The sequence below is a fragment of the Stegodyphus dumicola genome, chromosome 4 (assembly GCF_044657685.1).
Source record: "Stegodyphus dumicola isolate Sdum_Otavi_A_Nest chromosome 4, ASM4465768v1".
NCBI lineage: Eukaryota > Metazoa > Arthropoda > Arachnida > Araneae > Eresidae > Stegodyphus > Stegodyphus dumicola.
The window spans coordinates 206972183-207217667 of NC_140771.1; the positions used below are offsets into that span (position 1 = coordinate 206972183).

The window sequence follows — 245485 nt, forward strand, 5'->3', positions numbered from 1 at the left end:
GCAAGGCTATCTGCCTAAAAGGAAGGATGCCTTTGTGAAGAACATTCTAAGGAAAAATCAGCTGGCATACACGGTACACATGAGAAAATACACGAAAACGCCCATGCAACCAGCCCGTTTAGCGGGATTCGAACCCCGGAGTGAACTACCAGTGTTCAGCGACTTACCGCTCGGCCGTTTGTGGGCCTTTATGAAATGGAAGGCGATAACTTTATTTAAAATGATTGTCAGAAATATTAAGATATTTCGAAAATTTGGGTGCTTTTTAATATACTTGCGGAATGCCTAAAGAAAAAGAGCAAGAATAAAGTAGAATGCCTGAAGAAAAAGAGAAGAAAAAATAAATTTTTTTTGGGTAAAATTTAATATCTGTATTTTTTTTTTTTTTTTTTTTTTAAATTTAAAACTTTTTAATCTTATGATATTTGATTCTTACGATTTCAAAAATAAAATATCTGACTAAAATATGAATAACATTTAAGAAGCAAATGTAGGATAAAATTGTGTAAAGCAATGGGCACAATGATAAAACTGTTTAAAGCAGTGTATGCAAGTCATCCTAAGTTAAAATGTCGCAATCCTAAGTTAAATGTCTCTCTTATTTATGTATATATCTTTTCTGAACGGAACATTGAAAGGCGTGTTAACTGTGTTTTACTGTATTTTCTCTTTTAATATATGCAGTTTTCAAGCGCATCGTAGTCTGGGTTACAAAGTATTCCTCAGAAGGAAACGCAATTCAAATAAATAAAATCAAATTCTGGAAAATTTATATTAATAAATATATTAAAAATGCTCAATTCGAAGGAATAAATAGAAAATTTTAAAACAATTATCTGAAGAGACTATGCAACACAAACAATTAAAATAAAATTATTATAAGAATTTAAAAATTACCTAAAATAATAACTATGACAAAAATATATATAAAGAAAACTATTTGAAAAAAAAAAAAAAAAAACGCTGCACCTTTATTTACGCAGTTGTTCGAATAGGTAAATAGAAAATTTTAAAACAGTTATTCGAAAAAAACCATGCAACTTAAACAATTAAAATGAAATTCGAAAAAAAAATTACTTAAAATAATAAGTTATAATTAAAAATATAATATAAAGAATATTATTTGGAAAAAAGGAACGATGGTGACTTTTTTTTCCTCTCACGGGAAAGGAAACTAGGTTGCCATATATTAAGAAGTTCGCTAAGTGAACTATTCTTGGCGCAAACTGACAAAAAAGTGCCAACATAAATTTGTGAATTTCTCCGTAAATTTCGCTCCAAAATTTCATATTTAGGCGTAATTTGAGTAGTAGAATCCAAATATGTAAAAAAATTGGTATGTTATTTCAGAAAAAGTCCGATTTTATGTCAAAATACCTATGTTAGAATAGTGCTATATATAAATCTAATATATATCAACTTACATTAAGTAGCGCTTGCGAGACATGAAGAACGCAATTTGAATCTTGTCAATCGGCCCAGTAGATCGGGAGATATAGGACTGTCCCATTTTTTTTTTTTTTTTTTTTTTTTTGAGCAGTGTACCATCTGTAAAATTGCCAGTATGTTTTCTGACATCAACTTCCATGCTCTCTAAGTAGTTGTTGATCATATTGCATATACCGAGTTCAGTAGAATCTGTACAAGATAAAGTATCTATCACTCTTTCGTATATGTTTTCTTTATAACAACTGAATATTGGTCCATTTTATTTATCTCAGTAGTAGCATCAATTTGAAGTGAGTAAAAATTCGCTTTTCAAATTTCACTTAACATTAACCGTCTCATGACATTTTTTTTGCTAGTTATGATGTAATCTACCATCATTTTGGTTAACAATATTTCGCTACTCCCTCTACGATGACAATCAGCATGTTTCGTTATAACACTTATATGCCTCTGAAGAACAGATTCGTATTTTGAAAATAATAAGGAACGTTTCCATGATCAACATTAACATGTGTTAAGCTTCGCGCATTTTCATTTCTATGACTTCGGAAAGCAATTCCCCTTTTTCTGATAAAATGAACAACACCAATAATTACTTCTAACACTCCCTTTCGTTATATTGTACGTTTTCGACGAATCATCGACGCTTCTGAGAACAAAGTACTATATATATCTTTACCTTTTACATTCATACTATGTGTTTCTGTACATTTATTACGAATTTTGCTCGCTTCATGTTCATTCACGCGTTAGAACTGTCGGAATAAAATAAACAAATAAAGCAGAATAATCCGTTTGTCTCTTTACAGACACTCAACAATTTCTACTACTTCCGTCACAACGATAGAACTCTAGATGAGGAAGAAAACTATGTATGTCTTTTCTTTTTACATTCATAATATGTGCTTCTGCACATTTACTATGAATTTTACTCGCTTTATGTTCATTAAGTTGTATTACGTGGCGCTAATCTCTCATTCCTCCATTAACAAAAGTACTTTCGTAAAAAATGTCGGAATAAAGTAAACAAATAAAGCATAATAATCCGTTTGTCTCTTTATAGAAACTCAACCATTTTCTATTACTTCAGTTAGGACCTTAGAATACTAGATGAGGAATACAAGGCCGAGGATGAGGAAATGTTTTGAAGTCGAAGGTTGGCAGGGATGTTTGCTAATAAAATCCTGTCGATCTTGAGCTGCTGTCGGTCGTGCAGGTAATATTTTCAACATTGGCTGTATCAATTGTTAGCAGCACCGAATTGCCCCCTCAATTTTTCAGCTTCAAATGTTTTTGAAGTGGTGGCCTCCTCTTCTTGTATTTGCGCAGTAACTGTCGTGGGAGAAGGTGCTGGTTTTGAAAATACAGGATACATATCCGTGATTTTTTAGCAATGTTTTGCAGAAGCCTTCATTAGTTTTTGTCTCTTTTCTCGAAGTTTCGGTGCAATTCCTTTGATTTTTCGTTTATTCATTCTACGTACCTAAAAAGTAATGTAAAAAAATTCAACTGCAATATTTTTTGTCAACTTATATTATTCAATGACACAGTAGCATTCGCTAGAGAGTCCTTTTTTAATTACAGTTACAATGTAATATTTTCAATTTCACATTTAAATGAGAACGTGACTGTATATTTTCATAAATCTACTTTACAACTGTTGACTTACAACTGTTGAAGGCTGTACTCTATCCCTACACTACAGCTACCGTATCTCATGTGAGTTTGAGTGCGATATGCGGTCCGTGCATTATGTCTCCCTTACGCGCAGGGCTGTCACGCTGAGTCACTGTGTCGATTCGATCGTTCTAGTTTCTTGATCGGACCGAAATCGCTCTGGCCCACCAGGCATCTGACCGGTCGCCCGCCGGCTTTGACTGAGCTCTTACGAGGAAAAAAAAATAAAAAGGAGATATTTTTCATTAAATACATAGCTATTTTGCTTTTACTAAGACATCGTGCTTTATAGCATGTATTACCTTGTTTTTTTTAGATTTAAAATATTGTATAATAAGTCGCCAAAATGGAAAGCAATGTCACTTTATAATATGCCATGGAAAGAAAATGTTTTATTTTAATGTTATTTCTTAAATATAATTTCAATACATTATCATTACTTTAATGAAATTTATCAATGTCATAATGTTTTACAAAATTCGCCGAAAAATTCACAAATCGAACTAAAGATTTTTTATAGAAATTGATTTTAAAATCGCCCAAATAGTGAGAAGTCGCAAAATTTAGAACCGTTTAATAAAAGAATTCACATCCCGAAAAGCGGAAAGTTGTTTAAGAGCTCTTCATTAGAAAAAATGAAATAATTTCGAAATGCTTATGTTTCACTTCTTGCCTAGAAACTCGAGTATCGCACCATTTATGTTAGAAATAGAAACAAATTATAATCCATGACACATTCAAAAGATAACCATATTTGTCAGTGAATCACCAAAAATATTCATCAGTTGTAAAAACAGACAGAAATTTCAGATGATTAAAATGAAGAACATTCTGCCGATTTTGGCCAAAATTAACGACCAAAAATCGATTCTGAAAACCTAAGGACCGTACGAACCCTGTGTAACTACCACAAAGGGTAATTAGACATTTTGGAAAATATCTTGTAAAATGAAACATATTAACAAGATTCTAGCTTTGAACATTAATGGGAGAGTTATAATATGATACGAAAAATAACAAATAAAACTGATATAAAGAATAACATGTAAAAGACTATTTTGCCTCAAAACACTTTGTTCCTCACTTTACAATTTGATCTTTTTTAACCGACAATTTTAGCCTTGATTTTTTTAATTTTGGTCATTTATAATTTGATAATTTACTGATTCGTAATAGCATCCCAAATTTTGTTCAGGTCTTTTTTTATCATTATTTTCCTCGTTTAAATCTAAGCAGTATTAGTGCGCTTTGGATTACTATTTTTCTATAATTTTTCGGAATTACTCCTATATCAATAACTAAATTAAAAAAAAAAAAAAAAAAAATCTTTTATACCAATTACGAAGTTTACGAATCATTTCACCTAAATGGTATAGCTACATAAAATAGCGCTTGTGACAAGACTTTAAAACTGTGCCCCTTTAAAATTATATTAATATCTTTTTGATTTGTTTTCATGAACAGGAATGCACCAAAAGGCGCCCCCTGCCAGCGACGCCAATGGTAGACGACCCTAGATAACCACAGACCCTACGGAGTATCAATTCTTGTTAGTTCTCTATAACTTTACACAAGTTTTCTAATTGTAAATTGCAAAATCGTAATTGCAGTTTTATTATCAGTTGCAACATCAATATCTTCGTCTTTGAAAACTAAGCGAAGTAAAAGAGAAAATATGTTACACCAAAAAACGTTTCATCTGCTGAAGTAGAAAATCTGCAACCTAAGCATGTAAAATTATTTCATTTTTAATTAGAAATTTATATAATATTATAATATGCAATCATATATTCAACACAAGTAACTTTTAACATGCAAATAAAATTTCTTTTTACCTTGCTGCAAAACCTTTTATTATTTTGATTATTATTTGTTAGCGGCAGCCCTGGCTAACAAATCTGCACTATTATTATTTTTTTATTCTTCAGTTTACTATAATCTAAAGGAGAACCAGAAGAAAATGCAAATGTTCACTTTACAAACTCTGATAAAATGTCTTTAAAACAAATCGCTATCCTTGAATGCGAAACGTGAATTACAGGAAATATTTGCAGCAAAACTGTGTTTAAGAAACATTGAATGATGACAAAATGGAGCACATGAAAAATGAAAAGTTTCGTCAAGGTCGGTAAAAAAAAATCATAATCATTCATCACAAGTGATAAATATTTTCCTTAACAAGCTTTTTTTTTTTTAATTCATATATTTTAAGAGACTTCGCTTTCAACTTTGTACTTATTTTTGGCTATACTTTTCCAAGAACTGTCATTTAAGTTGTTCATTATTAAAGAAGTTACCTTATATTTTAACGGTGGAAGGTGATGATATTTAAGTATTTTATAACTTTCAACAAAGCCTTCTTAGTTTTTCTTTTAAGAATGTAAGCTATGGGTTCTATTAATTCATGGTTCCAGATAAACATTTCTCTAATGATGTACGCATAAGAGTTACACATTTTTTTCTTTATGCAGTCATGAAAATTGCTTCAATTTTGCTTTCCTTTTAGAACTCTTTTCAAGACAGTAATAAAATCAACAAAGAGTTCATTAACATTTATTGGTAAAGAAGCTGCTCCTTTTTCAGCTGCTAAATTTTAGAGGTACACTCCAGAATATGAAAATACGAGTTTTCTTTTTCTCGAGATCACTGCACTTATAAAACCTACCAATACTGGTGTTTATCTGCACTAAAAGTCACACAATTATCCAAAAGAACTCCTTTCCTTAGAGTTAGACTAAAAATATAGTATCCCCTTTGAAAATGGGAACAAAAAGTAAACTACACTCAACAGGTCCCACTCTATTGTTGAGCCTAAGTGATCAGTATAGTTATATTCTAAGCAATCAGGATAACTGGCACCCTGTATAAATAAATATTTTTATCAATTCAAAGCAAAGTATACTTTTATTTCGATTCCACTCTCTGAAAATCAAAACTTTAAGTGGCTGCCTATGTCATCTATGCTTAAGAGCTGACAGTCAATACCTGAAACCATCGGATTAAAAAAGTAGCAATAGACAGTTTCGAATTGGTATTATTTCTCCCATCTGTAGAAAAGGTATCAAATGAAATCAACAACTGGAGACTTATTTTTACTTACCCATGTTCTCGAACAAGTGCAGTCATTTTTGTTCTTGCCCATGAGCATTTATTAGCTATTTTGCTACTGAGAAATACTTCTAAATATAAGTAACATTCAGTGACAGATTGTGGTCAAGCAAAGTGGCAGCAAATAGGCATTCTGCATCGATTCTTCCACCAAGCAAAATAAAAAAACTGCAGTGAAAACCGTACACATCACACACGCATTACAATTTCTTGATGAAATAATACAAAGAAAGTCATGTACACGTTTTTTAAAAGTACATGAGTTTTTTGTCCCCCTTCCTGAGACATAAGACAAAAATCGCAAATCCATAAATAACTTCAGCACCAGAAACTCACCACCATTTAGCAAAGTCAGAAATGCAGAACTGCTTCTGTCCTACTTTGTGCGCAACTAGTTTGATGCCCATTGGAGAATGACATTTGATCATAATGTTTTTTGACACATCTATTCCACATGCATATCAATAAGGATTAGTGAATTTTTTTTTTAAATAATGGATAATTAAACTTCAGAATTTGCATTTTTGGTGATAATAACTAAATATTTAGCCAAACTAAATAAAACTGTGAGAAATTTTAGGAATAAAATAATGTCCAGAGAAATATGTGCTAACTGGGTTGGTGCGAATTGTGGTACTGATTTAGTATATGGGGCAAAATCAGCAGTATTCTGGCTTTCTGTAGCCATATATTTCTGGATGCAATCTGAAGCAAATGATGCAGCAATGACAATATGGTATTTCATCTGATGGATTCAACAACTTACATATGGATAATGCTCAACAGAATTTTTCATTTTTCTTTTCCTGCTTTAAGAATGCTGTATCTAGGATGGTAACAATTAACTCTCAGCCTTTTTATATAGCACAATAACAATCCTCAATTCCAAAATTTATTTTCACCTATACAAACACTCATATTTAATATTTATTATGAGTAACTCAAAATCTCCATTTCATTTTGCTAGAATTTATTCTTAATTTAGGTTTTGAATATACTTTATATTCTAGATATCCACTTTCTATAAGACTGCAGTATTAAAAACTTCTAGAGCATGGGTTCTCATCTGGGGAAAAATTCACAGCTTCAGGAGGGAATACAGTCAGCCTTTTATTTAGCTGTTAAGTATTTCAATTTAATCAAAATCGTAAAAACAACCTTTTATTCAGCGTAGGTATAATGAAACACTCGGGCAGCTAAAGGTCCCTCCTCATCAGGAGAAAGAAATACCTAGAAAGAAGAAAATAAAGGAGAACGAGTCTCAGAAACACATGGTCCTTATCATCACTGCACATGGTTATAACTGGATTTTTAATCAGAGTTTGCACTGGCCGCCTACTTTTACTGAGCCAGGCTATCTGATCAAGCATAAAGGACAAGAAAAATCAGCGAAGTTAAAATAGGGAGCGAGGGGGGCAAATGCACCTTCAGACTCAAAATTTGAACTTCAAATAATGGAAAGCAACAACTGAACAGATTTTTATACCCTCTAGTAGTACCAAACGCGAGGAGGTAACGCCATCTATCGGCAAAAATAACTGAATGAAGATAGTAGAATTCTAAAGGCATTAGGAAGGACTGGATAGGACTTCAAATCATTAACTAAACCTGCTAAATCTTTGTGAATGTGAAAAGCCTCCAGAAAATCTAATTCACCTATGGAAGAAGCCTTTTGGATAATTTTTGCAGACCCAAAGTCAAAAAACTTATTTTAACTTCGCTGACTTTTCTTGTCCTTTATGCTTAATCAGATAGCCTGGCTCAGTAAAAGTAGGCGGCCAGTGCAAACTCTGATTAAAAATCCAGTTATAACCACGTGCCGTGCTGATAAGGACCACGTGTTTCTGAGAATCCTTCTCCTTTATTTTCTTCTTTCTAGGTATTTCTTTCTCCTGATGAGGAGGAACCTTTAGCTGCCCTCGAAATCGATTGAGTGTTTCATTATACGTACGCTAAATACAAGATTGTTTTTACGATTTTGATTGTCACATTAGCGTGTTTCTCTTCTAGTCTATTTCAATTTAGTTTATGAATATAAAAAAGTTTAAGTTTTGTTATTTAGTAATATTTCCTGTAACTTTTATTGTTTACTTTTAAAAACACATAAAAAACAATATAAATGTATACATATTTTTTTAGTTTTGGAAAGCAACAGTAAAAGGGATGCATAAGGCAAGACAGGTTGAAAACCACTGCTCCAGTGCAACTGACTGTAGGCAGACAATTCTGAATAAGGGAAATTATTAAATAAGATAAACCTTCAGACAAGAAAAATCTTGATTTTCATATCACAAGAATATACAAAATTTAAATTTTGGAGGGATATATTGCATTTTCACAGCCAAATTCTATACTTTGATTCCCCCTGTTCCTCCAGTGCACTTTCCAGAACATTGAAAAAATTCCAGAAATAACTTTTCTTATCCAAGCATTTTATTAAACAATTAATTATTGATTAATTTTGATATTCTAAAGTAACAAGGTTTTCCCCTCTTTCCATTTACTTACAGTTTCTCAATCTTTAAACACAGTTAAAAATATAAAAAAACAGGTAATTTGAAACAATATATATATATATATATTAAAAGGAATATGAACACTTCTACATGACATAACTTACTAAATTTTACACTAAAAAACTTACACTGTGTATATAAATGTAATTTTTATTTCAATTCCTCACTTTTCATACAATCTTATTCATGCATTCATTATTTACAGTTCATTCTATCTCACATGCATAAGAACATTTCAAATGAATAACACATTTTCTCAGTTTTCAAGGTATTCTCGAAGTTGTTGCATAGTTTCAACATCAACAGTGGACATGAGGTCTTGGAATTTTGTAGCTCCTACAGACTGCTGAAGTGCCATAACTTGATTGTAAAGATAGTCTCTTAACACAACTGTATATACTGGATCTATCCTAGAAAGCTGAAATAAAACAAATTTAATGTTGCATCCCTAAATGTTTGTTTGAGTATGTTTACATCTCTTTCAATAACACATCAGAGCCATTCCTTTTTACACTACTGTTTTTCAGTTCAAGACAAACACTTCTTAATTTTTTGCACCACTTTTCTCCCCATATACGCAGTGAATTTATTTAAAAGGGGGGGGAATCAGAGCACGGCATAAACTTGGCACTAAAATCCTAAAATGAGAAGGAAAAAGGAAGTGTATTGCCTCTAACTCAAACACATTACAGTTTATGCATGCAAAAAAGCTAGGTCCAAGATTTTGCCAACAAGGTGAAAATTGCAGGTGAAAAACAAGGTGAAAATTGCAGTCCACAACAATACTAAACTGCTGAAATTTTTATGGGAGGAATCATAATCTGCAGTCACTCTAGTAAAATGTCTAGAGAAATGGAAAGCCATCTGAGGGTGATGCTATGCACCTACCAGTGTTGTCACATAAAGACGTTTTGGTGACATAATAAACACCTTTGATGCATTATATCAGTACATTTTTATAGCTTTTTGGTGGAGATGACAATAATCAAAAAGTAACCTCCTCTTTCTATAAAAGAATGAAACCTTAATTTACAAACATAAAGTGAAATTTTATATTTATTACTTAAATGACACCTGAGTTAAAGTGCTTATTTCAGAAAAAAAGTGAACACTGCTCCCACACTCTTACATACTATTTGTTACTCATATTATAGATAATTAACTGACTAACAATTTTAAATGTTTTCTAAAATTCTTACTGACATATGCACATATGAGGTAAATGTATTAATATCAACATTACATTAATATTTAAGCTGCTTATAATTTGAGAAAATTTTAAAGCTGCAACACATGCTACACATTTTTAACTAATTAAATATAATTCATACCATTATTAATTTTTGAGAAAATTAATTAAGAATAATCTGAAATTAAAATTATAAAAAGAATCCAATTATCTGTATGAGATTGAAAAGATACAAATTAAATTAATAAATAATATAGAGATGTTCAATATACCTCTCGTTTCCTCTTATCGTGCTCGGTTTCGATATCTTCATCAGCTGTATCAAATTCATCAGGCCTCATTACTAATAGGCTACATTAAATAGAGCAAGTCAGTAAGAATGTTTACTATAAGAATTAAAATACAATTCATAAGGCTATTTATAAACATTTAATTTCTTTTTCTTCAGTGAGGTAAGCTGATAATTTGGATTGTAATTCACATAATTCAGAAAATAGCTCAGTTTCAGCTTTCAAAAAGTCGCATTCAGTTATTATGACACTTATTATTTTCTCCCAGACAAATTGAGATATAATACAATACTGTAGAATACATTAAATATTTTGGTGATGTTTAAAAAAGATATGATAATTTTGTTTCATATGTTATTTTTGATGCAATAGAGATAGCCACTTACTCAACAAACATTTACCTCTTCTAATTGAAAAATTCCATATGGAAGAGGAGAATTATTAACATAGTTCGTACTACAGGTAAAGGCAAGTGTCTACATATGGAATTATTTTGTGAAATATTTCCCAAATTAAGTAATTTGTAATATATAAACTTGATAAACAATAGGCTTATAAACATTATCTAAACAATAGGCTTATAAACATTATCACACAAATATCACGTACATTTTAAACAAGAATTTCATTCATTCCTGAATACATATTAAGTTGTGCATAATGAATAGTAAGCAATATAGCAGACTGGATTAGATAATTTGACTACAGAATAGATATCTATTGGAATCTATATCTAATGGGAAGGTTATCATCGCTGTTTTTTTTTTTTCCCCCTAATGGAAATTTGTTAGGATATTACACATCCAGATTAGTGAAAAGTTAATTCAACAGCAATATTACCAGGAAGTTAGATTACTGAATAATATTAATTAACCAATGGAAAGTAGATTGTTAAATAATACAACCACACTAGTAGGAAATACTCTATCTGGCCAGAAGTGTTTGGACAACCCCCCCCCCCAGAGAAGAGAATCTGACAGATATGTAATTTAATGCATATCCGAAAGCTATAAAACTGTTGGTAGTGGTTTCTCAGGTCTTATTTCATCAGACAACGAGCAAATCGAAGGAGCTTAGCGCTTAGAGACTTTGATCATGGCAGTATAGTAGGATGCCACCTTTGAGGGAGATCAGTTTGTGAAATTTTGTTCATTCTACAGAAGTCTAAATTCACTGTGAAGGATGCAATTGTTAAATGGATACATGAAAGCAGTGAAACTGCAGAAAAACGAAGTGGCGGGCCAAATAAATTAATGAATGCAGCTGTAGAACTTTGGAAAGGGCAGTGAAACAAAATCGCAAGTCCTCGTTGGTTGAAATCACTCAGGAGTTCATCATATGTTAGTGGTACCAGCAGGACTATTTGCCAAAAGTTGGGGGGGGGGAACTGAGATTGGTCTATATGGTCATGCAGCCACTCACAAGATGAACATCCCTACCCAGAATATGAAGTGTGGATTGCAATGATGCAAAGCTCACCATCATTGGACTGTGGTCATGTGGAAAAATTTTCCTTGCAGTGACGAATTTCACTTTACAATCTGGCAATCTGATGGATGCATTTAGGTTTGGCAGACGACCAGCGAGTGCCCCTTAAGTGACTGCATTGTGCCAACTGTAAAGTTTGGTGCGGGCAGGCAGCATCATGGTGTGGGGTGTTTTTCATCGTTTGGCCTGGCTCCCTTAGTTCCATTATTTGGAAATATGGGTAGAAGATGTATATGGACATTCTGGACAAAGCTGCCCTCCCAACTTCACGGCAATATTTCAGGGAAGGCCCATTTCTCTTCCAGCAGGATAACTGCTCCATTCACCTATTGAAACTAGCACAGCCATGGTTTGACGAAATGGGTGTTCAAAAACCTGACTGGCTTTCTCACAGTCCCGATATAAATCCCAAAGAACACAATGAGGACAAATTAGAATGCAGATTGCGTAACCAGCCAAACCGACTGTCATCACTCACTTCAGATGTGATGGACACCTGGAAGTCAAATCCTATGGGCACCTATCGAAAACTAGAGGAAAGTCTCCCCACATGTGGGCAGGATGTCATCAATGCAAAAAGAGAGACTGATACCATATTAATATATGCCTTAGGATTCTCCAAGTCCATACCACTTGGTGCCAGATACTTTTGGGCAGATAGTGTAGATTATTAAACAATACAAAGAGACTACCACTTTGTATTAACTGCTAATTTTGTATATACTGATTATTATTCTTACAGCACTGTATATTGCATAGAGGCAAGGGCTTCAAATTTTTCTACTTACATCTGCAGTTTCCCAAATGGATCACTTCACTTACATTCAGCATCTGATATCCCCTTATTAGGGTCACCTGAGGTGCAAGTAACAGCAGGAAGAACATTCAAGCTGAAACTTGCATTGGATTTTCAGGTTTGGAGTAGTGCTTCTTCAGTTACATTTCAATCACGGAAGAAATTTTATTTTAGTTGTAATTAAAGAACTCTGTAAACATGTCAGCTCTGATAGAACCTAAAACACACCTTTACATCCACAGTCAGATGGCATGGTAGAGAGGTTTAATTGAACCATCCTTAATAATCTCTCCCTCCTTTTGGTTTTCAGAAACCATAAGGACTGGGACAGAAGCTACCTCTGTTTTTATAGGACTTTTGTATTGTGTCTTCAAAACAACCTCCTATTCCCTATCCCAGATGCTCTTCAGCTGTGATCTTCATCTGCCTTGCAATGTGTTTGTTGTTTGGTCATTGGTCATCCTCTGGATGTGTCTTCATCACCTGAGAAGTATATTCAGGTTTTCCAGGCATGGTTTGAAGTGAGGCACAGTTTTACATGATAGCAAGTCAACTTGGAGACAGAGAAGATGAAGACCCGATATGACACGAAAGCTACAGGATATCAATTCGACAAAGGAGATGAGGTGTGGTTGTGGGATTCGAGGAAAGGACTTTCTCCTAAACTACCATCACCCTGAGACAGTCCTAAACAGGTTAAGCAATATCACAGTTCAGATCCATAACTCATCAAATTCTAAGTTTAAAGTTGTTCACTATGACAAGCTAGCCCCTTACCATGGTCATAGTAATAAATATCTTTCCCATTATAATGTGCAACTTTGAAAAAGATACTACACTTCCACGTTTTTATGGCTGACTGCAGATTAAAGATGAGCATGAAATAAATATATAAAAATAAACATTCATTTAAAAATAAGTAGCAATACTGTTAATATGCAAATTGCTTTTTGAAAATTTGATAGTTACTTCTCATCTGTAATAAATACAGAAAGAATATAAAGAGGAAAAGTCCACTCACTTTGATAATTCAGCAGTAATTCCTTGATATTTAATAAAAATGAAAGACAAATACAATGGAGAGAGATTGTTGTTAGCAAAACTTGCCTGCACTATTCTTCCCATAATTAGCTCCAGGAGATAAAAAAATAAGAATTGCCTACATACCATGATAAATTCAAAAGATATCATTTTCAAACATATACAGCAAAAAGCATTAGCAGGCTGCAAATGATATATTAAATTATCTAATCCATAGAATGCCACATAACTTTTCCATCAGTAACTTTATGATGATGTTTCAACATTTGGGGATCAGCTTTCATATATATAAGCCAAAGAAAATTACCATAAATTTGTTTTGCTTGCTGTTACTATTTTTTCTAGACAACAGCTAATTAGACTAGAATTCCATTTTAAAGTATACTTTGCTATATTTAAAAAATTAGAGCAGTACATGCATTTAAGACAAACATTCAAGAATAAAATTTAGCCCATTTTTTGAAATTCTGCATTTAGAAAAAGTATCAGAAAATATCTGGAAGCAATCAGAAACTAAAACTGCTTAAAGTTTCAATTTCAGTCCCTACAGTGTATCTACTATAACAAGAATACTAAGACCATTGTCCTATGTGTGTATAAATTTGTAAATTCATGCCTTTATTTATTGATTTAGTATTTTATTAGTTGTATGCAATTTACTGAAATTATTTTAGTATTGCATTTAGTATCCAATTATTGATTTTCCTTAGTTTTAAGTATAACTTCCAGTTTAGGATGTGCAGTCCTTGAGAAGGGGGCAATGTTACAAACATTTTGGTGAAATCAGAAACTAAAAACTGATAAAGTTTTAATTTCAGTTTTAAAAACATTGATTTAGATTTACTATATTAATTGACAGCTTTATGGCATAAAATAAAATTTTCAACTTAGAAGAAAAACGAGTGAGAAACAATATGATATACTGAATAAATATAAAATATTTTATTACTTACTGAATTCAACTTAACTTTTTTCCCGAATTCCAGATGCCCGAGTTTCATTTCTTATATATTTCTTTTAAATGTTAGTTGGATATTTATCTATTTTAAACACATGATTTAGTACAGTAGGTGTCACTTAATGCGATTGCGGTTAATGCTACCATTCAAATACTGTTATTGATTTGTTGAAGTCCAGGCGTATGTATACTAAAGGACTAGAAAATACACAGCTCATTGTGATCAACGAGTTGATTATGTTAACCAAATACAATAAACTTTATAAACTGAAGTAAAATTATCACATAATGTTAAAATAACATACAGATATTGCCCAATGACAGAGCTGTGTCACCAAGAACTTAATTTTCATTTAAGGCAACTTTGTACAACTTTGTTCGTTTGTATTATAGATTTGAGAAAGATCAACTGGACTGAATTGTTTAACAGAGCAAAACTATAGATCACCTTGTTTTTTGGCACCTAAATATCGCTGCTTATTTTGAGTTTTACTCTTTCATGAATATCTTGTTTGTTACACCAATTATTTTATTTGGTTTAGTCATTTTTAACATGGAGTCACACAAAAGGCATAATGATCTAAATCTGAAAAATAAAGTCAACTTGTTAAATTTTTATGGTTAAACTTCTAAAAATGAGTAAACAGAATACTGCTCTTAAGTTCAGTATTCAACCCTTCTTATGCAATATTTTGAAGAATTAATAAGACGTTTTCTGCAAAACAGAGCAAAATCGAAATGAAAGAATAAAATGGATGCATATCAAGGTGGATCACAGTGTTGAGAAAGAAAATGGTTTATAAATGTTCAACTAAAGAAATGACACTCAGTTATTTACTGATGTGGCAGAAAGCTGAAAAATTAACCAAAAATACTGAGAAAAATTATTTTATAGATGGCTGGTCCAGCTGAAAAAAGAAAGCAGAAAACATGCTTTACAAATGCATTTATGGTGAAACAGAAGATGGTGATATATCTACTGCAGAATTAATGGTAGTAAAACGAACAGCCTAAATTGTCTATTACTGAACTTAAAACATAATGTCGATGAAACAGGTCTGTACTATTGCATATTAAAGAGTAAAATATTGAAAGATCTTGTGACCATTTTATGCTGCATAAGTATGTGTTCACAAAAAAAGAAAATTATTAGTAATCGGGAAAAGAAAAATATCCCTGATATTTCAAAGGAATGAAAACTACTAGTGGACTATAAATATAATTCAAATACATAGAATACATTACAATTTTTAATGAATGGCTTCTGAAATTGGATAACAAAAACTGAAGAATGGTATCCTTTTTCTTACTGACAAATCCACAACTCATAATATAAATATCACTCTTAATACAATCAAGGGAATAACACAGTGATTTAAGAACATTATCTCCATAAATGAGTCCTTTACAGCACAGACCATATGGACAGAAATACAAGAAAACTAGCTTTCTTGATGTTCTGCATTTTCTGAACAGGTCTTCACAACTCAGAAAAAACAAGTTATAAGCAAACCAATCTTTTAATAAGTGATGAAATAGAGAAAGTTGAAAAACATGAACTTCATGGAATTTAGCTCAAGTGTACATACATTTAAATAAATAAATAAATAAAAGTTGCTAAACAAGTCCAAGCACATCATGCAATAAATTTTCTGAACATCATCAAATTGGTGAATTTCCTACAAATGTTCAGATGACAGATGTCCTAGAAGTATTAGCTGTATAATATTGATCAAATAATTTGTACAAATATTACAAACAATTCATATGTTAATTATATTTATATTAAATTAGTTAAATTAAATTGATATTTTGAAGGATATTTTTCTCATTGCTTAATGTTATCAAAATAATCATGGTCAAATGTTATCACATTAAGTAGTGCTTACTGTATCACTGCTTTCATACTTTAGAATAAGTACATAATTTAATGACATTATTTTTACATAAAATTTAAAAAATATCAAATTTTTGCAGCAAATTTTGGTTTGGGCTCAATGTTTAGAATGCAATCAGCAGTGGTTTTGCAGCAATTTTTTTATCAAATATTTTGTTATATGAAAGACTTCAGCTTTCAATATTATTCTTGGCTTAGCTAAGATTTAAACTTAGCAACTGCAAAATCAGAATTAACATTTCATAAGTGGATTTCATAACAAATATTATATTTAGGCTTACCATACATTCTGGTTTACCCCAGAGAGTTCTGGTTTTTTAGTGTTGTCCAGGGTTGCAAAAATGTCCAGGATTTAAGAAGTTAATGACTGGTGAGATGTTAAAAAAAATTTTAGACCTATATGTTTGATATCGTGTTTTTAAAATTCTCTTACCGCCATGCATTTCTCAGCCGACCTTGGGGCAAGCACTGTCGATTTTGATGGAGGCATGGCTAACATCCTGCCACCTTTTACTTAGTTATTTGGCAACATAACAGGGGCAAGGTGTTTATGTTGTTTTCATGTATGAAATAACTCACTTAAATGGCTTTGATAATTTTATCTCTATTCCTTTTTTTGTCTCATCATAACAATGGACAAAAGAAAATGTGTATTTAATGTTAACCTTTAACAGGAATACACATTTTTTTTAAATTATGTAATGACAGTAGCAATGAACGTGTTTATTGCACACTATGTACTGGAGAATTTTCTGTTGGACATAAAGGAAAGGGTGATATTGAAGACCATGTGAAAACAGCTAAACATACGAGGAGTGCTATTAATGCTACTACTTCAGCAAACATAATAGATTTTTTTAAAGCCAAAGATAGTTATAACAATCACAATGATCTTGAGTGTGCTGCTAAAGAAGCTTCATTTTCATACCATACTGCTAGACATGTACTCAGTTTCAAAACATCAGACTGCACATCTAAACTGGTTAAAAAGTTATATGACCCAAAATTTTCCTCTGCTAGAACAAAAACAGACGCAATTATTGTCAAAGTTATTTCACCATATGTATTTGATAATGTATTGCGTTCTTTGGAAAATGTTAATTATGTAACAGTAACGATGGATAGCTCAAACAGAAGTGAAGTAAAACTTGTTCCGATTGTTGTAAGATATTTCAACCTGCAGGAGGGAATTCAAGTTAAGCTATTAAATTTCAATGAAGTGTCAGATGAAACTGCTAAAATTTTGACTCAGTATCTTTTGCAGTGCTTGAAAAAATATAAACTTGAAGAAAAGTTGGTTTGTTATACTGCTGATAACACTAACAGTAATGTTGGTGGTGTGAAGAGAAAGGGGAATGAAAAATGTGCTCAGAAAAGTTCAAAAAGATTAAGATAAACTTATTTTAGGAATTGGTTGTTTAGCCCACATTGTACATAATTTAGTATAAATAGCATATGATTCTCTAACCTTGAACATAGAAGTTATTGTTATAAAAAATTACAAATATTTTCACATATATACAGAGTAAGAGTAACGAAACTTAAAAGAGTTCTGTGAATTTGTGGAAACAGATTACAAAAAGGTATTATCTCATAGCACAAGGTTTCTTAGTTTGTTACCTGCAATAGATATAATTCTTTCCATTTTTGATGGCCTAAAATCATACTTTCTATCTTGTGACAAATGCCCAAAATTATTATTATTTGATTTTTTTTTTAAATCTAGAAAGTGAACTGTATTTGAAATTTTTATATGGTACTCTACAGTTATTTAATGATATAGTTCTGAAACTGGAAGCTAATTCTATCACAGCAACAGAAGCATTTCAGACATATTCTGAATTACATTGGTTATCATAAATTAAGGAAAAATCACAAAAATAGCGATAACTCCCTCAAAAATAAGGCAAACCGTGTAAAATTTGAATATGTTGCCAAGTAAGAGTAGCTGAGTAAAACTGCGATATGCAAATTAGTGGTGCTGCTTTCGGAATACGTCATCTGCGAGGACCATAAAAGTCCACGTTTGAGAGCAAGCCCACATATTTCACTGTGACCGAGACATCAGAAATCTGAGATAGCCAATTCGTAACAATGACCTCCAGGCATCATTTGCCTGCAGAACTGCGATGAAGAGCCATTGGGAGACTAGAAGTAGGACAAAGTCAAACAGAAGTGGCCATATGGCTAAATGTTAGTCCTTCTGTGGTTCATAGACTTGAGGCAATTTCAAATTACAGATTCGGCATCTAGGAGGTTCAGCCGAGGACAGCCAACAGCTACAACGAGCGCTGATGACCGATATTTGATATTATGCACACTCAGGAATAGAACCGCTACTCCGACTCTTCTGAGATCCTCCCTTGCTGCAGCCACCGGAAGGTTCGTGTCAATGTCAACTGTGTGTGGAAGGCTTCATGAAGGTGGTCTGTATGCGAGGCGACCAGCCATTTGTGTGCCACTCATGTCACGGCATAGGAGGGACCATTTTCAGTGGGTCCGACAACACGTCCACTGGACGCCTGATCAATGGAGGGCAGTTCTCTTTATGGATGAGTCCAGGTTTAGTCTAGAAAGCGGTAGTAGGCGTTATTTGATATGGAGAGAACTTAGAACCCATTATAATCCGTCAAACATTCGTGAAAGAGATGCATACAGAAGGGGCAGTGTCTGTGTTTGGGGTAGCATCTCATAGGGTGGACGTACAGACCTCCATGTCTTTCCAAGGGGAACCGTGAATGCTCAGATTTACAGAGATGACATCCTTGATGTTTATGTGCACCCATACGCTGGGGCAATAGGTGATGCTTTCCTGTTACAGGAGGACAACGCAAGACTACACAAGGCTCGCATCGTAGATGATTATCTTCAACAGGAAACAATTATGCGCATGGAGAGGCCAGCTCAATCCCTGGACTTAAATCCTATCGAGCACGTTTGGGATGCTTTAGGAAGACGTCTAGCTGCTCTCTCAAACCCTTGTTGTGCTTGAAACTGCTTTACAAGAGCAATGGCTCTTGCTTCGTATGGCACTGATAGACCGCATAATTGAAAGCATCACACATCGCTGTATGTGCTGTATTGCTTCTAGAGGCGATCATATTCTATATTGAAGGTACTTTTCCTATAGCAAACTGACACCTTCGATTTGTTTATTTTATACATGTGCTAATTTCTATACTACCACATTTGTGAAAGAGATGCAAAGAGATTTGTTTGGTAATTTCTTTTTATGTTATTTCATACCTTACTATATGTTGTATATTGTGGGTAAGTTTCATTATATTCTACATGTAACTTTTTCAGTAATCGTGATTTTTGTGATTTTTCCTTAATTTATGATAACCAGTGTAATTTGTCAACTTCAGAAAAGAAAAAATCACAAATTTATACCATCTTGTGGCAAAGAATTGCTACGCACTCTAAAAGAAAATAATGATGTTCAGGAACAAAAATTCTTCTCAAGCGTAGACAATTTTTATAATTCTAGTATTCGATACTTTGAAATGTGGAGAACCAGTTTTGATAAAGTTAGTAAGTTTCAATGGATAAATTTATGAACTGAAATTACCTGGTCTGATTTAAAAGAGAGTGCACAGGTTGTTAATGAAATTATAAAAGATTCTATAAATATTGATGACTTATTTGATGAATGTACATTGTTGAACCATATAATTCAAAACCAAAGAGTAGGTTGTAGATCAGACTCTGAAAAAGCATCAGATACTTCTGAAGAGAAGTGGAAAATAATTTTTAAAGCATTTCCAAAGACATATTTCAAGTTGCAATATTTTTTAAATGGCGAGTATGCAAAGTCTTTGCCTAGGACGTCTTCTTCAAATGAGAGAGTTTTTTTCAATTATGAGGAATATTTGGCTTGTAGAAAGGGGTAGGTTTTCAGTATCTACTGTTAAACATCTGCTAAATGTTAAAATTAATTCAGAACTTTCTTGTTGTGGATTTTATGATGTAATTAAAACAAACAAACCATTCTGAAAAAAGACATGTCTAGTAAAAATTACTATTGAATAAAAAAGTTTAATATTTCAGTAAACTGCTAAGCCTTTTAAATAATTTCAAAAATATATTCTGGGTTATATGTCCTGAGTTAATGGTTCCAACCCAGGACATATTTTTTTGGACCTTAAAAAATATGGTAAGCCTAATTATATTATTATTATTATTATTATTCATCACATTTAGATAAATCCAGATATCTGAAACATTTTCAATTTATAACTGAATTGGGGGGGGGAAGTTATTTCAACAATGATGAAAGTATTTCTGATTGAGACAATAAAAAAAATCACTTACTCTGCTGAAGTATCACTGTCACATTTAGTTATATCATTCAAAACTTCAATAACAGCTAAAAGTATCCCGCATATTCGATCAAGGACAACGCTAAAAAAAAAAAAGTAGTTTTATACATTTCTTTAAATTTTAAAAGGTGAAAAAATTTCAAAAATTAAAGAAGAAAAGACATAAGATCAAGAAAGGCAATTAATCACGTGCTAAACCATTTTAACTATTTAATTATTAATAACTATTTAATTCATAAAATATAGCCTTGTTCATATTTTTTTAAAAAAAGTAGTACTTATCAATTTTACCAGCAAATAAAGCAACAAGAGGAAAATGCCACCAAATTTAGACATCATAATACATGCACACACAAACAACAACAACAACAAAAACTGAAAGGATTCAAATCTTATTTTTTTATCAATTTTTTTTATGTTGTCGCTGAGCTCGCAGTCTACTAGTAAGCTCTTGTGCTGATTCCTGCTAATCCATTCCTTTTTGACTTTTTAGCTTTATTGTTAAGCATCAGTTTCTTCGCTCATAAGCAGCACAGAAACTTATGCTAAGAATTTCTGATGCAGTGTTAAGTGCTGGCATACATTTTTATGTACACTTTTTTCCAGTCTTTTCTCAGTTCATCAAATCAAAATTCAGTTTTCTTTTTAAAATGGCTTGTTTAAAAGCGGGGAAAAAACGGTAAAAAAATAAAAACCATTTCCCCCCTCTTTATTGTTAACATTTCATGACTTAAATTTGCTAACTAAATATCATATTCATCATGTATCTTTAGAAATCCTCATGTATATCATCATGCATCTTTAGAAATACATGATGACAGCATTCAGTGGCAATACCCTTTTATTTGTGTTGCCATACATGTTTTTATATGCACTAGATAATTTTTTTAAAAAAGTAATGCATGGTGATCGCATTTAGTGGCAACATTCTTTCACTTGAAAAGTGATATGGACAAAAATGTGAAGATCGAGACTAACAGGGCTCTAAAAAAGAATATTCTTATTGCAATATATATATATAATAATAATAAAATTAACAAGCAAGGTAGTTAGTACAATACCGTAAGACCAATTTGGTCTAAATAATTTTTTTGCGCAATATGCTGCAAAATTAAAGATATGAGAAATTGTAGAAAGCTCGCCAAAAAGTTACCAGGAGCTGTGGCTCCAAGAAAAGTTCAACACATTTTTTAAAAAACAATGTCATTGAAGGGTGAAAAAATATGCTACACGTTAAATTAAACACAGTAAAATACTAATCTTTGGAAACTATTAACGGCAAAAAATACAGTAAATACCTATCGATGTGACAAGTGTAAAGTCAAAACATAGAAAAACCAATCGATGGAACAAGTTAAAACATAAAACAAACATAAGCATATAAAAATATAAAGTGGAAAATGGTAAATTAGCTCAACCTGGCTTTTCAAGGGAAATTTCTAGCTGAACGTCGAATTAAGCTAACTCCATTACGCGTTTCACCGAGACAGACAATTGAAACTTTTGCATTACAAATTTTAATTAAATAGATGAATTGTCTTAGAAAATTTATTAGTCTCAATTCTCTGTTCCAATTTCCCAACAGTCCGCACAAAATGACACATGAAGGTGTTAAAAGATGTAAAAACAATTCCGATGTACAAGAATTAAGATAAAAATAAAATAAATAGCAGTCTGCTATTAATCAAAAATATATATATATACAAAATAAAAAAATAAAAATCTGAAAGGTTTCAGATTTTAAATTACGCCCAAACGGGCTTTTTTTAACATTTTGTCTGTTACCTTTATTTATTAAATATCATGTTCTTATTCAGTTAGAGAACAAAATCGCAAAATAGTTTTAAATTGAGCACATCTTTTGAATTTCTGATACAAAGTCTCACACGCTGGAGATAAAAATGTGTTTTTCTGTACAACGTTGCCACTGCTCGCTTTGAAATCCTTGAGTTTGTTAATCAAAAATTCGTTAAAGATTTACAAAATATGAAATTGATAACAAAACAAATTCGATAATAAATCCAAATGGGAGGTTTTTAACGTTTTGTGTGCTACCTTTATTTATTAAATATCATGATCTACGTACTCAAACCATAAAATTCAGTTCAACAGCAATATCGCAGAATAATGTTAAAATGAGCATATAGAATTTCTAATACAGAGTTTCACGAGCTGAAGATAAAAATGTTTTTTTCCGTACAGTGTTGCCACTGTTTGCTTTGAAATCGTTGAGTTTCTTAATAAAAACTCATAAATGCTTTACAAAATATGAAATTAATAATAAAACAAATTCCAAATTTGGGCTTCCGCACGCCCATATTCACAGTAAGATTATGCCATTCAAAATTTGATGGCTCTATGTACTGCTGTTTTATCATAATGCAAGAAATATACATACATTTATGCATATTTTTCACTATTTAATTTCTTCAAATATAATACAGGACTCTAACTTTTGGTGACAACAGTTTGAAAAGTGAAACGGACATTTATAGTGAACCAATGCAAAATCGCAAAATGAAAACAATATTCCTTCAGAAACAAAGCCCCTTTGTACTAAAAATTCCTCCACTAGAAAAATTCATTAATTTTTGTGGTAGCTATAAATCGACAACAGCTTGGCTATCAGAAACTAGATTTTTAAAGAAGCAAACCAATTGCTGATGCAAAGCCTTTCTTTTTTAATTTTTCACACTGTATCATTAGTGGCATATAACTTCCACTTGCTTTGCAAATTTAGGTGCAGATCAAACTACCATTATCTTGGAAGAATGTAGCAGCTTCATTTCCACTTGATAAAGTTATAATAATCTTATTCAGAATAAAAATAATAATAATAAAAAGAGAAAGAGAAATTTTTTACAAATTTAAAAAAAAAAAAAAAAAAAAAAAAAAAAAAAGATTTTACAATTCTTACTGCTTGGGCTTCATTATGGTTTTGCTATATTGTTCAGCAATCATCACCACCAAACTTGATAATTAATTACTAGTTACTAGTGAAATTCCCAAGCAGCAAAAATGGTCTTCTATTTTAAATCAAGATCTATATTCATTTTAAATATTTTTCACGAAATTTAAAATATATTAAATCAAATAAAAATACACAAGTTCTCCCTTATATTTACTATCCCCTTTTCTTAATACGTTTTGAAAGCAAAAAATTACTCACTCAGAATTAGAAGTTAAAAGGCATGTCAAGGCTAAGCCCAAAAGCTTCCTTCGCTGTATTGGGTTCATTAAAGGCATTTTCTCGAGCCACAAATCAAGAAGTTCACCTAGGACACTTCCAACCTTTGAAATAAATTGAGATAATTAGATATTTTTTATCTAATATAGGGAGAGAAAATTGCTTTTATTTAATATGTAGTAAAAATATACAGTTATGTAAAACAAAATGTCTTTAACTTAACAGTTTATTTTCTTTAAAGTGACATATAGAGAAAAAAACATTAACTCCCCAAAAATCAACAACAAAAGAATAAAAAGCAAATGTTTAAAAAATAGGTTAAAAAATCCTATTTATTTAAACTAAAGCAAAAGAAACCATTTCAAAATAATATTCTTTCATATAACCTAACCAGCTTTTCTTTTTTTATATATTTTTTTAAACAAAAAATGGAAATGGTTCGTTTATATAAAATACATTTAAGAATTTCGCTTTTAAGCTTTGTAATTTTAGATGAATCACGTAAAGGAGGTAACATCTGTAATTTAGAAGAGGAAAGTCATTTAATTTTTTTATTTAAATTTATTAAACCATAAATGAATTAAATTACTAGACCATGAGATGAAAATAAACTGACGATTAATCAACCTTAAATTTAAACGTATCAGCACGAAAGGGGGGACAACTAATAAAAAACACAAAAATAAAGAAGTTCACAAAAATCTCAAAAATAAAAAAATAAATCTTTTGGTTTCAAATATCCTGTCTTAAAACATTGTCATCATTTGTGAGCTAGCAGTAGTAATCAACGGAAAAATTTCTTCGAAATCATGCTAAAAATTCCTTTGATTACAATTTATGAGGATCACATGCTGTATATCTTTCTACATTCTTTTCTACAACTCGAACAAAGAAAACAAAATAAAGAACCTTAAAGTATATTCAAATTTTAATTTTTATAATTGCTTTGCTTCTTTCTTTTGAATACATGCTTGCTTTTCAATCAATTCATTTGTCCTATCAAGTAGCAAACACAGTCCTGGTGAGATAAGGCTATTAGACAGGCTACAAAAAAATGCTGACGTAATGTAGATAGATCTGGAAGTACGGAATTGGGTAGTCATGTGTTTATGAAAAATGGCATGGAGATACTGCCCAGACGCAAATTCCATTCACTAGGTTACCTGCCTACATATATATAAACAAAGGCTACTGAGTATGTCTCATCACTGAGAATTCAACAGTTTGACATCATCTCATAATGATCAAGGCAGTTTGCTACTGCAAATGGTGCTCATGATACTAACTGTCAATTGGAGGTGAAAATAAGTCTTTCTGAAATGCAATGTGCTGTTCCAACAATTAAATTTTTTCTGTAACAATTAATATGGACCCATACATACTACCAGGTAATATCATACAGCCATAGATGATGGAAAGCAATGAGTGGTACTTTTCACAAGAGCTCAAACATGACATTCTCCTGCCAGTCCAATAAGTATTTATTACTGGAGTCAGCCTTCTATAAATCACTAACATCAACACCATTTAATTGCCACATCCCTATGAGTAATCTTTTGGCCATTAAATTGAATCAGAGGACTACTTTTGACCTAACAATAAATCTTCTGTTGTCTGCACATACTGCTCTAATCAATTAAATCAAAGGACTACTTTTGACCCAAAAATAAATCTTCTGTCATTTGAATATACTGCTTTAATCAATTAAATCAGAGGACTACTTTTGACCCAACAATAAGTGTTCTGTCGTCTGCACATACTGCCCTAATAAATTAAATCAGAGGACTACTTTTGACCCAACAATAAATCTTCTGTTGTCTGAACATACTGCTCTAATTTTATACCAAGCAAACCCAACAACCCTTAGGAATTCACATTCTTTAATACACTGCCAGAACAGTTTTTACATTTGAGCTTTGAACTTTATACCCTCTTCACATGCTTACCTTGCGCCGTGGTAGTTATCATTCAATATTTGTATGTGGAATTGCATTTCAATCAAATGATAGCACCAAGATATAATTGGGGGTGGAAGAAGAAAAAAGAAATTGAGTATATTTTACCAGAAGTCTTTACATGCTAAAAATTTCTGGACACCCCAAGACATATTTAGAAATTTTTCTTATGGTTATTTTCTGAAATACGAATATATTAAATAATATTTGTTTGAGCTGCAATATATCATTATAAAGCCACATATTAAATTTTGAATACTGGAAAAATACAGATGTACCCTGATTCAGCATCCATTAGTTCACTTATCTGCATTTCGATATTGCAGACAAAAAAAAAAAAAAAAAAAAAAAAAAAAAAAACTGTTGTAAGTTTTAAAATTAAGCCAAGTGACAACAGTTCATAACATAGCTGAAATACAGCAGTTCAGACATTCTCAGTGCTATTTCCAATGCATTGACACATTCATTTCTGGTCAATATAACTAAATACAGTAATGATAATGGTTGTTAATGAACCTCACAAGCATGCTGAGTTGTCTTCAAATTCTGAGCTCACATCCCACCTTAATGATCATAAATGTACTGATGAGTAACTTACTAAAAGATTTATGACCGGACAGCGAGTTTTTCGCTTGTTTCTGAACCCATACTACTATTTAAATTTGCTTCAACTCTTGCTTTTTGTATTCACCTTCTTCTCAATATTATCATACTATCATAGCTCTTCTGCTTTTTAAATTCTGTTAAATCTCAATAAGGATTCTATACCCTAAGAGTAGTACTACAAGTGCTCAAACACTGCTAATGAGCTAAAAGTGTTAGTGCAACCCATGAATATATTTTAGTTATGTATTTATTGTAAATATTGTGCCAAAAGTTGGCATAAGTATATGATTTACTGAAACAATAACTAAAACAGTAAACTTCATCTGTAGATGAGATTTGAATCCTCAAGTTTGTTACACAGCTTGAAGAAATTCAAAGTAAATAAAACGAAACTATTTAATATAATGAGGCAAAACATTTATATTGAGAAGCTGCATAAAAACACTTTTGATTTAATAAATGAAGTCAAAATTTTCATGGCATAAAACTAACTAAATAAAACCATCAACAAGCTAATGGATTAACACGGATAATCAATTTAGAATTTCTTGTTTACTTAAACTGACACTTAAATATTCTCAAGAGAGCTGCAAGGAAAGATTCAACTTTTCACTGGCACGCATGCTTGTATTAAACTTTCTAAACTGCAGTTATGGGAACCATGGCTTAAATAAAAGTATTTCATACATTTCCTAGATCTTAAATCTTGCCATATTATTTCAAATGAAAAATGTCAAAAATATGCAAGCAAATTAGCATTATTACAACACTAATTTGAAGAAAGATATAGTGACTTTAATGATTTGCATACAATTTAAAATTATTTTCATTATTATTAAAACAACCATGAATAACATACCATAAAATCTACAAATGGAGCTAATTAATTACCAGTGTCATATAAATCTTATTCAAGGATTGGAGGATTTATTCATACTTGTCAAAAGATACAGGTGGTTATCAAAATAATGGAAACACTTTAGATTTATTAAGAATTCTTTATTAATATGGCACAGGACTGCCTTTGGCATGTAATACAGCTTGGATTCGCCTGGGAATCGAATAATAGAAGTGCTGAATAGTGTGTAGAGAAATACTGTACCATTCTTCACGGAGATATTGAGAAAGTTCTGGGAGAGATGCTGGTGGAGGATATGGATTCCGGATCGAATGCTCTAAAACAGACCATAACGGCTCCATTATATTGAGGTCGGGAGAATGTGCGGGCCAAGGTAAATGTTTCACTTCATCCTATATTCATCAAACCATGATCAGATATATCTCCCTGCATGAATAGGAGCATTCTCATCCTGAAAAATTCCATCTCCTACAGGAAATAAAGTTTGCATTATAGGATAGACCTGGTCAGATAAAACTTCTTTATACTTCTCCCCAGTGATCCTTCCTTGCAAGGTTATGATTGGGCCAGCAGAAAACCATGACACGGCTTCCTATACCATGATGGATCCACCTCCATCATGGTATAGGATATCACCTCCATCATATATAATCCATAAACGTTTAACAGTTGGAAGGAAACTATCATGATTATACACTTGTGCAAGTGTCCTTCAAATGTGCACCTGTCCTGTGTAGGGAAAAGCATGAAAGATGATTCATCTGACCATATAACTGTCTTCCACTTATCAATCAACCAGGTTTTGCGGTTATGGCACCATGTTAAACAATGTTGGCATTAAACATGCATGACAAGTGGTTTGGGAATTGCTGCTCTGCCATAAATATTCTGTTTATGAAGGTGCTCCTAACTGTAATTATTAAGATTGGAGAATCCAGATGCTGATTGAGCTCTGCAGTCACTTTAGCTGCAACTGTTTTCTTTTTAGACATTAGAATCCACTTCAATACCCATTCGTCTCTTTCCCTCAGCTTCCCCTTCTGTCCACCAGTTGCTTTGCCAAGTTTGTCTTGCCATGCTGAATGTATGCTGTCATGACTTTAGACACCATACCTCTAGAAATGCCTAATAGCTCAGATATTTCAGTCACAGTTGCTCCAGCTAGTCGAGCTCTTACAATATGGCCTCTTTGAAACTCTGTGAGGTCTGGCATTTTTCACTTCTGACAGAAATCCAGGACGTATAAAACTTCAATATACGAAATGTTTTTCATGAACGATATCATGTCATGTGTCATTAACTCATATATATATATATTGGTAGCTAGGATTATATTTTATTGCTTACAAAACACATTCTTAAATGTCACAGAACATACTTTTATTCACAGGTGTTTCCATTATTTAGATAACCACCTACAAATATCCTCAGTTATGAATTTTTGCAATAAGAATAATCACTTTGCTTGGGAATACATTCATACATGAACAAGTGAAGTTAATAAATTTGTAAACAGAGCTCAACAGACTGATGAGCATCTACAATCAATGATGACACTTTCTAGTAATTTTTCTGCAAAGCTACAAACTTTACCAGAATCAAGTAACAAATTCTAGTAAGCAAATGCAGCAGTTTTGAATGTCTCAGAGAAAAATTTAATAAATAAAAGAATAAAGGTCATTATTTAGTCTAATGTTAGGTTTGAAATGCTTAATGTAATGAGAGAAATTTCTTTCAGGTAAAAAAATTTAGATTTCAGATATAAAATAGTTTTTTTTTTTTTTTTCTTCTTTGCGTTATTATTATCGCTGTTTGTTATGTTTTGATAAATATCTGTAAAGTTTAGGCACATAAAAAAGGTGCAAAGAATCTCATAATTTTAGCCAGAAAGAGAAGGAAATAATTAAAACTTTAATAAAAATTTTAAAGAACACCACTGTAAAAAATACAGTTAAATATATACAAAATAAATTTTTAATTAAACTGGGTTTGAGGCAAATTAAATTTTAAACTATAATTTCCAAACATATTAGAAATTTACACACAACATATTAACATCAGGTTATAAAGAAATCATATCCATAACATAGAAGCACAAATACCCCCTCAACCCCTTTTTTTTGGCAAGGCAAAAAATTGGTTTATTTTATTAGCAATAATCTTTTGCTTGGTTTTTAGTTCTAATTGACTATATGCTTAATAGTCAAATTAAATTTTTTTTTGTTTTATTTTTGGCTTGTTTTATAGATTTGATTGGCCATGTTCTTAATTGAATTTTCTTACTTGCACTTTTCTGGCTTGTGATTCTTGTAAATATAGGAGATGAAACATAATAACTTAAATTGATTAATTATTGTTATTTGAACAGAAACAGTTTGTTTTCCTTGAAAAGTCAATTGGTCTTCATTCAATGACAATAATTGATTTTTTTTTGCCTTTTACAATTTAATTTGATTTTTATGTTTTTTCACATGTGCTTTCCTTTGTTTATGAATTTAAAATTAAAAAAGAAAAAATATTTTGCTTACATTTAAGATTACAATTTCTTTTTCAATAAGGTAATTTTTCTTATTAATATATATAAATTCACTATAATTTTGCTAACAAAGTTTAGCCTGTCAGCTGCTTTCCAGATTGTGCATTCAGTCCACATGCAATATGAATTTGAGATTACTGTTCTAATATACAATATATTTTAGATTACTTGGTTTAGAAATACATTTAATGCACTGTATTATTCATAAAACTTTATTAATAATTTATTAATTATTTCAGTTAAAGTTCGTGATTGATTTAGTTTATTATTATTTATCAATGATTAATTTAATTTAATAATGATAGCAATTTTTTAATGCTTTTCATAATTTATTTATTAAACTTAACCATAACTATACATAATATACAAATATACTGTTTCACTATTATCCACATCTTCAGACATATTACTTACAGACATGGGGAGACTACAGCAATTGTTTCTATTACTAAATGCAAATTGTGGTTTTATACTATTAACAGAGAGACACTCACATTTTTTTGGGATTCATTAGCTTTTTCTTGTAATATGTGTCCAAAACAATTTTGATTATGCAATATGACACGTGACAATACTGAAAAATACACAGTCAAGGAGATGGGAAGTTCCTGAAAGAGATATAATCTGACATATAATATTCATTTAAAAACATGAATATAAAGCATAGACTCTTACACTAATTAAAAAAGTGATTAATATTCAAATTAAAACTGAAAAGTAATATAAGTTTATACTCTCAGGAACTATTTTTGGGAAAAATAATATAAAGCTTCCCAGTTTCAACATCATTAAATTTCAACTTCAGTTTAAGATAATAAACATATCCTCTGTAATAAATTACAGTATTTAGTTTATGCAATCTAAACAATTCAATAAAATGAAAAATGTCAAAAAGTTACATATTACATATGAGCTCCAAGATTTTCCAGTTTAAGTTTCAGCTAGTATAAATTAAGTTTTAAGTTTAGAAATTTTAAACATTCTGTATATTCAGTGGTATTAAAATTATACCACATTATAAAAATTATAGCAATCATTATATTAACAAGTGTTTTCCTTGAATCACTAATATCCATTTACTTCTCATTTCCAAAAATTTTGATACTGGAAGAAAGAATGGATACTTTTGAACCAGCCACACAATAAGAATATAAGGGGGGAAAAATCAATAACATCACTCATTATGAAACATGCAAGTAACAAAAACCATAAGTAATGCATATTAGAAAATTACAAAATACAGCAATAAATAGTGATTACCATTTGAAACAAGAAAAAATACAAGAAGCATTCCTGTCAATTTTACTAACACTTTTGCATAAATGGCGCAAATTACCAAATGTGCAAAAAGCATCAAATCTGGTAGCCTATTTAAACTGTATTCATGAACAGCTCTACAATGATAATACATATGGTAGTCCAAAATCCAGTCTTAAAATATCCAGAATGATATAATAGCCATCTAATATCCTAATATCCAGAATGATTCAATATCACTGGACTACCAGCTAGAAAAATAGATTAAACAAAATAAAATAACACACACACACACACACAAAAAAAAAAAAAAAAAAAAAAAAAAAAAAAAACTTCCCTTACAAAGCCTAGGAATAGAGAGTAAAATACTCATAAAAAAGGAAAGTTAGTGCCATAAATGCAACGTCACTTTCAAACACTTGCTGGCTAGGTAATGGCACTGTCACAAATGACAACACACTAACTGACATACTGATGCTGGCCAAAATCATACTTTCGATAATTTTTCTATCCGACTTAAACAATAAGTGAAGCCCCAATGTTGCCATGTCTACACATCTTACTAAATTTAAACTGATGATTTAAAATATGGAAAGTTCTAAAATCTGGAATCGAAGTCCCAACAATTCCAGATCATGGACTTCATACTTTATTATGTTTAATGTGTGCAATGGCAAATTTGTTTGTGAAGCTTGATTTGCACAACTTTCCAAATTTTTTTAAAGCAAAAAAAAAAAAGAAAAAAAAAGATGACAGTGTACCTAGATATAACAACAGTTTTGTTATCCCCATATGCAAAATGATGTGTTTTGGTTTAAAAATAATCAGAGAATTGCACAAATTCGGCATTAATATTACATAAATTACATATATTATACTCATTATATAAAAAACAGCTATTTTCATGAAGCTTTATATATGGGTACGGTTGCCACCATGTAGTTAAATTCTGTACCAGTATATATGTTTAGCCCTAAGCTGTACCCTGTGAACAGAAAAGTACCATTCAATCTTTACTATTTCAACAGAACATTATAAAGGTCAAGAGGCATTTAGATGAGAGAAGCACTCAAAATTGTGCTCTTGGCTGGAGCCAAACCAAGGATCTTTGGTATACCAGATTAATATGCTAATCTCTGATCACAAAAGCAGATAGGAAGAATTTTTTTTTTTATAATACTTTTCATCTAAAGGGTTCTAGGGCAATGCATAGTCCCAACTTACAAATGTCCAGCTGGTGATGAATTACTGTCCATCATTTTTTGTTCAGACACTGGATGAAAAGACTAGGAGAAATACAGGAGTAAGGAATACTTGAAAATAAACATCCTGCTGGAGTCAAACACATGATCTTTGATGAGCTATTATTTTGATGTGCCACAAGAGCACACCATAGGTATGCCTTTAAATTCCTTATATGCCTCATTATTTAGCATGAAAATACCTACATGCATACATAATTCCCTCCTGAGCTCAATGTTTCTTCTCAATGGAAAATCTTAAATAGCTTTCTGTTAGTATTACAGGAAGCAAAGAATTAATATTACTTGAAACATAATTTAAAATTTGGTAACTGAACCCATTTAAAAAATTCTTCATGAAACTGGGGGGGGGGGAAATCCTTCAAGAGGTAAGCTTTTTGATTGTGAGAATGACATCAAAGAAAATGGATTTTTAAAGGAAAAATTTCATAAGCACTTAAAGAATTAGTAAACTATTAACAATTAAAATTATAGCACATATATCACACTAGCTTGGAACAAATTATATCTCTCAAAACAGCTTTAAATATAGGTTTTAAATAATATCTCAATAATGTATTGCATCATGTCCAAAGCTAATTGAAGCAAAAACATCAGTCTTTATTCCTTATCTCAGATATTCTCTCACATTCCTTTAAATAATAACTAAGAGATTAAGTACCACCAGAGAGAAAAATTTAGAATCTATCAGTAAACATAACTAAATGAATTAAAAGGAATTATCTCTGTAAATGTCTTCAATCTTGTAATATTACTTTAAAAACAAAACAGAGATACGTAGTATATATATATTATTATTAAACACAATCTAATATTTAACACAAAATAAGTTTGAGGGTAAAACTACTTCATAAAAACTTCAAAAGCTAACATTAAATTATGAAAGAACCATTTAAAATGGTCATATACACTTTAAAAAGTAACATGGTTGCTATAAAAAAATTCTTTTATTTTTTCAAAAACATTCATTTATGAAAGCATTATTAAAATCCCAAACTACAGAAATTTTGCAGTTTAAAATAAGGGATAAAAGCACATATAATTTATGACACTGATTTAAAAAAGATAACAGAGTAATTATCTATTAAAAGATGCAAACATTTATAAGATTACAAAACATTTGTGTCTTTTTTTAAATGAAAAATTTTTTTGGATATATGTACCTATATTCTTCTCTTTTCTAAATTCATTTGCTTTAACAAACAAATCAATGTTCCTACTAGTATCTGCATCACCTGTTAAATTGTCTTCTAATTTGTTAATATATCTTTGAAAAAGAATTTTCCTTTGCTCTATGTAATCATTTCCTTTCTCAATAATTTTTCTCTTCATCTTTGAACTTTCAAATTTATATTTCAAATTTTTTATTGTTTTAAGAAACTGCATTTCTTCAGAACATACAGAAGTTGGTTGTAGAGATTTTGAGAAGGGTTATCAATAATACTTAACTGATTTATGATCATGACATTCACATGTTCTGTAGAATTGAGGGGAAGCTATTCAACATCATAAAAGGCATATTATTTATAATTTTATTTAAGAAACAAAAGATTAAAAGGAAAAATGTTTGACTTCAAAATCATAATAGATTTACAGCTAGAACTAAACAAATACTTTTATTTTTCTAGGAAGCCTAAGAAACAATAGCAAATTTAGTACTGTGCCAACTAACACTGATTAGCTATAAGGACCTTCTACAGTTTACGATTTGCAGCCAAATATTTGTAACTTAGCCTATTACATGTAAATGAAAATGAATCATGTAAATAAAGGATTTAAATTTGATTTGTATATTAAAAAAATAAAATCTGAAAGCTTTCGGATTTTCCAATATACCCAAAGGGGTGTTTTTTTAGCATTTTGTGTGCTACCTTTATTTATTAAATATCATGTTCTTCACACTTAAACCATAAAACTCAATTCAATAGTAATATCACAAAATAATTTTAAAATGAGCATATCTTTAGAATTCCCGATACACATTCTCGTGTGCTGCAGATAAAAATGTGTTTTTTTCCCATACAGTGTTGCCATTGCTCACTTTGAAGTCATTGAGTTTGTTAAACAAAAATTCGTTAAAGTGTTATAAAATATGAAATCGAAAATAAGCACATTTTAAGAGAAAAAATAAGCACCTGTCTAATTACATTATACACAACTGCATAACCTTAAAAGAAAAATTAGACTTACAATTTAAAATATGAGCAATGCAATATTTATTAAGAGAATGAGCATTACCTCAACCATGGAAAACAATTAATTTTTTTTTTTTAAATTTAAATGACAGTTCAATTAACAGAATTAGTTTACAATGAGAGAAAAAAAACTATGCAGAACTAAACTATATTACAAGATTTAATGATGAAATTTCAGTTCAAAATATAGAAAATAAATAATAATAAGCCATACTAATTGTATTCGCTTGGCACCTAATAATAAATACAATTTATTTTTCCACTCATATTAATATTTAAATAATTTAACTTAAATCAAAATTCTGAACATTTTCTAAATTTTCATTGCATAACAGTTTTCCCTTAACATATATTCCAAGCAAAGTAATTTAAGTAAAAAAGAGGAACATTTCTGAAATCAGGAAACGGGAAATTCCTTCATGCAGTCATTCTTTAACAGTAAAAGCTTAACTAACCCGCGTACTCGGAAACTGCCGAATATTCCGTATAGTCGAACTAACTGGAAAAAGAGGAGGAGGGGAGGGGGGGGATTGTAGCCGTTCTTTAGATTTCTCGGCTAAATAAAAGATTTTGACATTTCGATATGTGCATCATATAAAAATAGACCAACGGAACTGAGAAACATTCTGCTTAGAAAGAACAGTAAAACTCTTTTAAGTGTTCATAAATAAATCTCAGACTGAACATCAAAATTAATTATCTCTGCAAAATACCGCAAACGTTATTGCGCAATACGTACGGCGTAATTCTTCCATACGTGATATAACGCAATCGGAATCTGAATTAACAGCTGCCGGTATTCCGAGAATAAAGAACTAAATAAAGGAAAAGAAAGAGACTTACTAATCTGGGGTTGGACAGCGCTGCTTCAATATTAGAGATTTTGCAGAGAAAGGGGAGAACCTCCCAACCTCCATACTGTATAACATATTGGGGAGAAAAAAAAAAAAAAAAAAAAAAAAAAAAAAAAAAAAAAAAAAATTAAATTATTTTGACTATTCGATTACTTTCCTTTTATTTAAGCCATTCCGAATATTATTCCTTAGAAAGCTAATCTGTGTAAAAATAAACCCATTTTTGGAAGTTTATCTACACTTCAGCAGCTACTGCAACTATATTATTATAAATATTCATACATATGCTCATAATATAAGCATAACGATCATAATAAACACGAATATGAACTGACCACGTGGAATGAGAATGCAAATTATTAAAATCTTGATAGAAATTCAAACGTGTGTAGTATTAGGGTGGGAGGAAAAGAATACCGAATGTAAAAGAATTTTCTACCATTTTCGCAATTCTTTGACCAATAGAACGACGTGCACCTGTGTCTACTCTCGCGTGCACCATAGGTTACGTTAATGCAGAGAAAGGGGGAAAAGCTATTTCCGGGAGTATGATTCACCATCTGACGTTCCATATAAGGAAGAAAAGTTGTTTTAGTTTCGGCTTTGGTACGGGGGAAAATGCGCGTTCATTAAAAAAAGCACTAAAAGCAAAAAATAAGCACTAAAAACAAAAAATAAGGGCTTTAAAGAAAAAGTAAGCACCTATAAGGGCCTTTATATTTTATTTTCAAATATAAGGACTTATAAGCACTTGTAAGGACCGCTACGAACCCTGTGTAGTAGATGACACAGACAGCAGTTTTAGCAGCATTGAATGATTTTAACCTAGGGAGCAGCAGTGGACAACAGTGAGAGCAGATGAGTCAAGATACAAAGAAATAGAAATGAAGACATCATGTAGTCTAATGTCATAGCTGCCAACCTTGAAATCTTTAATTCCGGGAAATTTTTGCGAGAAAACCAGCAGAAATCAAGAGGTTTATACTGCTCGGCATTTCAAATGAATTCCAAGTTGACTTTAACTCACTTTATGATGCATGGTTCAAGTTACTGAGCTATATGTCATTCAATTCAAATGTAAAATACAGCATTTAATTAGACATTCTAAATTTTTTGTTCCTTGGCTAATTTCCCCTTGTAATTTTCTTACACTTTTACACTAAGAAAATCCCAAGTAAGGAAGGAAAACTTTTATTTGTTGAAGTCTTTTTAAATACGATGCAAATAAAATTAATAATTAAAGTACATAGTATTTGTATGAATAAAATTTAGTAATGTACCATTTATTGAAGTAAAAATAATTAAATAAAAATATTAACTAATTAAACACTCCTTGAATCTTATAAAAATCTACAGCTGTCAACATTAGATTAAGACAACTCAGATCAAATAAAGAATTGAAATCAAATAAGAAAACAACAAAGACATTCAGCTCAAATATTCAAAATTCAGATCATGAACAAAAAATTTAATAAAATCAATAAAATGTAATAAGAAAAAATAGAATTCAGATGAAATAAAATTTAACAAGAAAAATTATTCTGAAAATCATTAGAGGTAGGCTAATGGAATTTGCCAAATTTAAGTTTCAATAATTCAATAAATTACATTTATTCCTGGGAATCATTTCACTTAATAAGGGCTAAAAATCAAAAATTGGGAAATTAGGTGATCTACCGGGAAACTGAAAGATAAGGTGCAGAACTCGCAGAATATAGGTTTCTTTTAAATAAATAATACTGTGATGGTTACTGGTAGTTTATTTATCCATAAATACTTTTCATTTGTAAAGTCTTCACTGCAAACTCATTAGTAACATAATTTTTTCCCTCTTGGTTTTTACACAATAAAATTATAAAGTAAAGGAAAGAAAAGTATGCGAGTAAATATGATATATATCACTGGGCTGTATAATAGGGAAAACAATTAACAATGGCCTTTTATTTCTCCCAAATTACTATATATCATTACTTAAAACTCTATTTAAACAATTTCATAGAAACAACTTGCAACTAGTGCATTCATTTAGAAACACTCTAACCTTCTATTCTAACTTCCTTCACACAGCATAATGCTCAAAGCTACTTGCAGCTTATAAGCTTAAAAATGGCAGCATGTGACTGCCCTCTCTTATGGAGGTTCTACTCTAGTGTATACTGATCCATAGAATTCAGTTTTTCAAAATGTAAAGGAAAAATAGATAAATAGCAGTCAATTCATGTGCTTCTTCCAAAAATAAAGCCGGCCCATAGAAAATTCATCAAATTGTATAAAACCAAGGCAAAGATCTTATAACTGTGTTGCGACATCAAGCTTATCTATTATCGGACTAAATCATGTTATTTGGTGACAGTGTCTTAAACATGCTTTATGATGATTTCACAAGTAACTCATCTGCTTAATTTTGAAGAGAAAAAATATAGAATATAGATATGCCAGATAATCACACTTCCTACTGAATAAAAATACAAAAATCATAAGGAATTTTGTTCACACCACACTAATCATTTCATACAGACATTTTTTTCAAAACATATTTATAAACTTTGAAGGATTATAAAATGTGAATTTTCACTACTCAAAAATAAAGTTTATTTGCAATAGTTTGCACAATACAAATATGTAAACAGTTGCATGAGTCAATTTATGTACAGAATGAAAGCACAGAATGCATTATTTTTAGAAAATACATCAATAAACCACATCTTATAATTACCCATAAGTGATTTAGACAAAAACTAATAAAAAGTATGTCTTATGAACAACTGCATAAAAATGTAAATATATCATACACATTTAACAATGCAACTTACACTTTCTTGTAAAGCTAATGATAACACAAATGGTAACAGAGGTTGAAATAAAACTGGACCATCTTCAGGAAACACAATAAATGCTGTTTCAACAACCTGCAACATATCATGCAAATTACTTTTTCATTAAAAAAGAACTTCCTTTAATATCTACTAAAAGTAGACAGCACTTTTAAATTTTAAACCTTTAAACAGTTCAAATTTGGATAAAAGAAAGAGGAAACAACTGCAAGCATAATATTGAATAGCATACCTTTAAAACCATATTTATCCCTTCAGACTTCATGTCTGTGACAGCGGAAAGGAATGTCTGTACCAAAGTCCGACCAAACCTCTGCAATATACATTTAATTTATGCATTTATACATGTACATATACATAATGAAGCAAACTTAGATGCAAATGATGTAGAAATATTGATTAAGTAGATACTCTTTTATATTTTCTTTTGTAATGCTGTAGAAACATTCATAATGTAGAATGTCAATCCATAATGAAGAGCAATTTGTCAGCCAAGGCAGATTAAATATTCATTTTTATTTCAGTAAATATGCTGCAGCTGCAAACAACTTGGCAATCTAATTTGTGCCTATTTCAAAAACATTTACATTTTATATAGCTTTGTGGTAAGAAGAGAAGAAGCAAGCAGCAGCCTTATCCAAGCCGAGATGCAAAAAGCAAGTGCCTTTTGCATGATCTGAATAGGAAATCTTAATTCAATCCTATTCAATCTAATATGATAAAATCTTAATTCAGAATTAGTTAGCTTTGATTTTCAATGCATTTGAATATACAATTAATAATGCTGCAAAATTATTATTAGCTGCTTGAATTCCATTTACATCACTAGCATTATGTAAGAGCCATATGAACAGGAATTAGTCTCAAAATGATGCAGTGCACAAAAATGTGACTATTTTAAAACAGAGAGGGGAAATAAACAAATTGAAATTAGACATTAAAGGGCTATTGTTAATTTAAATTCTAATTTATATTTACATATTTGTTTACCTTTCTTGCATATAGTACATACATATATGTTTAAGTAGTTTTAATACTGAAGACATTGAGTAATAGGGATATTTTTATACTAAAAAAATTTTAATACAATATGCAAACAGTTTTTAAACCGGATAGACAACTGAAAAAGTACAATTCATAATTAGCAAAATATGCTTACATAAGGGCATGTAAATCCAAACTTTGATGTATAATGTTGTGCATTAGTGTAAACTTACAAATATTTGAAAACAAAATTAGTTGAGAGCATATATAGTAAAATGTGAATTCTGATTCAGCAGTTTCACCTAATTAGATTTTTCCATTCAGTCTTTACATAACTGAATATGAGATTTAGGTAATTTCTGATTATTTGTACTCCTCTCGAAAAAATTGTCAACTTGTTTTCACAAAGCTAATATGCAAAAGGCAACAGCCAATTTAGAAATGTCTACGCACTACGAAGTCTGCAAAATAACAATGAATCAATAACATTAGAAAAGTAAGAAACATCCATAAAAAAACACATTATCGTTCTCTTCATGTGCAAAGCAATCTGTTTTTGCTTGAAAATATTAAAGAAGTGCACTAATTCGCCAATGTACACAAATTTCAATACATAAAATTTGATTATTTAAGAAACACAACTTCGCAGAATGCAAATTTTTGTGTTCTTTACTGCTGAACACAATGACATGTTTCTGCAGAAATGCAGCACTTCCCCCCCCCATCAGCAGGTAAACTCCACAATTCCATTGCGACTCCTTCCACTACAGCACTTATAAAATTATCATACCTGCATGTCTTTAACAAAATGTTTAAAAAAGTTATTCAAATTTTTCAGTGCAGATTTTTTTAATTGAATATTTAACAAAAGATTTTTTCAAATGTTTCTCACTGAAACAATGAAAGCTAAAGAAATTACATCACTGCAAGCATGAAAATCACGTAGTTTCAATTATTCTAAAACAAAACATTCATTTAACACTTATATGTTGTTTACATTTTGAATGGAAAAATGTAGTTCATAAAATAAAAGATCCATTTCATAAACAAATTTAAAGATAGTCTGTTTTATTAATTTATTGCTTCTAGAAAAGTATGTTCTGGTTAGATGAATTGATTACTTCATTTATACAGAACCAGCTAGTTAATAAATAAAAATAACCAATGGATTGGGGGGGGGAATTCTGCCCCACATTTTTTCCTTCTTCCAAATTTATTTTGGAATTGTTACTTTACTTCAAGAAACAAACCAGTGCAAATTATTTCAATCTTTTTTCCTTAAAACTACAATAAAACATGCTATGCTTTACTAATCACTATATTATAATAATGCAGTTAAATCAAAATGAATAGGATAAGTTTCAGATTCAATAAATATCACACATTTAATTTTCAGTAGTGACACTGTAGTCAGTAAGTAGCATTGTGTCAGAAAATGTATTTTTTACATATCAAAAATTTTTATTTCCATTCCATATTCACCATAAAGTTCTCACAGTATTATTTGAAACTATACTGTTTTTATTAGCCAAATGAATATGAATAGAAGCATGCACAGATTTAAGATAAATGTAAAATCAGCTCACCTTCAAAAAATTTTCTGGGCACAAAATTATGTAGGCTTCTGTAATCTGAAGGCAAACCCGAAGATTTTCAGTATTACAATCTGGATAAAAAATTAAGTTTCAGAACTACCATGGAAAACTGAAGTACAAAGGTACAAAAAAAAATTTACGTGTTTTTCTGTAGACCATGATATTTGTGGTTATCACTACCGCAGAGGTTTGGAGGAACTGATTAGTTTTATTGAGTTAGATAATTAACATGTAAAAGTTATAGATATGGTAAATAAAAATAAAAAAAAAAAAAAAAAAAAAAAAAAAATGAGCTCAAACTTGATCTTTCCCATGAGGAAGGAACATCCTTCCATGCCTGCACGGGAAAGATCAAGTTTGAGCTCAATTTTTTTAATTTACTATATCTATAACTTTTACGTGTTAATTATCTAACTCAATAAGGCTAATCAGTTCCTCCAAACCTCTGCGGTAGTGATAACTACTAATTGTAGAAATAACATATTAAAAAATCATTAGGATTACACAAAACCAATGTCTCATGAGTGTGCTGTGAAGTCTTGCTAATTAATCCCTCACCGATACAAATTCGCACTGTTCAGTAACAGTTTTTATTTGCTGAAAATAGTCAATGGGAAAATACATGTATACCATTACTAATAAACCATACCATTACTAATAAATCATACTTCTTATAAGTTTTGGTTCTAAAGGACTCTTAATAAAGTCAATGTACATCAAAATTTTATACATTTACACTCATGCACACAGGATCGGATTTAGAATTTGATGAAATCCTAAGCTATTTGAAATATGGGGCCCTTTATGAGGAATATGAGTAAATTTTTTTTATATGAGATATGGTATAAATTTTGGGGATGGCCCCAAGAAAGTGGGGGGCTGTAAGCTATAGTTTGTGCAGCTTATACGTAAGTTGGCACTGTACAGACACATTTATTCATTAAATGCATTTGAAAAATGCTTTTAAGAAACTATTAAATTTTACATTTAATTATAAAATTCTGTTCTAAAAAGAATAATTTGGTTTTGTTTACCTAATAAAGGCATCATATTGGTGGCTAAGTTTAACAATTCTGGACTGCATGTGGATGTGTTGTCCAGCACAGCCCACCACAAATCCAAACCATCCTCTAATAAATAAACATGAGGAGGCTGAGAAACATCTGTGCTGAATGCTATCATAGGAAGGAGGAATGGATGCAAGGATTCACTCAAAGTGCCAAGACCCTGAAGGAAAAAATACAGATATAGGTATTAAGAAGTTTTTTTTTTTTTTTTCATGAAAGCAGCAATAATGATATTTATTCAATTCCAAATTTTCAAAATCTATGAACATTGAACGATAAGAATAAACATACCTGCATCAAATGGACAAAACATGAAATAACTGCACATCGCAACATATTATGATCACCACAATTTTCCCATAACTGTGGTAAATATTGCGTAAGAGATTCTGCATAGGGGCGTACTTCAGATCCCATTCGTTCAACAATGAAAGACAACACATGTAAAACTGACATCTAAAAAATAAAAAAGAAGAATTAAGCATTCAAGATAAATATACAGGGGAAAAAACCACATATTTACAAATTTACCAGGATTTAAGACCAATATGTCAAGCTATAAAAAAATTATCATACGACTGAATAAGTAATAGAGTCTATAAATACTGTCATTATGATATACTGAAACTCATATTAAAACAGAAACTAATGAAAATTTTAACCATATTTACTTATTAATAAATGCATTTAACCCATGAAGTGGCAGTTGTCATAAGCAACTAAAATGTGAATGATTATATTTACAGTATTAAATGGTAATTCCAACCTCAGAATGAATTTTAATAATATATAACTAAACATATAGTTTTTTGCTGTTGGTCACGGCAGAGAAAATATAAATGGGGGTATTTTATTAATTGGGAATTTCATTTGGAGCCAAATATAATTGGCTCCAACTGAATAATGTTGCTACAACCAATAACTCCTTCCTACTGTAACCAATAATATACGATTGCAGAAAGAAGGCAGATAAAAACAGTATCTGCCTTCCTGCTGCAACTATTTCCTGCCTTCTTTTGAAAATATGCTCAGTCTGTTTGTGATAGTGATTGCAGTAACATTCTTTTAACCACATGCTTAATTTTGAGGCATTTTATATTTGTTATTTTGTTAATAGGTCTCAGAGATTTGTCCAATAATGAAATTGAAAGCTATCCTGCTATCTCAGAAGGTATGGTTTGAAGAAAGCTGAATCACATTCACATGTCATACCAGTCACTGTCCTTATAGGTATTCTCGAGTATTCGCATAGATTACCATGGTTATATCAGTCAGGTTTCGCAAAGAAGTAATAGATATGAAGAAAAAAAAAAGTGATAAAAACTGGAACAACTATCTTCAGTCTGCATTATGAAATAAAGAAAGAAAGAAAGGTCCTGAGGCCAAATCACAATTCAAGCTGCTTAGACATTAAGCCATAATTCTCAGTTGGTTAATACATTAGAATCAAAATTTCTAACTTTTCCCAAGAAGTAAGGTGGTTAATTTATTTGCTATCTAGTTAGCTTACCTTTTAATTACTTCATATGTATGTCCTATTTACAATTTTTACAGCCCACTTATTCTTATTTTTACTAACTTTTTATTTTCTCTAACTTAGAATTTATAATATTAAAGAATAATACAATAAACAAAATATCACATGCATGAAATTAAACTAATACAGGAACTAAAGTATTAAATTCTAGTGAAGAAGTAAACGAAATCAAAAAATTTGCAACTGCTATTGTAATATCATTATTGCATTTTTGAGTTTTAGTGCTCCATGAATAATGACTCAAATGTACACAAAAACTATAGACGCCAGAATTTTCACAGCAAATATTTAGATTTTTATATAACAATATTTTTAATACAATGATATAAAAATATACCTTTAAATCACATTCCTTTACTTCTTTCAAAAGCATAAAAACAGCAGAAATACTTTTTTCTAAAAACTGTAAAAAAATTATATTAATTGAAAGGACTTTCTGATACAAAACATTGCGAGTTTTAATGAATATAATGTTACCACTCTTAGAAATATCAATTTTTAAATTTATGGGAGAAGAAAAAACGTGGAAACTAATAGAATTTCAAATCTTGTTCAACTAACTTAAAACATGCCATTAAAAAAGTAATCTGCATTTTTAATTTTAAAACAATATATTGGCAATTCAAATGAGTTTTTAAACAATTGAAAACGTTACTAGTTTAATATAGAAATTCAGCTGTATTACATAAAACAAGACAATATGTAATTTAGTACTTAAGAAAAAAGAGAGATAAAAATAAAATATATATTTACTGGAAGAAACTGCTCTGTGCTGAATTCAAAATCATCTACAGGTAATGCTAGTTAAAGAGCATACTTTCTCTAATTACACTGATATAGTTTAATAAATAACGAGTGAACTTGTAACACACTGTTGCAAATACAGAATTTATAATTATAAATGCACGATTTTAATAACTTCACCTTTCAAAAGAAAATTTTGCCCAATTATAGTTTCTCTTTATTTGGTACAATGATGCAGTAGCCTTAATTATCCAAATAGTTAACTATCCACATAACTAATTATTAGAACTCAATGTAATTTGTAAACCAAAGACTTTTTAAAATTATCATTCTTTAAACATGATTAAATTACTCATGTAACTCAGTTCAGATAATTGAGGTTCAGTAGTATACTTGCATATATTATTTACAATATTCAAATGAACAACAAACTATTTCACTGTTGTTCATTAACAATATGAAGCAATTTATCTATTTATTAATTAACAGCAATTACTGAAAATTAAAATGATTACTAATTTATTAGTAAACTTTAATTACAATCAAAATATACATAATTTAACACAAAAGAAAAATCACAGCTATTAATTATAAAATGTTCGAATGGAAAAGTGCCACAGTAATAAAACAGAAATATCATGAATGATAATATACATTTGCAAAAATTATGTATCCATATAATTTTAATGTAAATAGTCAAAATGTGAGAACACTCAATAATAACCTTGTTGTGCTTCCATTTCATTCGAAGCATAACAATGCGTACTTCTTGATCCCTAAAGATCACATTCATATTGCTTAATTTCTAAAGATTGATCAGTATGATGAAGGAAAATGAAATTCCTTAGTCATACTGATTAATTTCATACTGCTTGATCCCTAAAGATCCTTCAACTTCTGATTTCTCAAAAGTTAAAACAGCTGTTAAATCTTCTAATATAAGTCAGTATTAAAAAAAGGAAAAAAAAAAAAAAAAAAAAAAAAAAAAAAATTCATACCAATTATTGCCAACTGTGTTAGGTTTCATGCTCTCCCCAAAATCGATGAAAATGGAATTTCTTTCCGACCTATAGTTTTTAACTTATGAACAACATCATCCTTTGGCCAACAAATATTTAGTTTCTGTATCTTCTCTCTTACTTTCTAACTATATTTATGCTGTAAAAAATTCTTTTGAAATCGTTGATAAACTTATAGATATTTCTTTCCTGTACTCCATTATGTTTTTCTTTGATATTAACACCAGTGTTTACTTATGTTCCAGTCGAAGCAGTACTAAAATGTCTAAAAACTAAACTTTCAGAATTCCATTTCACACATTTAGAAATTGAAGACTTAATTTCTCTTACTAACATTTCTTTCACTCAAACCAATTTTATTTTCAAAAATGAATATTATTGCCACATGGAAGGATTAACTATAGGTAATCCTATCAGTTCTGTAAGATGACACTTTCACACTTTTTGCTGATATTAAAGAAGATCCATTCCAGACTTTATTTGATATAAATATGACTGATCCAACCATCTAGTTCACTTTTGAAACAAAATCTCTTTCTTGATATTCTCCTCTTCTCTTTCTTGATATTCTCATAATCTGCAATGAATCTGATTTCAGCACTAATGTTTACTATAAATACTTTTCTGTTTGTCTGCCTCCTCATGCTAAGTCATGTCACCTAGCTGAGGAGGGAAAAGAAGGCTTTTCTTTTCATTATGTATTTCGTACTTTCAAAGTTTGTTTCTCAGAAGGTGAAGCATTAATAATGCACATTGTTCAACCATTAGCTCAATAATGAATCAGTTATTTAAAATCAGTTGCCATTGACTGAGGATTGTTTCCCATGGTAAAGCCATAGGAAACAACATTGATAAAGCCTTTAAAAAATATTAAATATTCTTCTTGCCAACAAAGACATTCTGCTGTTTAAAATAACATTAATAACCTTGACATGCTTACATTTCATTCTTCTATCAGTTACAAAATCGCATGGGTCCTCCACAAAGTTAAATTTTCAAGTCATTTCTTACCTATCAATAAAATCCATGGCTTGATTCTTAAGATTCCATTTCTGACTTTTATTCTTGGGGAATTTATAGCACATTTTGTCACCGTGATTTGAAATATATTGGCCAAACTGAAAGAATATTAAAGTTCTACATCAAGGAACATGAATCTCATGTCCAAAAAGGTGAAATTAACAAGTCTTTGATAGCTAATCATAGTTAGAAATCTAATCATAATTTTGATTTTGGATCTGCAAAAACTATTCAAAGAGCTTTTTCTATTAGTGAACTGGATTTTCTTGAAGTTTTTCATATTCACAAAGATTTATCTTGTTTCAAATCTTAATGTTTACCTTAATTCAATTCCAGTTCTTCCTAACACTTTTAAAATTCTATTAACTTGATTTTTCTTTGCTACAATTTCTGCCAAAAGACAATGCTACCTTCTTGTTCGTTTTACTTCTTTTGAGTATAAACACAACTATGGCTTTCATTTTGCAGTAGATTTCTTTGTTCCTTATGAAGGGAACCTGTACCTGTCTGCCCTCAAAATTGACGAAGCCTTGACTTAATCTATGCTAAATCCAAGATTGTTGCTTCACCTAATTTTATGTAAGAACATTGTTCTGTATCAGCATAATTCACTGCATTGAGCAAAAGTGCAAAATAAGTATAAATGTATCTTAATTATGCTTAACCCTTTGACGCGCGGTGGTTGTGCCTTGAAATCTCCATTTTCCGAATTTCTTTTCTCTCCTCTTTTTTCTGAAATTTTTGAGTGAAAATGAATTGATTACTGATCTTTTACATCTAAATAACACAAAATGACTGTAGAATCATATATGTTTTAGGTATTAATACTTCAGATCGGATGCCTTTTAAAATTCGTTTTCGGTGAGACAAAATAACTTCCTTTTATTAATATAAACAACTTTAAATTTCAAAAGTTAGTCATCGCACATCATGATTTCCATCATAAACAATAAAAAATTGCAGTAATTAAACTGCATACATAAAAAAACCCTCTATATGTACGGCATTTGCTATGTGGTTTCAGGGCGCAACCACTGCACCACTAGAGTTGTCACAATGCTTACAATCCGTGGCCCCGGGGAGCGTAAATAATGCCCTGAACAAGTGGTCAGCTTGTCGCAGAAACCCCAGTGTTTAGTCCCCAAGTAAACTTGGTACTCATTTTATCATCCCAAAGGATGGAAATCAAGAGATGAAAGGCTGAGTGGACCTTGCCCATCCAGGGGATTGATCCCTGGACCTGTGGTCCTGCTGCGCAATGTGCTAGCCACTGCGCCACCGGGCCTCCTTATCATGAAAATGTCAATAAAAATATCACATGCAAAAGTGTTGGCACAATGCAAGGAATAATATGTATTCTTTTATATAATACTCCAAATGTGTCAAATAAATATTACAATGATATTTTAACTTATATATCAGAAGGATATCAACTTTAAGAGCATTTGCAGCAGCAAGCCGAACAACAAGGTTCTCCTCATTGTTCAGCAATTCTAAGATCACTTCATAGAGTAAAGGCCTCATTTCAGGTGACATTTTTATGCTGACCCACTGTCCAATAAGCCAAATAACCCGTCGTCTAATTACATAATAACTAAAAAAACAAACAAACAAACAAACAAAAAACATAAAAAAGGATAATTTTATAATACTGGAGCATAACATAGAAATTTTACAAAAGAATTCAGCAAATTATAAAATTTTTTTCAGTCATTCACAGCAATGTACAGTAGTTAATATTACATTTTAAGAAATTCTATTTATCCTCTTATATACAAGTGTTTAGATGGAACATATCAAAGAAGGAAAAAAAAGCTTTTTTTTTTTTCTAAATTATTCATAGAAAATTAATTTCATTTTAAAGTAAGCAAAACATGTTTCAATTCAAACTTCTGTTTCATGCTTCAATTTTAAATATTATTTTGAAGATTACAAAACTGTAAGTTGGTTTGATGTACTGAATCTATATCAAAAAGGAGTTATTCTGTAAAATTTTCAACCTAAGCTGTCTCGAAATATTGCAGCTGTTTCACAGTAATGAACAAATATATAAATCATGATTTTATCATGAAAGCAGCACTGAGTAATGCTTCTTCATGATTCACAGCTTATTACAAAAAATCTTGCATCCAAAAATTTACCAGAATTGTTTGAAAAGCAATTAATTTAACATTTATTTGACACTTTTCTGTTTATAGGGTGCCAATTGCCAAATGCGCATCAAAGCGCTAAATGTAGTAGCCTTCTTATGCAGCATCATAAACAGCCATCCAATGATGCTGCAAATAAGCAGAATGAATGAATGTCAATATAGGAATTTTCAATTTTCTAGATTTTAAGTTGCTTAAGTAGATGAACAAGCAGCTACCTAATATGAAAACTTGCAAATTAACCACAAATGTAAGATAATTGATCCTGATACAAGATGACAAGCTGATGAAATAATGATGAAATAAACACCAGCATGGCACTGGCCACCAACCATCTGTATTTTTACCTCATCGAATTCAAGTGATGTTGATTACATGAAAAGATATACTTGTTTTCAGCTATGTACATAAAATCGGCAGTGTTATGCCTCTTATGTAATCTGAAATTAATCAGGTAAAATCTATTTTATATTTTTGCATTTGTCTATAGTTTTAGTATTTACTTTAGATTTAATACAAAGATCATTCTTATCATGAAATTTTGCATCAATTTAACAGAAAATGTGGAATATTCTATGGAAAATTTATTTCTAAGGACTTAAATTAGCAATGCATAAAATAAAGCACAGATTTAAAGTAATTTAACTAAGACAATCAGTTCTTTAAAACATTTATTAAGCCTTTGTTTTTGAAAATAATAATTAAGTACTTTTCAAAACATATAAACCATACATTTGATAATTTATTATGATGGTTTTTAATGTAGTAGTTTTCACTTTTACTTACAGACATGAATTAACAACTTTTTAAAGTTGAAGAGAAAATCATTACTAATTATACTCTTTTGATAGTTACACTTTTTAGTAACTTATATTTTTCATTTTATATCTTTTAAATTTGCCAATGGTCAAAGTCTCAACACAACCACTTCATATAATTCATAGTATGTATAGTAGATAATTTTGCAAACTTCTGCACTGACATATAATCCCAATGAGATGGGAAAGTATAAGTAAGACTAAGTATATATGCAAAGTAGCAAGCCTTAAACATGAAAAACATTAATTTTTAAAATTTACATTAAAATCAATAGCAGCAGAAATAAAATTACATAAAAAGTTGAAAAGTTGCTGGCTGTGGAAATATTATACATATGTAAAAAAATCAAGAAAAATTCTTTGTGAAAAAAATTGCATCCAAGATTAGATTCTAAATTTTTCTTTCTGGAAAAATGGGCAGATGGTAGTTCTCTGATTGTAGCAAAAAAATTAAAGTTTGCAAGTTGCCTATTCTGTAACCACTTTTTCAAAAAATACTGTTTAATAATACTGTTATTTACTGTTTACAAAAATACTGAATTTAGTATTTGTGTAAATAAATTTAGTGGAATTTTATGTAAAGTGTAGTATCTCTTGTATAATGCAACATGAACAGCCTCAAGAATGTTCAGCTTCGCTGAGAAAGTGGTTCGAAAAAATCTTTGCTCTTCAAGTGTGTAAACGTCTTAAATCGAAAAACCTGCCTGAAAAAGCTGTGCTATTGATCGACAATGCACCTTCTCACCTAGCAACAAGCGTGCTAAAGTCTTCTGATGGACAAATTTTTGCAAAGTTTCTCCCCCCCAAACGTTACTGCGATAATCCAACCCATGGACCAAGGAGTCATTGCAACAATGAAGAGAACATACCAAACCAAGCTGCTAATGACCAAAATTGAAGAAGGTTATGATTTGAAAGAGTTTTGGAAACACTACACAATCTTGGACAGCATCTACGATATTGCATCTGCATGGGACTCGGTGAAACCGTCAACCCTCATAAAATCATGGAGAAAACTCATGCCTAATATTGAAGCCAACAACAACCTAACCCCTTCGAGGTGTGAAGAAGAGAATGAAGATGTAGACACACCCACGGTAGCTCTTGCCAATATCGTGAAAACAGTTCCGGCTGGTGAGAACACCAATGCTGAAAACATTAACGAGTGGTTGGAGTGTGATGTCAACGAACCTGGCTTCGAAAGGTTGCAGATGACGAAATTGTGAAGAAAGCAAGGGGAGAGACTGAAAATGAAGGACAGCAAAGATAAGGCGAAGAAGAGCCCACTGTGCAGATGCAGAAGACTCACGAAGCGGCTTTGCAACAAGTCGACGGACTGCTGAGCTATTTGGAAGAACAAGACGACGCGGAGTTGGCCGAGAAACTTATGCTACGAAAAATGAAATCTTGGATCAAGAGAAAATGCAAAACAAGAAGCAAACACAAATGACTGATTTCTTCAAAAAGGTGTAGTTTTACAATTAATGCTTTTATAATTACATAATACATTACAGTATTAAAATATTACATATGTATTAATTTTTCTGTATATCCTTTGACGCCTCTCGTAAGTACAAAGCACTTTTTTAATTAACAAAATGCATTTTAGGTTAGTTTTGTGTGATATACTAAAATATTAAGTGTTAGTTAAACATTTCCTGCTGTTTATTTTACGTTTTATTGTACATAAAATGATTTTTCATAGTTTCATAGTTCACTGTTTTCTCTTTTGCTATACCTGTTTTTAGCTTTTTTCGGATTATCCGCGATTTTTGTTATCCGCGGCGGCCGCGCCACCCAATTCCGTGGATAATCGGGAGTGTACTGTAAATAGCTATCTTGCCAAATTGCCATCATAGCTGGTAATGAATTTGATGATGTTGCCATGTCGCCAAATTTGAGAGGAAATCGCCAAATTTAGCGACCATTTGGTGATATTTTGGTTCCATACTTATGTAACTGGTCCAATCCTTCTAATGGTAATCCCCTATGTGGCTGTAACTGTATATGCCTTCCAGCAATTTAAAAAAATCGAAGGTATTTGAAATTTCTCGCCCGATGGGGGAAAATTACATAAGACAGGAGAGAGCATCAATTTAGTTCTGAATTTAGCTCAGAGTAATGAGAGATCACTGTGTCAGCTTATGCACTGGGGCTTTTCATACTGTTTCATGTTTAATGTTCTTAGTAGTTTGAAGTGGTAACTACTGATTGTGCTCTGTCATACTGAGGTTGGTTTGGTTTATTGAGATTATTGCAAATCACACTAGGGCTAAACGCCCGAGGGAAGAGATGCATTTGTGGAAGACTTTCTAAGGGAAACTGGCTCATAGACACATTGGGAAAGCCACAAAAATGCCCTTGCAGCCAGCTCGTTCGTGAGATTTGAGCCTCAGACCAAACTACCAGTGTTCAGCGCCTTTACCGCTCGGCTGCAAGTGGGCCCTGTCATACTGAGAAAAGCTGTACTAGTACTTTTGTGAAAAGTTCTAGAACTGTAAAGAGCCTCTTTTTGGAAAATAAATTTTATCAACCTATCATTGATTCTATGATCATTCAATCCATTAAAAAACCGTACACATACAGCAATTTATGGTGCCTGGCATGGGATTGAATGCCAGTAACAAAAGTGATGGAGCAGCAACTAAGATGGCTGGTGAGTCTTTGCTGCATTCCACGAAAAGACAGAAGGTGAATCAAGTCCATTTAAAGAAGAGATGAAAGCAGGACAAAAATCCATTACTAATTTAAATCATTACAAGCCTGTACACACATAACAATATATATTTGAAAGAATAAAATTATGAGTCAAAAATCAAATCAGCAATACAACCTATCTTTTAAATGTTTAATAATTAAGTAGAAATAAATTTTTGTAGGATTCCTTATTCATTCAGGTTATTTAATTTTAATGAAGTTCAATATGCAGAATAGATATAAATTTGCTTTACATCCTTTATTAATCGTTTAATTAAATACTTGCCAAGTCATTTAAAGCATTTAAATAATTAGTGTTTAAGTATTTAAATAACTTGGTTTACGCAGGCCATCTACAATAGCTCAAGAAACTCCTAAAGGTGAAGCTAATCTTTTCCACACAAAAGATTCAAATGTTTAACTTCATACAGGGTTGCCACTCAAAAAAGAAAAAGAAATTCCCTGACTTTTCTAGATGCATTTCGGGAAAATTCCAGGCCATACACGTAGTGTGCATTAGCTGTGCAGAGGATAAATTAATAATGGCACCACTTGAAAACATAAATAGTTGCCAATTACATGACTTTAATAATATACATATATTAGTAATGCTTTGGGGATTATTGGGATTTGAAAATGTCTTTTTTAGACATTTTGCAGTGCATACATAAGTAAAAAATATTCACACTAAATTTCTTGATAGTATGTCATATTACTGCTAGAATTAGTTTCACAAGTATTCAAGAGAAAATTGCCTGAAATTTGAAAGTATTATTAATTAATAATAAATACATTTAGAAGAAAGAAGGCACATTAAATGATATAAACAACTTTAAAATAAAGTTAACTACTTATGGATTAAAAACTTAATTACAAAAATCGATGGTATTTTGGCGAATATAAATATATTAAATGGTTAGCCTAGATGACTGATTATTATTATTATTATTATTATTATTTTTACTGCAAAATGACAAATAAGGCATTTATCAAAGAAGAAAAGGTTTAAAAGATTTTGTTTTATACAAGAATGGGGGAGGGGGATTTACTTTCATTCAACATGCACTGCACATGCGCATGTGAAGTTCATTCAACATGCACTGCACATGCACGTGTGAATCTTTGGATACTCGAGGTTACTGGAAACTTTCTTTGCCTTTCTAAAAGACTATCTGATTGGTGCTGTGGAAATTGGCTCTATGCCAGTTATGTGAATGACGCTTACCTGATGCTCAGGCAATACACGATTCACCAAGAAAGTGATTGCGTGACATTTTGGTCAATTTTCGAATTCCCTGACTTTTTCGGGTTTTTCAGGTAGCATGGCAAAACCTTGTTCATATGAAATATATATATATTTAATACATATATTTAAATTGTTACATAATTTTATATAATTACATAAAGGAAAAATACACATACCCAGTTACTTTAACTTTGAGTTCATGAAGAAGAACACTTGTGAACCAATTGTCAAAATCAATTTCATCATATAAATCAAAAGCTGCTAATCCAACAGCATTGTAAACTAGAAAAGGTAAAAATTACATTTCATACAAAAATGCTTAGGTAAACTTAAAATTAGAGATAAATTCCAAAAGCAGTGATCATTGTGAATTCCAAAAGTAGAGGTCAAAAACCTCTGTACAAAGATGGTTTACACATTTTTAAATGAATTTACAGCACTTGTAATAAAATTTTTAAATAAAATATTTACTGCTCAAATGTTCTATCTCAAGGAAAACTCGCAAACCTCGACTCATTTTTCTGTGGGCCTAAGTTCACTCGAGAAAATAATAAAAAATATATATATAAAACATACTGACAAAGAATTAGAATTCTACACAATATTATGATGCAGATAAAACCTAAGGTGCTGAAAAGGACTCTTGAGACAGTCTCTTAACAGAAATATTTTCTCAACAAGTGTTGAGAATTGCCAGCCTATTTACATATAGAATAAATTTAGTCTTACTGAACTTTAAAACAAAAATTCAACGAAGAAAGTATTCAGAAATTTCCCAACTATTTCCCACAGCAACTTCCAGAAAGCTACAAATCTGCATCACACATGACTTCCATGCTTTGATAATAGCTAGGGTGAGCAGCATGTCACAAAATATCCGAAAGCTGGTTGCAGCAAAAGATGCCAGGTATTGGGAAACAACAGGTATTGATCTAGTCATGTTCCTTCTATTTTTTAAGGATTCATAGTATTACATAAACTTTGATATATTTGCTCACTTTTTAAATACATTATTAAGTATGATTTTTCCCTCCTTGTGGGCCACACTATTGAATACTGATGACTATTTGGTCCACTTGAAGTACTGAGTTTGATATACCTATTCTACCTGAAAGTTCTTCTGGTTTCTCTATTTAAATATTATCTTCCAATATAAGAAGGAACTTTAAATATTTAGTAGTAATACTTTGCACTAATTACCTTTTACTACTTTTCACAGTCCACCCAGTATTTTAGATTTCCAATTAGTAAATACTCCTCTACAGACACACTAATTCACTGGTGGCATATCAGAAGACTTCAAGAGAATTGGGGAAAAAAGATATATGCAGTAGGATGAAACTATTCAAAAACCTGGAATACTTTTTTTTTTTTTCTGTGAATAATTCAAAATATCAGCAAATAACTAGCTTCAAAATAATACATTCTTATGCAATCATACACTTTTGCTAGTGCTTATATAGCTCGTGAAAGCATTAGTATAGGCTATTTCCCCCCCCCCCAACCATTTATGCTGTCAAAGTTGCTTTTTGAAACAACAGCATCATTTACATACAATGCTCTTTAATGCAGCTGTCAACAGAAACAGGTGAAAAAGAAGTCTTGAAGTACTTTCGTTTTGGCACCTGTTCTGAAGTATGTTGGCTTCTATTCTTCTATTTATAGGCCACTATGTATAATATCACAAATGTGAATCTAAGTGGTGAATTTCAAAGATTGTTTAGCAATGATTTGGTTTACTATTACTATAGACACTGCATCAACTTAGTAGAGATTTTAATCATGCTTTATCTGAGAGGTGTGGTTTTAAGACACTGATAAACTCTAGTAGAGAGGATACTATTCTCTCCCACATTCTCACATTTTTGGTTGTTTCAGATAGATGGAACTCCTGCAAATGATACAATATGTTCAGGTAATTCTCATTGTGACCTCAGAAAGAAGGACTAAATTCTGAATTAACAATGTGTTAAAACAAAAAAGAATTTCCAATATGGCCTAGAATCCCCCCCCCCCGCCCAAACGGACAATTTGCCTACAAGGGCTATTAATTTCATTTTGGCAATTTGCATCATCCACTATAAAATGTTTCACTTTTCAAATAGTTGTCACCAAATATTAGAGCCCTGCATTATATTTAAAGAAATTAAATAATGAAGAACTTGCATGAATGTGTGTATGTTTCTCAGATTGTGAAAAAACAACGATATCTAGAGACATCAAATTCTGAATAACATAGTCCTCCACTCGAATATGGGCATCTGGAAGCCCAAATTTGGAATTTGTTTTATTATCTATTTCATATTTTGTGAAACTTTAATGAATTTTTGTTAACAAAATTAACGATTTTAAAGTGAGCAATGGCAACACTGTCCGGGAAAAAAAAGCATTTTTATCACCAGCATGCAAGACTGCATATCAGAAAGTCTAAAGATGAGCTCTTTTTAAGTATTTTGAGATATTGCTATTGAGTTGAATTTCATGGTTTAAGTGCGAAGAACGTGATACTTAATAAATACACGCAACACACAAAACATTAAAAAAATGCCCTTTTGGGCATAATATAAAATCTGAAAGCTTTCAGCTTTTTATTTTATTGTTATACAAACTCTGGTAAATACAAAAGTAGCAAACTCTGGCTGAATATCAAACAAGTAACGCTAATTTCTATCATTTCAGATGATTTTATCCATAAGTATTGGATTATCATTAAAACTGCCAATTAACTTGCTCAATACATACTTCCATTCCTCCTGTTCAAAGAACTAAAGTCTTTGGACAATATACTGGTAGGTGCAGTGCAAGTTTAAATCTTCCATCAAAATCAAGTGGTTTACAATAAGTAAATAGCCCTAAAAATACCCTGTCATGATGAATGAAATCAATGTTTTGCTCACTTTGTGCTGTCACAATTCAACCAGAAGGCTTACTTGTGATGGATTTTTTATCTTTTTTAAAGTGTGAATACCTTTCATATTGCTACTATACATCTTCATGAGCGTTTCTAAAGCCTGAGCAGTTGTTTTACCCAAATACAACATTTAATGTTAATATGTTGCCCTTTAAAATCTGTATTTCTTAAATTGTAGAATAAAGATTATAACACGATTCATTCGTGTAAGCAGTTTAGTTACTCCCCTAGTACAAACCACTTACTAATTTGCTTCCCTTCTTTAAATCTTTACTTTTTCTAGTATGTGCAACAGTGCCTTTTTTGTAATTATTTTTACACATAGATCAAACTGTGAATCTCTGCTGTTTTTTAAAATTAATTTTGAGTTTATTTGGTAATTATGTATAGAGAATTTATTTGTCCCCTCTTTTCCATGCCATCAGTTCAACTGGTTTGTTTACAATATATGCAATGCAGATACAAATGGATTCTTAAGCGTACTATTTCTTGGGATTTTCTGGCATACAAAACAGAAAAACAGAAAAAAAAAAAAAAAAAAAAAGAGGGCAAATGATGTGGAAATTTTTTTAATACACCCAAAATTTCAATTCTGTCATCTTTAATTCCTAACAGAACACATGCCTAAAACATAATGCATAAGGATTCATTTTAGGAAAGGCTTCAGTGATGGGTTTTTAGACAACAGTATTATTTTTGCTTTAATTTTAAAAAGCAAATAAATTTTTGAAAGAAATTTCATTAGTGGATAATCAGGTTTATTTATGTTGAATGTTTTTATAAAAAAAGCTAATTCATTCTTTAAAAAAAAAAAAAAAAAAAAAAAAAAAAAAAAAAAAAAAAAAAACCCTGTCATTTATCACTTTTGTCTTTACTATGTTTTTCCCTTTGCACTCACACAACTTCTATCTTGGGTTTGAACTATATCATCATAGCTTCTATCTTGGGCATTAACAAAACGAACATGTGTTTCCTCCCCCACTTTTAAGTTTTATGCCTATGAAAACTGAATTATTTTATTCTCAAGTTTCTTGCAAAAACTTCTCATAAATGATCATTCACTTTGCGACTACCAGTACATTTTACTGAAACTGAAAAGGACACTGCAGATTTTCAGTTTTGAGTTATATGAAAAAGTAAAAGCAGTAGAATTCCCCCTCCACACACACGCACCAGAAAAAAAATGGAGATTTAGAATTGTCTTATTTTTTAGGAGAAGAAGATGTTTTAGAATGAATTAGGCTCTAATAACAATACAGTTGAGAAAACTATTTCAAGCATATTAAGCTTTGTCAATGACAATTTAGATACCGAGTCTGATAACAAGAAAGCAAAAATTACTTTCAATGAAAGTTTAGCATTAGGCTAACAGTATTTAAACTTTCTAGAGAAGCAAAATTTTCTAACATGCAGGAAATAATGATAATATGTAGACTTTAGGAAAAACATAATGAAACAGAGAGTGGTAAAATAAGTAATAACAGAAATGATGTTCCAAAGCATTCATAGCATTTATATAATTATAATAATTACATTAAAATATTAATGACCTTGTATTAAGAAAATCCTGTAAGAATTCTTAATGTATGCAATTGCTTAATTATTTACAGGCAAATAATCCAAAGGTACTGTAAAATTTAGAAAGATAAAAATATACACAAAACTCAGAGATACATGACTCATAATACACAAAAGTCACCAATCTCCATAACCCTTACTGTGTGTGGATTAAATGAATTCATCTATATACCTATATATTCTTCTATATATCAACATAAAAAGTGACTACATACTACACAAGTATAACCATACTTAGGTATGGAGCTTTGACACAAAAAAGACAAAAATATATGCAGCATAAAAAAAAAGGTTTTTGTTTTTAAAAACTACATATAAAATCTACCTATGATGTCTTATACTTTGTTTTCATAACATCTTTGTTCTTTCATCTCGTTTCACAACCTAAGGATTAAAACTAAACATGCGGTAGTGAGGCATGGACTACCTTCACATTTATTTTTGAATAACATTAATTACTTAAATTATCATTTTACAGCACATATTCACAAAATAAACTTACTTGCTTCTTTCTTTAAAATATCTATAAAATCTCTTGAGCCATTATTCTGTACATTTTTGGTCATTTCAACAACAAGGGGAGTCAACAAATTTCGGAATTCATGAAACAAGGACAAAAAGAAAACTTCTGTACAAGGCTACAAATAAAAATAAAGCCAGTTAATATACCAAAATATTATGAAAACTCAAAGGCTGAAATTTTTCAATAATGGAAATTACTGATTTAAAAAAAAAAGGTGGGGACAAAGTACAGTACAAAGATGGTAATCTGGATCTCTGGATCACCAGCAACAACCTTTTCTTTTAGAAATTTGTTTTTAAGCTATACATTTGTGCACTTTTTTATAATAAAACATAGAGAGTCCTGATTCTTAATTTTACATTGGCACTAACTTCAACCTGGTGAATCATTTATTTATTTATTTTTTTTTCTTTCATCACTGCTTGACTATCAACACACTGAGGTTTAAGAACTGACTCACTAAGCATCCAATTTTTTTTTTAAATATTAGTAATTGATTATCAAACAGCATGGTAACCTTTAATATTGATATTATGCTTGGCGATGATTACAAATTTCAGCTAAATCTAGCCTTGCCATAATTGCCAAGCACTGATACCAGACATTTAAGTATTAAATAAATAAAACATGAGAAAAGTGGGTAGGTAATGCTTTTATTTATCGTGATTAAAAAGCAATACAATTTAAGCAATCTAATAAAATGAACACATAGAATAACAAAAAACATAAAATAATAAAGAAGATGTGAAGCTAATCCTTTTCAGCTGTCATATTTTAAAGCTGATTTTACGTTCTGAAATATAAAACTGAGGGGATGTCATTTGAAAATTATTATGACAAATCAAAAATGCTTCAGTCGCCTCTACTGACAACCTGTTTCTTTGCTCTGACCATTGAGCTGAAAGGAAAAATATTCTCTCCATACTTGCATTGTGGACTGGAATGGCAAGTTCAGCTTTATTAGGCATGACTTCTAATCAATATACTTTGTATCACCATACTCCGGCTGTCTCATGTAAGGACAAATAGTAATATAAGTCTGAGTAGTAAAATATGGTTACAGTCCTGTATATATGGGATGTATGGAAACCTAACTAATTGCACTGCTAAATGTAGAGTATGCTGACAAAAGGAACTTTAATAAAAAATTTCTTTCCATATGCAAGGAATAAAAAATATGCAAGCATATGCAAGCACAGACCAAAAGATTACATTTAGTGTTGCTTGATTTCAAAACAACTAGTTTACTATTCAGATAAGCCCAGGACTGGTGTCAGCGCAGTTGCGACTGCACCAGGAGGTAGAATTTAAGGCAGTCAAATGTTTATAATTTAGAGAAGTGGTAATAACAAAATAAGAAATAGCAAAATCTCTAGAATTTACCAAAAGCACTCAGATGCAAAACTTAGGGACAGAAAAAATTTAGAATTTAGAGAGACACGTGACAGCAGAATTTTGGGCCTGCAGAGACTGCATGTGGCTGCAAAATGCTTAGTATTAGCACTGGATTAGACTTAAGTATATGTGGAAATTTATTTATTCAGGACTCAGCTAAACCTTAAACATGTGGGGAAAACAGAGAGTATAATAAATAACTAATATAATTCAGGCTTAACTTTGTAAGTATATGATAAAAGAAAGGCAAAATTTCATGTAACAGCACGTCTTTAACCATTTGCGCTATGACTAAACTTCATGGTTGCAGTGCCGTTCGCTACAATATAACAAGCGGTAAAGTGTCTCATTTAAGTCGCTCCGCGTCTGCGAGTGCAATCCAGAGCTGTAACTCGAGAAATAAACAATCTCATTGTTAAGCGACGTGTGCACCACGTTAGTTTCATTTTTGCGATAAATAGCTATCGACATGGTGTTCACGTTGCTCGCGGTTTGAGGCAAAAGCATCTCGACGTGTGGGCACGTCTTTTTAGCGCAAGTGGTTAATTGCCAATCTCATGATACACCGCCAATAATGTATAGCAGACAGTAACTAAGTTTTATGATGATTGGTGTGAATTTGAAGGAGTTCAGATATTGCAAACTAAAAGTCAAATTTTCCAATTAATGGAATTTTTGAAGAAATGTGGAGAATTGGTAATAAATAAAGATGATATTACTGGAGTTATTCATTGTGATGACAATGCTACAATCATCAATCAACTAACAGACAGTGAAATCTGTAGTATGGTTCTAAATCCAGAAAATATCACTACTAATAATGAGGAAAGTGACAGAAAGGTTTCAGAAAAAGAAAAACTTTGACTGTCGATTCTGTGGGAATTGTTGACAAGTCAATTACAGGATTTAGAATTTTGTAACTGGGCAAAAAATTATGTCTATCTATAAAATTGAAGAGAAAGTATTAGCAGGAAAAAATGAAGCAAATTAAACTTACATTGAAAGAATGTTTAATAAGCAAATGTTCAAAGTAAACAAATCAATAATGAGAATTTTGGGGGAAGGGGGTCATAAATGCTTCATTATTTTATATTTTTAATTTTATAATTTCTACAAGTCATCTTACTAGATTTAAAAGAATGATCTAATATCCAGAAAAACACCAAATCAAGAATTGCCAAAGTCCCGACAAGTCTGGATCTTGGACTGCACACTGTACTGATTTGCACATATCATTTTCAAAAAAGCAAAACAGTATACAGTCAAAAGTCGTTAATTCGGACACCCATAATCCGGACCTCAAAGCTAAAAACTTTCTGCGCATGCGTCACGTTGACACATGCGCATAGGCGTTTACGCGTGCGTGTAAGACCTTTACGACTGCGCATATGCGTGTGCGCAACTCTTTTTATAACTTGTATTTGGATGTCCCACAATATAAGTTTGTAGTGTTGTCTTTGTAAAGTGTACTATTTTAAGAATGTTCTGTTGAAAAGCATCTGTTGAAAGTAATCTGTTGTAAAGTATTTAAAATAATGCATTTTTTTTTTTTTTTCCAATAGCAGATTGTGAACTGTTACAGTGTAACACAGTTAATCTATACAAGGCCAGATGTGGCCTTGTATAGATTATATTATATAGTATAGACTCTTTATTATGGAGGCACCTAAGAGGTGGGACACCATCGCCTCCTATGAAGGGACGGACAGTTTACAATCATGCTTTCTCTGGGATTTGAACCCAAGCCCTTCGGTATCGCAGTCAGGCTTCCCTAACCACTATACCGTTTGGGCGGCTTATAATGTAATAATTATATAATCATGTCCCGAGTCAGAATGGCAACAATATCTTACTCGAAGTACGTGAGGATGCGAGACAATATCACCTACCCCTTGGTAAAATAATGGTGTATGTACCCTGCCAGATGGCAACATTAGCTGCAGAATTAAAAGAATTTTATTACCTGCAGTACATTTTCATATTATAACCTCATTTTCAGGTAGCTTATCACCATCTTGCAGTTATTTACTCACACAAACTACATAATTATTCATTCATATATGACTTATGCATGCTGTTACTTCTTTCCACATAATTTGAAGGTATTTACTTTCAGTAAAGAGCATTTTCAGGTTTAAAATTACTTTCAATAAATCAAGTACATAAAACTTTTTAATTACTTTTTCTTTTTTTCTTTTTTTTTTTTTATCTTCACAAAACTATAACAACACACTATTAAATATACATTATTTTCTTAACTACATGAAATTTTATGCCTTTAATAAAATTCATCACACATGTGGGAAAATATTTTTTATATCTGTAATTTATAAGAAAAGCATTAAAATATACAATTTCCACTCATCTGAAAATTTTTATATATAAATACTAAAAAGGCTGGTCTTTTTAAATTAAAAACATACTACCTTTTGCATGCAATGTAAATTTAAAGATTAAAAAAAAAAAAAAAAAAAAAAAAGGAGAAAAAGCAGGGAAAAAGTAAGAAAAAGGAATATATATACACACACACACACACTAATAATCTTTTAGATGCAAAAACTTACACGTAAACTAAATTTCCATGATTCACCACCTTCATCAGAGGCTAAAAAACAAAGATATCACAATTTTGTTTAAAACATCTCAGATATTAAAAAATTTTTCATACAATCATTCAACACTTATTCATATACATTTATATACTGCAGAACACACATATATGCTGTAAAATATTTTAAGTTTGATATTCAATATTTAACACATAGAAATTAGCTACTAGATAAAAATTCCTAAATAAATATTCAGCACCCATGCCCTCCCAGTTGTATATCATTAAATGTAAACAAAATACTGAAAAAGTATAAATTTTGTAAATATATCTCGTATCTTGCCATATAAAATTAAACTACCTAAAGAATTTCGTTATAAAAGTACATTATTGAAAAGAGGGCACTGTGACATAGGGGTAAATACGCTGTTTTTTGGCTCTTGTTATAATTATTTATTTGCATTTATATTTTGTTATTTTGGAGTATTTTATGATTTTGCAAGTGGAACTCGGATCACTGCCTTAAGTAGTCTCAGTTTTTAAGGTATGTTCACTTTTTTTTATGCTTTATAGGGGATAATAATAAACATTACTGCTAAGCCTAGCTTATTGGCGACACTGCCATTATCACAGCAGTTGAAGAGGATGCTTTTATAATGCATTTGAGAAATATTGCAGTCACTGGACATTGCATTAAATGCAAAAAGTAACCTAAATGTCAGGTGAGAGAGGAAGTAAAAAATGCTCTTGGCGAATTAAAACTTTTCATTGTGAAGAAGTTTGAAAGCTTCACGGTTAAAAATTGCTGCCAGACTTGCCGAAATGCATTACCTGATAGCTGTATTAAACTTTATTCCGAGATTGTGGTACCACCCGCTGGCCAGTTTGAAAGTAAAACTTTTGAATTTAATATTCGTCAACTGACTCTAGGTGCTCAACTGAAGAGGTTAAAAACCAATCAAGGTTGAAATCGATCTAAGAAAAGCAAGGTTGGTATCAAAAAAATGAAATGTAGTGGTAAAAAAGAGCTTGTAAAGTACTCTTCACAAGATGATAAGAAATGGTTTCAACCTAATTTCTGCTTCTACTAAAGGCAGAAACCTGATGCTTCTTCTACAAAATGTTCCAAATAATATCAGTGAAGCAGAATTAGTAAATGCATTGAAAAAGCAGAATCCTGAATTAGATGAGTTAGATAAAGTATTGGTTCAAACAAAAGTGAGATTTGTGTTGAAGAAATTTAGAGATGGAAGGCATATTGTAATTGAAACAAATGCAGCTTGTTGCAAGAAATTCTGAAGATTTAAGTCCTTCAGACTGAACTGGAATTTGTAAAACAGAAGATTTTGTTGTCTTAAATCATCGTTTTAAACGTTTAACATAAAATCATAAGGCATCTAACTGGAAAAATTCACTAACCTGCTTTAGTTGTATGGGAGAGCATAAAAGTTCAGAATGTGATCAGGATATTCAGATATATACTAACTGTGTCCGATTTAATAAAAGAATTAAGAATGCTAGGAAAAACGTTGATGCCAATCATAAACCCTTTCCAAATTGCTGTAATACATTACATATTGAGTTTTCTAGAAATATGATTGTTTCTCAAACTTACTTTGACTAATATTCCTTTTCTTTCCCTACATGTTGTTCAATTCAAGAACCTCATTGTTTCAAAGGAATACTTCCCGAATATCCACAAACTTGTAGAGTTTTCTTCAATTCGACTTCTGAAATTAGCAAGGCGCCCTTTATTATTCATTCAAGTTCTATATCTGCTTTCCTTGATTTAGAAAATATTGATCATAACATGGTTACAGTTGATATTTCAGTTGCGAACTTTGATTTTGTCTGGTTTTCCTATTATTGTGAACCATGTACACACACTAATGCTGATCTTACAAAAATCACTTAATTGTTTCGAGAAAAAGGATACATTTTATCTGGGATATAGATTCAAAGAATAAACCATATATTTGGTTTAGTCACTTCACTAACTCCAGAAGTTTAAAGTTTTGTGTGTTTCTGAGCACTTGGCATCTTTTTGTTGTTAATGAAAACTGTAGACCTCTTTTTTTTTTTTTTTTTTTTTTTTTTTTTGTGGCACATGGAGATCTAATTATATTGATGTAAGAGTTGTTGAATGAAGTCTTCTTCAGAATATCCCAAACTGGTGTAGTCCTAATGTCGAATCTCTGTCTGATTATAAGATTTTTTTTTTTTTGTTTTTTAATTTCTATGCCTTATGTATGAAACAGTTTAAGAAGTGCCTCAAAAAGTGTTCTTTTTAACATTAAAAGAGCAAACTGGAGTTATTTTCAAAGTTTCTTCATAAATGATAAGGTAGAGTTATTTAACTCTTTGTAAAATTGTACTTCCCCAGTTATCTTATGTAAAATAATTGTAAAGGTGCACAATTTAATTATTTCTGCTGCAGAACACACTATCCCACTGAAGAAATCTCGTTTACATAATGTTCCACTGTGGACAATTAAGATTGACTGGATGCACAGACAGTTAATAACAATAAGGGCGCTTCCTTCTTATGAAAAGAAGGAAAAGAGTTTAGGCAAAATTGCCCATTACTCTTGCACAGACAGTTAAATGCAGCTAGGAGGAGATATCAAAGAACCAAAAATGCAACTTTAAAAGATATTTACATGAACTTTTATTTGCAAGGCTAAATTTTAAGTTAGAGGAAAGTAAACTTAATTCTTATAAAGAGTTTCTCACGGATATTACAATGCAAAATGTCTGTGAGAAGATTTATTCTTTAGGCGTTAAGATGAATTTTTCTAAAAATATTGAAATTTCTGGAAATAAACTGTCATCAGGGAAAGTTACTTCCTCTTTTGAGGCTACAAAAGTTTCTATTTTACAACAATCATTATCAGATGATGATGATGATGATCCATAGCTGAAGTTGATAATGCTATTAAGAGTTTAAAATTAGGTCAAACTCCTAGACCAAACAGAATCACAAATGAAATGGTTTAGAATCTTCATGACATTTGTGAATCTATCTCATGTAAATTATTTAATGCCTGTCTAGATCAGATACACTTTTCTTCATTACGTGGTGTGGAAGAAAGCTAGAATTTGGACTATTCCTAAAAATACTAAAATTAAGCAGCATTCTGCCATGCTTAAGAAAATGTCTCCAGACTGAATTGGCACTCAAGGAGCAGAAATACACTGGATGAAGATTAACAGGGCATCTCAGCATTCAACTAAAGATGAGTAACTTTGCTTATTTGACATAGCGAGGGAAGGTAAAAGGAAAAACTATGATATGATATTGATGTTTCTGGGTACAAAAGGAACTTCTGACAATACCTGGTGGGCAGTAATGATAAATTTACTGAAATGTGCTATTGTACAAAGAAACAACTTCTACCTGATTAAGGATTTTTTGCATACTTGCACTGGAGAACTTTCTTTAGAAGAATATAGTTTGGAAAAGGGCTGTCCTCAAGGATCAGTGTCTGGACCCTTTTTGTGTAATCTTATAATCCATGATTTTTGTGTGAATTATCTGCTTTTCAAAACTGTTTAAAAATTTTTGCAGATGATCTTCTGCATTTAACTCTTCAATGCAAAATTTTGTCGATGCTTATTCTTTGTCTCAAGACCTACTTGATACTGCTTTTCGGAGGTCTAAACTTTAAACTGAAATTCAATCCACTTAAGCAATGTTACGATAGTACATAAAAAAATGAATGCATGAAGTAAAAAAGTGAATACTGACTGCAGAGAAAGTTTTGTGAAAAGGTACTCTCAGGTTTATTTAAAATTTCTAAAAACACTCATGGAGTCAAAACAGATGTTCTTAAATTGATCTATAGGCAAGGAATAGTACTGGTATTTTCTATGCATCACAGGTTTGGGGTAGTTCTTTACTGAAAAAAGTCAAATGCACGCTTCTAAGAAAAATTCAAAGATTTCTTTTAAGAATGGTTCGTAGCTATAAGACTATTAGTTATGAGGCACTTTTTACTCCTTGGCATTCCACGCATAGATTTTAAAGTTTTGACCAATATTGCAATGAAGGAAAGCATTTGCAGGCAATACTCAGCATATTTTCTTGAGGCAATTTTCTAGTTTCTTCTCTGCAGCATCCTTTTAACAGGAATCCAATACCAGTTATTGACTATTTCCAATGCTGCTCTTAAAGAGTACAAATTAATTTGTTTTACAGGCAGAAGTAAGATGAATAAGGTTGGCCTTGCTTTTGTTGTTTATGAAGAAGATAAAAAAGAAAGAAATTTCAAACAAGACAGAATTAATGATAAGTGTTCTGTTTTTCAGGTTGAGCTGCTTTGCTTAAACCCTGCTGTGAAATGGATTCAAAATTCTAGTACTGGTTTGAAACCAATGTGCATTTTAATATGTAGTGATTCTCTTTCTTCACTACAATTATTACATAAAATTAGTGTTTCAGAGACTTTCTATTGAAATTCAGGTTACTATTAAGTTCTTGCAAGATCTTGATATTGACATTCATTTTGCTTACCTTCATGGACACTGTTTCAATTTTGGAAATGAGAGAGCTGATGCTCTAGCAAAATAGATCACATTGATTTAAATCTCCATGTTCGTGCTTCTTACTGGAAGCATTTTTTATAGAAATGATGCTATCTGTATTTGGAACAGAGAATATCTGGCCTCACCAAAAAGCAAAATGGATCAAAAACTTTTTTCTACAATTTTCCACAGAACAAAAGTTATTCAGTTTTCAACAGATTTTAATTTTTGATTGGAGACTCAATGGCTCAATTTTTGATTGGAGAAGGAAATTTTAAGAGCTATTTAAAGTGATTTGGACTTACTTCAAGTGTTTTGTGCAGCTGTGGTAATGGCAATGAAGATGTAAAGCATATTATTCTTGAGTATGTTTATCATGTCTAACAGAGGAAGATATTTCAAGGCAACTTTGATGCGCCTGTCTATATCTTGGCCAAAAATTTTTTTTTGAACGTTTTCGGACTAAAGAGACAATTTCTGCTTTTCAGAATTTTATTTTCAATTTAGATTATTTAATTCTTTTTATTTTATTATTTTTTGTTTTACTTATTTTATATATATTTATCATTTTTATTTATTTTTTAAATAATTTTTTATATATTTGTTTCATTATTTTGCTAGTGCTGTAATTTACTTGTGTAAGACTCATGGTGTACTTTGTGGATCACAGGACGTTAAAATTAGAGTTAACCAAAAAAAAAAAAAAAAAAAAAAAAATTACATATACATAAAGCAAAATTTGCTAAAAGAACTGTCTCCCCCCCCCCAAAAAAAAGAAGCCAGACATGCACAAGAACAAATTTAAATTATGAATTTTAAAGTTCAAGCATCCATAGATTCCAACATATTACAAAACCTGTCAGCAGTCAATACGGATGTCATTTTTACAACTTTAAAAATATGCACATAGGGCATACCTTTTTTAATTAACTAACCTACATTTAACTTAAAACTGATAAATAAAAAAATTAAAAATACTTCTTATAAGTTACATGCATATTTAATTAGAAATTTTCATTTTATTACTCAAACAGAACTATTACTAAATCTACTAACTTATTTTTGAAGCGAATCAAAAATAATCATATGAAGGAAAATCAGAATCCATAAAGCATACACACTTACTGAGGTTTGGGATTTTGATTTCCTTAAAGAAATTACTTTTTCAACGAGAACCACTTTTAACAGGATAGATGAATACTGTGTGCCAACATGTGGCATATGGATAACGCAAGATGAGATAACATGTGATAATTTGGCATGACTGATTCTGTGTCATATCTTTCAGATCTACTTGGCATTACATCCAATGGCAGATATTTGACTACAAGTCAATATATTGCTTCATAAAAGATACAGTTTACACTGGAATCTCTCACTCTAAAGGACTCCTATTGCAATTCTTCTGTCTAATAGCTACATCCATATCAATAATCATTGCATCATAATGCCACACTACAATGAAGAGAACTACTGCTACAGTCACAGTGGATGATAACATGACGCTATATAGCTTTGGCTTCTACATGAGATTAAACAGAATTGCATTTCTCACCATTTTCAACATTGAGCAGATGCAAAGAGGAATGCAAATTTCCAACATATTTGAATTTGGTATTATTAAATCTGGAAATATCACAACAGGCAGTACTTTGCATTCAATATACCAAATTTATATCTTTTAATTTTGCACACTATATTTAATATGCCAAGTTTTTCACTTCTTTTAAATTACCTATTTGATATAAAGAAAATTCAATTTCTACTTGAACATATTTTTCATCAGGAAAAAAAAAAGGGGGGGGGGACGGAAGAGAATTCACCGTTAAATGAATGGACTAAAGAGGAAAAAAAAAAAAAAAACTTTAGCTTCCAGTTTAATGTTAGCAACTTCAGCATGTTTTCAAAATGGATGATTTAAAGTAAATTTTATACATGAGTGTGCACTTAGAAAAGAGCCCATAATAAATTTAAAATACTTTCATTTCACTTTTGTTCAAGTGAGCATTTTAAACTTAAAAAGTGAGCATTTTAAACTTTCTTGTTTTTACCTCCAATCATTAAATTTTCCTTTTCTTTTTGTTATTTGTGTTCTCTTGACAGGCTGATGGTAGGGAAAGAGGGGTGGGAGACCCTTGGACCAATCCCCCTCGGGATGCTCTCTTTCAAAATTGGGGGCAGAGCTGGGCAAAGTCATACTGTCCACCTATATGGTGTTCAAGGCTCTTGCCAACGACAGGCAGAATCTTGCAGTCCTTGAAATGATGAATTTTGTGAGCTTGTTCTGATGTTACTGACAGACAAGTGAGAAAGGTCACAAAAACATAATTTTGAAACAGAACAGATATCAGATTGACTTCAAAATCTTCTTCAGAAATTACTGATTATTTTACAAATCTAACAATTTCACTAAAAGTTCAATAAGCTCCCTTCTTAATTTATGCATATAATAAGCTTGGTTCTACAAATATTTACTGTTACAAACAAAGGTAAAGCATTCTTCAAAAATAAAAACATAATCTGGTGGTATGTGACAATAACATTTTCTTGAATGTTTTGCGATCTTCTTCCTTCATTACAATTATTATTTGATTGAGAATGAAAATAATTCATCACAGCATGCCACTATTCCAAAAAACTGCAAGTATGAAGCTATATTTCCTTTTTGAACTTTTCTCTAAATAAAAATAACATATCTATCTCATTATATATCTCTTAATAACACTTCTACTTCTGAACCAATTAATTTTTCAGCAGCATTACTTTACAGCTACATTCAACAGGCAGCATGGAAAATCTTAGATGCATTTTAATAAAATTCCAAACATATTTAAAATAACATAAAACGTAGCATATACCTTTAAATTTCCCACAACTATTCCTAGCATTATCTGATGAAAAAAAAAAAAAAAAAAAAAAGATACACAATTTTTCCATTCTAAACCTTTGCATATATTGATTTGCACAATTTAAAATAGCTTCTCTGGTATTATTTACACATTCTAAAATAGAAATCAATAAGCTAATTATTACTCCTATTCTTTGCTGTAACATATCACAATGAAAGGGTACAATTTACTAAAATTTCCATCAGTACTTGAAACAAATGATGTATTGTGCACTGATTCTGCAATATTAGTAACAGTATTTCTGCACTCATGTGCCTATAGCTAAAGTTTTTTGTTATAGCAGAATCTGGAAACATTGCATTAAAAAATTGTTTTGAATGGTTCAAAACTGAAATGGAAAGGTTTTGCTCAATTAGAAATTGAACAAAATAGCATTTGGCTTTTATAACATCCATTTCAATATCTTTTTCAAAGAAATTTGATATTTCTGTTGATTTTATTGAATTCATTTCTTTACGTCTTTGAGAAAACACATGCCACTGATAATCATAACTTCTGTCATGTGCAACTGAAAGTCTCTGTCACATACAATGCAATGTGAATTATTCACGGAAATTTTACAGGCTTTCATGCATGAAAATTTTGAAGAATATGAGTCTTTTAAATTTCTGGCTCCACAATTTTAACCACTTATAGACGGCTTAATTAGCAAACTTAAAACTTCCAGTTTAATAATAACTCGCAATAAAAAATGCTGTACATCTTGTTACAATTTTAATGAATTGAGCCAAATCATATGCACAGTAAACAAGTCCTTCATTGCAGAGTGCTTGATTTTAAAGATTAATGATCAGTATTTGCAGATATATGATTAGCTATACTTTAAAACTAACAAGATTCTCAATTTACCACATTATCATAATATTATTCATTATGTATAAAGGCAATTTACCACATTATTATAATTCATCCAATGATTGGCAAAATAATGGTCAATGTGACCATCATTTCACCAATCATTGGACGACTAAGTTAGTTCTGTTTTGCATACTATTTCTCTTGCTCCCTTGTAGTTTTTATCCATACTTACCACAGTTCATGGTTTTTATGAAATTTCTTGTAGAAACTATGGGGAATCCATAGTAATTGGAGTCTGTGTATCTCAAGATGAAAAACACAAAATTTATTGCATAATAATCTAAATAAGTAATAAAAATTTATCTCTTCATGAAATAATAAATTTATTTATTTCTGCAAAATTTTACAAATAAATGTTACTTTTTTTTTACATTATTACTTGTATATCTATCTATATTACTTACTTCTATAACTAGAATCTACTTTCTATAACAATAAAATTTTAAAAAGTCTTAGGAGACAAACAATTATTAGTAATTTATGAACTGAAAATAAATATTATGTTTACAATTTAGAAATTTATAATATTTATACTGTTACATAATTAAAAGAAATAACAAACTCACCAAACTCCTCTGGATTGTTTTCCCAACTAGCAATATCATATTCAGATAATAAAAAATATCTAGACAATAACTGATGGCAAATCTCACTAAGCACAGGATAAGTAAAGAATTCCATTTTTATTTTATGAGCTTCCAGAGTTAAAGGATTTTTTGTATCTAAAGTGAAAAATCAAAAACAATCAACTATGCAATATTAACCTATTAAAAAAAATAGCAACTAATTTGTAAAACTTCAAAATAATTAAGGCATTTTATTTGTGAAAATGATATAAATCAGATGCAAATACAATATTTTTTAGTACAAGAGAGTATTTCAAAATTTTTTAAGATAAGTGAGTAATTCAAAATCTGTAAATATGCTTTAGCATTCACCTAATTTCTGCATATTAGCTTAGCCAATTCTAGACAGTTTACTGTAATTAATAAGTAACAAATATAAAGTTTTATTTACATAACATTTATGGACATGTTGAATTTTATCAACTGATGTTAAAAAATACATAAATGCACATAAATAAATCCCTTCAAAAAGACTTATTTTATTTCATTTTATTAATCAAAACATCTTTAAATACTTTAATACAAGACAGAAACAGAAGAGAAATTATTATTTTAAATATTAATAATGTTATTAGTTAAAAATAGGAATAGAACAGGCATTATTATTATTATCATTTAAAATCTACAAAAATAACAGTTTCTTTCCAAGTGAATTTCATTAGAAAATTTAATTGTCATTTATGTAGATCTACCTTCATTTTTTATGATGTAAGTTTTATTTTACAAGAATACAATTTATAAAACTTTTAACAGCATATGACAGTGCTAATAATAATTGAGTACACAGTGAAATGAATTTTGCAGTATTATTAGTGGTGCTTATTTTCTAACATACACCCATACAGGCAACATCAGTTCCAGTACGTAACAAATGAAAGCACTTTATACCGGGTGATCAAAAAGTCAGTATAAATTTGAAAACTTAATAAATCACGGAATAATGTAGATAGAGAGGTAAAAATTGACACACATACTTAGAATAACATGGGGTTTTATTAGAACCAAAAAAAAGTTTACTGTTATTGGGCCTTTTTTCTTCGAGGAAATGCGTGATTCTGGTTTTGTAACTGCTACCATGACGGGTGAGAGGTACGCCGATATGTTACAGAATCGCATCATCCCCAGCCTGGCTGATAAACACCTGCTGGAACGTACGAATTTTATGCAGGATGGCGCTCCACCCCATATTGCTAGACGCGTGAAAGATCTCTTGCGCACATCGTTTGGTGATGATCATGAGCTCAGCCACCACTTTCGTCATGCTTGGCCTCCCAGGTCCCCAGACCTCAGTTCGTGCGATTACTGACTTTGGGGTTACCTGAAGTCGCAAGTGTATCGTGATCGACCGACATCTCTAGGGATGCTGAAAGACAACATCCGACGCCAATGCCTCTCCATAACTCCGGACATGCTTTACAGTGCTGTTCACGACATTATTCCTTGACTACAACTATTGTTGAGGAATGATGGTGAACATATTCAGCATTTCCAGTAAAGAACATCATCTTTGCTTTGTCTTAATTTGTTATGCTAATTATTGCTTTTCTGATCAGATTATTGCTTTTCTAATAAAACCCCATGTCATTCTAAGTATGTGTGTCCATTTTTACCTCTCTATCTACATTATTCCGTGATTTATTAAGTTTTCAAATTTATACTGACTTTTTGATCACCCGGTAGATAATAAGGTACACTGTGGTTATAAGAGAAAAGCTGACAATAATTATCTGAAATTGGAGTTAAAAAATGCTATGAACAACAAAATTATTCCATTCCAAAATTTCAGAATTATATTATTTAATGCTTTGGCAAATTTGGAAATTAATAATAAAAAATAAAAGAATGTTGTAAAAAGTACCTCTTTTAAAAATAAATGACTTTTAGGGGAATGGATAAAAGAGCAGTTTACAGAGATTCAATTCTTAAGAAATCAAAATTTTAAGAAAATCAAATAAAACACCTAAAAATGAACATCAGTTTATCTAATGAACTAAGTTAAGATTTTCATTTCTAAGACAGTCAAAAATTATCTTGTATTCCATGGCTGTATCATACAGCTATAAAGGGAAGATTGTTTTAAGATAGATTTGAAATACTGCTCCTTCTCACGAAAAATTTAAGACTAAATTAAGAAGACTAGTATGATTGAAGCACAAAATGCCTAGTATAATTGAAGAAGTGGTTTCTTAAGAAAAATGAGGTATTAGAAAAATAACAACTCCTAGCAAGAAAAGTTAACACTGTATTTATTAAACTTTTGATGGTCATGAATGAGCTCAGCTTGCATTCCAACTATGCACTACAGTGGGAGCAAACAAGCCAACTCGCATTACAAATTAGCGACTCACAGATATTCATATCTAGGAAGAAAGAATTGCTTTATCTCGCAAATGCTCAAGGGTTAAATATATTCACTAACTCACAGTAAATCCCACAAAAAAATTATTGCATTTTTACAAAGCATAACTTCAAAAAGCATGCATCACCAAAATCAAGGACTTTTCACAATTTTATACAGCAGTCACATTTAAACATTTACAGAGAAAAATAAATTGTGAGTAGTCAAATACGAAGAGAAAATATTCCTTAAAATTTTTTATGCTTTATTAATAATTACATATGGCAGATAAAGAATACAGAATGAAAATGTACAAAATATGAAATAACATATTTTTAAAAATTTACCGCTAGAAACTTTTGAGCCACTACAGAGATAATTTTCAAAGTTTATACGTAAATCAAATGGTAGCTGTACATACAAACCCACTCTTAGAGAACAAAGATATTTTAGAATGCCAGGAAAATATTCCATGCACACTACAGCTACAAGAATTAAAATCTGCTATTGTTTTTAAAACACAACACACAGCTTTCAACAAAAGGCAAACTGAAGAATGACGATTTGAGAAGTCTGCTACTAAGAAATCTCCTGAATAATGACAGATATCTCACAGAACTTTACGATTCACCAAATTTAATGCCCCTACATTATTTCCTGAGAGCTGTATTAAAAAAACTTGCTTAGACTTCAAGTTCAATAACATATTCAGTATTTAAAAGTCCATAGCATATGGACAGCATATAATGAGCACTGTAATGACAATTATGCTGAATCAATGTGGAATTGTTAATTGTCGATAGATGTTTCTTTTGCCTAAAACTGAGATAATTTTAATACTATTTATACTATATTTTACTTTTGGGGGGGCCCAAGAAAGTGGAGGCCCTAAGCTATAGCTTGTGTAGCTTATACATGGAATCCAGCCTTGATAGTGGTAAGGAAAAAACATTAACGAACTAGAAATACCTATCGTAAATATTTATAATTATATAATTTTGTTATTTTGGATACCTTTCATGAAACATAAAATATTTTGTTATATACAATAATTTTTAGTTTGTTGCAATAAATTAAAACACACAAACTATATCAGAGGATAAAGGATTGTATTCATAACAGAAAGTACTTTTTAAATGCTTTAAAAGAAAACAGATAAAGTTTAAAAGGAAACAAATTTGTTTAGAATTTACAGAAAACTTTCCCAGCTATAGATTCTAAATTATTAGAATTACTATCTGCCTACATACAGTTTGAATATGAAATCAATAATCACCATTTATATATCTCAGGGGGGAAATAGGTTATAATATACTTAAGGGTGCCCCTTGGATTATCACTAAGCTGTTGTTTCATTTATGGTAACCTGAATAGTTGAATATTATGGAAACCATATTATGACGTTATTGGTTGCGGTGAACTTAACTAATGGGAAAATACTTACTGGATGTCAGTTATGAGTACATCACGTATTGTGTGCTTTGCATCGGAAAATGGCTGCAGGTGGTAAAATGGGTGTTTGATGGTGTAGAACAAAAGAGAGTGGAAGTGGTTGAGGACAGATGAAAAGAAACTTTCTTGGATGTAATTCAACAGAATTAAAAGTGTTCTGTTTGTACGAAGGAAATTTGTATTGTCGAACGTCAGAGGATACCGGCACTACGGAGGATATTTTTGACTCTTACTTTTGTGAATTTATGTGGCGACGCCAGTCTACAGATTCTAGTTCAGATAATTCTGAGAAGTTTTTTGATGCTGTTAAGGAATTTTATTTGATTGAAGACACGGAAATTTCTAAATAAGGTAAGTGGATATTTCCTTTGTGTAATGCTAAGAAGAATTTCCTTTTTTATGTTATTTCATTGTTTGATTTAAAATATAGTTTAATGAGATTATATATTTTTTGTTTGGCTCTAGTGTAGAACTGGCTGCTCCTTTGACTTTTTAAGTGAAAATAGATCGTTGTGTACATGGACAAAGTCAAGGAAGTGCACAATTGGAAGTTTGTGCAATTCTCTGATTTTTTTTTTTTTAGTGAAAATAGGTCGATGTGTACATGGATAGAGTTTGCAATTCTCTGACTTGTTATTTTGGCTTTGTGTGGTGGTGGTTTTTATAGCAAAAATCGGTGCTTCACAAAGCCAAAATAACAAGCCAAAGAATTGCACAAACTTAGTGACCATATACGCCCAAAACAGCCAAGGGCCACCCGTAAATATATTCTTACCAAAAAATGCATGCTCTTTTTTTTAATTTAGAATAAACTTTTAATATATTTACCCTCAACGAGTTTTGCTGGTTTGTACTCTTGACAAAGAAGAACACCTTTTATTAAATTTAAAAACTGCACAATGAGACGTTCAAAAAGGCGACCTGTAAAAAAAAAAATAAACACACTTTATCTGCATTTAAAATTAAATATGAAATACAAAATAAAATATTTTTATATCTTACTATTTAAAAGTACATCTGAAACACATAATTGTACTTAGTGTTTCTATCATTATTTCAAACATACATAATGTATATTTAAAATAATATTTTAAATTATTATTATTGGTTATTTACTATTTAAAATAATATTTTAAATATACATAATGTATATTTAAAATAGATTAATAAAGCTGATGAAAAGATATAACATCAAAATCTTTTTAAAAACTAGGAAATAAACACAGAATGAATGTGCCACCTGCTCAGTGTTTGAAGAGGTCACAGATATTAAAAAAAAAAAAAAAAAAAAAAAAAAAAACCCACACAAATAATTTTAAATGTATTAGAAAAGAATTTTAATTTAGAAATTTCATTGTTAATATGACTTTTTGCCATTTAGTTATCTTCCTCCCCTTATTTAATGAGTTACTTTAGTTCATATAATTAAATATTTGTAATAGTAAAATCATTAATCACCTTGTTGGGCTAAATTATAACAAACTTTATAAAGGCTCAAATGGGATTTAAAAGATTAGCTAGTAATAATATACTATTTAGCAGTACAGTAGCACTTTTAGAAATTTTCTTTTTTTAAATTAGTTTTGGTTTTTTACATGTAAAATAGAAAAGCAAACTTAAAAATGCTAAACAATGATAGAGAATAAATTTGTACCTTCAAATTCCTTGCTGAAACAAAATGTAACACTGCATTCTAATGTTGGTCTAATAAACTGAACAAATGCAAATGGCTGAAGCTCCAACACATCACGCAGCTAAAATAAAAAAAAAAGGAATTTAAAAATAACAAATTTTAAAAATATATACAATAATAAATATTAACATTTTAAACAAAGTTTCAATACATTCTCTCGTCCCTTCAAATTTCTTAAAAAATCAGTAAGAAACGCTGAACTATTAAGGTGGTCAAAGTGCTTAATCTACTTCATAAACATTTAATTAAATACAGAAAGAAGAATTCAGTAGCTCAGCAGTCTCTGATAGATCCCCAGATTCCAAAAGCTCAGCCAATTTACAAAATAAGGTTATTTCCATCTAAATTAAAGAGATGTCCAAATATAAAAATATTAATTTTCTTCAGTCAATGCTGCTACTTAAAACACTAACCAAAGAAAAAATTTAATCCTTCACATGAAAGTTTGAATGTCCTTCATATGAAATTACTTCTTTCCAGTTAGAAGACATTTCGCCTGCCACAAAAAAAGAAAAAAAGTTAAAGAAGGAAGAACATCTCAAAAATTTAACTCTATTTAACAAACTCAGGATTTTGTGTTTAAATTTGGCTCATACTAAAGCAAAGCCTTCATTACTCAGAACCGTAGCAAATCGAAACTCTGTCATTTAGCATTAAATAGTTGTCTTTAAAGCAAACTGCAATATTTCAATTAAAAAAGATAACATATGTTTAAAAGAAGCCTGAAAAATCTGAAAAATAAAAAAAATTAATGCAAAGCCAATAACTAATTACATGTAACAAAATGTTCTGTGACAAATTTGCTATAAATTGACAGAAATACCACATTTACACATGCATGCACATGCACACACACAAAGGGTTTAATTGGTGACTCCCACACCATAAAATTGTATACACAAATACAATTACTATGGCCACACAGAATAAAGTACATTTAACAGCACACGGTATCAATATTTGCATTAGCATTTTTATCATTATTTTAAAAATTTTCTTGGCCAATTTAAACAAAAGCTTTAAAAGAATTTTTGAATGTCACTCTACCTTATTTTTTTTTTTTTTCTGAAAACTAAAGTTTAAAATTTAAAATATATTACTTATATTAAAAATAAAACTCCAAAAATGGAAAAGAAAAAGTCAATTATATACCACTAATTTTTACATTTTAAACAAATTCTTGTTCTTTTTTTCATAATAAATTACATTTAAAACTACAAGTAATTTTTAAACCATACAATTTGCAATTATCTATTCCGATTTGTATTATTTCATTTGAATAATTTCGGAGTTCATTCCTATAGAACATTTGAAAGTAAAATCCAAATCAAATATATTTAAATTTGATAATGTTCTTTGACACAAAACCTAAGCTCATTTAATAATATATTTTTATTTTCTTTAATTGCATAGTAAAAATCACATGAACTTTCAATGATGAAAACTATTAGTCACATTGAATTATATCCTCCCCTCAAATAAATAAATAAAATAAAATAACCTTCACTTTTAAGTAATACTTGTTATTGATACACTCTCAACCATATTCAATTTTTTAAAATAACTTTAAAATAGGCATACCATCAAAAAGCAAACAAAAGTCATAACAAAATCATAGTAAATTATTTCTTGTATAAAATGCTGCAAATAGTTTATAAAATGTTGAGAAGTAGACAAGAATAAGTATGTGTAACAAACAAATAAAAAAAAAAGGCTGGGAGTAAGAAAGTGCAGAATAGGTAATAAGAAATATGAATAAAATATGAACAAAAAATAATTGTTTTTTAGAAGTAATATAATAAAGATATAATATATAATATAGAATTAATATAATATAAATATAATATAGAAGTAATATAATAGAGATATAATATAGAAGTAATATAATATAATAATTTAGAAGTAATATAAGAATGTGGCAACATTTTAATCATAGTTCCCAACATATGTAAATTTGTAGTGCATTACTTCAATTTATTCACACTTTTTATTCAGATTTTTAAGATCCTTCCAATAACTAAGTCTTTGCATTATACTCTACACATGTGCTATGATTATACAGTATTTTGACTGTTTTGACGTTCTAAAGTCCTACTAGCTGTAAATTTGAAAGTGACTATTTTTTATTATTTTTTCCCATTTTAAAAGTCTTATTGTGACTTAGATTGACTCAAAATAATAGTATTTACAGAGAATAAAATACATAAAAAAATTAAATTAAAAAAAAAGAAAGAAACATTATTATAAAACATTATTTTTTAATTAATCCAACTAATATGAAACATGCAAGTTTAATAAACCATAAAGCATTACTTTTAATAAGACAATACATGAGAAAAGTGGAACTTTGAATTATTATATATACTTACAACTTTTATTAATAGAACCAAATATTTTTCACATGTTTCTAACAACTGCTCTCTATTTTGTAAATATGCTCCTGAAAAAATTTCAAAAAAGTAAAATTACACAAGAATACATACAAAACATAATTTTTTATTTTAAAAAAGAAAGGAAAAGTGCTTTCCAGCCAAATCATGCAAAATTATTTGGCCTCCTAAAAATACAATGCACCAAATACATTAAGACTTTTCTGACTTTGTAAAGTATCGTATGTTAACTAATTGCTATCATTTTGATCTTCTCTAACTTCTTCCTTCTGCATTCCTTCCTCATCAGAATGCAAATAAGCTTTGAGAGTATTTAAACAGAGGATTTCGAATCTTAATTGAAAAGAGCTTCTGGCACTCACATCTGTAGTTTATTTTTTCCCATCAACTCAGCTAAAAGTGATGTTCCAGCTTTTGCATTCTTGATAGCCTATGCTTTAATCTTTGGCCAAAAGTAAAATAAATACGCCAGTTTATTCTAATGAATGTGCAGTCTCAGAGTACTTTATCAGCATTTTAATTGAACTGTCTGTCTACCAGGAGTAGTGGTGATTTGTCTGTAGCACAAGTTACACCTTATGTTCAGTTCATATTAAAATAAAAAGGTTATTTTAAACCTTTTTAGTATTTTGTGAGTTATTAAAATGTGGCAATAATTTGCTATCTTGTGCTTCTGCTTTACTTTTTATCAATTACAGTAAGGCATAATATAAAATGTAGCAATAATTAATGTGAGAACTTTCTACAGCTACGGTTTCAATATATATATGTTAACATAATGCTGATATGCATTTTCTCTGATTAGTTTGACAATGATAATAAAAAAACTTAAAATAATAATAATAATAATAAAAACTACTGCATTTTCAATTTCTAAAAAAAAATAAATAAAATAAAGCAGGAGAAAGAAAAGAAGAATTTTGTATACTGACGTATCTAACACCCAATTAAATACAGTACCAATAAAAAATTTGTCCCTCCCAATTATCTGAACTGTTAAGTGGCATATCTTCAGATGCGCAAAGTACACAGAGGCACAAAGTAGTTTTTGGGCAGAAAAATGCTAGGAGATATCGATTATTTGATGCAGCGAAAAGTAAAGTGATAGTGGTATAGGGAAAACATTGTGAATGTGTGGGCTGAGTGACTTTAAATATGCAGGCTAGAAATAAATTATATATATATATATTTGGTCTCTCTCTCTGTGTGGGAAAGAGAAACTTAAAAGAATATGTAATATTAGAGTTGAACTTCTTTAAACTTACTGAAAATTAATTTTCAAGAGGATATGATACAGTTAGATATAAACAAGCTGGAAGAAAAAGAAATCAGTCTTGGGCCTTAAGGAACTAAATCCAGAAGAGAAAATGAAGTTTGTCCAGTCAGTAAGAAAAATTTCAATTTTATTTGATAATACTGCAGGGTTGACACATGTGGTCAGTCACTTGATTGGAACAGGAAATAACTTTGCAAAATCCTTACTGCTATGACAATGTTAAAGTGGAAATCATAAAAAAAGCATACTATGGACATGCTGAAAAAAAATTATCCCCATTATGTTATCCCCATTAATTATCCCATTACAAAAAGTAATTTCCTACAAACTGATTTTAAAACATGGCATTTTACTACTGACTACAGAAAACTAAACAGCATAACAAAATACCTGGTTTACCCCTTACCAATAACTGAGGAATTAATGTGAAAAATTAAATCTACTAAATACATGGCAATGCTGAAACTCATGCCTGAATGATTTCAGATAGGTGTGAAACCAGAAGACATGAACAAAAATCGCATTTATTACCAAATCAGGTATTGATGCCTTCCTTAGAATGCCATTTGGCCTATGTGGAGCCTCTGCTACATTTCAAAGAGCTATAGGCATTATCTTAAGACTTGTCTCTGCAAAATCAACATTCATATATTCAGATGACCTAACAGTCACAAGCAGCACAATTGACAACGTTCTCTCCCTTCTAAAAAAAAGCAGTTTTACATGCAAATGCAGTAAAATGTAAATTTGCAGCCAAAGAACTTCGATACCTGAGTTATTAGATATCTGAGCAAGGAAAATGAATGGAAAATTCCGAAACTGCAGTAATCCAAAAATTATCCACTATCTAACACAGCAAAAAACTGGCATTATTTTTGTGTATTATAGAAGACTTATTTTACTTAAGTAGCAGAGCCTTATAAAATTAAAAAAGAAAAAAAGGCTAGATTCACTTGATAAGAGAAGAAAACATGCCTTTTAAAAAACTTAACGTAGCATTAATCCATGCTCAGCCAATTACAGTATATACAAACCATGCATCCATTGTATGACTGTATACGAATATGATTAAATTACTAGAATACAATTTAATAATTAAATGCACTCCAGGGAAACAAAATGTTGCAACAGATGCCCTACCATAAATTAAACTCTAGATGATACATGAAAGAAATTAAAATGTGCCATGCTAACTCCTAACATTTTAGATTCACAAGAAACAATTATTTCAAAGCTGCCAGTGCACATAGAATTTTAAATTATCTATACTTATTTGAAACACCCCTATCATTTTGAACATAATGAGAATTAGAAACAAGGATGCAAATTATGAAATTATACATAACCTTTTGTTTATGCTAACATAAAGAAATAATAATGCTATGCATTTTTATATATGAAAATAATTTTAGTGAAACTACACGTAAATTGTAGCATCTTGTGCATAATGTAGCATCAAAAGTCTCAAGAATGTGAAGCTTTGCTGGAAAAATAAGAATACAGGGGCAAGTTCACTTAAACTGAGGGCAATGGTTTTGGCAAACAAACTTTTGTCCCCAACTGTCGGCAAATTTAAAGACCATTTGGCGACACTTTGGAACAATCACTACATAACTACGACTGTATAAGCCTTCCAACAATTTTATGAAACCAGAGATACTCGAAATTTCACAGGGGACATGTGGAAACAATGTAGGACAGAAGAAAGCATCAGTTCTCAGTCTATTTCTGAGTTCAGAGTTTAGCTCAAAGCACCGAGAGATCACCGTGGGAAGTTATGCATTTGAGGCTTTTTATACAGTCTTGTGCTTAACGTTCTTAATAATACAGGCGCATAGCCAGGCTCTGGGCTCCCGAGCACCCTCCTGCTTCACCACTACCTTCGAAGGTTAGGGAACACTTTCAAGTCGTAAAGCTTTTGTTCTATTACAGCTTTGAATATCCCTCCATCTCTGGTCCCACTTTGCCTCTAGCTATCAAGCATAATGTCACTAAAGAAGAAAAAGCCCTTTTGTTTCAGACCAAGCATCTGAAAGCATAATATTTAACAGAAAATAAGTATTTACAAAAAAAATAAGTTGGGTTATTTAATTTTGAGATTTGCTACTTATTATCTTAATATTGCACAAAAGAGGGAAGGAAACACAGTAAAATAATTTTGAGTAATTGTTTTTTACATTAATTTTGAATTTCACTTAAGTCAATAAATATAACTTTTTTTTTTTGAATAATGTAGAGAGCATGGCAACTTCGATGCTTTCAATGCAATGAATTTTATTTTCTTAGTCATATAGCAATTTAAATTATTGCCGTTTAAAATGATCTAATAGGGTAGTTGTTAAATACACAGATAAAAAAATTCATTCACTGCCAAGTAATTTATTTTATTTTATTATTAGCCTGAAGAGGCAAATTGTCCAGAAGGGATATTAATTTTGTTTTGGAATTTTGCGACATTTCACTTACTCAATATAGGCATCTGGAAGCCCAAATTTGGAGTTTAGAATTTGCTTTATTATCTATTTCATATTTTCTAAAACTTTAACGAAATTTTGATTAACAAACTCATTAATTTCAAAACAAGCAATGGCAACACTGTACGAAAAGAAAACATTTTTATCTCCAGCGCGTGAGACTGTATCAGAAATTCTACAGATATTCTCTTTTTAGTTTATTTTGCGGTACTGCTGTTGAATTGAATTTTATGGTTTAAATGCGAAGAACACGATATTTAATAAATAAAGGTAACACTAAAAACGTTAAAAAATGCCCCTTTAAGCGTAATATAAAAACTGAAAACTTTTAGATTTATTTATTTTGTGCGTGTCTGTATTTGGGAACAAATAATCAAATAAATACCAATTAAAAGAAGTATAAATTAAGAGATTTTAAAAAGAATGAAAAAAGCCCATAACCTAGTACTAGTGGGCAGAATGGATAAGATTGATGAATGGCGCTAGTTCGACACAGGTTAGAATATCCGGGAACGAGTTGAACGAGTGTTTATAGTTTTCCTTGCATATACAGTAAACAGACAAGTTTCCCTTTGAAAGTCCTTCACGGCATCCCTTCCTATAGACAGACAACCTTTGTTTGCTTTTCCATACTGATTTAAACAAGCAGTAGCAAGCATATATGAAATAATAATTATAATGATAAAAATTTGATGATGCAATTGTAAGATCATCGTCGAAATCATGCCGAAACCATAAATCAACAACATCCCTTTTCGAAGAAAATAACTTTATTGGCATGGTCTTTGTTTTGCAAAAAAAAAGATGTTCTACACTATAGTTTTAACATGTTTATCAGAAACAAATGCATTTTACTTTTTGATCATAATGCAAAACAGAAAAATAATATTAAAAAATTCAGTACTAATATTGTACCATAATAGTACCCTTGTCATCGGTAGGGGAATGTGAAAATATTGTTAATTTTTCCTGGTTCATTATAACAGGTTAGACTCATGGCCTAAAATTTTAAAATATAAATATTTTTTTCATTTTTCAATTCTATAGAGTAGAACATTGATTTTTTCAAAATTCTTAAAGTTGCTTTTTTTCAGTTTTAAAGCTTCTTTCTCCTTTTTAAGGAAAAAAGTAAGCATCTAAATAACAAAGGCGTATCTATGAATAGAACCAAGGCATTTTACTTAACTGCAGGAATCACTATAGAAGGTCTAATTAGCCCTTAGGGATAAAATATGAGGGATCCGGGCAATTTGATTATGAGAAAGTGAAAAGTAACGGATCCAATCTAAAGTCTTCGAAAGTTACTGTTTATTTTTCTTACAAATTTTGCTGTGTATTGTGTTACAAGAAATAATCCTTTAACTTGTATTGGGTTAATATAAATCACTTAATATGGGACACCCTGAAAAAAGAAAGCATAAATTAGAAAAAAAGTGTAAATAAATTGATGTTATTTTCTCCAAAAACATGTACATTTTCTAAGGAAGTGAACTCTACCAGAAGCATTTCTGTTGTGAAAAAAGGCAACCAGTCTCTTTCTCCTCATTTGAAAATTCTGATTATTATATTATAATAATAGGTATTATAATATAATAATCAGAATAATAATAGGTATTATAATAATAGGTATAATAATAACAGACTATTATAATAATAGGTATAATTATAATAAATAAAATTTTTCAATGCATTCAAAATTCATTCATATATTTATCTAAACTGAAAATTTTGGTAAGTGGTAAAATTTTTCAATTTTTAATTACCTGTGTTTATGAATTGTATCTGAAACATTAGTTTCATTTGGAATAATCTTAATTTTATTTAACTATACTGTTCAGAGATATCATACAGATAGTTAATGCTTCCATTGTGCGCAGTTAGAAGAAATAATTTTCATAACAAAATTATCTCTTTAATGTATGATATTAATGAGGGGACAGTTATTTTATTTCTTATTTGAAGTTTTTCTTCAAAGAGCAACACCAATCACAAAGGAATGGCTAGATTAAAATTTGCTAATAATGTCTCAACTTCGCTGATTTTATAGAGCTGCAGCAAATCCAAAACCATATCCAAAAATTGAATTGTTTAATCTCTTATGTTCTATTAAAAATTCTAAGAAATGTGAGAATCGTTGAATTAGTGGTGGGAGAAAAAGTACAAAGCCTTTTTCTAACTCTTTTACATTGAAAAATCAACTGCAAATAACTTCTTAACCTGTGCTGCTTCTGTTAATTAAAAACACTGAATCGATATGTAATTTGACTTATTGCTTATGAAATTATAAAAAAGTTTAAATGTGATCGATCATATCTAAAGTGCTAAAGAAGTTTTCATAAAATTCTAATCCATAAACTCAGAATCAAAATAAAAGTTTAAAAATAATTTTATACTTAAATGATAATCCCAATGACATTTTTCTGTGAGATATCATTATTATTTCCAGCTATGTATCCACATATTCGAATATTTTTTATCAAGGGGAAAATATATGTTTCCTTTTCTGTTTTAGAAATAAATTAAATACAAGGAATCCTCTTATGGTGACCATCTTCCTTAGAAGGTAATCTATAAAAGTGATTGGCATTTCTGAGAACGGTGACTATTTACTTAGCAGATCAAAATTGTCTGCAATAAAGGACTTTCGTTTAAAAAAAAAAAAAAAAAAAAAAAAAAAAAAAAAAAAAAAAAGACTTGCAGTATTTAACGCATTCAAATTTCACACAGATAAAATAGTTGAATAATACAGATAAAATAATAAATTTTGTATTCAAATAATAAATTCTGATAAACCGTTTAAAATGAAAATAATAACAGGTAAATGAATTTGTATTCTTTTCTATGAAAACTTGTAAATCCCTAGAGATCATACATACTTTAACGTAAAAGGCGCAAAATCGCTTTCAGTAGCTTAAGAGTCGTTAGCTCTTATCTCGCAGATAAAGAACTGCCTGAAATCCATCTTTATTTAAATTCAAATTATTGTTTTAAATTAAAAGTATTATTACTTATTTTGAGATAAAAATTGTGAAATGAATCTATCATACAAAATATCATTTTAAACAGTGTTTTTAGTATTATTCTTATTCTGTTATGAATATATTTGTTCTTTTGTGTAATGTTATTAAATGACTAAGTTTAAATATAAGTCTATTTGCACTTTATATAGTCTTACATTTTGGTGGCTAATAAATTTGCATTTTGGGTTACATTAAACCCATGTGGTCGAGTCTCCTCATATGATTTAGGTCGACAAAAATAATATTAGACCTTTGCCGGACAAGATGGACCATGCAATATAAGGCGTACTAGCATTTTTATTAAGCTTTTTCGATAAAATTGAAGCTCTAGGGTACATTGTGTGCCTCAACTAAACTAGATGCTTACATGCATAATCAATGGAGTGCGCAAAGTAAGCCAGATGCTATGGTTCTGGAGTTCAATCATTTCATTTACTTTCATTGTAACATTCATAACAGCATATCATTATGTATCTCATTTAGAAAGAAGTACAGTTAAACTTGAGAGACAACCTAGAGTTTTGAGAGTATATGTGATCATGATGGGCAAATGTGTAAAAAATTAGATGTACAGTTTAAACTGCTACACATCATTTGAAAACAACTCTATTGAAATAATGCTCATTGTGATTCTGTGCTTAATTATCATAAAACTATTTTAGCAATCCCTTTACTTGACCATCTCATTTTCCATTTAAAATCTCAATTTTCAAATTTAAAAAAGACTGCATCATCCCCTGTATGGCATACAACCATCAGTTTGCGCTGATCATGTAAGTAAATTTGCTGTAAATAGGTTGAACGTGATATATAAAGATGATTTACCCTCTCCGGAATTTCTAAATGAACAGACGAAACGTCGGCGACGGCATTTTATATCTATTTCCAAAGCAAAGCTCACAGACACATCAGTTTTGGCTTTAAAAGCTTCAAATAAAATCTTTTTACCAAATACTGATGTGCTTTTGCACATAGCAGCTACACTGCCGATAACATCTTGCGAATGTGAATGTTCCACAAGTGCTTTGAAACGGTTAGAAAATTATAATAGAGCTACTATAATGGAAGAGCACAGAAATTCTTTGCCATTAATGCACATTCATTATACCACAGAAATAGCAATTGACAAAATTATTGATATATTTGCCAGTTTACAGCTAGGGAAAATGGAATACGGGAATATCTTAATTGCCGAACCAAAATGAAAGGCCAGAAAAATGTTTGCCTTAAAAAAAAAAAAAAAAAAAAATTATTTGCAGTTTAATTTCATGTCCAAAATAAATTATGTGTTTACAACTTTTATGCATTTAATTCAATATCTTTATTATATAATTATATACAACAGAAATAGGATTTTAGATATTTATCTTTATGGTCATATAATGAAACCAAAGAAAGATGAATTTTAAAGTTCTGTTAATATTTTAATAATAATTTTTAATTAATTTTAAAACAAAAATATTGAATAACGCATTTAGTATGTTTGTAAGGTAGTAATTATAAATACGATAATGAAATGCAATATATCCATTATTATGTTACATAATTTTACTATTAATAAAACTCACAATATAATTATTATTTATATTAAGATAACTGCCATTAATATAATATATTTGTCACGTAATAATTACCTGTATACTTGAAGATGCTGTAATAATAGGTAGAATAGTATAGCCATAGGAGTCATGATGGACATTGGGAAAATAAGTTTTATCACGCTATCATCAGTTCTATGTGCATTCAATCCATTATCAGCCCATACACAGATAACAATTTTTGGTGTTACAGGTGAAATTACATGCCGCAGACATCAGCGATAGATGCGCAACTAAGACAACTGGCGACTGCCTTAGCTGCATTCTAAGAAAAGATGGAATGGGCAGTCAGGTCCATGAAAAGTAGGCCAAGAAAAGATGGAAGGGGTTTCAAGTAAGTTCAAGAAAAGACTGAAGCAGGTCAAGTGGGAATGAAAAGAGAAATTACTGCCATAATAGAAAACAAATTTGAAGCTATGGAAGGCAGAATAGACAGCAAGGAGATGGAAAACTAATAAATGGCCATCTTTCAGGATCGAGGTTGCATCCACTTGGTATCTTTTCACTCTCAGGATCGAGGTTGCATCAGATTATCCACTTTAACCCCTTGCCAGTGACTCCCGAACTACACAAATGCGCCAATTTTGGAATGCCCAACCTGAGTTCAGGCAAGAGAAAAATCAGTGTTTCAATACCTTGAAGCCCAAACTCAGTTCGTTCAATGCATAACATGCAATTTAGCATTCTCCCAATAGATCACAATACTTTCCCGTAAAATATTCGACAGTTTTGTGCCATTTGCCGGATTTTTCTAATTTTGTATTTCTTCCGAAACAGCCACATTATGTTCATAATGTCAGAATCAGACAATGATTAAAAATACTTGTGTGGCTCTTCATGCTCAGATACCAGTATTTAAGTGGAAAAGTATGAGTATTCCAAAAGTGACGATGAAAGTGAAACTCTTTGATGACGAACCTGGATGCTGCTACATTTTAATAACTTTCCTCCAGCTGCTCTAAGATTCCCATACCAACAACCACAAGTGGGTGCAACAATTGACAATTGTACTTAAAAAAAAAAAATATTTTGAACTATTTTTTGATGACAATTTAATTCACACCATTATGGAAGAGACTAATAGATATGCACAGCAATGCATTGAAAGACAACATCCGAAGCCAAAGAGCTGATCAAAAATGTGAGTGCCTACAAATGACCATGAAATGAAAATATTTCTGTTGCTCCATGTTTTACCGATATTATTCAGAAACCCGATGTCTCAATGATTTGTTAACCCCTTCGCGCTGACTGTCGACTGTCACGTCTACGTGCCAGCAATGAACACACTCACTTCCCGGCTGACACGCAGGCATGCCAAAGCATTTTCTCGTTCACTACCGACTGTCACGTATTTGTGCCAGTGTCCTGGAACGTTTTTAAAAAGTATAATTTCTGCCACAAGATGGCACTGTATGTCCATATGGTTTCAGATACATGTACATTAGACCTTCTACTCGAAATGAGAGAAGCATGACTCACATACACACATTTTTGATTATATAAACAAAAGGGGAAATAAATGTTTCCGAATGGCGTGATTTATGACGTCTCTTTAAATCGCACTTTATTCGCACGTGGTAGTTGTTTATTTAAGTAGAGAAGTTTTATTTGTGCTAAAGCGTTGGGTATTTCGGTTTGCAGTTCAGTTTTTAGAAAATAATTAGATCTTGTTAGACGTGAATTCTTTCTGTTTTTACCGTTGCAATGTCGAAGCGTTGAAAATGTTTAACAGAGCATGAAATAGCAGAAATGATGCAAAATATTTCAGATATTGATTCTGAAAGTCTGATATTGATTCTGAAAGACATTTTCCAAAACTTTGTTCAGAAGAGACTGATAAGAAAATGAGACGACGATGCTTCGTTTTCTCACATTCCCGGAAAAATCCTCCAAAACGGCAAATGAATTATTACGAGTGCAAGGAATGTAATGTAGGACTGTGTGTAGATACCTGTTTTCAAATTTTTCACACGAAAAGAGAATTTTAAGTAATATATTTAGTTTTCAGATGTATAATGTTAAAAGTCATAAAATGGTGAGTAATGAAAATAAAATGTGTAAAATATGCATTTAAACAAGAAATAAGGTAATTAAAGTATATAGTATAAAAATATCTATAAATCATTAGCCGTTTAAATACTCTATAGAGCATTATTAAACAATGTGTTGATACTTCGGAAATTCATGGATTTAGGCTTAGTAGCAAAAAGCCACAGGCCCTGTACAGACGCTCGCGTAAGACACTGCCGGCCTCCGCGATAAGCGTGCGTTTGCGCTACCCGGCTCGAAGGGGTTAAAAAACGACATGTCTTGAAATTCCATTCTTTCACAAAGTTGTGTGCTAGGACAGATTTTAAATGATAGGAAAATCTTTATATTTTATAAACAATAAAGAAATCGACCTTGAAACACATTCTACTGCAAAACTGTACAAAATTTGGCGCATTCATGTAAAAATCCACTGTAAAAATATGAGAACATGAAAATAATGACAGTTGATATAATTAATAATATTGTTGTATGACTAATTAATAGTTAAATGTTGTTGAAAGAAAATAATGTTGTATAGTACGAAGTCCGTAATCCGGATGTCCATTATCCAGAACTCAAAGCCACTTTTTTTTTTTTTTTTTTTTTTTGTATGCTTTACGCATGCGCGTAATGCGTTAACTCGCAGTATAAGCTAGACTAAAATTATATAAGGCATTTCAGTTAATGTTGCAGATTGCGCTGTTCCTTAATCTTATAATTGGATCTGACTTATTATTTTTTTGCAGACTGTTACAGCAATTTTATCAAAATTATGCTTGAACTTTCAAGCTGCCAAAGGATCTACAAAGCAAAAGCATGTTTCAATGTCTATCAAACAAAAAGTGGAATTCCTGCAAAAAATGGATAAAGGCATAACTGTCTCAAAATTATGCGAGGAGTTTGACATTGGAAAGTCAACTGTATCTGACACAAGCAAAAAGAAACTTTGAATTTTTCATGGATTCCAACACCCCGCTTGCAATGAATAACAGAAAAAGTGTTTGTTATGCTAAAAGTGACGATCATGGCAAAGTGATGACAGCATCACAGCAAGGGCATGCCATTAATGGGTCCAATGCTAATGGCTCAAACCAAACTATTTCATGAAGAAACGAACTTAAACACTTAGTGCACATATACAAGAGGTTGGTTAACCAAATTTAAAAATCGTCATGGTATAAGATAATTAAAAATTTCAGGTGAAAAAGCTTCAGCTGATACTGAAGCTGCTGAACAATTTGCAGATGAATTCATTGAAGTCATTACTAGTGAACAGTTATCTCCAGAACAAATTTACAACGCTGATGAAACTGGTCTTTTCTGACAATATGTACCACAAAATACCCTGACAACCTCTACAGAAAAGGCTCCAACTGGTTGCAAAGATTCCAAAGAGAGACTAACAATTTTAGCATGCACAAATGCTGCAGGAACGCACAAGCGCAAACTTTTTGTAATTGGAAAAAATGCACGACCTCAAGCATTTAAAGGAGTAACGATTTCCCCCTTTATATATCGTGCAAATAAAAGAGTATGGATGACACAAGCATTGCTGAATGATTGGTTTGAAAAATCATTCCATAACCGAGGCTCGGCGACATTTGAATTTGGTTGGTTTACCTGATGTCTCAGAAATAGTCCTGATTGTTGACAACTGTTCGGCACATACTTCACTTGAAGTTTTAGTGAAAGATAATGTATCCGTATTATTCTTCCTTCCAAATTGTACATCTATCATTCAGCCTATGGATATGGGAATAATGCATGCGCTGAAATGCAAATATGAATGAATGCGATTTCCAGTGCATTTGAACTGGGCATCCAGCATATGTATATAAAGAGCTGTTCTTGAACTGTTGTTAAAAATTTCTGTTGCACTGCAATTTAGGATACCTTTCAACGACTGAAAAAAATGGCACACCGCAGGATTTGAGCTCATTACGAGCGACTGGCAGAGTTTGAAAGAAGTCGTATCATTGGATTGAAAGAGGCAGGTCGGGCAAATCAGAGAATCGCTAGTCATATGAGTCGAAGCGATGCGGCGATTAGACAATGGCGGCAAGAATGGGTGAACAATGGCAAATTTCAGCATCATGATGGTAGCAGTTGACTTAGGGCCCCAACAAATCAGGAAGACAGAGTAATTGTCAGATCAGTTGTCACAGAATCTGACTCATCGCTATCGATCATCAAATGTGCGACTCGCACACAAGTGTCCACCACGACCATTCACAGATGGCTGATAGACTGAAATCTACGCTTGTACCGATTGCTAAGCCACCTGCCACTCATGCCTGCACACTGTCGAGCCAGATTACAGTGGTGCTTGGCTCACTCAGGTTGGAACTATGCTGACTGGGAACATATAATCTTTAGCGACGAATCCCGCTTCCAAATGTGTCATGATGATCATCGAAAATGTGTCTGGAGATGCCCAGAGCAACGTGCTGATCCTGCTTTCACTATTGCATGCCACAACAGGACCTCAACCAGGAGTTAAGGTCTGGGGTGCCATTCTTCTTGATAGCCGGATGCCTTTGGTCATCATTACAGTCACACTTACAGCACAGTCGTACATAGACGACACTCTGAGACCTGTTTTGTTGCCGTTCCTTTTGCAGTATCCTGGCCTTATTCTTCAGCAAGATATCGCCAGACTACATTCGGCACGTGTTGCAATGGACTGTCTTGCAGCTTGTCAAACACTTCCTTGGCCAGCCAGATCACCAGATCTCTCTCCCATCGAGCATATTTCGGATATAATATGAACGTTACTGCATCTACAGGGAATTTTGATGACCTAGCCCAACAACTGGAGCAAATTTTGGCAAGAAATATCACAAGAAACAAACTGGGAGCTTTTATCAGTCTATGCAAAGTTGTGTGGATGTTAACGATTTGAAAAGCACTCTAGTGTACGCCATGAAATTCGAGGCAGCCCAGCAAGCAACTCGTAGAGATCACTATCCAGTCAGAGCTGTGAGATTCCACGAGCCAGTGGATCAATTGATGGCTCGTTTAGATGATTTAACAAGACAAGCTGATGCTTTGATATGGGAAAGGAATGGGAAGAAACTAGCTCTAAAGTGTTGGAAATGTGGTACTGAAGGCCACATACGATGGGACTGCAGAATGCTCAAGAGTATGAAAAATAAAACAGATGATTTTACAAGAACAGTCAGTGCCTTGAGATGGAATAAGAGTGAAAAGATACCAATCCTAAAATGCTGAAACTGCGGTGTTAAAAGCCACATACGAAGGAACTGCAGAACACCCCAAAGCATGGAAAATAAGACAGACAAATTGAAGAGAGAATTAAATGGCATGAGACAACGAAGGAGTGACCAGAAACAAAAGTGCTGGAACTGCGGAGCTGCAGGCCATGTACGAAGAAACTGCAGATGATAGTGAAAAACCCCGTTTTAAAGCGCTCAAGATTTCAGCGGTGAGTAACAACAGTAACGGACTGTCCGTCAATGGATATATTGATGGGGTTGCTTGCAAATATGATCATTGACACAGGAGCTAATGTCACCATCATTCGGAAAGATTTAGCTCAATAGTTTAAAGATAAACTCATTTGGACACCATCCTGTGTTACGCTCCAGACTGCATCTGGCGATGAGATCGCCATAGCTGGGAAGTTAAACGTGAATATCATGCTTGGAAGTGTGGCCTACCATCACACGGCATATGTGGCAGATATTACAGATTCTTGTATACTCGGATTGGACTTTTTAAGGAAATACAATTTTTCCTTGGACTTCAAAACCAACAAACTCCTTTCAGCATCTGAGGGCATGACTATCCATCCTCAGAAGGGATCCTCACTGGAAATGCCGACATCTTGTCTGAAAGACCCTGTTCAGAAAGCTGTTGAAATCATACTAGGGTAGAAGAGAAACACCAGACTACTGGCTATTCTCCATTCCAGATGCTCTTCGGTCGTGACCTTCGTCTGCCTTGTGATCTCCTATTACGTCGTCCTACGGATGCGCCTTCACCGCCTAAGGAATGCATCTAAGATGTCTAGGCCTGGTTTGAAGTGATGCACCATTCTGCACGGCAGCGAGTCAACTTGGCGACGGAAAAGATAAACACCCAATATGACACAAGAGCTGCTGGACATCGATTCAATGAAGAAGACAAGGTGTGGTTGTGGAACTCGATTCAAAGAAAAGGACTCAGTCTGAAACTACAGTCGCCTTGGCATGGTCCTTGTACAGCCCTAAACAGATTGAACGACGTCGTGGTTCTAATTCGTAAGTCATCGAACTCTAAAGTCATTCATTACTACAGGTTAGCTCATTACTATGGCCACAGTACGTAGTGTAAATAATTGTAAATAGTGTAAGACCATGATCCTTTTTGTTTCTAACTATGCATTTGATTTCACTTGTATTTAGTATTTGATTTGTATTTAGTATTTGATAGCATTTGATTTGTTTAAGTTAGTTATTGCATTTATGCCTCAGTTGTAAGTTTGGCTTCCTGTCCAGGCATCATACTGCCTGGGACGTGCAATCCTTGGGAAGGGGGCAGTGTTATGGATTTGTTATTTAAATAGCTAATATTAGTAGAATTATAAATTAAATTGTTTTATTCCCATGCATTGCGTGATGAATATTAATAGAAAGCTAAGTTGAAAAATTAGAAATACACGAGCACGTGCATTTAACATTTAATAAATAAATATCTCTTTTTTTATTTCGAAAAATTGCTAGAATAATCTCATGTGGCCGATTTAAAAAGCTATAAAAGCCAGAGAAAGAACACCTCAGCCCACTTTTGTTTAGAAAACTGCTGTTGTTTACTGTAGCGAATCAGATTAGCTTTATCTACATTTCTCTATTTTGAATTAATTCTGTTGAACGTTTTGTAGTAGTTTAAAAGATAACTACTGTGAGGTATTGGGTTATTGTAGGAATATCTGATGAAATTTAAGCAGTTTTGTTTTATTTGTTGTGATAATAATAAATTTTATTAATTTTCCATTGGGCTTGTGCATTCAATTCATAATGAACTCGTACACATGCAACATTAATAAGTAACCAGTTATTTATGATTTAAGTCATTACTACAACTTCTCCTTTTTGTATTCTTCACCAAAATGCAAATTAGGATGTTGTGTATTTAAGCTGAAGGTTTTGAATCCTTAGTTTAGAGCTTCTGGCAACTGTGTTTTGCTGTCAGTATTTTTAACAGCTCTGCATAAAAATTATACCGTGGCTTTAAGCATCTCACTAGCAGATGTTTTAAATACGTGCTGATAAATTATCTGAGCCAGCTTACTCTAGTCTATTCTATGTGTCATCTTAGAAAATATTATTAACATTTAATTATTTGTTATGTTAATTTAAGTATCTGCAAATAATGGAAGTTTTATCTGTAGCACAACCTGTCCCTGTTTTGTTACTTTAAGACTAAATAAAGACTTTAAGACTAAATAAAAATGTTATTTCAACCTTCTGTATTTTACAAGTTGTTTAAGACATAGTAATTATTCGCTGTTTATCTAGTAGAGTCTGCAGGACATAATCTCTAGCTTCCAGTTACAACAGAAACCCAACCTACTAACATGTTTGGATATACTAATTGTACAACAAAACACCAACATAAACTTTAAAAATGCTCAAATTTAAATTTTAGTTCAGTGTAGGTTTTAAATGAAGATTAGGCATTTTAAGAGAAGATTTGACATAAAACTTTCTTCACTGGAACTATATAAGATCATAAGCAGCAACAATTCAACTGTAAAAGTGTTAAATAAGCATAAAACACCCCTGTACCGTAAGTAAACTTCCAAGATGGAAAATAATCAGATGAGTTGTCTTAAACAAAGATTTCTGGGTTAAATAACAGTAAATCATCAGTACAGCTACAAAATGAACAGACAAAACTTCTGCATAATGCAGATCACACAATCACTTGGCCAGACTTATACCTACAGCATCATTTAGATAAAAGCCGCTTCCTTTCCTTTTACATTTTCATCGCAAGAAAACCCCACAAAGTGGGAGTGTCCTTAACGAGTTTCCTTTGTTGATTACTTTCTGATCATTCAGTGGACCCATGGAGTTGTTCCCATAAGAACAGGAATTTAAACCTTATTTAAATTAACCTCTAATTTAAACCTTACGTTTCTTCAAACCTGAGGATCATTACAACCCCAACTAAGCAAAATCCAAAGAAAGAAATAAAAAGATTAAAAAGAAATTTATATAGTACAGAAATGTTAGTGAGAATAAAAAGATATTTATGAATTAAGGAAAGGCTCTAAGAATAAAAAGAAATTTATGCACTATGTTAAAAATTATTGATTTTTGGAAAAAGATGATAACCACTATAAAATCATTAATTCACATTTATTATATGATTAACGCATCAAGAAAGTATAATTCACCTACCAAAGAGGATATTCTAGTAGAAAAATAAAATGGAAAAAAAAAGTTGAAAGACTGATTAGCAACAAAAGTAATGCTAGCTTCTTTGTGCAATTAAATCTGCGTTACTTAAAGTGAAATTTCAGAGTTTACTCATTCAGTACGTCAAACCTTAATAACAATTTGTAATTGTTCTTCTATAAACATAAACATTGCTTGACCTAAAAGTATTTATTAACAGAGCACAGAAAGAGTAACAAATATATATATACACCAAAAGAGAACAAACCCATAGATCCCATTTGAAATTTAATGTTGAAGTTGCAGAAACATAATACTGCAGAACTTAATCTTCATTGCAGCTGGAGGTCGACTGCTGTTAAGTTGTTCTCGTCACCACTAGATGGCATTCGATTAAACAGTTTGGTTATATGCAAATAGTTCTGTTAGAAGGTAACATTATAATTCTCTAAAAATTCTAATCTGTTATATTCAGAGCCAGATTAAGACACTTAAAGGCCCTAAGTATTTAAGAGATTTTGGTGCCTCACATCATTGTCTTTTACCCATTCCTTCTTTCTAGGTCATTTGAGCTACATCATACATCCCATTGTAAAAGTAACAATGGAAATTTTTTTTTTTAAGTACTTCCTTTTCTTGATATTCTTTAAGCGTGTGTTTAGTTTGTTTAATGATTAATCAGGCTTTCACTATAAAGTATTCCAGAAGTAAATCACTAACTTCATTGACAGAAGAAAAAATAATATGAACGTTAAAGCCACAGAGAATAAATCTACAGTGAAGGACAGAAACTTCTATGATAAAAGAAATGAGAGAACAAATTATCACAATTTACTGCCCAGTGGCATATATAAGAATAAAATGATCTATTTCATATATTTAGGACTCTTACTTAAGTTAAAAAAATACATTCAATTAACAATAAAAAATTCCCAAAGTAAACGAATACAACTAATTTTACTCACCCCCCTAAATTAATGCTCACATACCAAAACCATATTGTACGCTAAATAACTAAAATGCCAAAACGAAATTATGTCCAAAGCATAATTCAGCATAGTGATAAAAATAGCAAATTTTTTCAATTTTCAGTTAAAAATTAGATTTATATAAATTGTACTGCACAGAAAGTGATGTCATAAATATTCAAGTATTATAAATGAAAACTAATATTTAGAAATTGTTAGTTGCAAAATTATGCTATTTTTATTGTAAAGTAAATTTTAGAGGTTTTATTTTTATTGCAGGTAGTCAGTTTCAGAGTTAGCCAATTCATCATTGCATTTTCACTGATAAGATAAATAATTTTACTATATTTTGAAACTTTTACTGTGATTTTTTTAATGGCTATACATTACAAGAAAAAAAAAAAAAAAAAAAACCAGCCCACAATACTTTGTTTTACATATATATTATTTGTTATGCTCCATTTCATTCATGCATACATTAAACATGTTAATACTTTTAGCAAATTATTAAAGAGAGAATGATACTTACATTAAAAATCATTCAGTAATAATGACTCATACAGTCAAATAGTTAATTTTGGAAACAACTACAGATTTGGTCAATGCTCATTATAGCAACTGATTTATGTTAAAATTTCTCAATCGACAAGCTTAACTTTCTTTGCATCTATTTACAACCTTATTTTTTTTTAGAATACTAGTAGTAGTTATAATAGTACTTAAAAATATTATTACAAGCACCTTAGCAGAAGTCGTCAAATTTTCAGAATATGCCAAACTTTGGCAACCATGCACATTACCATTTTTCAAGTATGCATGCTCTTAACAATCCTTCAGTCAAGCAAAATTGCCCATTTCCTATGTGTTTTTTTTGTTGTCTTACAAATTCCAATGATTTATAGACAAATCATGATATTTTTTGCCTTAAACTCTTATTTTAAAATATGCAGTTGTAGAATTTGTCAGGTGGCTTGCATTGACTAATCGGTATCATCCAGGTATAAAAAGAGAATACATTTGAATTATGGTGGTGCATGGGGATGGATTTAATTACAAACAAAACTGATACATTAACTACTATGGTGCATAATGCCAGAGTTGTGCATGATGCTGAGTTTGTGTAATTGTAAATTTTTTTTAAAGTGAAAACTACTCACGGCACAGAAAAAAATACAGAAGGATTTTGTGAAAAATGTGTTTTATTATTTTAATGTAATATATAATCCTTATTTACTAATTTAAGATTTTTATTTTAAATTGATAAAGTATGTTTCCTTTTGATATATTGATAAAGTTCAGGAACTTCCATGATAAATTGACAATTTCTTCAAAAAGGAAAAAGTTCCAAAATCGCCAACTTGTCCACAATAAGTATGTTTAATATTTTCATTTGTAACAAATTCTCATACTATCCATGGTGACAGCATTAATATGTAACTACTGTAGAGCATCAACTTCATACTGAGTATACCCTTTCATATAAAAAAAAATTATTATTATTAGAAAAAATAAAACTCACTGCATTCTACGAAAGGTCCAATTTGTTGAAATATGAGAGATAAAAAATTAACAGCATCATTTTCTTTGGAGCAATCTTTGAACCCATTTACAACAAGTTTCCTTAAAACTGCAAGATAAGAAAATTACAAAATCTGATGTCAAATTGACAATTCAAGCAAGAGGCTTTTACTTCACAAAAGCAGAGACAATGAAAAACAACATAGAATAACTAAAATGAATAAAATTTTCTTTTCACTTTATTTCATTTAGAGATGTAGTTCTTACTTTTATTTTACACTTACTTTTAAGGGTTAAAAAGGAACTTTCTAACAATTCTTTCAGTTTGCAAGAACCAGTTTGTACTTCATGTAGAAATAATTTGCTTCTGTCAATCCACAAATGAAGTATGTTAGCAAATATACTATGAGTTAACTAAAAAAAAAAAAAAAAAAAAAAAAAAAAAAAATTCCAGGAATTACTTTTACATGAAATTACAGCAAATATAATACTAAAAACTATTTTTGATTACATATATATTTCGTTAATTGTGAGTTACCTTTTCTACACAAAATTTCAAACATTTCTCATACTTGTGACAAATGAATGCTTCAAGCTTAACTGAGGTAAACAAAAAAATTAATAACTTGACATACTACTTACTCAAAAGAATTATCACACAAATAAGCAATAAAACAGAAAAATGAAGATAAATAAAATATTGCACTGTATTCCATTTGAATGAATGGGAAAAAAATGGATGTAATTCATAACATAGATGCTTTCACTTCTTACATTACAAATAGCAGAGGCTTTTGTTGACAATTTCATATCATTACAACAATTTTTGGCTTCAGACACCTTATAACTACCACACAATATAACTAAGGATTTATTAGAACTAAATATTAAATTTTCTCAAGAAAGAAAAACTTTATGAATATTTTATCATTCTATGAAAAGAAATACAGGGTGTCACGTAATTTTTTAAACATTTAGAAAATATGTTTAAGTATTAGTAAACAAAACTCAGTTCATACATTCAAATCATACAATTCCGTAATAAACTATGCTTTTTTTCATAGCACATCATCACATTGTATAATCATTGTTCATCTTCTGCGACATTCATTAAAGCTCACCTTACACCTTTTTCTCATGTAGCTTAACATTTGGCAAGAGCTGGTGAAGTCATAGCACCTTCAATATACAGTTATTTAACACACTTTTCATGCATTGTCTATGCATTAGTGGACTGTTTCCTTATACAATGGAACACTTTATCCTCACTTAATAAGCATAATGTATTCCTGAATCATACTTGCAATGAAAATCAATTTTTTATGGGAATCAATGCGAAATAGGACAATGCACCCCATTTCGAAAAAAATACTCAAATTTACAGCAATGTAATTTATTATTTATGATACATCCTTTTTTACAAGAAAGTTATCTAAAGACATTTGTTCTTGCCTTACACTTCAAAATTTGGCAAAAATCAGACACAGCATTATTGTTAAATAAATTTTAATGCACATAGCCATTGCCTTATTAGGCTTGCTTATCAATGTACGATGCAACAGTTTCTCATGCAACAGCTTCTCCGTTATTTTCAATGGAAAGTTGTTGCTTTGCTGAGGCTGTTACCTCCTTCTCCACAACTTTTTGCTGTGGCATAGAATGCAGTTCCATAAGCTCTTCGTTGGTCACCTCCTGGCTATGCTCTTCCACTAGCTCACCAATGTCATTGTTATACACCTCCAGCTATTTCCTATGCTATCCTCTCATTAACCTTAACTAGAGACACTATATCTTTGATTACTGTATTTGACGGCATATAAGACACACTTTTTTTCCTAAATTTGGTCTCAAAAAAGTTACCTGCGTCTTATACGTGAAGGACACAGGTTAACTTTTCAATACTGAATGCTATTTTTAGCTCGGATAAATGTCTAGACACACATAACTTTTTCTACATCTGCCATAATTATTTTGCACATGCGTGAAATATCTGTCGCCCAAAAGCGCCAAAGCTCGAAGCTGATGTCGAAGTTTGAACAGGTTCGACGGTCACATTTACGTCTATGTAGCCTTTCCTTCTTTACATAGACTTTCTTTGACTCAGCTGACACACGTGTTGGTATCGGTGCTACTCTGTATAAACGTGTCGGCATCGATGCTTAAAACTATTTGTTAAAAAAAAAATACCCAGGGAAATATGACTACAGAAAACAAGAGATTAAGCTATACAATTCAGAATAAACTAGGAGTGTTAAACTACGCCAAAGTGCATGGAAACAGAGCAGCATCATAATTAAATGCATAAACCTTAGAATTCACATGTTTCTTAAACATGACGATAAAGTTCTCAATTACCCTTATGTCTCAGCTTGCTGCTTCTCGGTACCTCACAATGCTGTGGATGACAGTTCTTTTCTTAAATTTTTTTTAATCACATACAGCTGTCTTGAACGCTTCTTCATGAATAAATAATCTTGGCGTCTTCTTAATGTGGTCGGCAAAATTTAATTTTGCCCTTCACAATTCTTTAATTTTGCCCTTTTGCTAATATTAAAATAATAAGACAAATTACATTTGCATTATCTATTTGCCTGCCATTTGCTTCTCATTGATCCATATGATAAGTATCTTTCAACATCATCGAGAACACATGACCACTGTGTACAAATTTTTGTGACACACTTTGAAGCATCAATCTCCTTAATCTTATCGTTGTTTTTGAGGATACTGCAAACTGTTCCTTATACTCCATTTATATGTGTGTGTTAAGTCAGCCACATTCGCACCTTGCTCTTGCTTCTCAATGACTTGGTGTTTGACTTCTAAGCATGCTTTGCACATAAAAAATAATACTGTATTTATTCGCGTAATACAGTCTAAAGTCTTTAATCCGGACGTCCATAATCCAGAATGATCTATAATCCGGACCTCAAAGCTACAAACTTTCTGTGCATGCGTAAACGCATTATGCATTTACGCATGTGCATAATACCTTTACGCATGTGCGTTTAATATATATTGGATGGTATAAGCTAAGCTACAATTATCTAATTATCTATTTCAGTTAATGTTGCAGATTGCGTTGTTCCTTAATCTTCTAATTGGATCCGGCTTATTATTTTTTGCAGACTGTTAGAGCAATTTAATAAAAGTAAGCTTGAACTTTTGATACCCTTTAGATCATAATTGGGGTTTCATATTTTTAATTTTATAATTTCTGCATGCCATCTTACCAGATTTAAACTGATGATCTATAATCTGAAAAAAAAAAAAACGATAATCTGGAATCGCCGAAGTCCCGACGAGTCCGGATTAAAGACTTTTGACTGTAGATGTCGCATAATAATGGTACCCCCATCTTGAAGCAAAATAATAATAATAATAATAATAATAATAATAAATCGACAAAAGAGTACAATATTTTGTAGTAGATTTCCCTGCATAATAGTCCCACCTAAACTTTCACAATAAAAAATTAGCACAAAAAGTGCGACTATTACACAAGTAAACACGGTAATGTGTCTAAATAAACAACTTTCCCAAGTAACAGTGAGATGCTAGCTGAATGAGTGCTAAACACAGACTGATACCCGAGTTGCATGCAGGATCCTAAATGTGACATCGAGATGTCTCCACATCACTCATTCTGTGAAACATAGCTCATCAAGGGAGTCAATTTTATGTATTTTGTTTTGCTTGTTATATGAATCACTAATTATGGGAGGTGCTCGTTAAGTGAGGTTTTACTATACTGTATAATTGTGAAAACAAAACAGAAACAAGTTTCTGATAAATCATGGTTCATCACACAAACTTCCTATTTGTTCAAAGCATTGCGACAGGAATAACAGCTTGGCAGGAATCATTAGACTTTTACCTTTCATTTTCTATAACCAAAATTTAAGTAAAATTTATCAAGCAGTTTATTGCTCAGTTAAAAAAGCTTTGCCAATACTAAGACATCAACATAACAGTGAAAAACTTACACCTGCAGCAGTAAGTGGTAAACTAAGAAAACAACTGTTAGTCATGTAGCCTAAATTTACAAGATTTTCATTTGCACATTTACTATGTTTGAATGCATGAAATGGCAATTTTTAACAAATATTTGATTTAAAATAGTTTTCTTTATCTTAAAAAAAGAAGAAGAAGAAGAAGAAGATGGAAGAGAGAAAAAGAATAATTTTTTCACAAAATGCATTTAATTATATCAATTCCTTCCCTTTTTGCAAATCTATGAGACACCCTATGATTGACCTATTAACACAAAAATAATAACCCTGTAAAGAAAGCTCCTGAACTCTCTACTAGAAAGACCTATGATGCTCTCGACTAGAGAGAACGTTGTTAGCAAACTCCTCACACTATGAGTACTATAATTCATTTTTAACACCTATTTTAAAGAACTGTGAAACGCAACGACTTAACTGAGTAATATGCATGCGTAAAGAGATGAGCATTCTGGTCAGACGCCTGTCAGAGAGAGGGTTTGGGAAGCTCCGCCAGTGAGCTGAGGTGTGGAGACTAAATTCGTCCAGTGATGACGAGTGCTATCTTCGTTAACGTCTCTGATCGTGTCACCAACTCGGATATGTACTCAAATTTTCTAAATGTATTAATTAAATGTTGTATCTGTGGTATGTGCTGTGAATAAAGTGATGCATCACCAATATCAGTGTTGATTCCATTCCTACTGAAGCATCCACGACGTCACAACCCCATAATCAATTAAGACAAAATTTACTTCAAAACACATGGATAAGTAATAAGAATATTAGTACATTTTAATGCATTACAAAATTAAAAGAATAGAAAACTATTTTTATAAGTGATATAATTTAAATTTAATATATAATAAAAATGATCTGAATATGCATTAAAGATGAGAATAACATCCTAGAAATTAAAACATTGAAAAAGTAAAATTATATAATTTAGTCTTCTGTAAGTGATGTACAGATACTAGTAAAATAAAAAAATACAGCTCAGAAAGGGAAGTAATAGTTAGAATCTTTTAGTTACCATAAAAGTAACAAATAACAGCAAATATTTATTATTTATTAGTTATTTTAATGTTTTTAATTGTATGAGCATGGCTAAAAAGCTTCACAACTGATTTATAGTTTATTTCATGTATTCCTTCATGCCGAGCACTATTTTAAAAACTGATGTAATACATTTGGATATACATTGCTGTTTTATTCCGAGTATTGCTTAACAAGCATATACCCATCCACATACCATATTAGTTCTTAGCGTTTTTTTTTTTTTTTTTTTTAATCTTCCTTCAGTTTTGAAAGGATTCAAAATATAAAACCAGGTGATGATTGTTAGCAATACAATTATTTATGTGTGTGCATGTATATTCCTCAAAGGGCAGCACCAAGAACCACAAAATTTTGAGCCACTCGAATACGTATACCCTGAAGTCAAAAATTCTAATTTTTTAAAAATTTATTTCATATTTTGTGCTCATTTAACAATTTTTTTTTTAATTAACAAGCTTCGCGATATAAAAGCAATTGACAATGCATGAGATATTTCAAATTTAATCAGAAAACTGAAAGATTTAACACAAACACAAACATATCAAAAAAAGAAAAAGTTTTTGTTTTAGGACACTATCATTTTTTATTAACATATCATAAATGCTCCCTGAAGTATTTAATATTTTTGCAAAACATATTATATTAATATCTGTTTTTCAGACCTCAATTAGATTGTATTCATTTCGATACATGAAGTCTATGAGGCCAAAAATTTTATTTTGTCCACCAAAGTTTTATGTATTTCTGGAGCACCTAAAACCATTACTTAATCATACATAGAGTTTGCTTTCTTTAAAATACAGAGGGCCAAATCTGAATGCACGATATTGTTACGTTATTTTCTGACACCAGTTGTTATGTTATTTTCTTCCTTTACGTTCGTACGGGGTTTGTGTGGATTTGGAGTGAATAACGATGACAGCACTTGATGGAATACCGAAACACACTTTATTTGCCAATATTAATCAGGACAGCTCCAAAACACTTTTACAGTGTGTCAAAGATCTACTATAAACACGCTGGAACAATCAGTGACACAGCCTTCACACTTTCAGGCAATAACGATGGAGATAGCTTCACTGCAAAGCACCAGAGTACAGCTCCCGACTCTGTTCTGTCGTTCTCGGAACTCCATGTACTCTCGAGACTCTCCAAGCTACAACTCGCAATGCACTCAATGACATACAGAGCACAGCTCCTGACTCTTCGGTTCAGTCGTTCCCGGAGCTCAACACGCTCTCTCGAAGATGCACTAAGAGACTCCTACGGTGCACTCGACGACCCACTCGGCACTCGCTGCCCGGCTGTCAACTGGATCGAGTCCACACAGACAAACTTGAGATGCACTCTAGACGAGGCACACTCTCAGTGCCGACTATTAGCTATCCTTACCTTCAGGGCAGATGTTTTCACTTTATTTGGCTTATAATTCCTTACTAAATGTAGTATTTCATCTCGATGTACTCCGTCTTTGATATTATTTAAATCAAATTCCTCGTCATTATAATTCGCTTCCGATAGTGAAGAAAGTGACACAGAGGTTATTGAAAACTAAAAAATTTCGATTGACAAATTAGTCGGTATTCTCGACACAGCAATTATAGGACTTGAACAGCGGAACTTTGTAACTGAAGAAGAAATTATGTCTGTTTATAGAATTAAAGAGAAAGTATTATCACATAAAACGAAGCAACTTAAACAACTTACATTAAAAGAAATGTTTAATAAAGTAAACAAATAAATATTAAGCTCTTTTTTTTTTTTGCAAATTTTGATACCCTTTAGATCATAATTGTTCTTTATTTCATAAATTACGGTTTCATATTTTTAATTTTATAATTTCTGCATGCCATCTTACCAGATTTAAACTGATGACCTATAATCTGGAAAAAATCGATAATCTGGAATCGCTGAAGTCCCAACGAGTCCGGATTAACGACTTTTGAATGTACTAAGAGACTTTTCGATGCACTTGACGACCAACTCGCTCAATGACTGACTATCAGCTCGCTAGACGAGGCACACCAACTGACTGCGGACCAGCAGGGTTTATATAGCTTTCGGCTTATGTTCGAGAACATTTTAGGCTAAACCGGTAAAAATTTGTTCCAGAAGATTCTCCATCCGTCCATGGCATATTGCCAATTCTGTCGCCAAATGAGGGATTTCTAGACAAATGTGGCAACCCTAAACTTGTTTGCAGGGAAGCTATCCTACCGTGCCTTGACATTTCGTAACAATATAATATATAAACTACTACAAGTCACCAGTTAGGCTAATATAAGTTGCGTCTGGATGAATGCACTTAATGTGTTTAAAAAAATGCGTTGCTGCTGCAAAATAAAATATTTTTATCTTTCACATTAACAATTTTAAATATTGCCAATTTCAAACAAATTATAAAATATGTTCATTAATTAATGCATTCTGTTTAAATATCAAAATACGAGGAATAAAATTATACAACAACCTAACAAACATAAGCATTTTTTTCATATATCAACATTTTTTAAAATTATTTTTAATATGTGAAATTTTCCTAGTAAAATGAAATTATAAAATGTATTACTACACACTACTTGCAATTTTTTCTTTGCGTCTGAATAGCTTAGCTTCAAAGAAATTGCATCGATTTATATGTAATTTTGTATAGAAAGAAATATTGGTATTTACATATTAATACATAATAATTTACATATTAATAAATATATTACATATTAATATAACCACCTTGGCCCAATTTGGTGATTTTTCACAGATGAAAAGGTAAAAGTTACTTATCGGGTACAAAATAGTGATTTTCACAACATTTTTTTAAATGATTCCCTATCAATATTTATTTAAGTTGACAAACATTATCTACATATGAGAAATCAACATATCTTAGCAATTTTTTTAAAAAAAATTTAGTTATTAAATAAGGATTTCATGATGCATTAAAAAATAAAACATTTACATTCATCTCCACATCCTTCTGTAATTTTTTTACGATATTCTTTTCCCCAAGTACACAGTGATATATTTTTGCCTTAAAAAAATCACATAATTACAGAGACTCACTGTGCAAACCTCGACAAAACTGGTTATCTACCAAACACATCTCTTTATTGTGGCAAAATTCTAAATTACTGCAGAAATTTTACCAGTGTCTTTCATTGCTGTCAATTCCACAAGTGCATATTTTAAAACGATAAAAGTTTACAATTGGGTGCCTCTTGTTTTTTAGCGATTCTTTTTTTACGCCAAGATCGGCACCAGGAAGGCACAATTTCAAGATGGCCGCTACACACAACCAAAATAAATAACCACAACCAAAATAAATAACCACAATAAAGTCAAGGCATTGCACAAACTCTGTGTCCATATACACATCAATCTGTTTTCACTTAAAAAAAACATCCTAGAATTGCACAAACTAGGCATTATGCACTGCCTTAAGTTTGTTCATGTACACATCAATCTATTTTCATATAAATAAAATCAGGAAGCTAAAACAAAGTTAAAACTATCATGGTAACCAGAAGTGAGGTTTCATCGCTAAAACTTAAAAAAAATTGTTGCTAATCGAAGGGGCACCCAATTCTACACTAGAGCCTTTAAAACTAAGGCAAAACATATCACGGTTTGATTATAAAAATCGCTAAACTTAGAACACAACAAAAGAATGCATTTGAAAATGATGCTGCTGCTTGACTGAAGAAATGGTTGCCTAAGAGTGGTTATGCAAATAGCTGACAGAGTTTATTTACATTCTAAAAATTTGGCAACTTCTATTAAGGTGGTTGCAATAACACAACAAAAATATTTAATTCAAAAGGTTTGATCAAGCATTTTTTCCCCCCTTCGAGAAAAAGAAAACGGAAAAAAAGGGAAAGAAAATATGTTCTTCTTTTAAAATAAATAAATAACTAAAAATAAAAACATATAACAAATCTGAAAAGTTTCAGATTTTAAATTACGTCTAAAAGGGGCATTTTTAAAACTTTTTCTGTGTTACCTTTATTTATTAAATATTATGTTCTTTGCACTTAACCATAAGATTCAGTTCAACAGCAATATCGCAAAATAACTTTTAAATGAGCATATCTACAGAATTTCTGATACACAATTCCACGCGCTGGAGATAAAAAGGCTTTCCTCCCCTCCCATAGTGTTGCCATTGCTTGCTTTTAAATCATTGAGTTTGTTAATCCAAAATTTGTTAAAGTTTTACAAAATATGAAATAGGTAATAAAACAAATTCCAAATTTGGGCTTTCAGATGGCTATATTCGGGTGGAAACAAACATTATTCTAAATTGGATGGCTCTAGGTACAGTTGTTTTATCACAGTGCGAGAAACATACATACATACATTTATGCAGATTCTTCTTTATTTAATTTCTTTAAATATAATACAGGGAGACAATATTTGGTGGTAACAATTTGAAAAGTGAATCGGACATTTATAGTGAACCAATGCAAAATGCCAAAATTAAAATAATAGTCCTTCAGGGCAAATTGCCCCTTTGGAGTAATAATTTTCAAAGCATGACATTTTACAACAAATATTCATTTCTACCTTAAAACTTGAATTACATAAAAGTACAGCTGCAAATTATAAACAGAAAAAGATTTTCATAAAATACCTGCTGAAAAATTCGTCTGTCTCCAATCAAACGTTTTGAAGCTAAAGACTTTACAACATGATGCATAGTTAATAAGGCTCTCAACTGCTGCAATTCTTCCACAGATTGCACTCCAAATAAAAGAGTAGGAAATAATTCAGGCCATTCTTTAGGAAAATCAAACCGTGCTATTTTAGAAATTATTACAGAAAACTGCAGAGCTATCTATAAAGAAAAATACGTATATAGTAGAAATTAAGTCTTAAAAATCAGTTTGCTTCATATACTTGTAGTATATTAAAATTTTTTGAGAAATTTGAATTAACTATCCACCCAGATTTAATGCATATGAGCATGAATATGATCTCGTAACACTACCGCTGTAATTATTAAAAACCCATTCCCCACCCCCACCCCCCAAAAATTAGAACAAATGAATTTTTATAGTTTCAGATATTATTCTTAATATAAAATTTTTAATATAAATTCTCTGACATTTTGCATCATAAGAGGTGAAAAATCAGGATTTCACTTTTATTTTATTCTTAAATACATCAAATTAAATGGCGTAGTGCTTTATTATTCTGGCTCTCATTATTTAAACACTGGAAAAAATATTGCTAAGTTTTACTTAAGACTTTTCATAACAAATGCTTACTTCTTGCACACAGTTTGCAGCTGCCATACTTTCATGATTGCTATTAATATAATAGAAAGCATTTTCTCATCCAAACAACATTCAGCCTTACAACCTTAAAACTTAACCTTTAAACCCATCATCTTTCGTGTTAATGGATTAAGCCAAAGCTGCACTTTTACTTGGAGCTTCTCTTTTCTGAGAATGGAAGGATTATAAGTGACCACGCTTAGGACTACTAAGCATTTAGCGAACAGCTTGTAACATATAATGATGGTATTTAACCCTCTGACCCTGGGAAACCATGAAAAGTGTATTCGCAAATGTTTTCGTGAACATGATCACTGTGACACCATAACCTTCAACAGAACATAAAAGTAATTATCTTTTTCATATTTTAAGAAAAATTGTCATTTAAATTATAGGTATTGAGAAGACATTCACAGGTGATTAATTCAAAAGGGGAAAAAAGGAATGTAATTTTTTGGTCAAATGTATTTGGTATCCACAGTCAAAGGGTTTAATAACAGAAGTAATAATAATAAAAAAGTAAGATTAAGTTGATTAGTTAAACATGGAAAGACTACATAAGGGAAAACTGACTTAAAAAATTTTAAATAAAATATTGCATTTATGTCCCAAATGGGGGAGGGAAAAAAAAAAAAAAAAAAAAGAAAAGAAAAAACTTAATGCAGCCAGCTTGTTTATCAGGATTTAACCTGGATCAATGTTCCAGCTTTCAGATGTCTAAGCCACTTGGCTACTGGTTGGCTGACAATAAGGAAGCACCTTGAATATACATACAATCAAATCTCATTACAGGTCACCTACTTATTAATTAGATCTTTCTGTTTGCTAGTTGGTCCCAAACAATTCCAATTTAATTCCCATATATTGTACACCAGTTACCTTTTGAATCCAGCTATCAGGTTGCATTAGAATCTTGACTGTATGAATAAAATTATATGTTCATACATTTTGGCCATTTACTACAGCAGTCCATGACATCTAGGATGTACTTGTTACCCTTAGTTGAACGAGGTAAAGGTCTGAGAATATCCACAACAGTCCTTTCAAATAGCACTCCTACATTATAATCTTTCTTGAGTATGTCCTTGCAGTCCTTTTTAGCCTCTGTATGACACACATGATCTGCACGTTTTTCTACATCTGCTTTAACCTTTTCCCAGAAGAAACATTCACAAGCTTAGAGTGTCTTTGTTATACCAAAATGACCTCCAGTAGTGCTACTGTGAAGTCCCGATGAGCTGACATCTAAAAACTCTTTCTAAGACTCTGTATTTTTTTTTTTTTTTTTCCAAATGTTCTCCATATGAATGTCTTATTGTAATAATGTCAATAACATACTTGCCAACCTACGATACTCAAAAACGAATAGAATTGTTTTATTTTCAATGATAAAAATATATTTTTAACAATGAATTAACTTCAAATTGTTACTAATTAATATCTGAAAGTTCAGCTTCTAATTCTTAAATGCAAACAGAACATTCTGCATTAATAACTTTTTGGTCCTTTGTAGCCACAGAAAAAATTAACTTTTCTTTTTGTCAATAGAACTCATGTTGTCCTTGTGTTTTTCCAGCACAAACATGTTTGAGAACGTCAGCTCTCCCACTGTGCAAAATCAAAAAATTGCAGTGACAAACGGTACACATTGCAAATGCATTACATTTCCTTGAGGAAATATTAAAAAGAAAGTCATCTGTGTACGAATTTTGAAAAGTACACAAGTATTTTACCTTTTTCACAGACATAACTAATACTAAATATTGTAATTTCTTAAACTATTTTTCAAAAGCACCTTTTTTAACACAAGCCACAAGATGAATAAAATAATAACCTCAATCCTGCTTTGCACTCATTGGCTAATATGTGCCAGATGACATGCAGTGGCACTCATGCTTATTGGAGAAACAGAACACAACGTTTTCGGACACATGCTCTCACTCACAAAGCAGAAGCATGCCATAAATTCTCACTCATGAAACTGCTTTGGTTTTCTATGCAGGCTAGAGAAAAACTAGGCACTTTCAGACACCCCAAATCACTTTTTGGGAGATGCAAATAACGAAGCCAAACTACATAAAAATCATGAGAAATTTTTAGAATAAGAAAAAGTCGGAAGAAATATGTTGTAAATCGGGAGTCTCCCGCCTAAATCGGAAAAGTTGGCAAATCTGCAATAAGATATGCAAGAAGGGCCTTGGTCAGTAGTAAATGCAGTCTTTTCTCAATCGTTATAACTAATTTCCACTCGTCAGACGCTGCTCTTCATATCTGCAATGCAAAATAATTGTTTTCTGCTAGCACATCTACGGTATTGTTAGTTCTAGGCAAAGGTTAACTGTTTTTCTTTTTAATGTCATTTGGATGTATGCAATCGATACAAAATCGTGTGAAGCCATATTTCTTCCTAAGACAAAAGGTGATACCCAAGGACTCGATGAAGGCTTGATAATGTTCTTGCATCTCCTTCTGAACTTCCCCAACTTCCTCTTGTTTTGCAAAAGAAAGATGCCCAGGATTTTGCTTGATAAGTAGATGGCTTCCAGTGACAATCTGATGCTGCATGTGACTAACATCACTAGAACGAAGTTAAAAATACATCCTTAAACTCCTCTATTATATGATATGCAGTTTTGTGAAGAGGGTCGTTTTAGATAGGGTCATAGAAGAGTCCTGTATAGTGTAACAAGTATTTATTAACAGGTTTAAGTTACACACAGACATTACATTTAACTTTAAGAAAAATTACAGAGCAAGAGTCTGGTAGGCAGTGGGACACTTGGCTTTTACTGAAGTACTTCTCTGGTTACTCACCAGAGAGCAGCCTTGTTGTCACAGTTAGTCCAACAGAACCACAAGTTCTTGATTATTTTGGGAATGCAAAGTAACTTTTGGCAGTCTACCTCTCTTCCTGAGCGGAAGAATGGGAGAAGTGGACAAGTCTTCGAAAGGTGTTAGTACCGATATATGGTACGTTCCTAACAGTTCTGATGGTTTAGGAAGGCTTGAAATGACATAGGAAGTAGGTGATTTTTGTGTCATTACCAAGTATGGACCGTCACTCTTTGATATGAACTTTTGAAGTCTTTTTGTTTTTTGGACTGCTAACGGGATGCAAATTGACCCACACCTTATCAGCTGGTGAATAAAACATTTGTCACCTTCCTTTATCACATTGCTTTTTACGTTGATCTCACTTTATTTCGATACGCTCTCGTATGTCCTTTGTAATAGTTACAAATCGTTTAAGATAAGGGGTGATATTTCAGGAACAAAGTTATCATTTTCAACCACAGCTCTGAAATCGTGAACAACGTCGTCGACAGTCCTCAGCTCTTTTTCCAAACATTAGGAATGCTGGTGTATGGCCTGTAGTGTCACAGATGACCGTATTCATAGCTGGGAGTTTCGAATGCCAGTTGTTATGCTCATCTCCTACTAGTATTGCAAGACGAGGTTTTAAGTCTCTATTTTTCCATTCCACAGGATCTGATTGAAAAAAGTAAACTAGTATGAAGTTTTGATTGATATTTAATGTGCAACAAACTTGTTGCATGACTGCACTGATAAACTGTTGTTTTCCAGTGTCAGTTTTTGGCAGTGGCCCAAACAAATCAATAGATATGATCTCAAAACATTGAGAATAGACAGTGGTTCTTAGCAGTCCAGCTGGCTTTTGGTTGGTAGCTTGTAGCGGTTACATTCAGGGCAGCTTTTCACATAGTCAGATATATACTTTTTCATACCAGTCCAATAATAACGTCTGGCAATTTGTTGGAATATTCCTTCCTCTCCATAATGTCCAGCCATTGGGTCATCATGGTGCTTTCGCATGATGGATTTGTGCTCGGCAGTTGGAATTACTAACTGGGGCTCTTCTGAATCGGAGTCAGGGACATATCGGTAGAGAACACCTTGATTCATTAAGAATCCCCGTTCAGTCCCGTTAGCACATTTTTCAGTTTTCTGAGTGGATTCAAAACTTTATATAATCTTTTTAAGTTTTCATCTTTAAGTTGAGATTCTCACATGTCTTTTGGACTTCTTCTGGGCATGTCTACTACAGATATATTTGAAATCTCGCAAGGTGAAATTTCATGTTCGGAGCTTGAATGGGACAGCATGTCAGCGATGATGTTTGCCTTTCTAGGAATGTATTGTACTTTCATGTTGAAAGACTGAATTTCAAGCGCCCATCTAGCAAGTCTTCCGGTTGGAGATTTGAGGTTCAAAAGCCATTTTAAAGGTTGATGATCGGATGTTATAGTTACTTTTGATACTTCAACGTAACCACGAATTTTTTCAGGGCCCACACTACAGCGAGGGCTTCTCGTTCAGTCGCGAATAGTTTCGCTCAGCCAGAGAAAGCAGTCGGCTGGCATATTCGATAGGGTGCTCTTTAGACCCTTCCCCTTGAAGTAAAACGGCTCCAAGAGCATAACTGCTTGCATCTGTTCTAAGAATATACGGTTGAGTTCCATTTGCTTGCTTTCAACACAGGAGGTGTTATGAGGCAGTTTTTTAGAGTTTCAAATGCTTTTTGCTGGTTGAAACCCCATTCCCATTGCACTTTCTTTTTCATCACATCACTAAAAGGTATATATTTCCGCAAAGTTTTGTATGTATCGTCTAAACCAAGAACACGTTTGAAGGAAGAATTGGAGTTCCTTGATGTTTTTGGGAGGTGGAATTCTCTGGATAGTGAAAACTTTTTCTGAATCAACTTCAATTCCTTTTGGTGTGATCTAAAATCCCAAATATTTCACATGAGAAGAAGCGAAGTGGCACTTCTCTCTGTTTGCGTGCAGTTTGAAGAACAAAAGCCTTTCGAAAACAGCTTTGAGATCGGAAAGGTGTTTCTCGAATGATTCTGACAACATGATTATGCCATCCAGATAGGTGAGGGTTAGGATGTCCTCAAGTCCATTGTGAAAACGGTCTATCAATCTCTGGAATGTTGCTGGAACATTCCGAAGACCACAGGGAATTCGCAAGAAACGATATGTTCTGAAGGAACACATAAATGCGGTCTTGTCTTCAGTATGAACCTTCACTTAGTGATAGCCTGCACGAAGATCAAGGGTCGACATGAAAGGAGTAGGTTTTGCCTCATGTAACAGGTCATCCATTCTCGGAAGTGTGTAGGAATCTTGAACTGTAATCACGTTCAATTTCCGGTAATCTATGCAGAGGCGTACTGTTCCATTACGTTACGGTATTAAAACAACAGGGGATGCATAGGGGATTTGCATTCTTCAATTATTCTTTCAGATAAGAGCTCGTCAATTTCTTGCTTTAAGATTTCCTATCTTAGCAGGGTTTATTCTGTATGGTGGCACAGCTACTGGGGGATGGTTTCCATTTTTAATTCGATGTTCTATGAAAGGTGTTGCTTCTCCCCCTGGTTAGAACATAGTTGAATATTGACTTAATAATTCATTTAATTGTGATCTTTGATGAGCCGGTAGATATTGTAATTCACATTCTCTTAACACTACAGTGTCAACTTCCGACATACATTTGGTTCGATCACTGGGTTTAGAATCATCATCAATCAACTTAAACTTTTGTTGCAGATTATCGTGGTAAAACCACCAATGATTTTGCAGATCAAAAACAATTCCAGTGCTTCTAAGAAAATCTGATCCTAAAAGTGTCCTGTTACCCTTTGCTGAGGGAAGTGTAAATAAAGTTACGCGGAATGATCTTCCTTCAATGTGAATGTCTACCTGGGTCATGTGGACCTCTTCTTCCCTTTGAATACCATTGGCAAGAGTGATCTTTATAGTAGTTTTCTTAAATTCTGATCCTTGTTCTTTCAAGAGATTATATAATGTATCTCCTGCTATAGTGCGAGTAGTGCCAGTATCAGCACAGCCAGTTCCCATAAATCTGTTAATTTTTACTCTTAAAAGAGTCACGTGAGGTGTCTCTAAAGACAATGCATGTACGTTTATTGCTTTGAAGTCGGCTGATTCTTTACTTAAAGGAGGAGAGCAGGTTGGACACTTAGCCTTAATGACGCCCGATTTTCCACAGCCTTAACAACTAACAGTTGGTCGATCTTTTCTCATGCTAGAATTCCTTGTTGCTGAGTTTTTAACAAGTCGAGGGTTATTTTTATAATTTTTAGGACCACTACGTTGAGACGGCTTTCGTGTGTTATTACTGACGTTTTTACTCCTGATGTTTTTAGCTTCTTCATATAAATCTAATATATCGGCCAGTTGAAGCGGATCAGTCCACTCGGACCAATAATCTACAAAATGTTCTCTATACTCAGAAGGGGACCGTCTTTTAATTTGGTCTGATATCATCAAATCATTTAACTTCTCAAAAGTATTGACTTTTAATTCACCAATTTCTCAAATCGAAGTAAAAATCTCGCCAAGTACTATCAGGACTTTTGCAATGTTGCGAAAATAACTGTCAAAATTTTTCAGCGCTTAATTTAAAAGGCTTTAAGAGAATTTGTTTGATGTTGTCATAATCTTGTGCATCACCAGCAGATTCTTTTGCAATCAGTTTTGAAACGTCATTAGGTAACAAACCTACAAGATACACTACCCATTTCCCTTGAGGTATGTTCAAAATTGTTAGTTGCCTTTCAAACAAAGTTAGAAAACGGCTCATGTCATCACTTTTTGGATAAAAGTGAGAAATTAAAGTTTGTAATTGTAACTTAAGGATATCTGTGTCAGTGGGTTTCAAAGCAGGTACGGAATCATGACTAGCACCTGAACTAGCTACTTGTATTTTCAATTTCTCAAGCTCGTGCTTGCATTCTTCTATCTCTTTACTTTCGTTATATTCGTGTTCCTCACGCTGTTTTCTTTTGTTAAATTCAAGTTCCTCTATTTCTTTTTGTTCCGCAATAATGCTGAAAAAAAGATCTTTAGTGAACTCATTATATCCCATACTTGTTCAAATGGCATCCTTAATATCAACTATTGTCATTTGTTCCGTAACATTCCCACCAAGTTCGTTTGGTTCGTTTGCTAGAACACACATATCTTGCTTATGTCCTTTAGCAAAAAACAACATGATGACGTGTTTCACTTAAAATAAATTCTTCGATGAAAAAAAAAAAAAACACTTTATTGTGGCACTAACTAGAAGGTTGTAATGAGGTCACCTTACCCAGAAACGATTTGTAGTAATTTTACTATAGAAAAGCACTATACTAAAGTTAATTGTATCAAAAATAACACAGTGTCAAAATAATATATAAAAAAGACTCTCTTCCTTAAAAGAAAACCTTTTACAGGGCTTAGAAATAGCACAGTTTAAATAACATTAATAAAATCCTTTTCCGTTAATTATTTCTATTCTCAAAGAACAAAATAAAACATTCATGGATAGCAATACACTTATAAAACTAAAATAATTACACACATCTGAAACATATATCAATCAGTATAAAAAAAATAACATTTTACCAGAAAGAATCTTATGCTTCTTTAAATCAAATATAAACAATTTTCAGCAATGTAACCGGAAATGCATGAAAAAAATATCAATAAATAAAACGGCTATGGAGGCACCAGGGTAATAAACATTTCATTGAGCCACTGGTTCATTAAGATAAGCTCAAATCGAAACTATGTTTATAAGATTGAATACATTCAGCATATTATAATAACAATTTCTAATATAGAATTTTACTCTTAAAATGCATCACTTTGAATATATTACACCTTTTTATGTTTTACCACATTTACCACTTCGAAACAAAACTGAATATTATGATTATGCAGTTCTAGAGGATCATGTGTAAGCAAAATGAAAGAATTTCTTAATCAACTCAAAATGACACAATATTCATAAAAGATATACATATATATACTTTAAGAACACAGTAAAGTATTTTCATGTTTTCAGCATTAAGGGTTAACACATTATAGAACATTAGTGTTTAAATGCAAAACAACTCATAACATTAACGACAACTATTTGTTGCTGATAGGTCATCGGAATGGCACACACAAAAAAAATTCATACCTGACGGGCGAGGTATCTCTTTTCCTAAAGTTTTAGGAGTTAGATCCAGCAGGTATGCCTGCAAGTACTATTTCTGAAGAAGAAAGTGAGCAAAAGCCAAGGAAAATTCTTAAAGGTAAGCATTAACAATGGGCGCCACTTGTGAAGGTCGTTTTAGGTTGGGTCATAAAAGAGTCCTGTATAGTGTAACAAGTTACACACGGACATTACATTTAACTTTAAGAAAAATTACAGAGCAAGAGTCTGGTACAACCTATCAAGTGGGACACTTGGCTTTTACTGAAGTACTTCTCTGGCTACTTACCAGAGGGCAGCCTTGTTGTCACTGTTAGTCCAACAGTTTATGTTAAGGAATTGGTTACAGTTTGATATTTAGCTTTTAGTTTTCTGTTTTCAAACATCTTTAATTCAAGTGAAATGGATTTCTGATCGATGGAACTTCACACGATTCCTATCACGAAGCAATTTACCCTCCTTTTGTAAACATACAACACTTATGTTGGCAACTATATGACTGATGTATTTTTTTCTGTCCTCCAGAGCAGCACCAACTAAAAGGTCCTTTCAAATGCTTATTTTCTTTAGAAAAATCAGTAAATCCTAAGCACAGCTTCTTCAAGAGTTTTTACTGTATTATTGATGATGCACTCAGTTTTAGAAAGAATAGTAACATTCTCATGAGCAAATTATCCTATAGCAACTCATGTCATTTTTATCAACATTATTAACATTCAATATTTCTACATAAGAAGTCCACAATTAATTATTTTTTATATCTAGATAAAATGCATATTTCTTTAAAAAGTCATGTCTGAGGATGAATGGATCTGGTATATTAGCCCCATAGACTGTGTGCTCACATGCACAGGATGTGGAAGTGCACATTCATTTTTCCATGCACTGGCATTTCCTCTCTGTACACTGTTTGTAGAATCAAAGACGTAGCTGTATACAGTAAGTTTCTATCTCCTTGCCAAACATCAGCTTACAGAATATTTATGTAGCATTGGGGTATATAAGCAGGAATATCCATTTATTCCTTCTTCAACACATAGTCTGTTGTTTCCTCCATGAGCTGATGATGTCTGTAAAACACTGATAGCTGAATTTTCTGCTTTCAGCAATTTCTGACCTTCGCATGGTTTTTACATATTCCTTTACACATAGGACAATGCCTCCATAAATGGTCTTCACTGCCACAGTTCCCCCACTTTATTATTACTGCTGCTTTGAATCTTGACTGCTAATACCACCTCGTCTCTTTCAGCACCTTGTCTTCTGAGCTGTTAACACTTCTTACAGGACAAATATCTCTTCTGCTAGATTTTTGTGCAACCTCCATTTTCATGGCATAGGTAAGAGACATCTGATCCACTAATCAGAGTGTCTGTTGTATATAAGAATCCCTAATAGTATCCATATAATAATAGACTCAGTGTGTCTTTAATTTCAACTGTAATCTAGAAAGGATAACCTAAAAATAAGTGGCTAGTTGTTAAAGACACTCCTTTTTAGTACTGGATCTTAAGCTACAGTCAGTGATAATACAGCTCTAATGCATTAACAAAAGCATCAACTTTTGAATGCTTTTCAGCTGCGAGCATCTATACCACTGTAGTTGCTACCACTCATAAATAGACAGGCAGATTGTGCTTTGTGACAATATTCTACTGATTTTTCTGAGAAATCATTTCAAATTTTGCTTTGAATACATTCCATGATGACTTTCTGTCATATGAAGATAGCTTAACTTAGATAACTGAACTAAGATGTAATTATTCATAACAGGATGAGCTATAGATTCAATTATGAAAGGAAAAGCTGGGCTGTTTTCATAGATCTACAGTTCATAGTTCTATAAATTGTGTTTTTAATCTTAGGAATCCCCCCCTCAAGTCTCTTTTTCACTGTGGAAATTTCCTTGATGAAGTTGCTGATTTTATGATTTACGATCTTTATCTCAAGTTTTTATTCTATGATTGCTAATTTCTCATTTACAGAATTTACAATTCCTTCTTTAAAAGTAACTATACTCTTCTTTATTTCACAATTTGCTGCTATTTGTTCTTCATTTCAAAGAGGGCGATGAAATACTTTCTTTCATTTCTGGTGCTTCCTTCTTCATCACACAAGGCATTTGCTTTGACCTGGCATTTGCTTTCCTAACTGACAGTTATAATTTCTATAATGGCTTTCAACTGCTCTTCCATCTTTCTGGTTATAGCTATTTAAAAATATCGAGCATGCTCATACTAATTGTTGCAAATTACAGGTTTATTGATATAACTTTACAGTAGCTCATATTTGTTTTTGGACACCTGGTGTTTTCCAGTTTTATTTGCAAATATCAGTTACTAAATTCTGGCAAAATTACTTTTATTCCTGTATACTATTGATTACTTTTTTTTAATTTGCTTGTTTTAAAAAAAGTTATTCAAAAAATTTTTTGTTAAAAAAAATAACAAAATAAAATAAAAATAATTTATTCAAAAACTTCTGAAAATGAGCTTCCATTAACTATTTGGGCATTCTGAAGAAACACTTTTACAAAAATAATGTGATATTCCATATTTTGTTAGATATCTTTTAGCTAAAATTACACTTTACAAGCACTCTGGCATAGATTCACCTAATTTTTTTTTTTTTCATGTAAGATTCTTTTATTTTACTCTACTCCTCTATAAAATTGCTTTTAAGATATTTTGAAGAAATATCATGTTCCCTATTTTCTCTCTAACTCAATCCGTATACGTTTGACAGAATCTGGAGAACAGAGAAGACTTTTGATTACTTCAGGAGAACTGTATAATAAGCACAAGTGAAAATTTAGGGTTGTATGTTTAGGATTATTATCCTGATAGAACTTGAATGTATTTTGCATTCCAAGTTTTCTCGCAGATGCTTTCAAGATTTTCATTAAAACTATTTATACTTATACATATTATGTTCCATAAAAACTATATTTCCCAGCTCAGAGGAATGAAAACATCTTCAAACCGTTATGCCTCCACCCTTATTCTTAAGAGTAGGGAATTCATTTTAGCGATTCAGTGTTTTATTCAGCTTCTGCCACATAGCAATTCATCCATTGGACTTATTTGTATTAAACTGGGACTTGTTTTCAAACATAACATTGTTTTAATATGACAAATCTTTGCTTGTCATAAGTTTTGCAAATACCAGGCATACGTTCCTTGTTGACTATAGTTTCCTTCTTGCTGATCGCCCATTGCATTATGAGCTCTAATGATTCTTCTAACATTTCAGAGTGAACTTTTATTGCAAACTTCACTAAATTCACTGTAAGTGTTACGGTACTAATACACTGAAGTGCCATTGAATTAGGGATACCTACCTAGTAATGAGTTGGGCTTCCTCTGGCCTTGATAACAGCTGCCACACGACGAGGTATAGACTCAACAAGTTTCTGGAAATGTTCCATGGGAATAGCTTGCCAAATATTGGCTAGAGCTGTCCACAATTCAGTAAGGATCGTTGGTGCTGTGTGATGGCCTTTCATGCCTTGTTCCAAAACATTTCAAAGATGCTCAATAGGATTTAAATCTGGTCTTCTAGGTAGCCAATTTATGACAGAAAAGTCAGAAGAATGCTCATCTAACCAGCCAGTTGCCAACCGGGATTTGTGAGAGGTACAGTTGTCTTGCTGGAAAACTCCATTACCGTGCAGATAACAGAACAGCATAAACGGATGGAGGTGAACACCCAATAACTCTACGTACCAAATTGCATTGAGGAAGGTTGGTACACGTACCAAAGATCCCAAACAGTGCCACAAAAAAAAAAAAAAAAAAAAAAAAAAAAAAAAACATTCTAGACCAGTGTTTCCCAACCTTTTTTGTGCTATGCCCCACCTAATCCTCTCTAAAATTTTTAAGCTCCCCCTAGCATATACATAATTATTAATATTTAAAAATTGAAATGTTCATGAAAGAAACTTCATGAAAAAATATGAATGATAGCTTTTAGGAAGAAATGACTATGAAATGTTGTGAGCAAACACAGTAAGTGAACTTTAAAAACATGGAGAACTGAAATTAAAAAAAAAAAAAAAAACTCAATTTAGTGAAAGTTTTTCATTTTAAGTATTAGCAAGTTTTATTATTTAAATTTAGCGAGTTCCTTGCGCTTGATACTTGCTGCAAAGAAATTTTATGTCAGGTTCCAATTTAGATAACTTGAGTCTCAAGTTTCCCGGTTTCATTATATCCAACCGGTTTTTTTTTTTTTTTTAGCAGCAAATCATTTATGGCACTAAATCTACATTCAACAAAATATGAAGATGGAAACGGTAATAGTTCTCTTGCAAATTTTGTTGCATTTGGATATCTGATTCTGGTTTCCTCACAAAGCTATGTCATCGCTCCTTTTATATTAAATAAAGTTTTAATTGACTCATAATTTTGCATTTCTGTGAATTCTTCTTTTTAATGCATATTTGAAATATCAGCCAAATCCACTAGCATTGGCTGCATCATCCAAGTTGGGAAATCAATTTGTTTTAAGTTACAAAATCTTTTAAATCAGCCAATAAAATTTTCAGATGATCGACAATAACAAGTATAGCGGTAGTCACGTCACATTTTTGGAGCCAATGAGACTTTTCAAAATTTTTGTAGTAAATAGTATATGCCTGACATAATTCAACAAAGATAATGAAACCAAATATCTTCCTTTTGCATCGACATAAGTTTTATTTGCTCTTTGAAGTTGTTTATTTAATATATTTAATTTTTCAAAGATATCGGCTAAATAACCCACAATTGCCTTGTTATCATCCGTTAACGGATTTTTCATCTCAGGTTTGTCGCTTATAAAATAACTAAGAGTATCAAATAGTTCCATAAATCCTTCCAAGCAGTTCCTTTTCGACAGCCTTACTTCAGTGTGAAGTACAAGTCTCGTATAGTCTTCATTTTGTTCTTCATAAAATAACTTGAAAAGACGTTCACATTTGGCCCTAGCTTTAATAGCATTGATACACTTTATAACTGAATTTAGTACTTCATTTAAAACAGGCGAATTGTTTTTAGCTACCAGGTTTTTCTCTATGAATATCACAATGCACAAGAAACATTTCTGGATTCTCATCTTTTATCAATTTTAAGCAACCCTTTTTCTTATTCCCTGCTTTATTTTATTTTTAGGAGCACCATCTTCAGTACAAGATGTATTATATTTTTTATTGGTATATTTTTTATATGTAAGTAATTTTGTAGCTTACTATAAAATCTTTGGAGGTAGTGATGCTTTCTAATGATTTACAGAAGAACATTTCTTCGGCAAAATCTCCTTTATGAATATATCTTACATAAGTTACAAGTACGGCCTCACTGTCTTCATCCATTTGCACCGAAAAATTTTTTTTCAGCTTTTCAACAAATTGTATTTCAATATCCTCATTTAATCTTTTTTCTGAGTATTGTTATTTAGTGACATAGCTTTAACGTCACTGTCATCTTTTTCTAGAGCAGTTTTAAATGCTGATATTGATGGTTTGATTCAATTCTCCCCTATAGTACGGCTTTTCCCAGATTAAGCGACGAGTAATGAAATTTGATAAATAGCCTCAAGAGCACGATTAACAGTTGCATTATGAGCAGTAAACAGACACTTTAATATCACTCTTTTTTCAAAAATTTTCCTTAAAGTGTGAAAATAATTCAAATCTGAATTAATATCAGCATTATGTTTCGCCTTCAAATGTGCCTCAAGACGACCTAGTTTCATCGATTCGTTGGTCAGGCATTATTAGCATAAAAGACAAAAGTTGACCGTTTAATGGACCGGGTATGAAACGAAATTTTAAATATGCCTCCGAATACCGTCAAACGTTTTTTTCTTGCTTGCACCCCTCATTTCACTAAGGGCTGAAAGAAACAAATATAAGATCAATATAAACAAAGCTGAAAGCAGCTGCTGTTGCTATTCAAGGGAAGAATAATATACCGGTTGCCATTCCTACAGTAAAAAATAAAATAAATTCGTTGTCTGAAATGTGCGAGAAATGTCTGGAAAGCATAATGTATCAGTTATTTAAATGCCTTTAAAAGCATTTAAATGTCCATGTCTACAGTGAATTCTTTATAAAATATTTAAAATGCACCACAATTTAAAAACTTTTTTACGTATACATCACTTACATTTTCTTTATTTTGGGGAATAAAAAATTAAATTTCGAAAAATTTTGACTTCATGAAACATATTTAGAATGTCCTTTGTCTTCTTAAACTCTGGACGAGTCCATTTTCAAATTGCCCCCTTGTGGGCCGTGGGAAACACGGCCCTAGACCACGACTAAGCCACCATGCCCTTGTACAGTTCCAACCTGGCATGCAGGATCCATGGCTTCATGAGCCTGACGCCATATTCTCAGCCTTCCATCGGCATTACGTAGTTGGAATCAAAGACTCAACACTCCATGCTACTCGTTTCCAGTCCTCCAGTCTGTGTTTTCTCTTGTCCAGGCAAGACATGCAGCCTGATGGCGAGCATTGAGCAATGGTACTCTCATAGGTCGATGGCTCCTGAAACCCATAAAGCGAAGTGACCATTGCACAGTCTGTTTACTGAGTGTACGACTAGCACCATCATTCCACTGGGTGGTAATTTGAGCTAATGTTTGGCTTCGCTGGCTACGTACAATACACCTGAGCCGTCTCTCACCATGCACTGTCAAGGCCAATTGCCCTTTGCAGTTTGCCCGATCGCTAGTTTTTTGTGCACCATCTATGTATTCTTCGTATACTCTTGACACTATCGACCTTGAAAATCCTAGAAGTCTGCTGATTTCGGAAATTGAATGGCTCATGCGTCACGCACCTACGATTTGTCCGCGATCGAAGGTGTCTAAATCAGGCAGTTTACCCATACTGGTGATTCCAACAACTAATTCAAAAGAACCACAGTATGTGCTATATATCAGTTACCACAGCGCATAAACGACATGCGCGTAAATAACTTGCACATAAATAATGCGTAGCACTACATAATTTGCATAACCCTGGCTATCCCTAATTCAGCGGTACTTCAGTGTATTTAGGTTTTGTTCGATTTTGGGTAAGATTAATCTCCAACTCCTTTGTGTTAGCCTGGAAATGTAGTCCAAATTTCAGTGCATATTCTACAGTTCCATGGAATTGCTATCATTTTATAACACTAAAAAAATAAATGCTTTACATTAAGGAATCTTTTTGGCATCTCAAACACTTTCACTAACTTTAAAAATGATGAATACTTAAATTTCTAACATAGCATAATTTAGTTTATAGCATCTTGCTATGGTCACATAGATATGGAACTGTTAATATAAGCTTAATAAGTAATAATTTCCAAATGTTAATCCCTAATAATTCTTTCGATACATTTTTATTTAAAACAAAAAATTATGACAAGAAATTCAAAATATATCAACAGAATATTTTAGTATCCAAATTATAACATGAGTTACCAACTAATATGCTTAGAATTAATTATTTTATTACAAGGAGTATTTTGATGATATCTATATCTTATAGCAAGCCAAGCTTAAAACAGAGAGATTATTATTAATGGCTTTCACTGAATCGCCAAGAATACTTTTGGGGTAAGCTACCATGTTAAGAAACTGATATATAAGCAGTGTATTGTACCTTTCATTTCTTACGGCTGTCGTGCTTGAGAACATGTTCTTGCAAAGAAAGTTAACAAAAGAAATTTGAGAAAAATTCAACGGAGAATTCTTCTTCGTTATTAGTGGTTATAGAACCTTAAGCTGTGAGGCTACTTCTGTTCTCGCAGAAGTTTCGCCTATTGATTTTGATATTGCATATAAGAATAACATTTGAGTCATTGGTAACTGATACCTTGGAAGACTGCATAAATAGAACTGTCTCCTTCACTGATTTTTCTCATTCCGCTACTTTAGAGCCCATAAAGTAGCGGAAAGTTTCTGCAATTATAAAGAGACAACTGAAATGAGTTTTCCTATGGTTTTCTTTACTGATTGCAGCAAGATGAATAACAAGGTTGGCCTTGCATTTGTTCTTTTTGAAGGCCATTGCAAGGTTTGTTATTTTAGACACCATACACAGAATGAATTCACAGTTCTTCAAGCAGAACTTCTGTGTATTTATTTTGTCGTCAAATGGATCAAAGGTAATAGAACAACATCCTCAAGGTACCTTATTTGTTCTGTATATACCTTATGTATATTACATGAATATCATTTAGATAAAGTATTCAGTATTATGAATGGTTACATGAAATCAAAGTATACTTTTTATTACCCACGGATAAACTGAGCTTAAAACTGTGAATTTTAAATACTTCTAAAATAAATTACTTACTTGATAAATGGGCTCATTAAAAGAGGTGAGTAATCTTTGTCTGAAAATATTTTTCTCATCATTGGCGATTGAACTAAAATATAAAATACTAATTAATGAATCTATAAGAAAAACTTTCAGCCACTGAGATTATTATAGTTCATACTTACTTTTGAGCTGTTTTCCTCCAGTAACGATCAACACCATTTTTTATACATAAAACTGAAAGCCATCGGATATTTACATCTAACGATTTGTCACATGCAATGATCTAAAAGAAAAATCAATTTTATTAATTTTAAAGAATTTACTAAAATAATGAAAAATAAATAAAACTACACACCATGAAAATCATAAAAACATCAAAATTATTAGACTAAAAAATTTCAGAGCAGATGTTGATATGAACATCACATTTTAATTTGTAAAATTTTTCCTTATCAACACCCACTTTCCTTTGATTGAAATCCTTTTATTTTTATATAGGTGATTGCAACTAGTGGGTGAAAATTCTACTAGCCAAAAAACTTTTTTTTCTTCTGCGAAACTTAATCAACTCTTTCGACTAAAAGCTTTCAAAAGAAGCTCTCATCAAATTGCTCTTCATATTCCCAGCAATTCATGTTCATTGAAAGATGCCAACTTTCAAATTTCACAGTTAATTCATATAGTTGTTCTAACATACCTGGACTTCTCAGGTCTGTGAAGTCTGATAGATCTGATACTCCTTGATATATGTACTAACAGCCTAGGCATTATTATTTGAATAATTTCTGCATTGGATTTCTCCCTATATAACAGTTTTACAGCCTGAACCTTTCTCAGAATAAATGCAGTTAATTCATTCCCATTTATCTTATATGTATCATACACTTCTGATTCTAATTTTGCCCTATCCTTGATCTCAAGAACTGCTCATAACAGTGCAGTTTTAAATACATCCAATTTCTAATTCCCATTTCCCAACCTACCTAGCAGATACTTTCCAATATCTTTGGGACCACTTCAATGCTTGAACTTCCTGTGGCATGGCATCAAACATTTAATAGCACCACTCTGAAATTCTCCAACTGGGGATAACAGAAAATGAGTTTCTAAACTTTCAATGAAAGTCAAGATTGAATTTCTAAAAACAAAGCTACTAATTAGTTTCATAAATACCTAGATGGTATATAAAATAAATGCAAACACTTTACATAGGCTTTGCCGAAGTTGTAAAAACCTGGAGACTTAAGAAAGCCAGGCTAAGTGTTGTGCCATTCCCAGGAACAGATCTTGACAGTTACAGAGTCCTAATTGTGTTATATGAAGTAAAGTCTAACTCAGATCCTATTAGACTGACAAGCAAGTTATCACTGTGTGTGTGAATACAAAAAAGCCCTCTGTGGGTACCACTTGTCTGTTAGACGAGTTTATTCTGAAAAGTAAATAGATGAATTTACTCAGGCCCAGTGCTAGACTTTTTGCCGCTCAGTGCAATCTCAGCGAGTTGCAAATTCTGCTGCCCAGTGCTCCTCCAAATTCCAAAAATTTTGCTGGCTTTTGTGGCCACATCCATTGCAACAGATATGGCAATGGCTGTAAATTTACTTTGAGTTTGTTATGAAAATTAAAAATGAAGAGTCTTCAAGAAGCAACCAATCTAGGAGTGCTAGGCCCCTTTCACTAGAACTCTGCTCTGAAAGGAATATACAGAGTGTTAACCATAGCATGAAGTAAAATGACCAATTTTTTTTAATGATTATTCTGGCTTGTGTCAAAAACCTAAGACTTCATTGAAATAAACTTTTAAATATTTTATGTTAGGGAATAGTTTATTACTCTGTGTGTCTTTGCAGACTATTGGCTTAGCTTTTAATTATGTATTGTTAGTATTATATTTGTTTATGTATTGTTAGTATATATATGTTGAGTATTTGTATTTTTTGTCTTAATGATTTCCATTCTTATGAACTTGTACAGAAGATACTGTTGTAAAAATTTAAATAAATAATCAAGGAATCGATTAATCAATTTTATATTAATTCTCCAGTTAATTTTGGTTTACGAACATTTCAAGTAACGAACACAAATAGGGAATGAATTATATTTGTGAACAGAAGTTTCACTTTACACGGGTTTGTAATATGGGGTGCTGATGCCCATAAATTATATTTAACTCAAAAATTAACTGCAGTCACATTTAACTTAATAGCTTGGTGCCTACAAAAATGCATTGAATTGTTGATAACATTTAAGAATAGTGCAATAATGCTTAGATTTAAACTATTCAGATTTTTAAATAAAATACAAAATGTTCAAAATGCATATCTTTTCAGATATAATAATTAGTAAATATCAATTTTTAAAAAATATAAGATGCATAATTCCTTTTATTTATTATAACCAGTTAATTACTTAAATCATAACCATTTCATCTTTGTTGGATTGATATAATTTCATTTGTATAAAGCAAAGGTTCTCAACCTTCTTGCTCCCTGCATCCCTTTCACCACTCCTCGAAGATTATCCCTCCCTCCTTTCCCAAACTTGAAAAATATGCTTATTTCTATTTAGATAATTTGGTTATAGTAGAGAGAAGGGTACCCCTTGTATTATCGTGAAGTTGTTGTTTCATTTATTGCCAAGTGGTGGTTTATTTATGGTAGCCCAAGTAGTTGAATGTTATGGAAACTTTATTATGACGTAATTGGTTGCATAATTGCAGTGAATTTGTAAGGGCTTGTCATGTGGGTTGGTTAGGAAGTACATTGCTTGTTTTCTGGTTTATATGGTAAAATAGCTGAACGTGGTAAGATTAATTTGAAGTTTCTGTATGATTTGGAAAGAAAGGGGAAAAGAGCATTACTTGACCTGGTATGTAAATGAAGGTTTACTTAGTAGCCATTATTAGTGTCCTGTTTGTAGGAAGGAAATGCGTATGGCAACACCAGTATACGGATTCTAGTTGAGATAATTTTAGGAAGTTTTTGGACGTTCTTAAGGAATTTTATTTGACTGATTACGTGTTAATTCGTAAATAAGGTAGTGCAACGATGGGTAAAAGTATATTTAAGGGTACCCCTTGGTGATTTTTGGCGGTACATGGATACTGAGTCTATGCAATTCTTTGACTTGATATTTTGGCTTGTGTAGCTGCGTTTTTTGTGCCATCAAAAATCGCCGCTACACAAGACAAAGAATTGCACAAACTCCGTATCTATGTACCGTCTTTTTCCAAAAATAAGAGACTATCTTACTTTCTTTTTTGGTCCAAAATACGCGCTAGGGCTTATTTTCGGGGGAGGGCAAAAATAAAAGTATATTTATATATTTTTATTTAATATTTATTTTACACAGAATACAGAAATTTAAATTTATTCAATTACACTCACGTCATCTTCTGGAACATCGGCATAAATAAAATTCTGAATTATATTCTGATTTTCTTCCAAATCCATTTCCTGTTGAATTGTTGGTCCGAATCTCTCATGTCTTGCGATATAGCTATCATTAAATGAATACTTCTTGTCTAAGTAGCCTGTTCGTAGTGCATTGGAAACATCACTATCAGTTATTTTGTCCCATGAATCTTTTACCCAATTCACAACTGGTTTTATAAAATTACCTCAATGATTTCTCACCATTCTGTTTTCAATATATTCATTGATTTCCATCCGCAAATGATCCTTGAATGGCTTGTTTATTGCAATGTCAAGTGTCTGGAGGTAACCAGTCATTCCTGCCGGAATCATTATTTGATCAATCTTCCTCTCAGCAAGAAAGTTTTTCATGTCTTTAGCGCAGCGAGTACTGGCTGAATCCCAAACTAGTAAACTTCTATTCTGACCCCTCAACAGTGGTGACAGCATAAAATCAACCCACTTTCTTATAACTGCTTGGGTGCACCAGGCTTTTTCACTTTCAATGACATAAATTCCTGAAACACGTTGAATCTGGTCTTTTTTACCTTTAGTGATTAAAAATGGCGATACTTTCTTGCCATCTAGACGAATCGCCAAAATACAGGTAACACGTGCACTATCGTAACCGGTAGAAGGAACGTAAATTGACGAGGAAGCCTTGTGGTGAACTGTTGTTTGAGCTCCTTGGACTAGGAATACCGCCAAGGAGTCATATTTTGGTCTCATCCATAGCAATTATGTTGGAGAGTTGGTATTTCAAAAAATCGATGCCATTAACAAAAATCTTAAATGCAAGTGCATGCTTAACAACTTCATTGTCTTCCAGCTTAAACAATGTTGTTGATCTCCTTAGAGACAGTTCATATCGTTTAAGGAAGTTGTCCAACCAGTGTGACGATGCTTTAAATTCTTTTGTGGATATATCAAATTCAATTGCTGTTTCAAGGGCAAATTTTTGAATATCAGCCCTGCACACAACCAAAGCCATTGCTCTACTGCCTGCAATCCATTCCCAGATGCAATCTTCAAACTCAGAAAATAACGGCTGCCGACCTGATCCAACTCTGCGTTTTTTCTCATTTCCTTGGTCCACCAGTTGACACAGGCAATCGTAGTCTGCACGCCATTTACGAACCATACGGAGATCCAGCATCTTCTCTTTACAGAATGCTACAAGATTTACACCCCTGGAGTCTTCCACGGTTCCCTTTTTGTACTCGACGGAATAGCTCTTTCATTTTGTACTCATTTTAACTGGTGTTAAAAATTATTCACTTTATTTTTAAATAAAATTACATAAATGAGGAAATAATCAGACTTACAAGACTGAAATGAATGAACGTTGTATACCTGCACTGTCGCTCAATGCAGACTGCTGCCTTATGTTGTATTTTTAACCAGTTCGCCATTAGGAAAATCGCAAACATTTCGTGCCATTTTTCGCATCCAAAGGTAAACTTTTTGTGTCTAAAACTGGGCTCACAGTATTTCTTTTCCCCTTTCACCACATGTGAAAGCCTATTTAGAAGTTCTGTTCAAATCAGATTGAACAGCATACCTGTCACACTGAAGGATGGTGAATAACGACCCCTTTGGGGCAACATAAAACACAAAAGACTGGTGTAGTCGTTAGAGCAGATATTTTTCCTTTTGCACCCAACCCTAAATCTATTGCAACCTATTACAATGTAAATGTAATTTTTAATTGTCAAGAAAAAGCTTTATATAAAGTAAAAATAACGGCATTAGCTAGCATTTGAAATGTCCTTGAATTTTGTTTTATTATTTTCTTGATGGCCTGTAACAAAAGAAGAATTGAATCGTTAAGAATTGAAAAGATAGCATTCAAATCCCTTTGTTCGTTAATAGAAAGGGAGAAAGCTGTTGGGGATCTCGTATGATATGTTGAGGGGTTAGCTATTCGAAAAAAGTGTCCCAATCCTTTACTTTCCTGAAACAGTCCCGCTGTGATCCTAATGCAACATGCTGAGAAGATAAGTAACCCATCAATCACCCCTTTCGATTTTCGACTCATTCTGTGGGGGTTGGGAAAAGGTCGCTGCATCGTATGTGTCTCGGGGATTACAGTTCAGCCCAAATTTCACCCTGACGAGAGTCTGCCGACGCTAACGGATGACGATGCCTTTCCTGTGAACGTATCTCTCTCGGGGCAAATGGTGAACTGGTTAAGATAAATTCCAAGAATTAATTTGAAACGAACTGTAGAGGTAAACAATTAATTTCTCGGAATATTTTGTTTCAAACATTTCTCTAAAATACGAGTATTAGGAAAGCTAAACATATTATTACTTATAGTACTTAATAAATCAACAGCATTTTCTAACGAATTCTTTTTGTCACATTATTTTAACTAGGGATTATTTTCGGGGGATGTCTTATTTTACAAAAAGTTCCGAAAATCACGATAGGGCATATTTTCGGAGGATGTCTTATTTTACAAAAAGTTCCAAAAATCACGATAAGGCTTATTTTTGGAGGATGTCTTATTTTCAGAAAAAGACGGTACACATCGACCTACTTTCACTTAAAAAAAGATCCCAGAATTGCACAAAAATAACACTGTGCACTCCCTTGACTTTATCCATGTACACATCGACCTATTTTCACTTTAAAAAAATCACAGAATTGCACAAAAATGCATTGCGCACTCCCTTGAGTTTGTCCATGTACACATCAATATATTTTCATTTTAAAAGTCAAAAGAGCACCCAATTCTACAGTAAATATACTTTTACCGATAATATTTTAATATGTTTTTATAAATTAAACAATAAAAGAGTATAGAAAATGTTCATACATACCAAAACTTAAGTTTTTTATATTTATAAACTAAAACTAAATAATTAACACGTAAATAAAAAGCTAACCATGTTCCCACACACTTATACTATGAAATTTCCCCTGGTATAAAGCATATGCATGGCTGGAAAAGCATCAAGTTATTTTTTGTTTAAGAGCTCACCAATCTTAAATGCTACCATACATTCACATTATATTTTCGTTTAAAATAAAATACAAATAATATCGAAGATAATCTTCATTTTGTGATAGGGTTAGATGGTTTGGATTATTTCATTATGGCAAAGCGTTCAAAGTTTATCTGCCTAGGGGGAGGACTTTCTAAGGGATAGTACAGTATAAAGTCTGTAATCTGGACATCCATTATCCGGAATGATCTATAATCCGGACCTCAAAGCCACAAACTTACGAATGCATGTAAAGCCAGTAAAACGTTTACCTATGCGCACTTCTGATAGTGAAGAAAGTAACAGAGAAAACGAAAAAATTTCGATTGACTAGTCGGTATTCTTGACATAGTAATTACAGGACTTGAACAGCGGAACTTTGTAACTGAACAAGAAATTATGTCTGTTTATAGAATTAAAGAGAAAGTATTAGCACAAAAAACGAAGCAAATTAAACAACTTACATTGGAAGAAATGTTTAATAAAGTAAACAAATATTAGGTTTTTTTTTTTTTTTTTTTTTTTTTTTTTTTGTAAATTTTGATACCCTTTAGATCATAATTGCTCTTTATTTCATACATTATGGTTTCATATTTTTAATTGTATAATTTCTGCATGCCATCTTACCAGATTTAAATTGATGATCTATAATCCGGAAAAAACCCTAACCCGGAATTGCAAAGTCCCGACGAGTCCGGATTACAAACATTGTACTGTATATACATTACACATGAGGAAAACCACGAAAATGTCCATGCAGCCAGTCCGATCATTTGGATTCCAACCTTGATATGGTTAGATGAATTTAGAGTTTTATGGCCAAACTTCAGTCATAAAACTCTCAACACACAGTTCTAAGTTTTAACTATTTTATAAAATTACTATAATTCTACTCTGCAACTTTTCAAGAACATTGTTAAATAATTTCTATTTTATACAATTTAGTTTTGATAACAGCAAAGACTGCAATTTATAATACAAATTCTCATAGTAACACAACACCAAAAAAGAATAATTTTTCTCCATATCAATTATTTAGTAATCTTCCTAAACATACTGACTTTATAGCAACACATAAAAAATAAATTATTACAATTTTCTTTAACATTACCTAGAATGGGTACAGTAGACTTTAAGGTACCCCTTGTATTATGGCAAAGTTGTTTCATTTATGGTAGCCTGAGTAGTTGAATGTTACGGAAATCCTATTGTGACGTAATCGGGTGCATGATTCTGGGAAATTTTGAATCATGGAATGTTTTGTAAGCATTTTTGTGGTGCGTGTTGGTTTGATTCTTTAGATGGTAGAATGGCCGAATGTAGTACGATTAATTTGTGATTTGAAGTTTCTGTACAATTTGGAGCGAAAGGGGAAAAGATCTTTAATTGACTGGTGTGTAAATTAAGGTTTACTTAGTAGCCATTATAAGTGTCCTGTATGTAGGAAGGATATACATCTAGTCGTAAAAACCATTTAGATGGATTTGAATGGGTTTGTACGAAGAAAGGTTCAGATGGTCACTATGTGAAGCATTCGATCAGAAAGAGTACCTGGTTTGAAAAAAGTCATTTGAGTATGATTGATATTTTGATTTTTACGTGGCTCTGGGTGTACGAAGCGAACTCGAAAATCATGGTAAGTGAATATTTGCTTTTGGTAGTGCTTAAATGCATAACATGTTTTTCCTTTTTTATGTTATTTTATTGTTTGGTTTAAAATGTATTTTATTGAGATTATGTCTTTTGTTTGCCTATATTGTAGGATTTGGTGCTCCTCTGACTTTTTAAGTGAAAATATATCGATGTGTACATGGACAAAGTAAAGGGAGTGCTGCGCAAAACAAGTTTGTGCAATTCTGGGAATTTTTTTTTTAAAAGTAAAAATAGGTCGACGTGTACATGGATAAAGTTAAAAGAGTGTGCAATGCCATTTTTGTGCCATTCGAGGATTTTTTTTAAGTGAAAATAGGTCTACGTGTACATGGATAAAGTCAATATCATTTTTGTGCAATTCAGGGATTTTTTTTTTTTTTTTTTTAAGTGAAAATGAGTCGATGTGTACATGGATACCGAGTTTGTGCAATTGTTCGTCTTGTTATTTTGGCTTAACAAAAATCGCCGCTTCGCGAGCCAAAATGAGTCAAAGAATTGCACAAAATCGGTATCCAAGTACCGCCCAAAATTGCCAAGTTTCGCCAAGGGGTATTCTAAACTATACTTTTACCCCTAGAACTCGCATTAGATGAAAACTGCAGTTTTATTTAATATAAGCAGTTGTGATTATCATGTTTAAATCTTTATCAACTCTCAATAACTTAAACATATATATATATATTGTTTCAATCATTTTAAAACCAGTACACAAAATATCTGATTACATAATAAATTATGGAACTTTGAATTTCACTAAAAAAAAAAAAAATACAATGACTATTAAAAAGTTTAAAAGAGGAAAACTCCTTGTCTCAGTTACTTGTATCAACTACTCCATAAAGAATATAATATTACTCCATTAACATCAATTTATACTGAGCATTTGTTTTGATGAATATGTGATTATTTTTATTTTCTATGATCTTCACCAGGAAAAGTGGTAGGAAAGGAAATATTTCGTAACTCTTAAAGAATATACTTACATTACACATTATAGCATGACAAATCATAATTTGTTTATAATTCACAACAGGTAATAAAACAAAATACAGGCAAGTATCAAACATCTAAAACAGAATGAAATCATTATTTCGCAGATTTCTTACCAGAAGAGTAGAATAAAAGCCTCTTTCCGTTTCCCACGATTTTAGCTGACGTTCAGCAATTTTTAGAAGCTCTGCATTTTGACTAGAAGCTTTAGTTAAAGCATCTAAAACGACCGGATAATGATTATTCATGTTAGAAAGGGAAAATGTAAACAAATATTTAGCAGCATAAGGTGCGTAATAAAATAATTTAAATACTATGGAATATGAGCACAGCTCTCCACTATAAAAATATAAATATATTTTTTACTAGTTCCTAATTTTACAAAATTCAAAATTATGTGAGTCATCGGTGAAAATAATATACAACTAAATGTTTGAGTACATCATGCTATCGTCACATGTAACACCGCTTTCATACACGAAAGTCGCTGTTAGCAGAAGATCTTCACGAGGGAAAGTGGTAAGAATAGGAAGATCTCTGGGCAGTGGGAATCAAATCTACCAATAACTTTCTCGCCAAGTTATTATTATTTGCCAAGCTTTCGTCGTAATTTCAGCATAAAAAGGATACGGTATAGGTTCAGATACTCCGTAAGTTCAGGTTATGTCTTCACTTTGCATCCTGTCCTCCGGACACACTCATGCATTTGCTATACCTGCAGTGTACTTATTAATTTATGACAGCCGGTAAACAGCTTGCTATCTGCAAGCTACACACAGCAATAGTGGAAAAGAGTCAGGTTATGTTGTCTTCGACATGTTGAGTGTATAGACTTTGTTATTTTTCATTGATTAATTTTAATGCTTTCTTTTTTACATTTATACATTGCTATTCATTCATTCATATGAATTTATTTAAATTCCTTTGCTCTCCATCATGCATGCTTTTGAATAAATATGAAAATTAATTCTCATACTTTTTTTTTTTTTTTCTTTTTTTTTTACATGGCGGTAAATTTTAGGAAAACCAGATTGTCAGTAAATGCCTCATTTAGTTGGTTTAAAAACTCATTGCTGTTCGGTGTGTTTTGCAAGAATCTGAATTTCATTCATTCAGTCGGTTGTCCACTAAAAAACACAAAAAAGGAATAAGTAATTAAAATAAAAAAGGCAACTCACCTCAGTACGAAAACATGGCTATTCCAGATTTCATTTTGATAGTCTAAACTTAAAAATATAGTGTTGCTAAACCATAAAAAAACAGCTTTAAAAGAAATTACTTTTACACAACCCTTGAGTTGCTTGCAACATTTCCCACCTTTTGATTTTTGATGGATGGAACATAAATCAAAATGCAATATCCAAACAAGGAGACTAAATAAAAGTATCCTGTTAGGTTAAGGAAAAAAAAAAAGTCATGACATGAAGGTTTTACAGTTGCCCTACCACATTTAACTCTCATATCAGGAAACTTAATGTTTTTATTTGCATGAATATTAATTTTTTTTGTTTGTTTAGATAAAAACAAGCTTTCATCGTCTATATCTTCTAAAGGATACAACATTGCTTAGGATGGATCCATTCACCTGCAGCTGTTTTCACCTTCACAACTTTATCTTGATTCTGAAACAGTTCAGTAACTTGGACCAGATGGTCTGCCCAACCTAAGTAATCAGAATAAAGTTTACAGCAGGTAGGCAACCTAAGTTATCAAATAAAACAGGCAATCCACCTCAGTAAAAAAATCTTTTTTCACAACTTGATGATCGGAAGGTTAAAAATATAGGACGCTTGAAATGATAATAGATGAAGCAGTTAAAAGTTCAGACAGGGCAAGAGTGACCACATGTCCCGATTTTGGCAGGACAGTCGCGCTTTTTAGAGGACTGTCCCACTTTTTTTTTTAAATGTCCCACTTTTTAGAAAACATCTGCATTTCTTATTTTAAATGTAGGGTAAAAATATATTGCCTATTATTTATTAATTATTCTAGTAAATATAAAGAAATAAAAATACATAAATTTAAAAAACACATAAAATGTATGCAGAGTAAACTAAATTAGGCGATGTAACGAGTTAGATTTACTCGGTGGTGTTCTATCATTTTCGTTACGTCTTTTCAAGGAACATGTATTGTTAACGGAGGAACAGCTAGCATTAGCTGAAGGGTTATTTGCTTTCCACACCCCAAACCACAATCAAAGTTTCAGATCAATTGATTGTACATCGCAAATAATCAAAACATTGTACGATAAAAGATTTGCATGTGCAAGGACAAAAGTGGAAGCAATTATTTGTAATGTTTTTTCACTATATTCGTTTTCACAATTGCAGAAAGAATTAGATGTATATTTTTATCCATATATTATGATGGTTCCAAGTATAAGGATTTAAAATTATTTTCCATAATTGTTAGACATTTTGATCCAGAAACAGGAATTAAAATTAGAATACAGTCAAAAGTCATTAATTCGGACACCCATAATCCGGAATGATCTTTAATCCGGACCTCAAAGCTACAAACTTTGACGCATGCGCGTAAGACCTTTACGGCTGCGAATATGCGTGTGCGCAAAATACGCTTACGAATGCGCGTTTAATGTATAATGGACGGTATAAGCTAAGCTAAAATTATCTAATTCAGTTAATGTTGCAGATTGCGTTGTTCCTTAATCTTCAAATTGGATTTGGCTTATTATTTTTTGCAGACAGTTAGAGCAATTTTATAAAAGTAAGCTTGAACTTTCGATTATGTCAAATAGAATTTCTGATATATATTTACTAATATGTAAAGGATCTACAAAGCGAAAGTATGTTTTGAAGTCTATTAAACAAAAAGTGGAATTGCTGCAAAAAATGGATAAAGGCATATCCTTGGTTTATCTAAACTTTAACGTTTGTTTATCTTTAACGCGGCGGCGCGCAATGAATTGGAAGTTGATCTGTCAGCACTATCCTTATCGGCTGATCTTTAGAATATGGTAACTGGTAGTTTGGCGACATTTTGGAGGCGATAAAGGTTACTACCTGGGACTTTGTTAATAATGTGAGCAGTACTCAGTTCCGATTACGCATTATTTTGTGTGAGGGAAATGAGAGATCATGGGATATGTCATGTGATATTAATGGACGAATTACGGTTCTTTAATCGGAAAAGGGGGGAAATCGGGAAAAAATCTGGAAATTTTGTATTTGGCTTTATTCTGTGTTGTGTGAAACAGTGTTCGTTAATTTTTGGATCCCATGGCCCTAACTAAAGTGAATTCGAAATGGGTATTTAGTGAGATTGAAAGGGGTAGTAATAAGTGTTTCTTTAAGGTTGTGCGAGATAGAAGTAAAGATGTTTTATTAAGTTATTTATTTTACCTGGTACCTTGCCATGAACTATAAGTATGATTTTAAAGATCCTGAAACAGAAATAAGAAAAGTTTATCGGACACGTAATCAAGATTCTGAAGAAGATTAGGTAAGTTAGTATTTTTAATTATTTGGGGATATTATTTTTATGCATTGTTCTAAATGTAAGGTGGAAGTAAAGTAATTTGGTATTATTGGGAAAATTGTTATTAGCAATGATTTAGTTTAAAGTAATTAGGATTGTAAGCTAATTTTTATTAATTTAATGTATGTGCTTATTTATATTTTAAGTAGTGTTTTTGAATTTAATTATATTTTAATTAAATGATAGTTATTTTGTGAATTTTATGTTTGTAGGAATTTGGTATACGTTTTAGTTGAAGTAAACGTGCATGGAAATAATTTAAATATTTGACACTAAGTATTTGTAATGTTTGCGGTATGAATTCGTTGGTGACGTTTATAATATAATAGATAAATTAGAGGTAAAAGTTTTTGGATATTTTATTTATTTTATACGTGGAAATGTTCATATTTGGAAAGGGTATATACTTTTTCGTTATTAGGTAATTTCATATATGTTCTTTTTAACAGATTTAAAGATTCAGAAAATTGTCATGCATTTTCGTGAAATTTTTCTAATTTATGAGAAAAAAGGAGTGTACATGGATATGGTGAAGAGTGTGCGCAATGCCATTTTTGTGTAATTCTGGGATGTTTTTTTTAAGTAACAATAAGTCGACGTGACATGGTTTATGTGTATGTGTTATTTTGAAAAATGCGTAAGGAGTATGGTATTGTGCACTTTTTCCCAATTTTGCAGTGAATATTTGTCATGATTAAGCAGTTTTGTTAGATAAAATTTCTAGCATAAGTGTAATTCGGCTAGTAGATTGTTGGAAGAAGTGTTCAGTAGATAAAAAGAAAAGAAACATGTCTTTACTTCGTGAAGACAAAATGGCGGTGGGAAAATAAAATAGAGGGTTACTGTAGGAGAGTTGGTCGCCAAAAAATCGCCAAGTTACCATAATGTAAAGATCAACCTCCTTGTATGCTGTATTTTTCTTTTTTTCTATTTTATATTCACAAATTATTCTATCAATTAGATTTGCCTCTTAAAGAAATCAGTTATGTTCTTAAACCTAAATGACAGGAATGTTCTACATGACAGTTCATCACTAGAAGTGACAACCACATATCTGCTACCAATTGTTGATTATTTTTAAGCAGCATCTACTTCAAGAAGAAACACTGAAAATGAATACATAAAAAAAACTTTATTAAGAACATTTTATAACAAGCACAACCACATTCTCTACTGATGCTACATACATTAACTCAATTTTTTGCAGTCAAAAAAAGCGTTAATGTTGTGAAATATTAAGACTTAAAATTATATTTTTATAAACAAGTTCTATCATCAAAAGATACAGCAATTTTTTTAATTTGCTTCAAGTAGGCATTTACTAAGATAGTGTTTTAAATTGGATTTAATTCTTTTGGGGATAATTTGCTTGAATATTATAGCCATAAAAAAAGCTGGCTTTAGTACAGCACAACCAGGAATTATTTTATTGAAAACTAGGTATCAAAGCTATTAGACATTAATATTACTGCTTTCCTACCTTATGTTTGTTCAGAATAATGTGCGTCTCTTTGGCTTTTTGAGTATGAATTCCATTAGGGGATGTGAATTGCTACTGTATTTAAGATTTGTCTTTTTCATTAATACGTGTTAACATACAGTCCTGTATCAGAAAGTGAAGTATTTGTCTATCTATTGAAATTGTGATAATGAAAAGTTATTTTTAAATTTTAGTTTTCCACTGTTGATGACTCATACAAGATTGACAAAATTTGTGTATCTGTTACTTAAATACAGTCAAAAGTCGTTAATCCGGACTCGTCGGGACTTCGGTGATTCCAGATTATCGATTTTTCCGGATTACAGATCATCAGTTTAAATCTCGTAAGATGGCATGCACAAATTCTAAAATTAAAAATATGAAACTGTAATTTATGAAATAAAGAACAATTATGATCTAAAGGGTATCAAAATTTACAAAAAAAGAAGCTTAATATTTATTTGTTAGTTTATTAAACATTTTTTTCAATGTAAGTTGTTTCGTTTTATGTGATAATACTTTCTCTTTAATTCTATAAACAGACATAATTTCTTGTTCAGTTACAAGTTCCGTAATTGCTGTGCCGAGAATACCGACTAACTTGTCAATCGAAATTTTTTCGTTTTCACTAACCTCTCTGTCACCTTCTTCATGTCTTTATCCATTTTTTGCAGCAATTCCACTTTTTGTTTGACGGACATCAAGACATACTTTCGTTTTCTAGATCCTTTGGGAGCTCCAGAATCGGAAATTGACATAATCGAAAGTTCAAGTTTACTTTTATAAAATTGCTCTTACAGTCTGCAAAAAATAATAAGCCGCATCCAGTTCGAAGATTAAGGAACAACGCAATCATCAACATTAACTGAAATAGATAATTATATAATTTTAGCTTGCACCGTCCGTTATACATTAAACGCGCACGCGAAAACGTATTCTGCACTTGCGTACACGCATATGCGCGTGCGCGTAAAGGTCTTACGCTCACGCGTAAATGCCTATATGCATGTGTCAACGCGGCGCATGTGCAGAAAGTGTTTAGCTTTGAGGTGCGGATTATAGATCATTCCAGATTATGGGTGTCCGAATTAACGACTTTTGACTGTATTCTGTTTTGAGGGCTGTAAGAAAATTGCAGCGAAAATGTATGCGCGAAAGCGCCAAATCGGGCAAACGTGCCCGTTTAACTGCGTGCCAAATCTAGCGTACACGTTGATTTCAGATTGCATAAGTTTATATAGTTCTATAATTCTTACGACGCCATTGAAATACTAGTTTCATTTTTAAATCCTTTTTTGATATCCTATGGATTTAACAATTTGGGAATTGCCCATAACAAAAAGTCAGCAATAGAATTTTGGGTAAAGTGCAGAATCACTCACTGCTTGACGCGTTTTTAAGAATTGCACATACTCGGTATCCATGTGCACATCGATCTATTTTCACTTAAAAAAGAATCCTAGAATTGCACAAAAATGGCACTGCGCACACCTTTGACTTAATCTTGACAATAATAAGATAAAGAGATTGACACCTTTATCTCTATGTACACATCGACCTATTTTCACTTAAAAAGTAAAAGAAAATTGACAAAAATCCAATTGTTTTTACCCTTTTAAAAGCGGCAAACAAATAAATGAGCAATTCTGCACCTTACCAAGAATATTTTCAAAGAAAAGGCATCATTCATTATAGAAAATGACGTTTGAACAACCAACGAGATGAAATTATGCTTTAGTGATATGTCGGTAGCGAAATAGCGATGCAGGCATCCATTCAGTTATGTTTAGCAATTTTTATATAAATTATAATATAATAATGATTTGAAATAGTTATTTACTCTTATGCTACCATTCAGTCATGTTTAGCCTTTTTCATATAAATTATAATAATAAAAAAGTATTATATGAAATTAACTTTTCATCTAAATTAAAACATCAATCTTAGATAGTTATTTACTATTATACTTCCTTTCTTGCCGCAATTCTTTTTGGCAGCATTGGCATCAACGATAATTTGGCGATTTTGTACGGCCCTCAAAACCGAATAGTACCTAATTTCCGATTATTTAAAAACATTATATTCTGTATTGTGTCCTAAGATACATACTCTTCCAGTCATGCTCAGACAATCACTCTCCTACAGTCCTATCTTTTGTATTACTGTTTAAAATAAAAATACTGGAAACTGAGATCTACGGATTACAGTCTAACGACTAATAAGTTTACCATTAAAAATTTCAAGATATTAGAAAAATATTAAAAACTTTAACATTGTAAAACAAACATAAAAATTAAGACATAAATGATCTTATACCAATTAGTTCGTACCAATCAGGTAAAAAAATAACACTAGAAATGTCTTTTGTTAGTTATAACAAAGCACAAATGTTCATATGAACTAGAAAATTATAAAAAAATTAAACTGTAATGTAATGACTGTAAGCTGTGCATTGGATTATCTCAGTGTATTATATAAAAGAATTTCTTTACCCTTATAAAGTCTCCATGAAGACATCTCATCCTTTAGACAGAAATCCTTGTTCCTTCTGCAGTTAACTTATAATTGATCAGTAGTTCCATATTGGTTAGGCTAAGTGATTTGAATATGGCAAAGCACACAGGAGCTAAGAGGTAAGATATATTCGTGGAGGACTTTCTAAAGAAAAAAGGCTCATATTCATGTTATACATGGGAAAAACCATGAAAACTTACCATGAATCCAGCCTGTTCGCTTGGGTTCGAAGAATGTCAAATTACCAGTATTCAGCAATCTTAAACACTCGGCTACTGGTGGGATACTTTCATATTATATTTTCTAATGGATGTTAGCTTGTATTTATAGTGTTATTTAAAACTGTTTATATCTCTGCCTGTTTTTAAGTTTGTGGCCTTGAAAATGGCCCTTGTATTTTTAATTTGTGGCCCTGAAAAGGGCCTTTTTTTAACTGAGGTATTCAATCCCGCTAAGATTATCGTTTGAAGAATCTGGGCTATCCGACTCATCAATATTAAACTGCACGCACTCAACGGTGTTCTCCACCAGACAATCTAATTTCCACATTTTCTTTTCCTCTTCTATTACATGCTTCACGGGTTTAGCCCATTGCATAGGAGTCACCAAATCAATTCCTTTCTCAATCAATTAACAGACTTCGTCCTTTTTAAAAGTTCTGTTTTCAGATGCTACATATCCTTTCACACTACTCTATATGCATTCAATTGGATTCAGTTCACAATGATATGGTGGTAAACGCAAAACAGTATGTCCGGCTTCAACAGCTACAGCATCTGTACGATGGAATTCAAATTGTTTTCGGAACTAAGAAACAAGAGCTAAAAGTTCCGCTTTTAACATATCAGCTTCCCAAGGAATATTTTTTTTTCTGTTAACCAGAGCTGAATGTTTGCTTTCCTTGTACTTGAAGAAGGAATGTTTTCAGACAAAACGCTGTGATAAGACACATTATCCAACACAATTACACTGTTTGGATGCAAGTTAGGCAGTAATTTTTTTTTCAAACCAGTTTTCATAATATTCTGAATTCATTTCCCCATGGTAATTTCCTTTCTTTTTCTTAGCTACGAATATATCACATGCTTCAGGAATAAATCCGTTTTCATTACCAGCGTGAACAACTATACATCGAGAGCCTTTTCCTGAGGGAGCAATTAAACCTGTTGAAAGGCCGCTCAAAAAGGCTCTCTTAGCACTTTTTATGCTTGTATCCTCAAAAATTTTGGTTTTAGAATGCCCAAAATTTACCCAAGTTTCATCGGTGTAATAAATTGTCCTGCCCTGTGAACGATATTTTTTTATATCTCTTAGATATCTATGCCTTCAGCATTGAATATCATCACGTTCAATCAAAATTGACTGGCGTTTTTGTTTTCTGTACGCAAATCCTAAATCATTTATAATGTGTCCTACTGTGCGAATGGACATATTTGGCAAATCAGCTTCATCATTTATAACTTTAGCCACTTTTTGCACAGAGGGAATTTCATTCCGTAAAAAAGAAACCATGACCTTTCCTTCATATTGTTGCTAAAGTTAACTCATTATATCGTTTGATTCGGGTTTGTGTACTGACTTTCAGAGGTCGTATCCTACCTGGAATAGAAAATCCTCCATTTTCTTTCAATTCGGATTTCATGCAATTTATTATTACAGAAACGCCAATCAAATCAACAGCAAAAGTTACAATATCGTTATTGGATTTATTAGGAAAATGCTCCCATTATTTGACAAAAACATTCATAACGATAATCTTAGCGGCACTGCGCAATGGTTTTCCAGCTTTATGAGGCTGAAAATTAAACCCATATGTCGAAGATGATGCAGATGCCATGACAATTGCTTTTTTTCTCCTCCCAGTCAGTGAATGAATGTATGCTTTAATTGCTTTTCTCATTGAGAGTGGAGTGAAGTCAGGGTTTCCGGAATTTGCAGTTTCGAAAATAATGCCAAAAAAGGGGGATGTCTTCCTGCTGGTCATCGAATGATTGACATGATTTAGCAAATTTTTAATTAAAAAGCTGGACGCAAAGTAATCTATTGTTTTACACATTTTTTTCCCTTACGTTCTCCTTGTTCAGCAGTATTCATATTTCACAGCGTAATTTTTACAATATTACTTCTCGAAATGGTAGAACTATATTCTTCGGCGGACGTATACACTTTCTAGTATATCCAGTGTTCTCAACTTAAGTTGACTGTAGTATAGCTCTTTTACCAGCTGTCGAAAATATTAAACCATTAAAATATTACTTTTTATCACAAGATAAATGTCCAAGAATATCGCAGCTGTTTTTTGAAAATGACACTTCACAAATTTGTCTTCGGTTCATCCACAACCAAGCTACATTATTTCACAATGTTTTGAAAATTATTGAAGGGGACAAAATTTCAATTATGGAAGTGTCAAATGAAATCAATTTAAAAACAAAATTGTGAGAAAGAATTGATAACGATTACATTTAGTTATTTGAAAGGACATCATTAGGTTGGAAGAACAAGGTGCCATATTAAGCAACTTGATTTTCTGAAAGAAGTCAGGAGTTTTTATTATAATTGCTTGAAATATCTTGAACGGACAGTTCAATTCGAGGATATTAAAAACTTTCATTGGGTGACATTAAAAAAGGAGAGATTTTATGGGAATATGTGGAAAAATCTTTTTAATATATTAGTAACCATTTTCCAAAAAATAATATTTGTGAAAATGTTCTTTTTGATGAGGTGTCACTGATGAAAAGATGCATTACTGATGAAAAAATTAAATGTTGGTTGTCTGCAAATATGGAAACAGACAAAAAATGGATGGAAATATTCCTTCATTTTAAACAGAATAATATTCCCTATGAAAATATTTTAAAAATTGTAGAGCATGTGCCCTCCCTTCCAGGAACAAATGCAGCATTAGAATGTGTTTTTTATAGTATCAATAAAATATGGACTATTGAAAAAACGCAGTTGAACATTAAAACTTTCAAATGTATATTAAGCATAGAATATAATTTGACCAATTCATATGAGAAATTTCATGACATTTTAATAAATGATTTGAATCTATTGCAAAGTATTCACTAGGATAAAAAATCTGACTGTGAAAGAAAATCATAATTTTTTTAATAAAATTTTAAATTAAAAAACAAAATATTCAAATTATAGTTTCTACAAATATTTTTATACTTGCCAATAGTTAATAATTAATAAATTTTTGTATATTTATAGACAAATATATGAATGTATACAAGAAAATATTTTTTTTTGAATTGCTAGTCTGCTTTCATAATTAAATTACAGTATTCATTTCATTCCATTTGTCCCACTTTGTATCAATGAAAATGTAGTCACTTTAGACAAGAGAGAAATGAATATTATATTATGATAGAAATCACAAGGAAGCTAATTATAAAAGAGATAAGGTGCTAAAAATTAAGCTTTCATTATCATCGGCAGGCAACAAGCAAAATGCCGAATTGTGTCAAAAATTCCAAAGCCCATACATCATCGAAAGAATTAGAGAAGCTGTAGTATACTTGAAAAGTAAAAAAGAGGAACAAGTAGTAGCAAATGTAGATCAAATTAAGTCTTGGCTTTAGTGTAGAATTGGATGCCCCTTCGATTAGCTGCAAATTTTGTTCTTTTTTTGCAATGAAACCCCATTTCTGGTTAAGCATGATAGTTTTAACTTTGTTTTAACTTTCTTTTTTTAAGTGAAAATAGATCACTGTATGCATGGACAAAGTCAGGGCTGCACACAATGCCTAGTTTGTGAGATTCTCTGATATTTTTTAAGTGAAAATAGATCGATGTGTACATGGGTACCGAGTTTGTGCAACTGTTTGACTTCTTATTTTGGTTTTGTGTAGTGGCCACCTTATAATTGTGCCTTCCTGGCACTGATCTTAGTGTCAAAAAAGAATCGTCAAAGAAACTAGGGGCACCCAATTGTAAACTTTTACCCTAGCTTTATTTTAACAGAAATGAAATGCAAATATTTATAGGTAAATAAAGGCAAAAATGCAAATGCCAATGGCGTGGGGGGGGGGAAATTCGAAGGCAACAGCAGACTCAAAATACAGAGAATCCAATGTCGAGACAGCTAAAAAACAAACATCCAGGTGAATAAGCTGCAGAGGCACCTAAGAAATTCCAGCATGCCTGAGTGCCTAAATGATGGAAGGGAAAACCAGCAGGTAGTTCAATAAAGTGAAACCAAGCCCTGACTCAGCTGATAGACCTCAGTGCCAGACAAAAGTTCCAAAGTTCCTGGAAGGAGCAGCGAAGAGGAAGTTCAACGGAGATTAGGAAAACTGCCAACGACTGAGAGTTCACCAAATAGAAGCTTTGTCCAGCTGAAATGAATTAAGAGACATACCACAAATCGAAAAGATAAGTTCAATTTTATTTTCACCATAGTAAAGTATAGTAGTTTTATTTTATATCCAGAAGGACTAATTGCTAAATTTATTTAAGTTACTTCGAATGATGTTATTTTAGTTCATTTAAGTTTTACATCAAGTGAGGTATTTTAGTCCATTTAAAAAGCAACAATGGCTTGGAAGTTAAATTGTAACTATCTGTGTTTATTTTGATGTTACTCGAGAAATGAGAATGCAATTTTAGTTTTGGAGAGTGCTACTAGAAGATGCCACTGTAAATGTTAAAAATTCCAAAGCAACTCGTATACATATCTCGATGTAACGTACATGCTGAATTCTATTGCAAGTAGTTTATTCAGCATATATTTTATGTTTTCTTGTAAAAAGTATTCACAAATATACATGTTTTATAATATATATGTTTTATAAGAATTTAATTATATTGTATGACTGATATGTTGATGTGCAAACTAGCAAAATTGAGAAAAATTAAGTTAAAAGTAAAGTTAATTGTGTGCATGAGTTAAGTTTGGCTTTCCAGTCAACACTCAAGTTTACATTATGCTGTTGTTAAGACATTAAGTGCAGTTTTGAAAATAAGGTGTCTTTGAGGTTTCGAGTGTCAAGTAGTATTATTATCACATAGATTTTTGGTTAGTTGGTACTGTCTGTAAATACACAAAAGACACTGTCTCGCTGTTACACTCCAGTTCTTCTGGAGAGTAATCAGGAAAAAGATTTAATTTTGGAATAAATGTGTGGTATGAAAGTGTAGAGAAAATTAAATGAAATGTTTTTCTGAAAATTATATAGTATCAGGTTTGTAAAGTCCTTTTCCTTCTGCTGACAAATTGTACATGTGATGGAGAATGAAGTTTATATAAAACAAATTTTCTTTTTACATTTAATTAGACTTAACAATCTAATATTAACACATATAACAATCTTCTAATATATAACAATCTTATAAGACAGGGCTGTCCAATTGCCGGGCCGTATACGACTGCCAAATTATTTTTACGGCCCGCGAGTACATTTTACTATGAATAAATTTATGTTACTAAATTATTATTATTAATATTAAAATTATTTTACTATGTGAAATTTAAATCTAATTTTGAATTTAAAGTAGGTACTACTATTTAGTTTGCGTAACTTCACTTAAACTGGCTGAATACAGCAGCAATCCGTTTAAAGTCTGATGATGGTTGGCTCAACATTGCCACCACATATTTATATTTGTAGTTGGTTGTTGTTTATCTATGGTTGGCGCACGTGATGTGCACACTACCCTGCACTATTTAATTGATTAATGCAATTGTGCGAGTGCAGTCTTGTCTAGAATTTGTTGAGGGGTGACTGTGTTATAATATTATTAACTTAATGTCATATTTATTTATTAATTAAAATAATTATTGAATATGAGTGCTACTAATAAAAGAAAAATAGACCTCGAAAATCGAGAATTTCAAGATCGCGGGGAGATAGATTATTTATTTATTTATTCTGAACAAGAATGGTTAACCAGTGTTTGGAATGTTTACAAATCATAGCTGTGTGTAAAGAATATAACTTGAAGCGCCATTATCTTCCCATGCATGAAAAAAGTATCATTCGTACATGCGAGACATGAAAATACAACTAGTGAAAAAAATTAAAAAGCAGCTGGATCATCAAACGATTTATTTTAATCAAGAACCAAAATTTCAAGAAGCATCTGTAGCTGCATCGTTTGAAGTTTGTTTAGAAATAGTAAAGGCAAAGAAGCCATTTTTGGATGGAGAATTCATTAAAAAGTGTGATTTATTTTGTGATACAATTAATATTGATATCAACTCTTGATCTTGATCTATCAACTCCTGATTGATATAACTCCGTTGATCTTAAATATCACATAGAATTATGTGACCTGTAGTCTGACCTTTTTTTACATCTCGTGGAGTAACTGGAATAGAAATATTCAAATTTTTAGATAAAGAGAAATATCCAAAATTGAGAGATTTTGGACTTCAAATTGTATCAATGTTCGGAAGTATATATATCTGCGAGCGTGCATACTCCGATATGAAATATGTAAAGTCAAAATATAGAAACAGTTTGAAAGATTCCACTCTTGAAGATATAATTAGACTTGTCACAACAAATATTGATGTGGACATAAAAGATATTGTTGCTAAATAATTTTAGCCACAATGATCTCATTAATATATTACGAATACAGTCAAAAGTCGTTAATTCGGACACCAGTAATCCGGAATGATTTATAATCCGGACCTCAAAGCTAAAAACTTTCTGCGCATGCGGCGCGTTGACACATGCGCATAGGCATTTACGCATGAGCGTAAGACCTTTACGCGCACGCGCATATGCGTGTGCGCAAGTGCAGAATACGTTTTTTCATGCGCGTTTAATGTATAACGGACGGTGCAAGCTAAAATTATATAATTATCTATTTCAGTTAATGTTGATGATTGCATTGTTCCTTAATCTGCGAATTGGATGCGGCTTATTATTTTTTGCAGACTGTAAGAGCAATTTTATAAAAGTAAACTTGAACTTTCGATTATGTCAATTTCCGATTCTGGAGCTCCCAAAGGATCTACAAAACGAAAGTATGTCTTGATGTCCATCAAACAAAAAGCGGAATTACTGCAAAAAATGGATAAAGACATGAAGAAGGTGACAGAGAAGTTAGTGAAAACGAAAAAATTTCGATTGACAAGTTAGTCGGTATTCTCGGCACAGCAATTACGGGACTTGTAACTGAACAAGAAATTATGTCTGTTTATGGAATTAAAGAGAAAGTATTATCACATAAAACGAAACAACTTACATTGAAAGAAATGTTTAATAAAGTATACAAATAAATATTAAGCTTCTTTTTTTGTAAATTTTGATACCCTTTAGATCATAATTGTTCTTTATTTCATAAATTACGGTTTCATATTTTTAATTTTAGAATTTGTGCATGCCATCTTACGAGATTTAAACTGATGATCTATAATCCGGAATCGCCGAAGTCCCGACGAGTCCGGATTAACGACTTTTGACTGTATTTTAAAGTTTTCTTTTTAGTATAAATAAAATATTTTTTTAATTAACATAAACTGACTTTTCATTTATCAACCTTCTTGGCCCCTGAAATGTTTGGTGAAGAAAATATGGCTCGCGGGCTGTGATAAGTTGGATAGTGCGGTTATAAAAGATTGTCTCTCGAAAAGGTTAGGTAGTTCAGATGTTAGAATTTAAGTTCTTAATGAGGTCATTAAGGACCTCTTTTTCATGTACTTAAATTCTGGCAGGGAAAGATGCGAGGAACTATCTATTTATGATTGACTAGTAGTTAATTTTGAGTTAAGTAACTTTTCTGTCACTCTCTTTTTCACCCATGCTTTTCATGCCAGAATGTAAATTAGATGGCGAGTGTTTATTCAGATTGAGGGAGAAAGAAGTGCTATTTAAGCAAAGGTTTCACAAGTTGATTTTAGATTGTGTTCTGCGTACTTGAGGCCATGTTGTTACCGTGACTAATAGCGATTACATTCTGTGGCACTGAGTGCTTCTAGCCATCTGGCTTAATTTGCCGGTTTTCTACAAACCAGAACCTTCCTGTGTGTTACTTTATCCTGTTAGTCGTTAAGTTGTCTCTCACTACATTTGATTTTAGTTCATTATTTATTTATGTTAAGTGTTGGCTTATGTAAACCCAAGTGGGGCCATGTGTGAAGATCTGTGTTTGAATAAAAGGGTCTTAACACCCTTCTTGTGACTTGTGTTTATATCATAAGACTTGAAGGTAATTTTTTTGCAGTCTTTATAGAGATCATCAGTGTATGCTTCCTAAGCATACTAGACTCTGTCTACTAACAGTGAAAGGTAAGTCTGGCCTTGTATGTTGCTAAGTATGAATAATGTCAATGAATAGTCAGTGAATCTAGTGCTTCTTGGTATTTTGTTTTTGATGCTGGTGAAAATGATATTACATCATCAAGATGTTCATCCAGTATTCCACGAGTCTTGACAAGTTTACATTCATTCATTTCAAAGTTATTTAAAATCTTAATTATGTAGTGTTTTTGGTTGTTGCAGATTTTTACCTGATGTTTAGTCCTAAAAATTTATGTATTTTAGTAATGCAAATAATTTAGAAAGTTGAGAGATGAAATCATCTGTTTCAGAATGTTTATCCAAATATTCATTTAAATAATCAGTTTCCATATAAAAATAATCATCTTATCTTGTAGTTTTTGTAAACTGTAATCAATAACGGTGCTCTATAGGCTTCTGACTCCAGACTGATCTTTATAACTCTGTTTCTTTAAATAATTTTAACTTGAAAATAATCTTTATTAAAGTTCTTAGCAACTACTGTAAACAATTCGTAGAAGTTTATAGTCTTTCGAAAACAATTCGTAGAAACAAAATTGAATAATCTTTTTATTGCCATTCTAAAAATAACAAAAAACAAATAAAATGATATTAATCATTATTTAAAATTTCTGCATAAGTTCAAGCCACAACAGTACTCCCTTCCCAGTAACTTTAAAACACACTATTTACAAGAAATGTTATAGATATATGTAAATGCTAATTCTGAAATCGTTTCAGGGGGTTTTATTCTCCGTCCTATATGTGACTGTTTTGCAGGAAGCTTTTTAATTTTAGGAGGTAAGTTTGTTGGAGGTTTGACAAGTTGTCTTATTGACGTTATTGATTGCTTCATAATAACATCTGGCTTTAAACCACAAATAGCTCTTTCCTTAAGATTTGAAATCAAGAGACACATCAGACAACAATTAAAGAATTTTTTTTAATTAAAATTTGCTTTAAAATATTCTTGTAAAAAAGGCCTTACTTATTCAAGATTGTAACTGAAATAAGGTATAATTTTTTTTTTTACATAATTGCATACAGAAATTTGCATTCTTATGATTTTAAAAATATTAAATTTCTACCATCATTCTTAAGATACTTATTATAAAAATGGTACTTTTCCATTTTGCCAGTGCAAATCTTGCCAAGCAGACTGTATTGGGGACAACATACAGTATACACATAAAAAATTTTAACAAATGTTACTTCTAAGAATATTTTATTTTGAAGGCATAAACATTTTAATATGGTTTAAGATTTTGTAATAAACCAATAAATAAAGACAATATATTTGTAAAAAGACATTAATTCAAGAATTTACTATGCTTTTGTGATTCAACATCCTGATTCGCCGCTTCATATCACGTGACCCCCAAGTTATCTCATCTCACGTAAACTAGGCTACAAAAATCTAATCCTCTCAGTAATTATCTACATTAATTTCAAGTTAAATCTTAATTTGGAATGTAAGTTTAAATGCAAGAATTATTTCAATTCGTACGAATAGCTTACTCGGAAGTTATGTAAAACCGCAGTGCTTACTTTGCTAGGGCATTCTCATTAGAATTGATGAATTTAACCCTTGACTTTGCCTTTTCTATATTTTCGCCTTTGGGTGAGCGGTCTGTTTGCATCCTAATTGACTTAATTACCCCAAATGGCCTTGGGGCATAAAATTAAACTAAAAAAAAAAAAAAAAAATTATACGTAATTGTATGCCAGTATTGAAAGAAACAATCAATTTGATAAGAAATAATTGCAATTTGTTTTGAAAATGAAGCGTAAAAGGTTACCAGTGAGGATATTCCGTTTGGCATTGGATGTACCATTATTGGCGACTTTATCACCTGCGCCGGCAAAACGGAAAAGTACCATAAAAATTTGTGTAAAATATTAATTTTAATTTTTATAACATAATTAATATTTTAAACAAATTGAAAGTAGATAATAAAATTGTGTAATGTCATAGTAGGTTAGTAGTATATAAAATGTGCAGCTAATATGCATATGTTTCACATTGTCACATAAAATTTTATTTGTACATCGTTTGTTAATGGTCCCTTGAAATACATGTAAACAATGCTCCACTGTAGTCTATAAGGTGTAAACTTTTTGTCATTTTTGTGACTTCTGTTATTCACATGTAGAACTAATTTGATACTTTCACTGGTAATTCTGCATCAATCAAAATAGTTCTAGTAGTTTCGATTAAAACGTTCTACTTTTCCATTTTTCTCTGGGAGTGTAAGGCATTGTAAGTTCATGCTTAATTCCAATTTTTCCAAAAATTCTTTTATACTGTTAGCTAAGAATTCACTGCCATTAGGAATTCTTTTTAATTTCATTCTCATTTGTATTTCTTCTTGTGTTATAAACATTATTAAAGATCCTGCAATTTCATTCTTTTTCTCAGTTGTAATCATAAACCTCAATTTACTGCAATCATCTATCACTGTAAGAGAAAAACAGCTTCCATCTGTTGATTTCTCAATTGCTCCAACTATATGTCATAATTCTAAAATATTTTCAGATTGCTTGAATTTTATGTTCATGTCATTTTTCCTAATTCAAGATTCGCAGTTATTTTAGGAAATTTTTACATTTTCTAATCCAGTGATTGAACAGTTTTTCTTCATTTCTTACATCTTTACTTTACATCTTTTGTAGTTTATATGACCTAGTCTCTGTCAAAGTATAGCATTAACATTATTAATTTTAGCTTCTTCTATTATATTTCCTTCAATTTATTTCCATTTCTGCTAGCTATGTACAGAATGTTTCCATGTTTATTGATCACTTCTGCTGTAGTTTTGGTAAAAATTACTTGTAAATCATGATCTACAATTTTTGGTACTGACAGTAAATTAATATTCTCATTTCTATGAGTTTGCATTTTAATATTAACAGTACCAACTGATTTGACCTTAGCTGCTGTTTCAGCTGTCATTATTACTTGCTGTTCATCCTTAAAATTGGTAAATATTTCTTTTCTTGTTTCTATGTGAGATGTAGCTCCTGAATTTTTAATTTTTCTATTGTCTTGCTCTTTATTTCATTCTCTTCATCATCATTTCTGTCTCCGTTAAAAAATTAAATTTCTTCTATTTTCTTAAAATACTTCGCATAAACGTGTAGTTGATTCATATTGGCTTTCCTTCTTTACCAATCTGAGAGTTTTATATGTTAAATTTCTCAATTTTCTATGTTCTTATTTGGTTTTCATTCATTCAGTTGATTTGTGGCCTAATTTTCCACAACTGAAACATTTTATAGTATTATGATATTCTTTTAATAAATGTCCTAATTTTCCACAGTTCAACCATCATCTTGAATGATATTTTGTTTTTGTTTAGTTTTCTTTTGCTTTAGAACCTACTTCTATTTCTTTTTGTCTCTGTTCATTTTTTCTTGTTTCCTTTAATGCAACCTTTTCACTGTTTTTAATGATTTTGACTTCAAATTCATTCTGAACTCCTTCCAATAGGGGCTCACCAGTGGCCGAGCGGTAAAGTCGCTGAACACTGGTAGTTCGGTCCGAGGTTCGAATCCCGCGAATGGGCTGGCTACATGGGTGTTTTCGTGGTTTTGTATACAAGCTAGTTTCCCTTAGAAAGTCCTCCATGAAGGCATACCTCCTGTTAGGCAGATAGCCCTCGAGTGCTTTGCCATAATCTAATAAACCAAACCAAAACCTTCCAATAGGAAATAAATTAATTCTTTATTTTTTATTTCATCCCCCACTTGAATACTTTTACTTTTCTGAACTAGAGCTGTATTCATGTAATCATCTACAGATTCATCTTATTTCATTTTCAGTTGAGCTAATTCTGTTTTGCATTTGATTTGAATATCTTTTGTTTTTCCAGCCATCTCATTTTTTTTATTTTCTTGCATAACTTCTTGCATTCTTCCATTTGTCTATCATAATGCTTGTGAAGCCAAGGGTGTAGCTAGAGAGGGTGCAAACGACCATCGAGTGGGTGCCAAGCTGATATTACGAATTTTTTAAAATGTTTTCCACCGTTAGCAAACAGAAGGAGTGCGAGATCTTCAGTTGTCCCCGGGCACTAAAAACCCTAGCTACAGGTCTTGTGTGAAGCTGTCATAGTTTGATTCAGTATAGTTCTTGCTACTACATCATCATCATATCATATCTCTCAAATTTTCATTTCGATTTCATAATTGCCATTGTCTCTTTTATATGGTTTTGGTGATTCATCAGTTCCTATGACACTTATACATACTTCCAGATTTCTTAATTCACTTTCAATTCTGTTTGCCCATGCGAGTCAAATTTATCATGTTGTATGCTGTATTTTTCTTCTTTTCTATTTTATATTCACAAATTATTATATCAATTAGATTTGCCTCTTAAAGAAATCAGTTATGTTCTTAAACCTAAATGACAGCAATGTTCTACATGACAGTTCATCACTAGAAGTGACAACCACATATCTGCTACCAATTGTTGATTATTTTTAAGCAGCATCTACTTCAAAAAGAAACACTGAAAATGAATACATAAAAAAACTTTATTAAGAACATTTTATCATAACAAGCACAACCACATTCTCTACTGATGCTACATACATTAACTCAATTTTTTACAGTCAAGAAAAGCGTTAATGTTGTGAAATATTAAGACTTAAAATTATATTTTTATAAACAAGATCATCAAAAGATGCAGCAATTTTTTTAATTTGCTTCAAGTAGGCATTTATTAAGATAGTGTTTTAAATTGGATTTAATTCTTTTGGGGATAATTTGCTTGAATATTATAGACATAAAAAAAGCTGGCTTTTGTACAGCACAACCAGGAATTGTTTTATTGAAAATTAGGTATCAAAGCTATTAGACATATTTACTGCTTTCCTACCTTATGTTTGTTCAGAATAATGTGCGTCTCTTTGGCTTTTTGAGTATGAATTCCGTTAGGGGATGTGAATAGATCTGCTACTGTATTTAAGATTTGTCTTTTTCATTAATACATGTTAACATACAGTCCTGTATCAGAAAGTGAAGTATTTGTGTATCTATTGAAATTGTGATAATGAAAAGTTATTTTTAAATTTTAGTTTTCCACTGTTGATGACTCATACAAGATTGACAAAATTTGTGTATCTCTTACTTAAATAGAGTCAAAAGTCGTTAATCCGGACCCGTCGGGACTTCGGCGATTCCGGATTATAGATCATCAGTTTAAATCTCGTAAAATGGCATGCACAAATTCTAAAATTAAAAATATGAAACCGTAATTTATGAAATAAAGAACAATTATGATCTAAAGGGTATCAAAATTTACAAAAAAAGAAGCTTAATATTTATTTGTTTACTTTATTAAACATTTCTTTCAATGTAAGTTGTTTCGTTTTATGTGATAATACTTTCTCTTTAATTCTATAAACAGACGTAATTTCTTGTTCAGTTACAAGTCCTGTAATTGCTGTGCCGAGAATACCGACTAACTTGTCAATCGAAATTTTTTCGTTTTCACTAACCTCTCTGTCACCTTCTTCATGTCTTTATCCATTTTTTCAGCAATTCCACTTTTTGTTTGACGGACATCGAGACATACTTTCGTTTTGTAGATCCTTTGGGAGCTCCAGAATCGGAAATTGACATAATCGAAAGTTCAAGTTTACTTTTATAAAATTGCTCTTACAGTCTGCAAAAAATAATAAGCCGCATCCAATTCAAAAATTAAGGAACAACGCAGTCATCAACATTAACTGAAATAGATAATTATATAATTTTAGCTTGCACCGTCCGTTATACATTAAACGCGCTCGCGAAAACGTATTCTGCACATGCGCACACGCATATGCACGTGCGCGTAAAGGTCTTACGCTCACGCGTAAACGCCTATATGCATGTGTCAACGCGGCGCATGTGCAGAAAGTGTTTAGCTTTGAGGTCCGGATTATAAATCATTCCGCATTATGGGTGTCCGAATTAACGACTTTTGACTGTACATCTCTTTTACAGGGTTATGCACCTGCCATGCATTTGTATGTGTGTGAATCAACAAATAGTTTTATCAGATGATGGCACTATAGTTTGAACTCGGTGTGGGTTTGGATTCTCTTTCACAGGTGCGAAAAATTATGGCAGCTGCATAATGGAAAAGTACCACATTTTTTAACTCTTTGAATTTCAGTGTTATGTCCTTTATGAATTTTGTTATAAAATTAATGAAACAGGGTGATGGCTAAATGAATTTCAGACTTTAATAAAGGAAAAACGTAAAGAAACTTTACGTTCTCTTATTGTTTACATAAAAACTTTAGAATGACAGAAATAACAGTGATGCCAGATGCATAAAACATAATAATACAACAGAACAATGATGCCACTAAAACTGCACATAACATCAATTAAATGCTCAATTCTCAACAGCCTCCTTCGAGCATGAAAATAGTCATTGTTCATATAGATTAAACTTTATTTTTTGACTGTTTTTAAACCAGTCAACTTCTTCTGAAAATGAAACTGAGGTGGTGAAAGTGCCTTCGTCAGAATGTCTGCTCATTGTTCATCACTTCTGACATATCCTAATTGAAAATGTCCCATCGAGAACTCATCTTGCACAAACTTGTACCTTTGGTCAATGTCCTTTATGTGTGCGTGGAACATTGGATTTTTTATGTACTTGATAGTACTCTGATTATCAATTTGTAAAATAGGCAATGAGACATTATTAGCTATCTCATTGAAAAAGCCCTTCAATCATATCAGGTCTTTCGTGGCATCAGCTGCTTTCATGAACTCTGCCTCTGTTGTCGAATTGAATATGGCCTCCTGTAGCTTGCTTTGCCACATAATTGCACCTCCACCATAGAAAGAAATAACATCTGTTTGAGACCAGTGTATTTCTGCACAGCAGTTGTTATCTGCATTGCTAAACAACATCAAACTTTTATCTTCTTCATTGTTGTACACAATGCCATGATCAGTGGCTCTACGAAGATATCCTATCACCGAGTACAGCAAACTACCAACTACTGATCAGTATGAAATGTCACTGCTGAGAGGCTTCACCTACTTGATCTTGATCATGCCGTCATCATTTGGTTGACCATAGTCAACATTAAGACTTGACTTCTTTACTGGGATGTGTGATGTCGTAGCATCTCCAAATTGCTCTAATATCTTTCTTGTAAATGCTTATTAGTGCAGGAAGAGTGAGCCGTTCTTCAAACGTTCAACTTGTGACCAAGAAAACAATTTAACGTCGTTATTCAAATGTTAAAATATTGCTTGAGCTCGTACATAAATGTGAAGAATGCTGCTTTATCCTGAACAGCGACAATGCCATCATCAACATAAATTGCCATCAGCATCTTATGTCCATAATCATTTCATATGAACAGGCAGTTGTCGGGTGTACTTTGGATTATGCCATGTTTCTTTAGCATGTCAGTAAACTTGGCATTCCAACACCCTCCAGCTTGTTTTAAGCCATATAAAGGTCGGAGCATTTTGCATACATGCTTACTTCCATCGTCATAGTCTTCGGATTGATGCATGTAGACCTCCTCAGTTAGGTCACCATAAAGGAATGCCGTCTCCACATCAATTTGATATAACTTGAGATTCTTCTTGAATGCCGTTGCAATTAGGGCTTGAACAAGGGGTCATAGCGACACACAAGGCTAAATGTGCCTTTGTAGTTGATATTCACTGTCTGTGTGTACCCTTTTCCTACTAAACGGGCCTTGAATCTCTCAATTGAGCCATCGGGACTTGCCTTCACTCTGTAAACCCAGCGATTGTCAAGGATTTTACGTCCATTAGGTGGCTTAACAAGTTGCCATGTTCGGCATGCAAAGCCATTTCTTCATCCATTGCTCATTTCCATTTGGCATATTCAGAAGACTTCATTGCTTCGTCATACTTCAGAATGCTGGTTGTACACTTCGTAGTCATTAAATCTGACAGGCCGTTGGATAGTTGAACGGTCTCGCCGTGTATGCTCGGTCATCTGTGTTGGTTCGTCTTCATCAATGCACAGATCACCAGCCCCCTGTGTGTCTGCATCATCGTGTGTATCCTCCAAAATAAACTTCATACCTCTTCATAGACCATTATTGGATGCTGTTTCTGAAGGTTGGGAAGTAGGGCCGTTTTGCTGTTCATTGAACACTACATCATTGGCACCTTTTATCATATCATTCCTTGATGGTGTGAAAATGCGATACCTATCGTCATCACAATAGCCAACCAAACAGCCCTTTATAGCCTTGTCATCTAATTTACCTCTGTTGACATTTGGTACATGTACTAATGCAGCTGATCCAAAAACTTGAATTCTGTTGATTGCCGAGTTGGATCCAAACCATTTCTCAAACAGAGATGTTTCCGTGGTCTTACTTAGTCCAGTTCGATTGAGAACATATACAGCTGTAGATGCTACTTCTGCCCAAAGGAACTGTGTCCTTTGGCAGAGGGCCTGAATCCTTGATCATAGTGCGTTTGCTTGTCAAGATGATTGTGGCCAAAATGTGTGGCTTAAAGATGATGTAGCTACAGCACACATTTCAAATTCAGCTGAGTATTTCAAGACATACCGTCACTTTAACAAACAATCAGAAATCACAGTTGGTAACAAAACAAACGGACAATACCAACATATGGCTGTGAGAACATTGACATGTGCGCGACGGTTAGAAACATACAAAAATCTATTGAGCTCACTGATGTACTGTACACACCAGAAATTGGCAAAAATTTGTTATCAGCTTCAAAGGCGAAAGGCGTAGTGGAAACATGCTGGGCCCATAACCTGTTATAAAATTAATGAAACAGAGTGATGGCTAAATGAATTTTGTACTTTAATAAGCAAAAAAACGTAAAGAAACTTTACATACGTCTTATTGTTTACATAAAAACTTTAGAATGACAGAAATAACAGTGATGCCAGATGCATAAAACATAATTATACAACAAAACAATGATGCCACTAAAACTGCACATAACATCAACTAAATGCTCGATTCTTAACAAATGGGATCTAATGTAGATTTCACTATTTTATACTATATAAAATAGCTGACTTTGATATAGCATCTCTATCCCACACACATCAAAAAGTGCTATATCAAAGTGTTTAATTTTATGCCAAGAAAAACCTATTTTTTGTAAAGGTTGATCTATTAATTATTTGTTATAAATAGCCAGCTAGAATGTCTCTGGAGCAGTATTTTGAATTTTATTTCCTGTTCCTGGGACAGACTTGCTAGTTCTTGTTAATAATTGTTTTTTGATCTCTTGATAAACAACATATGTATCAAAATATTATAGTATGAGTTACACAGAATGTTTTTACCATAAGTTTAGATAAATTATTGTAGTTTATAATATACAAATTTGTGTGTTATGTGAAGCATGAAGTTAAGCATAGTCAGAAACTGAATGTACTGGAAGCTTATTCTGTCTAAGAAAAGAAATATTTATAAATCTATTAATGTTGGAAAGGGAATAATTGATACAGTATTTATTATGTTCTTAAATATTTTGTGATTATGTAAATATTGCTGGTTTTATATAAAGCATAACTTTTAAAGAAAATATATAAGTAATTATCTGATACTGGTTTCATAAAATAGAAATACAGGCTCAGTATGGAAGAGCTATAATAAAAACAATAAATATGATATCATAAATATAGCTCATTAAATATTATTTAATTTCTAAAATTTAATTTTAGAAAAAAATAATATAGAGCATTTTGGTGCAGCCACATACTTTCTTAGCAAAAATTATTGAACATGAATAGTGTTAATAATTAATGCCTGTCAGCATTTCTCAATCTGTGATCCTTGAATCCTGCCTTTGTGATCCTCCTAGATTTACAAAAAAATGAAATTTATATTAACTGCTTGCACCAAACTATAGCTGAAAATATGTAATGAAAATATATAAAAGTTTAGAAATTACACATGGCAATCTATAATTCTTTCTTCCAAGATTAACATTTTATGAAGTTTATTACTAGTTATCTTACTTCTTAGCAAAAAAAATCATAATTTAAAGCACTGTGACTAGTACATATCTCCAAATGTAGCCCAGCTATGCAAGAACTGGCAAGCTCATTCATCTCATTGATTTGAGTACCAACATTTATTTAATTTTTACTTAATGTGTAAAGATAATCTCAGGTTTAATTATTAAAAGCAAATATAAATTTCTTTCCATTAATTTAGTTATTTAATACCAATATAAAATTAACTGCATTTTAAAATTTTAGTATACTGGATTAAAGTATGCTAAAAAAGTGCTTTCCAAGGGGACAAGATTAAATTGTGAACATTTTAATTTATAAAGGTGGTCTCCTTTTGAAAGTTTAAGAAACACTGGCTTAGGTTATCTTAAAAAATAATACAGTCAAAAGTCGTTAATCCGGACTCGTCAGGACTTCGGCGATTCCGGATTATCGATTTTTCCGGATTATAGATCATCAGTTTAAATCTCGTAAGATGGCATGCAGAAATTCTAAAATTAAAAATATGAAACCGTAATTTATGAAATAAAGAACAATTATGATCTAAAGGGTATCAAAATTTGCAAAAAGCAAAAGCTTAATATTTATTTGTTTACTTTATTAAACATTTCTTTCAATGTAAGTTGTTTAAGTTTTGCTTCGTTTCATGTGATAATACTTTCTCTTTAATTCTATTAAACAGACATAATTTCTTGTTCAGTTACAAAGTTCAAGTCCTATAATTGCTGTGTCGGGAACACCGACTAATTTGTCAATCGAAATTTTTTCGTTTTCAATAACCTCTGTCACTTTCTTCGCTATCGGAAGCGAATTATAATGACGAGGAACTTGTTTTAAATCATATCAAAGACGGAGCATATCGAGATGAAATACTACATTTGGTAAGGAATTATAAGCCAATTAAAATAAAAACATCTGCGCTGAAGATAAGGATAGTGCTGACAGATCAACTTCAAATTCATTACGCGCCCGCCGCGGCGTTCCCCCCGCCGAGCAGCGTGAAATTGATAAACAGATTTCGGATTTCAAAACATACTTTCGCTTTAGATCCTTTACATATTAACAAATATATATCGGATATTCTATTTGATATAATCGAAAGTTCAAGCTTACTTTTATAAAATTGCTCTTACAGTCTGCAAAAAATAATAAGCCGGATCCAATTCGAAAATTAAGGAACAACGCAATCATCAACATTAACTGAAATAGATAATTAGATAATTTTAGCTTATACGTCCATTATACATAAAACGCGCACGCGAAAACATATTCTGCACTTGCGCACACTCATATGCGCAGTCGTCTTACGCGCACGCGACGCGTAAACGCCTATGCGCATGTGTCAACGCGGCGCATGCGCAGAAAGTTTTTAGTTTTGAGGTCCGGATTATAGATCATTCCGAATTATGGATGTCCGAATTAACGACTTTTGACTGTAATAATGATTTGTTTAAATGGGTTGAGTAAGTGTTTGGATGAGGTACAGACCACCTTACCAAAAGTTGAAATATGAACGTTTGAGTGCAAATCATTTAGTCTTAAAAAAGTTAAAATAATTTATGTACACATTTTATGAATCATAGCTTTTAAACTATTAGTATTTTAAACTCATTTTGAAAATGTATGCTATTAAGGCTATCCTTTAATCCCTTGTTTTTCCAGTTTCAGGATTTTATTAATGAAGTTAAAATAAATGTACTTTTTTTTTAAGTTATAAAACTATTACTATGAAAAATTAAGAAAATAATTTCAGTATGTGCTAGACATATGTTGCAATGTAGTTTAACATGCAGTGAAAATCATGAAACTCCCATATAAAATAATCAGGGAAAAGATACCTACCATACATCAAATTAGTCCTTAAGGCTGACAAATAAAGACCTTATTTTTATATTATATTGTTTAATTGCAGTAGTTAATTTGTATGAAATATTTTGAATTAAAATACAGTCATGTCATTAAGATTTAGTGAAAAATTTCTGATTTCTAGGAAAGTGACATATTTCTGAAAACATAAATAAACATTAGTTTTAAGAATTGTATTATTTGTTAAGACAGGTGCTTCTTAGTAATAAAATATTGCTTTTAAATTTCGAATTACAGAAGAAATATTTAGTTTCAATTTGAAAGATAAATTAAAGAATTTGTGGCATCATTTGAAAGCTGCCATTTTATCTGGCAGTGTGGACCCTCATAGTGTAAGGTAATGAAAATTCAAATTTTGACATGTTATAGATACCTTTAAATTTGAAATTAATTTTTGAGAGCAAATTAAAGTGATTTTGTAATTAATAAGCCATGATGTGAGTATAATCTGCAGAGAGTGTGCTTTACTGTGGTATGACGAATTACCCTGTGTATTGATTAATATTTACGGTTACGTTTTTTTCTTTCGTTAGAACTTTTACATCATTCTATTTCATCATGTGACAGTTTGACATGGAAATATGGCAGTAGTATGAAATGATGGGTTCAGGGTCAGGATCTTAAACTGGCAGGCACAGTGTGCTATAAGCCTGCAAGCAGAGGTGCAGCTAACTGATAAGCAAGTTTTATTGTTCTTAATTTAGTTGATAAGATGACATCGAGAGTGGTTGGATATGTTTTGAGTTTAAACGTGACAATATATGAGCCAATTTTATTAGCTCTAAAAACACATTAAGAACACGAGTACTATCTGAAAATCTTTTTATTGGAAGTAGAGAATTCTTCTCATAAACAAAAGAACTCCCACAGATTCTAGTAACTTTTCCATATCAGATTAGATAATGTCAATTTTACTAGCTGAATTTCTTGCTTTCAGCTTCGACTTAGGCTGTAATTCAGCTCATTGTTTTATCTTTCTTCAATTCCTTGCTTTGTTGTCATTATATTTCCAGACCGGTAGATGTTATGAAGTCTGCTCAAACTTGGCTTTTCACTGAAACTTATAAACCTTCTTTTTCTTTGGCTTTCAAACTTTTATGCACATACTGTTCTCAAACTGCATTAGAATTACTGTGCAGAGATTCCTTGTGATGTCGAATTATGATATTAGATACCATATCGTGCGGCTCCTATATCCATCTGGATACTTGATGTGATAGATTTTTTTTAAATAAATTATCATTTCAGCAGATATTTTCTGTGTGCAATAGGAATAAGGACATTTCTAATAATGTTGAAACTAATCAGCTGTCTTGACAATTCGTTTCTGGCGATAAAATCAGGGTTTGAAAGATTGTTACAGAAATAATAAGCAGTAACAGATAATTGTGACAAAACTGCATCATAGGCTGGTTGACTCCACATCGAAGAACGTCCATTTCAAACAGAATGATAGATAAAAAGAGAGTGAATGTCAAAATGTCCTATGTTGCTTTAAATAACTGACAGAAAAAAGGCATATTCCTTTTATTTTATTCAGTTTATCATATGGATCGAACTGTCAGAAATTTTGTTTATGTTTGCGAAATGCCTGTTATATCACATATGTCCAAGCTGAGAGAAGGATATGACCAAAATTAGTATCTTCCCGATGAAACAAAGCATTTCTTGAAGGACTGAACTTGAAATTAGCTTTAAGGTTTTCAAGCCTTTTCTGATTTTCTTTAAAGACATATTTCCGAAATCCGTCAATTGTTATAATGTTATCATTTATCCAAAGATAGCATCGCATAATTATCCTCCCAAAGTTATCTTCATTAGTCATTAGAATGGAACTTTATATTGCCAGAATTATAATATTATGAACATATAGTCTTTGCCTTATACAGGGTTCATACAGTCCTTAAAATTCCTTAGGTTTTTGGAATCAATTTTTGGTCATCCTTAATTTTAGTCATCTGAAATTTCTGTCTATTTTTATGAGAGCCATCCTGAGTGTGAATTAACAATTTGGAGGAATATTTTTTTTTTTTTTTTTTTTTTTTTTTTTTTTTGGATTTGCTGACAAATATAGTAGTTATCTTTTGAATTGGTCCGTGTGTTATAATTTGTTCCTATAGAAAAAGGAATATAAGCGGTGAGATACTCGAGTTTCTGGGCAAGAAGTGAAACATACGCATTTTGAAATTATTCAATTTTTTCTAATGAAGAGCTCTTTTTACTTTAGGGGATGTGAATTCTTTTATTAATCTCTTTTTAATTTAATTTTCTTTTATAATTCTTGTTCTAAATTTGGCAACGTTTTTGGTGATTTTAGGATCAGTTTCTATATAGAACATTTTTAATTCGGAGATCAGGAAATTTCTCAATGATTTTTTACTTCCTTGTACGAAGTAAAAAGGAAGTATTGTAATCGTGAAAAGTTTCAGGCAGCATATTTCAACGAAAATATCCATTTTGACTGCTTTCGAATGCAATTTAACGATGTTTTTGCGTGATATCTATACGTAAGGACAGAATTAAAGACTCTTTTCCTCCAAAAAAATTACAAAACTGCTTTAAAATGAATTCTGAAGAGAATTTTTCGTGGTGTCTGTACGAACGTATGTACGTATCTCGCATAACTCAAAAACTAGTAGCCTCAGAACGTTGAAATTTTGTATATAGGACTAGTATAACATGTAGATGTGCACCTCGTATTTTGGTTGCAATTGGCCATCCACTCTGTTACCCGGCTCAGTGATCTCAGTTTCTTTACTCTTATATGTTTGTAAATTGTACATTTTTTGCTTTAAAATGGTTGAATTATGTTGTTCTTATCTTCCGGTTAAGGTTTTTATGCCTTTAGTAAATCTGTATGCAATATTTTTAGAATTATCAACAATTTTAAAGTTAAAAATTAAATGTCATAATTACGACGATAGAGTTGTTAAGCCAGCTTAGATTAAAATTAAATTGTGTTGTGGGGACTGTGGGTTACCACTGTGTTGAGTGGCAGCAGGTGTGACGAACCTGCATTTATCCATGGCGGCCCGTAGAGCAATCACAAAACATCCGATGGTTCAGTTTTCTAATGCTATTTATTATTCGTTATATTTACATATTTACAACTGTCCTATTGTTAGGTGGACTACCTTCACAGAAATCATGTTGCCTAATCAAACGACATTTCGTTTCTACTTACATGCGTTGCGCTACTGCCAAGCAGCGCCCTCTACTTCTTTCTTTACAACACTCCCCACCTGTGAACTCAACCGAGTTCACACAAACCGAATACAAAATAAACCAGTATTTCTAAATCAAACACAACATTTGAATACTCTACAAACTACATCAAATTACAAATAACAATTAAGTAATGTTTAAACACGTTAAATCAACTTATAAAGTAATTACTAAATAAGAAACATTATACTAAATCAAAATTCGCAAGAATTATATAAACTAAACTACATTTAGCAACAATCAATAAAGATACTCAGAAGATGATATATGTGCAAACAACAAATTAGATTCTTACACTGTAACTCTTTACTACTAATTATGCACTTCAAGGCTGTACAGCAATTGTACTGGTCTCTTCAGATTACCTGTTTGAGTTTTTATGAGACAAGAGCGAATTTGACCATCTCTGCCAGGATAAGTTTCTATTATCTTACCTAGTGTCCACAAATTCCTAGGTAAACGGTCGTCATGTACAAGGACTACGTCATTAACATTAAACTGACTAGACACTTTAGTAGGTGGACATAAATTCACAGATCTTAAAGAAAGCAAGTAATCCTTCCTCCACCTATTCCAAAAGTGGTTTAACAAGGTTTGTTGATGTTTATACCTTTTGATCAAGGAATGTCTAGACCCAATCAAGTCTTCTCTGCACACTCTTGTAACTGGAAGAGAAAGTAAACGTTTACCAATTAAGAAATGAGCAGGAGTTAGCGGTGAGGGTTCTGAAGGGTCATTGTAGACATAGGTTATGGGTCTTGAATTAATTATGGCTTCGATTTCTACGAAGACTGTTTGTAGCTCATTCAAAGAGAGACTAGAACGTCCAACTATTTTCCTTAAACAAGTTTTGATCGTTCTAAAATGCCTTTCCCAGAACCCTCCCCACCATGCTCCTTTTTCCACAATAAACTTCCATGTTATACCGTGGGAAGAAAACAAATTTTGTACAGATGGATGTTGAATACACTTCCAAATTTTTCGCAACTCGAGATCAGCACATTTGAATGTCTTGGCATTGTCAGAATATATCGTTGAGCACAATCCACGACGAGAAATAAACCTGCGAAACGCAAGCATGAAATTCTCCACGCTCATAGAAGGGACAAGTTCTAGATGTAAAGCTCGAGTTGTAGCACATGTAAACAAAAGCAGATAATGTTTATTCTTGCTGTCCTTTGTAAAAAAGGGACCAGCATAATCCAGCCCTGTTACAGAAAATGGAGATGATTGAAGAACACGATCAGGTGGTAAAGGAGCGGTTTCCTGTGTACCGGCACGCACCTTGTATCGTTTACACAAAAAGCACTTACTTAACGTGGACTTGACGAATTGGCGTCCTTTTATGATCCAAAACTTTTCTCTAATATCGGCCAAGGTAGCTTCGACTCCAGCATGAAACAATTTGTTATGAGACTCAAAAATTACTAGTTCACTGTATCTATCTCTATACGGTAACAGCCATGGGTGTTTTTCTTCGAAAGAAAAGTCTGAGAATTGAAGTCTGCCCTTTAAACGCAGAAGACCCTGGGTATCCAATTTTGGGTTAAGTGAATAAATCGACGATGTCTTTTCTAAGCATTTTCCACTTGATAGATCTAGAATCTCTTTCGCAAAGTATTTTCGCTGTGTAACTTTTACCCAATAGAACTCAGCTCGTGAAATCTCAACAGAGCTTAATGGACCTTTGACTTTCACTGAATTTCGTTTTGTATTGTTGGTAAACCGCATAACATAAGCCGTAATTCGATACACCTTCAGCAGCCTGCTAAATCGCGTTAACTGTAGTAATGCCGAAGATTCTATGTCTTGAACAGAAACATGAAGAGATGATTGCACCCTTGCTTCGTTCTGAACGCTCTCCTCGTCGATGTTGGTCTGTTGATTTACTGGCCAAACACTTTCAGGTTGAGACAGCCAGTTAGGTCCCTGTAACCAAAGGGAACTTCTCACAAGATTAAAGGCATTTTCTCCTCGAGATAAAAGGTCAGCAGGGTTTTCACTCCCACTGCAGTGAAACCAGCATTCAGGATCCGTGAGTGACTGAATATCAGAAACTCGGTTTGATACAAAGGGTTTCCAGTTTCTTGCACATCCCTTTATCCAGTAGATAGTTATTTGGCTATCACTCCAAAGAAACTTTTGATGACACAGTTCAGGAAACAGCTTTGTCAAATACATAGACAATTTGGCGGCTACTAAAGCAGCCATCAACTCCAAACGAGGTAAAGTCATAGTCTTGAGTGGAGCTACGCGACCCTTTGCGGTAATGAAACTGGTGCAAATAATGTTTTCTGAATCAAGGTATCTAAAGTATGCTACTGCGCCGTACGCTTTAGGGCTAGCGTCAGCAAATACATGAAGACTAACATTAGATTTTTCACTACTATCAAAATATTTTCTCGGAAGAGAAAACTCCTCCAACACCTTTAATTCAGCTTGCCAGCGACTCCAGTCCTTAACTATTTCTAATGGAAGGGTATCATCCCAGTCCACATCTAATGTCCAAATTTTTTGTAACAGAATTTTCATTTTCATCACAAAGGGTTGAAACACACCAATTGGATCGTAAACTTTGGCCACCCTTTGGAGAATAGTCCTTTTTGTGGCCTCAGCACTGTCATGGGATAAATTTCCTAAAAATTCGCAATTCAACTTGATCTTATCTGCTTCAGAGTTCCAGATCATGCCCAAAAATTTTGACTCTTTAGCTGGTTCTATGTTATAACCTTTTCCAATCCACCAGGAATTAAGTTCCTCGGAATTTGACCTTAATTTTCTCAAATTCATCTCAGCGTCTTTAAAAATCTGAACCGCGTCTGAGGATAATCGACATGCATCTTCAATAGTGTCTGCACCGTAGTATAAATCGTCTACATATAACGAGGAATCTAACATATCATAACTTTCTGGATTTGTGCTTTTATATTTTTTAATGTGGAATTTTATCGTCATCGCTAAAATTGCTGGACTGCAGCAAAGTCCGAATGGAAGACGTTTAAACCTTAAAACTTTATATTTTTCCTCACTATTCCCGAACCAAAGAAATTTTAAATATTCCCTATCCTTTTCTAAGATTCCTATCATTAAAAAGGCCTTAGCTAAATCTCCGCTGAAAGCAATTTCATGTTTCCGAAATTTTAAAATTATGCCCAAAACCACGGGGATCAAACTAGGTCCAATGTCTAAAAAATCATTTAAGGACTTTACACCTTTAGTTCTAGAAGAGCTCGCGTCGTAAACAATCCTACAACTTGTGGTTTCCTTAGGTTTTATTATTTCCCTGTGCGGCATAAAATACGATGCCTCCGTTATTTCCTGTGAACGCTTCTCAACTATACCCTCCTTCATTTGCTCTTCAATTACGGATTTATACTGCTGATAAATCTCAGGATTTCTAATAAGTCTATTTTTAAGACTTTCAAATCGTCTTAATGCTACTCCGAAATTATTTTCTAATTGCCCTGCTTCCGATTTCCATAATAAACTGACATAGTACCTATTACCTTCTACCCGTATTTCCTTTTCAAAGCTTTGAATCATTTCTCTCACCTCGTTAGAAATCGCTGAGTCATCGGTAAGGCCCATCAAATCTAAAGTCCATAACGATCTCAATGAATCAGTTACGCAAGAAGAAAGGTTTACTATTGCCGTGTTTTGAGATACTATTTCGCTCTCTTTATCTTGAAGGCCAACTGGGACCCATCCAAACATAGTAGAAATCGCATAAATTTCCTTTCCTAATTGAATCTTTTCCCCCCTTACCATCTTCCAGTAATAATCCACACCTATTAGAATTCCAACGCTTCTTTTACATAAACAAGCGATTCGCAATCCGCACTCATACATCATTTTTAGTGTTTGTTTTGACGGCGTGGTCATATGCGCAGCCGTAATGGCGTCAGTGACGAGACAGCTGATTTTTATTTTGTTCTTTTGCTTCGCATCTGAAACACAGAATTCGACAACGTTATATGTTTTAGGTACTGCGTATTTCATTCCGAAAGAATAAATAGACAATGTTTCTTCTCCAACAAATTTTAAATTTAATTTCTTAACTACACTAATATGAACAAAACTTCGTGTAGCACCACAATCGAAAATTAAATTAGTTAACTCTGACTTTCCGTCATAATGAGATAACACTGAACAGGTTTGCAATAAAGCATTTTTATTCAATGATTCATCACATGGAACAACAGAAAGCGTGTGTTCTTTCGGGGAGTTCTGTGTTTCATCTACTGAATTGTCTCGCGAGCTTTCGCACAATTCTTTTATGTTTTGATTTGAAGCCGTTCGCGCTTTGTTACGATTTGAACTACTCGTACATAGTGACTCATGATGCGACTTAAACCCGCATTTTAAGCAGTTAGTTTTATTTCTGCACGATTTCCAAATGTGATATTTTCGAAAACAAATAAAGCATCTATTTTCAGTACGTAACTTACACAATTTTTCTTTAATGCTTTTATCACAAGAAAATGAATTATGGGACTTTTCGCAGAAGATGCATGCACGATTATCAACAGCATTGAAACTGGCAGCCGTAGGTACATTTCTGTGAATTTTATTATAATCAGACTTAGCATGTTCGAAACGTGGAGGCAAGGTATTTCTTTTATCTCGCGTCAATAAACTCGACGCTTCACGACATTCAATTTCCCGCTTTATGAAGTCCAACAAGTCTGAAACATTAATTTCTTCATTTGGGTTTTTCCTTCGATTAAATTCCAGAACGAACTCTTCTGGAATAGCTTTTAACAACACAAGTATTAATAACTGACCAAATGAACCTTTCGTAACTCCTTGCGCTTCCAAATTCCGAACTGCAATTTCGATTTCATCGTATAACCTACGTAAAGCTTTAATATTATTTGAATTCCTTACTGGTTCTAAATTTAACAGTTTGTTCATGAATTGACTAATTATTATTTCTTTTTTCCCGAATCTATCCTTTAAAGATTTTATACTCTCATCGTAATTTTTTCCATTTAATTCTAATGAAGATACTACATTACTCGCGGCACCTGTAAGTAATGTTTTCAAGTATGCGAATTTTTCTATCTTACTAAGACTTTCGTTTTTGTCTATAGTGCTTTCGTAACTGTTCCAAAACTCCATAAATTTTTCAGGATCACCTGAATATTTCTCTAAAATTAGTTTTGATGTTTTACCGTACTTTGTACATTTTGCAGTCTAACCAAGTTTTGTTCAGGATCTTTAATACTTATTTTATCCTCTTCCAACATTCGATTAATTCGTTTAATAGCTCGAGAACATTTTTCCTGATATTCCTCAGAACTAACTACATCCGCTTCTAGAGAATCTATCTCAATTACGGAATGAATTGCCTCGTCTAATTCTTTCAAATTACTTTTCTTTTCTATTAATAATTCAAGCACTTCGCATAATTCATCTGTATCTTTCTTTGCTAAGCTATCCTCGACTTTCTTTAATAGTTTAGATACTACCGTTCTCAATGCGGTTCTCTTTCGTTTTAATCTATCTAGTTCTGCCATTATTACGCGTTAATACACAAATGTACCCAAGACTGCAAATTATCAAAATTCAAATCAAACAAGTTCAAAATTTAATAATAATCATGCTCTTACCTAGGGCATGGTCTGGACACATACTTCCTCGTGAAGTTCACTTTAACAAATCCAAACATTGCCGTACGATGCACCATTGTGACGAACCTGCATTTATCCATGGCGGCCCGTAGAGCAATCACAAAACATCCGATGGTTCAGTTTTCTAATGCTATTTATTATTCGTTATATTTACATATTTACAACTGTCCTATTGTTAGGTGGACTACCTTCACAGAAATCATGTTGCCTAATCAAACGACATTTCGTTTCTACTTACATGCGTTGCGCTACTGCCAAGCAGCGCCCTCTACTTCTTTCTTTACAACAGCAGGTATCGCATCTGACTCCGTGTAATGATTGGTATTTAAAGTAATGCAATATAAATGCAAAAATGTCTAATAAAAATGCATGGGTAACATATATGTTTTGTATTATGAATAAGGGATATAGGATGTCTAACGCAAAGCAATGTATATATTGGAATGTCTATTTCATGTACTGGAAAATTATGCAATAAGTACCCAAATAACATGTAATCTAAGTAATCTGTAAGACTATTATGTTTGTAAATATTTGTATCTAAAAAATTAATCAGAATGTATCTGCATGTATCTGTATGCAACTGCAAGTATATGTAACCTAAGGTTAAGCAGTGTAGGTAAAATTAAGTAATATGTGAAGCAGGCGTGCCTGACTATGTATGTATATAAAAATAATGTAACGTAAGGCACATGTAATATTGGCATATGAAACTGTACATGCAAACTGTATTTATATGCAATCTACAAGTAATGCAGGTATATTTATTGAAATGTTCAGCTAAAGACTGTAACTGTACACAAAAGTAATCCAACGCAATGTAAGATTAATGTAATTCAGGTAATGCATATGCATTGTATGCCGGAAATGAGAGACAAAGTCAGTACTTAACTCTGTAAATCACGTTATCCATAGAATATGTTTGTAGGGTTTATATTTATTTTAACTAACATTTATTTTAAGTTTAAACTATCTTTCCTGTCAAGCCTTACTTTTCCCTGGAACTGCCAATGCCAGAATATGTAAATTTGAGTAGAACGCGCAAGCATTCAAATTATCAGCGAAAGTAGTATGATTTAAATAGAAGGAAACGAGTTCGGTGAGAGAGTTATTCTTACTTAGCGAGCGCGGAGGTAGAAATCGAGAATTGAAGAACCCCGCGTTGCGGCCTATGTGCTTGGCGGGAAGTAGTTGCAATTGTTCCAGTGAGCTTCAAGTCTGCTGAATTAGCTGCGGCTTTTGTAAAACGCGGTGAGTTAGTTATTTTCCTCGTAGTTAGAATATTGTCTTTACTTTCTTTTCAGGTTCTTATTTTTATTTTGACTGCCGAGTTGGCACCGTTTGTAAGCGTCAAGAGAACGCAATTGTAATCCATTACGTTGAATAAAAAGGGACTTAAACCCTTTACAAGACTCTGTGGTTTATACAAGCTTTCACAGTCACCCTTGGTTGCGTGCAAGTTGTAGGCGCGCAACGTTATATTGGCGCCCGAACACTTATCGAACTGAAATGGCCGAAAACTGGATGGAAGCCGCTGGACAACACCAAGAAATGACAACGCAGTTAGAAGGATTTGGCTACCTGGTCCAGACTTTGAGAGCATCAATCAAGCCAAACGTCTATTTCGACGGAAAAAATTCGGTGTCCGTATTTTTAGAAGGTATAGAAAACCACTTTCAGCTCTACCCGGTGCCTGAAAGACAAAAAGTTGCCATCGCCACATCAGCACTAAGAGGACAGGCCGCGCTATGGTGGAAAAATATAGGCAAATTTCTTCTAGGTGAATTTGGAAGCCCGACGTATACATTTGAAAATTTCAAAAAATCGTTAGTAAAGGCCTTCCCCATAGTGAAAGATCGCGCACGGCTGGAAGCCGAGCTATATAGTTTCTATCAACGGGATACAGCACAATTGACGGACTTTATTTTACGAAAAATCAAACTAACGGATATGTTGTATGGGAAAAAACCCGATGCGGAGATAATTGAAATAATATTACCAAGATTGTTACCCGCTGTCCAAGACTACTTTGAAATTAGAAACCCAACCACATTGCAGGAACTTTTCGAATTGGCGGTGAAATTTCAAAATCGCAGAATAGCGGAAAGAGCGAGAGGGGAAACATATTCTCAAAGTACCAGAAGGAAGGAGGAAACCAGAAATGGAAATCGCTCATATGGGGGAAAGAACTATCAAGCTAACGCATCGAAACTCGAAGGTCAAAGCCCAAAAAGAAAATTTGAAAATAAGCATCCGCGTACCCAGAAGACACAGATTGAAAGGAAAGCTTTAAACGACTAGAGGGGCCTGTGAAAGGGAGGGTCCAGACCCCGGAAGTTTTAGAAAAACCCTCAAATAGACATCTAAATACGGTCATCGTAAAAAACTCACAGCTACCAATTATACAAGTCCTGGTTGGCGACATACCAGTAGAAGCCCTCATCGATACAGGGGCAGAAGGCAATTTCATGAGTGAAAAGTTCTTCAAAAAGAATTTTTATAGGATACGACTATTCAAAACCAGAAATACGGAAATTATAGCGGCGCAAGGAAAAACATGTCACTGCATCGGGAAAGTATCATTAAACTTACAGATAAAAGAGGAAAATCTCAAAGTATTAATTTTTGTGGTGAAACACCTCCAACACTCTCTTATTTTAGGTATGGACTTTTTAAGGGCCGCGAGGGCCAAATTAAATTTTCAAGATAGTTCCGTGGTGCTGGAGATGGACCAGAGGGTGGTGGAACCTGCAGAGACACCTGAATTGGACCTTAGCCATCTGAATGACCAGGAAAGTAAAGCAATACAGCAAGTGGTGAGTAATTTTTCTCATTTGTTTTCAGAAAAACCGGGAAACTGTCAGATCGTGACTCACAAGATTCAATTAAATGCCGAAAAACCGTGTAGGACTAAACCTTACCGCTATGACAAACAAAAAGACTTAATCATCGAAGAACATATTCAGGAGATGTTAAAGAATAAAATAATAACGCCCATAAATACTGAGTACGCGAGTCCAGTAGTACTATGTAGGAAAAAGAACGAGTTTCCTCCTTCGGATAAAAGGGCTTGGAGGTTTGCTATCGATTATAGAAAACTAAATAGCATAACTAAATTTCCAGTTTACCCTTTGCCGGTTATAGACGAGATCATTAGACAGATCAAATCGACGAGATATATGTCTACTTTGGACTTAACGTCTGGCTACTATCAAATAGCTATGAGACCCGAAGATGTACATAAAACCGCGTTTATAACAAAATCGGGCACTTATGCATTTTTACGCATGCCTTTTGGGTTGTGTGGAGCCCCATCAACATTCCAGAGAGCTATGGACATTGTTCTAAAGCCTGTCCTAGGAAAATCAACTTTAATTTATCTAGATGATATAATTATAACGAGTAGTACGTTGGAACAACACGTTAATGACCTCGAACAAGTTTTTAAATTATTAAAAGAGGCCGGTCTTACAATTAACGCCTCAAAATGCAAGTTCGCAACTAAAGAACTTAAATATCTCGGTTATAAGACTTCGCAAAAGGGTATAGAAACGCAAGATTCAAAAATAAAAGCTATTAAGAATTTCCCACCGCCCAACACCGCCAAGAAACTTTCGTCTTTCCTTGGACTATGTTCTTACTATCGATCTTTCATAAAAGATTTCGCTAATATTGTTGAACCACTCTTAGTAATCAAAAGAAAAAAGAGTAAATTTACGTGGACAGCTGAAGCTAACACAGCTTTTGAAAGATTAAAAGAAGCGCTTATTAATGCCCCTGTTTTAAAATTCCCTGAGGGGGACGAAAACCTGGAAATTGCGGCAGATGCATCAGACTATGCGGTGGGTTCGGTTCTTATGCAAAATAACCATCCGCTGGCATTTTTTAGTAAAACATTGAATCAAACACAAAGGAATTATACAGCTACAGAAAGAGAAACATTAGCCGTATTAATGGCTGTACACAAATTTCGAGTTTATTTCGGCAAATCGCCAGTAACAGTCTTTTCGGATCATGCGGCTGTTGGTAGACTTTACTCGGGAAAAAACCTAACGCCCAGGTTAATAAGATGGGCTTTAAAACTCCAAGAATATAATATCACAATAATATATAAACCGGGTAAGGAAAACAATGCAGCTGACGCACTTTCTCGTATAAAACTGGACGATGAAGGTAATGAACTTAAATGCGCTGTGTTGACTTCAAAAATTTTAGATTCTAGAGATACGGTTATTACTGAACTCAAAGCTGATCCTGAATTTGGAAATATCTATGCTTATTTGAAAGACCCCGAAAGCTTTGAGCACACAGATATCGATGCGATAAGAAAGAGCAAAAAACTATGAAATAATAGATAATTTATTATTCTATACGAAAACAACAAACGAAAATCTTGAGTATAAGCCAGTCATCCCAGCCTCGCTTCGATTAAGCATTTTGAAGGAGTTGCACGAAAAAGAAACAGCGGGCCACCTCGGGGTCAGAAAGACTTTAAAAAGGGTACGCGAGGCGGTATATTTCCCGCAATTATACAAAATAGTAACGGCGTATGTCAGGTCCTGCAATCAATGTCAGTTAATAAATGATATTAATTACAGCCCGGCCGGGTACTTAAATAGCATTCGCGCTACATTTCCGAATGAAATTTTAGGCATAGATCTCCTTGGTCCCTTCCCCCAGAGCGAGTTAAATAAAAATCGTTTTCTTTTAGTAATAGTAGATCATTTTTCAAAATGGATAGAAATTGTTCCACTTAAACGCGCGTCAGCCAAAACAGTCGCAGATGCATTCTTACACAGATACATTTTAAAATACGGTGCACCGATAAAAGTCATTAGCGATAACGGAAAACAATTCATTAGTCAAATATTTGAAAACATATGCAATGGATTTGATATATGCCATATCAAAATGGTTCCGTATAGACCACAGGCTAACATAGCAGAAAGAGTTAATAAAAACATTGTAAAAATAATTCGCAGTTACGTTAGCACACATCACAAGCGCTGGGATGGCTACATAAATGAATTAGCTTATGCTTTAAGAACGGCACATCATGATACTACGGGAAAAACTCCAGCAGAATTATTTTTAGGCAAAAAGTTAATTACGCCTTTAGATAAATTATTCTTTGTGCAACAAAGAGAGCAGGAATTTAGACAAAAGGACGTGCAAAAGCTAATTGATCAGGCGCTTAAAACCTCGGATACAACAAGAAATAGGCAGAAAATTTATTATGATAGAAAACGCCGTGAAGCAGATTTTAAAGTTGGGGATAAAGTATTGAAACGGAAATTTTCTTTATCAAGTGCCCCAGACAATTTTATGGCAAAGCTAGCTCCAAAGTTTGAAGGCCCCTATGTAATTCAGGAAGTCAAAGGAGTAGTCTTATATCTTAAAAACGAGAGAGGGGAAATCTGTAAAGCAAGTCCCGACCAGGTGAAAAAATACTATAATCCAAATGATTTTGAAATCCTTAAAAGTTTCTTGCAGGACTCAAGTCTAAACGAAATAGAAGGGCCAGAGACTGCAACAACTATTCCACCATCCAAGAAACGGAGAACTGAAGAGAGACCTAGCACTTCTACAACCCGGACGTCGGTATCAAAAAGAAAAAATGAGTTTCAAACTCCGGCGTTTAAGAAAAACAAAAATACAGATGAACCGGGTAAAGAAACCGTGGTAAAGACGAAAACACCACCTACAAAAGATGGCAGGAGAAATTACACATCAAGGAGAACGCGCACACGGCCACAGAGTCAGGTGCCAGCAAGGCCGCCGTTCCGGAAACTGAAACGCCAACAGGAGGCACAGAAGTACGAGGAACAGAAGAAATTCAAGGACTCCAGACCGGAGGACGTCAAGACCAGCCGTCCCAGGCAGAAACGCAAAGGCCAACAACCAGACGATTACTCCGTCAAGAGGCCAGCATCTAGAGGACGCAAAAGAAAGATCAACGGGGACGACACGCGGAGATCAATAAGGAGAAGATTGACATCCATGACACCTCTAACTTGGGATCAATTTTGTCAAAAACGGATGACGGAGTTTCAAGCATCGAAAACTCAAAGATAAGTTAAAACCTTCTATAATTTTTTTTTTCTCTTTTGTTCCGAAATGTTATGCATAAGTACGAAGTTCTATGTTTTGACGAAAGTCAATATGTCTCGGTTGAGACTTAGTTTTGTTTTACTTTATTTAGCTAAGGCAAAAGTATTATTTTCTTTAAGTGTAAAAGCTAAAAACAAGCATTTTCTGTTGGTCGAAAGACTAATTCTGTTATGTTAAAGCCAAAATTTGGCCGGAGATAAAAATAACTTCGTATTCTTGTACTAATAAGAATTTTAGTTTCAGTGCCGCCAGCTTGGCGAAGAATGAGTAAAGTAAAAATTTATTTTCTCTTATTCATTTTATGGTAAATTGTAAAAAGCATATGTATTAAACTTTTGTAAATGTATGTAAATACTTGCATGTTATGTAAAAGTAGAATTTAGTCTAGAAGCATACAATTGTAGATGCTAAAAGTGAATGCTTAAAAGCAGTGAAGTCAAAATTTAAGTATTAAACTGTAAAGTCATGCTTTAGAGCGAAAGCCTGCATGTTTAAAGATGAATGAGGGGGAAGTTAGAATGAATGTGTTTTGTAGGGTTCTCAATCTACATTTGAATTTTTAAGAATATTAAAGTAGCTCATTGAGTTGTAGAATGTCGAGTAAGGTGTGTCTATTTGGTCGTTGAATTCTAACAAATCATGGTGGTTAGGGGAAGTGTTGTAAGACTAAAACACGAATATTCCCGTTTGACACCACACACGGTGGAGAGCCAGGGTAAAGTTAAATTAATGCTTGAAAAATTGAATGAATGTGAAGTAAGCAATAACTAAGAAAAACGAATCGTTAAAAACAAAAATTTATTGTGTCAAGAAAGTGTAAATTATAATGTATGTAGAAAGATACTGATACTTATTCCTTCCAGATGCTGGAAGGAAAGACCAAGATTGATTGATGAAGTCCAGGAAAAGTTGCTGTAAGAAGAAAGCTTTGTAACGAATAACAGAATTTTAATATAGAATTGATTACATAAGATTTTTTTTGTGTAAACGAGGCTTTCGCCAGTTAGTTCAGAATTAGAGAAACTTACAACAGGTCGTTTGTAGGACCTGCTTCCAAGTTTTCCAAATTCTGGCAGCGGCAAATGTAGGGTTTATATTTATTTTAACTAACATTTATTTTAAGTTTAAACTATCTTTCCTGTCAAGCCTTACTTTCCCCTGGAACTGCCAATGCCAGAATATGTAAATTTGAGTAGAACGCGCAAGCATTCAAATTATCAGCGAAAGTAGTATGATTTAAATAGAAGGAAACGAGTTCGGTGAGAGAGTTATTCTTACTTAGCGAGCGCGGAGGTAGAAATCGAGAATTTAAGAACCCCGCGTTGCGGCCTATGTGCTTGGCGGGAAGTAGTTGCAATTGTTCCAGTGAGCTTCAAGTCTGCTGAATTAGCTGCGGCTTTTGTAAAACGCGGTGAGTTAGTTATTTTCCTCGTAGTTAGAATATTGTCTTTACTTTCTTTTCAGGTTCTTATTTTTATTTTGACTGCCGAGTTGGCACCGTTTGTAAGCGTCAAGAGAACGCAATTGTAATTCATTACGTTAAATAAAAAGGGACTTAAACCCTTTACAAGACTCTGTGGTTTATACAAGCTTTCACAGTCACCCTTGGTTGCGTGCAAGTTGTAGGCGCGCAACGTTATATGTTAACCAGCAAACAAGAATGTAATACTAAATATTAACGGCCTTGTATGGCCATGTAATTGCTCTTTTGAAAGACTCAAGGTTCAACTCTAGACATTGGTGGACGTGGCGCTACACCAATTAACCGACGGTAAAGGGGTGGTGCCCACGTCCCCCGTCGCATGTCGCATGTAATGATTGGTACATATGTGAGGGTACGTAATACTTACTGCATTTTAAACTCAAAACATATTTATTACATTTACGAGAAGCTCTTTACTAGTGTATGTAATTCATAGATAGCAGAAAAAAGTTATTGAAGTTCTCGGATTTATAGTCCTCGTGATGTGAGGAGTCTGCTAACGAGGGTTTCTCTGGTCGAGAGTCCAAGAGCATTCTAGGTCTGTCTAGGCAAGAGTTCAGGAACTTTCTGACTTGTTGTTAAGATAGAACAAATATTCAGACTAAATTAGCCGCACCTCCTGAATTTTTCAGTAATATTTTACATCCTTTGATTCGTTATATGTGGAACGATATCAGAGAAAAAACATGATCATTGGTTCGCCATCCCTCGTGAAATCAAGAGGCTTTGACAACAAAGTGCAGAACGCTAAAATCTCTTAACACTGGTCGTGAAGTTATATCTTTTGTACTAGCGAATTATTGCGTCTGAGACGTCAGACCATGTCGTAAACTCAGGCAAACACAATGAAGAGGTTTGCAGAAGGGGGTGCCCGCGTTTTAACGCTAATCCGGATTAATGTTTGACGATTTTCGATTCCATGAGATGTGCGAATTCTTGGAGACAAAAATATCACTGAAGTCCAACGGGGGAAAATACATTAATCACGGTAAACCATTGTAGATGAGTCCGAACGCATACTCCAGTGGCAGCAGCCGAGGCGATGGTAAGTGCGCAATAAGTAAACCATTGTACATAAGCAAGTATTGTGACAAAGTGTAAAGAGAAATGCCTAATATTGTCCTAAATTGTGAGAATCCTATCAACTTCAAGTATAAGTAGATGTAGGGTATATACAATTATATTTACAAAAATGCATGCTATAGATACGTGACATACAAACATTTACATTGTATTTACAAAAAATATATACATGCAGCTAAGGACATACCTGAGAAGAGACGATACGTGAAGGGATGATTCACGGGTAATAATGAAGCATAATTGCAAGGCATAAGTTACATTAATTAATTTGCATTTACAAAGTTAATCATTGAGATATCTAAGGACCGCAAGCGGCCTTTTGCGGTTAATATTAGATTCATAATCATAAGAGAGCACCAGAATGGTGCTGTTACAAACATCTGGGATCTTTTCAAAGAATTTCTCCGCAAGTTTCACAATATAGTATATTGAATCTCAGGAATTTCAAGCTCACGGTGAATTGCCTAGTTTCGAATGAACCAACAACAATTCACCGCTTGCTTGAGTACAACATTTTGTATTACTTGCAATTTTACAATGTGACTTTACTTGCCTATCCCCAAACAGGGCAGGCCTAGGTGAGAATGGGACGCAAAAGGGTGTAAGTTGCCATGTCATCTGGCACGTCATAAAAGCTTGAAAGCAGTTTCTTGCGAGGATAGCACACACGATTTTCTCATCTCTGTGTGGTCCGCCTTAGTGTAGTCTTTGACTGCTAGTCCACATTTTAATTTTAATTTGACTGTCCCTATTTAATTACATCGCCATGAGATGTAATTGATTTTGCTAGCGTAAGAACGTCCCTTTATGCTTTAAGTTCTTTTTAAATCAGAGGTTTATTTAAACCTTTATCTGATTTTGTAGTTACTTTCAGACATATTGATAATTTGCTTCACGTTTGTTAAGGGTTTTGGGCTGTTTAACTTTCAACAGATAAAGTAAAACCTCATAGGTACATAATCGAGAGACTGACAAGCTAGGAAATAAAGCACACAAAAACTATGGGGAACATTGCTTTGTCTATTGAAACAACTTTTCTAATTGTTAGAAAAGATTCTTAAAGAGAAGGAACTTGATATAAATTATCAAAAATATCTGGGAAGGCTTCAAATTAAAAAGACACATGAATATTATTTTGTTGAGTGTTGTTGCCATAGTTGTTTTGTAGCTTTTAATGTGTAATTATCCTAATATCCTTTAAGAATCAGTGTCATAAATTACATGTATTTTAAACTGTGATATTTTATTAGATTGTGATTTTAATAAGGTTTTTTTAGAAATATTTTTAAAAATAAATAAAACTTAATAGTGGTCATGTAAAGCTATAATGACTACGGGTTACTACCTAATTTAATTATTTACTAACTGCTCAACCCTTAAAAGTTATCTCTGCATATTAAAGCAAGTTATTGCCTTTCATTAATCCTTACTGTGGTAACAAGGTACAGCACAAAAATTTAAAAATTCATGAAAAACTTATTCTTTGCATCTTTGATTTAAAATAATACAAAACAACTTATCACCTCTGATACTTAAGTGGCTTATTGGAAACTTAAAGTATATTAACTGGGTTACACCCCAGGAAGTCTACATGAAGCTATGACGCTAACTGCGTCAGACAGAGCACAACTAACTTTGAAAAATTTCCCAACTGTGCCTACATCAGGCTTTCATATTTGTTCTGATCAGCAGGTTTCTCTCTAGACAAGCAGCAGTGGTATCAACAGCCAATCTTCTGTAATGAATCATGCTTATGATTTTACTTTACTTACATGATTATGATTTTGCTTCTTATTTTAACCTATGCTACTTGACATAAAACCTACCTCATATTTATTAGACTTCTAGATTGAGCAAGTACCTGACAAAATGAGACATAAAAGAAAAATCAACGTAAAGTTAACTGCTAGTTAAACGTAAATAAAATATCACTAATCTTCTTTCAAATATGTCCAACTATTTTAAGTGTGTAAAATATTTAATGCTACTTGATAAATTTTATAAAGTTGATTTTATTCTCAATTGGTAAATTATGTTTATTAAGTTATGCTTAATAATAATGCATCCTATTAACGGATTTATTTTATTCTTAGGATGGTATAATAAAGTGAAGTTCTGGCATAGATGATATCTTTAATTGAGTTTGTTGTTCCCATTAGCTGATAGATCCTAAAATTTTTTAATTAATGGTCCTTAAATGTGCTTAATTTCCGTGTGCAGATATGTGTACGAACACTGCTTATATTTCCCAAGTCATGCCAAAGGTTTTGTTAGGATTGAGGTTTAGGTAATACCCTGGTATTAGTGCTTCATGTCTACTCTGTATTCAGGAGCATTATCATTCACTAGACAAAAATTCCGACTTACTACTGAAGCATAAAAGTCTTATGAAGGGTTAGGATTTCATCCAAATAAATTTCTACTACCATAGTACCTTTCTGAATATATACAGAACAGCATTCACACACACCAACGAAAATCTAACCTCTAGAACCACATTACCACAAATAAAAGCCTGGTTTTAGGTTGTATATTCTTTATATTTTCTTAATACACTTGTTGTTTTCGAAACAATTAAGCAACAAATTGAAAAATCATGATAAATGGGCTAATAATAGATCGAAATTCTTGAAATTTCGATACGTTGCAAAGAATTATACAAAGTAGTGGCACTGCCATCGCTTTACGTAATTACCACACAACCTAAAACCAGCTCTTTAGGAGGAAACTGCTGTTCAATAAACGAAGGGGTATTAAAAAAAATTGAGATAGCAAAAAAAAAAAAGAGTTCGAGGCTACATTAGCCAGCAAAATCGCATCATAGAGCCAGAGGCCAATTCGAAGCAAGTTATTGACAGTCTCACGCAGAAAGATGGCTAAACGTTGTCCCTTCTGTGGTAAACCGGTTGTGAAACCAATTTCTTACTACTGGTTCATCCTCTCAAAAATTTACTGAAGGTAGTCCAAGAGTTACAACTTCTGAAGATGCCTGATGTTCACGACTTCGAACACACTGCAACAGGACTACAGCTTAAATCCGTCCATGCTTATTTCTACCACAGGAATGACAGTATCAGCCACGACACTACGCAGAAGGCTTCATGAATAAAGTGTGTATGCTAGGCGAACAGCATTGTCAAGTCAAGTTTACCTCATGCCACTGGAGAGAGCATTTGAATTGGGAATATAGTCATATAAATTAAAAATGAGTGGAGGTATCTTCTGTCACTTTGCTTACCAAGTGATTTTTGACGTGTTTACATATGGAGATAAATCTCTGTCTTGATCTTGATATCTTCTGTCTAACGTATGGGAAAGAGATACTTATGCAGAAGATAATGTTCTTGTATGGAAAAATGTATCTTTAGGTGAGCACACAGACCTGTAATGCCACATGGAACTCTCAATACTTAGAAATACAGAGATGATACATTGTGTCCTATTGTTCGTCTGTATGTTACCAGTTGGCGATACCTTCACATTTTGCAAGGAAATGAGGCCTGCTTTCGCAGTGGTTGCCTCATTCACTAGTTTTTTGAAGAAGAAAATAGAATGGCAAGTATGCTTTCTGGACCTTAATCCCACTAAGCATGTGTGAGATGTTCTCAGGAGACGTACTGCTTGCCTTCAACCTCCTCCCCAAACCATAACTAGGCTTAGAACTGCTTTACATGATCAATGAATATTGCTACTGTTAGCAATTAATTAGTTCCTTTATTAAAAACACATTCCGTCAAACATTAATTGTTAGTTACTTGCTTTATTCAGAAACATTACCGTCAACATTACTGCTCAAAAAACATTACAGTTCAAATTATTATCGTTCTGAAAAAAAAAACTGTTGTTGCCAATCGTGAAAATACATTTTAATTAAAATTAATACGTTGCGTTTACATTCGGGCATCCTGACTTAGTTACGACCTCGGAACATTAAGAACTTATATTTAAAAAAATTAAATCTGTAATATTAATGTTTATAGTTCGAAAGTCTTTAGCTGTCATATAGATTCAGCGTCGTTTTCTATTCTTTTTCCGTGTCCTAGTTTTAGTAATATGCGGCGTGTTGTTATCGTTATCCCCAGTAACACTAATGTCATCACCATCATCATCGTCTTCTTCTGATTCAGCTTGACACTGCCATGACTTTAATTGGCTCACATGAGCTGTCGTACTAAAGAAATGTCCTTTCACCTTCTCTTCTAATTGAGTCACTCTATAGGTATCACTTGGTAAAACTTCTGTATCTACCAAAGGTCCTCGATACTTTTGTTGTGTTTTGGTTGATTCTCCAGTTGATTTAGGTACTCTTCTCATAATTACTATTTCTCCTCGTTCGAATGTTAAAGAATTACTTTTCTTCTTGTCATAATTTGCTTTCATTTTCATCTGCATATCTTCAATTCTCTTTCTAGCTTCATTCTGTAAGATTACTGGATTCTCCCATTCATCTGCGTCTTCATCTGTAATCATCCTCATCAATCCGTCGTTAAATTTTGGTGAATAACCGTGAAACATTTCGAAAGGAGTTTTATTTGTAGTCGTATTTATCATATTGTTTAAATTTCTTTCGCATTCCTTAATCTTTTTGTCCCAGTCTCTCTGATTCGGATTTTCCATACTCGTTTTAATCGTAGCCAAAATTGTTTGATTTGCTCTTTCCACCATTCCATTACCACTTGGATGTTGAGTTGAATTGAGTGTATGACTGATTTCATTATTTTGACAGTACTCTCGAAATTTCTTCGCTGTGAAACATGGTCCTCTATCGCTGATAATTTTTTCTGGTAACCCAAAATCATCTACAAAACTCTTCAATGCAACTAACACATACTTGGTTGCAGTACTTTTCATAGGATATAAGCGTGTAAATCTCGTAAAATTATCAATTATTACAAATAATTCTGTATTTCCTCTTGAACGTTTTACGAATGGTCCTAAATGATCTATATGTATAATTGCAAAAGGTCTTCTACCAGGTCTAATTGGATGCAGTACTCCTTGTTTCTTACCACTAGGCATTTTATTTACTAGGCATTCGAAACACATCGAAATGTGACGCATAACATATCGTTTCATTCCTTTAAACCAGTATGATTCCTTGATTTTGGCAACAGTTCTGTCTGCTGAAAAATGTCCCAAAAGATCGTGAAATTTTACTACGATACTTTTTTTCATCGATTTAGGTATGACATATAACAATTTCTCCTTTTCCTGATCTTTCACTTTACGAAACAATCGATTATTCTTCAAGACGTAATTTTCAGTTACATATTTCTCTGCATTCGTTCTATCATTTATCTTTTTCTTTAAAATGTCTATTAATTTGCGTAATTCTGGATCTGAATGCTGAATCATAAGAATTTGTTCATCTATCGTTAGCGTTAAACAAACTTCCAAGTTGTTTTCAATTATAGAGTCTTCTGGCTGATCAACTGGCGATCGGCTCAATGCATCTATGTGATTCATTCTTTTGCCTTGCCTGTGCTTTATTTCAAGATTGTATTCCTGGATCAGATTACTCCACCTTGCTATCTGAGGATTTGAAGATTTCTTCGCGTTTAAATAAACTAAAGCTTGGCAGTCTGTAATTACCGTAAATCGGATTCCAATTAAAAATTGTCGAAGTCGTGTCAAAGTCCAAACTATAGCCATTAATTCTAATTTGCTTGAATGATAATTCTTTTCTGTTTCTGTTGTTCCTTTACTTACACAATAAACTAAATGCCACTTTCTATCTTCACCTTTTTGCAATAGCTTTCCTGCCAGCCCTTTGTTGCTCGCGTCTGTGTTCACTTCAGTCTCTGCTTCGGGATTATATAATGCTAGTATTGGTTCATTAGTTAAATGATCTTTTAAAGTACTGAATGCTTCTTGCTGATCTTCGTTCCAACAAAATGTTTCATCCTTTCTCGTCAGTCTCGTTAGCGGCTCAGCTTTCTCTGCGTATTTCGGTACAAACTTTCTAAAGAAACTTGTAAGACCTAAAAATTGTTTAACTTCATGTTCATTGATTGGTTTAGGAAAGTTTAATATGGCTCGTACTTTTCTTGGTCCAGGTTGCATACCATTTGATTTTATTAGAAATCCCAAATACTCAACTTCATCTTTTCCAAATTCGCATTTTGTCAGTTTCAATGTCAGCATTGCTTCTCTCAATCTATCAAACACTTTCCTGTTTTCAGTTTCGCTTCTTCAGTTAAAGGAATCTGCAAATATCGATGAGCTAAGTCCAATGTAGTGAAAACTTTACACTCACTAAGACATTCAAGGAGATCATCTATCCTAGGGAGTGGAAATTTATCTTTAACAGTTTGCGAATTCAACTTTCTATAATCTATCACTAATCGTAATTCACCTGTTTTTTTCTTTACGAGTAAAACTGGACTAGCATACGGAGATCTTGTTTCAGTAACAAGTCCATATTTCTTCCATTAATTTATTATCTTCTTTATAGAAGCATGCTCTTCGGCATTGGTTTTATACGACTTCATGCAAATAGGCTTACTCCCTTCAATTTCTTTAATATCCATTTTTGTTAAGTTTGTACACCCTAATTCCTCCATATTTAATGCAAAACAATCTCGATACTCATTTATCAAATGTAAAACTTCCTGTTTTCTTTCTGGCGTAGTATTGTTATTAACTTTAATTTCTTGTAAAGTATTCGGTCTCCTAAACTTCTTAATTTCATTTATTATCAGTATTTCCTTTTGACTTGAATTTTCAGTTTTCTGATCTGAACTTGGTTCAACTAATTCTGCTACTTCCGCTCTACCGATACATTGACTCTCTTTCAAAATTAGTTTTCGATCGCTGTAGTTAGTGACTGGTATCACTGTTTCTCCCTGTAATACTTCCAATAATGAGCCCAACTCATCTTCCGATCCACTTATTAAAACATAACCGTTATTTATTTCATCAGTTTTAACTTTCACGAAATTAACCGTATTACTTTCGATTTGAGTTTCTTGGGAAGCCTTCAGTTTAATTCGCGGAGTGTTGCTATCATTTTGCAACTGTGAAAATGGGCAGTCATTAGCATAGCGTATGTGCAAGGTATTTCCTATCTTGGCGTATGCAATATGCGGTAAATCAATCGATGTTCGACCAACTAATAAGTCGCATGGTTGCGTTTCATCTCCTACAATTAGAACTGTAATGTCCTTTCCTTCCACATTATCAATCTCTAAGTTAACAGTTACTTTTCCCAATGTTCTAGCGGCTGGTTTATTCTGGTTCCCAAAGCCAAACAATTCCTCCACATCAGGTTTTACAATAAGATTCAGTCTCTTAGCCGCAGACTGTTTCAATAAACACGAACTAGAACCCGTATCTATGATTGCAGTAATTTCTTCTCCATTATTGATGCGAGCATACTTTAAATATACAGCTGGTGAAACACCTGAATTCTGGTCCACGGATAAATTATTTTTAACATTTGTCAAGTCTGGATTCTTAGACGTACACTTTTTAAAAGTACGACCCTTTTCATTACATTTCCTGCAAATAATTTCTTTTTTAGGCTGAGGACAATCCGTCGCTATATGTCCATAATCATCACAATTGAAGCGTTTCGGCTCACCCTTTTCATTGCGGATGCCAGAATTATATTCCCTTTTCCTTTCGTCTGTTTTATAAAACTTATCTCTCAGATTGTATTTATTATCAAAACTGTTTTTAAAACCCACTTTGAAATTATCATCTGTCTGCATGGAATCGTTAACATTTCTTTGTCTTGAATACTGATTATAGGATCCTTCATAAAATTTAGAACCAGATTTGGGCTTAGAATTATGCCTAAAAGTTTTATTTTCTACTTGAAGTACTTTTATCCCTGCCCGAATATTTTCATATTCATCTAGTTTTTCAGCTAACTCTTCAGGATTAATGAATTTAGACAAATCATCAATGAAATGGTCTCAGATAGCAGCGGGGACCCTTTTCTTTAATTGATCAGTAATAATAAGTTGTTTTAAGGAGTCAAAATCTGTTACATTTAATCCAGCAAGCCACTTTTCAAAATAATTTTTTAATTCAAACGTGAAGTTCTTCCACGTATTACGCAATGTTTTAATATGATCAACGAACTTTTGCCGAAACTGTTCAGGGCTTAACTTAAATTTTCTCAGTAGCAGTTGCTTAACGTGCTTATAGTCGTTAGCTTTCTCTTCTGATTCACAGGCAAGTTGAGTTATTTCATAAGGCAATAGACCCAACAGCTGAGAAACCCAGTTTTGTTCTTCTAACCCAATACGTCGTGCCTGTCTCTCAAATAAAACTAGATAAAAACTTATATCACCTTCATTCAAATCATACTTATGCATTAATTTACTCATATCACAAATATTACTTCTACTAACATTAGAAGGAACAGAATCATTTACATTACTACTTCTGATTTCCGCTTCTATTTTCAATTTTTCAAGCTCAAAAGTTCTTTGCTTATCTTTTTCTATAATTTCCATTTCAAATGCTCTTTGCTTATCTTTTTCTAAAATTTCTAACTTTTCCCTGTCTAAACGATCATTTATAATTCTATCTAGCATTTGTTTAGTAAAGTCTTCGTTATAATTCTTACTATTCAAAATCATATCTCTTAAGCCTACAATTTTAATATCAGAAGGGACATCTACATCAAGTTCCAAAGCAAGTTCTTTTAAGTCACATTTCTTGCCTCTTGCCAAATAAGCCATCTTAGACTTCAACTTTCAAATAATAATACAATAATTATACTTAAGTTCTTTCCGTTTAATACTTAGACATAACATAAACAGTTTATAAATTCACGTACCTTTCTACTTTCAGTTTTGGCGAGCTTCCGCATTCAGTTTAGGCTTAGCGTACGTTAAGGCAATACGTTGTTAAATCTAGATAATAATTCTAGCTTATCCCACTTCTGAAATGTTAGCAATTAATTAGTTCCTTTATCAGGGTCAATGTTCCTTCTTACCTTCTTCGGGAACATAGAAGGACCTGACTCGGAACAGAGAGCTTACTAAAGCTATGTTCACTAATTGTGGTAAGTAGACAGGATACAGACGAAGGGTATACAAAACCCTTTATTTTTCTCTATATACAATAACTTCCGTACTTCGGAATACACTGACCCGCCACTTGGGGTCTAACGTAAAAGTATAAAAAATAAGACTAAACTCTAATTTAACTTTAGAATAATAAACGTGGAAGATTGGCCTTATATTAACAGGAAGGCGTATGTAGTACAGATAACTGAGAACACTACAATACGTTTAAAAGTTATCAAGAGGACTAAAACCTCTGGCCTGGAAGGCAACAAGCAACTGCGTAACTTCTAAGGTAAGCGGCCTGCTTCGAACTCACTGCTTCCTCTCTCTCGCTTGGCAAAAGGCCACAACTTAAATACTTGGCGTTCGCCAGACAAACTTTGCATAAAAACCTTAACGCTTATAATTCTGGCCGGAAGTAGAAAATAAGAAGTGATAGTAAAGATTTAAAATAAAATAAACGTTAGTAAAACTTAAGATCCTTACATACTTCCCGCCAGAGTTAATTAGTTTGAAACTGAGGTCTAAAACGACCTTGTTGAAAACTTTTAGCTCTAGAATCTAACGCGAGGCCAATCTTTCACAAATATTTCTTCGCTAGAAACTAGAAATTTAAAAGAAAAAAATTTGTTTTTTTTTACAATAGCAGCTCCCAGGATATACAACAATTTTTTTTCATCTGTACTGCATCTAAACAGGAGCTTTTATTCAATTCTGGTTCCTTCCAGAGATCTGGAAGGAAAACTAGTTTAATGAAATGTTACACAATGAAATGGCAAGTAACATATAAAATTATACTTCTCTTAACATTCTTATTTCATTCATGACTATTTTAATTATCTCTCCCCGTGCTCTCTGACATGTGTTGTAAAAGAACACCAAACACGAATGTGTTTCTGTCTACGTGTTCCACACTTCCTCCTACAATCAAAACACTAACGTGTTAAAATTCAACATAACAAGACCTCTTAACACACCCTAATTTCAACTCTAAACCCTGAGGTACTATTCTAAAAGTGGCTAACTCTAAAGTGTAGCGTCAGAGAGCCTAACTACACCATTCAACCTTTAACACATATTCGCCATGCTTTAGTCTTTTTACAGTCAGACGAATAAAAAAAATTTTAACATTCACTTTTACCATATCACGGTATTTCTTAACATTTAAAATAACAGTTCACATGTATATAAGAACATATCAACATGCCGTTAATTTTACACATTTGAAAACATACATTAGTAGTACATTGTTAACTTCTATTCTTTTCAAAGCAAGTGCCAATTCTTTCTACATTGAAATAATACATTTCAAAAAGTCTTTCAGACTAAAATTCTTTCCCGCTAGAGTGCTTTAAATAAAATTTATACAATAACTTTTTACAATATTTAAGTCTTTACACAACGCTATTATACATCAACTTTAGTTTTACGCGCGAGTAATTTAAAAACATAATACGAAAATCGGTAACAACTCATTTCTCGCCCTTTTGGCGATAAAGGTAGACCTCGCGTGAGGTAAAACTTCTTGAAATCTGCCACTTGCAGTAAGAATGAAAGATTAACTTAAGTTTGCAAAGTAACATAAAATTTTACTTATCTTTGTGATATTCGGACATCCTTTTCTGGGCCCAGTCTTTAAAGGTATTGCAGATAGTAGTTTGATTTATCCTCCTTCTTGTACGGGCTCGCCCTTCAGTGCATTCCTCTGGAAGCTTCCTTTTTTCACCAGTTCGGCCACCCTTGAATACCTTCTTTTTCTCCTCTGCTTGTCGTCTTGGCCGTTTGATGGCAGCTGGTCTTGGCGGAACCGGGAAACTTCTTTCGTGTTCTTGCTTGGACCTCGTTGCTGGCCGTTCAAATTTTCCTTGTACTTTTTCCTCCGCCGCTGATGGCCCTTCCGCAGTTCGGCTACATTTACTGCGGAGAGTCCTGTCGGATGAGTCGATCTTCCGTTTTAGAGCCGGGTATTAGTTGCCGTCATTTCTCCTGGTTCTCTTCACATACGTCGTCCTTCTCCCTTCTTCATTTTGGGGGTGTTCGTGAACTCTCTTTTCTGGACGGTGGAACGGCTTCTTTTTCTTGCTACCTTCAATTTTTCCGCGGGGCAATTTTCTTTTCACTTGCTCCTGCCTCTTATTGGCTTGCCCTTGTACTTGTCGTTTTTCCACCTCTGGAGCTTGTGCCTGCGGTGTCTGCCGTGCCGGATTCTGCAAAAGATCTGAAAATATTTGCATTTTATTACGATCGAAGTAGGGTTTGATTTGATCAATGTTTGCGGAACAGGTTTCACCATTTCTGGCTTTTAACACTACTACAGCGTGAGTTATTTTTTCTATAACATATGGTCCTTCAAATCGTGGAAAAAATTTGGCAGTTTTATCTTCTGGTGCTGAAGAAAGTGAATGCTTAATTTTTAAAACTTCATCCCCTACTTTATAAGTTACTCCCCGTCGTTTCAAATCATAATAGAGCTTCTGTTTTCTTTGTGCTACTTCCGTATTCTTCTTTGCTTCCTTAATTAGTTTTTCTATATCACCCATTTTAAATTCTGGGGCTCTTTGTTGCACATAAAATAATTTATCTAACGGTGTTATAATCTTTCTGCCTAGAAATAACTCAGCAGGAGTTTCGCCCGTTGTATCATGTTTTGCGGTCCTAAGGGCGAAAGCAAATTCATTGACATAGTTATCCCAGCTTTTATGAAAATTTTTAACATAACTACGGATAATTTTCACTATATTTCTATTGATCCGTTCCGCTATATTTGATTGCGTCCGATACGGGACCATTTTTAAATGACGTATGCCCAGTTTTTGGCACATGTCTTCAAATATATTACTTACAAATTGAGGACCATTATCCGATATAACTTTTAGGGGCGCCCCGTATTTTAAAATATATTTATTTAAAATAGAATCAGTAACTAATTTCGCGGAGGCTCGTTTTAAGGGAACAATTTCGGTCCATTTAGTAAAATGATCAACCATAACAAGGAGATAGCGACTTTTATTTAACTGACTTTTTGGGAAAGGGCCCAATAAATCGATGCCAATTATTTCATTTGGAAATTCGGATTTAATACTATTTAGAAACCCGGCCGGGCGGAAATTAATATAATTAACTGGTTGACATGTTGGACAGGACTGGGCATACGCCCTTGTTAACTTTTGCAGTTCAGGAAAGTAGACTGCCTCGCGTACAGTCGGTCACAAAAGTATTCGAACACCGGTACCCTATCAGAAAATGACAAGATGGCGTTTTTTTTTCTCTTTCTCTCTGTGTGTCGTGTTATTCCATCCTAGGTTTTCTTCTTCCCCCCCCATCTTGGAAAAAACTGGAAAAAATTGGTTACGATCTCTTTTTGAATGGGGAGATGCCATTTTGAGAAAAAGCTGACGACCCTATCTTGGAGAATGAACATGACCGCTCTACACACCCTTTTACTCTCTCTCTCTGTTTTTGAATTGGGAAGCCATTTTGGGAAAAAGCAGACGACCCTATCTTGGAGAATGGAAATGAACGCCTCTCCCTCTCTCTTTGAAATGGAAAGCCATTTTGGGACCCTCTATTCTTGGGGAGGGAGAAAACTGAAGTCTGAACTTCGCTGTCTCTGAAAAGCGGACCCTCTTCTTCTGATCTTGAAGAACTGAAAATGAACGCTCTACACGATCTCTCTTTGAATTCAGAAGGTATTTTGGGACCTTCTAATGTTGGAAAACTGAAATGAACGCTCTACGCATTTTCTCTCTCTCTCTCTCTCTTTGAGATGAGTAGCCATTTTGGAGGATTCTCCACCACCATCCTAACCTTGGAAAACTGAAATGAACGCTCTACACCTTCTCTCTCTCTCTCTCTCTCTGAAATGGGTAGCCATTTGAAAACTCCCTAACTTTGGAAAAAACAGAAATGAACGCTATACACCATCTCTCTTTGAAAACGGGGGGTGTTATTTTGAGACCTCCCTCCCCTAAACTTGAAAAAAAAACTGAAATGAACGCTCTACACTTTCTCTCTTTGGACATGGGTAGCCCTTTGGGGACCCTCTCCTCTTGGTAGGAAAAAAAAAGAACTGAAGTGAAGGCTCTACACAATCTCTCTTGGAATGGGATCCATATTTCGGGAAACGTGGATCACCTCATGCTGGAAAACTGAAGTGAACCACCAAGATTGGACTCTATATAATATTTTTTTTAATTGACATCATGACCCTCCTCCAATTTGTTATTTAAAAAATTGTTTTTTTTTTTGGTTTTTATCCCATTTCCGATGTGATTTCAAAAATGCAATTCCATAACAGTTCAATTTCATTCGAGGTTAAATGATCTAAACAGTCTTTGATCCACCCATCCGTATGATTATTTTCTTCTCCTTCCTGTTGCACCAAATTTTGTAAGTCCATATAATCATTCCATACGGGAAGGGCTGGATCCTCACAAGGCTGTCTTGAAACACTTGGAGTCACTTTGGGATGAGTGGAGGGATCTAGGATGTCTGGACCCGGCTGCGATTCTACCTCCATGATTTCTGGACCCGTTGGAACTTGTTTACCGGCTGAAATTCTACCTCTACGATTTCTGGACCCGTTGGAACTTGTGAACCCGGCTGTGATTCTGCCTCCATGATTTCTGGACCTGTTGGAACTTGTGGACCCGGCTGACATTCTACCTCTACGATGTCGGGACTTTTTGAAGCTTGTGGACCCGTCTGACATTCTACCTCTACGATGTCGGGACAGGTTGGAGGAGAAGAAGAAGAAGAAGAGGATACTAGAAGAGGTTCTGTCTGTGAGGAGTCCGAAAGAGGTTGCCTGTTTGAAAAAGTCGGGGAAGAAGAAGAAGAAGCTTCTGGATTCTGAAGCGGATCTAGCACGCCAGGTAGGTTCCGGTAAGTCGACCGTTTTTTAAGCGGTAATTTTTTTTCTTCATCCTCATCTTCAATTGTGATGACTTCAATTTCATTCCGTTGCCGGGTCGATTTTGTTTCGGGAAATAACGGTTTGGTCCAGCTCCTCTTATCATCTAAGGAAGGGATGGGTAAAGGTGACGGAGGGTTTTCTTCTTCTTTTTCTTGAAACATCATCGGCGATTGGAAAGAAATCTCCTCTTTCAATTGTTTCCAAAGCGAGTACGAGCACCGATCGACGAGAAAGAGACTCTTCTGGGTTGTGACGATGAGATATTGCGTTTTCGGGGGAACGACATAGTTTTGAAAAGGTCTTAGAATATATTTCTTATATTTCATCCTGTCGCTGACTTTAAAACTTCTTTCCTTCAGATTGGGGGACGATGATTCGTAATAGGCGAGAGGAGCGGCTGTGGTCTGAACAATATGAACTTCGTCCTCAGCCGTCGTTCTCACTCCAAACGTAAAATATCGTTTCGTGAGAAAAATATTCTTCCACCGAAAACTCGTGCGCGGATCCGTATATCGCCGGTCTGTTTGAATGGGCCGTCTCAAAGCTCGATCCATCCGATTCGAAGAGAAGGGAGATTCCTCTTTCGTTTGTTGCGATTCGAATAAATTTCTGTATATATTCTGAACGAGCAGGTTGGAGGATTCGACATCTTGGTTGAAAGAAACGATCGCTTGTTGAGGTGGTAAATGCGGAATAAATGTCGCACAATGACACGCCAAAAAAATTTTCAAGTTGGAGATTTGCTTTAGCGTCTTCAAATCCTCCCCGTTCGAAATCCGTTGAGTTGGAAAAACGTCTAATAGCGACATGGCTCCCAATGGAAAAGAAATGATCTCGCCCAGTACTCTCGCCTTTTTATATATCTATATAGACACACACAGACACACATAGAGGCTCTATGACGTCCGTTTTATTTGTTTTTTTTTGTTTCTCTCTCTCTCTTCTTTCCAAGAAATCTTATCTCCATGACCTCTTTTTCTTTTCTTAAAAAGATGAATGTGTGTGGGAATGAGGAAGTGAAAGTAATAATTTAATAAACAAAAAATTATCCAACCATGACCTTCTTTTTTTTTCAAAGTCACCATTTCCAATCCAAGGACGTCCAGAGATAGAGGAAGCAGGGAGAGAGGAGGAGGGAAGGGAAGGTCACACTCTCTTTCTCTCTATAAATAAAAGGGGAGAGCCCCAAAGTCGTATTTTTGTCCAAGTGGATCATGAGGAGGCATCCCCAGCTCACTACGTGTATTCCTTTCAAATATAAATATGTTGATCTTTCCTTTTATATCATGCAAGGTGTCGTTTACCTGAAAGCCTCCGATTTTTCAAAATGTGCGGGTTATTATACCGTGGGGAGTTATCAAAAGATGCGGGACGAATTTTTGTCCGACGAAAACGTGTTGATGGCTCGTGACATTCCACCTTTGGATGCACAAATTTTGTTAATGAAACGAGCCAAATATTTTTACACGTCCCACTTTCTAATCGTCTCGCAAATGAATAGGATTATGGATCGTCTTGAGAAGACAAAAGGGATTCTCGTTCATTTTAGTGAATGGTTGCATAAATGTTTGCACGAACCTCTCTCGATCGAGAAGACTGGGAAGAATACCTATTATATTCTTCTCGAGGACTCTCCTCGTTCGTCTCATCTTAGAGAAGCTACGACTTTTGAAAAAATCCTCGAGCAAGAAAAAATAGAATGGTGGAACAACTACCCCATCCCTCTCCCCGAGCATCAAGAGGAGCCTGTTCAGAAGAAAAAGAAAAAACCTTTCCAAAAGCCTATCCTCATCCTCCTCGATAATGATGGGGATGAGGAGAAGCCTGTTCAGATTCCTCTCCGTTTGTCAAAACCCGTCGAGGATGAAAAACCTCTCCCTTCCTCAAAACCCCTTGAGGAAGAGAGACCCCTCGAGAAGGAGAAATCTCTCCCATTGTTAAACCTCCTCGAAGATGAAAAACCTCTCCATTTATCAAGACCCCTCGAGAAGGAGGGACCTCTTCCTTTATCAAACCCCCTCGAAGATGAAAAACCTCTCCATTTATCAAGACCCCTCGAAAATGAGGGACCTCTCGATTTGTCAAAACCCCTCGAGGATAAGGGAACCAAAACTTCTCTCTCTTTCGAAGAGGAGGGACCTCTCAATTTGTCAAGACCCCTCGAGAATAAGGGAACCAAAACTTCTCTCTCTTTCGAAGAGGAGGGACCTCTCAATTTGTCAAGACCCCTCAAGAATAAGGGAACCGAAAATCCTCTCCCGTTCTCAAGACTTCTCGAGGAGGAGGAGGAGGAGGAGGAGAGACCGCTCCATGTCTCAAGACAGGACCCCCCTCTATCTCTTGAGGATCCGAGAGAAACGATTCCTATTGAAAACCATCTATCGACAATCCCCAGAAAAGGTCTTCGGAGGAGATTAGACTTCCATGTAGAAAACGAATCTGCCACAATCATCATCATCATAATAATAATAATAATAATAATAATATACCCCCTTCTCAACAACAGAATCCTACAACATTTGCAGATAAATGCATTCAAACCAATCCCTTTATAGTAACCCTTTTGATTTGATTGGAGAACCCGTGCATTAGCCTCGAAAAATAAAATGAGATTCTAGACTGTTTCTATGACCAGAATGTTAAGCCAATAGATAGGTCTAGCTCAGAATTTTTCTTTTTAAAAGAAAATAAATAAATAATCCAAAGACTATTCGTAAATATAAATGGTAAAGTCTCGAGTCGGCTGGAAAAAAATTTTCAGAGCTGAGAAAAATTCTCCAACTCAAAAAAAAAAAAAAAAAAAACACTTTTTGTTAATTTTTATCATGTCTTGGACATGATAAAAATTAACGACCCTCTTCCCTTTTCGTCTGGAAATGTTGTCTCACTCTTTTGAAAAACAAATCGTGATTCATTCATGGAATGATTGCCATTAGAGAAAGGATGAGTCATGATCTATTTTTAGAAAGGGTGAGACATCCTTCCCAGACACAAAGGGAGGGTCATTAATTTTTATCATGTCTAAAGACATGATAAAAATTAACCAAAAGTTGTTTTTTTTTTCATTAGAGAATTTTTATCTCAGCTCTGAGAAATTTTTTTTTCTCCCAGCCGATTCGAGACTTTACCATTTTATTAAGAATGATTTCTCCCTGATCTATTATTTCAAAATTCCAAGTTTCGCTTCAGAACCATCTGTGCTGTTGAAGAAGTAACATGATATATGTATTTTTTTAATGAGTTCTGTCAAGATTGAATTGTGCAGGATCGACCTTGCGAATTTTTTCTCTGTGTCTTTAAATAATAATGATACCGAACCGCTTTTTGTAGAGCGCAATGGAAAAAACCTTTTGTATGGTTAGGACAATTGATGTGTTCGATCCCATTGTATTTGAGAATCTCTTGCGTCGATCCCGAAATGCAATAAATGGATCTTTGCAACCATTTCTCTAAAAACTGCCGTTTCATTTCTCCTCGCACCCAAATCATGGAAAAAGGTTCCGTCAACATCGTTAACACCCATGGAAAATAACTGTACGGAATTTCTCCTTCGTACCACGACAAGCCGTGATAATAATCACTCGCCCACACAGCGGTTCGTTTTTCTTTCTCGGTGAGCATTTGCCATGGAAACGGGGGTTTAAAAACAAATACCCCTCGAGAAGTAACGTCCAATGTGACGTAAGCCAATTCTTTCACAATAAAGGCTCCTTGAGAATCGTAGAAACCTTCAAAGTCGAGCACGAGTTCCATGTTTTTTATTTCTTTTTCTTTCCAAGGTGACCTTTATTATTATGATGATGGATGTGTATTGAAATACGCACGATATTATTCAAAAAACAAATATATATATACGAATGTGACCTTTCCCAGAATTCATACGACCTGTCACGTGCAACCTTCTCTCTCTCTCTCTATAAAAGAGGAGACGGCGAGAGAACGCTATCCATTTTTTCTTCAGGACACACAGCGAGAGAGAGAGAGAGAGAATTTTGTTTTCTTTTTTTCCTCAATTGAAGAAGATGGACATTTTGAGTACCAAACCTCTCAAAGATTTCTACATTGTTCTGGACATGGAATACTTTCACTGTTATGATCCAAAGACGGGAGATATATGTTTCATCTTGAAAGAACTGGGCTACATCACTTGCGATTTAACCTTATGCGGATCCACGATTTTTCTCCCTCCTGTCCATTACGATGACTTATCGTCCCGCAATCAAGCTGTGGTCAACCAGACTACAAATAACCGACACGGCCTGCAATGGATCGAGGGTCGTCTTTCCTACGAGCATCTTCCTACGATCCTGAAAATACTGACCGAAAATGTGGAGGTGATCTACGTCAATGGATACGATAAAGCCGAATTTTTCAGCAAGCTTTGCCAGCGATCCGTTTACGAGTTTTATATCCCAGGGAAAACCGAGTGGCGGAACAAGTCGAAATGCACGCGACACCAATATTTTCAAAAGATGATTCATTGTGCCGAGAATAAGGTGAGAAATTTTCGATACCATTTGATGGAGGGTAGTTACGTTTTCCGGAAATTACATTGTTACCCCTTCGAGAGCAAAGCTGTCGAAGAGGAGGCGGAAGAATCTCCCCAGGAGAACTCGTGCGACGATGAGGAGGAGGAGGAGGAGGAGGATGAACTTTCTAATAATAATAATAATAAATGTCTAAGTTGGGATGCTTTAGAGACCCAAGAATATTGGTCTCAACCCTTATCTCACCTAGACCTGAAAGAGGATCCTCAAGTGTACTCTTTGTGGTCCTCTTCTAAAATTTGGTCTTGGAGAGAACCCTTGAATGTTCATGAATGAAATGGTATGTAAATCCCTAGAGAAAAAAAATAGAAAAAAAAGTTCCTTTTTTTTGTAATATGTTGATTTCTTTCCAATCCCATTTCTTTTCTATAACTCCAGCCCAATCGACGAGAAGAAGACGAATTTTCCAAGTTACACAAGACGTAGAAAGATTTCACAAGGATTTATAAATCACACGCTCCCACATGATATATGTATAGAGAGAAAAAGACCCTCTGTTCTCTAGCCAATACGTCAAGACTTCCCTAAACTAAGAGAGATCATGTGTACCGAGGAAACCTTAGCAGAGCAAGTGGAAAGACTTTCAAAGAGATTAGAAGAGTTAAGACGGGATAGATTTACAGTTCCGCCGACTAAAGAGGAAACTATCATCGATTTCAACAAACCGCTGTACTTTCATCCCCTACCCCAAAGAATGAGACGAGTGGACTCGCCGTTGAACAGTTCCAATGAGAAACAAAATGTCACTTATTTGAATAGTCAATTTCAACACATGAATATTTCATAAGTATTTTTTTCCCTAAAGCGTAGGGAGATAGGATCAGTAGTTTTTCCCTTTTCATCGTCGAAAAAGATTGGCAGGAAAAATCTTTCTCAGCTCTCTCAGAAAAATTTTTTAGCCTTAAAAAAAAAAAAAACTTTTTGTTAATTTTTATCATGTCTTAGACATGATAAAAATTAACTCTACCCCCCCCCTTTTGTCTGGAAAAGTTGTCTCACACTTTCTAAAAATAGACCATCACTCCTCCTTTCCTAAAGAATAGAATTCCAAGAATGGGATCTGGTCTATTTTTAGAAACGGTGAGACCCTATTCCCAGACAAAAGGCGGGTAGAGTTAATTTTTATCATGTCTAAAGTTCAGGGTCCATCCATCTTCTTATGTGAAACGGTGACCCTGACGAGATCGAGATAAACAAGTCCTGTGAGTTGTTTTGTAATCTTGACGCGATCCAAGAAAGACTTTTTATTTTTTTTTTGAAATAGGCGGGGGGTGGGGAGAGAAAATATTCTCACGACCCTCAGATATCTTTTCATAAATATATTTTTTATCAAAGTGTTTCTTTCATTCCGATCCTTTTAAGAGGTTGGAATGACCCTGACATTTAGATGGGGTCGCGATCCCGACAGATGTCGCGCGAGTATAAAAGTGTGTATCCTTCGCGAGATTTCTTCAGAGAACAGAAGAAGACGTGAACTGAGCTGGTAAGTCCCTTTGATCCTATGAATATGGTTATCTATAAACTCGATTTGATTCTTTGTTTCTTTTTTTAATAATCATAATAATCATAACTTCATTTAAAAAGAACTCTCTTCTTAACCCTTTGAAAAGAAAAATGTCTCTTTCAAGACGACGACTCTAAAACGTTTTATTGTTTCCCCCCCCCCTTTCTAGATCTTCCCTGTGATACATATATACCTTTTCGATTCTCTTTTTTGCTCCTGTTTGTGGAAGACATCACCGTATTCATCGCCATGGCATGTTCAGAAAACTTTATCGTGCTCGATCTAGAGGGTTTCCAGTCCTACAACCACAAGAAGGGTGAATTTACCTACGTTTTAAAAGAATTGGGCTATGCGACAAAAGATTTTTTGACCGTGGGATCGTTGACGTTTACTCCTCCTCACCCCTCCCACCAACTGAGTGAAAAAAACCAAAAGACGAATGCCTGGCTGACAAGAAACCGGCACGGACTTCGTTGGAACGAGGGTCATATTCCCCTACAACCATTTAGGACGCATTCTCCAATCGCTCACTCACATCTTCTCCACGATTTATGTGGTGGGATTGCAGAAAGCTAAATTCTTTGCTAAAGCCCTGGATTATCAAAAACCCGTGACGGAAATTTATGTGCCAGATGGAATCATTTGGAAGTATCGGGAAAAATGTGCCCGACATCATCAAAGGATGAAATATTTCCATTGTGCCGAAAACAAAGTGCGCAACTATCGATGGCATATTATGGAAGGAGATTTTCATATCAATCACGTCTATCCAGATGGAACGGAGAAAGAGGAGAGGATTCAGGAGGAAGCAGACAATCCTCTGCAAGCTTTTGATAAGGCCTACGATCAGTTAGAGAAGGATCCGTCCCCAAAAGCGTACGATAACCTCATCCAGAAATGGGATAATCTGTCCTGTTTCCAAGTGATGGAACATCCTGATGAGCATACGCCTTTAAACTTGATGGGCTCTTCTACTTCTTCTTCTTTGTCGTCAACTTCCTCCAATAACTCGAGGAAGACGGAGGGTTGGGGAGACATACCTGAAAATATTCCCCATTACGATCCGGCAGCCTGTTGGGACGAACCTTCCAAAGAATCTCATGAGACCCCCAAAATATCTTCAGAGGATCCAAAGACAAAATCCACTGAGTGTTGGGACGATGAACGGACGACTCATGCTCCAAAATCCACTAAGACTATATCCGCTGAGTGTTGGGACAATGAACGGACGACCCATGCTCCAAAATCCACTGAGACTATGTCCACTGAGTGTTGGGACGATGAACAGACGACTCATGCTCCAAAATCTACTGAGACTATGTCCACTGAATGTTGGGACGATGAAACCGAAAAGACGACAGAGAATTGGGATGACCGTTCTCAAAAGTATTTGAATTGATATATACATAAACTCAGGAGAAAAAAAATAAAGAAAAGATTTTTAGAAATAAGTAGGGAAAGGTTCTCCGCTTTCCCTATATTTATGGAAATGGACTGAGAAGAGAGAGAGACGAATCAGGAGACCAAAAAAAATGGGTCTTGGAAGGAATGAGTGCAAATGCATTCGATTCCTTCCAAGACCCATTTTTTTTTGGGTCCCTCTCTCATCCAATCTTGGAAAAGAACTTTGTCCTATTTTTCTAGGTCCATTCAAAAAGAAATGAATCTATCCATAAATTTTCTTAAAAGAAAAAAAAAAAAAAAAAAAAAAAGATCCTTTACCTCTTGACGGTCCAAAGTCGAGAATCTTGGAAAAAGTCATCCACTCTCTCCATCCAGTCAAGCTTCTCTGTAGAAAATCTAGTAGGTGCATCTCCATTCTTGAACACCTGGCAGTTATTATTGGACGCGAAACGTCGAATGCTGAAATAGTTAACAGTGAGCCCATTCTTAAAGAAACGGGGATGTTTTATTCATCCAGTCGAGTGCGGAAAAATTTCTGAGAGCCGGAGAAAAACTTCTCTGGCTGAAAAAAAAAAAAAAAAAAAAAAATACCCCCCTTTTAGTCTGAAAATTGATGTCTTCAATTTTTCAATTTTCAAATTTTCAGACTAAAAAGGAGGGTAATTTATTTTTCAGAAACTTTTCCCAGCCGACTCGATGTGAATAAAACTTTACTTTTTTTTTAAGAATGTTATTTAATGGATCGATTTCAACCTATTGAGTTTCACTTGAGTTCCGGCCGTGCTGTGGGCCCACCTGGATACACGTTTTACCCTTTTGGAATAGAATAAAACTTTACTGTTTTTTAAGAATGTTATTTAATGGATCGATTTCAACCTATCGAGTTTCGCTTGAGTTTTAGATGTGAATAAAACTTTACTGTTTTTTAAGAATGTTATTTAATGGATCGATTTCAACCTATCGAGTTTCGCTTGAGTTCCGGCCGTGCTATGGGCAAACCTAGATACAAGTTTTCCCCTTTTGGAACAGAATTTCCGTCAAGGTAGGCTACTTTTCCTCTTTTTGCATTTTTCATGTCATTTCATTTGTATTACAATATACTGAAAACGCGCGTTCGAACTGATTTCTAGGCTATTTTTATACAAATGGAGCTCGATCCAAGAAAGAAATGATGTCTTTTTTTTATTTTGTGGACTGCCAATTTGTATTGGAATATACTGAAAACGGGTGTTTGAGTCGGTTTTCAGTATATTTCAATACAAATAGAGCTCGGTCCAAGAAAGAAATGATGTCTTTTTTTTTATTTTGTGAACTGCCAATTTGTATTGGAATATACTGAAAACGGGTGTTTGAGTCGGTTTTCAGTATATTTCAATACAAATAGAGCTCGATCCAAGAAAGAAATGATGTCTTTTTTTTATTTTGTGGACTGCCAATTTGTATTGGAATATACTGAAAACGGGTGTTTGAGTCGGTTTTCAGTATATTTCAATACAAATAGAGCTCGATCCAAGAAAGAAATGATGTCTTTTTTTTATTTTGAGAACTGCCAATTTGTATTGGAATATACTGAAAACGGGTGTTTGAGTCGGTTTTCAGTATATTTCAATACAAATGGAGCTCGATCCAAGAAAAAAATCATGTCTTTTTTTTATGTTGTGGACAGCCAATTTTGTATTGGAATATACTGAAAACGGGCGTTCACGTTGGTTTTCAGTATATTACAATACAAGTGGAGCTGGATCCAAGAAAAAAATGATGTCTTTTTTTTTATTTTGTGGACTGCCAATTTTGTATTGGAATATACTGAAAACGGGCGTTCACGTCCGTTTTCGGTATATTCCAATACAAATGGAGCTGGATCCAAGAAAAAAAATGATGTCTTTTTTTTATTTTGTGGACTGCCAATTTTGTATTGGAATATACTCAAAACGGGCGTTTACGTCGGTTTTCAGTATATTACAATACAAGTGGAGCTCGAGCCATGAAAAAAATGAAGTCTTTTTTTTATTTTGTGGACAGCCAATTTTGTATTGGAATATACTGAAAACGGGCGTTCACGTTGGTTTTCAGTATATTTCAATACAAATGGAGCTCGATCCAAGAAAAAAAATGATGTCTTTTTTTATGTTGTGGACAGCCAATTTTGTATTGGAATATACTGAAAACGGGCGTTCACGTTGGTTTTCAGTATATTACAATACAAGTGGAGCTCGATCCAAGAAAAAAATGATGTCTTTTTTTTATTTTGTGGACTGCCAATTTTGTATTGGAATATACTGAAAACGGGCGTTTACGTCGGTTTTCAGTATATTACAATACAAGTGGAGCTCGATCCATGAAAAAAATGATGTCTTTTTTTTATTTTGTGGACAGCCAATTTTGTATTGGAATATACTGAAAACGGGCGTTCACGTTGGTTTTCAGTATATTTCAATACAAATGGAGCTCGATCCAAGAAAAAAATGATGTCTTTTTTTTATTTTGTGGACAACCAATTTTGTATTGGAATATACTGAAAACGGGCATTCACTTCGGTTTTCAGTATATTACAATACAAATGGAGCTCGATCCAAGAAAAAAAATGATGTCTTTTTTTTATGTTGTGGACAGCCAATTTTGTATTGGAATATACTGAAAACGGGCGTTCACGTTGGTTTTCAGTATATTTCAATACAAATGGAGCTCCATCCAAGAAAAAAATGATGTCTTTTTTTTATTTTGTGGACAGCTAATTTTGTATTGGAATATACTGAAAACGGGCGTTCACGTCGGTTTTCAGTATATTTCAATACAAATGGACCTCCATCCAAGAAAAAAAATGATGTCTTTTTTTTATGTTGTGGACTGCCCTATTTTGTATTGGAATATACTGAAAACGGGGATTTCGAGTCGGTTTTCAGTATATTCTAATACAAATGGAGCTCTATCCAAGAAAAAAATGATGTCTTTTTTATGTTGTGGACAATCAATTTTGTATTGGAATATACTGAAAACGGGCGTTCGAGTCCTTTTTCCGACTATTTCTACACACATTCCACTATATTAAAATGACGTCATGGTTGAGTCCAAACAGAGTCGTCCCCGGACAGAGTCGTCTCCGGACAAAGTCGTCCCCGGACAATTTTATACCGAATTTGTATAGAGATATACTTAAAATTGGCTTGGAGGGGAGGGCGCTTTCTAGTATATTCCTATATACATTCGGTTGCATTCAGAAACAAAAAGAATGTCTTTTTGATGGACAAAAAACTTTTTGTTAATTTTTATCATGTCTTCTAGACATGATAAAAATTAACTCATCCCCCTTTTGTCTGGGTATGTTGTCTCACCGTTTCTAAAAATAGACCAGAACCCAGGCTTTTCTTGGAATTCTATTCTTTAAAAGGATGAGTCATGGTCTATTTTTAGAAAGTGGGAGACAACATTCCCAGACAAAAGGGGGGTGAGTTCATTTTTATCATGTCTAGAAGACATGATAAAAATTAACAAAAAGGTTTTTTTTTTTTTTTTTTTTTTTTTTTTTTTTTTTACATCTCAGAATTATTTTTTTCTGAGCTCTGAAAAATTTTTCCTAGCCGATCCCATTTCGTTTTTCGACTTTCACTTTCAACTCTTCACTTTTCCTATTCACTGTCGTTGGAATTGTGTTCAGTGGAGGCTATTTCTTTTTTTTTGCAATCTCGCTTTTAGTTTTCTCTGAGATTCTTTAGAAATGGCTATACAAATTTCACCATCTATATAGAGATGATGTCCAAACAAAGTCGTCCCCGGACCATCTTGATGACCGAATATGTATAGAAATAGTCTGAAAATGGGCTTGAGGGCCGGTTTCTGGACGATTCATCTACAAATTCGGCCGCATCCAGAAAAACAAAAATACATAATTTCTTTTTGGGTGGACAGGAGATGATAAATTTCTTTTCTCTCTCTCTCTCTCCCAATATTGGAGGAGAGAGTGGCCCAAAAAAAATGGGTCTCGGAAGGAATCGAATGCATTTTGAAATGCACTCATTCCTTCCAAGACCCATTTTTTTGGTCTCCTGATTCAACTCTCCAGTCTATGGAATAGGGAAAGCGGAGAACGTTTCCCCTTCTTTAAGCGACTGGAGACCATATCGCATCATCATCATCATCATCATCACCATCACCATCGTCCTCTTTCTGATACTTTTCAACGAAGGCTTGATGTCTCTGGATGATTTTGGGGAGATGATGGATCCCGAATTGAGTGATGAAAAAGAGAGGACTCTTTTTCCTTTCTTATTCGTCTTGCACAGTCTCTCGGAGGGTGATATACGTTTCCCCGTCCTCCTCAATTTTCGTCAGAGGTCTCATGAATATTTTACACATCCAAGGGAAGAGCGACTTGTTATGCAGGGATTTCGAAGCGACGAAGGCCGCTTCATTCGAAGTGAGGACAATCTGGTTCGGTTGACCCCATTCTTTGGAGTAGTTGTCCAAATCGCCTAGTCGAAGAAAATGGTGTCGATTAGGAAAAAAGACTTGGAGAACACTCGTCGTATGCGAGACGTTCGTAGGCAAGAGAGTCAAGATATCTTTGGCATTCCAGTACAGGAATCCTAGATCCACATACGCGTGCACGTAATAGTCATCGTTATATTCCAGTTTGAGCAGCATGGCTTTTGTATTTTTTTTTCCGTTCTCAAGGCGAAACACTCGTCTGATATGAACAAGAGCTCGCTGGCGATCCGTTTATATAGACTCCTCAGAGAGAGTGAGAGAGAGGGAGAGGGGAGGAGGAACAAGGTTGATGAATTCTAAAATAAAAAAAAATGATAACGAAATGAGTGTTTGTGAAGGTCATAGAGAGATGATTATAGAGTTGTTTTATTTTTTATTTTCTCAAAAGAAAAAACCAAAAGGGTCCCATTCCATACGACATGGCCTTTGAGAAGGTGACGGGGTCATGTGTCTACAAAGTTGATAAACTTTAGAATAAAAAAAAGCTTTCATCACGTAGCTCTCGAGAAGAAAATGACAGGGGTCTCTAGGAGAAGGTCATAGGTAGTATACAAAGGATGGTTTTTTTTTTCGCTCCTCTCAATCCCATGACCTTTGAAAAGGTGACGGGGTGTTCTTTAGGAAAAAAATAGAAGGTCATAGAGAGAGAGAGATAGACAAAGTTGATTTTTTTTTCTAGAAGTCAACCGTCACGTCGCCCATCACGTGGTCTTCTCGTATATATAGAGAGGCGAGTGGAAGACAGACTCTGTTTCCCAGAGAGAGAGACTGCTGTGCGTATCCATATTTCTACTCAAGATGATGATCCGCGTCTTATATAATGAGTTTGTGAGCATTCGCTGTTATGTGGATGACGGAAGATTGTTTTGGAACGCTACGGACATTTTGCCTCTGATTCATACTTCCAGTAAAAGAACCTGGGACATTCTCTCCGTGTTTTTCGACGAACACCACGTCTTCAGGAAAATAAAAGATCTTGAGAGTCTCGGCAGTTCTCAAGAGGGATATGTCCTCTCCAGCAAAGAAATGTTACATCTGGCCGAAAATAATCCGAAAAATAATAAGCTTCTGGCCTGGGTGTATAGCATTTTACGCTTTCGGGGACGGATCCTTCTCTAACTGATCGTAGGCCTTATCAAAAGCTTGCAGAGGATTGTCTGCTTCCTCCTGAATCCTCTCCTCTTTCTCCGTTCCATCTGGATAGACGTGATTGATATGAAAATCTCCTTCCATAATATGCCATCGATAGTTGCGCACTTTGTTTTCGGCACAATGGAAATATTTCATCCTTTGATGATGTCGGGCACATTTTTCCCGATACTTCCAAATGATTCCATCTGGCACATAAATTTCCGTCACGGGTTTTGATAATCCAAGGCTTTAGCAAAGAATTTAGCTTTCTGCAATCCCACCACATAAATCGTGGAGAAGATGTGAGTGAGCGATTGGATAATGCGTCCTAAATGGTTGTAGGGAATATGACCCTCGTTCCAACGAAGTCCGTGCCGGTTTCTTGTCAGCCAGGCATTCGTCTTTTGGTTTTTTTCACTCAGTTGGTGGGAGGGGTGAGGAGGAGTAAACGTCAACGATCCCACGGTCAAAAAATCTTTTGTCGCATAGCCCAATTCTTTTAAAACGTAGGTAAATTCACCCTTCTTGTGGTTGTAGGACTGGAAACCCTCTAGATCGAGCACGATAAAGTTTTCTGAACATGCCATGGCGATGAATACGGTGATGTCTTCCACAAACAGGAGCAAAAAAGAGAATCGAAAAGGTATATATGTATAACAGGGAAGATCTAGAAAGGGGGGGGGGGAAACAATAAAACGTTTTAGAGTCGTCGTCTTGAAAGAGACATTTTTCTTTTCAAAGGGTTAAGAAGAGAGTTCTTTTTAAATGAAGTTATGATTATTATGATTATTAAAAAAAGAAACAAAGAATCAAATCGAGTTTATAGATAACCATATTCATAGGATCAAAAGGACTTACCAGCTCAGTTCACGTCTTCTTCTGTTCTCTGAAGAAATCTCGCGAAGGATACACACTTTTATACTCGCGCGACATCTGTCGGGATCGCGACCCCATCTAAATGTCAGGGTCATTCCAACCTCTTAAAAGGATCGGAATGAAAGAAATACTTTGATAAAAAATATATTTATGAAAAGATATCTGAGGGTCGTGAGAATATTTTCTCTCCCCACCCCCCGCCTATTTCAAAAAAAAATAAAAAGTCTTTCTTGGATCGCGTCAAGATTACAAAACAACTCACAGGACTTGTTTATCTCGATCTCGTCAGGGTCACCGTTTCACATAAGAAGATGGATGGACCCTGAACTTTAGACATGATAAAAATTAACTCTACCCGCCTTTTGTCTGGGAATAGGGTCTCACCGTTTCTAAAAATAGACCAGATCCCATTCTTGGAATTCTATTCTTTAGGAAAGGAGGAGTGATGGTCTATTTTTAGAAAGTGTGAGACAACATTCCCAGACAAAAAGGGTGGCGTAGAGTAACTAAAAATTTAAAGGCTAAAAAATTTTTTTGAGAGAGCTGAGAAAGATTTTTCCTCCCAATCTTTTTCGACGATGAAAAGGGAAAAACTACTGATCCGATCTCCCTACGCTTTAGGGAAAAAAATACTTATGAAATATTCATGTGTTGAAATTGACTATTCAAATAAGTGACATTTTGTTTCTCATTGGAACTGTTCAACGGCGAGTCCACTCGTCTCATTCTTTGGGGTAGGGGATGAAAGTACAGCGGTTTGTTGAAATCGATGATAGTTTCCTCTTTAGTCGGCGGAACTGTAAATCTATCCCGTCTTAACTCTTCTAATCTCTGAAAGTCTTTCCACTTGCTCTGCTAAGGTTTCCTCGGTACTCATGATCTCTCTTAGTTTAGGGAAGTCTTGACGTATTGGCTAGAGAACAGAGGGTCTTTTTCTCTCTATACATATATCATGTGGGAGCGTGTGATTTATAAATCCTTGTGAAATCTTTCTACGTCTTGTGTAACTTGGAAGATTCGTCTTGTGTAACTTGGAAAATTCGTCTTCTTCTCGTCGATTGGGCTGGAGTTATAGAAAAGAAATGGGATTGGAAAGAAATCAACATATTACAAAAAAAAAGTAACTTTTTTTTCTATTTTTTTTCTCTAGGGATTTACATACCATTTCATTCATGAACATTCAAGGGTTCTCTCCAAGACCAAATTTTAGAAGAGGACCACAAAGAGTACACTTGAGGATCCTCCTTCAGGTCTAGGTGAGATAAGGGTTGAGACCAATATTCTTGGGTCTCTAAAGCATCCCAACTTAGACATTTATTATTATTATTATTAGAAAGTTCATCCTCCTCCTCCTCATCGTCGCACGAGTTCTCCTGGGGAGATTCTTCCGCCTCCTCTTCGACAGCTTTGCTCTCGAAGGGGTAACAATGTAATTTCCGGAAAACGTAACTACCCTCCATCAAATGGTATCGAAAATTTCTCACCTTATTCTCGGCACAATGAATCATCTTTTGAAAATATTGGTGTCGCGTGCATTTCGACTTGTTCCGCCACTCGGTTTTCCCTGGGATATAAAACTCGTAAACGGATCGCTGGCAGAGCTTGCTGAAAAATTCGGCTTTATCGTATCCATTGACGTAGATCACCTCCACATTTTCGGTCAGTATTTTCAGGATCGTAGGAAGATGCTCGTAGGAAAGACGACCCTCGATCCATTGCAGGCCGTGTCGGTTATTTGTAGTCTGGTTGACCACAGCTTGATTGCGGGACGATAAGTCATCGTAATGGACAGGAGGGAGAAAAATCATGGATCCGCATAAGGTTAAATCGCAAGTGATGTAGCCCAGTTCTTTCAAGATGAAACATATATCTCCCGTCTTTGGATCATAACAGTGAAAGTATTCCATGTCCAGAACAATGTAGAAATCTTTGAGAGGTTTGGTACTCAAAATGTCCATCTTCTTCAATTGAGGAAAAAAAGAAAACAAAATTCTCTCTCTCTCTCTCTCTCGCTGTGTGTCCTGAAGAAAAAATGGATAGCGTTCTCTCGCCGTCTCCTCTTTTATAGAGAGAGAGAGAGAAGGTTGCACGTGACAGGTCGTATGAATTCTGGGAAAGGTCACATTCGTATATATATATTTGTTTTTTGAATAATATCGTGCGTATTTCAATACACATCCATCATCATAATAATAAAGGTCACCTTGGAAAGAAAAAGAAATAAAAAACATGGAACTCGTGCTCGACTTTGAAGGTTTCTACGATTCTCAAGGAGCCTTTATTGTGAAAGAATTGGCTTACGTCACATTGGACGTTACTTCTCGAGGGTATTTGTTTTTAAACCCCCGTTTCCATGGCAAATGCTCACCGAGAAAGAAAAACGAACCGCTGTGTGGGCGAGTGATTATTATCACGGCTTGTCGTAGTACGAAGGAGAAATTCCGTACAGTTATTTTCCACGGGTGTTAACGATGTTGACGGAACCTTTTTCCATGATTTGGGTGCGAGGAGAAATGAAACGGCAGTTTTTAGAGAAATGGTTGCAAAGATCCATTTATTGCATTTCGGGATCGACGCAAGAGATTCTCAAATACAATGGGATCGAACACATGAATTGTCCTAACCATACAAAAGGTTTTTTCCATTGCGCTCTACAAAAAGCGGTTCGGTATCATTATTATTTAAAGACACAGAGAAAAAATTCGCAAGGTCGATCCTGCACAATTCAATCTTGACAGAACTCATTAAAAAAATACATATATCATGTTACTTCTTCAACAGCACAGATGGTTCTGAAGCGAAACTTGGAATTTTGAAATAATAGATCAGGGAGAAATCATTCTTAATAAAATGGTAAAGTCTCGAATCGGCTAGGAGAAAAAAAAATTTCTCAGAGCTGAGATAAAAATTCTCTAATGAAAAAAAAAAAAAAAACTTTTGGTTAATTTTTATCATGTCTTTAGACATGATAAAAATTAATGACCCTCCCTTTTTGTCTGGGAAGGATGTCTTACCCTTTCTAAAAATAGATCATGACTCATCCTTTCTCTAATGGCAATCATTCCATGAATGAATCACGATTTGTTTTTCAAAAGAGAGAGATCTTTTGGTAACTCCCCACGTTAATTTTTATCATGTCTAAGACATGATAAAAATTAACAAAAAGTTTTTTTTTTTTTTTTTTTTTTTTTTTGAGTTGGAGAATTTTTCTCAGCTCTGAAAATTTTTTTCCAGCCGACTCGAGACTTTACCATTTATATTTACGAATAGTCTTTGGATTATTTATTTATTTTCTTTTAAAAAGAAAAATTCTGAGCTAGACCTATCTATTGGCTTAACATTCTGGTCATAGAAACAGTCTAGAATCTCATTTTATTTTTCGAGGCTAATGCACGGGTTCTCCAATCAAATCAAAAGGGTTACTATAAAGGGATTGGTTTGAATGCATTTATCTGCAAATGTTGTAGGATTCTGTTGTTGAGAAGGGGGTATATTATTATTATTATTATTATTATTATGATGATGATGATTGTGGCAGATTCGTTTTCTACATGGAAGTCTAATCTCCTCCGAAGACCTTTTCTGGGGATTGTCGATAGATGGTTTTCAATAGGAATCGTTTCTCTCGGATCCTCAAGAGATAGAGGGGGGTCCTGTCTTAAGACATGGAGCGGTCTCTCCTCCTCCTCCTCCTCCTCGAGAAGTCTTGAGAACGGGAGAGGATTTTCGGTTCCCTTATTCTTGAGGGGTCTTGACAAATTGAGAGGTCCCTCCTCTTCGAAAGAGAGAGAAGTTTTGGTTCCCTTATTCTCGAGGGGTCTTGACAAATTGAGAGGTCCCTCCTCTTCGAAAGAGAGAGAAGTTTTGGTTCCCTTATCCTCGAGGGGTTTTGACAAATCGAGAGGTCCCTCATTTTCGAGGGGTCTTGATAAATGGAGAGGTTTTTCATCTTCGAGGGGGTTTGATAAAGGAAGAGGTCCCTCCTTCTCGAGGGGTCTTGATAAATGGAGAGGTTTTTCATCTTCGAGGAGGTTTAACAATGGGAGAGATTTCTCCTTCTCGAGGGGTCTCTCTTCCTCAAGGGGTTTTGAGGAAGGGAGAGGTTTTTCATCCTCGACGGGTTTTGACAAACGGAGAGGAATCTGAACAGGCTTCTCCTCATCCCCATCATTATCGAGGAGGATGAGGATAGGCTTTTGGAAAGGGTTTTTCTTTTTCTTCTGAACAGGCTCCTCTTGATGCTCGGGGAGAGGGATGGGGTAGTTGTTCCACCATTCTATTTTTTCTTGCTCGAGGATTTTTTCAAAAGTCGTAGCTTCTCTAAGATGAGACGAACGAGGAGAGTCCTCGAGAAGAATATAATAGGTATTCTTCCCAGTCTTCTCGATCGAGAGAGGTTCGTGCAAACATTTATGCAACCATTCACTAAAATGAACGAGAATCCCTTTTGTCTTCTCAAGACGATCCATAATCCTATTCATTTGCGAGACGATTAGAAAGTGGGACGTGTAAAAATATTTGGCTCGTTTCATTAACAAAATTTGTGCATCCAAAGGTGGAATGTCACGAGCCATCAACACGTTTTCGTCGGACAAAAATTCGTCCCGCATCTTTTGATAACTCCCCACGGTATAATAACCCGCACATTTGAAAAATTGGAGGCTTTCAGGTAAACGACTCCTTGGATGATATAAAAGGAAAGATCAACATATTTATATTTGAAAGGAATACACGTAGTGAGCTGGGGATGCCTCCTCATGATCCACTTGGACAAAAATACGACTTTGGGGCTCTCCCCTTTTATTTATAGAGAGAAAGAGAGTGTGACCTTCCCTTCCCTCCTCCTCTCTCCCTGCTTCCTGTATCTCTGGACGTCCTTGGATTGGAAAGTGTGACTTTGAAAAAAAAGAAGGTCATGGTTGGATAATTTTTTGTTTATTAAATTATTACTTTCACTTCCTCATTCCCACACACATTCATCTTTTTAAGAAAGAAAAAGAGGTCATGGAGATAAGATTTCTTGGAAAGAAGAGAGAGAGAGAAACAAAAAAAAAACAAATAAAACGGACGTCATAGAGCCTCTATGTGTGTCTGTGTGTGTCTATATAGATATATAAAAAGGCGAGAGTACTGGGCGAGATCATTTCTTTTCCATTGGGAGCCATGTCGCCTATTAGACGTTTTTCCAACTCAACGGATTTCAAACGGGGAGGATTTGAAGACGCTAAAGCAAATCTCCAACTTGAAAATTTTTTTGGCGTGTCATTGTGCGACATTTATTCCGCATTTACCACCTCATCAAGCGATAGTTTCTTTCAACCAAGATGTCGAATCCTCCAACCTGCTCTTTCAGAATATATACAGAAATTTATTCGAATCGCAACCAACGAAAGAGGAATCTCCCTTCTCTTGGAATCGGATGCATCGAGCTTTGAGACGGCCCATTCAAAACAGACCGGCGATATACGGATCCGCGCACGAGTTTTCGGTGGAAGAATATTTTTCTCACGAAACGATATTTTACGTTTGGAGTGAGAACGACGGCTGAGGACAAAGTTCATATTGTTCAGACCACAGCCGCTCCTCTCGCCTGTTACGAATCATCGTCCCCCAATCTGAAGGAAAGAAGTTTTAAAGTCAGCGACAGGATGAAATATAAGAAATATATTCTAAGACCTTTTCAAAACTATGTCGTTCCCCCGAAAACGCAATATCTCATCGTCACAACCCAGAAGAGTCTCTTTCTCGTCGACCGGTGCTCGTACTCGCTTTGGAAACAATTGAAAGAGGAGATTTCTTTCCAATCGCCGATGATGTTTCAAGAAAAAGAAGAAGAAAACCCTCCGCCACCTTTACCCATCCCTTCCTTAGATGATAAGAGGAGCTGGTCCAAACCGTTATTTCCCGAAACAAAATCGACCCGGCAACGGAATGAAATTGAAGTCATCACAATTGAAGATGAGGATGAAGAAAAAAAATTACCGCTTAAAAAACGGTCGACTTACCGGAACCTACCTGGCGTGCTAGATCCGCTTCAGAATCCAGAAGCTTCTTCTTCTTCTTCCCCGACTTTTTCAAACAGGCAACCTCTTTCGGACTCCTCACAGACAGAACCTCTTCTAGTATCCTCTTCTTCTTCTTCTTCTCCTCCAACCTGTCCCGACATCGTAGAGGTAGAATGTCAGACGGGTCCACAAGCTTCAAAAAGTCCCGACATCGTAGAGGTAGAATGTCAGCCGGGTCCACAAGTTCCAACAGGTCCAGAAATCATGGAGGCAGAATCACAGCCGGGTTCACAAGTTCCAACGGGTCCAAAAATCGTAGAGGTAGAATTTCAGCCGGGTAAACAAGTTCCAACGGGTCCAGAAATCATGGAGGTAGAATCGCAGCCGGGTCCAGACATCCTAGATCCCTCCACTCATCCCAAAGAGACTCCAAGTGTTTCAAGACAGCCTTGTGAGGATCCAGCCCTTCCCGTATGGAATGATTATATGGACTTACAAAATTTGGTGTAACAGGAAGGAGAAGAAAATAATCATACGGATGGGTGGGTCAAAGACTGTTTAGATCATTTAACCTCGAATGAAATTGAACTGTTATGGAATTGCATTTCTGAAATCACATCGGAAATGGGATAAAAACCAAAACAAAAAAAACAATTTTTTTAATAACAAATTGGAGGAGGGTCATGATGTCAATTAAAAAAAAAATATTATATAGAGTCCAATCTTGGTGGTTCACTTCAGTTTGCCAGCATGAGGTGATCCACGTTTCCCGAAATATGGATCCCATTCCAAGAGAGATTGTGTAGAGCCTTCACTTCAGTTCTTTTTTTTTCCTACCAAGAGGAGAGGGTCCCCAAAGGGCTACCCATGTCCAAAGAGAGAAAGTGTAGAGCGTTCATTTCAGTTTTTTTTTCAAGTTTAGGGGAGGGAGGTCTCAAAATAACACCCCCCATTTTCAAAGAGAGATGGTGTAGAGCGTTCATTTCTGTTTTTTCCAAAGTTAGGGAGTTTCCAAATGGCTACCCATTTCAGAGAGAGAGAGAAGGTGTAGAGCGTTCATTTCAGTTTTCCAAGGTTAGGATGGTGGTGGAGAATCCTCCAAAATGGCTACTCATCTCAAAAAGAGAGAGAGAGAGAGAGAAAATGCGTAGAGCGTTCATTTCAGTTTTCCAACATTAGAAGGTCCCAAAATACCTTCTGAATTCAAAGAGAGATCGTGTAGAGCGTTCATTTTCAGTTCTTCAAGATCAGAAAAAGAGGGTCCGCTTTTCAGAGACAGCGAAGTGCAGACTTCAGTTTTCTCCCTCCCCAAGAATAGAGGGTCCCAAAATGGCTTTCCATTTCAAAGAGAGAGGGAGAGGCGTTCATTTCCATTCTCCAAGATAGGGTCGTCTGCTTTTTCCCAAAATGGCTTCCCAATTCAAAAAGAGAGAGAGAGAGAGAGAGAGTAAAAGTGTGTGTAGAGCGGTCATGTTCATTCTCCAAGATAGGGTCGTCAGCTTTTTCTCAAAATGGCATCTCCCCATTCAAAAAGAGATCGTAACCAATTTTTTCCAGTTTTTTCCAAGATGGGGGGGAAGAAGAAAACCTAGGATGGAATAACACGACACACAGAGAGAAAGAGAAAAAAAAACGCCATCTTGTCATTTTCTGATAGGGTACCGGTGTTCGAATACTTTGGTGACCGACTGTCTGATTATACTGGGAGAACCATAAAATCGGAAAAGCGATGGGTTTCACAGTTAACGAGGCAATCGAAGAGAGACTGGGAAAGACAGATCCTTTTTTTTTTAGTTGAGAAGCAGACTGCCCTGGAAATCTTTGATTCTGACCATATAATTTCTCCATAGACTCTTTGAACGGTATTCAGGAGACATCCTCCATGAGGGAAAAAAATCTCCCCTTCCCCTTCTAAATCGACTGGAAAGAGAATGAGGTGGAAGAGATCCATCCACGAGAGATCATACTCTTGAACGTCAGACAAATATGAAGTCGAATAGCTTAAACAAAAAGTGCTTGAAAAGTCATCGAGTCTCGAAAATCTAGGCCTCTCTCTCTCTCTGAAGGAAATGAGAAAATGGGAATCTGCGTTTTTCTTCCTAAACGGCTAACATTCATCTGAAGTCACACTCGAAATGCTTAAATAGATAAACGAGGGTCCATTCTTAAAAAAAAATGGCGCTATGTCGTCAATTGGAGAATCGAGTCGGCTGGGAAAATATTTTGAGAGCCAGGAAAATCATGTCTATAAGACATGATAAAAATTAACCAAAAGTTTTTTTTTTTCAGAGCGCTGAGAAATTTTTCCCATTCGACTCACTCATCCAAACAAGACATCTAAAATTGTTTCTAGAAGGAGCTCTTATTTTTTCTATTTAAGAAACTCGAGTTTCGGCTTCCCATCAGTCTGTACTCTGCATTCAACCTGGATACCCATTTTTTGGAGATAGAGGGGGAAACTTTCGCAGTTTTTTTTCCTGAAACCCTCTATGGATCAGAGAATCTCACACATATCCTCCTCCGTGGATCGAAATGGACTGACCGCCACATCTGTTTTAGATAATAGTTTTGAATTTTCCACCTCCTCCCCAAGATTAGACTATCTCAATATTTTTTTTAAAAGAAAAACAAAATTATTTTTTATGATTATTCTACAATTTTTAGTTTCCCCCCACACTCTTTAAGAAGAATAAAAACATAAAGCACATTGAAACAGTTCCGATAAATTTTGAAACTGAAAATCCATCACCTTGTTCTCCACGGGACTAAAATAAGTTTCCCCGGTCTGAGAATCTTCTTGGATTTGAAGAGGTTCTCTCATCACACTCTGAAGCCAGGTCGAAAAGAGGAGAGCGTCTGGACCCAAATCGTTGAGCAGTCTTTCCAGGGAATTGAAGGTGATAAAAGGGGTATAGCGGAGAATCCGGCTGGGGCGGTCCGACGTATCGATCCAGAGATCCGTCGTTAAGGATCGGTAAGGGCGAAAAGGGGCTCGAGAGATCCATTGCTGAATAGTCCGTTGACTTTTCGGACTCATCCAAGTCCCTTGCTGGGAAAGGCAAGTCACGAGTTCCGATCCTCGAAAATAGAGCGTGCCCGACCCCAAGTAAAACGTGAGGGGAATTGTCTTGGCGAAACGGAAATGAATCGCGAGGGAAAAAGACTCTCGCCGTAACCACTCCATGGCGTTTGGTTTTCTCTCTCTTTCTCCTGAGGACGAGATGGAAAAAAAAGAAAAGACAACTTTTCTCTCGGTTTCTTTTATATATAGGAAGAGAGAGGGGGGGATTGTTCTCGGAAAGACTCATGGGAAATTTCTTCTTCTTCTTTTTGGGGTAGGTGGGAGGAACTTGTTTTTTTTTGGCGGAGAGAATGCGTCGGATGACATCCCTAGACATTTAAAAAAAGAATAGATAGGATGGATTCTTCAAATGAGAAATGCGGGGTGGCTAAGGGATCTTATTCCATTTTTTTTACTTTTCTAAATAACAAATAGAATCGGGTGGATTCCATTTATCTCCTTCTAAAAAATATAGCAACACTTGATCCTTCCCGTCCTTTTTCATTTCCTGTTGACGTGTTAGATACTTTAGAGCCTCTTCGATTTTAATTAAGTAACCCCGATAGACCATCCGATCATCAATACTCCCGATATTGCGTTCGAGAGCCATTCTATAAGCAGCTTGAGATTGGAAAGGAGAATAATTATCAAAGTAGGTATTACGGCGTAAATGTTTAGGATGTTCGACTATAAAAAAATATTCTGTATAAATGCATTGATCTAATCCCGTAAATTCTAGTTTGATTAAGGGATACTGAGCCACGTCCGAGGGTTGGTAGGCGAATCGGTAGCCGGACTCTTCTTCAAATTCCTGATACGCGACTCTGAACCATTTGAATCGAAAGTCGTCGTCTTTCTTGAAGCGTCTTTTATCCATTTGTCCATGCGGAAAATCCCATTCATCTTCATAAGCTAATTTAGCCTTGTACCGATCATAATCGTCTTGTAAATTGGGATGGAGAGTCGGATAAATATGGTTTTCAAATTCATCTTGAAGCACCGATATTTTTTCCAAATCGAAGGGTGGTTCGATACGTTTATTTTTTAAAAGCTGAATTAAATAATTTTGAAAACAGTATGGCATTTTTCGATGAATCATCACCACCTGTCCTGATGAGGTCTTTACCACTAAACCATATGAAGTAGAGTATTTGTTTCTCTGGATCATCTGAAAAAAGGAAAAAGAGAGAAAAATTCCTTGATTACCTATCCACTCAATGAATACATTTATGAACAGCAAATTTCACTAATTGTTGGAGCGCTAGCATGGCCATAAATCGATGACAAGATTTCGATCGACAAGATGGACATTGCTGTGGCTGACGATGTTGAGGTTTGTAAATAACAGTCCATAAAAACTTGAGATGTACCTTTTGATGAATTTTTTCTCGAGTGGGTTCATTCGCCACGTAGAGGTTTTCAATATGAAGTCGTTCCAGATCCGCATTCAATTGCTGAATAAATTCCTTCGTATGTGTTTTCAGGTCTCTGGCTATAAACCGGACGCAGTTCGTAAGAGTATATCCATCAGAGGTGACAGCCAACACACCAACAATTTTTTGGTGGAGCTTGGTCTGTGAGGACTTCTTCTTTCTAGAGCACTGATGAGTGGATAACGAGGGAGGAGAAGACAGTATTTCCAAAGAATGAGTTGGAGAAGGAGAAGACGTTTTCGGTACTCTAAAAACGGGTGAAAATGGTCCATAAAAAGTGGGTTCCGTATCTGGAATATCCTCAAAGGGATCTTCTTCACATGAAATGACTAAGTTATCCGTTGCCATGTGTTCGCTATCTTTTTACGAAACAGAATGAACCCCGATTTCTTTTTCAACCATTTATATACTAAGAGAGGGAGAGGGGGGAAATAAAAGTAGGTAGAGGTATTGAGACATCGTAAATATTTTTGATAGCTGGGAGAAAAAATTCTTTAGCCTTAAAAAAAAAAAAAAACTTTTTGTTAATTTTTATCATGTCTTTTAGACATGATAAAAATTAACTCTACCCTCCTTTTCGTTTTGAATGATGTCAATATGTTGTCTACACATGTTTGTAAACAATAGACTTTGAGGAAAGTATGATTCATTCTTAGAAATCTATTTTTAGGAAAGGTGAGACATCATTCAAAACAAAAAGGAGGGTAGAGTTAATTTTTATCATGTCTAAAGACATGATAAAAATTAACAAAAAGTTTTTTTTTTTTTTTTTAAGCTATTAGAATTTTTTCCACCTGATTCGATTGACAAGACATCCCAGTTTTTTTTTAAGAATGGAATTTCTCTTCTATATATTTCAGCATTTCAAGTTTTGATTCAGATCCCTCTGTGCTGTTGAAAAAGCCTGCACTTCAACTCTCCTGGAAACAGTTTAAGCCATGTCTTCTCTCAAGATTCTCTTTAGATCCAGCAAAGATGTGGATTGAGTCTCGTGAAAACAGTTCATTGTTCAAGAAATTCATAGAAGGATGGGGAGGTCTTTTTAAATGTATTATTTCTTTTTATTAACTCTTTTCTTATGTTTACGACCTTGACAACTTGTTGCTTTCTCAACTTCAGGTTCTTTGGTCGGCTGTCTAAAATCAGCTCTTACCTCAGTGGACGATGCATCAAATTCCATTGTACTGAATTCTCCATTTCCCGAAAAGACTTCTTTCAACATGTGGATAGCTTCTTTGGTCAATTCTAATGTTTTATCTATCGTCTTATTCTTTTCATTTTCTCTACGTTGGAGGATAGCGGGAGTTAAAAAAGGATTTTGACAACAGGGTTCAAATTCTTTCGTTTTGTCTTTGCGATTATGACGATGTATTTCTATAATCTTGTCATCCGTATCATCGGGGTTTATCCATATTTCCAAATCTAACTCTTTACCTTCAGAATTTTTGGGAGATAGATGAATAAGTACAGGATCCATCGCCATGGTTAAATTATTGCTTCTTCCTTTTTTATTACTCTTCTCCCTCTTCATTTTTTTTCAAAGTTTTTCTTATATAATTCACTCTTCAAGTCGCATATTCAACGAATATATTTCTGACTTTCTTTAAAAGCTTGCAATAGCCACTGAAATCGGTATCGTATCAAGTAGGCCAGAGCTCCAAAGTAAAATAATAGAATTAAACAGACGACATAATAATGAATCTTCAATACGTTGCCCAGTAAAGCGAAAAGAATCGTAGGACCTGCCGTTACCAGTAGTAAATGAATGGCGAACGTTTGTCTCTTCGACCATCCTTCCTCTTTGGGGCTTTCGTCTTCCTTTTCAAACCGACTCAATTCTTGGTCCGTTTGAAAATTTTTCTCGATTCGTTTGAAATGAGATGTCATTCTTGACCTCTCGAAATTTTAGGAACACTTGTTCCATGTACAATGACATAATCGTATGCTGTGTTACCTCGCAAGACCCGTTTTGTGAACCGTAAAACCGACTGATTCTCTGGACAATAAATCGGTCGGAATTCAACAGATTGATCGGTCATACATTCTCGTTTTCCCGTTAACCTATGCTTTTCGTCTATGTGTGTATATTCCAAAACACAGGGGGAAGATAGATCGCCCAGAACTCGATGCACGTAGGGTCCACATTCACAGACGTGTCGTTCGGCGTCCCATCCTAGTCCGGGCACGTTCCACAAATCTCGAACGCAGTCATCGACAGAACAGACCCACGGAGATGTTTGAATCATTCGATTACCTCGTCGATCTAAAGAATGGCATTGACATTGGTATCGGAACGATCCATCTTCTAACGTTTCGTAATAATCGGCTACTTCTTTAGCGGGTTGTTGGGTTCGACGATCTATTAAAACATTGAGAGAAGGATCACGGGCTTCTGGATGTTGACAGGGATGGGTGAAAGAGGAATGAGGAGCACAGAGCCATCCCGAGGCCGAAAAAATGGGAATTTCCGAGGAAGAAAGACAAGCGGTCCGGATTCCTTGGGGAATACAATAAGTACCCGGTTCGAGATGATTCCATGTTTTATCAGAAAGAGTGAGTTTTTCGTAAAACGTGGGATTTGTTTCACAGAGCTGAGAACAATCGCAATGGCTATCGGGACACTGAAAGATTTGGAAAGGGCAATACGTCTCGGTTGAAATTTCTGGTAAGGCTAATGATGATGAGGGAGGAATAGAAGGCATCCGGAGATCGGGTTTATAAAAAAGATTCAAAAGAGTCACTAGAAATACAATGCATAGAATGATCGCGCTCGGGTGTATCATTTTTCTTTCTTTCCTCCTTTATAAATTAGAACCGGTTCCGATCCCTACGAGTTCTCATTATACTGTGATTCGACACTTTTCCAAGGACAAGTCGCTTCTGCAACTGTTTCCTCAAGACGTTTACGTGTTCGTCGATCAAGGTATTTGTTATTTGTACGAGAAAATCAACGAAGAAAAAACCTATATTTCAGCTATCCGGCTCGATACGCTGAGACGGCACGATCTTTTACATTATAAATACATGCTAAAATGGCCTCATACAATTGAAATCGTGTCGTATCCGAATCATCTCACCCATCCGATGGATATTTTAAATTACAGAGCTTGAGGTTCAGTTTTGATGAAAGGAGCCGTATTCTTCACGGCAATATCGTTTTTATTCTCCGTAGTATACCAATGAGCATCGACCTCCCAAATATTTTGAATAGCCTTGCGTTGTGTTTCATAGAAGGGATCGTCGAGCGATTTGAGAGGTAATAACGCGTTCGGTTGTAACCGTTGTTCGGCATTCAAACCTTGGTGAACGATCCGTTTCAACATAAACGTAAGAAACAAGCGACGTTTTCCAAAGAAAACCAGCGACTCTTCTGTATGGGTATCCATAGCCGGATGAAAAAGTGTGAAATGGCGTCCTTTTTGGGGATCCATCACGTATTGGATGACGATATGATGATACCAATCGCGTTGCCGCATTTGCGAGAGGAAGTGAAGCCGTTGCAATTGACGAAAATAACGTCGGGTTAGACGATATGAATCCATTCTGACTTACTTTTTTATCGCGCCAAGATCTTTCTTTTTTGTTGACAGGATAAACATTCACGATACAGAGCCGGCATTTCATCCAACGCGCGATATTGTTTTAAAAAATGTCGATAATTCGGTTTGGAACAACACGCTGCTGCGTCCTTTTTCGGAATTTTTTGCTCTTTCCATAATTGGCACATCTCGTTTATGAATAAAGGCTGGATGCTCGCCATACTTTTATTCGTTTTGGGTTTATACTACTGCTACTTGTATTTCTATAATTTTTCGGTCCCGTCCCCGAAAGTTCCTTCTTCTCCTCGGACGACAATGACGCGTTTCCAATATCAGATCGAGACCTCAAACGACAACGAGGTTTCCTTTCACACCTCCACGGGAAAAACATGGACGTTTCCTCTCCCACCCGAATATTATTTCGCGGAAGGACGGATTTGGGAAAAAGATGAATGTTTTGGACAGCCCGATGATACTCAGCTCCCCGCAACGGGGAAAAACCTCTACCTGTTTTTATTACGATCGCAGAGTTTTGTACCCCGCGAAAAGTCCATGATGTATTATTATTATCGATGTCGGCACGGTCGTGTTCTAGACGTGCTCATGTGTCAAGAAGAACATTCTCCTTCTACCTGCATTCCTGTCAATCCCTGCATCGATCAGCATGACGGATCGGTTTTACCTGATCCAACCAATCGACGTTTTTATTACGAATGCCAGAACGAACAACCGATTCGAATCGCCTGTCCGCCCAAGACATTTTTCTACTACGACGCTTGCACTTTGCGAAAACATTTCGTATCTTACTGTGAAGACGGTCAACATTTTCCGATTGACGAGGTGACGTATATCGAGTGTCGTGGCCATCGACCGAAAATGATTCGATGTTCGCCCGGAGAAAAATATTCGACACATTATCGGCGATGTGTGTCTGATCTCTGCGACGGATTTCCGGATAATACGCAACGACCTCTCCCCATCGTCCAAAAAGGATCTTTTCTGTACTCTCCGGGTTACGCGATTTGTGAAAACGGAATGGTTCGAGACACTATATCCTGTCCTCTTTCCTGGGACACATGGACCGGCGATGCCTTATTCCATTTACCGATGGTGTACGACGAAACGTCCCAAACATGTCAACCGCCTCTTTTCTGTGAAAATGTTCAACCGAGCTCAAAAGAAATTGTCGTTCCCGCTCACGAGTATACGAAACATCTCCCGTCCTATCAATTTTCAACATCTTTGGATCGAGCTGTAGCTTACACGTGTGATCCAACCCGAAAACGTACGGTTCTAGAACCAGGCTATCGAGTGTCGGATCAATATACGGTTGAATGGGCTTGTGAGGATAAGTCGTCGAAACTCGCGATAGGCGATACGAGCGATCAATATTTTGATTGCGCTCGGAGGGAAATTCAAACGTGTCCTCCTCAAACATTTTTTGACGGAAATGAATGTCGACCGCGCATCCCCGGCGCGTTTCAGTATCGGCATCTCGATGTGTTTAAATTCGATCATTTATCGATCGTTGCGAATTGGATTCGGCCCTGGACGACTCTTGATCATGAACCTCGTGCCTCTTGTGACGAAACCAACGAAGAAGTTTATATTCCCGGCTATAATATTTGTTCTCATCCCGACTGCACGCCGTACCCATTCCTCAAACAATTGAAAACGGCTATTTATTTACCCACTTCTCCTCACATGTGTCTTTTCGAAAAGGGAAAAATTCGAAAGAAACGCGTTCGACGGCAAGGTTTGAAATTTTGGTCGCAGCGATTCGTGAAACAGGCTTCGACTTATAGCGTTCCCGAAACGTGTCGTGAAGGCCATCGCATACGATCGGGACGGTTTATTCCCGATTCCGTATTATACGCCACTTGTAATTGGCGTCAACCTTTTGTCTTTTGTCCTTCTTCCTCCACAGAAGGAATTCGAGCCACTCCATACGGGTATCACGTATGCGTACCCAAAGAAGAAGCCTATGAAGGGATTTTACCGGCTGGATTAACCCTTCGACTTGAAGTTGAAGAGCTGAGTCGTATTATACCGGAACATGGAGCGCGATATAAAATAGATGGACGAGAAGCTGTTTTTGATGCGACGCAGCATCCCGAAGGTATTCCCCTCCTCACTTCAGTCTATGAAATTTGGACCGAGCGCGACATGAAATTGTTTTTTAGAATTCTCGTCACGCATCCTCGTTCAGCTTACTGGGAAGACCGAAAATTAAAAGCCCTCCCCGATCCTGACATGACGTTGTTGTACACGGGTGAAATGACCGAAAAGCCCGTCACGACCGATGACTATCCGGTCTCGGCCGACTCATTGATTCAAATGGAATAAAGTAGAAAAAAAATGGATCGTTATTTAGGTCAAGGCATATTGTTTTACTCTACGGTTTATATCAGCATCATCCTAGTCGCAGTCACCCTCTTAACGAACCGGCTCATCTTTTTATTTTTATTAGTCCTCACGTTTGGTCTAGCCGCTTACATGGCTTATTTGACCGTTCATAATTCCGAACATCTCAAAACGACGGGCCAATCGATTGAAGACTGGATTCGAAAGATGTATCAAAAGATAACTGGATAATCGGAGGTGACTCATGTAAATATCAAGATCGGTAAAGGAAAAAAACATGGTTTCGGTTTACACCATAGATGAATTTGGAAAAGAACGATATCCAAAAGATCCTAAAAAACCTAAACAGGAGCTGTATTATTTCGATAATGACAATCGACCTATTTTTGCCAAAGACGAGCATGGAAATGAATATTACGCTGTGGAATATCGGGGTCATGAATATATAGCGCTTCCTCGTCGGTACGCCAAATCCAATTCCGGAGACGAATTTTATCCTAAATTAAACAATGGAGGAGAATACCCGTTAAATTCATTGGATGTAAATGTGAAAACGTATGCTGTCAATGCGAGGGGAGGAGAGATTTATCCTAAATCCAGCATTGGAAAAGAATATTATATACAGGATAGAATTTCGGGAAAAACCAGAGACGAATTACATCCGATATGCACGAGACGAAAATGGAAATGAGTATTACCCGAAAGATCATAAAAACGAGGAATTTCTCTATATCTATCTAAGTTATGCTAAAAAAGCGAATGGTGATGAATTTTATCCGAGAAAGTGGTATTATTGAAAGATCTTCAGGAGAACAGTATCCGCAGCACGGACTCATCTGAAACGAAACTTAGAAAGCTTAAATAGGTAAACGAGAGTCCATTCTTAAAAAATGGTATCTTGTCCATCGAGTCGGCTGGGAAAAAATTTTTTTACAACTGAAAAAAAAAAAAAAAAAAAAAAAACTTTTGGTTAATTTTTATCATGTCTTCTAGACATGATAAAAATTAACTAGTTCCCCCTTTTGTCTGGGAATGTTGTCTCACCGTTTCTAAAAATAGACCAGAACCCATTCTTGGAATTCTATTCTTTAGAAAGGATGAGTGATGGTCTATTTTTAGAAAGTATTAGACAACATTCCCAGACAAAAAGGGGAGGTAGTTAATTTTTATCATGTCTAAAGACATGATAAAAATTAACCAAAAGTTTTTTTTTTTTTTTTAATCTCTAAATTTTTCTTAGCTCTTAGAGTTTTTTCCCAGCCGACTTGATCCACAAAACCAGACATGTCAAAATTGTTTCTGGAAGAGACTCTTGCTTATCTATTTAAACTTCAAGTTTCACTTCAGATCACTCTGTGCTGTGAAAGAAGAAACATCTTCTTGTAATTTGTAAGTACTAACTGATTTTTAGTTTATTCACTGGTTAGTTACTCCCCCTCCAAGTCATTCGTTTTTTTTCCCCTCCAAAAATCTTCAGCTTTTATTTAGAATGACGATAAAAATAAAACACAAATAGGAAAAAGATGGCCACGCATAAGTAATGCATGTAGGGTTGAAATAGGAAGGTGAATCCTGTTAACAAATAAACAATTATCGTGAAATAAATCCAATTTTTCGGGGTTCTTTCGTCTGTTCGTGATTTTTGGAGAAATGACATTCGCGTTTGGGGTCGATCGGTCATGGGCACTTTATGGATAGCATCTAAATATTCTTGCACTTTCTCGGCAAAGAAGAGGTATCGATCGCTCGCATCTTCTTCTAACACGTCCCATAGAAGACCGGGTGTGATTTCTAGAACATGGTCCGTTTCCGATTGATAAAACTGAACGTCTAATCGCCAGTCGATATCGTAAAGAGTTCGAGCGGTCAGCACTTTATTGAAATGAAACGGATCTAATATATCGAGTACGGCGGTCAGAATACTTATACCCGTCAGCACATTGGAAGTAATCGAGAATCCTATCGCGGCGATTCTGGAAAGTGTTGCGAGCGTACTTAATTGGGTCCGAACGACGGCTTGAAGGATGGCCGATTGAATGGGAAGAGACTGCATACTCAATTTGGTTAAGAGTTTAGGCATCCGTTTTTCAAGGATTTTTTGCGCGGCTTCTAATCCGATATCGATCCCTACATCAATCGCCAATTCATGAACGAAGGACCGTTTCACATGTTTCTTGGGCCAGTTTTGTACAAAGTCGGGAAGATGAGGAGGATATGGTGGTAACGTATAATTTTTTTGCAGAGTGGAAATAGATCGATAGATACTGCTTCCCAAGAACAATTCGCCAATATCTTGCCCCGTCGTCGTCACACAATCAGACCCGTTGAAAACAAGACCGTACGCTTCACAATAAGGCTGGTTGAGTCGTAAATGACCCTCGACGAGATTGAGGCCGGCATGATGACGAGGAAGAGAAGGATGATTCGATTGAAAGAAAACTTGTTCGGGCAAGAGAGCTAATAATTTCTTGGCGAGATTTACGGCTACACATTTTCCATTTCGATATTCCGTGTCCATACTCTGCTGCGTGTTGGAATATAAACGATCGCAGGCGGGTTGGCAAGCTAAACTGAAACCCGTTCCGAATCGAATCCATCGCGGTTCATCTTCCGGGAAACACGATTCTAAATTTTCTTGGAAAGGGAAGCAGGCAATCATGTCACATCCCGTTTGCGTAAAAACAAATTTTTCGACGACGTGACATTGTTCCGGATCGAGGGTTTTAGGTATGTAGTAATCCCGTTTAGAGTCGGCTTTTCTTATTTGGAAGGTGGTATGTTTAAAAATAAAAGCGTACCGACTTTGAAGAGCTTGTTCGTAAATATAGAGTTGAGTCGCTTCTTGAGCATACCGTGTAAGGATCTTAAGTTTTACTAACGTTTATTTTATTTTAAATCTTTACTATCACTTCTTATTTTCTACTTCCGGCCAGAATTATAAGCGTGAAGGATTTTATGCAAAGTTGTCTGGCGAACGCCAAGTATTTAAGTGTGGCCTTTTTGCCAAGCAGGAGAGAGGAAGCAGTGAGTTCGAAGCAGGCCGCTTACCTTAGAAGTTACGCAGTTGCTATTTGCCTTCCAGGCCAGATGTTTTAATCCTCTTGATAAATTAAACGTATTGTAGTGTTCACAGTCTCTGTGCTACATACGCTTCCTGTTATTATAAGGCCAATCTTATTCTAAAGTTAAATTAGAGTTTAGTTTTATTTTTATACCTTTTACGTTAGACCCCGAGTGGAGGGTCATTGTATTCCGAAGTACGGAAGTCATTGTATATAAAGAAAAATAAAGGGTCTTTTATACCCTTCGTCTGTATCCTGTCTACTTACTACAATTAGTGAACATAGCTTTAGTAAGCTCTCTGTTCCTAGTCAGGTCATTGTATGTTTCCGAAGAAGGTTAGAAGAAGCATTGAACCTGATAGTGGCGCCCGACGAAGAATAACCATGGCCGAATTTCAAGAAGAACCTGTGCTGCCTGCAGAAACGGCTCAGAATCCAGAAATGCCAGCTGCCGCTCTGGAAGGATTTGGGTACATCGTCCAGACCATGCGCGCTTCGATGAAACCAGAAGCAACGTTTAATGGAAACTCACAGGTAACCAGTTTTTTGGAAAAAGTGAATGACCACTTCATGCTCTACCCCGTGCACGAGTTTCAAAAAGTTACCTTAGCTACCAGCGCTTTGAGGGGCCAAGCGCTTAACTGGTTAAAATGTATCGGCAGAAGTCTCTTGGGTCAAGCAGGAAGTCCCACCTATACTTACGAAAATTTCAAGACTGCCCTACTAAAAGCCTTCCCTGTTGTAAGGGATCGTGCGAAATTAGAAACAGAACTCTTCAGTATATATCAACAAAGAATGGAAAACCTCTCGAGCTTTATTTTAAGAAAAATTCACGTTTTCAAGCTCTTGTATGGAAACCGTCCGGATCCTGAAATAATTCAAGTGATTTTGCCGAGGTTACTACCCCAAGTGCAAGACTTTATTGAATTACGAAATCCGACTACACTGGAAAAGTTATTTGAGCTAGCAATGCAGTTTGAAAGTAGAAGAACGGCGGACGTCGAAAGAAGACGCCAATATCAACAGCGAAACCAATTTGGTACGCCAAGACTACAGCAAACTCAAGCACATGGCTCCGGAGAAAAAGCGAATCAGTGGGCAAGGAAACCCGAGCATTCAAAAACAGCCGGCGAACGTCGACAGTTCAATAGCAACCCAGGAAAAAAGTCTCAAGGCCAGTGGAGAAAGAAGGAAAGCACCGAAAGGAAAAATAATTTAAACTAAAACGGATTTCTGCTGACGAGAGGGTGCGGAAATCTGAAGGCTACGAAAACCCCTCTTCCTACAAGTTAAATACAGTAATGGTGAAAAATTTAACTCTTCCGAAGATTGAAGTCTTGGTAAATAATATCCCGGCCACCGCACTCCTGGATACCGGCGCGCAGTGTTCCTGTGTGGCAGAAGTCTTTTTTAGAAAGTATTTTCGCAAATACCGCATATATAATGCGGATAATACAACAGTATTAGCGGCGCAAGGAGAACAATGTAAGTGCGTAGGTAAAGTACCTTTGTACATCCGTATCAAGGACGAACAAGTAAAGGTGATGTTTTTTATAGTAAAGAATTTGCAAGCAAATTTAATCCTAGGAATAGACTTTCTTTCAGACGCACAAGCTACACTGGATTTTAATGCAGCGTCCCTTAAGCTGACGATGAAACCAGTGCGTGTAGAAAAGGTTGAACCGCCAAGGTTAAATCTTGACCACCTGCCTAATGACGAGCAAGATAGAGTCCGACAAGTGGTAAGTGAATTTGCTTCCTTATTTAGTGATATTCCAGGATTTACTCAGGTTACTAACCATAGTATTGACACCGGAGATGCATTGCCGGTTCGTCAAAAACCATACCGGTATGATAAGAATAAGGATAAAATTATAGAATGGCATATTACCGATATGCTACGTAAAAAGATCATAACGCCTATCTCAAGTAGTTATGCTAGTCCGGTGGTTTTATGTAAGAAAAATAATGATTATCCTTTGGAGCATCCAAAAAGGTGGAGATTCGCTATTGATTACCGTAAATTAAATTCCATAACGAAATATCCGGTATATCCGTTACCGATCATAGAAGAAATTTTAAGGAACATAAAATCAACCAAATTTATGACGACTTTAGAGTTAACGAATGGTTATTTTCAAATAGGGGTCAGGCCTGAGGACGTGCCTAAGACTGCTTTTATAACCAAGTCTGGCACTTATGCATTTTTGCGTATGCCGTTTGGCCTTTCAGGCGCCCCAGCAACATTTCAGCGATGCATGGACATTGTGTTAAGACCTGTTCTTGGAAAGTCCACATTTATCTATTTAGACGATATCATTATTACTAGTGATAATCTCGACCAACATATACAGGATTTAAGACAGGTGTTTTCTTTATTAAATGAGGCCGGTCTAAAAGTTAATGTCGAAAAGTGCAAATTTGCAGCCCCTGAATTAAAATATTTAGGTTACAAAATATCGCAAAAAGGGATCGAGACAGATGAATCAAAAATAATCGCTGTACAAAAGTATCCGACTCCAAAAACGGCAAAGAAGCTCTCTTCTTTTCTAGGACTTTGTTCATATTATAGGTCCTTTATAAAAGATTTTGCGGCTATCGCTGAGCCATTGTTAAAATTAAAAAGGAAAAAGGCAAGATTCTCGTGGACGGCTGAAGCCAATAGTGCTTTCGAAAAATTAAAACAAGCATTAACGCAAGCCCCTGTGTTGAAATTTCCTGAAAAGGATGAAAATTTAGAAATTTCAGCGGATGCTTCGGATTATGCGGTAGGAGCGGTACTTTCGCAAAATCAGCAGCCCGTGGCATTTTTTAGCCGAACTTTAAATCAAACACAAAGAAACTATTCCGCGACCGAGAGAGAGGCACTTGCAGTTCTGTTAGCAGTGCAAAAGTTCCGAGTCTATTTTGGAAAGGCGCCGATAACAGTATATTCTGATCATGCGGCGGTAACTAGATTGTACTCAGGGAAAAATTTATCCCCAAGGTTAATAAGATGGGCACTCAAGCTGCAAGAATATAATCTGGTAATCAAGCATACCCCCGGAAAGGAAAATATCGTAGCAGATGCCCTATCACGAATTAAATTAGACGAACAGGGTAATACCGTAAAAGTTGCAATGCTGACAGCGTGTACAATAAATTCCCGAGAAACTGTAATAACCGAACTGGGTAAGGATCCTGAGGGATCCTGGTTAATAAGATGGGCACTCAAGCTGCAAGAAAAAAATGTGGTAATCAAGCATACCCCCGGAAAGGAAAATATCGTAGCAGATGCCCTATCACGAATTAAATTAGACGAACAGGGTAATACCGTAAAAGTTGCAATGCTGACAGCGTGTACAATAAATTCCCGAGAAACTGTAATAACCGAACTGGGTAAGGATCCTGAGTTTGGAAGTATTTATGAGTATTTGAAGGATCCTGAAAATTTTAGCCACCAAGATATTGTGGCGATAAGAAATAGGGCGGCCCATTACGAACTAATAGATGGTCTATTATTCTACACAAAAACTACGAATTCCAACAACGAATTTCGACCTGTTATCCCAGCTAGTCTTAGATTAAATATCCTGCAAGAGCTCCATGACAGCCCTTTAGCTTCTCATGCTGGTATTCGAAAAACTATCCAACGCGTACGCGAGGCAGTCTACTTTCCTGAACTGCAAAAGTTAACAAGGGCGTATGTCCAGTCCTGCCCAACATGTCAAGCCGTTAATTATATTAATTTCCGCCCGGCCGGGTTTCTAAATAGTATTAAATCCGAATTTCCAAATGAAATAATCGGCATCGATTTATTGGGCCCTTTCCCAAAAAGTCAGTTAAACAAAAGTCGCTATTTCCTTGTTATGGTTGATCATTTTAGTAAATGGACCGAAATTGTTCCCTTAAAACGAGCCTCCGCGAAATTAGTTACTGATTCTATTTTAAATAAATATATTTTAAAATACGGGGCGCCCCTAAAAGTTATATCGGATAATGGTCCTCAATTTGTAAGTAATATATTTGAAGACATGTGCCAAAAACTGGGCATACGTCATTTAAAAATGGTCCCGTATCGGCCGCAATCAAATATAGCGGAACGGGTCAACAGAAATATAGTGAAAATTATCCGTAGTTATGTTAAAAATTTTCATAAAAGCTGGGATAACTATGTCAATGGATTTGCTTTCGCCCTTAGGACCGCAAAACATGATACAACGGGCAAAACTCCTGCTGAGTTATTTCTAGGCAGAAAGGTTATAACACCGTTAGATAAACTATTTTATGTGCAACAAAGAGCCCCAGAATTTAAAATGGGTGATATAGAAAAACTAATAAAAGAAGCAAAAAAGAATACGGAAGTAGCACAAAGAAAACAGAAGTTATACTATGATCTGAAACGACGGGGAGTAACTTATAAAGTAGGGGATGAAGTTTTAAAAATCAAGCATTCACTTTCTTCAGCACCAGAAGATAAAACTGCCAAATTTTTTCCACGCTTTGAAGGACCATATGTTATAGAAAAAATAACTCACGCTGTTGTAGTGTTAAAGGCAAGAAATGGTGAAACCTGTTCCGCAAATATTGATCAAATTAAACCCTACTTCGATCGTAATAAAATGAAAATCTTTTCAGATCTTTTGCAGGATCCGGTACGGCAGACACCGCAGGTACAAGTTCCAGAGGTGGGAAAACGACAAGTACAAGGGCAAGCCAATGAGAGACAGAAGCAAGTGAAAAGAAAATTGCCCCGCGGAAAAACTGAAGGTAAAAAGAAAAAGAAGCCGTTCCACCGTCCAGAAAACAGAGTGCACGAACACCCCCAGAATGAAGAAGGGAGAAGGACGACGTATGTGGAAAGGACCGGGAGAAAGGACGGCAACTATAACCCGGCTGTGAAACGGAAGATTGACTCATCCGACAGAACTTTCCGCAGCAAAAGTCGCTGAACTGCGGAAGGGCCATCAGCGGCGGAGGAAAAGTACAAGAAAAATTTGAACGGCCAACAACGAGGTCCAAGCAGGATCACGACAGAAGTTTCCCGGTTCCACCAACACCAGCTGCCTTCAAACGGCCAAGACCACAAGCAGAGCACAAAAGGAAGGTGTTCAAGGGTGGCCGTACTGGTGAAAAACGGAAGCTTCCAGAGGAAAGCACTGAAGGGCGAGCCCGTACAAGAAGGAGGATCAACCAAGCTACTATCAGCTATACCTTTAAAGACTGGGCCCAGAAAAGGATGTCTGAATATTACAAAGATAAGTAAAATTTTATGTTACTTTACAAACTTAAGTTAATCTTTCATTCTTACTGCAAGTGGCAGATTTCAAGAAGTTTTACCTCATGCGAGGTCTACCTTTATCGCCAAAAGGGCGAGAAATGAGTTGTGACCGATTTTCTTATTATGTTTTTCAATTACTCGCGCGTAAAACTAAATTTGATGTATAATAGCGTTGTGTAAAGACTTAAATATTGTAAAAAGTTATTGTATAAATTTTATTTAAAACATTCTAGCAAGAAAGAAGTTTTAGTCTGAAAGACTTTTTGAAATGTAGTATTATTTCAATGTAGAAAGAATTGGCACTTGCTTTGAAAAGAATAGAAGTTAACAATGTACTACTAATGTATGTTTTCAAATGTGTAAAATTAACGGCATGTTGATATGTTCTTGTATACATGTGAACTGTTATTTTGAATGTTAAGAAATACCGTGATATGGTAAAAGTGAAAGTAATGTTAAAAATTTGTTATTCGTGTGACTGTAAAGATTAAATCATGGTGAATATGTGTTAAAGGTTGAATGATTTAGTTAGGCTCTCTGACGCTACACTTTAGAGTTAGCCACTTTCAGAATAGTACCTCAGGGTTTAGAGTTGAAAGTAGGGTGTGTCAAGAGGTCTCGTATGTTGAATTTTAACACGTTAGTGTTTTGATTGTAGGAGGAAGTGTGGCACACGTAGACAGAAACACATACGTGTTTGGTGTTCTTTTACAACACATGTCAGAGAGCACGGGGAGAGATAATTAAAATAGTCATGAATGAAATAAGAATGTTAAGAGAAGTATATTCTATATGTTAATTGCAATGTCATTCTGTAACATTTCATTAAACTAGTTTTCCTTCCAGATCTCTGGAAGGAACCAGAATTGAATAAAGCTCCTGTTTAGATGCAGTACAGATGAAAAAAAAAAAAAAAAAAAAAAAAAGATTGTTGTATATCCCGGGAGCTGCTATTGTAACAAATTTCTTTCTTTTAAATTTTCTAGTTTCTAGCTAAGTTATGATTGTAAAAGGTTGGCCTCGCGTTAGTTTTTAGAGCTAAAAGTTTTCAACAAGGTCGTTTTAGACCTCAGTTTCAAACAAATTAACTCTGGCGGGAAGTATGTAAGGATCTTAAGTTTTACTAACGTTTATTTTATTTTAAATCTTTACTATCACTTCTTATTTTCTACTTCCGGCCAGAATTATAATCGTGAAGGATTTTATGCAAAGTTGTCTGGCGAACGCCAAGTATTTAAGTGTGGCCTTTTTGCCAAGCAGGAGAGAGGAAGCTGTGAGTTCGAAGCAGGCCGCTTACCTTAGAAGTTACGCAGTTGCTATTTGCCTTCCAGGCCAGAGGTTTTAATCCTCTTGATAAATTAAACGTATTGTAGTGTTCACAGTCTCTGTGCTACATACGCTTCCTGTTATTATAAGGCCAATCTTATTCTAAAGTTAAATTAGAGTTTAGTTTTATTTTTATACCTTTTACGTTAGACCCCGAGTGGAGGGTCATTGTATTCCGAAGTACGGAAGTCATTGTATATAAAGAAAAATAAAGGGTCTTGTATACCCTTCGTCTGTATCCTGTCTACTTACTACAGTTAGTGAACATAGCTTTAGTAAGCTCTCTGTTCCTAGTCAGGTCATTGTATGTTTCCGAAGAAGGTTAAAAGAAGCATTGAACCTGATAACCGAATAGCGTGATCGAGATCGTAAGAAGTGACAGTATATTCATTTCTATTTTGAAACGAATCCCATTTCATCTTGAAGGAGGGCTTTGTTCCTATATATCGAAAAAATGTTCGATGTTGTTGCTTTTTTAACAACAAAAATAAAAGGATTTTTTTTTATATAGTAACAAGTATAAAATGAGATTCAATTCAGTATTTACAGTTGCGTATGGAACATATACAAAAACCAGTTCCAAAAAAAAATTTTTTTTAATTAAAAAATAAATTGTCTCAACTATAAAATCCTATAAATTTTAGTTTTTACAGTTGCGTATGGAATAGCGATAAAAACCAGTTCTCAAAATTTTTTTTAATGAACTATCTTATCTATAAAATCTTGTCAAAATCAGTTTTTACAGTTGAGGATGGAACCTGATGAAAAAATATTTTGGAAAGGATGCTATTCGAAAAACATTTTATCATGGTTAGTAGTTCTTCTTGTAAAGGACAAAAACAAGTTCATTTCGTCTAATATTTGTGCATCTAAAGTATTTAAATCTATTCCAAAATATATATATATATAGTCTCCCACATACCTTCAATGTATTATTGGACTGTCCACTCTTTATATTCCATTAAAGAGCCATGGAAAAAATGTTCCGAGTCTCTAGGGGTTCATTTTGCCTTGTTCACTACTTGTAGTTTCTACATTTTCGTCTTCACACTCTACTCTTTCGAAGGAAGCTTCTACAGGATCTTCTCCTCCCCTTTCCGATGGAGGTGGACTCTCGGGAGAAATAGGATCTTCTTCCCCCTTTTCCGATGGAGGTGGACTCTTGGGAGAAGGATAACGAACAGGTTGCAAATCGACAATCGAAGGGTCGAAATAATCACTCGAAGCTAAAGTAGGGTCCGACATATTATTTCTGTTTTTCTTCTTGATTCTAGGATCCTCTCTCACATTCTTTCTCTTTTGAGAATTATTTTCTTGTTGATTCTTTTTCGCCTGGTATTGTTCCAATTCTTTCGTCTTCCAGACTTTAATTTCGTAAAATATATTTGAAAATAGATCCTCTCCAAGATACTTTAAATACAATGCACCCCATTCGCTTACTTCATCACTGGTAGAAGGTGTAGTGTTTATTATTTCTTCTATAGTACGTCGAATCACATCCACGTAGAGAAGAGATTCCGATCGTTTGGAAACTTCGTGATATAAACAACGGACGATTCGAGCATGAACTGCTTTAAAATCTAGAACTTCTTGTTCGTTTAAAGGTGTTTTTTCATCTCCTCCGTACTGTAGATTAAAAACATACTTTTGCAGATCCTCGCCCAGCAATCCGTCTACGGCAAATAATTTATACACTTCTATCTTAGGTATTTCCTGTCGTTTGAATAAGATGTTGGAAAGTCTTATTAGATCGGTCGATCTAGAATAGTCTTTAGATAAAACTTTCTCGATCATATTCCATTCATCTGGCGTGGAGATGGTTTTATTTTGTACCAACTGCTGTTGCACATCCATCCATAAACGCCAAATGGTATTTAAACAGTATCGATGGACGGGTACAAGAGGTTTCAAATCTTGAATCAAGGTCCACGGAAACATCATCATATTAGCTATTCTTTTTAAAACTCTCAACTGAACGGTGGTTTTAGTCGTAAACAAATTAGATTGATTAAATTCTTCCAGCACGACTTCATCCAACACGTACTTGAGACGATCCTTCAAGGGTAATGTCAAAGGCTCCAGGGTTACAGTGTTTTCCTGATCCATCTTGTCCTCAGTATGAAATGAGAAAATCGTCTCAGCTCCAGCTGTTTATATACTGTGAAACGAAAGGGGGGGAGGTAGAAAGGAGAAGCAAAAGTTGGGTAGTAGGAAAAAATTTAGCTTCGGAAAAAAAAAAAAAAAAAAAAAAGAAAGAAAAAAAAGAAAAAAAAACTTTTTGTTAATTTTAATCATGTCTTCAGACATGATTAAAATTAACTATCCCCCTTTTGTTCAAATGATGTTAATCTGTTGTCTCGATATGTTTCTAAAAATAGAACATGACTCATTTCTATCTTGGAAATTTATTTTTAGAAATATGTTCGAAAAGATGAGACATCATTCCCAGACAAAAAGAAGAGAGAGTTAATTTTTATCATGTCTAAAGACATGATAAAAATTAACAAAAAGTTTTTTTTTTTTTTTTTTTTTTTTTTTTTTTTTTTTTTTAAATACGGCTCTGGAAATTTTTCCCAGTTGGTTCGATCGATAAAACCAGAAAAAGGATTTCCACTTAACTATTTAAATTACTCGAGTTTCGGTTTCAGATCAGTTTGTGCTTTGGATACCAGCCTCGAAAGATCTTCAGTTACAGTCTATTATATACACATTTTGGTAAGTGAACTTTATTATTTTGTTGAATTGTTTTTTGGCTTTTGTGAATTGCTTGGATATTGTTTCTTTTTCAACTCGTTGTGTTTAAGCTCTTTTCTTTCTCAAAACAATACGAGCTTGTCGTGGCAATCGATCTCGAGCTGTTGGATGCCGTCGTGAGCAATGACTTAATAGATATCGACAAGCTTTATTGGGAATTTTCTTATTTCGTATGTGGGCCCCACCTTCGGTCACAAACGTAATGGAATGGTTACCATCTTTATGAAGCAATCGATTAGGACCCACACGAACGGTTCGAGATCCAAGAACGTATCCTCGACGTCTTCTCATAGGTCTTCTACGAATGGGTCTTTGTGTTCCTCTACGATTGATATTGGAAGGAGAGGAAGAAGAAGATGCAGACGATGAAAAGGAAGCCGAACGACTTCTTCTTACAGGACTTCTTCTTCTAGAATGACGTATTTCTAAACTACGACTACGATTTCTCTGACTTTTTCTTCTTCTTGGACTTGGACTTCTGCTCCTACTTAGACTTGGACTTCTGCTCCTTCTTGGACTCGGACTGCGTTTTCTTGGACTTCTTCTTGAACTTGGACTCGAACTTCGAGAAGAAGGAGAAACGGACGGTCGAATAATGTAAGGGCTAGTGGTTACATCGGATTTGGCATACGTGTGGAGAGGAAATTGAAGTTCGAAATCGTCGGGAAGGTCGACTTGGTTTTGAATTTGTGAAGGTAGAATATCGTCATAATAAATAACTTCGGGTGTTCCAAGAGGTGGAATTTCCTTCGAAACATCATCCTCGTTAGGATCATTCATTCTGACTTTATTTCAAACGAAACACGGATCCGACGACAGGATCTAAGTTATATCGCATAGAAGCTCGATACGCATCTTGAACCGATGTGCAAAGAATATATTCCAAAGGTCCGAATCGTTTCTTTTCTAAAATAATGGGAAGATCGACCGTCCCTGCTCGATAAAAAGGCGTGAGGGAGAGAATTTCATTCAATTGTAACACGTTCCCGTGCTGGAATTCCCTACAACAGAGATAATCAATCCATTTCTGAACGAGTTTCTTATAAGCACGAGCTTCCGCGGACGTTTTAAAACACAATTGCCAGCCTTCAATGCGATCGATATGATTCAGCATGTAATCAAAAGCTGTCCAAAAATGAAATAACAGTGACGACGTATTCCGGAAGGACGTGAGATCGATTAAAATCCATGACATGTTTTCTAAGGGAGTCGGATCGGGATTCTTGGGACTGATCCATCGATCCAGGGTAGGACTAGGACCGATCGAAAGAGCTTTCATGGACTCTTTAACTTCGGGTAGATCCGTTTTGTAAAGGAACGTCTGTTCCAAATCCATCAGCTGTTTGGTTTTTTCCATATACCTTTCTAAACTTCCCGGGAAATGAAAATAGGATAAATAGGAACACGTATGGTATCGATCGATAAAAATCATGTGGCTCGTTAAAATGACGAGGTGTTGAGCCGTTTTAATGTCGTGGTGTAAAACGGCATGCGGAAAAGGTTCAATGTAGAATAATAAATCGCACGTGTTCGTGCTCAATTCTTCCGGTTTAATCACACGCACATGAGGGGAAGACGGGTACGTATAAAAGGGACAAATGACAAAAATGGTGAGGTGGGATAAATGTTTGGAAATGTAATCGTTGATCACATAGGGTAATCGACTCAGGTTCCCAAACACAATTGTTTTCTTGTGTTGGAGAAGGTACTGAAACAATTCGTCTAAATGATTCATTCTTTGCTCTTCTTTTTCTTTTTCTGAAATAAATGAAAAAAAATATTTAAAAATAAGGAACCATGAATTCAGAAACGATTATGAAACAAACTGTAGCTTGCATTTCTTGGTTTTTGAATGAAACGTTCGGTCCCTCGATTGCCGATCGGTTCAACCAAGAAATTCAATGTTGGCCCGAGACGTGGAACCGGTTACGCGAATGGTTAGTTCATACGCCGATAAATAACCCCAAAGACTGTATTTTATCGTTTGCTCAAACTCTGCCTCAGTACGAAACGTTCCAGGCCTCTTTAGAAAATTCGCTCGCTATTCACGAAGAATTTTGGAATAAAGTATTTACTAACTTGAGAGTTGCCCAGTCGCTTTTAGGATCCCCATGAATATTTCGAAGCTAGAACCGTTCGGTATCTTTGCTTTAGCGGGCGGATTACTCTATTCCATTTGCGTGTTGATTGTGCATGAGGAAGAAACTCACTTTAAATTTCATTTCACGGTCTTAACGCTCGTCATTTTTCTAGCGCTCATGGCCATCACATCTTTCAAATATTTAAAATACCGCTATCAATGTGAGAGAATGGAAGATATAATGTCCGCTTTGAAAATTCAATAATAATAATAAGAAGAAAAAAGCACTTCCATCATGAATTTTGTCGAACAGTTATACGAAATGACGTTGGATGAAATGGCCACTTATTTAAGTGAGAAAGATCCTATTTTCCGGAAATTGTTCACTGAATATGTGGAGTATGCCAATTTATTACCCGAAGAACAAACTCAAGCCGAAACGCTTTACCGACAATATTTTCCAGAATCGGAGGATACTCTCGACGCGTTTATTGACAATTGGCGACGGTTTAAATTACAGTATCGTTCCGACAATGGCCGACAGGTCGAAGAAGATGTCGAACCGGACGAGGTGGAAGTTCGTTCTCAAAAAGGTGGACCTTGTCCGGGTTTCGTCTTTGATCCGAAGGGGAAACGACTTTACAGTCCGAGAGTCCTGAAACCGTTCAAATCAGATCGCCGGCCAAATGAATTTGATGTGTTCAAGTTTCTCATGGACAAAGAACGCAATCATGAAGTGTATCACCTAAATATTGAACCGAACGCCAATGAGCTGTATTTAGATATGTCTTATGAAGATAGACGCAACATGGACACTCGAGCAGATCAAGCGCTACGGAAAATGGTGACCATCTTAAATCAAAATTGCCATTATAAGATATTGGATCTCTATAGCGAAAGACGAATCACATAAACTAAACGCGAAAAGCCAAAGAAACAAAAAATATATTATTAACATACCTGAACAGAAGCTTGTATTCAGGTCATAGCACAGACTGATTTGAAGTGAAACTGGGATGGTTTAAATAAATAAGTGAAAGTTCATTATTGTAAGAAAATGGTGATGTCTGGTCAATTGAGTTGGCTGGGAAAATTTCTGAGAGCTGAGAAAAATATTCTCTAGTAGTAAAAAAAAAAAAAAAAAAAAAAAAAAAAAAAAAAAAAAAAAAAAAAAAACTTTTTGTTAATTTTTATCATGTCTAGAAGACATGATAAAAATTAACTCTACCCTCCTTTTCGTTTTGAATGATGTCAACATGTGTCTAAAAATAGATTTCCAAGAAAAGTATGATTCATTCTTAGAGATCTATTTTTAGAAACATGTTGACATCATTCAAAACGAAAAGGAGGGTAGAGTGAATTTTTATCATGTCTAGAAAACATGATAAAAATTAACAAAAAGTTTTTTTTTTTTTTTTCTTTTTTTTTTTTTTAAGCTCTTGAGAAATTTTTCTAGCTGACTCTGATCATTCTTGTTCTTCCTTCTTGAGTGGGCAAGATGTCAATAAAAGCAGTTGTTGGTATATTTCTTCTTGGATTGAAGTTACGCCCGTCCATCACCTTGAACGTGTTTATGAATACGAGTGACTCATCGTTATCTATGAAAGTATTTCTCTGAAAGATTTTGGATTCATCTTGGGTAGGTCTTGTCATATTTTTTTTAATTAAATCATTACTTTTTCATAAAAATGCCTCCACCTAGCATCAGAGCAATAATATGTAGCATTATATTTCCGTAAAACATCCAGTTGCGTTGATTAAAATGTTCGGCTCCTGTTTTGGGTGTCGCATCACTGTAAATAGCTGTTGCCAGGTAGCCGAAATTGAGTAACGAGACAAATACAATTCCTAATAAGATAATTACCATGATAGCCTTTGTATCCATCGTGATGTATTTTTGAATCTAGTCTTTATTCTCTTTTCGGTTACACGTAAAGTAATAAACCGACCATTAGTATATTGATCACATTGACAACCGTTGGAGGAATGAGCAACATTTTATTGTTGGTCCAGAAATCGCTCGCTGTCGTTCCTTTGGTCGTTACTTTATTCGGATCAGCAGCATCGTAAACGAAAGCCACACTGCCGTAGGAGAGACGATATACGATGAGGGCCATGATGACCAGTGTTGTCACCAGACATATTAAAATGGTTATGGCGAGAGTCGAACGAAGATTAAAACCAAACATTGTTTTATCCACTAATGATTCCTTTATTATGTGATTTCTTGATGGACTTGTCGATACCATTGAAGAAGATTGAAATGTAAAGGGATCGATTGTCCCGAATAATAGACGAGTAAATTTCGGTACATGAAGCATTGGAATAGGTAAAGAAGGAAAAAACAGAGTAGATGAAATAATATCATGATGGAAACGATTCTTGATCGTTCATCAGCTTGGATTCCTTATCAGGAAGAATTTCTAAGAAGTCAATTGTTATTGACGTATCCCAAAAATATTATTTTTACAGCTCAACTCTTAGACGCGCATTTACGATATGTAACGGAACATGTTTATCCCAATTACACCTCGGCAGAAAAATTCAACGTGGATTCTTTAAATGAGGTGGATTGGGCTCATTCCGTGATTCTGGTGAATCAAGACAGACAATTATTAATCGCTCCTGAACCGGTTAAACAGCTCGTCAACCTTGATCGGCGTTTACGGTATCATGAAGCGGCCGAATATTTCATGGATTTCATTTCTTTCCTAAACTCTTCTATATATTTCAGTTTCGATGGATCGTGTTTCTGGTGTTGGTTGCGTGGTTTATCGAATGGAGAATAGACATTCAAAAAAAGAAATTCTTTTAAGAATATGGACCCAAATAAGAAGGTTTTTTCCTATGATGGAGTATAAGCTTGGATCCAGTCCACAGCACTGACTGACGATTTAAATAGTTAAGTGAAAGTTTATTCCGGTTAAAAAAGGGTAACTTCTTGTCCACATCGAATTAACTATTAAAAAAAAAAAAAACTTTTTAATTTTTATCATGTCTTTAGACATGATAAAAATTAACTTTACTACCCCTCACCCCTTATTTTGGTTTGAATCAGGTGTCAACATGTTTCTAAAATAAATTTCCAAGAACGATATGACTCATTCTTTTGCTTAGAAATCTAGTTTTAGAAAGTGTGAGACATCATTCACAACAAAAAAGAAAAAGGGGGTTAAAGTTAAGTTAATTTTTATCATGTCTAAAGACATGATAAAAATTAACAAAAAGTTTTTTTTTTTTTTTTTTTTTTTTTTTTTTTTTTTTTTTTTCTTCAGCTCTTAGAAAATTTTTCCAACTGACATTGTCATGTTTTGCTACTAATGGACTTTCGTATTCCTAAGCTTTTTTTTTCATTGGTTATTTTTCTCCTTTTCTAGGTGTTCCGATCATTTCAAAGTCAGGCGTAGATGCAGTTGCATGATTCGCTGCGATCGCCATTAATATACTTGTCACGTATTTACTGACGGCATACATTTGCTGCGTGAAACGATTATACGAGGATCCTCGTACAAAGGATCCTCGTACAAAGGATTGGGGACTTTGAGAGGTTCCTTCTTTGACAATTCGTCTTGAATCAAAAACGAAACGCAATGAAGTTCCGTGGATACGTTCGTATCGTCTGCTTGCAGAGTTTCTTGGAATACGGCAAAAGCCCGATTCAAATCGTGATCGCTGACGAGTTTCGTTAAATATGGAGCGATATATTTATCGTGAATGACTTTCCCGATCACGCCATTCAACATGTCAAAGATGGAATTAACCGCCATCAATTTTTTTAACTGAATTTCCGAATGGACGCATGTTTTAGCGATACTGTACATTTTTAAAAATCCTTCGTAGCCTACTGGAATTTCGGTCGTTGAATCTAGAACGTGTTTACTCATGGGCAGTTTTTCAATGACTTTCCGTAGATAAGAAACGAGATATTTTTCGCGAGCCGTTTCCAATTCTCGATTCATTTGCTGACCGGGATCTGTGTGTTTATTTTGAAGCTCTAATAATAGAGACACGTCCGACTGTTTAATTCGTTTATGGGTAGGTTCTTCTTCCTCCTTCTCCCCCTCTTCATGGTCCATTTCCTTTTCGGATTCTTCATGAGCGCGTTTCATTTTTATTTTGATTATATGTCTCCCTTTCTTTTATTTTGATTTTCTCTCTCTTTCTCTTTAAAAGAAATGACCTTTTTCCAACGCTTTCGTGGGTTCTCCTTTAATATCGGGAAAGACGGCTGGATCTAACGTCGCCGCATATGTTTCTACATAAGGAGCTCGAGCAAACGTGACGTGCCACATGCCTTCCTCATTCGGTTTCATCTGAATACCGTTCGATCGAAGAAGGTTTGGGAGGGCTTTCAACAGTAAATGGAAAGGATTGAGAACGACATGGCCTTGATAAATTTCGGGAACGCGTCGATCCTCCTCTGAAAAAAGACATACGGGATATCGATACAAGAGCGTGTAGGCGTTCGCGTGTTGACTTAATTTTCCATCCAGTTCTTGCTCGATCAACTGGCAACGTGTGAGCTGGTTTTGTCGAATAATGGTTTCGTAGCACGTTTTAACATGAAAAATAGGATCTTCGTGGCAGTGACGCGTATGCACCGTAAAAGGAAGGTACTTAAAAACATATTGCATGTAGTCAAAAGGCCACGTTCCTTCGATTTGTAGATGGTGTTTCTTGGATTGGACCACGTAATAATTGAAACGATAGGATAATTGAGTCGGGTCTAAATTCTCAAATTCGATGAACGCGACGGGCGAATAATCAAACGTGTAGAAATAGGCAAACAGTTTCACATGATGGATCGGGGAATCGGGTTCGCTTTTAAAAATATTCGCGCAAGCATTATAGCCCTTATCGTTATTTTTCAAATAATAGGGATGATCGAGTCGCACCCCGATATTCCCATACCTCGGATCGCACACACAACTTCCAAATTCTGCATGATAAAAAGTATGTTTTAAAGGCTGACCTGTAAAAGCATCGAAGGAACAGGGCTGCTGGAAGTAACCGGGTTTTTGGAAAGACGCGAGATACTTTTCGGAAAATACGGTCGGATCCCATACGTTGTTTTTTTCTTCTTCCTTCGAAAACGCTAATCGTTCATGAGCGGTCATTTCTTCACACCCGAAACCTTGCAAAAGCGGCTTGTATCCAAAATCGCAAACACATTTACCTTCTTTCAAAGGATCTTTGTCTAAACTTTTTAATCGGCCGTGAGGTCCGCAAGCAATGTCCACGTCACAATTCCCCCCGCGTTCTTTTTGCGTGACGAGATGAGGATATTTACAAAAACAGGTCGCGAATTTCAATCCTTTTTGATTCACCAGAACCCACTCTCCCGTAGCTGAAGAACAAGTAGCATGGGGAAGGAGTTTGGGAAGACATTCACCCCGAAAACATATTTGATCGTCGTCACAATCGGTTGCGTGAATACAAGTCGAATAAAGCGTCGTCCGCTGAGGAGGGTGGTAGGAAATGGATTGCCAAGGAGGGGTTGTAGTCGTTTGGGACTCGTTTCGAAACAGGTAGATCATGATCAGGTAAAGATAAAAGACGAGAAGAAATATCCAAAGCGTCATCTTCTTTTTTCAATAGAGGTTCACAACTTTTATTTTATCGCCTCGATCTTCATGCACCAGACCGGCATTATCTCGTTGGGCCCCTATTTGTTCAAAATATTGCAAAAATTTATATTTGGTTTGTAGATTCTGGATCGATAATAAATACTTTCGAACACTGTAGACCATATCGTTTCGTTGAACCTTCACCATTTTGACAGGGTCGTCCATTATTTTTTAAATTACTTGTTTACGCCAAACATTTGATTCAGTGCATCCTCCGTGGAGGTTCCTGGACCCCCCTTAATAACACTTACTTTCCTAGCATTTGGATCCTCTATTGGGTCTTTAGGAAGTCCTCTTGTGTCCATCGGTAATTCTTTCTGTTCCGTTTTCACCTTTTCCGCGATCGAGGTGGCTATTAACTGAAGGAGGAGAGGTTGATTAAAATTGCGGCAAGGAACGATTTTGTTCAAATATTGACTGTACTGAGGATCAATATTATCTTTTCGGTGTATAATGCTGGAAAGCATATGATCGGTAATCACAAAACTGTTACTCAACAGCGATTCCGATAAACCTCGATGAATAAACATATTATGAGGGGTGAGATAGGGAAGTTGATCCATTTCTTTTTGAGCCATCTTGGCAAAAAATCGGTAACGTCGTTTGGATAATAAATGTCGACGATGGATTTTCCATAAATCCATTTCTAAATGCTTTCTTCTTATTTAAAAATGAGTAACGGGTTTGAAGTAATTGGGAATGCCGATAATTTCGGGACACTTCTCTTCCCCTTCTTCCATCTCTTCGACTACAGGGAGGGAAAGAGGAGTTTCGATATCCAGATCGGTCGAGAACAGGACAGATTCTTTAAATAAGATAAATTCGCGAACTAAACCTCCTACCTTGTACGAATTTTCTCCGAAAGTGTACCGGTTAGAAATTTGAAGGTTTAGAATACCTAGAAAAGAAGTCGTCGTACCAAACATATTTTCAATCGAACACTGAAAAGTATTTTTTAAACCCTCTCCATTAAAGATCCGACTCTTTCGTATACACCACATATTTCTATGAATTTGAAATTTATCTTGGGCTCCTTTACAAGCAGAGCAGAACGCGGGATCGCACCGGTCCATGAAAAAACGACAATTCTCCGCAAATTTGTGTTGCGGATTCTCTTTCATGCTTTCGCCAATTTTAGTTAAAGGAGCACACAGTCGAGTCATGAACGAAGTTCCTGTTTTATTATTCTCGCCCGGTTTCAAATACCAATAACCAGCCACGAGAACATTATAGCAATTTTGTAAACCAATAATGTTTCGGATGTGAACAGTATCTTTTCGAGTTCCTTTGGAAAATTGAACTTTTTGTTGACAATGTGTCTCGTACAGCGGATCGTGATTTAAAACATCTTCCCAGTCGGGACATATTAAGTTGAGAGCACCTTGACGTTCTTTTAATTCGTCGATAGCTTTCTCAAGGATGGGAGAAGAAAGAATATTCTTGATAATCAACGAATAATCCATTCTTACTCAATAGATTTCTTTTTTTCGAACAAAGTAGAATGTAGTATCTTGGTTATTAGACTACTGGCCTTAGGAGATGTTACCTCTTCAGCAGCACAAACTGATTTGAAGCGAAAATGGGATGACTTAAATAGATAAGCGAGAATTCATTCTAGAAAGAATTTTGCAATGTCTTGTTTGGTTGATGAAGTCGAGTGGAAAAAAAAATTTTGTGAGAGCTGGAAGAAAAATATCTGAAGAAGAAAAAAAAAAAAAGAAAAAAAAAACTTTTTCTTAATTTTTATCATGTCTTTAGACATGATAAAAATTAACACTACCACCCTTTTGTCTCTGAATGATGTCTTACCATTTCTAAAAATAAACTATGACTCATTCTTTTGTTGGAATTTTATTTTTAGAAATGGTGAGTCATGGTGTATTTTAGAAACATGATGCTGAGACATCATTGAAAACAAAAAAGGGGGGTCATTAATTTTTATCATGTCTAGAAGACATGATAAAAATTAACAAAAAGTTTTTTTTTTTTTTTTTTTTTTATTTTTTTTTTTTTAATGGTTGTAAATTTTCCTGACATATTTTTTCCAGCCAGATTTTCAACCGACCTTTTCCCA

At 33.9% G+C, this 245485-nt stretch overlaps 1 protein-coding gene across 1 annotated transcript; it reads right to left on the bottom strand.

Moving 5' to 3' along the window:
• Nucleotides 1–8879: 8879 nt before the first annotated feature.
• On the bottom strand, nucleotides 8880–134433 carry Impbeta11 (importin beta11). Its single transcript, XM_085815924.1, has 26 exons — nucleotides 133987–134433; nucleotides 125007–125107; nucleotides 124858–124930; nucleotides 107866–108069; nucleotides 98475–98604; nucleotides 98192–98299; nucleotides 78878–78948; nucleotides 76470–76569; nucleotides 75644–75736; nucleotides 70966–71121; nucleotides 62125–62165; nucleotides 58145–58280; nucleotides 53330–53435; nucleotides 47673–47836; nucleotides 44213–44253; nucleotides 43797–43862; nucleotides 42214–42378; nucleotides 41890–42082; nucleotides 40847–40926; nucleotides 38509–38589; nucleotides 38256–38351; nucleotides 30369–30482; nucleotides 23901–24022; nucleotides 20724–20813; nucleotides 10212–10290; nucleotides 8880–9168 (listed from the first exon to the last, which is right to left on the bottom strand). The coding sequence occupies exons 1-26, from the start codon at nucleotides 134116–134118 to the stop codon at nucleotides 9007–9009; spliced, it is 2904 nt and encodes a 967-aa protein (XP_085672050.1). The 5' UTR covers nucleotides 134119–134433; the 3' UTR covers nucleotides 8880–9006.
• Nucleotides 134434–245485: the final 111052 nt, after the last annotated feature.

Coding starts and splice junctions, on each gene's coding strand:
- Impbeta11 (XM_085815924.1), bottom strand. CDS start 134,118: ATGAATAATCATTATCCGGTCGTTTTAGATGCTTTAACTAAAGCTTCT. Junction 98,605..107,865: donor ACAGACGAATTTTTCAGCAG/GTATTTTATGAA, acceptor TTTTTTTTTTAG/TTAACTCATAGTATATTTGC. Junction 38,590..40,846: donor GCCCAGAAAATTTTTTGAAG/GTGAGCTGATTT, acceptor TGTATATTGCAG/AGGTTTGGTCGGACTTTGGT.